We start from the raw sequence: 288,358 nt of genomic DNA on the forward strand, positions 1-288,358 counted from the left end.
TAATTAAAAGGCACAGAGGCATCACGAAGGACGCTGGTATGGTCGGCAAGGTACTCCCTCACCATCTTTTGAAACTTTCCACTCCTTGTGAGAGTACCCCGCGCCTCAGGGTCTGTAAGCTGGGCAAGTCTCGGAAAACTCTCCCAGAACGTTGACAGTGATCCCCTGCCTCTGCTGGATTGGAGTTGCGTCTCTCTCGCCTGTACGCCTTGGTAGGGCAACGAACTGTGACCTCTGCCGCTAGCGTGTTCAGATGGGAATTTTTTTAACAGTTATGCAGCAAGGGCCTTTTGGTACTGCCCCATTTTTGTAGACCTCTCCACCTCAGGAGTAATAGAGTGAAAGTTCTCCTTGTAGCGGGGGTCTAAAAGTGTCACCAACCAGTAATGAATGTCACCCAACATTTTGACAACGCGAGGGTCACGGTTAAGGCAGCGTAACATAACGGGCCAGTCTGCGACCAGACTGGTAACGGGCAAGACTTCCGTGTCCTCACCAAGATGACGACTGACCATGCTCTCCTCCTCCTCCTCCTCTTCCCCCCGTCCTCAGGCCACCCACGCTGAACCGACGGTATGACAGTTGTACAGGTACTAAGAAATCGCTGACCCACGAGGTTAAGCACATGAGCCAAGCATGGTACGTGTGTGATCTCGCCTCGACTCAGAGCTGCCACCTGGTTACGGCCATTGTCACACACGACCATGCCTGGATGTAGGTTCAGCGGTCTCAGCCACAGATCTGCCTGCTCTTTCACAGCTGTCCACAACTCACAAGCAGTGTGAGGTTTGTCATATAAGCTTATGAGTTTCAGCACAGCCTGTTGCCGCTTGGCTGACGCAGTACTGCAGTGCTTCCAGCTTGTAACTGATGTGGTGATATCTGAGATGAAGGCTGAACATGAGGAGGAGCAGGAGGATGATGCGCAGGAGCTGTACACTGTGGGGGCAACTCTGAGTGACATAGGGCCCGTAATCCTCGGTGTGGGGAGGATGTGTTCCGTCCCAAAGTCCGACTGGGTCCCGGCTTCCACTATGTTTACCCAGGGTGCCGTTAGGGAGATTTACCGTCCCTGGCCTCAAGCACTTGTCCACGTGTCCGTTGTCAGGTGAACTCTCCCAGTTACTGCGTTGTTGAGGGCACGGCAGATGTTTTGGGACACGTGCTGGCGTAGTGCGGGGATGGCACACCAGGCAAAATAGTGTCGTCTGGGGACCGAGTACCGAGGGACTGCCACCGCCATAAGGTTGCGGAAGGATTCCGTCTCCACCAGCCTAAAAGGCAGCATTTCCAACTCAAGCAGTCGTGAACTGTGCGAATTTAGGACTGTGGCCTGTGGGGTGTTGGCTGCGAATTTGCGCTTTCGTTCAAAGGTCTGGGATATGGACAATTGAACGCTGTGGTGGGATGTGGACATGGACGTTGATGCTGTTTCTTGAGAAACTGCCATAACAAGTGAAGACTGAGAGGAGGGGGCATCTTTTCATGCAGTATGGACAAGGGATTGCCTTGCACGCACAACAGGGGGTTCTCTTACACGCACAACAGCGGAAGAAGCAGTGCTGATGACTCGTCCCCTGGGCCGTGGGGCACCCGGAACCGGGCTTCTATGCGATGCTGGGGGTAGTAGTGGCAACCCGATCCCGTGGCTCAGGGTGGTCAGACCAAATTGTGGCAGTCTATTTATCAGTGTTTTGAATGTCCGACTACGCCACCTGTGGATTGTGGTCAGAGATAACCGCCGCTGCGAGGCAGACCACTGAGGCTGGTGTTGGTGTGCAGCACAGGGGTAGGACAACTTCCCACGGGAAGAGTGTAGCCTCAGGCAGTGTAGGCGAATGCTGGGGGTGATAGTGCAGGCCGCAATAGTAAGAGTTCAGAGTCCGCTTCAAACAGTCCAGGGTCTTTATTGCAGATGTTATTACTGACCCAACAGGAGTACCGGTTAGGAATGGGCCTGGGTATCTGAGAGCATTCGGGCGAGCCCCACTGGTCAGGGTGAGTGTGTAGGCCTACCGTTCTCTCTCTATGCTCTTGCTGACTATCCCCCTTTTTGTGGTGTAATAGCTCACGTCCCTGAGCTGGCCGTGTACTTTGCCTGTATGGCTTGCGACTCGGGCCTTGGGTACCTTTTGCTTCTCCTTGCTGTACTGGTCCCTCTGTGTGGCGGAGCCTCCAGGCTTCTTAGGCCAAGGGACCTGAAATCCCTCGCGGGTTGGTTCTCTGCTGCTGGGCTTGCAACCCTGACAGCCTCGGACCCCAATGTCCGGTTGTGTACTTCTCTCAGCCAGGACCGGCTCTCGTCGCCTCTGTCCCTGGCTCGCAGTCTCTCCTCTGCCTCAAGGATTCCTCAGCTGCTGCTGACCTGTCCCTCTTCTCTGAGAACCCTTCTGGACTCTTCAGAAGTGAGTTCTGGTCTCTCTAACCCTGCCCCCAGTTCCAGCTTTTATAGGGGCAGCCTGCTCCCCCTACTGGCCTGGGACAAGAGGTGCTGCATGCTAATGGTCCCTGACCAGGGAACCTCCCTCCTGCTCTCAGACACAGCCTTTAATATTTGTGGCATCCAGGCCTGGGGTGACACATTCCACCCTAGTAAAATTAAGTACTCCGGGACGAAGTCTTTTTGGCCAACAACAAACAGGGTATAAACAATAACATAACATATATACAAGTACATTTTGTCCTTAAGGTCACGGCGCTTCCGTGACCGGGTGTCCATATCACCCAACAAGGGGAAGTTTCTGGCCTTGGGCGTGGCGGCAAGGTAAGAGCTAACTACTTTGGACCACAAGGGAGCCACGCCGGACAGGTTTTTCTTCTGTGGCCATCTTCACAAGAGGGCACCAAGTGCAACTATCTACAAGACAGTTCCGGCCATTCAGTGTCCATGACCTGTCAGTCCATTGAACTAAGAAAAACTGGAAAAACATTATTAATTATCAGGTAACAACCATAAAACATTAAATATTTACAGGTAAATGTAGACTTTGTACTTAGATCTTCCAGCGAGCTGGTACTTGACCCCTAGTGCTCCGGGTTGACCTGCGTAACCCACTGTCTGGTGGTGGTCTAACCTGGCTTTCCCCACTAGCATTTAGGGTACAGCTACTAGCTGGGCTCACAGGCAGGGCAGGCAGCTGTCTGCGGGTCCTTTGGCTTACCGCAGGCATGGCAGGCTCACTGTCAGCAGAGGGTTGACTCTCCTGGGCTGCTGGCATGGGTTCTTCTGCCTCCGGGGCTGCTTGTTCTTCTTGTTCTTCCTGCTCTCCTGTAGGCTCCTGCTGGGTAGGTTGAAGGAAGTGTAGGACGGGTACCACTATGGCATCGTTTATCCGAGTCCAGGACCGGGGGAACTCTCCGAGAATGGTGCTGACCATTTCTTACTTGTCCTCTGCGGGTTCAAGGTCATCTTGATCTTCTCTTGGACTCTGCAGTTGCTCGGGGCACCGTTTTAGGTGGTCTCTGGAGACAGTGCTAGTGGTTTCTACTCCATCCTTGGTAATTACACATACCTTCGGGTTGTCGTGGTTGGACGGCAGTACTGTGTACGGGTCGCTCTCCCACTGGTCATCTAGCTTGTGAAGCCTTCTCTTCCGCTTCAGGACCTGCTCACCAGGTTCCAGGGGACCAGCAGGGGCGTGTTGGTTGAAGAGCCTCTCTTGTTTTTCTCTCGCTTGAGCCAGACTCCTCTCCACACTCTCCTGTACCTTCTTGTACTGTAGCCGCCGTTCCGTATCCCAGTCTGCATCTGGGGAGGTGTCCTCGGGTGTCAGGACTCCCATCTCCAGGTCCATAGGCAGCTTACCTGGTCTTGCTCGCATCAGGTAAGCCGGGGTGCAGTTGGTAGCATTCACCGGGATATGGTTGTACAAGTCTATCAGGTCTGGCAGCTTCTCCGGCCACAGGCTGCGTTCTTCCAGGGGCAACGGCTTGAGGAGATCAATGAAGATATTGTTCATTTTCTCACACAGCCCGTTGGTTTGCGGGTGGTAAGGCGTTGTCCGAATCTTCCTACAGCCGTAGAGGTTGCAGAACTCCTGGAAGACTTCCGCCTCAAACGCTGGACCTTGATCTGTCAAGACCTGTTTCGGATACTCGTGTGGATGGCAGAAGTGTTGTTGGAAAGCTCTGGCCGCTGTTTGGGCTGTCAAGTCTTTAACCGGGACCACCACCAATAACCGGGAGTAATGGTCCACAATCGTGAGGGCATAGATGTAGCCGGACCGGCTTGGAGCCAACTTCACATGGTCCAGTGCTACCAGCTCAAGAGGCTGCCGGGTGATGATGGGCCTCAAGGGAGTCTTCTGGCTGGTACGGTCGTTCCTTCTGAGGTGACATGGGCCGCAGTCCCTGCACCACTTCTCTATGGCCCTTCTCATACCGATCCAGTAGAACCTCTCTCTCAGTAGGAACTCCAGTTTCTTCCACCCGAAGTGTCCCGCTCTGTCATGGTAGGCCTCCAGGACCATTGCTGCATCCCGTCTCGGGACCACTACCTGCCAGGTCAGCTCGTGCGTCCAGTGGTTGACAAGCCTTCTGCACAGCTTACCTTCGTAGAGGAATAGCCTGCTTTTCTCCTTCCATAACTGCTTGGCTTCCTCTGGAGCGTCCGGGCCAGGGCTAGCATCTGCCTGGGTTAACAGGTCTTTCACCAGGCGAACTGCAGGGTCACTATCTTGCGTTTCAGCCCAGCCGTGGTGGGGCAAGGGGTTGAACATGACGGTGGTTAGGTCTTTGTCTCTTACCCGGTGAGAATACTGAGTGGCCCCATACCGGTAGAATGCAGGGAGCTCTACTTCCTCCAGCTCTTCCGAGTCTTCTTCTCCTTCGGGTAGGTGGGGCATTCTTGATAGGGCGTCTGCGTTGGCGTTGGTTCTGTCTGCCCGGTATTTGATTGTGAAGTCATAATTTGATAGCCGGGCCATCCACCGCTGTTCTAGGGCACCAAGTCTTGCATTGTCCAGGTGTGTCAACGGGTTGTTGTCCGTGTACACAGTGAACTTTGCGGAGACCAGGTAATGTTTAAACCGTTCTGTGACGGCCCACACCACTGCCAAGAATTCTAGCTTGAAGGATCTGTAATTCTCCGGGTTCCTTTCAGTGGGCCTCAGCTTCTGGCTGGCGTACGTGATCACCCTTTCTCTGCCATGTTGGTTTTGGGACAGTACGGCTCCTAGCCCCACATTACTGGCGACTGTGTGGAGGATAAAAGGCAGGCCATAATCGGTTTAGGCCAGGATCTCATCCCATTTTTGATTCAGATCTTTCCTTCACTCCTCACATCAAATCACTCGCTCGTTCATGTCATCTACACCTCAAAAACATCTCAAGAATCAGGACTTTTCTCACCTTTGACTCAGCAAAAACTCTTACTGTAGCTCTTATTCATTCTCGTCTTGACTATTGCAACTCTCTACTGATCGGGCTCCCTCTTACTAAACTCTCCCCTCTCCAATCCGTCCTGAACGCAGCAGCCAGGATCATATTCCTCGCCAACCGCTACTCCGATGCCTCTTCCCTGTGCCAGTCATTGCATTGGTTGCCCATCCAATATAGAGTTCATTTTAAACTTATCACGCTTACCCACAAAGCGCTCCATGCTTCAGTACCCCCCTACATCTCCTCCCTTGTCTCAGTCTACCACCCTACACGTGCTCTCCGTTCTGCAAATGACTTGAAACTAAAATCCTCCATAATCCGAACTTCCCACTCCCGTCTCCAAGATTTCTCGCGTGCTGCGCCAATTCTCTGGAATGCACTACCCAGGACAGTTCGATTAATTCCCAATACCCACAGTTTCAAGCGAACCCTAAAAACACATTTCTTTAGACTGGCGTATCACCTAAACACACTCTGTCCATCCCAGCTTTCCCCAATATTAAAATCTTCTTCAACTTCAGGTTCAAACCAACCATGCACATAATAGCCTCTGTCAGGACTCCACACATACTGGCTGGTGACCAGTCCATGTATTATTATTTATCCTATTCAGTATATCAAGGCTGCATTATACAATATATGTACTTTTTACCTTTTGTGTCTCCCCCACTTCCTCATAGACTGTAAGCTCGCGAGCAGGGCCCTCACTCCTTTCGATATGAGATATGCTTATTCTGTAGTGTCTGTATATGTCCCCCCTAAAAATTTGTAAAGTGCTGCGGAATATGTTGGCGCTATAAAAATAAACTATTATTATTATTATTATTATTATTATCCCCCGTGAGGGCCATCTTCAACTGGCAGAAGGACTCCTCTTCCGGCTTGTCCCACTTGAAGGGTGGCTTGTGATTCTGGATTTAGACTGACCTATCAGGAGGTCCTGCATTGGAGCTGCCATCTTAGTGAACCCGGGGATGAACCTTCGGTAGTAGCCTCCCAACCCTAGGAATTGCCTCACTTCTTTGATGTTAGAGGGGCTTGGCCAGCTCTTGATGGCTGTAACCTTGTTGGGGTCGGGGGGCTACTCCTTCTGCACTCACCATGTGCCCCAGGTACTGTACCTTCGGCTTTAACAGATGGCACTTGGAGGGTTTCACTTTCATGCCAAAGCCTGCCAGGGCTTCGAACACCTCTGCCAGTTGTTTTAGATGGTCCTCGTAGGTCTTCGAATAGACGATCATGTCGTCCAGGTAAAGTAGGACCGTCTCGAAGTTTCGGTGCCCTAGACAGCATTCCATCAGCCTCTGAAAGGTCCCGGGTGCATTGCAGAGCCCGAATGGCATACAGTTGAATTCACTCAATCCCATCGGTGTGGTGAAGGCGGTCTTCTCCTTGTCAGCCTATGCCACAGGAACCTGCCAGTACCCGCTAGTAAGGTCCAAAGTAGAGAAGAAATTAGCTGATTTTAGTGCGGCTAAAGACTCCTCTATCCTAGGTAACGGGTACGCGTCTTTATGGGTGATACGATTGATTTGTCTATAGTCCACGCACATTCTCATAGTACCGTCTTTCTTTTTTACCAGAACCAAGGGGGCTGCCCAGGGGCTACAGCTGTCTCTAATGACCCCGGCTTCTTTCATTTCTCTCAGCATGCCCTTTGCGTTCTGATAATGTGCAGGGGGTACAGGTCTGTATCTCTCTTTTATTGGTGGGTGGCTCCCCGTGGGGATGTGGTGTTCTACCCCTTTCACCCTGCCGAAGTCTAGCGGGTGCTTACTAAAGATTCTCTCGTACTCCTGAACCACCCGGTAGACTCCTTGTTTTTGGTGCAAGGGAGTGGAGTCAGCACCCACGTGGCACCAGTCCTCCTTAGGTTTCTGGGAGCCATTACCCTCCGCCTGAGGAGATGGAGGCAAGGTTTCCACGGCCCTGATAGCATTGTGTTCAACAGTATACAATTTGGCTAGTGTAGCGTACCGGGGCAAGTGTACTTCCGTTTCCCAATGTTTAAGATCCGGACGGACACCCTTCCATGGCGGACATCAACCACCCCCCGGGCTGTCAAAATGGTGGGCTTGCTGTCTGAGTACACGGGTTCTACCATGGCTTGGTAGTCTCTCCCTCTTAACCCGATTGCAGTCCGACTCCAGATCATCATTTCACTTTTGGGAGGCATGGCAATGGGGAACGGGTCGCTCATCCTCACGCTAGCGATCTCACCACCAGACAGTTCTACCTGTTGCCGTCTCATCAGGGCTCTTATCTCTTTCTGGAGGACCCTCTGTTGGCTGGAGCTCGCATTCATCGCCACCTGCTGCTAAATTACAATCACTTCTGAAAGACAATTTTCAATCACGTTAGTACCCAACGTTATTTTAGGGTGACTTTCTCGACGGTCAATGTCCACAATGATCACTCCCTGTGCCGGCAGTTCAACTTTACCAATCTTAATGGTCATCTCTCTGAACCCCACCTGCGGCACGGGCTGGCCATTGCTGGCGATGATGCTCAAGTCACTGTCTGGATAGCGGGTTATGTCAGTGTCACTCCAGTACTGCTTGAAAAGTACATAGGGGATGGTAGTCACTTGGGACCCAGTGTCCAGCAGTGCAGTCATGGGGATACCGTCCAGCACCACGGGTAAAACCGGGCGTCCCCCTACGTACTTATCACGCCAATTAGACGGGCCTGGTGACCTTATGCCTGGGGGTTGGCCCTCTGCCCCAGGTCGGACCCATTTAAAGAACAGTACCTGGCTACGTGTCCCGGCTGGCTGCAACGGCGGCAAATCGGCTGTCCATCCTCAGTTTAACGATCGGCGGGCCGACCTCTGAACGACGGGATCCTCCTCCGTCGACGCCACGGGACATCCTCCGGACTGGAAGCCAGCTTGATTGGTCCTGACGGGTCCATCTGTAACGACTGTACAGTCCTGGTCAATGCAGCAACACTCTTTGTCAGTTATTGGACCTGATGGTGCAGGTTTGCAGGCGGGGATGGGTTTAGGGCCTGCGCATCAGCCCCCACAAGGTCTGCAGGGTAGGGCGCTGCCTCCTGGTGGTAAGTGATGGCAGGGCGCCGGGAAACTACAGCACCACCTGGTGCGGGTTCTCGGAGCACCCGGATGGCCCTATCTTTGAACTGTGCAAAAGTCAAATCGGGGTTCTGTAGGGCCATGAGGCGCAGCTGGGTTCTGTGGGCGCTGGACAGCAGACCTTCTATGAACTGATCAGTCAACAGTTTATCGGTATCCTGCACGCTGCCAGGGTCAGCGTGCTTAATTGCCCCCAAGGCTTCCTGTAAATTTAGGGCATAGTCTCTGATGCTATCTTGAGCTCGCTGCTTACATCCATAGAACCGCATTTTGATTTCTGCTGAGATACGGGTATCAAAGGTGTCCCGTAGACGGGTCAGAACCCCCCTTACAGTCCTTTTCTCCTCCGCTGTCCAAGACTTTACCTCCCGCTGGGCCACACCAGTTAACTGCCCTATCAGTATGCTTACTTTCTGTTCTTCTGTCAGAGGGTAAACTTTGAACAGGCTATACAGCCTTTCTTTAAAGTCGCCCAAGGTATGCAACTCGCCGGCATACTGTGGCAGCCAGCCCGCTCCACGGATGTAGGGCATGGGAAACAGCATCACAGCTGCAGCGGCTACGCTGGTGGTAGAGGGTCCCTCGGCGTCCGACATCTTCCTCCCCCCTAGTTAACCGTGGCCTACCTTCCGGCGATCCTCTTCTGTAGGCCGCGGCTCCGCTCGCGATGCTCTGGGCGAGGACCTTGCGTCGCTCGGTGATGACGTCGGCGTCCGCTAGATCTCCTTCCAGGACCTTGCGCAGCGTCTCAGCGTAGGGCGGGGCTTCAGGTCTCATGCGTTTTTGACATCCACGCCCCTCTTCTTCCCGCGCGGCGTCCCGAAGATGGCGCCCGATGGCGGGAAACGGCTCTGATTGGCAGGAAATGGCCCCGAATGGCGGGAAACTTCACTCAGGTAAGTATAAAGTCTTTTTCAGGCACGCAATACCTGTTTGTGGTGGGTTGGTCACGATCCTGCCGACTATGCCAAAGCTGACTCGCCCCCTGGGCTGTGGGGCACCCGGAACCGGGCTTCTATGCGATGCTGGGGGTAGTAGTGGCAACCCGATCCCGTGGCTCAGGGTGGTCAGACCAAATTGTGGCAGTCTATTTATCAGTATTTTGAATGTCCGACTACGCCACCCGTGGATTGCGGTCAGAGATAACCGCCGCTACGAGGCAGACCACTGAGGCTGGTGTTGGTGTGCAGCACAGGGGTAGGACAACTCCCCACGGGAAGAGTGTAGCCTCAGGGCAGTGTAGGTGAATGCTGGGGGTGATAGTGCAGGCCGCAATAGTAAGAGTTCAGAGTCCGCTTCAAACAGTCCAGGGTCTTTATTGCAGATGTTATTACTGACCCAACAGGAGTACCGGTTAGGAATGGGCCTGGGTATCTGAGAGCATTCGGGCGAGCCCCACTGGTCAGGGTGAGTGTGTAGGCCTACCGTTCTCTCTCTATGCTCTTGCTGACTATCCCCCTTTTCGTGGTGTAATAGCCCACGTCCCTGAGCTGGCCGTGTACTTTGCCTGTATGGCTTGCGACTCGGGCCTTGGGTACCTTTTGCTTCTCCTTGCTGTACTGGTCCCTCTGTGTGGCGGAGCCTCCAGGCTTCTTAGGCCAAGGGACCTGAAATCCCTCGCGGGTTGGTTCTCTGCTGCTGGGCTTGCAACCCTGACAGCCTCGGACCCCAATGTCCGGTTGTGTACTTCTCTCAGACAGGACCGGCTCTCGTCGCCTCTGTCCCTGGCTCGCAGTCTCTCCTCTGCCTCACGGACTCCTCAGCTGCTGCTGACCTGTCCATCTTCTCTGAGAACCCTTCTGGACACTTCAGAAGTGGGTTCTGGTCTCTCTAACCCTGCCCCCAGTTCCAGCTTTTATAGGGGCAGCCGGCTCCCCCTACTGGCCTGGGACAGGAGGTGCTGCATGCTAATGGTCCCTGACCAGGGAACCTCCCTCCTGCTCTCAGACACAGCCTTTAATATTTGTGGCATCCAGGCGTGGGGTGACACACTGACACCCACTGACATTGGTCGTGGACCCTGGGGTTCGCCCCACAAAGTCGGGTGCTTTGCTGACATGTGCCTGATCATGCTGGTGGTGGTCAGGCTGGTAGTTTTGTCACCCCTGCTGATGCTGGCCTGGCAGGTGGTACAAATGGCCTTTTTGGGGTTATCAGCCGAGTCTTTAAAAAAATTACAGACTCTGGAAGACCTATCGGTTGTAGTGCCAACGTACCTCGTGTTGGTGTTACGGGGAACGGTTGCCCGCCTTCTGCGTGCGGCCACCACACTGCTTCTTCCTGCCTGTTGGGGTACTCTGCCTCCCTCCCCCTTTGTGCTGCTGGCCTCGCTCTGCGTGTCCTCCTGCCACGTTGGGTCAGTTACTAGATCATCCACCACCTCCTCCTCTTCCACTTCCACATCACGGTCCTCCTCCTCACTTCGTGGCAATTGTGTCTTGTCATTGTCCACCTCTTGTGACAAATTGCCAGCGTCGCTTTCCTGTGGCCGTGGCCGTTCAAATATTTGGGCATCGCTACATGGGATCTCCTCTTCCACCACTTCAAGCGGAGCAGGCGAGGGGCCCAAATATGGAAATGAACCAGTGAACAGCTCTTCAGAGTGTCCAACTGTGGGATCAGTTGCTGTCTGACGACACTCGGCATGGTGGGAGGGAAGAGCATCAGGGTGAGGAGGAGTATGCGGTCGAGACTCACGGCTACTAAGACTTGACCGTGTGGAAGACAGACCGGAGGTGGTGGTGCTCAGGTGACTGGAAGTATTATCTGCTATCCAATTAATAACCTGTTCACACTGATCAGTTCGCAATAATGGTGTTGTTGTGTACTTCCATAGTAATTCGGTCAAGAACTGGGAGCGAGAAGATGTGGCTGTTGGTTGTGGGACATTTTCACCTTGGCCACGGCCCCGTCCTCTGCACACACCATCACCAGAACTTCCAGTTCCACGTCCCTTGCCACGCGCCTTGCCCATTGTAAAGGAAGTAAAATAGCTTACACTCGCACTATCAATGGCAAAAGGGTAATAAAAAGGAGATTTGAACCGTGGAAGAGGAAAACCACAGTTCTAGTTCTCTGGCCTACACCTTTTAAACAGATATATTTGTGTCTGAACAGTCAGCGAGACACTCAAACTGTTTTTTTTATGGAAAAAAGGCAAAAAGGTGGATAACATTCAGATTTGAACCGTGGAAGAGGAAAACCACAGTTCTATTTCTTTGGCCTACACCAGAATCTTTTAAACAGATATATTTGTGTCTGAATAGTCAGCGAGACACTCAAACTGTTTTTTTGTATGTAAAAAAGGCAAAAAGGTGGATTACACCCAGATTTGAACCGTGGAAGAGGAAAACCACAGTTCTAATTTCCTGGCGTATAGCAGACTTTTTTAAATAGATATATTTGTGTCTGAACAGTCACCGAGGCACTCAAACGGTTTTTTTTTATGGAAAAAAGGCAAAAAGGTGGATTACACCCAGATTTGAACCGTGGAAGAGGAAAACCACAGTTCTAATTTCCTGGCGTATACCAGACTTTTTTAAATAGATATATTTGTGTCTGAACAGTCAGCGAGACACTCAAACTGTTTTTTTGTATGTAAAAAAGGCAAAAAGGTGGATTACACCCAGATTTGAACCGTGGAAGAGGAAAACCACAGTTCTAATTTCCTGGCGTATAGCAGACTTTTTTAAATAGATATATTTGTGTCTGAACAGTCACCGAGGCACTCAAACGGTGTTTTTTTATGGAAAAAAGGCAAAAAGGTGGATAACATTCAGATTTGAACCGTGGAAGAGGAAAACCACAGTTCTATTTCTTTGGCCTACACCAGAATCTTTTAAACAGATATATTTGTGTCTGAATAGTCAGCGAGACACTCAAACTGTTTTTTTGTATGTAAAAAAGGCAAAAAGGTGGATTACACCCAGATTTGAACCGTGGAAGAGGAAAACCACAGTTCTAATTTCCTGGCGTATACCAGACTTTTTTAAATAGATATATTTGTGTCTGAACAGTCACCGAGGCACTCAAACGGTTTTTTTTTATGGAAAAAAGGCAAAAAGGTGGATTACACCCAGATTTGAACCGTGGAAGAGGAAAACCACAGTTCTAATTTCCTGGCGTATACCAGACTTTTTTAAATAGATATATTTGTGTCTGAACAGTCAGCGAGACACTCAAACTGTTTTTTTTTATGTAAAAAATGCAAAAAGGTGGATTACACCCAGATTTGAACCGTGGAAAAGGAAAACCACAGTTCTAGTTCTCTGGCCTACACCAGAATCTTTTAAACAGATATATTTGTGTCTGAACAGTCAGCGAGACACTCAAACTGTTTTTTTTTTTATGTAAAAAAGGCAAAAAGGTGGATTACACCCAGATTTGAACCATAGAAGAGGAAAACCACAGTTCTAGCTCTCTAGCCTACACCACAATATTTTAAACAGAAATATGTGTGTCTGAACAGTCAGCGAGACACTCAAACTTTTTTTTTTATGAAAAAAAGGCAAAAGGTACATAACACCCAGATTTGAACCGTGGAAGAGGAAAACCACAGTTATAATTTCCTGGCGTATACCAGACTTTTTTTAAATAGATATATTTGTGTCTGAACAGTCAGCGAGACACTCAAACTGTTTTTTTTATGTAAAAAAGGCAAAAAGGTGGATTACACCCAGATTTGAACCGTGGAAGAGGAAAACCACAGTTCTATTTCTCTGGCCTACACCAGAATCTTTTAAACAGATATATTTGTGTCTGAACAGTCAGCGAGACACTCAAACTGTTTTTTTTTTATGTAAAAAAGGCAAAAAGGTAGATTACACCCAGATTTGAACCGTGGAAGAGGAAAACCACAGTTCTAATTTCCTGGCGTATAGCAGACTTTTTTAAATAGATATATTTGTGTCTGAACAGTCACCGAGGCACTCAAACGTTTTTTTTTTTTATGGAAAAAAGGCAAAAAGGTGGATTACACCCAGATTTGAACCGTGGAAGAGGAAAACCACAGTTCTAATTTCCTGGCGTATACCAGACTTTTTTAAATAGATATATTTGTGTCTGAACAGTCAGCGAGACACTCAAACTGTTTTTTTGTATGTAAAAAAGGCAAAAAGGTGGATTACACCCAGATTTGAACCGTGGAAGAGGAAAACCACAGTTCTAATTTCCTGGCGTATAGCAGACTTTTTTAAATAGATATATTTGTGTCTGAACAGTCACCGAGGCACTCAAACGGTGTTTTTTTATGGAAAAAAGGCAAAAAGGTGGATAACATTCAGATTTGAACCGTGGAAGAGGAAAACCACAGTTCTATTTCTTTGGCCTACACCAGAATCTTTTAAACAGATATATTTGTGTCTGAATAGTCAGCGAGACACTCAAACTGTTTTTTTGTATGTAAAAAAGGCAAAAAGGTGGATTACACCCAGATTTGAACCGTGGAAGAGGAAAACCACAGTTCTAATTTCCTGGCGTATACCAGACTTTTTTAAATAGATATATTTGTGTCTGAACAGTCACCGAGGCACTCAAACGGTTTTTTTTTATGGAAAAAAGGCAAAAAGGTGGATTACACCCAGATTTGAACCGTGGAAGAGGAAAACCACAGTTCTAATTTCCTGGCGTATACCAGACTTTTTTAAATAGATATATTTGTGTCTGAACAGTCAGCGAGACACTCAAACTGTTTTTTTTATGTAAAAAATGCAAAAAGGTGGATTACACCCAGATTTGAACCGTGGAAAAGGAAAACCACAGTTCTAGTTCTCTGGCCTACACCAGAATCTTTTAAACAGATATATTTGTGTCTGAACAGTCAGCGAGACACTCAAACTGTTTTTTTTTTAATGTAAAAAAGGCAAAAAGGTGGATTACACCCAGATTTGAACCATAGAAGAGGAAAACCACAGTTCTAGCTCTCTAGCCTACACCACAATATTTTAAACAGAAATATTTGTGTCTGAACAGTCAGCGAGACACTCAAACTTTTTTTTTTATGAAAAAAAGGCAAAAGGTACATAACACCCAGATTTGAACCGTGGAAGAGGAAAACCACAGTTATAATTTCCTGGCGTATACCAGACTTTTTTTAAATAGATATATTTGTGTCTGAACAGTCAGCGAGACACTCAAACTGTTTTTTTTATGTAAAAAAGGCAAAAAGGTGGATTACACCCAGATTTGAACCGTGGAAGAGGAAAACCACAGTTCTATTTCTCTGGCCTACACCAGAATCTTTTAAACAGATATATTTGTGTCTGAACAGTCAGCGAGACACTCAAACTGTTTTTTTTTTATGTAAAAAAGGCAAAAAGGTAGATTACACCCAGATTTGAACCGTGGAAGAGGAAAACCACAGTTCTAGTTCACTGGCCTACACCAGAATCATTTAAACAGATATATTTGTGTCTGAACAGTCAGCGAGACACTCAAACTGTTTTTTTTTATGCAAAAAGGTGGATTACACCCAGATATGAACCGTATAGGAGGAAAACCACAGTTCTAGTTCTCTGACCTACACCATAATCTTTTAAACAGATATATTTGTGTCTGAACAATCAGCGAGACACTCAAACTGTTTTTTTTATGTAAAAAAGGCAAAAAGATGGATTACACCCAGATTTGAACCGTGGAAGAGTAAAACCACAGTTCTAGTTGTCTGGCCTACACCAGAATCTTTTAAACAGATATATTTGTGTCTGAACAGTCAGCGAGACACTCAAACTGTTTTTTTTTATGTAACAAAGGCAAAAGGTGGATTACACCCAGATATGAACCATATAGGAGGAAAACCACAGTTCTAGTTGTCTGGCCTACACCAGAATCTTTTAAACAGATATATTTGTGTCTGAACAGTCAGCGAGACACTCAAACAGTTTTTTTTTATGCAAAAAGGTGGATTACACCCAGATATGAACCGTATAGGAGGAAAACCACAGTTCTAGTTGTCTGGCCTACACCAGAATCTTTTAAACAGATATATTTGTGTCTGAACAGTCAGCGAGACACTCAAACTGCTTTTTTTTTTGTAAAAAAGGCAAAAAGGTGGATTACACCCAGATTTGAACTGTGGAAGAGGAAAACCACAGTTCTAGTTGTCTGGCCTACACCAGAATCTTTTAAACAGATATATTTGTGTCTGAACAGTTAGCGAGACACTCAAACTGTTTTTTTTTATGCAAAAAGGTGGATTACACCCAGATATGAACCGTGGAAGAGGAAAACCACAGTTCTAGTTCTCTGGCCTACACCAGAATCTTTTAAACAGATATATTTGTGTCTGAACAGTCAGCGAGACACTCAAACTGTTTTTTTTTATGTAAAAAAGGCAAAAAGGTGGATAACACCCAGATTTGAACCGTGGAAGAGAGAAAACCACAGTTCTAATTTCCTGGCGTATATCAGACTTTTTTAAATAGATACATTTGTGTCTGAACAGTCAGTGAGACACTCAAACTGTTTTTTTTAATGGAAAGAAGGCAAAAAAGTGGATAATACAGAGATTTGAACCGTGGAACTGCAAAACCACAGTTCTAGTTATCTGTCTGAAACCAGACTCTTTTAAACAGATATATTTGTGTCTGAACACTAACAGACACACTCGATTTTTTTTTTTTGGGGGGGGGAAATACCAAAAGGTTAATAAGATGGGTATTTGTACAGTCTGACTGAGGAAAAAAAAAAAAGAGCATTTAGATGAAAAAAAAGGATTTTTCCTTCCCCAAGTCTAGCAATTTGAGCAGCGGCAGCACACAGGACTGTAATGCAGTGTTTGTTGATATAACCACTGCATCTCCTACACAACCTGCGTGCCTGCCTGATATCTGGGATGGATATTAGTCCTAAGAAGGACAGTTTGTTTGATTTTGCAGGCTTTAGAGACCGTACACCACCTATTTTGCAGTATAAATCTCTCCCTAGCTCAGCAGCACTCTCCCTACACTGTGTGATCTGGAGCGACTGTGTCCAAGATGGCGGCGACCGGTTTTAAATACTCGAGGTGACGCTGTGCGGCCAGCCAATCACTGTAATGCCCACAAACAACATGGCTGCGCCATTACAGTGACTCGCTGGCAATCCCTGCATGTTCATTGGCTCTGTAAAGGGCGCCAAACATGCAGGGCGGAGACCCGAGCTCCCGCCCGAGTAACCCGGAAATGCTCGGTGCTCGCCGAACATCCCGAGTAGTGAGATACTCGGGCGAGTACCGAGCAGTGTCGAGCATGCTTGCTCAACACTACTTTCTACTGATCTTTTTACTCTGAGGCCTGAGACAAAGACAAGGGGGCATCTTCTACGTCTGGAGGAAATAAGGTTTAATCATAATCACAGACGCGGATTCTTTACTGTAGGAGCAGTGAAACTATGGAACTCTTTGCTGCATGATGTTGTAATGAGTGATTCACTACTAAAATTGAAGAAGGGCCTGGATGCCTTTCTTGAAAAGTATAATATTACAAGTTATATATACTAGATTCCTTGATAGGGCGTTGATCCAGGGAACTAGTCTGATTGTCGTATGGAGTCAGGAAGGAATTTTTTTCCCCAGTGTGGAGCTTAGTGTTTGCCACATGTTTTGTTTTGTCTTCCTCTGGATCAACATGTTAGGCTATGGGTTGAACTAGATGGACTTAGTCTTCCTTCAACCTCAAAAACTATGTTACTATGTTACTATGTAGCTCAAGTATTTCGCCTCTTCTTTTCCCATGGCGCACTTCTTTGGGTTTATTGTAAACCCAGCCTTCCTCAGTGCATCAAGTACCGCCTGGACCTTCAGCAGATGACTTCCCCAATCTGGGCAGAAGATCACAATGTCATTCAGGTAAGCTGCGGCATACTTTTTGTGAGAGGCTACAATCCGGTCCATGGCCCTCTAGAAGGTAGCTGGGCCTCCCGGCAGACCGAACGGCATCCTGGTGTACTGAAAGCACACGTCAGAAATAGAGAAGGCAGTCTTTTCCTTGGCACTTGGAGACAGGAGAATTTGCCAGTACCCTTTCGTTAGGTCCAGGGTGGTGATATATCTGGCTGACCCTAGACTCTCAATGAGCTCATCGACGCGGGGCACTGGATATGTGTCGAAATTTCACCTCATTCAGCTTCCTGTAGTCATTACAGAACCGCCATTCTCCATCCGGCTTCAGCACCAGGACAATGGGGCTGGAGCAGCCGCTCTTTGACTCCTTGATGACGCCCAGGCTCAATATTCTCCTCACCTCTTTGGAGATCACTTCGCGGCGGCCTTCAGGAATCTGATACAGCCTTAGGTTCACCATCACATGCGGCTCCATCAAGATTTTATGCTCGACCACCTGCGTACAACCAGGCAGCTCTGAAAACAGGTCCCAGTTCCACTGATGCAGCTCTAGGCACTGTTGCTTCTGGGCCGGTGACAGTGTCTCTGCCACTGTGACATCCTCGACTTGGGCTTCAGAATGGGCCCCCAGGCACATAGCTTCCACCGGCTTCCTGTCTTGCCAAGGTTTCAGCAGGTTAATGTGGTACACCTGATACGGCTTTCTTCTTCCTGGTTGGTGGACCTTGTAGTTGATGTCACTCAACTTTTCGACCACCTCATATGGCCCTTGCCACTTGGCCAGGAATTTACTCTCCACAGTGGGGATCACCACCAACACCCGGTCTCCAGGGCTAAGCTGTCTCAGTCTCGCTGACCGATTGTAGACCCTTGCCTGGGCCTCTTGTGCTTGAAGGAGGCTTTCCTTTACAATTGGCATCACCCTCGCGATCTGGTCTTGCATTTGGGCCACATGCTCGATGACGTCCGGTGGGGTGTTACCTCGGCATCCCAAGTCTCTTTCGCAATGTCCAATAGTCCCCAAGGGTGCCATCCATAAAGCAACTCAAAAAGTGAGAACTCCATAGAGGCCTGGGGAACCTCCATAATGGAGAAAAGCAGGTATGGCAGTAGGTAGTCCCAGTCTCGGCCATCCTTCTTCACAACCTTCTTAAGCATTGACGTCAGGGTCTTGTTGAACCTCTCTACTAGGCCGTCCGTCTGCGGATGGTAAACAGATGTCCGTAGTTAGGTAATCTGCAGAGCTTCACGCAACTCCCTCATCACTTTTGACATGAAAGGAGTTCCTTGGTCCATCAAGATCTCCTTTGGCAGGCCCGTTCGGGAGAATATATGGACTAGTTCTCATGCTATACTCCGGGCAGAGGAGTTTCTCAGTGGTACTGCCTCCGGGTACTGTGTTGTGTAGTCCAGCACCACCAGGATGTATTGGTGACCCCAGGCGGACTTAACTAAGGGCCCTACAAGGTCTATAGTAATTCGGTCAAACCGGACCTCTATAATGGGTAACAGGACCAGCGGACTATGGAAGTGGGACACAGGAGCAGTTAACTGACACGTAGGAAAGGACCAACAATAGTTAACCACCTCACGTGACACCCAGGCCAGTAAAATCTTTGAAGGACTCGCTCTTGGGTTTTGTCTACGCCCAGATGCCCATCCAAGACATGAGAATGGGCTAGGTCTTGTACCCTACACCTATAGGGTCCTGGTACCAACAGCTGCTCAAACACTTCCCCTCTCTGTTTAGTGACCCGATATAGCAAATCCTCATTAACTGAAAAATAAGGAAACCTGACGTCAATTCCTGGCTTTAGGGCAACCCTATTTATCTTGGTCACATTGTCCCATGCCCCTTTTAACGTAAGATGCTCCAATTGAGCAATCCCAAAGTTCCCCCAGACACTCCCAACTCAGGAATCTCAGCCTATTCAGTCAGCGTCTAGTCTTCGTCACCGGCAAAGACACACAGGGGGAATTTAGTTACCTTCGACTGTGATGAGGATTCAACATGGTGCAACCGTCTCTTGTCTGCGTCACATGGTGCGCCTGCTTTCTGCCATAGGTCCCAGAACAGGTTAAAGTCCCACCCTATTATTACCGGGTGTAGCAGGCCCTCAACCACCCCGACCTCATTGGACTCAGCCCCACAGTTAGTTTTTATTGTCACTCGGGCAACGGGGTAGTCCTAAGCATCTTCATGGATACAGCGGACACCCACGTACTTACCTGGGATCAACTGGTGGGGAAGTGTGGCCTTTACCAGGATCACCAAAATTCCTGAATCCAGGTGTCCCGACACTAACACTCCATTTATGGTCACGGGACATGATTGTGGCCCCTCACAGGGCTGACAGTCCACACTGCAGGCGGGGTAGGCATAGTATGAACGTCTTTCTATGCTGCAGTCCATTTGCTCAGAGGACATAGGACAACGGGTGGCTGTGTGTCCATGACCGTGACATATCCAGCAGATCAAGTCTTTCCCAAAAGCTTTTGGCAGACCCTCAGCGACTCCTTAGGACCTCGGACTCCCACCAGTGGTGGCTCTAATACCCCTCTTTTGGGACTTGGGCTCCCTCTGACTTCCCCAGTATAGGGATGCAGCACCTCCTGGATTTCTTAGGGACCTCTCGACCACCTGGTACCTTTCTACTGTTAGAACTCTCCTGTTAGGTTTTTTCTATCTTGCTAGCCACATGACCTTTTTTGCCTATTTAGTCCTGCTCCGCCCTCCTGGCCTTGCTGGACTTCATTGTAATTTCTACTCTTAAGCTAGCCTGGTGCTTAGTTACTTTTCTCAGTCAGTTTAGCTAGGTCTTCGGACCTTTATGTTCTATGTTGTGTGTTTGTCTTTTACTGCTACAATTTCTGCTAGGAGGTGTCCAACTTTATCCCAGTCCCTAGTTCTTGTAGGGATCCCTCCCTTGCATCTATAGGTCTTCGTACAGACTAGCCGAGGACTTTAGCGGGTCTGATCGCAGGATCAGGTTCCCTGTTACATCATAGGGATCTAGCTTAGTTCTATTGTAGGGACAGATCTCCTTTCTTTCCTTAGTGCTTGTAGCAGATCCTAACAGTAAGTCCAGCCCAAAAATATCTCTAGGGAAAGACTTCCAGTTTCCATCATGGTGTCGGTTTAGGATTTGGCTCAACGCCTGCAGGGACTCTCTTTGGAGGTGGCCGAGCTCCAACAACACGTGAGTAGCTGTTCTGGAGCACATTTTGTGGAGCCAAAGGTACGTTTGCCTGATTTATTTTTTGGTGATCAACAAGAATTTTTTTGCTTTAAAAATGCTTGTTTGTTGTATTTTAGTTTGAGACCCAGATCCTCTGGTGATGAATCACAGCGCATAGGGTTCATAATGTCACTTTTGCGCAAAGAACCTCAGGGATGGGCCTTTCTCTCCAACCTAGTGATCCATGCTTTAGATTAGTGGATAGTTTTTTTTTTCTGCTTTGGGTTTGTTGCATGATGATCCTGATCGTGTCTCTTCAGCTGAGACTGAATTGAGACGTTTGAGACAGGGATCAGGTAATGTGGAAAAATATTGTTCTCACTTCCGTCGGTGGTCTGCCCAGGTGGGGTGGAACGATTCAGCTTTGAAAAGTTTGTTTCTTGCGGGGCTAGGTGAAAGGGTTAAGGATTTGCTGATTGCTTATCCCACACCTGGAAACTTGCAGGAGGCAATGCAATTAGCTATACGGGTGGACAGGAGACTGCGTGCAAGGGTTAATGAGAGTAAATCCTCTGCCATGTCAGCTCCGAGTCTTGAGAGGGTCTGTACTGACATTGGAGAGCCGATGGAGATTGGGGCGATGGCACCCCGCTCTCAGGAAAAAGACCGCAGGTCTTCTGAAGGTTTGTGCTTTTATTGCGGGAAATCTGACCATTTTATTAAGAACTGTGTGCTTCGTATGAACAAAGAAAAAAAAAAGGTCAGTTACGCCCGTATAGCCTGTTTAAATACTAAGGGTGTATTTCTTTCTGCTACTACTGCTGCTCAGGAAGAATTAATTGAATTTCGGGTGTTTGTGGATTGTGGTTCTACTCTGAATGTGATTGATGGGGGATTCTTGGAAAAACTTAAATTAAAACCAAAACCTTTGTCATCCCCTATTGCTGCTGTTTCTGTCGATGGCTCTCCCTTGAAGAGTGTTACTCACAAGGTCTGTGAATTTCCCCTCACGATTAATGGTGTTCACCAAGAGAATTTGGATTTGGTAGTATTAAATAATTTGCTTTCTCCAGTAGTTTTGGGGTTGCCCTGGTTAAAACTGCACAATCCTGTACTGGATTGGTCTACCAATGAAATTAAGTCCTGGAGCCCTAAGTGTTATGACAAGTGTTGTAACGGACGTATTGCTGCGGTGGAAAAAGGGGAATTACCTGTACCTATTCAGGATTTTTGGAGAGTTTTTTTCTGAAGAGGAGTCACAAATTTTGCCTCCCCATAGAGACTATGATTGTACCATTGAATTTGTCCCTGGAGCGACTCTTCCTAAAAGTCGTTTATTTAATCTTACTATTCCTGAGAGAAAGGCTTTGGAGGAATACATACAGACAAGCTTGGCCGCCGGTCACATTAGGCCTTCCAAGTCTCCTGTGGCTGTTGGATTTTTTTTTGCTAAAAAAAAGGACGGTGGTTTACGTCCTTGTCTGGATTTTCGTGAGATTAATAAAATTACTGTGCGCAATCCTTACCCACTGCCATTGATTCCTGATTTGTTTAACCAGTTAGTGGGGGCCAAGTGGTTCTCTAAAATTGATTTCCGGGGGGCATACAATTTGTTGCGCATGAAGGAGGGTGATGAATGGAAGACTGCTTTTAACACTCCTGTGGATCATTTTGAGAATCTGGTTATGCCTTTTGGTCTTACCAATGCTCCAGCATTTTTTCAGAATCTTATTAATGACATCCTTAGACCTTTGATCGGCAAAAATGTGGTTGTGTATTTGGATGACATTTTGATTTATTCACCGGATCTGGAGTCTCATTGGCGGAGCGTACGTGAGGTATTACAGTTATTAATTGACAATTCGCTTTTTGCTAAGCTGGAAAAATGTGAGTTCGCTGTACAGAGAATTAGTTTTTTGGGCTACATTATCTCCAGGGAGGGCTTTGAGATGGACCCGGTGAAAGTTCAAGCTGTGCAGGAATGGCCTAGGCCTATTGGTTTGAAATCGATACAGAGGTTTTTGGGTTTCGCCAATTATTACAGAAAATTCATTAAAAATTTTTCTATTATTGTCAAACCACTGACCGATCTCACCAGGAAAGGTGCTAATGCGGTTCAGTGGACTACTGAGGCCATTGAAGCTTTTGTGTTTCTAAAGGAGAGGTTTAGCTCTGCTCCCATCCTTATGCAGCCTGATGTGACTAAGCCGTTTTTGGTTGAGGTTGATGCTTCTTCGGTAGGGGTCGGTGCGGTGTTGTCTCAGAAAAACAAGGATGGAGTACATCCCTGTGCTTTTTTTTCAATAAAATTTTCTGAGACTGAACTTAATTACGATATTGGTAATCGGCAATTGCTGGCTATTAAACTCGCATTTGAACACTGGCGTCATCTCTTGGAAGGTGCTGAATTTCCCATTCAGGTTTTCACTGATCATAAAAATCTGATCTATCTTGATGCTGCCAAGGGCTTGAATGCCCGTCAGGCTAGGTGGGCACTTTTTTTTCTCGCTGTTTAATTTTTCCGTTACTTACATCCCGGGTACCAAGAATGTTAAAGCTGATGCTTTGTCTCGTAGCTTTTCTCTCATGGTCGGTGCTGAGGAGGAGGAGAGCATTTTACAAGAAGGTGTTGTGATTGCTGCTTTGGACTCCGTTTTGGAAGATGAGATTCTTAAAGCACAGGAGAATGCCCCATCTAACACTCCCCATGGGAGGTTGTTTGTGCCTAGGACCTTTAGGAGAGATTTGTTTGTCGAGTGTCATGAGTCTCGGTTGGCAGGTCATCCAGGAATTTCTGAGACCAAGAGACTTGTGGGTCGCAGTTTTTGGTGGCCTGGATGGCAGAAGGAAGTCATTAAGTGGGTGCGCCAATGTACGGTGTGTGCTAGATCTAAGTCTTCACATACTCCTGCAGCGGGGTTGCTTTGCCCTCTGGAGGTTCCTAGTGCACCTTGGACAGATCTGACTATGGACTTTATTACTGACCTTCCCCCCTCTGAGGGTTTCACGGTCATCTGGGTGGTCGTGGACCGTTTTAGCAAGATGTGTCACTTGGTTCCTTTCATCAAACTGCCCTGCGCTAAGACACTCGCTAAGGCCTTTGTCAAGGAAATTGTCAGACTACATGGCGTTCCTACTGACATTGTTTCGGACAGGGGACCTCAGTTCGTGGCTCGTTTTTGGCGTGCTTTTTGTGACAGGTTGGGAGTTCATTTGTCGTTTTCATCCGGATATCATCCTGAGTCTAATGGCCAGACAGAAAGGAAGAATCAGGATGTTGAGCAGTTCTTGCGTTGTTTTGTGGCAGACAATCAGGAGGGGTGGTCTGAGTTTCTGCCACTTGCTGAGTTTGCTCTTAACAACCATACATCCTCTTCTGCTGGTTGTTCGCTTTTTTTTTGTTGTTCTGGGAGACATCCGTCTTTTGGGTCATTCTCCAAATTGGTATCGGCTGTGCCTGAGGAGGAGAGTTTTTCCGGTGATTTGGAGAGAGTTTGGACGGATGTGCGTGGTAATCTTCAGGAGACTAACAAAAAATCTAAGAGGTACTTTGATAGGAAACGGCAAGAGGTTTTGTTTGCTATTGGTGACATGGTTTGGTTGTCCTCTAAGAATCTGCGGTTGAGGATTCCTTCTAAAAAATTGGGTCCCAAGTTTGTAGGGCCCTTTAAGGTGCTTCAGGTAGTTAACCAATGTGCTGTTAGGTTGGAGGTTCCTACCTCCTGGAAGATTAATCCGGTGTTTCATGTTTCTCTGTTGAAAAGAGCTTATGTGTCGGATGGAGACGCCTCTGCCACTGTTCCTCCGGTGGTGGAGGACGGGGAATACGAAATTTCCCGCATCCTAAATTCTAGACGGTATAGAGGGAGTTTGCAGTATCTCGTCGCTTGGAAGGGTTTCGGACCCGAGGATAACTCATGGGTGAGGGCGGATGATGTTTCTGCTTCCAGACTTGTCAGAGCGTTTCACAAGAGGTTTCCTGATAAGCCTGGGCCTAGGGGATCCGGAGGATCCTCATAGAAGAGGGGGTACTGTTTGAACTCTCCTGTTAGGTTTTTTCTATCTTGCTGGTCACATGACCTTTTTTGCCTATTTAGTCCTGCTCCGCCCTCCTGGCCTTGCTGGACTTCATTGTAATTTCTACTCTTAAGCTAGCCTGGTGCTTAGTTACCTTTCTCAGTCAGTTTAGCTAGGTCTTCGGACCTTTATGTTCTATGTTGTGTGTTTGTCTTTTACTGCTACAATTTCTGCTAGGAGGTGTCCAACTTTATCCCAGTCCCTAGTTCTTGTAGGGATCCCTCCCTTGCATCTATAGGTCTTCGTACAGACTAGCCGAGGACTTTAGCGGGTCTGATCGCAGGATCAGGTTCCCCGTTACATCATAGGGATCTAGCTTAGTTCTATTGTAGGGACAGATCTCCTTTCTTTCCTTAGTGCTTGTAGCAGATCATAACATCTACAAGGCCAACCAGGTCGTCCGCATTCGGGGGGGGTCTCCCTGCGCAACCCAGATCTGCACCGGCCTAGGTAGGGAGTGCATAAATCTGTCCATGACAACCCACTCGACCATCTGGGCTGGAGTGGAGGACTCTGGCTGCAGCCACTTCTGTACAAGATGCAGAAGGTCAAACATTTGGGAGCAAGGGGGTTTATCACCATAATACGCCCAGTGATGAACCCTTTGGGCTCAGCCTCTGACTGCCCTTATCACTCCAGCATTTGCCAGTATTTCAGTTTTAAGTTTAACATACTCCTGGGCATTTTGCAAGGCAAGGTCTTAATAAGCCTTCTAAGGTTCACCAGTCAGATAGGGGGCCAGTAACTCCGACCATTGCTCTGGCGGTAGATTCTCCCGCTCGGTCACCCGCTCAAATACAGTCAAAAATGCCTCCGCATCATCACCTGGGGTCATTTTTGTATGGCTCGTCTTACCGCTTTCCGGATGTACAAGTCATCACCTGGAGTTGGGGGAGGGGCTGCCGGCCTCCCACAAACCACCTCTGCAAACAATTCCATCTGCTGCTGTCGGAACTGGTCTTGTTGGTGCTGCTGCTGTTGGTGGATCTGTTGAAATAGCAGCTTGCTTGTCTCCTGTTGGGCTAGCACAATATGCTTGATCAGGTCCTCCATACCTTCTGTCTTCGTTTCCTGTCTTATAACCGCTTTTACCCAGGTCATGTGGTTTGTCCTCAGCCGCTACATGTGCTTCTTCGGGATCTTGTCCGCACTTCTATTACCACCTCTGGTAGATCGCCCACTCAGCTGCACAAAGAGGTAACACAGGAACGTTGTTGCTTTAAATTTCTCAGTGGTTTATTAATGCAGGCATAAACCACTGTAAAGTCCATCAAAACAAACAGGCCTTCTTGGCAAAAAGGGTAAACAAAAAAAAAAACAGATAGCACAGTCCAGAGACCTGTGGGAATCCATCCTCACAGGTTTAACAAAATACACACGGTTCAGGATAGCACAGCAAGCAGCTCTTTCCTCTGGAGTTAGCCTCTCCAGATACACTGAACTCCTAATGCCTCAGCAGGCCTTGTATTTAAACCCCAGACCAAACCCTGAGGTGGAAATATGGTGAATGACCTCCCACCCTTCACAATGGTCATTCCCAAAAAAACACTCCCTTTTAAAATGGAGGTTTGACCTCTCTCAATAAATAACATGCTGGAGCAAACTTCATGGTTTCAATTCACGGAAGCTAATAACCTCTGTGAAACATATCTTCCCTCTATCACTTTACCAGTGACTATGTCACAATATATACAGTATATATATATATGTGTATATATATATATATATATATATATATATATATATATATATAAATATATATATATATACACACGTGGTCAAAATTGTTGGTACCCCTCTTTTAATGAAAGAAAAACCCACAATGGTCACAGAAATAACTTAAATGTGACAAAAGTAATAATAAATTAAAAATCTATGAAAATGAACAAATGAAATTCAGACATTGCTTTTCAACCTTGCTTCCACACAATTTAAAAAAAAATTAAACTCATGAAATAGGCCTGGATAGAAATAATTGTACTCTTAACTTACCATATTTTTCGGACTATAAGACGCACTTTTTTCCTCCAAAATTTTGGAGGAAAGTGGGTGGTGAGTCTTATAGTCCGAATACTATATTACGGTATGGCCGCATGGTGGTGGGTGTGGGGGAGGGGCAGCGGGGGATCAGCAGGGCACAGGAGGCAGCGGCCGCCTGCTGCAGCCTAGCTGTGCCCGCTACTAAAGAAAATGAATATTCCCTGCTCCCCACGCCATGGGTGTGGAGAGCAATGAATATTCATTTCTCTTAATAGCCAGCACACTGTAGCCACAACGCAGCTCCTGCTGCGCTCTGCAGTCTGTGTGCCCGCTATTAAAGATCATGAATATTTGCTACAATCCACTCCCATGGGTTGTAGTGAATATCCATGGTCTTTAATAGCAGGCACACTGACCACAGAGCGGCAGCAGGAGCCGCTCTGCGGTACAGTGTGCCGGCTATTGAACAGACTGAATGGTCACTGCTCTCCATGCACAGAGTCCCGGCGTGGGGATCAGTGATTATTCCAGCACAGCGTCTCACACTGTGTGAGGGCGCATGGCAGGGACGCCATACGTGCACTGCCATGCACGGCTCACGCAGTGAGAGTGTCGGCAGCAGAGCGGGACAGCGCTGTAGGAGAAAGGAGGTGAGTATGACGGTTCATTTTTTTTTGTAGGCAGCGTGATGGGAGCTCAGAGGGTGCCATACATACCAGGATGGGGGCTCAGAGAGGTGCCATGCATACCAGGATGGGGGCTCAGAAGATGCCATACATACCAGGATGGGGGCTCAGAAGGTGCCATACATACCATGATGGGGGCTCAGAAGGTGCCATACATACCAGGATGGAGGCTCAGAAGGTGCCATACATACCAGGATGGGGGCTCAGAGGGTGCCATGCATACCAGGATAGGGGCTCAGAAGGTGCCATGCATACCAGGATGGGGGCTCAGAAGGAGCCATGCATACCAGGATGGGGGATAAAGGGGTGCCATGCATACCAGGTTGGGATGGGGGCCACTTATACCAGGAAGGATTGGCCATACATACCAGGAAGGAGGATATTAAAAGAATTGGGGGACATTACCCCAATACCAGTGTCAGCAGCAGACCCCCTCCCCCATAACAGGGCATCGTGACCACATTTTTTGCTTAAATTTTTTTAACTATTTTCCTCCTTTAAAACCTAGGTGCGTCTTATGGTCCGACGCGTCTTATAGTCCGAAAAATACGATAATATTTTGTTGAATAACCTTTTGAGGCAATCACTGTAATCAAACGATTCCTGTAACTGTCAATGAGATTTCTTCACCTCTCGACAGCTATTTTGTCCCACTCCTCATGAGCAAACTGCTCCAGTTGTCTCATGTTTGAAGGTTGCCTTTTCCAGACGGCATGTTTCAGCTCTTTACAAAGATACTCAATAGGATTTAGGTCAGGGCTCATAGAAGACCACTTCAGAATAGTCCAATGTTTTCCTCTTAGCCATTCTTGGGTGTTTTCAGCTGTGTGTTTTGGGTCATTTTCCTGTTGCAAGACCCATGAACTGCAACTGAGACCAAGCTTTCTGACACTAGGCAGCACATTTCTCTCTAGAATCCCTTGATAGTCTTGAGATTTCATTGTACCCTGCACAGATTCAAGACACCATGTGCCAGATGCAGCAAAGCAGCCCCAGAACATTACAGAGCCTCCTCCATGTTTCCCAGTAGGGACAGTGTTCTTTTCTTGATATACTTCATTTTTCTGTCTATGAACATAGAGCTGATGCGCCTTGCCAAAAACTTCCATTTTTGTCTCATCTGTCCATAGGACATTCTCCCAGAAGCTTTGTGGCTTGTCAACATGTAGTTTGGCAAATTCCAGTCTGGCTTTTTTATGATTTTTTTTCAACAATGGTGCTCTCCTTGGTCGTCTCCCATGAAGTCCACTTTGTATCAAACAAGGACAGATGGTGCAATCTGACACTGATGTTCCTTGATATTTATAGCGTACCACAGAAAAATCCACAACATGTTAATGGTATGAAGCCACAGTGGAAGGACTTATGGAAAATCGTGGAATGGGCATCGCAGAGAAACCATGGAGAAATTCTCCACTGATGTTCCTTGAGCTTGAAGTTCACCTTTAATCTCTTTAGAAGTTATCCTGGGCTCTTTTGTTACCATTTGTATTATCCGCCTCTTTGATTTGTCATCAATTTTCCAGATCCAGGGAGGTTGGCTACAGTCCCATGGATCTTAAATTTCTGAATAATATGTGTAAGTGTAGTCACAGGAACATCAAGCTGCTTGGAGATGATCTTATAACCTTTACTTTTAACATGCTTGTCAACAATTTTCTTTCTAATCTCCTGAGACAACTCTTTCCTTTGCTTCCTCTGGTCCATGTTGAGTGTGGTACACACCATGTCACCAAAAAGAACAGTGAGTATCTGTAGCCCTACATACAGGCCCACTGACTGATTACAAGATTTTAGACACCTGCGATGTTAATTAGTGGACACAACTTGATTTCACATGTCACATTATTTTCAGGGGTACCATCATTTCTGTCCAGGCCTATTTCATGAGTTAAATTTTTTTAAAAATTCTGTGGAAGCAGGGATGAAAAGCAATGACTGACTTTCATTTGTTCATTTTCATAGATTTTTAATTTTTTATTATTTTTGTCAGATTCAAGTTATTTCTGTGACCATTTTCTTTCATTAAACGAGGGGTACCAATAATTTTGACCACGTGTGTATATATATATATATATATATATATATATATGACGCGCCCCCTGGGCCATGTTGTTAGGGATACCCGGAGCCGGATCAGATGGGGGTTGTAGTCTCCGAGTGGCTGTGACCCGGTCCGTGCCCAGGGTGTCAAACTCAGTGTGCGGCAGTCCTTGCAGATGTTCTTAGTGTCGACTACGCCACCCGTTGATTTGCGGTCAAAAGGCCGCCGCTGCAGGATGGTCCGCTGAGGCTGGTGGTGTGTGTGCAGCTGTGGTAGTATAACCCCCAACGGGAGGGGTATAGCCTCAGGGGGTCAGACGTGGAGGATGGTGGTTGTGAAGGTGCAGCAAGGAGACTCAGAGTCAGGAGATGCAGTTCAGGGCTTTTACTTACTGGTGTTCTTTTGGTTACTCTGGCCTTGAGTGACCACCCGAGCCGTGCTGCGTCCACCAGGTTCTGGACTCGGCCAACCCCCAGGCAATTCTGGAGCGTGGTCCTGAGCTCCTTTCTGACTCTCCCTTCCTCTGGCCGTTCCCACCAGGGATCCACTTTTGGCCGGCTCCCTCGGGTCTCTTGGTGGTCAAGCCTCCTCTGGGCTCCCTGACCCTATGCTCGGTGTGCCTTTCTAGTGGATTTGGTGAGGGTCGTGGCAGATCCTGCCCACAACCTCCGGTTCCTGGTTAAGGTTCGTTTTGGCCTCTGCCAGCTTGGGTTCCGGTACCCTTGTGCGCCAACCCTTCACCCTTCTGTCCTTATTCTGGGATCTTGGGGTTCCTTCTTGTTTCCTCTCTGGGTCCTTCTCACTCCTCTCTCTCTCTCTCAGCAGGCTCTGTTCTGGAGCTGGGCCCAGCCGGAGCCACAGCTCCCTGTCAGCCCTCCTGGCTGAGCTCCTCTGCTCTGCTCCTCAGGCTAAACTCTCACTGACTGACCCTGTTCTAAGATGGTGCCCACCTTATATACTCCCTCTATGTGTGAGCTCAGGTGACCAGCACCCAATGAGCTCCTATCTTTACCCAGACTACTCCCCCTATCTGCCCCTACACTACTGGGATGTTCCACCCCCCTCCCACTCCAGCCAGGGACAGACGCTGTCGTACCTGCACATATACTGGTGGGAGTACCGTAGTTCTGTCCCCCGGAAATGGGATGTATGTAGTGCATGCAGCCTACTAGCTCAGTTCCACACTCCATCCTTACCCGGGAGTGGAATACCACACCTCTGGCTTGAGGTGTAATACCCCTGTAGCAGCCGAGTCCTCAGGGTGCTACATTCCCCCCTGGTAAATCACAGCACGTCCTCGGGCTGTAAAAGAATAAAAACATCCACAAACATACAATTTTTTTTAAAAACATCATAAACATATAAAACAATATATATATTATCAGCATAAAACTTTTTCATATAAACATTCTTGTTTCTCCGGCCATGGTGCAACTTGTGACCGGGTAAAGTGCAACAGTCTCTTCAAGAAAAAACAGTTTCCTATAAAACCGGTAGGGGGCACTTTAGGAAGCGCAACTATATACAAGGGAAGGTATGGCCGCTCTCAGTCCTCGGCCAGTGGGGAAAAGGGATGGCTGCTCACAGTCCTCAGCCTGTGGGGAGATGGGACACACTGGAACAGTTCACTGGTCCCAACGGGGACTATATTTAAATTAGCAGCATGGCATATACCCTTACAGGTAACTATTTTACAGTTTCAGTTCACCTCTTAATGGTGACGATGCCCTCCTGCGGGGTCCCACTCAAACTGCGCCTCCTCTAACGAGAGCGGGGTCATCTTGACGGGCGCCGGAGCCGGGATCAGGGGCTCATCCAGAGGTCTTTCTTTCCGTAGTCGGGGATGGTGGAACTCCGGTGGCCACACAAAGGGCTGCCCATCCGGGCATGTGTGCTGGGCAAATAGGTCTTCACCCAGGTGTGGCGCTGTGGACGTTGAGGGCGCTGTTGTGGTAGCGGCGCCCAGGTTTACCAGGCCTTGCGACCAGGCTTGGGGCACCCTCAACGTAAAGGGCACCGTGAAGACGGCGGCGCCCGGGGTTACCTGGCCCAGTGACCAGGCCGGTGGCTCAGTGGAGGTAGAGGGCGCTGTTGGCACTGCGGCGCCCGGGGGCACTCGGCCTTGCGACCAGGCCGGTGGCGTCTCCTGCTTGGCCGCGCTCTGGATCGAGGCGTGTGACGTCACAGGGGGCGTGGCCGCGGCTCTGGCCGCTTGAGGCCTAGCTTGGAGCGATGACGCAGCGGCTACGGGAACGGTGAGTGGGGCTTCGGACTCTGCGACGGGGAGCTGGGGCAGGTTTACGGCTTCTGGGCACGGGATATTGTCGTCCCCATTACCTGCCTTCATCTCTTCGGCTCCCTCCGCGGCGTCGTCTCCGGCCGTCGTCCCTCCTTCGCCGTCCTCAGAGGTGGACTTGCTCCTCGCTGCGGGTGGCATGCTTCGCTGGCAGGCTCCAGCCTGCAGGGCCATCTCTCGGGTCCATGCGGCCAGTACGTCCCGCTGCACTCGGGCCATCCTCTGAGCCAAGCCCTCCAGTGCGGTCTGTGCACGCTCCCGATCTCCGGGGAGCTGCGCCAGGATCTCCAGCAGGCCTTCTGGAGTGGCGGCCTGCAACAGGCTCCTGACCACAGGGTCGGTGCTGCCTGACTCTCCCTCCATCTCCGGGTGTGTTCTCTCTGGACTCCTCCAGGCTGCTCCCATCTTCTTCCTTTTGTTCTGTATCCGCCCACATTGGGGGTCGTCCTGGGGCAACTTTGTGATTGCCAGTTCCAGGGGCAGTTCCCTTACGCTGATGGACATATCAATCATCACAGTCTCTGCTGGTGGGGGCGGTTTCCACTTTTGGCGCCATTTCCGATCCTGGCCCACGATGGGAGGTGGCCTCTTGCCATCCTCTGGCACGCCCATAATGGCGTCCGCTCTGCCAAGGCGGGAAATCTTCTGAAATGGCGGGAACCGCTTCCCAGTGGCGGGAAACACTGCAGATGGCGGGAAAAGACTGCAGATGACGGGCAAATGGCGGGAACTGATCCGAGATGGCGTCCGATGGCGGGGACCCTCTGGAATTGGCGGGAGACTTCGTTTTGAGGTAAATGCGAATTTTTCTTCAGGCACGCAGTACCCGGTTGTTGCGGGCACGTGATCCTGCCGACTACGCCAAAGTTGACGCGCCCCCTGGGCCATGTTGTTAGGGATACCCGGAGCCGGATCAGATGGGGGTTTTAGTCTCCGAGTGGCTGTGACCCGGTCCGTGCCCAGGGTGTCAAACTCAGTGTGCGGCAGTCCTTGCAGATGTTCTTAGTGTCGACTACGCCACCCGTTGATTTGCGGTCAAAAGGCCGCCGCTGCAGGATGGTCCGCTGAGGCTGGTGGTGTGTGTGCAGCTGTGGTAGTATAACCCCCAACGGGAGGGGTATAGCCTCAGGGGGTCAGACGTGGAGGATGGTGGTTGTGAAGGTGCAGCAAGGAGACTCAGAGTCAGGAGATGCAGTTCAGGGCTTTTACTTACTGGTGTTCTTTTGGTCACTCTGGCCTTGAGTGACCACCCGAGCCGTGCTGCGTCCACCAGGTCCTGGACTCGGCCAACCCCCAGGCAATTCTGGAGCGTGGTCCTGAGCTCCTTTCTGACTCTCCCTTCCTCTGGCCGTTCCCACCAGGGATCCACTTTTGGCCGGCTCCCTCGGGTCTCTTGGTGGTCAAGCCTCCTCTGGGCTCCCTGACCCTATGCTCGGTGTTCCTTTCTAGTGGATTTGGTGAGGGTCGTGGCAGATCCTGCCCACAACCTCCGGTTCCTGGTTAAGGTTCGTTTTGGCCTCTGCCAGCTTGGGTTCCGGTACCCTTGTGCGCCAACCCTTCACCCTTCTGTCCTTATTCTGGGATCTTGGGGTTCCTTCTTGTTTCCTCTCTGGGTCCTTCTCACTCCTCTCTCTCTCTCTCAGCAGGCTCTGTTCTGGAGCTGGGCCCAGCCGGAGCCACAGCTCCCTGTCAGCCCTCCTGGCTGAGCTCCTCTGCTCTGCTCCTCAGGCTAAACTCTCACTGACTGACCCTGTTCTAAGATGGTGCCCACCTTATATACTCCCTCTATGTGTGAGCTCAAGTGACCAGCACCCAATGAGCTCCTATCTTTACCCAGACTACTCCCCCTATCTGCCCCTACACTACTGGGATGTTCCACCCCCCTCCCACTCCAGCCAGGGACAGACGCTGTCGTACCTGCACATATACTGGTGGGAGTACCGTAGTTCTGTCCCCCGGAAATGGGATGTATGTAGTGCATGCAGCCTACTAGCTCAGTTCCACACTCCATCCTTACCCGGGAGTGGAATACCACACCTCTGGCTTGAGGTGTAATACCCCTGTAGCAGCCGAGTCCTCAGGGTGCTACATATATATATAAAGGGTGGTCCAAAAGTAGGTGGACAGAAAGTGTAATAAGGTTATGATGGGGGAGATTTATCAAACATGGTGTAAAGTGAAACTGGCTCAGTTGCCCTTAGCAACCAATCAAATTCCACATTTCATTCCTCACAGACTCTTTGGAAAATGAAAGGTGGAATCTGATTGGTTGCTAAGGGCAACTGAGCCAGTTTCACAGATCTAGTTTTCACAGATAGATCTCCCCCAAATCTGTTTTCTTTTCAGATAACTCAGATAACACATAATGGCAAATAATTTAAATACAGATCAAAGAAAATGGATTTTAACAGAGTATTGAAAATCTCAAAATGCTGAAACCGTTAGAGCAAATTGGGTTGAAACATTTGGTACTCAAGCCCCAAAGAGACAAACCATTTACCGCATTCGTGACAAATTCAATGCCACTGGCTCAATCCTTAATGCTCCAAAAACTGGTCGACCCAAAACAGTCTGTACAGAAGATAATAAACAACTTTTTGCAGAAACATTTGTTCAGAGTCCAAAAAAGTCCACCAGAAGAGCCTCTTTGAAATTGGGAATTTCACGAGCTTCTATCATGCGAATCCTGAAATCTATTGGGTGGAAAGCTTATCGTTCACGTCTAATTCATGGTTTATTCGAGGATGATCCAGACAGGCGGCTGCAGTTTAGTGTTTGATAAATCTCCCCCTTCATAACCTTATTACACTTTCTGTCCACCTACTTTTGGACCACCCTGTATATATATATACTGTATATATATATATATATATATATATATATATATATACATATATACAGTACAGACCAAAAGTTTGGACACCCCTTCTCATTTAATGATTTTTCTGTATTTTCATGACTATAAAAATTGTACATTCACACTGAAGGCATGAAAACTATGAATTAACACATGTGGAATTATATACTTAACAAAAAAGTGTGAAACAACTGAAAATATGTCTTAGACTATGTGCACACGATGCAGAAATGAAGCAGAAAATTTCTGCATCATTTCTGCATCTCCCTGGCAGAAAAAACGCATGCGGATTATACATGCATTTTTCCTGCGGAATACATGCGGATTCACATGCGTTTCCACATGCGGATTGACAAGCGCTTTCCAGTCGATTTTAGCATCACCTGGAAAGTGCTTGACAACTAGGTCACACTATATAAATCCATGCAACCGGCATGGATTTATATAGTGTGACCGTAAAAGAATGTTTAAAAATAAAAAAATAAAGCTATACTTACCCTCCGATGGCCCGGCGTGTGCTGCCGCGTTCGTTCCTGGCTTGTTCCTGGCTGCCGGGATATCGCGAGACACTGCGCTGAAGGGCCTGCGGTCACATGACTGTGACGTCACCGAAGGTCCTTCAGTCTTGCACGCAAGCAGAGGGAAGGAGACCGGGGGCCGTCGGAAGGTGAATATATCTTATGTTTTATTTTATTCTTGTTTTTACAGCTTTTTTATGGTACCTAGGTGTGGAGGAGAGTCTCATCTTCTCCACACTCGGGTACCATCCGCACATTAGAACGCGCCAATAACGCAAGTACAAATGCAGTCTTGCGGTATTGGCGCGTTCTAATGCAAGTCAATGGCGTCGAAAACGCTGCGTTTCCGCAAAATTAATGGACATGCTGCGGATTTTTGAGCGCAGCATAAACGCTGCGGAAAAATCCGCAGCATGGGCACAGCACATGCGGATTATCATTGGGGAACATTGCTGCCCTTCTACCATGCGTTTTTAATGCATTTCCGCAGCGTTTCCGCAGCTGCAAAAACGCTGCGGAGACGCATTAAAAACGCATCGTGTGCACACAGCCTTATATTCTATATTCTTCAAAGTAGCCACCTTTTGCTTTGATGACTGCTTTGCACACTCTTGGCATTCTCTTGATGAGCTTCAAGAGGTAGTCACTGGAAATGGTTTTCACTTCACAGGTGTGCCCTGTCAGGTTTAATAAGTGGGATTTCTTGCCTTATAAATGGGGTTGGGACCATCAGTTGTGTTGTGCAGAAGTCAGGTGGATACACAGCTGATAGTCCTACTGAATAGACTTAGAATTTGTATTATGGCAAGAAAAAAGCAGCTAAGTAAAGAAAAACGAGTGGCCATCATTACTTTAAGAAATGAAGGTCAGTCAGTCCAAAAAATTGGGCAAACTTTAAAAGTGTCCCCAAGTGCAGTTGCAAAAACCATCAAGCGCTACAAAGAAACTGGCTCACATGAGGACCGCCCCAGGAAAGGAAGACCAAGAGCCACCTCTGCTTCTGAGGATAAGTTTATCCGGGTCACCAGCCTCAGAAATCGCACGTTAACAGCAGCTCAGATTAGAGACCAGGTCAATGCCACACAGAGTTCTAGCAGCAGACACATCTCTACAACAACTGTTAAGAGGAGACTTTGTGCAGCAGGCCTTCATGGTAAAATAGCTGCTAGGAAACCACTACTAAGGACAGGCAACAAGCAGAAGAGACTTGTTTGGGCTAAAGAACACAAGGAATGGACATTAGACCAGTGGAAATCTGTGCTTTGGTCTGATGAGTCCAAATTTGAGATCTTTGGTTCCAACCACCGTGTCTTTGTGTGACGCAGAAAAGGGGAACGGATGGACTTTACATGCCTGGTTCCCACCGTGAAGCATGGAGGAGGAGGAGGTGTGATGGTGTGGGGGTGCTTTTCTGGTGACACTGTTGGGGATTTATTCAAAATTGAAGGCATACTGAACCAGCATGGCTACCACAGCATCTTGCAGCGGCATGCTATTCCATCCGGTTTGCGTTTAGTTGGACCATCATTTATTTTTCAACAGGACAATGACCCCAAACACACCTCCAGGCTGTGTAAGGGCTATTTGACCAAGAAGGAGAGTGATGGGGTGCTACGCCAGATGACCTGGCCTCCACAGTCACCAGACCTGAACCAAATCTAGATGGTTTGGGGTGAGCTGTACCGCCAAGTGAAGGCAAAAGGGCCAACAAGTGCTAAGCATCTCTGAGAACTCCTTCAAGATTGTTGTAAGACCATTTCCGGTGACTACCTCTTGAAGCTCATCAAGAGAATGCCAAGAGTGTGCAAAGCAGTCATCAAAGCAAAAGGTGGCTACTTTGAAGAACCTAGAATATAAGACATATTTTCAGTTGTTTCACACTTTTTTGTAAAGTATATAATTCCACATGTGTTAATTCATAGTTTTGATGCCTTCAGTGTGAACGTACAATTTTCATAGTCATGAAAATACAGAAAAATCTTTAAATGAGAAGGTGTGTCCAAACTTTTGGTCTGTACTGTATATATATATATATATATATATATATATATATATATATATATATATACTGCTCAAAAAAATAAAGGGAACACTCAAATAACACATCCTAGATCTGAATGAATGAAATATTCTCATTGAATACTTTGTTCTGTACAAAGTTGAATGTGCTGACAACAAAATCACACAACAATCATCAGTGGAAATCAAATTTATTAACCAATGGAGGCCTGGATTTGGAGTCAGCCCCAAAATTAAAGTGGAAAAACACACTAAAGGCTGATCCAAATTAGATGTAATGTCCTTAAAACAAGTCAAAATGAGGCTCAGTATTGTGTGTGGCCTCCACGTGCCTGTATGACCTCCCTACAACGCCTGGGCATGCTCCTGATGAGGTTGCAGATGGTCTCCTGTGGGATCTCCTCCTAGACCTGGACTAATGCATCCGCCAACTCCTGGACAGTCTGTGGTGCAACGTGACGTTGGTGGATGGAGCGAGACATGATGTCCCAGATGTGCTCAATCGGATTCAGGTCTGGTGAAAGGGCGGGCCAGTCCATAGCTTGAATGCCTTCATGTAGCAGGAACTGCTGACACACTCCAGCCACATGAGGTCTGGCATTGTCCTGCATTAGGAGGAACCCAGGGCCAAACGCACCAGCATATGGTCTCACAAGGGGTCTGAGGATCTCATCTCGGTACCTAATGTCAGTCAGTCTACCTCTGGCAAGCACATGGAGGGCTGTGTGGCCCTTCAAAGAAATTCCACCCCACACCATTACTGAACCACTGCCAAACCGGTCATGCTGAAGGATGTTGCAGGCAGCAGATCGCTCTCCACGGCGTCTCCAGACTCTGTCACGTCTGTCACATGTGCTCAGTGTGAACCTGCTTTCATCTGTGAAGAGCACAGGGCGCCAGTGGCGACTTTGCCAATTCTGGTGTTCTGTGGCAAATGCCAAGTGTCCTGCACGGTTTGCGCTGTGAGCACAACCCCCATCTGTGGACGTCGGGCCCTCATACCACCTTAATGGAGTCGCTTCCTAACCGTTTGTGCAGTGACATGCACATTTGTGGTCTGCCTGAGGTCATTTTGCAGGTCTTTGGCAGTGCTCCTCCTGTTCCTCCTTGGACAAAGGTGAAGGTAGCGGTCCTGCTGCTGAGTTGTGGCCCTCCTACGGCCCCCTCCACATCTCCTGGTGTACTGGCCTGTCTCCTGGTAGCGCCTCCAGCCTCTGGACGCTATGCTGACAGACACAGCAAACCTTCTTGCCACAGCTTGCATTGATGTGCCATCCTTGTTGAGCTGCACTACCTGAGCAACTTCTATGGGTTGTAGTGTCCGTCTCATGCTACCATGAGTTTGAAAGCACAACCAACATTCAAAAGTGACCAAAACATCAGCCAGAAAGCATTGGTACTGAGATGTGGTCTGTGGTCCCCACCTGCAGCACCACTCCTTTATTGAGGGTGTCTTGATAACTGCCAATAATTTCCATCTATTGTCTATTCCATTTGCACAACAGCATGTGAAATTGATTGTCAATCAGTGTTGCTTCCTAAGTGGACAGTTTGATTTCACAGAAGTTTGATTTACTTGGAGTTATATTCTGTTAAGTGTTCCCTTTATTTTTTTGAGCAGTGTACATATATGTATATGAGATAGATTGTTACATAAATAGATGATAGATAATAGACTACAATAGCAACTTTTGCAGGATAGATAATGACATACCGTAGATAAACGGCAATGTTTCAGCTGAAAATAGTAGTCTTTCTCATGTGATAGATAAATATTGGATAGATAAATATTGAATATATTTTGAAAGATAGCCAGATAGATACAGTGTGTTACATTTTCTCCTGACTGCTATGGAGACTTTTGCTCTGTCTAATGGAGATCTGTACCTGTCTCCATAGGCGGATTATAATGAGGGCAATCCGGGCTACCGCCCGGGGCCTCGGGCCTCCAGGCGGCTCGGGGTGTCTATGGCCAGATTGCCCTCATTATATGTGCGGCGCCGCGGCACATACTGGCAGACAGTGGCGGGGGGCCCCGGACCGCTCTCCCAGCAGCAGCGCTGCTTCTTCTCCGGCCGGGCCAGCACTGCAGCAGTTAACTTCCCTGTGCTGGCCCGGCCGCGTCACTGCTAGGAGACATGGCCCTGTGCGCGGCAGTGTCTCCTAGCTGTGATGTCACGTAGTGCGCGCCCGGCCTGCAGTGCTGCACCGGAGAGGAGCAGCAGGAGGACTGGAGCGGAGCCGGGGTATGGTGAGTCTGTGTGTGTGTGTGTCTGTGTGTGAGAGTGTATGTGTGAGAGAGTGTGTGTGTGAGAGAGTCTGTATGTGTCAGAGTGAGTGTGTGTATGTGTGATTGAGTGAGTGTGTGTGTGTGTGTGCAGGCAGATATCATTGTGTGATGTCTGTTTATATGTATTTTTGTGTTTCAAATGTGTTTATGCGTGTATGTATATGTCTGTATATGTTTGTGTGTGCGTGACAGCGTGCAGCCTCCCGCTGTCTCTGGGGGGGGCGCCGTGCGGCCTCCCGCTGTGTATAGATGGCTACGTGCGGCCTCCTGCTGTGTATAGATGGAGCTGTGCGGTCTCCTGCTGTGTATAGATGGCTACGTGCGGCCTCCTGCTGTGTATAGATGGCGCTGTGCGGCCTCCTGCTGTCTATAGATGGCGCCGTGTGGCCTCCTGCTGTGTATAGATGGCTACGTGCGGCCTCTTGCTGTGTATAGATGGCTACGTCCGGCCTCCCGCTGTGTATAGATGGCTACGTGCGGCCTCCTGCTGTGTATAGATGGCTACGTGCGGCCTCCTGCTGTGTATAGATGGGGCTGTGCGGCCTCCTGCTGTGTATAGATGGCGCCGTGTGGCCTCCTGCTGTGTATAGATGGCTACGTGCGGCCTCCTGCTGTGTATAGATGGCTACGTCCGGCCTCCCGCTGTGTATAGATGGCTACATGCGGCCTCCTGCTGTGTATAGATGGCTATGTGCGGCCTCCCGCTGTGTATAGATGGCTATGTGCGGCCTCCTACTGTGTATAGATGGCTACATGTGGCCTCCTGCTGTGTGTAGATGGCACCGTGCGGCCTCCTGCTTTGTGTAGATGGCGCCGTGTGGCCTCCCGCAGTGTATAGATGGCGCCGTGCGGCCTCCCGCCGTGTATAGATGGCTACATGTGCTCAATATTGAGTCATACAATTAATGTAAGGCTATGTGCCCACGATGCAGAAATGCTCCGGATTTTTTTTGTGCGTTTATGCATCTCCCTGGCAGAAAAAACGAATACAGATTTTACATGCGTTTTTCCTGCCAGGGACAAGCGGATGTAAAGCGTTCTTCACATGCTTTTCTGCATGCGGGTTGACAAGCGCTTTCCAATCGATTTTAGCATCACTTGGAAAGTGCTTGACAACTTGGTCACACTATATAAATCCATGCAACCGGCATGGATTTATATAGTGTGACCGTAAAAGAATGGTAAAAAATAAAAAATAAATATATAATTACCTTCTGATGGCCTGCCGACGTCAGCGGTCGCGTGACCCGTCACATGACTAAATGACCTCACGGCAGGTCCTTTTCAGACCATCGTGAGCTTCCGGCAAGCCAGGATGCATCGGATAAAGACACCGGGGGGCCATCAGAAGGTAAGTATGATATTTATTTTTTATTTTATTCTTTTTTGTGCAGGTACTATGGTACCCGGGTCTGGAAGAGTGTCTCCTCTTCTCCAAACGCGGGTACCATCCGCACATTGAAACACATGGAATCCGCATGTACAGATGCAGTGATGCGGATTACATGCGTTCCAATGCAAGTCAATGGCGGCGAAAACGCCGAGCTTCCGCAAAATAATTGGTAATGCTGCGGATTTTTCCACAATGATAATCCGCAGCGGAAATTTCCGCAGCATGTGCACAGCACATGCGGATTATCATTGGGGAACATGGCAGACCTTCTACCAAGCTTTTTTAATGCATTTCTGCAGCGGAATTGCTTAAAAAACGCATAGTGGGTGTAACATACCTGGCGGCGTCCTTGCATAGTGGTCCATCTCCCACTGTGCAGGAGCGCGCACTTGATCTCCAGTCCAGTTTGCTAGCCTGGCTTCCCTCCATGCTGTCTGTTTGCCTCTGTGTCTGCTGCTTAAGGGCGGCGCCCGATCACTTCCTGCTTTTTGTACCTGCTGCAGACACACCCCTTGTGCGTCCTCAGCCTATTGCTGTCTGCCATCTGGTATTTAACCCAGCTGCTCCAATGAATCCCTGCCTGAGCATTTTGTTCTGTCAGTTGGCCTTTGGTCACTGATATGCCAGGTCCCGTTTATGTTTCCTGCCTTCGGTATCAGTTCCCGTGTCTGAACTGTGTCCTGTCTGTATTCTCTCCGAGCCTGTTTTGTTTTTCTCTATGTCCGTACTTTCCCTTTTTCTGCAGAGTCTGAACTCGTACCTAACTCCTGCTCGTTGTCACTGTACTTCCGTTTGTGAGTTTGTGGTCCACTCGCTACTTCTCTGCAAGTACCCTGTGGGTATCTGGTTCTGTCTTTCCCTTCTAGTCTGTTCCGTGTGAACAGAGCCCTGTCTCTACCGCATCTTTAGCTTTGCTCAGCTCTGTCCACCGCGTCTGCGGTTTTCGCTTTGCTCAGCTCTGTCCACCGCGTCTGCGGTTTTCGCTTTGCTCAGCTCTGTCCACCGCGTCTGCGGTTTTCGCTTTGCTCAGCTCTGTCCACCGCGTCTGCGGTTTTCGCTTTGCTCAGCTCTGTCCACCGCGTCTGCGGTTTTCGCTTTGCTCAGCTCTGTCCACCGCGCCTGCGGTTTTCGCTTTGCTCAGCTCTGTCCACCGCGTCTGCGGTTTTCGCTTTGCTCAGCTCTGTCCACCGCGTCTGCGGTTTTCGCTTTGCTCAGCTCTGTCCACCGCGTCTGCGGTTTTCGCTTTGCTCAGCTCTGTCCACCGCGTCTGCGGTTTTCGCTTTGCTCAGCTCTGTCCACCGCGTCTGCGGTTTTCGCTTTGCTCAGCTCTGTCCACCGCGCCTGCGGTTTTCGCTTTGCTCAGCTCTGTCCACCGCGTCTGCGGTTTTCGCTTTACTCAGCTCTGTCCACCGCGTCTGCGGTTTTCGCTTTGCTCAGCTCTGTCCACCGCGCCTGCGGTTTTCGCTTTGCTCAGCTCTGTCCACCGCGTCTGCGGTTTTCGCTTTGCTCAGCTCTGTCCACCGCGTCTGCGGTTTTCGCTTTGCTCAGCTCTGTCCACCGCGTCTGCGGTTTTCGCTTTGCTCAGCTCTGTCCACCGCGTCTGCGGTTTTCGCTTTGCTCAGCTCTGTCCACCGCGTCTGCGGTTTTCGCTTTGCTCAGCTCTGTCCACCGCGTCTGCGGTTTTCGCTTTGCTCAGCTCTGTCCACCGCGTCTGCGGTTTTCGCTTTGCTCAGCTCTGTCCACCGCGTCTGCGGTTTTCGCTTCGCTCAGCTCTGTCCACCGCGTCTGCGGTTTTCGCTTTGCTCAGCTCTGTCCACCGTGTCTGCGGTTTTCGCTTTGCTCAGCTCTGTCCACCGCGTCTGCGGTTTTCGCTTTGCTCAGCTCTGTCCACCGCGTCTGCGGTTTTCGCTTTGCTCAGCTCTGTCCACCGCGTCTGCGGTTTTCGCTTTGCTCAGCTCTGTCCACCGTGTCTGCGGTTTTCGCTTTGCTTAGCTCTGTCCACCGCGTCTGCGGTTTTCGCTTTGCTCAGCTCTGTCCACCGCGTCTGCGGTTTTCGCTTTGCTCAGCTTTGTCCACCGCGTCTGCGGTTTCAAATTTGTCTCCCAGTCTGTACTGGACCCTACCCAGCCTGCGCTCTAGTCTGCCTGTTCCTGTATTCCCCGGTGTGGGTCAACAGCCGTGTCCGGAGTCTGACCTGGAGTAGACCCTGGTTCCTCTGCTCGGTTCCTCCCTGGTGCACTGGCGTCGTATGCCGTCGTGCGACCTTGGTCGGATCGGGCAGATACTTAGTTACGCCCCTCCAGGCACTCTCCGGTTCATGGCACAGTGGAATCACTACATAAACACGCACACGCCAGTCATTCCGGGCATGTGCATTACAGCGGGCACACAGCCTAAAAAAAATTATTATAATTAATATTGTGCCAAATTAATTTCACGTGAACTATCACATGATCTATCACAGGGGATCATGTGACATGTGATACATCAGGTGTGTGTGTGTGTGGGGCCCTTGCCACTCTTAATCCACCCCTGCCTGTCTCCCCTTTGGCTTGTTTAGTGCTGGGAATCCGGCTGCTACATTAGTTTCGTATGAAGCTGACAGGTCTCAGTGAATACATAAGCCCGTGTGCAATTTACTGCAGTGAAAAAGTTGGCTTAGCTCTTGCCGCTAGAACAGAATGTCCTTAACCGTGTTACCCGCCTGATCACCCCCCGAGCTGCAATCCTAATCTGAGCTGTGTCGTGTACGCTGTCTCAGGGTAACATCAGTGCTAGGTGACCCCAGGGTGTCTCCCGTCCAGTTTATTGGACATGTCTTATGGAATTTTGAAGAACTTGTCAAATTTTTTCTTTTGGATCTTACACTCAACAACTGCACTGTAATAAATTATGTTATTCAAAGACAGCAAGGAAAGATTTTGAATTTGTGAGAAATTTAAACACAAAGTACATTAAAAAGCTTGTAGATAAAAAACATATTTTTATTGGTAATCTTGTTAAAACCTAAAACACATTGATAAAGGAAAACCTCCACAAAACCATCTTGTCACACGTTCTTTATCCTGTGTGGTAAAGCGGCTTGCTTGGCTGTACACAGAGGTAGACACGGAACACTGTCTCTTTAAGTTTCGGGTTGGTTTATTAAAAACGTCATAAACCAACCTAGAGTTCGTAAAGTAAACACAGCCCATTCGGCATAAAGGCAAAGCAAAATAAAAAGATACAGCACAGGCCATATATCGGCCGGAGTCCGGCCACTCAGGGTTAACCACACACGGTTCAGCACAACACATGCAAGCTCCTCTCTGGAGCAAGTCTCTCCAGATACTGATCCACACCTGAGTCACAAGGCTGGCTATTTATAGCCCAGGCCACACTGTGGGGTGGAGATATGGTGAATGGCCTCCCGCCCGCACTATAGCCATTCAAAACAAAATATGCCCTTTTAAATATGGCTGATTAACCCTCTCTGCACCTACCATGCAGGAGAAGACTTCCACATTTTACATCACTGAAGCTAATAGCCTCAGTAAAACATATCTTCCCTCCAGTATTCAGCCAGTGACTTTGTCACACCTGGTATACCATGTTCGAAATGCATTGGTTTTGTGGAGGTTTTCCCTTATCAATGAGTTTGGATTTTAACAAGATCACCAATTAAAGATATGATTTTTATCTACAACCTTGACCTGGAAGCTGGAACTTTCCTCCTCTGTTGAATTCTAATGAAATGCAAAGAAGTGGCAGTGGCATGGCCTCATGCTTCCAAATAATCCAGATTCACTAGGAAGGGGTGACCTATTTTTCTTACTTTATGCGTAAACTTTAAAAAGTTACTTCAAAAGATGAGTTAATTTAAAATAATTCCATAAGTTAAAAAAAGACTTATGTCCATCAAGGCCAACCTTTCTCCACCAAATATAAATTTATTTTGATTTTATTTTCAGTGCCATGACATGAGCAAAAAGTTTCCTGTCATTTACCAGAGTAGCAGTTTGGATGAGTTTTCAGATTAACATTTGTTCCTCAGTAGTGATTTAATTGCTTTTATGTAAAAAATAATTATTTACTGTAATGGAAATCATCTCTCCATGTAATCACATCATTCCCAATTCTGATGCTGAGCTCCCTGCTGGTTCAGCACCTGTACGCAGCATATTGTATGCACCACAGATGTAGTAGAGTCTGATGCATCCACAAACAAAACACCACAACTCTCACAATGCAATGCAGCAGTATAGAGCTATCCCATGTGTGTGCAAGAGGAATAACTCTATTTCTGGCCATTATATGATTTGTATACTGCATTTCTCATCAGTTTCCCCTTTGCAATCACTACCTCTCATTTCTAGAACTCGCTCCTATGATGTCTCCCATACACTGCACACTCAGACATGACGGATTCCTGCTCTTCTGTCTCTATGTAATTGAAACAGCAGCAGCAGCAGCAGTACTGAGCATTGTAGCAGTGAATCCAGCTGTGGGATAAGCTAAATCACTAACCTCAGCATGATAACTAACTTCCTCTGATTCTCACTCTGCTCCTCATTCCTCCTTCCCTCTTTATAAAGCATACTAGTAGGTATAACTTAATAAGCCACTGTGTTGGCAGTCTATATTGCTTTCATCAAGACAAATTTGTCCTCCTTTTTGGATTGAATAGTAAGTCTAGGAAACAGAGTGAGGATAAGAAGTGTCTCAAAAAAGTACTTATCTTTTTCTTCATTATTCCTATGTATTTTATCCCCGTTTTGTTTTTATTCCCCATTATGTAAAATTTCCCTTAATAAAAATATTGAGACAAAAAAGTACATATCTGATAAGGAATATATCAAAGTGTATTTTATTCACTTGTGCCAGTAACAGTAACAATTTAATGAGGATAGCTGCTTGCCTCTAGCCTAAAAGCAATGTGGAAGTCTTTTACACGTTATGCAATAATTATTGTTTTTCAAAAAACTTGTTGCTCATGGGCAAAAATATAATTGCTATAATATTGCTCCTATCTACTAGGAATATAACTACTATAAAACTTCTCCTATGTACAAGAATATAACTACTGTAATACTGGTCCATGTACAAGAATATAACTACTATAATACTGCACCTATGTACAAGAATATAACTACTATAATACTGCTCCTATGTACAAGAATATAACCACTATAATACTGCTCCCTATGTACAAGAATATAACTACTATAATACTGCCCCCTATGTACAAGAATATAGCTACTATAATACTGCCCCCTATGTACAAGAATATAGCTACTATAATACTGCCCCTATGTACAAGAATATAACTACTATAATACTGCCCCCTATGTACAAGAATATAACTACTATAATACTGCTGCTATGTACAAGACTATAACTACTATAATACTGCTCCTATGTACAAGAATATAACTACTATAATACTGCCCCCTATGTACAAGAATATAACTACTATAAAACTGCTCCTATGTACAAGAATATAACTACTATAATACTGCCCCTATGTACAACAATATAACTACTATAATACTGCTCCTATGTACAAGAATATAACTACTATAATACTGCTCCTATGTACAAGAGCATAGCTACTATAATACTACCCCTATGTACAAGAATATAACTACTATAATACTGCCCCTATGTACAAGAATATAACTACTATAATACTGCTCCTATGTACAAGAATATAACTACTATAATACTGCCCCCTATGTACAAGAATATAACTACTATAAAACTGCTCCTATGTACAAGAATATAACTACTATAATACTGCCCCTATGTACAACAATATAACTACTATAATACTGCCCCTATGTACAAGAATATAACTACTATAATACTGCTCCTATGTACAAGAGCATAGCTACTATAATACTACCCCTATGTACAAGAATATAACTACTATAATACTGCCCCTATGTACAAGAATATAACTACTATAATACTGCTCCTATGTACAAGAATATAACTACTATAATACTTTTCCATACAGTAAGAATATAACTTTTATATATCTACCTCTTATGTAAAGAAATTGATCCACTGTAATACTACTCCCTATGGAGATAAAGGTATAAAGTGTTCTCTGTTACATCGTCAATTTTAACCTTTGTCCTTACCAGACAATTTTATATTTTACAGTCTTTGAGTTAGTGAGTCTGTGTCTACAAATATACTATCACATATTTGGATGTTGTGTTTAGAAAGCTTGGAACTTGAATGATGGCGTCATTGAGCGATGCTATCGTGCCGAGTAAACATGAAGATGCTTGACTCACGTCCAATGAGAACATTGAATTGGATAAAGATGCCTGGAAAAATAATTGCAATTTAAACTGAAGGAAACAAACAAAAAGGCGTTGTGCAGGAGTCTAACTCTCAAATAATACCAAATGGGCAATAATACTTGGACAAACATGGGTTCGGCTGTAACATTTTTGTTAAAAAAAATCTTATTTTTATGTCTTTTGTCAATATATTCCTTATTAATGTAATGGAAAATCAGCACTTTTTTATGGAATTGTTTTTCAGAAGACAAAGGAAAATTTTAGTACAAGATTATGTAAAAAAATACAAGTATTCATCAATACACAGAAAAAAATTACTAGTTCAACTTTTTAAATTGACAAGAAAGTAAATAGATCATCTTCCATGGTAGATCAGTATCTACATTCAGTGACATCAGAGATGATTGTAGACGTTCGTTTGTCTCTTCTTCTCCATCTGCCCCACACCGATATAACAATGTTTTCTGACGACTGCACAGTTTAATTCCCAGACATCTTTTGCCCCTCAGTTCTCCGTAGGAACACAACTCCGCTGTCCTTCAATACTGCCATTCTTCTGCTACAACCATATCACGTCTGCTGCTTCCCCAGATGTCCCCCCTGCTGTACCGAGAGAGCAACCAAATCCTGACCAATACTGTACGTCAAATATATTTGTTGCTGGAAATAAAAGTAGAAGCAAAAAAATAAATTCAGACCGCAAACCAAACACTCTAGAGCACAGACCAAAAGATTGTTCCCCATCCCCCCTTCACTCACACTGACTGCTCCCTTATAATCCCCTTGTAAAACAGAATGTCCTCCAGTACCCCCATTTTTCTTACACCGAATGCTCCAGCCAACTCCTTTCTAACACAGACTGCTCCCCTATTCTTCCTTTCTCGGCCCTTCGTTACACCCCCCCCACCCTCTCTTTCTCACACAGACTTCTCACCAAATTTTTACTTTCTCACACAGACTGCATTCCTTTGCTCCAATGGCAGACAGAAAAGGGCCCCTGTGCAAGAGCAACATATGGGACAATAGCTCATCATAATGCACAATTCCACCTGCTTTGGAGGTAGAAGTGACCCCTTACCTCTTGGGTCCCTGTGGGGGACCAGCTTTGAGTTAAAATAAGTTTTTATTTTGTGTCATGTTCCCACGTACCATAAATATTGTGATCTTTTTTCCCCTGCACTTTTTTGTGCAGAAAAACTGTCCAAGCCAAATGGATGTGATTTCATGACAACGCCTGCCCTCTGAGCGTTTAAAGATGCTGTTAATTTGTGCATTTTTTGATGCATTTTTCCCTACAGTCTTCTGTAGGGAAAAATGCACCAAAAAAAAAACCACAGTTGCGTTTTGAGTGCAGAATCAACGCTAAATAAATGCATTAAAAATGTTGCTTCAAATTTGCACCAAAACTGGGAAAAATCCATAAAAAACACAGCAAAAACGCAATAATCATAGAATATTGCTATTGTGTATTTTTGTTTGGATACCAGCAGAAAACATACAGATAAAAAGCAGCAGAAAAAAACACAGCACACATTATATGTGAACATGGTCTTAGGCCAAATTCACACATTCAGTATTTGATCAGTATTTTACATCAGTATTTGTAAGCCAAAACCAGGAAGGGTGAAGAATGCAGAAATGGTGACGTGTTTCTATTATACTTTTCCTCTGATTATTCCACTCCTGATTTTGGCTTATAAATACTGATCAAATACTGAAGGTGTGAATGTGGCCCTAAGCGAAATCCCAGCCACTAATCAACAAGCCTCTGAGAAAATCTTCTGATTCTTCTGAATTTGCGGCAGAAATTATCTGCAACAAATCCGATACCTGTAACTCACCTTTAGGCCACGTTAACACATTCAGTATTTGGTCAGTATTTTACATCAGTATCTGTAGGCCAAAACCAGGAGTGGGTGAAGAATGCAGAAGTGGTAACGTGTTTCTATTATACTTTTCCTCTAACTATTCCACTTTTGATTTTGGCTTCCAAATACTGATGTAAAATATTGACCAAATACTGAATCATGAACATTAAAGTGGAAGTGGATGCCAGTATTGTGTAATACTTAATTTCCTTGGTGGTGGAGCTGCACAAAAACACTTTTTGATCACTGGCTGTGATCAATTTAACATTTAAAAACCCTTCTCATAATAAGGTGTTGCCCTAAGCAGACACCCCCTTTAATTTGTTTTATTGATACTTAGAATTTATATGCTGTATTATACTATGTGCACTTTTTTTAAAAAAAATTACAATGATTTACTATTTTACTTTATTCCTCTGAACCTTTAGCCTCTTTCCAGCTGGACCATTGCTGTAATTTCTGTGTTTAAGTGACATCCAGAGAAACCCCGACGAACTGATGTTCATTAATTCCTCACCCATCTGGCCTCTCTTGGTGAACCAGGGGCATCGCCTTCAAGAATAATTAACGTCAATGGGGCGAATGTGTAAAGGTAAAGCCGTCACTCGGGCCACAGTTCAGAGCAGGATTCAGAGACCTTACGTTACCGGCTCCTGAGGACAATCGCTAATCATCTAATCACCATGCTGGTATATCCATCCTCAGGTGTATAATAATATATGCAGTTGGTATGCTTTACTTCTTCTTGTATATAGTGATATGGAACATGCTGTTATAACTTGGGTATCTCCTCTGTGTTATTTACAGTACTATGCAAAAGTTTTAGGCAAGTGTCGAAAAAATTCTGCAAAGTAAGAATGCTTTAAAAAATAGATAATTGCTCTCCATTAGAGATGAGTGAGCACTAAAATGCTCGGGTGCTCGTTACTCAAGTTAAGCAAATCATAATGCTGGGGTGCTCGACCCGAGTACCAAGTATAATGGAAGTCAATGGGAAACTGGAGGATTTTTCCAGCGGCCCCCATGGAAGTCTGGAGGGGTCTAAAAATTGCTCAAATCGATGGAAACAGCTCTGAAATGGCTTGGGAATGGGAACAGCATGGGGAAGACCTCTGGAAGTATCTCTGTATACCAGGATGCTGATGGGAACAATGTTATCAGAGTATTACGTCACTTTTACGGACTGACAATAAAACATGCAAAACCGAAGATAAAATGGATTTTACTGGAAAAATTGTTAAGAAATATTCTTTCCAGGATAATGACTTGTATATAAGGCAAAATAAATAATAGAAAACAAAAATGCTCCTTTGGCACCTTGGGCTATGTTCACACGTAGTGTTTTTGCTGTGTTTTGGTATGTTCGCGTTGCTTTCAATGGTGAAAAAAAACATTCACCAGGAAATGCAATTTTAACATTTTACTACCTTTTCTGGTCATGTGGTGTGTGAGACATGATCAGATACATCCTGTTTAATTTATGAAGGAGGGACTCTGAACGTCACAAAGTTTTTTTTTCAGGGCCATCAGACGGCCCTCACTATTTGTCGAGGGTTGTCAGGCGGCCTTTAGTATTGTTAGAGGGCCAGCAGTCGGCCCTCACTATTGATAGAGGGCCAGAAGGTGGCCCTCATTATTGTCAGAGGGCCATCAGGTGGCCCTCACTCTAATTTTAAAGGACCAGCAGCCGGCCCTCACTCAACAGTTTTAGCGGGCTACCAGCTAGCCCTCACTAAGCATTTCTGGAAGGCCAGCAGCTGGCTCTGCTTTGCATAGCCGTATAGTGCTACGGCAATATAATTTATCCATCTGAGGTGGGCAAATGTTCTTATATTTATATTAATACTGTAAAGTTTGAAATTTGGAGGGCCAGAAGGTGGCCCTCACTATTGTCAGAGGAGAAAAAATCTGGCACTTGCAGAAAAAAATCAGATTTATTAGAAAAGCAATCCAAAAACAGTGACATTTTGGTCTAAAGAACCTTCTTCAGACAGATTGCATATGGTTCACTACATGTCACAGCACTGTGAGGAATATGGGTTCAACGACCATAGGATGAGTGGGAAAACTGATTTTTTTCTGCAACTCTATGAGTGCCGGATTTTTTCTACACTGAGTATATGGAAGTGGTATCCTCTCCTGGCACCATATTTTTATACAGAGTGACATACATCCTATTTAAATATTGTCAGAAAGCCATCAGACGGCCCTCACTCTAATTTTAGAGGGCCTGCACCTGGTCCTCACTCAGTAGTTTTATAGGGCTAGCAGCCAGCCCTCACTAAGCATTTTTGGAGGGCCAGCTGCTGGCTATGCTTTGCATAGCCATATATTGCTACTGCAATATAATTTATCCATCTGAGGTGGGCAAATTTTCTTTTTCATATTAATACTGTAAAGTTTGAAACTTGGAGGACCAGCGGCGGCCCTCACAATTTATAGAGGGCCAACAGGCGGCCCCCACTATTTTTAGAGGGCCAGCAGGCATCTTGACCAAGATGAGACCAAGATAGAGCTTTTTGGTAAAGCACATCATTCTACTGTTTACTAAAAATGGAATGAGACCTACAAATAAAAGAATACAGTACTTACAGTCAAATATGGTGGAGGTTCAAAGATATTTTGTTGCTGCCTATGGCACTGGGTGTCTTAACTGTGTGCGAGGCATCATGAAATGTGAAGATTCCCAAAGGATTTAGGGTCACAATGTAGCGCCCAGTGTCAGAAAGCTGGGTTTGCATCCTAGGTCCTGGGTTTTCCAACAGGATAATGGATGGAAACAAAGCACTGGAGAGTTCAGAAGTGTTAATTCCAGCTCCAGTAGCGTGAAGTCTCTCACCATTACCTCTTACATACAGATGGTACAGAGAAACTGCGAATGCACACATTAAATCAGTTAATTTTGCATGCTTTGATACATTTCTGAGTAAAGATTGTTATGCACACGCCCGGACTGACTTGCGTGTGCGGGTGTTGTGGTTCCACTGGACCATGAACCGGAGAGTGCCTGGAGGGGCGTGACTAAGTATCTGGCCGATCCGACCAAGATGGCACGACGGCATACGACGCCAGTGCACCAGGGAGAAACCGGGCAGAGGGACCAGGTGCTACTCCAGGTCAAACTCCGGACACGGGGGTTGACCCACACAGGGATTACTGGAACAGGCTGGTTAGGCTGGCGCACAGACTGGAGGGTATAGGCAGGCACAACTGGTATGCAGGCAGGCGGGTAAAGACAAGCGCAGCTAGAGTGCAGACAGGGAGGCACTAGCAGGTAGGAACACAGGCGGGATAGGACCCAGTACACACTGGGACTCAGGAACAGGCAGGTTAGGCTGGCACAGACTGGTGGATGTAAGCAAACACGGCAGGTATGCAGATGGGTGGATACAGGCGAGTATGCAGGCAGGGAGGTACTGGCCGAAAGGACGGGCTGGAGCACAGAAAGGTTAAGACCCAGTACAGACTGGGTCACAGAACCGCAGATGCAGTAGACAACCACAGCAGAGAGGGAACGCCCGAAGCGGTGGGCAAGAACAGAGCAGGACGGGGCTGCAGGAGCAGCGAGCACAAGCAGGGCAGGACAGGACTGCCGGAGCAGCGGGCAGAAGCAGGGCAGGACAGGACTGCCGGAGCAGCGGGCAGAAGCAGGGCAGGACAGGACTGCCGGAGCAGCGGGCAGAAGCAGGGCAGGACAGGACTGCCGGAGCAGCGGGCAGAAGCAGGGCAGGACAGGACTGCCAGAGCAGCGGGCAGAAGCAGGGCAGGACAGGACTGCCGGAGCAGCGGGCAGAAGCAGGGCAGGACAGGACTGCCGGAGCAGCGGGCAGAAGCAGGGCAGGACAGGACTGCCGGAGCAGTGAGCAAAAGGGTCAGAGCGGAGCAAGGCTGCCGGAGCAGTGAGCAAAAGGGTCAGAGCGGAGCAAGGCTGCGGAGCAGTGAGCAAGGAGTCAGAGCAGGCTAGAACCGCCGGAGCGGTAAGCAAAGGAGACAGAGCAGACTAGAACCGCCGGAGCGGTGAGCAAAGGAGTCAGAGCAGGCTAGAACCGCCGGAGCGGTGAGCAAAGGAGTCAGAGCAGGCTAGAACCGCCGGAGCGGTGAGCAAAGGAGTCAGAGCAGGCTAGGCTGAGTAGGGGGGACAGGGCTCTGTTCACACGGAACAGACAGGAAGGGAAAGGCAGAGCCAGACACCCACAGGGTACTAGCAGAGAAGTAGCGAGTGGACCACAAACTCACAAACGGGAGTACAGAGACAACAAGCAGGAGTTAGGTATGAGTTCAGACTCTGCAGAAAAAGGAAGGGAACGGACATAGAGGCAAAACAGGTAAAGGATAGGAGAGAGTTCAGACTGGAACTGAGTGTACGGAGGAGACCGACACTGCAGCGGGATACAGGAGCGGGTCTGGGAATACAGCCCCCAGAGAGGCGGGACGAACAGGCAAGGAGCGTGTTCAGACAGGACAGACAAGATACAGGAGCGGGTCTAGGTAATCAGCCCCTAGAAGGCAGGAGGAACAGGCTAGGAGCGTGTTCAGACAGGACAGACAAGATACAGGAGCAGGTCTAGGTAATTAGCCCCTAGAAGGCAGGAGGAACAGGCTAGGAGCGTGTTCAGACAGGCCTGGAAATACAGTCTCCAGGATAGGCAGACAAGAGAACACAGAACGGGACCTGGCACCTTCAGAGTGCAAGCACACACTGAATGAAACACTATGCTCAGGCAGGAATAGATGGGAGCAGCTGAGCTATATACCAGGTGACAGACAGCAATAGGCTGAGGACGCACAAGGGGTGTGACCCACAGCAGGTACAAAAAGCAGGAAGTGATCGGGCGCCGCCCTTAAGCAGCAGAAACAGACACAAACAGACAGCACGGAGGGAAGCCAGAGAGACATTCTGGACTGGAGATCAAGTGCGCGCTCTTGCACAGTGGGAGATGGACCACCATGCAAGGACGCCGCCAGGTATGTTACAAAGATCACCATAAAAAACATGATTCTGTCAATGTATGGAAAAAAAGCAATCAAGTTATGGACTGTGGAAGAGATGTATGTGACCAAAATGAACACTCATTTCCAACAGATGATACCTAGCACCTATCCCTATACTAAATGCAGTTAACAGAGGTATTAATAGGGAATATAATAGAAGTTACCTTGATTTTTTTTTAGGTTGCAGCAGCAAGGATTATAATTTATAAGGCACTAATCCCTGACTAGATGCCTGTAATATGCTATCCCTACTGCGACAGCTTACACTACACGAATTGCAGATAAGAGCGGTAATATTGCAGATATATTATATATAATATTGAATCGCACCTGAAAAGATTTTTTCTTGTACGTGGCAGAATCAAACTCTGGAGGAACGCAAGCAACCCTGCCTGCTTTGATAAATTTCTGAGTACAGATCACTGTAAAAAACACATCTGTCAATTAGTTTATGGAAAAAACAATCAAGTTATGGATTGTGGAAGAGATGTGTGTGACCTGAATGAAAACTAATTTTCTGCAGATTATATCTAGCACCCATCTCTACACTAAACATAGTTAACAGCTGTATTAATAGGGAATATAATAGATGTTACCTTGATATTTTTGTTGTTGTTAGGTTGCAGCAGCAAGGACTATAAGGCAATAATCTGTGACGAGATGCCTGTAATACGCTATTCCTACTGAGACAGTTCACCCTACACAAATTTCAGATAAGAGAAGCTATTAGTTTAACGTAGCAGCATCAAGGACTGTTATTTCATCAACCCTGCTGCGGAATATAATGGAGCATTTCGCATATACTCAGCGTGATATGGAGGAGACCAGGATTTTCTGTACTTACTGTACAGACTCTCCTGTCCTGGCTGTGAAATCCTGTATGCTGTTTGAGAACTCACTATGTGACAACCACATCACTAGATCACATACTAATAGAACCCACCGGCTCTTTTGGTTTCCAAAAATGTTCCCTCAACTAGAAAGTGGAGCCTCAGAATAGCTTTTTTTTCCCATTAGTAAGAAGTGGGCCTCCTAGACTGATAAAGCATATGCTTTAAGTGCAAGGGATGCCCAAAAAATTAGAAGGAGGCACTCCAATACCCCTTTGAAGAGAAGTCGTGGAGGATAAAACAATGTCTCTTTATTATAACCTTATTAAAACAGCTTGATGCTGGTCAATACTAGACACAAAGCAAAAAAAGGACACACATAGTGTACTGATGACAGAAATAATCACAAATGTTAGGTCAGCCTATTTGAGACTTGACCTGACTAACCCAATTGGTGTAATGTGGTGGAACCCCTATCAGAATAAGGCCCTCCAGACAAATATGTGTCTCACCAATGGTCATGAAGACTCGTGCAATGTGAAAGTCATGTGACACATACACTACCACAAATTATAGAAGAAAGTACACATAGACCGACGCACTAAATGCGTAATAATACCAAATAGTTATTAGAGTATGATAATGGATAGTGGTTAGGCAATGTCATATACCACTCGGACCATACAGATCTATAATCCCACTTAGCTACTAGAACAGGGTTTTTATAGGTGTATCCTGGTGAGAGAGGAATTCTAAGATGACGTGGGACAATTCCTGATCTAATATAATTGTCCAAGCTTTGCACCTCCCACCACGACGTGATTTGATCCCTATATACCTTGGTGAGCTCCTTAAAGGCTGTGCCAAAGGAAGGGGTATATCGTTTTTGTACAAAAGTACGGTCAGAGAAGACCTCCCGGCCTCTGTGATGCAAGTGTTGGTGTCAATACCCATTGACAGGAATCCAGCCATCCCAAATGTAGAAAAAATATGTAGCAAAAGAGGTAGTACTCAATATTGAATTTTATTTAGCAAAAGATAAAACAATGTCTCTTTATTAGAACCTTATTAAAACAGCTTGATGCTGGTCAATACTAGACACAAAGCAAAAAAGAATAAGGCCCTCCAGACAAATATGTGTCTCACCAATGGTCAGAGTAACCCCGCGCATCAGGGTCAGGGCGCTGGGACGGTCTGAGAAAACTGTACCAGACCTTTGATAGTGTTTCCCTGCCCCTGATTCATCTGGTATGTGTCTCCCTCGTCTCTACTCCTTGGTTGTCCAAACAACTGTGATCTATGCCGCCAGGGTTGTTAGTTGAGAATTTTTTTAATAAATCTTCAACTAGGGCCTTCTGGTACAGCAACATTTTATTAGACCTGTCCGCCACAGGAAGGAGAGATGGAAAGTTCTCCTTGTAATGTGGGTCTAGAAGGGTGACCAACCAGTAATTAGTGTTGGCCAAAATGCTTACAACGCGGGGGTCACGGTAAAGGCAACGGAACATAAACTCAGCCATGTGTACCAGACTGCCAACAGTCAAGACTTCCCTGTCCCCACCATGAGGACGACTGTCCATCTTCTCCTCCTCATCCTCCACCTCCACTCCCTCTCCTCCTCATCTTCAGGCCATCCACGCTGAACAGACGGGATGAAGGTGGTGTGGGTAGTACCATCTGTAGCGCAACAAACCCGCTCCTGTTCCTCCTCCTCCTCATTATCACCCTATCCGCGTTGAGAAGATGAGATGAGGCTGGGCTGTGTAGAATCACCCTCTATAGTTTCTTGCTCCATCTCAACCTGCTCCGCCTCCAAAGCCTCTTCTTTAATTGTGAGCAGCGAGCGTTTCAGTAGTCAGAGAAACTGGATGGTTACGATGATTATGGCATCACCGCCGCTCACTATCTTGGTCGAGTCCTCAAAGTTTTGAAGAATTGCACAGATGTCAGATATCCATGCCCACTCATCAGTTCTCATGTACGGAGGCTGACCGGAATACCGACGGGCATGTTCTAGCTGGTATTCAACTACTGCCCTCTGCTGCTCACAAAGCCTTGCCAACATATGTAATGTTGAGTTTCAAAGAGTGGTGACATCGCACACCAGTTGGTGAGTTGGAAGTTGCAAATGCAGCACTGCTAAGGTGGCAGCAGCTGTAGCTGACTTGTGGAAATGGGCACAAACGTGGTATACTTTCTCAAGAAGCTAAGGCAGATCTATGGAGCTGTTGAGAAGCCGCTGAACCACTAAGTTGAGCACGTGGGCCAGGAATGGTACATGTGCGAGGTTACCAAGCTTCAGAGCCGCCACCAAGTTACAGCCATTGTTGCACAAGACCATGACTGGTTGTAGGTTCAGGGGCGAGAGCCACAGATCAGTCTGGTCTGTTAGACCTTTACACAACTCTGCGATGGTGTGCGGTTTGTCACCTAAGCAGATTAGCTTCAGCAGAGCCTGTTGCCACTTGGCTAAGGCAGTGCTGCAGGGCTTCCAGCTTGTGACTGATCTTGACGTTTCGGAGATGGAGGGTTTGGAGGAGGAGGTGCAGGAACTGCTGCAGAAGGTGGAGGCAACCCTGATTGAACGAGGGCCCGCAATTCTCATTGTCAGTAGCACGTATTCTGGCCACAAGTGTTAGAACCCTCCTGTTAGTTTTTTCTATCTTGTGTTTTGCGGTCACGTGACCATCTGCCTATATATTCCAGCTCCACCCTTCTGGCTTTGCTGGACTTCAGTGTTGTTTGTCTGTTTTGCTAGCCTGGTGCTTCGGTGCCTATTTCTGTCAGTTTGCTTGGTCCTCTTGGACCTCTAGTACTTTTTGTCAGTTTGTCTTTTGTGTTCTACAACAATTTCTGTTTAGGAGATGTCCCATTTTTATCCCAGTCCTTAGTTCTTTTAGGGACCCCTCCCTTATATCTATAGGTCTTCGTTCAGACTAGCAGAGGACGAAGGCGGGTCTGTTCACTAGGAACAGGGAGCCCGTTACATCGTAGGGATTCAGCTTAGTCTTACTGTAGGGACAGCTTTCCCCTATCTTTCCTTAGTTCTTGTTGCAGATCATAACAGTAAGTCCAGCCCAAAAAAAACTAAAAGGAAAGAAATTCGGGGATCAGCATGGTTTCTGTCCAGGAGTTAGCTCAACGCCTGCAGGGATTGTCTCTGGAGGTGACCGAGCTTCAGCAACACGTGAGTAGCTGTCCTGGAGCGCATTTTGTGGAACCGAAGGTAGGATTGCCTGATGTTTTTTAGGGTAAACAGCAAGATTTTTTTTCCTTTAAAAATGCTTGTTTGTTATATTTTCATTTGAGACCAAGATCCCCTGGGAATGAATCACAGCGCATTGGTTTTATTATGTCACTTTTGCGCAAAGAACCACACGGTTGGGCCTTTTCTTTCCAGCCCAATGATCCATGTTTAAGTTCTGTTGAAGAATTTTTTTCTGCTATGGGGCTATTATATGACGATCCTGATCGAATCTCATCTGCTGAATCAGAACTTAGATGTTTGAATCAGGGGTCTGATGATGTTGAAAATTATTGCACATGTGACACCCCAGGGGTCTGGTTGCCACAGTGATAGAGATATTACGTCTGAGAGCAGGTGGGAGGTCTCTTGGTCAGGAATCCTATGCATGCCACACCTCCTGCACAATCCTGGGAGGGGAAGAACTTCCCCTATATAAAACTGGGGCTGAGGCAGGGTTAGTGAGTAGAGAAGAAGTAGAGACAGAGAAAAGAAGCAAATATAGGAACAGAACATCAGGAGCTCTGTGGGAGCAGTGTTACAAGGAGTCAGGGGCTGGCAGCTGCAGAGCTCGCCCTGACTGAGAAGATTTCTTACCGGACCCGGAGTCCGAGGCTGTGGGGACTAACTCCTACCCAGCAGCAGAATCCGTCAGGCAGGGGATTCCAGGTCCTCTGGCCAAGAAACCCGAAGGCCCCGAGTCACCGGCCATACGGGTGAGCACCACACGGTACACTGAGGGACGTGGGCTACTTATACCCGCCTCTAGCAAGGTAGCCAGAAGAGTACAGTTAGTTTGGGAGGCCTACAACTCCGCCTGGCCAGGGGAGATCCCATCTGCTCAAGGACTGACCAGGCCCCAATCGCTAGCCAGTACTCCGGGAGGGTCTATCTTTGTCACCAGTAAAGACCCTGAACTACACCGTACCGTCTCCGAGTGGTTCCTGCTACCCCCATCATCCACGTCGGCTGCCCTGAGGCCATACCCCTCCCGTTGGGGGTTATACTATCACGCTGCACAATCCTACCACCGGCCTCAGCGGTCTGCCCTGCAGCAGCAGCTCCTTAGCTGTACTCAACGGGTGGCGTAGTCGTCCAACATCTACCGCTGATACATCGCCGCTCAGTTTGACTCCCTGGGCACGGACCGGGTCACCGCCACGAGACTACAACCCTCAACAGATCCGGCTCCGGGTAAGCTCCCGCGTGCGCAACGCAGCGCGACACAGGCCCAGGGGCGCGTCACACACACTTCAGGAGATGGGCTTCAGAAGTTAAGTGGAATGATTCGGCGCTGAGATGTTTATTTCTTGCTGGTCTGAGTGAAAGGGTTAAGGATTTTCTAATTGCATTCCCTGCACCTGAGACTCTGCAGGAAGCTATGCAGTTAGCTGTTCGTATAGACAGGAGACTGAGGTGCAGGCTCAATGAGGTAAAGACTCCTGTAATGTCAGGTCCTAGTCCCCAGAAAATCTGCTCTGACAGTGGGGAACCGATGGAGGTTGGGGGGATGTCACTCCGCTCTCAGGAAAAAGACCGGAGATTAGCCGAGGGATTGTGTCTTTATTGTGGTAAAGGTGACCATTTGATTAAGTATTGTGAGCGTCGTTTAAGTAAAGAAAAAAAAAAGGTCAGTTACGCCCGTATAGCTTGTTTACACTCTGCAGGAGTATTTCTTTCTGGGAGTACTACTCTGCAGGGAGATTTGATTGAATTTCAGGTATTTGTGGATTGTGGTTCAACACTTAATGTGATTGATAAAGGGTTTTTGGAAAACCTTAAATTGAAATCCAAACCTTTGTCATCACCTATTTCTGTGGTTGCAATTGATAACACTCCTTTGAAATGTATTACTCACAAGACTGCTGCATTTCCTCTCACTATCAATGGAGTTCACCAAGAAATTTTGGACTTGGTTGTTTTGGATAATTTACCCTCTCCAGTTGTTCTAGGACTGCCTTTGTTAAAACTGCACAATCCTTTATTGGACTGGTCTACTAATGTGATTAAGTCTTGGAGTCCGAAGTGCTATGATAAATGTTGTAATGGTCGCATTGCGGCTGTGGAAAAAGTGGAATTACCTGTACCTATTCAAGATTTTTGGAGGGTTTTTTCGGAGGAGCAGTCGCAAGTTTTACCTCCTCATAGGGATTATGATTGTGCCATTGAGTTTGTTCCGGGTGATACTCTTCCCAAAAGTCGCTTGTTTAATCTGACTATCCCTGAAAGAAAGGCCTTGGAGGAGTACATACAGACTAGCCTGGCTGCTGGTCACATTACACCTTCTAAGTCACCAGTGGCAGTTGGATTCTTCTTTGTTAAAAAAAAGGACGGCGGTTTACGTCCATGTCTGGATTTTCGTGAAATTAATAAGATTACCGTACGCAATTCCTACCCATTACCGTTAATTCCTGACTTGTTTAACCAGTTAGTGGGAGCCAAGTGGTTCTCCAAAATTGATCTCCGGGGGGGCATACAATTTATTACATGTGAAGGAGGGTGATGAATGGAAAACTGCTGTTAACACTCCGGTAGGTCATTTTGAGAATCTGGTGATGCCTTTTGGTCTTACCAATGCACCTGCATTTTTTCAGAACCTTATTAATGACATCCTGAGACCTCTGATTGGTAAGAATGTGGTTGTGTATTTGGATGACATTTTGGTTTATTCACCAGATCTGGAGTCCCATTGGCAGAGTGTACGTGAAGTTTTGCAGTTATTGAGTGAAAATTCACTCTTTGCTAAGCTGGAGAAATGTGAGTTCGCTGTGCAGAAAATTAGTTTTTTGGGCTACATTGTCTCCAGCGAGGGCTTTGAGATGGACCCTGTGAAGGTTCAGGCTGTGCAGGAATGGCCTAGGCCTATTGGTTTGAAATCTATACAGAGATTTTGGGGTTTTGCCAATTACAGGAAATTCATTAAGAATTTTTCAGTAATTGTTAAACCTCTAACCGATCTCACCAGGAAAGGTGCGAATACGGCCCAGTGGACTACGGAGGCCATTGAAGCTTTTGAGTATCTCAAAGAGAGGTTCAGTTCTGCCCCTATCCTTATGCAGCCTGATGAGACCAAGCCTTTTTTGGTCGAGGTCGATGGTTCATCGGTGGGAGTTGGAGCAGTTTTGTCTCAGGAGAACAAGGGTGGAATACATCCTTGTGCCTTCTTTCCGAAAAATTTTTAGGAAACCGAACTGAATTATGATGTTGGAAATCGGGAGTTGCTGGCTATTAAACTCGCGTTTGAACATTGGCGTCATTTTTTGGAAGGCGCTAGATTTCCTATTCAGGTTTTCACAGATCATAAGAATTTGATCTATGTGGATGCTGCCAAGCGCTTGAATGCCCGTCAAGCTAGGTGGGCACTTTTTTTTTCTCGGTTTCATTTTTCTGTTACCTATATCCCTGGTACTAAGAATGTTAAAGCCGATTCTTTATCTTGCAGCTTCTCTCCTACGGTCGGTGCCGAGGAGGAGGAGAGCATTTTAGAGAAAGGAGTTGTGGTGGTGGCTTTGGACTCCGTTTTGGAGAATGGGATTCTGAAAGCTCAAGATGATGCTCCATCTAACACTCCCCATGGGAGGTTGTTCGTGCCTAGAGCCTTTAGGAGAGATTTGTTTGTGTAGTGTCATGAGTCTCTGTTAGCAGGTCATAAAGGAATTTCGGAGACTAAGAGACTGATCAGTCACAGTTTTTGGTGGCCTGGATGGCAGAAGGCAGTCATCAAGTGGGTGCATCAGTGTACTGTGTGCGCTAGGTCAAAGGCTTCACATACTCCTGCTGCGGGGTTGCTTTGCCCTCTGGAGGTTCCTAGTGCACCTTGGACGCATCTCACTATGGATTTTATTACTGATCTTCCTGTGTCCGAGGGTTTTACTGTCATCTGGGTGGTTGTGGACTGTTTTAGTAAGATGTGTCATTTGGTTCCATTCATTAAGTTGCCCTGCGCCAAGACACTCGCTAAGGCGTTTGTTAAGGAGATTGTCAAGCTCCATGGCATTCCCACGGATATTGTTTCTGATAGAGGACCTCAGTTTGTGGCTCGCTTTTGACGTGCTTTTTGTGACAGGTTAGGAGTCCATTTGTCATTTTCGTCTGGTTATCATCCTGAGTCTAATGGACAGACTGAAAGAAAGAACCAGGATGTTGAGCAGTTTTTGCGTTGTTTTGTGGCGGATAATCAAGAGGTGTGGTCGGAGTTTCAGCCTCTCACAGAATTTGCTCTTAACAATCATACATCCTCCTCTGTTGGGTGTTCTCCTTTTTTTTGTTGTACTGGGAGACATCCATCTTTTGGTTCGTTCTCCAAATTGGGGTCGGCGGTGCCGGAGGAGGAGAATTTTTCCGGTGATTTGGAGAGAGTTTGGACTAATGTACGTTGTAACCTTCAAGAGGCTAACAAAAAGTCCAAGAAGTATTTTGACAGGAAACGTAAAGAGGTTTTGTTTACTGTGGGTGACATGGTTTGGTTGTCCTCGAAGAACCAGCGGTTGAGGATTCCCTCTAAAAAACTGGGTCCTAAGTTTGTCGGTCCATTTAAAGTGCTTCAGGTTGTTAACCAGTCTGCTGTTAGGTTGGATGTCCCTACTTCCTGGAAGATTAATCCTGTGTTTCAGGTTTCCTTGTTAAAAAAGGCTGACGTATCTGATAGGGACGTCACTGTCACAGTTCCTCCTGTGGTGGAAGACGGCGAATATGAAATTTCGCGTATCTTGAATTCTAGATGGCATAGAGGGAGATTACAGTATCTTGTCTCCTGGAAGGGTTCCGGTCCCGAAGACAACTCCTGGGTAAGGATGGATCATGTCTCTGCTCTTAGGCTTGTTAAAGCTTTCCACAGGAGGTTTCCGGATAGGCCTGGGCCTGGAGGATCCGGAGGATCCTCATAAAAGAGGGGGTACTATTAGAACCCTCCTGTTAGTTTTTTCTATCTTGTGTTTTGCGGTCACGTGACCATCTGCCTACATATTCCAGCTCCGCCCTTCTGGCTTTGCTGGACTTCAGTGTTGTTTGTCTGTTTTGCTAGCCTGGTGCTTCGGTGCCTATCTCTGTCAGTTTGCTTGGTCCTCTTGGACCTCTAGTACTTTTTGTCAGTTTGTCTTTTGTGTTCTACAACAATTTCTGTTTAGGAGGTGTCCCATTTTTGTCCCAGTCCTTAGTTCTTTTAGGGACCCCTCCCTTATATCTATAGGTCTTCGTTCAGACAAGCCGAGGACGAAGGCGGGTCTGTTCACTAGGAACAGGCAGCTCGCTACATCGTAGGGATTCAGCTTAGTCTTACCGTAGGGACAGCTTTCCCCTATCTTTCCTTAGTTCTTGTTGCAGATCATAACAACAAGCACTTGTCCATGTGTCCGTGGTTATTGAACCTTCCCACTAACAACATTGGTCAGGACACGGGTGATGTTATAGGACATGTGCTTGTGTAAGGTGGGAACAGCACACTGGGAGAAATAGTGGTGGCTGGGGACCGAGTCCCGAGGGACAGCCATCACCATCCGGTTGCGGAAAGCTTCCATCTCCACAAGCCTAAATGGCAACATTTCCAGGGCAAACAGTCTGGAAATGTGACCGTTTAGTATTGTGGCCTGTGAGTGGGTGGCTGCGTATTTAGGCTTGCATTCCACGGTCTTGGTTAGGGACAACTGAACGCTGCGCTGGGACAAGGACATGGTTGCTGACGGTGGTTGCAAGTGTGCAATGACCGGTGCAGGGTGGGAGGCATCTTCCCCTGAGTCATGGTCAGAGGATTGGCATGCACGTAGAACAGGGGAAGAGGCAGTGGTGTCACCCACAGACACTGTTTCTGGACCCTGGCATTCGGCCCACCTAGTCGGGTGTGACATTAATTGCAGATTCCCACCATCGTCTTCTTCTGATTGTGGATGGTCAAATATATGGGCATTACTACCTGCAATCTCTTCATGTCCTGCTTGACAGGGCAGGGCGAGAGGCCAGAATCTATAAATGGAAATGTGAACAGGTTTTCCGAGTGTGGGATCACTTTTCTCTGGGGATTTGGCATGGTGGGAGGAAGGAGGTTCAGGGTGAGGTTTATGTGGTCCACAATCACAGCTACTGAAACTGGACCATGTGGAAGACAGGGTGGTTCTGACAAACTGACTGGAAGCATTAGCTGCTATCCAACCAATAACCTTTTCACACTGGTCTGACTTCAAGAGTGGTGTTCCAACTCCCGTTAAAAGTGGGACAAGAAGATAGGTTGACATGATGTGTGTGTTTGTTGTGCTCCCTCAGCAGGCACAGTCTCACCTTGCCAATGACCTCAGCCTCTGCACTCATCATTATCATCATGTCCAATTCCCAATCCCTTACCACATGCCTTGCCCATTTTAAATTACGTATGATATATCCCTGTTGAGAAAACTTTGCAGGATTGGTATCGCAGGGAAATTTGCCCACCTCAGATGTACTTGTTACATTGCAGTAGCAATATAGCGATGCTATTGCTAAGCAACCAAGTCTGGCTGTATGCTTTTAACGCACAACTGGCGCAGTTTAAATGGCGTATAATATTTCTCTGCTGAGAAAACTTTGCAAGATTGGTATCACAGGTAATTTTGCCCACCTCAGATGGACTTCACTGCTTGCGCTATATAGCGATACTATTGCACCCAACCAAGTCGGGCTGTATGCTTTTGACACACAACTAATACAGTATAAATGGCGTATAATATTTCCCTGCTTAAAAAACTTTGCAGGGTTACTATCGCAGGAAAATTTGCACACCTCATATGGACTTCACTGCATGCACTATATAGCGATGCTATTGCAACCAACCAAGAATGGCTGTATGCTTTTGATGCACAACTAATGCAGTATAAATGGTTTTAATATTTCCCTGCTCAGAACAATTTTCAGGATTAATATCAAAAAGAATATTATTAGCCCTGAGATGGGCTTTTGGTAGCAGCAGAAAGGATGTGCAATTAACCCCATCCTGTCCTACACTATCCCTTAGGCACAATCTCTCCCTAAGTGCTGCTAACAGCAGTATTAATATTGAATATAATTAGCCCTAATAAGGGCTGTTGTTGCAGTTGAAAGAAATATAAATGGTGTTTAATCCCTGCTTATATGCAGCTAAAACTCTTTCCCTAGTTCAGCAGCACCTCACCCTACTCTGCCTGTTTCCATTGGTACACTGTGCTGAGCATAAAGTCACGGGTCTTTTTTAGAAACCTGATGATGCTATGCCGCCAGCCAATCACAGTAATGCTACTACCAACATGGCTACGGCATTACAGTGACTGGCAGCCAAGCCCCGCATGTTTATTGGCTGTCTAACAAGCGCCAAACATGTGGAGCGGGGACTCGAGCTTGCGTGCGAGCATTCAAAAATATTCGCTGAGACTATAGAAAATTGCAACATTTCTATTCCCATGTTAGAAAAGATAGATGGCTCAACAGGGATCTTACAAATTTTGAAAAACTGTGCCTCTCATCGTCTCCACCCTCGCACTCCATCTCATTGCTCTATAAACACCTAATAGCCCATACTACAACTGTCAGACCACCCTATTGCGCTGCATGGGAAAGAGAACTGGGCAAATCTTTTGAGGACTCACGATGGACTAAATGTTTTCAATTTGCTCACAAACCTTCAATTGCAACCAAAGCTCAAGAGACCTCCTTTAAGATCATCTCTGTTAGAACCTTGCTGTTAGGTTTTTTTTCCTTTGCTGGTCACATGACCTTGTTGGCCTATTTAGTCCTGCTCCGCCCTTCTGGCTTTGCTGGACTTCATTGTATATCTACTTTCTAGCTAGCCTGTGCTCTGTATCTAACTCTGTTAGTTTGCTTGGTCTACGGACCTCTATGTTCTATCTATTTTGTTTGTTCGTCTGTCTGCTACTATTTCTGTTAGGAGGTGTCCCATATTCCTCCCAGTCCTTAGTACTTGTAGGGATTCCCTCCCCACATCCATAGGTCTTCGTACAGACTAGATTAGGACTTTAGCAGGTCTGATCGCAGGATCAGGTTCCCTGTTACATCGTAGGGATTCAGCTGAGTCTCATAGTAGGGACAGATCTCCTCTCTTTCCTTAGCTTTGGTAGCAGAACATAACAGTAAGTCCAGCCAGCAAATTCTCTAAGGAAAGATTTTTCTGTTCCATCATGGTGTCGGTTCAGGATTTGGTTCATCGCCTGCAGGGACTCTCTCTGGAGGTGGCCGAGCTCCGTCAGCACGTGAGTAACTGTCCTGGAGCACATTTCTTGGAGCCTAAGGTATGTTTGCCGGATTTGTTTTTTGGTGAACACCGAGAATTTTTTTCATTTAAAAATGCTTGCTTATTGTATTTTCGTTTGAGACCCAAGTCCTCTGGGGATGAATCCCAGCGCGTAGGGTTCATAATGTCACTTTTGCGCAAAGAGCCTCAGGAGTGGGCCTTTTCTTTGCAACCTAGTGATTCATGCTTCAGATCAGTGGATAGTTTTTTTTCTGCTTTGGGACTATTATATGATGATCCTGACCGTGTCGCATCAGCTGAGACTGAGTTGAGACGTCTAAGACAAGGATCGGGTAATGTGGAAAAATATTGTACACATTTTCGTCGTTGGTCCACTCAAACAGGGTGGAACGATTCTGCTCTGAAAAGTCTATTTCTTGCTGGGCTCAGTGAAAGGGTTAAAGACCTGCTAATTGCTTATCCTACACCTGAAGATTTGCAACAGGCTATGCAATTAGCTATACGGGTGGATAGGAGACTGCGTGCTAGGGTTAATGAGAGCAAATCCTCTGCTATGTCAGTTTCTGGTTATGATAATGTGTGTACTAACAGTGGTGAACCGATGGAGATTGGATCGGTGGCACCTCGCTCTCAAGAAAAAGACCGTCGTTTTTCGCAAGGCTTGTGTTTCTACTGCGGAAAATCTGGTCATTTGATTAAAGGCTGTGAGCTTCGTATGAAGAAAGAAAAAAAAATGGTCAGTCACGCCCGTATTGCCTGTTTAAATTCCAAGGGTATATTTTTAGCTGCTTCCACGATTGCTCAGGAAAAATTAATGGAATTTCGGGTGTTTGTTGATTGCGGGTCTACACTGAATGTAATTGATGGGGGATTCGTGGAAAAACTCAATTTAAAACCTGAACCTTTGTCATCCCCCATTGCTGTGGTTTCTGTGGATGGCTCCCCTTTGAAGAATATTACTCTCAAGGTCAGTGAATTTCCTCTCACTATTAATGGTGTTCACCATGAGAAATTGGATTTGGTAGTGTTGAATAACTTGCCTTCTCCAGTAATATTGGGTTTGCCCTGGTTAAAATTTCACAATCCTGTACTGGATTGGTCTACCAGTGAAATTAAATCCTGGAGCCATAAATGTTATGACAAGTGTTGTAACGGGCGTATTGCAGCTTTGGATAGGGGAGAATTGCCTGTTCCTATTCAGGATTTTTGGAGAGTTTTTTCTGAGAAGGAATCGCAGGTTTTGCCTCCCCATAGAGACTATGATTGCTCTATTGAATTTGTCCCTGGAGCGACTCTTCCTAAGAGTCGTTTATTTAACCTTACTATTCCTGAGAGGAAGGCTTTGGAGGTATACATACAGACAAGCTTGGCCGCCGGTCACATTAGGCCCTCTAAGTCTCCTGTGGCGGTTGGATTTTTTTTTGTAAAAAAAAAGGACGGCGGTTTACGTCCTTGTCTGGATTTTCGTGAGATTAACAAAATTACGGTACGCAATCCTTACCCACTGCCATTGATTCCTGATCTGTTTAACCAGTTATTGGGGGCCAAGTGGTTCTCTAAAATTGACCTTAAGGGGGCATACAATCTGTTGCGCATGAAGGAGGGTGATGAATGGAAGACTGCTTTTAACACTCCTGTGGGTCATTTTGAGAATCTGGTTATGCCTTTTGGTCTCACTAATGCTCCTGCATTTTTTCAGAATCTGATTAATGACATCCTTAGACCTTTGATCGGTAAAAATGTGGTTGTGTATTTGGATGACATTTTGATTTATTCGCCAGATCTGGAGTCTCATTGGCGGAGCGTGCGTGAGGTATTACAGTTATTAATGGACAATTCGCTTTTTGCTAAGCTGGAGAAATGTGAGTTCGCTGTACAGAGAATTAGTTTTTTGGGCTACATTATCTCCAGCAAAGGTTTTGAGATGGATCCGGTTAAGGTTCAGGCTGTGCAGGAATGGCCTAGACCTATTGGTTTGAAATCGATACAGAGGTTTTTGGGTTTCGCCAATTACTATAGAAAGTTCATAAAAATTTTTTCTAGTATTGTCAAACCTCTGACTGATCTCACCAGGAAAGGTGCTGATGCGGTTCAGTGGTCTTCTGAGGCCATTGAAGCTTTTGTGTATCTCAAGGAGAGGTTCACCTCTGCTCCCATCCTTATGCAGCCTGATGTTACTAGGCCGTTTTTGGTTGAGGTTGATGCTTCCTCTGTGGGGGTTGGCGCAGTATTGTCTCAGGATAACGGGGATGGATTACATCCCTGTGCCTTTTTTTCAAAAAAATTTTCGGAGACTGAATTGAATTACGATATTGGTAATCGGGAATTATTGGCTATTAAACTCGCATTTGAACACTGGCGCCACTTCTTGGAAGGTGCGGAATTTCCCGTTCAGGTTCTTACGGATCATAAAAATCTGATATATCTTGATGCTGCCAAGCGCCTGAATGCCCGTCAGGCTAGGTGGGCACTGTTTTTCTCGCGGTTTAATTTCTCCGTTACTTACATCCCTGGTACTAAGAATGTTAAGGCGGATGCCTTGTCTCGCAGTTTTTCTCCCATAGTCGGTGCTGAGAAAGAGGAAAACATTTTACAAGAAGGTGTTGTGATAGCTGCTTTAGACTCCGTTTTGGAAGATGAGATTCTTAAAGCTCAGGAGAATGCCCCATCTAACACTCCTCATGGGAGGTTGTTTGTGCCTGAGACCTTTAGGAGAGATTTGTTTGTTGAGTGTCACGAATCTCGGTTGGCAGGTCATCCCGGAATCTCTGAGACCAAGAGATTGGTGGGTCGCAGTTTTTGGTGGCCTGGATGGCAGAAGGAAGTCATTAAGTGGGTGCGCCAATGTACTATATGTGCTAGATCTAAGTCCTCACATACTCCTGCTGCGGGGTTGCTTTGTCCTTTGGAGGTCCCCAGTGCTCCTTGGACACATTTGGCTATGGACTTTATAACTGACCTTCCCCCCTCTGAGGGTTTTACTGTCATCTGGGTGGTCGTGGACCGCTTTAGCAAGATGTGTCACTTGGTTCCCTTCGTCAAACTGCCCTGCGCTAAAACTCTCGCTAAGGCCTTTGTCAAGGAAATTGTCAGACTTCATGGCGTTCCTACTGACATTGTTTCTGATAGGGGTCCTCAGTTCGTGGCTCGTTTTTGGCGTGCCTTTTGTGACAGGTTGGGAATTCATTTGTCGTTTTCGTCCGGATATCATCCTGAATCTAATGGCCAGACAGAAAGGAAAAACCAGGATGTTGAGCAGTTCTTGCGTTGTTTTGTGGCAGACAATCAAGAGGGGTGGTCTGAGTTTCTGCCACTTGCCGAATTTGCTCTGAACAATCATACATCTTCTTCTGCTGGTTGTTCGCCTTTTTTTTGTTGTTCTGGGAGACATCCGTCGTTTGGGTCGTTCTCCAAGTTGGGATCTGCCGTGCCTGAGGAGGAGAATTTTTCCGGTGATTTGGAAAGAGTTTGGACGGATGTGCATGGTAATCTTCAGGAGGCCAACAGAAAATCTAAAGACTACTTTGATAGGAAACGACAGGAGGTTTTGTTCGCTGTTGGTGACATGGTTTGGTTGTCCTCTAGGAATCTGCGGTTGAGGATTCCTTCTAAGAAATTGGGTCCCAAGTTTGTAGGGCCCTTTAAGGTGCTTCAGGTTGTCAACCAATCTGCTGTTAGGTTGGAGGTTCCTACCTCCTGGAGAATTAATCCGGTCTTTCATGTCTCTCTGTTAAAAAAAGCTGTTGTGTCGGATGGTGACGCCTCTGCCTCTGTTCCTCCGGTGGTGGAGGACGGGGAATATGAAATTTCTCGCATCCTTGACTCTAGACAGTATAGAGGTAGTTTGCAGTATCTTGTGGCCTGGAAAGGTTTCGGACCCGAGGATAACTCTTGGGTGAGGTCAGATGATGTTTCCGCGTCCAGACTTATCAGAGCGTTTCACAGGAGATTTCCTGATAAGCCTGGTCCTAGGGGATCCGGAGGATCCTCTTAGAAGGGGGGGTACTGTTAGAACCTTGCTGTTAGGTTTTTTTTCCTTTGCTGGTCACATGACCTTGTTGGCCTATTTAGTCCTGCTCCGCCCTTCTGGCTTTGCTGGACTTCATTGTATATCTACTTTCTAGCTAGCCTGTGCTCTGTATCTAACTCTGTTAGTTTGCTTGGTCTACGGACCTCTATGTTCTATCTATTTTGTTTGTTCGTCTGTCTGCTACTATTTCTGTTAGGAGGTGTCCCATATTCCTCCCAGTCCTTAGTACTTGTAGGGATTCCCTCCCCACATCTATAGGTCTTCGTACAGACTAGATTAGGACTTTAGCAGGTCTGATCGCAGGATCAGGTTCCCTGTTACATCGTAGGGATTCAGCTGAGTCTCATAGTAGGGACAGATCTCCTCTCTTTCCTTAGCTTTGGTAGCAGAACATAACAATCTCCAGATGGTACCGGTTTACCGTATTACTTCATAAGTGGTTTCTCGCAGTATCAGATAGATGCTGGAGATGTGGAGTGGAAGAGGGGACGATGACATACATTTGGTGGAGTTGTCCCATAATAAGAGGTGCTTGGACTCAGGTAATTCAGACTATTAAAAAAATGACTAGTCTCTCTGTGTCTGACTCTCCTGAATCTCTTTTGCTCTTTATGATCCCAACTAGTTTCACCAAATACAAAAGATCTTTAATAAGCTACCTTATACAGGCTGCTAACAATATCATTCCTCGTCACTGAAAAAGTACTTCTCCACCTACTCTGGAGGAGTGGTTCTCTGAACTAGCTCTTCTAAATAGGATGGAACATTTGATTGCCCAATCCCCCATTGACTATGATAGATACTGTGAGACTTGGAGAGACTGGATTGAATCCGATGCCTAACGGCTTTCATCAGACTGATGTCACCCTCCCGTTTCTTCTCTGTACGAATTATGCGCCGCGTTGGTCCGCACCTGGGTGCAATACGCATGTTTTCCATTGGATTTTAGTAACTTCATAATTGTAATACCGATGGCTTAAAATGTTCCCTTCCCTTCCCTCCTTTTTCTTCCTATAACTTGATGTTTTATTGGACGTTATACTTATATTCTATGATATACTGATGCTGATATTGTCCTATTTATTCTTCTTTTTTTTTTGTATTTTTGTAATTGAAAATTATATAACCTTTCAATAAAAATTGAATTTTGAAAAAAATATTCGCTGAGTAACGAGCAATCGCAAGCATCCTGATGCTCGAGCGAGTGACGAGCAGTGACGAGCACGCTATCTCATCACTACTCTCCATAAGAGAAACAAAATAATAATCTTGTAATTATGACACCTTTTAATAACTAACAAAAATGAAACAAATGATGTTTCAAGGCAAGATTTTTAGTCTACTTAGGTCTACATCATATATGGTATGTCCACTTAATAACACATATTTTTGTTTAGATTTTTCCAAATCTTTAAAAAAAATAGAAGTGTCAACAGTTTATTTCTATTAATTAACAAAATGTAAAGTGAACTGAATGAACAAAAGAGAAATTTAAATCAAAATATGGTGACCTCGGCAGATGGTTGTTCCAAACATCTTGGAGACCTGACCCTAGAACATCTGTGGATGTAGGTTTGTGCAGATCCTTCTGTCTCTTCATATGATCCCAGGCAGACTTGATAATGTGAGATCAGGGCTCTTTGGGGCCAGATCATTACTTCCAGGACTCCCTGTTCTTCTTTATACTGAAGATCATTCTCAGTGACATTGTATGTTTGGGGTCATCCTGCTGCAAAAAAAAATAGAGCCAATCCGCCACCTCCTTGATGGTACAATACGGCACCTGTTTAGGATGTCTGGACCTGGTAGCAGCAGGTCGATGGAGCTGTAACAAAGTTGTCCACATTCAAGATATCTATCTAGTGTAAGGCTATGTGCCCACGATGCAGAAATGCTTCGGATTTTTCCTGAGTGTTTCAGCATCTCCCCTGGCAGAAAAAACGCATGCGGATTGTGCATGCGGATTATACATGCGTTTTTCCTGCCAGGGACATGCGGATGTGAAGCGTTCTTCACGTGCATTTCCGCATGCGGGTTGTCAAGTGCTTTCCAAGCGATTTTAGCATCACTTGGAAAGTGCTTGTCAACTTGGTCACACTATATAAATCCATGCAAAGGCATGGATTTATATACTGTGACCCCAAAGAATGGTTAAAAAAAAATAAAAATATATATACTTACTTTCCGATGGCCCCCGGAGTCTTGCTTCACCGTCCCGGCTGCTGGCACATCGCGGTACACTGAAGGACCTGCCGACGTCAGCGTCGCGTGACCCGTCACATGACTATGACGTCAGCGCAGGTCCTTCAGTCCATCGCGATCTGCCGGCATGAGAGGAGGAGCACACCGCAGGCCGTCAGAAGGTAAGTATATATTTATTTTTTTACTGTATTCTTTTTTTTTTTACAGTGTTCTATGGTACCAGGGTCCGGAGGAGAGTCTCCTGTCCTCCACACCCGGGTACCATCCGCACATTGAAACGCTTGGATTCAATGCAAGTCAATGGCGGCGAAAACGCAGCGCTTCCGCAAAATAATTGGTAGTGCTGCGTTTTTTTCCGCAATGATAATCCGCAGCGGAAATTTCCGCAGCATGTGCACAGCACATGCGGATTATCATTGGGGAACATGGCAGACCTTCTACCAAGCGTTTAAGCGTTTCTGCAGTGTTTTTGTCGCTGCGGAAACTCTTAAAAAACGCATCGTGGGCACACAGCCTAAATGTTTTGTTGGTTTTTCTTCCCTTCCTCCCTCCTCCTCCCTTTCAGCCTTTTTTCTTGCTTTTCTCAACATCGTTGAGTCTGTCGGGGATTACATGAAGAGACAGAAGGATTTGCGCAAGCTGACATCCACAGAAGATCTGTGATTAGTTCTCCATGATGTTTGGAACAACATTTTACCATTTTACTTTGCAGCAATTTTTCCACAACTGCCTAAAACTGTAGCACAGTACTGTATGTACTGGTGGCATAACCTGAGTATATGAATACAATCATGGCCAAAAGTGTTGGCACCCTTGAAATGTTCCAGAAAATGAAGTATTTCTCTTAGAAAATTATTGCAATTACACATGTTTTGTTATACACGTGTTTATTTCCTTTGTGTGTATTGGAACAACACAAAAAAAAGGAGAAAAGGCAAATTAGACATAATTTCACACCGAACCCCAAAAATAGGCCAGACAAAATTGTTGGTACCGTTCCAAAATTATGGGTAAACAACTTTGTTTAAAGCATATGATGCTCGTTCAGACTCAACTGTGGCAAGCAGCAGGTATGGGAAATATGAAAATCACACCTGAAACCAGATAAAAAGGGGAGAAGCTGACTCAATCTTTGCATTATGTGTTTGTGTTTTCCACACTAAGTATGGAGAACACAAAGAGAAGAGAACTGTCTGAGGACTTGAGAACCAAAATTGTTAAAAATATGAACAATTTCAATGTTACAAGTCCATCTACAGAGATCTTGATGTTCCTTTGTCCACAGTGTGCAACATAATCAACCCTAAGTTTACAACCCATCGCACTGTAGCTAATCTCTCTCGACGTGGACGGCAGAGAAAAATTTATGAAACATTGCAACGCAGGATAGTCCGGATGGTAGATAAGCAGCCCCAATCAAGTTCCAAAGAAATTCAAACTGTCCCGCAGGTTCAAGGTGCATCAGTGTCAGCGCGAACTATCCGTCAAAAATTGAATGTAATGAAATGCTATGGCAGGAGATCCAGGAGGACCCCATTGCTGACACAAAGACATAAAAAAGCTAGACTGCAGTTTGCCAAAATATACGTGAGTAAGCCAAAATCCTTCTATTAAAGCATCTTGTGGACAGATGAAACCAAGGGTTTTGAGGTTGTTTTCCTGCCTTTGGCACTGGGTGCCTTGACTTTGTGCAACGCATAATGAAATCTGAAGACTGCCAAAGGATTTTGGGTTGCAATGTAGTGCCCAGTGTCAGAAAGCTGGTTTAGTGTCATAGGTCATGGGTCTTCCAGCAGGACAATGACCTCAAACATACTTCAAGAAACACCCAGAAATGGATGAAAAAAAAAGCACTGGAGAGTTCTGAAGTGGCCAGCGGTGATTCCGGTTCTAAATCCCATTGAGAGATCTTAAAATTGCTGTTGGGAGAAGGCGCCCTTCAAATATGAGAGACCCGAAGCAGTTTGCAAAAGAAAAGTGTTCCAAAATTTCAGCAGAGAGGTGTAAGAAGCTTGTTGAGGGTTATAGAAGGCGATTGATTGCAGTTATTTATTCCAAAGGGTGTGCAACCAAATATTAAGTTGAGGGTGCCAACAATTTAGTCCGGCCCATTTTTGGTGTTTAGTGTGAAATTATGTCCAACTTGCTTTTTTTCTCTTTTTTTTGTATGGTTCCAATACACACAAAGGAAATAAACGTGTATAACAAAACATGTGTAATTGCAATAATTTTCTGGAGAAATACTTCATTTTCTAGAACAATTTCAAGGGTGCCAACACTTTTGGCCATGACTGTATGTATATACTCCTGGTATAAGTAATATATCTTCTTGTATATAGTGATATGGACCATGCTGGTATAATGTGGGTATCTTCTGTATATAGATTTGTATGTATGTCTGGTATAAGATAAGCATTTTCCCTTATATTGAGCTATTAGGTAAAATCTAAATTTGTGAAACTTTTAAGAATAAAAGGGGTTAATGTTTCTTCAGTGGCTCACTACAGATAAATATTGAGGTGGAAGCTAGAGATAGAAGGACCTAAAATTATAATCCCAGGGCCCAATTTTATAATATTTTTACCTTTTGATGTAATTTTTTAGCCACTATCTAATGGGTTACATTTTTTTTAACCATCCATGGTTTAGTTGTAATGGTGGCCAAATTAGTGGTCACCCAGTTTTCGCAGGAAGGAAAAAATGACATTATTTGTTTTTTACTCTAATGCTGCATAGAAGATGCTTTCATCATGGACTGAGCAGAAAGAAGATCATTGTAAAACAAGGCAGAGCACAGTCTAATCAGGGTTGAAATTTGCATTGGACCATTTAGTCAGGATGTGCCTCAGTACAGCTTGTTCTGTGAGATTGCAACTGTTGGCGTTAGATTAAAAATTATTCTGTCTTGGTAGACTCACAATTAACATTACATCGAGTCCTACTGATCAATAATTTCCAATGGTGGCCATGAAGGACAGCAATGTCCTGGTTTATTCATAGTCAAATGTCGCAGATAATATGAAAATGCTGTAACCCTGAAAGTGTCTGTGTTCATTATAACTGTATACAAGCTATATAAAAAGTGGAGTCACTGAGGAGAAATGTAGCACCCTGAGGATTCGGCTGCTACAGGGGTATTGCGCCTCAACCCAGAGGTGTGATATTCCACTCCCGGGTAAGGATGGAGTGTGGATCTGAGCTCAGTCAGCTGCATGCACTACACACATCCCATTTCCGAGGAACAGACCAACGGTACTCCCACTTAGAAATGTGCAGGTACGACCGAGTCTGTTCCTGGCTGGAGTGGGAGGGGGGTGGTACATCCCAGTAGTGTAGGGGCAGATAGGGGGAGCAGCCTGGGTAAAGATAGGAGCTCATTGGGTGCTGGTCACCTGAGCTCACACATAGAGGGAGTATTTAAGGTGGGCACCATCTAAGATCAGGGTCAGTTTGCCACAGTCGGTCAGTCTGTGAGAAGTCAGAGGAAGAGGAGCAGAGCAGCCCCAGAGAGAGTGAGAGAGGAGAAGAAAGAGAGACCCAGAGGGGGAAACAAAAAGGAACTCTGAGAACCCACATACAAACACAGGGTGAAGAGTTGGCAATAGGGTACCGGATCCCAAACTGGTGGGGGCTAAAGCATACCTCAGCCAGAGACCGGAGGCCGTGGGCAGGATCTGCCACGGCCACCCACTAAATCCACCCTGAAGGCAGACCACGTGTAGGGTCAGGGAACCCAAGGCCAAGGGTCTCCCAACAGAAGGCCCGAGGGAGCTGGACCTAGGTGGATCCCTGGTGGGGACGGCCAGAAGAAAGGACAAGAAGGAGGGCTCAGGGACACGCTCCGGACTTGCTTGGGGGTTGGCTGAATCCAGGACCTGGTGGACGCAGCACGGCTCGGGTGGTCACTCAAGGCCGGAGTGACCGGAACATCTGCAGTAAGTAAAGAACCCTGAACTGCACAACCCGACTCTGACTCTCATTACCATCATCCCTGCACCACCACAACCCCCATCCTCTGCACCTGACCCCCTGAGGCCATACCCCTCCCGTTGGGGGTTATACTACCTAGCTGCACAAACACCATCAGCCTCAGCGGACCCTGCTGCAGCGGCAGCCGTAGTGACCGCAATCCAACGGGTGGCGTAGTCGACATAACGAACTTTGTAACATCTGTAGGACTGCCACATACTCTGAGCTTGACACCCTGGGCACGGACCGGGTCACAGCCACTCGGAGACTACAACCCCCATCTGATCCGGCTCCGGGTATTCCCCTAAAGAATATGGCCCAGGGGGCGCGTCAGAAACATAATCTTATCTATTCAACCTGTATTACACTCCAGAGCTACATTCAGTATTCTGCTGATATAGTTAATGTGTTCATACATTACTGATCCTGTACTGATCCTGAGTTACATCCTGTATTATCCTCCAGAGCTGCACTCACTATTCTGCTGGTGCAGTCACTGAGTACATACATTACATTACTGATCCTGAGTTACATCCTGTATTATACTCCAGAGCTGCACTCACTATTCTGCCTGTGCAGTCACTGTGTACATACATTACATTACTGATCCTGTACTGATCCTGAGTTACATCCTGTATTATCCTCCAGAGCTGCACTCACTATGCTGCTGGTGCAGTCACTGTGTACATAGATCCTGACGAAGGGGAAATCTGAAACCAGTAGACTTGGCTCTGATTGTTTATTTGTTATTGAGTTGTAAAAGTATTTTTATCTATTAAATTATTTATGTGAGTCTCTGGCTGGATTGGAATCATTCCAGTATATAGTTTAACTTCCACTGCATTGCTCAGTGTACAAGGAGGAGAGGCTGACCTGGAAGAAGGGGGATAGGAATCTTTCTCCCCCCTACGGAATAAGTGGTGCTTCAATCCTTCAATTCCCCTACTCCCCATGTGGACCTACTGTGTTTGTTGGCTGGCACTCCTTTTTTTGTTTTTTTTTCAGCTGTCTTATAATACGGCACCTGATTAGGATGCCCGGACCTGGTAGCAACAAGGCTGATTGAGCTGTAACAAAGTTGTCCACTGTTACGGGTCCGGGTGGTGGAACCTCTGTGCTCGGATGCAAGGAGGGACCAGAGGGGCATAACTAAGCGCCTACTCAGACCGACCCTGGCCACACGGCGGCTTAGTGGACTCCGTGAACCAAGGAGGGACCAGGCAGGGGAACCAGGTGCCACTCTGGGACCGACCTTGTGTGAGAGCAGGAGACTCCCACGGGTCAGGTGGCTGAGGCTGACAGGTACAGCGGTAGGTAGCTTGACGGGTGATCTGGGTAGGCAAGCAGGCGGGTACGGCTGGTAGCCAAACAGGTGATCCAGGTAGACAAGCAGGCGGACACAGTAGGTAACCTGACAGGTGATCCGGGTAGGAAAGCCGACGGGCACGGCAGGTAGACAGACTGGCAGACACGGCTGATAGACAGGCTGGCGGGCACTGGAACCAGAGGGCTGAGGAGAGTGTTAGCACACAAACAACAACCTTGCACAGGCACCTCCATTTTGGAGGAGGTGCTTTAAAAAGGAGTGCTCCTCCGGCCATTGGCCGGGGACTCTTTAGGACGGCGCGCGTGGCCCCTTGAAGAGGAAGGGAGCGAGCGCGTGCCCTAAGCACAGTGCCCGGGAAGCTGCGCGCAGTGCGCTCAACAGCAGCAGGGAAGCTGGAGGACGCCGGACCAGGACCGCGGCGGTGAGGGGAGTGGCGTCTCTGCCAGGCAGGAGGCAGAGACGCCGACACTACAGTACTCCCCCCTTTACGCCCCCTCTTCTTTAGGCCTGCAAGAAATTTTTCTAGAAGATGAGGGGCATGAATATTCTCCCTGGGGTCCCAAGATCTCTCCTCAGGACCAAACCCCTTCCAATACACAGGAAAGAAAGTCTTTCCCCTTACCCTTTTGATGGCCAAAATGTTTTCTACCTCAAAGACGTCCTCAGCGGAGACTGGAGCTGGAGTGGTACCTGGATCGTCAGAGAAAGAATTAAGGACAACCGGTTTGAGGAGAGACACGTGAAAGGAGTTGGGGATCCGTAAGGAGGCCGGGAGTTTCAGCTTGTAAGCCACTGGATTTATTTGGTTCAGAATCTCGAACGGACCGATGAACCGCGGACCCAACTTGTAAGAAGGTATCTTGAGGCGAACATATTTGGAGGAAAGCCAGACCTTGTCTCCCGGACGGAATTGAGGCGGATTCAGACATCTCTTATCAGCATGCTTCTTCATCCGCTCGGAGGACTGAAGGAGAGCAGACCTAATGTCTTCCCAAATCGCAGAAAATTCACAGACGAGAGACTCCACGGCAGGGTTGTCCACTGAAGAGGAGACGGGAAAGGGAATCCGGGGGTGTCGACCGTAGACCACAAAAAATGGAGACTTAACAGAAGCCTCACTCATATGGTTGTTATAGGAAAACTAGGCCCAGGGCAGGAGCTCAACCCAATCGCTATGGTGAACGTTGACAAAGTGCCAAAGAAAACTGGTAAGGATCTGATTGATACGTTCCACTTGACCATTGGACTGAGGATGATAGGCCGAAGAAAAATCCAAAGAGACATCCAGCAGCTTGCACGTGGCTCTCCAAAAGCGAGAACTGAACTGAACTCCTCGGTCGCAGACAATGTGGAGGGGTAAGCCGTGGAGACGGAAGATGTGACGGATGAAGTCCTTAGCCGGCACAGGTGCAGACGGAAGACCAGGCAGAGGGATGAAGTGAGCCATCTTGGAGAAGCGGTCAGCGACCACCCAAAAGACAGTACAACCGGCCGATACAGGAAGATCCGTGATGAAATCCATTGCAATATGTTGCGACGGAGCGGAAGGCACAGGAAGAGGAAGGAGGCGACCAGCTGGAAGCCGCTACAAAGGTACAATGTCAGCTTATATCTATGCGAATGGGATGAAATTTGGGACCCATGCATTAGTATTGCAATCTTTGCTTCTTTTTATAATCATTTTGTATTGTTTGATCTTATCATTTTGTGAATATAGGTATATTTACAATCTGATTGGCTGTCACACCTGTCAATCTTGACAGGGTGTATAAGAATCCTGAGGAGGCGGTCGATTTCGCCCTTAGAAAAAGCCGGTAACCCCGACGAAACGCGCGTCAGGGACGATTATCCTGTCAATGATTTACATGTCAGCACAATAGAGATTCCCATGTCATCCCCCGGTCTTGCCATGTGCCGATATCACTTCACCACATGATTAGTTAAACACAGCATGTTATTTGCCGTGCTAATTCTGCCGGTTGAATATATCCAGCGGCACGGACCGCATGCGCACCACCTGCACGCGATCAGTCTGTGAGCGCTGTGTGAGAGACGGGCTCAACTTGTGTACGGTATCTTTGTGTGTGCCGGCGTAATATCAACAAGCATGCTGGCGATTTATCGATCTAGTACGGGGTGATAGCTGTTCACGCCGACACAACTGTGTCTTGTGTGAAAATTCCCCACTATAGGATCGTACCGCTACAATATCAGCCGTCTCTTTAATCATTATAGATATCAGTATATCAGCCCTACAGACCTGATATATGGGCAAATATGAGGCTGATGGATGGTGATTTTTACAATAGTCACCCTTCATACTGGGGCTGCTCTTCAATACACGGCACAAATATATAAAAAGAATATAAATTCTGATAGGCTATGACGGGGATAGACGGGATAAGTAATCTATAATACCCAACCATTTAATTGTGGGGACAGTGGCTGTGGAATACTTATATTGGTGCTGTCACATTGAAGTCAGGATTTTGTGGGTCAAAGCTGTTTAAAATTCATTACAGCAGTGGACCAATATACGTCCCTTTGGATGTATGATTATTTGCTCTATTAATATTTTAATCTTATTATTAAAAGTTAAATTTTATTCACATACTTTTCCTTCCTATTTTCTAATAGCTATATATTTGGTGGTGACCACCTATGTGAATTTTGTCCATTTTGAATCGGATTTTACTTAACTTTCACCCAAACAACAACCTTGCACAGGCACCTCCATTTTGGAGGAGGTGCTTTAAATAGAAGTGCTCCTCCGGCCATTGGCCGGGGACTCTTTAGGATGGCGCGTGCGGCCCCTTTAAGAGGAAAGGAGCAAGTGCGTGCCCTAAGCACAGTGCCCGGGAAGCTGCGCGCAGTGCACGCAACAGCAGGAAAGCTGAAGGATGCTGGACCAGGACCACGGCGGTGAGGGGAGTGGCGTCTCTGCCCAGCAGGAGGCAGAGACGCCGGCACTACAGTACCCCCTCTTTACGCCCCCTCTTCTTTAGGCCCGCAAGAAATTTTTATAGAAGACAAGGGGCATGAATGTTCTCCCTGGGCTCCCAATATCTCTCATCAGGACCAAACCCCTTCCAATACACAAGAAAAAGTCTTTCCTCTTACCCTCTTGATGGCCAAAATGTTTTCTACCTCAAAGACGTCCTCAGCGGAGACTGGAGCTGGAGTGGTACCTGGATCGTCAGAGAAAGAATTAAGGACAACCGGTTTGAAGAAAGACACGTGAAAGGAGTTGGGGATCCGTAAGGAGGCCGGGAGTTTCAGCTTGTAAGCCACTGGATTTATTTGGTTCAGAATCTCGAAAGGACCGATGAATAGCGGACCCAACTTTTAAGATGGTATCTTGAGGAGAACATATTTGGAGGAAAGCCAGACCTTGTCTCCCAGATGGAATTGAGGCGGATACAGACGTCTCTTATCAGCATGCTTCTTCATCCGCTCGGAGGACTGAAGGAGAGCAGATCTAATGTCTTCCCAAATCGCAGAAAATTCAGACGAGAGACTCCACGGCAGGAGTTGTAGGAAAGCTAGGCCCAGGGCAGGAGCTCAACCCAATCGCTATGGTGAACGTTGACAAAGTGCCAAAGAAAACTGGTAAGGATCTGATTGATACGTTCCACTTGACCATTGGACTGAGGATGATAGGCCGAAGAAAAATCCAAAGAGACATCCAGCAGCTTGCACGTGGCTCTGCAAAAGCGAGAAGTGAACTGAACTCCTCGGTCCGAGACAATGTGGAGGGGTAAGCCGTGGAGACGGAAGATGTGACGGATGAAGTCCTTAGCCGGCACAGGTGCAGACGGAAGACCAGGCAGAGGGATGAAGTGAGCCATCTTGGAGAAGCGGTCGGCGACCACCCAAATGACAGTACAACCGACCGATACAGGAAGATCCGTGATGAAATCCATTGCAATATGTTGCCACAGAGCGGAAGGCACAGGAAGAGAAAGGAGGCGACCGTCTAGAAGGTGCCTGGGTATCTTGTTACGGGCACAAAAGGAACAAGCCGCGACAAAATCCACAACATCCTTGCGCAGGGTGGGCCACCTATGGGGCTAGCAATGAGCAAAAGTGTCTTCTTCTGGCCGGCATGGCCAGCCAGTTTGGACGAATGGCCCCAGAGTAAGACCTTCTTCCGATCCTGAGCCGCTACAAAGGTCTTACCAGGAGGTAGATGAGACAGGTCAAATGGAGCAACCGTCATAATTCTGGAGGGAGCAATGATGTGAAGAGGCTCCTCTTCCAGGTCAGAAGACAGAAAAGAGCGGGATAGAGCGTAGGCTTTAATGTTCTTGTCTGCTGGGCAGTAATGGAGATTGAAGCAGAATCGAGCAAAGAACAAAGACCATCTGGCCTGACGAAGGTTTAGTCTTTGGGCGGTCTGCAAATAAGCAAGGTTTTTATGGTCAGTGTAGATGACCACTGGGTGCAGAGCCCCCACAAGCAAGTAGCGCCACTCCTCCAGCGCTAATTTGATGGCCAGCAGCTCTCGATCTCCTATGGAGTAATTGTGCTCGGACAGAGAGAAGAGTTTGGAAAAGAAGCCGCAGGTCACCATTAGTCCGGACGAAGATTTCTGGGTAAGCACCGCTCCGGCTTTCGGAGGAAGAGGCATCAACCTCCAGGAAGAACTGTATATTGCAATCCGGACAGTGTAGCACAGGAGCGGAGGAGAAGGCTTGTTTAAGAGAGATAAAGGCATTCTCTGCCTCGGAAGACCACTCCTTGGGATTTGCTCCCTTACGGGTAAGAGCAGAGATGGGAGCTGTCCAGGAGGAGAAATTTGGAATGAAGAGGCGGTAATAGTTAGTGAATCCGAGAAACCGCTGAATAGCCTTCAACCCCTCCGGTCGGGGCCACTTCAAGATGGCAGACACCTTATCGGGATCCATCCGCAGTCCGGTCTCAGAGATGATATACCCCAGAAATGGCAGAGAGGTCTGCTCAAAGAGGCATTTCTTGAACTACATACAGGCGATTCCTCTGGAGCCTCAGCAGGACCTGACGAACATCCCTCAGGTGAGAGGGCAGATCAGGGGAGAACACCAAGATATCGTCCAGGTACACCATCACGGAGGAATACAGGAGATCTTGAAAGATATCATTTACTAACTCCTGGAAGACAGCTGGTGCATTACAGAGACCGAAGGGCATCACGCGGTACTCGTAGTGACCATCCCCAGTGTTGAATGCCGTCTTCCACTCGTCTCCTTGGTGAAACTGGACCAGATTGTATGCCCCATGCAGGTCGAGCCTAGTGAAAATCCTTGCGCTTTTTAGGCGATCAAACAGCTCCAAGATGAGAGGCAGGGGGTACTTATTCTTGATGGTAATCTGGTTTAGGCCCCTATAGTCGATACAAGGGCGAAGAGAGCCGTCTTTCTTTTTGACAAAGAAGAATCCTGCTCCAGCTGGAGAGGTGGATTTCTGGATAAATCCCCTAGCAAGATTTTCTTCAATGTAATCAGACATGGCACGGGTCTCAGCCAGTGACAAGGGGTAGATTCGCCCACGAGGAGGTGAAGCACCAGGTATTAAGTCGATTGAGCAATCATACGGCCTATGAGGTGGTAGTGTCTCTGCTTCCTTTTTATCGAAGATGTCCGCATAGGACCAGTAGGGTGCTGGCAGGCCAGGTAAGTTAGCCTGAGTAGACAGGGGTCGAGCAGGACGAACTGGAACCAGACAGGTCTTATGGCATTCCTGACCCCAACGGAGCACCTCACCCGAGCTCCAATTCAGGAAGGGCTCATGTCTCTAACAAAGGCAGGCCAAGTAACAGGGGCTGAGAGAGGCCGGACAGTACGTAAAAGGAGATCTCCTCTGAGTGCAGCATTCCAACATGAAGAGTTACCAGCTGAGTGACCAACAAGATGGTTTCAGGGAGAAGCTTTCCATTCACAGAAGAAACCGCTAAAGGATCCGCCAGACGTATGGTAGGAATCTGACAACGCTCCACAACGGCCTGTTGGATGAGATTCCCAGCGGCTCCGGATTCCAGATGGGCAGTCTCGAAGAAGCGGGTCTTACCACTGGTAACGGAAACGTACAGAGTCAAGGGCGGAGAGGAAGAACTCTTGCCTAGGACGACCTCTCCGAGCGGTCCTAGACACTCGAGTTTCCCGGTCTCACTGGGCAAGAGCGGATCTGATGCTCTATATTGCCACAATAGAAGCAACTCCCCTCAGCACGAAGGGTCTCCTGGCGAGACTTGACCATCTTTACTTGGTCAATTTGCATAGGCTCTGGAGAAGACACCCCGGGGAGTGCAGGTTGCGAGACTGGACTTTGGAAGACGGGAGCAAGGCGCAGAGGTTTCCTCTCACGGGTCATCTCCTTAGCGCGTTCCAGAAAACGGATGTCAACCGGGTAGCTAATGACACCAGGTTGTCCAGGGAGGAAGGTATGTCACGACCGGCTAGCTCATCCTTGATCCGTCCGGAAAGGCCCTCCCAAAAGGTGGACACCAGGGCCTCATTGTTCCAGGCAAGTTCAGATGCGAGGGTTCGGAAACGCACGGCATACTGGCCCACAGAGAGACTCCCTTGGCGGAGTTGGAGAAGTGAGGAGGCAGTAGAAGATTTTCATCCAGGCTCATCGAACACCTTCCGGAAAGCAACGAGGAAAGCCTGGAGATCGGACACCAGAGGATCCCCTCTCTCCCACACAGGGTCAAGCCACGCCAACGCCTCTCCGATGAGGTGAGACATGATGAATGCCACTTGTCCCGGTCGGAGGTGAACTGGTGTGCCAGGAGTTCAAAGTGCACCACCATAACGTGGAGGAGCGGATAGCCGGGGTCCAAAGCCGGATGCCACAGCGCCACTGGGTTGAGGTGCCGCCGGAGCAGGTGCTGCTCAATTAGAGGCGGACACAGTCGGGGTGGACAGCACGTCCAGGCGGGAGCTGACTGTCCGCAGGTAGGACAGGATAGTATCCTGTTGGGCTCTCTGGCAAGAGACCTCTTGGTACAGGTCTTAGAGCGAAGGAGCCTGGAAGCCACCGGATTTCATGGCCTGTGCAAACTGTTAAGGGGCCGGGTGGTGGAACCTCTGTGCTCGGATGCAAGGAGGGACCAGAGGGGCGTAACTAAGAGCCTACTCGGACCGGCCCTGGCCACACGGCGGCTTAGTCGACTGCGTGAACCAAGGAGGGACCGGGCAGGGGAACCAGGTGCCACTCAGGGACCGACCTTGTGTAAGACCAGGCGACTCCCATGGGTCAGGTGGCTGAGGCTGACAGGTACAACGGCAGGTAGCTTGATGGGTGATCCGGGTAGGTAAGCAGGCAGGTACGGCTGGTAGTCAGATAGGTGATCAGGGTAGACAAGCAGGAGGACACTGCAGGTAACCTGACAGGTGATCCAGGTAGGCAAGCCGGCATGCACGGCAAGTAGACAGACTGGCGGACACAGCTGATAGACAGGCTGGCGGGCACTGGAACCTGAGGGCTCAGGAGAGTGTTAGCACACAAACAACAACCTTGCACAGGCACCTCCATTTGGGAGGAGGTGCTTTATGTTATGCACACGCCCGGGCTAAGCGGCGTGTGCGTGTGATTGTAGTGATTCCACTGGACCGTGCCGGAGAGTGAATGCCTGGAGGGGCGTGACTAAGTATTCACCCGATCCGACCAGGGTCGCACGACGGCATACGACGCCAGTGCACCAAGGAGGAACCGAGCAGAGGGACCAGGTGCTACTCCAGGACAGACCCCGGACACGGCTGTTGACCCACACAGGGGAATACAGGAACAGGCTGGTAGGCTGGCACACAGACTGGTGGGTATAGGCAGGCACGACTGGTATGCAGGCAGGCGGGTATGCAGGCAGGGGGGTACAGGCAAGCACAGCTAGAGTGCAGACAGGGAGGCACTAGCAGGTAGGAACACAGGCGGGATAGGACCCAGTACACACCGGGACTCAGGAACAATACAGGCAGAGGGTTACAGGCAAGCACAGCTAGAGTGCAGACAAGGCTGAGCAGGGAGGACAGGGCTCTGTTCACACGGAACAGACAGGAAGGGAAAGACAGAGCCAGATACTCACACAGTACTTGCAGAGACAACAAGCAGGAGTTAGGTACGAGTTCAGACTCTGCAGAAAAAGGAAGGGAACGGACATAGAGGCAAAACAGGTAAAGGACAGGAGAGTGTTCAGACTGGAACTGAGTGTACGGAGGAGACCGACACTGCAGAGGGATACAGGAGCGGGTCTGGGAATACGGCCCCCAGAGAGGCGGAACGAACAGGCAAGGAGCGTGTTCAGACAGGACAGACCAGACACAGGAGCGGGTCTAGGAAATCGGCCACTAGAAGGCGAGAGGAACAGGCTAGGAGCGAGTTCAGACAGGTCAGACAAGATACAGGAACGGGTCTAGGTAATCGGCCCCTAGAAGGCAGGAGGAACAGGCTAGGAGCGTGTTCAGACAGGTCAGACAAGATACAGGAACGGGTCTAGGTAATCGGCCCCTAGAAGGCAGGAGGAACAGGCTAGGAGCGTGTTCAGACAGGACAGACAAGAGAACACAGAAAGGACTCAGTTCAGACACGGGAGCTGATACCGCAAGGCAGGAGACATACAGGACTCAGTTCAGACACGGGAACTGATACAAAAAGCAGGAGACAAGAGACGGGACCTGGCACCTTCAGAGTGCAAGCACACACTGAAGGAAACACTATGCTCAGGCAGGGATAGAAGGGAGCTGCTGAGCTATATACCAAGTGACAGACAGCAATAGGCTGAGGACGCACAAGGGGTGTGACCCACAGCAGGTACAAAAGGCAGGAAGTGATCGGGCGCCGCCCTTAAGCAGCAGAAACAGACACAAACAGACAGCATGGAGGGAAGCCAGAGAGACATTCTCTACAGGAGATCAAGTGCGCCCTCTTGCACAGTGGGAGATGGACCACCATGCAAGGACGCCGCCAGGTATGTTACAGTACCTCCCCCCTTACGCCCCCTCTTCTTCAGGCCTGCCAGAATCTTCCGCAGGGAATTCGAGGGCCAGTCGTTCACTGGGTTGGAGGGGGACAGAGACTTAAGGGTAATCTCTGCTTCGAGGTACATCTTGTCAAGCTCACAGGAAGAAATAGACGGGTTATCACGTACATAATGAGGAAAAGTCACTGTCTCTTTGTTATCTGGTGGTATCCCGGAGGATTCAGGAAACAACTGGAGGTCCTCCGCCGGGTCAGAAGAGTGCAGAGGCTCAGAGAAAACAACTGCTTCAGAGTACACTAGGTCGGACACGCTGGAGGAAGCAGGCGAGGTATCGGGTACCGAGTATAGGAAAGTCTCTGTCCATTCACCACCAGGTGGCACCCCGAAGGGTTCTGGAGACAGCTGGCGGTCCTCCGCCTGGTCAGAGGGGTGTAGAGACTCACGGGTAACCTCTGCTTCAGAGTACACTAGGTCGGACTCACTGGAGGAAGCAGGCGAGGTATCGGGTACCGAGTATAGGAAAGTCTCTGTCCATTCACCACCAGGTGGCACCCCGAAGGGTTCTGGAGACAGCTGGCGGTCCTCCGCCTGGTCAGAGGGGTGTAGAGACTCACGGGTAACCTCTGCTTCAGAGTACACTAGGTCGGACTCACTGGACGAAGCAAGCGAGGTATCAGATCCAGGATATAGGAAAGTCTCTGTCCATTCACCACCAGGTGGCACCCCGAAGGATTCTGAACACAACTGGAGGTCCTCCGCCTGGTCGGAGGGGTGTAGAGACTCAGGAGTAACCTCTGCTTCGGAGTACACTAAGTTGGACTCACTGGACGAAGCGAGCGAGGTATCAGGTACAGAGTATAGGAGAGTCTCTGTCCTTTCACTACCAGGTAGCACCCCGAAGGGTTCAGGAGACAACTGGAGATCCTCCGCCTGGTCGGAGGGGTGTAGAGACTCGGAGGTAACTACCACTTTGGGGTACCCATTGTCAGGCTCACAGGACGAAGCGGACAAAGTATTGAGTACCGGGTGTAGAGAAGTCTCTCTCCATTTGTCATCGAGTGGTATCCCGGAGGGTTCAGGAGGCAACAGGGGATCCTCCGCCAGGTAGTAGAGGTGCACAGACTCTGAGGTAACCACAGCTTTGGAGCATCCTTGGACATGCACACCGGTTAAAGAGAAAGAAGCATCTGATGCCGGGTGCAGGAAGTTCTCCTGTGTGGAGTCTGGATGGGCAGAAGTCTCTTCGGCCAGGAGAACTGGTGCACTACCCACGCACATTACCCATTGGGGTTTCTCCGGGATACAGGGAGATGAAGCTTCAGTAGGGACTTCAAGGTTGGGGTCAGGAGGTCTCAGGGAGGACAGACCCTGGCGTGACGGCTTGCCTCTAAGTCTAGCACGTCTGGACTGCCTCTTGAGGTTGAGAGAAGTATTCCGGAAAGCGTAGTCACCCTGTGAGGATTCTGGGTGGGCAGTAGTCTCATTGGGCTGGAGGACTATTGCGCTACCCACACACATTACCCGTCGGGGCTGCTCCGGGATATTGGGAAGTGAAGCTTCAGCAGGGGCTTCAGAGTTAGGGTCCTCGAAGACCATACGAAAGGCCACCAGGAAGGCCTGCAGGTCAAGGATGACAGGATCCCATGCTTCCCATAGGGGGGTGACCCATTTCAAGGCATCACCCGCTAGGTAGTCAATCATAAAGGCCACTTTAGCCCAATCGGAAGGAAAATAGAGAGGGTAGGCCTTAAAGTGTAGCATGCATTGCTCCACAAATGCACGACACTGTCTTGGATCCCCATAGTAACGTGGCGGATCCGCAGGAACGAGAGCTGATAGATCCATCTGGACGGGTGCGTAATTCGCCTGGAACTCAGCTAAAGGGGGAAAAAAAATTTATTTATTTATTTTAATGCATGTATTCGCTGGAAAAACTTCTCAAAGAGCGAAGGCCGTGGGGCTCAACGGGAACCATGGCCTGAGCATGCTGTTATGCACACGCCCGGGCTAAGCGGCGTGTGCGTGTGATTGTAGTGATTCCACTGGACCGTGCCGGAGAGTGAATGCCTGGAGGGGCGTGACTAAGTATTCACCCGATCCGACCAGGGTCGCACGACGGCATACGACGCCAGTGCACCAAGGAGGAACCGAGCAGAGGGACCAGGTGCTACTCCAGGACAGACCCCGGACACGGCTGTTGACCCACACAGGGGAATACAGGAACAGGCTGGTAGGCTGGCACACAGACTGGTGGGTATAGGCAGGCACGACTGGTATGCAGGCAGGCGGGTATGCAGGCAGGGGGGTACAGGCAAGCACAGCTAGAGTGCAGACAGGGAGGCACTAGCAGGTAGGAACACAGGCGGGATAGGACCCAGTACACACCGGGACTCAGGAACAATACAGGCAGAGGGTTACAGGCAAGCACAGCTAGAGTGCAGACAAGGCTGAGCAGGGAGGACAGGGCTCTGTTCACACGGAACAGACAGGAAGGGAAAGACAGAGCCAGATACTCACACAGTACTTGCAGAGACAACAAGCAGGAGTTAGGTACGAGTTCAGACTCTGCAGAAAAAGGAAGGGAACGGACATAGAGGCAAAACAGGTAAAGGACAGGAGAGTGTTCAGACTGGAACTGAGTGTACGGAGGAGACCGACACTGCAGAGGGATACAGGAGCGGGTCTGGGAATACGGCCCCCAGAGAGGCGGAACGAACAGGCAAGGAGCGTGTTCAGACAGGACAGACCAGACACAGGAGCGGGTCTAGGAAATCGGCCACTAGAAGGCGAGAGGAACAGGCTAGGAGCGAGTTCAGACAGGTCAGACAAGATACAGGAACGGGTCTAGGTAATCGGCCCCTAGAAGGCAGGAGGAACAGGCTAGGAGCGTGTTCAGACAGGTCAGACAAGATACAGGAACGGGTCTAGGTAATCGGCCCCTAGAAGGCAGGAGGAACAGGCTAGGAGCGTGTTCAGACAGGACAGACAAGAGAACACAGAAAGGACTCAGTTCAGACACGGGAGCTGATACCGCAAGGCAGGAGACATACAGGACTCATTTCAGACACGGGAACTGATACAAAAAGCAGGAGACAAGAGACGGGACCTGGCACCTTCAGAGTGCAAGCACACACTGAAGGAAACACTATGCTCAGGCAGGGATAGAAGGGAGCTGCTGAGCTATATACCAAGTGACAGACAGCAATAGGCTGAGGACGCACAAGGGGTGTGACCCACAGCAGGTACAAAAGGCAGGAAGTGATCGGGCGCCGCCCTTAAGCAGCAGAAACAGACACAAACAGACAGCATGGAGGGAAGCCAGAGAGACATTCTGGACAGGAGATCAAGTGCGCCCTCTTGCACAGTGGGAGATGGACCACCATGCAAGGACGCCGCCAGGTATGTTACACTTTAAATAGGAGTGGTCCTCCTTACATTGGCCGGGGACTCTTTAGGACGGCGCGCGTGGCCCCTTTAAAAGGAAGGGAGCGTGCACGCCCTAAGCACAGTGCCCGGGAAGCGCAACAGTAGCAGAAGAGCTGGAGGACGCAGGACCAGGACCGCGGCGGTGAGGGGAGAGGTGTCTCTGCCGGGCAGGAGGCAGAGACGCCGGCGCTACATCCACATTCAAGATATCTATTTAGTGGAAGTGTTTTGTTGTTTTTTCTTCCTCTTTTCAGCCTTTTTTCTTGCTTGTATTATACTCCAGAGCTGCACTCACTAATCTGCTGGTGGAGTCACTGTGTACGTACAGTAGTGTTCAAAATAATAGCAGTGTGTTCAAAAACATGAGTTAAGCGCAAAATCTTTATACTAGTTTTTATTTCCATGCATTGGGAACATTGCACACTGTTTTCTAATTCAAAACATGAAGAGAAATGTAGATAATTTTTAACTACTTTAGAGAAAATAACAAAAAATGAACATTGGGCTGTTCTAAAAAATAACAGTGTCTGCATTTGTCTTTATAAACTCACAATATGTCTCTTTTTTTGAGAATTTAGCATTCCTGTGAATCACTAACATAATATTTAGTTGTATACCCACAGTTTTTTTAGACCTGCTTCACATCTATGTTGCATAGAATCAACCAACTTCTGGCACCTGTCACATGTTATTCCAGCCCAGAATGCTTTGACTATATCCCACAATTTTTTCGGCATTTGTTGGCTTTGCCTCAAAAACTGCATTTTTGATGTCACCCCACAAGTGTTCTATCGGATTAAGGTCCGGGAATTGGGGTGGACACTCCATAACCTGAATTTTGTTGGACTGGAACCAAGATTTTGCTCGTTTACTGGTGTGTTTAGGGTCATTGTCTTGTTGAAAAATCCATTTCAAGGGCATATCCTCTTCAGCGTAAGGCAACATGACCTCTTCAAGTATTTTAATATATGTAAAATGGTCCATGATCCCTGGCATGTGGTAAATAGGTCTGGCACAATAGTAAGAGAAACATACCCATATCATGATGCTTGCACCACCATGCTTCACTGTCTTCAGAGTGTACTGTGGCTTGAATGCAGAGTTTGGGGGTCGTCTGATGAACTGTCTGCAGCCCTTTGACCCAAAAAGAACTATTTTACTTTCATGAGTCCACAAAAAGTTTCTCCATTTCTCTTTAGGCTAGTATCCGCTTCAGTCCATGCCTTTTTTTTAACAGTGGGACTTTGCGGGGACTTCTTACTAAGAGATTAGCTTCACACAGGTGTCTAACTGTCACAGTATACACAGGTAACTTGAGACTGTGTTTGATCATCCTGGAGCTGATCATTGGCTGAGCCTTTGCGATTCTGGCTATTCTTTGATCCATTCAAATGGTAGTCTTCCGTTTTCTTCCACATCTCTCTGGTTTTGCTTTCCATTTTAAAGCATTGGAGATTATTTTATCTGAACAGCCTATCATTATCTGCACTTCTTTATAAGTTTTACCCTCTCCAATCAACTTTTTAATCAAAGTATGCTGTTCTTCTGAACAATGTCTTGAAGGACCCATATTTCTCAGGCTTTCAAGGAGAAATGCATGTACAACATGTACTGGCTTCACCCTTAAATAAGGACCACCTGATTCACACCTGTTTCTTCACAGAATGATTGACCTCACTAATTGAACTCCACACTGCTACTATTTTGAACACACCTCCTTTCAATTAATTATTCAAATACACAGACTCAAAAACCTGCAGATCATGAATGTGGAGTCTGGTAGTTTTCTTAGAATCTACTGCACCAACTAGTAAATTGTTTGACATTTGGTAATATAATTTATACCAAAAACCAAAAACAGTGATTAATCTGGTTAGTCATATTGGACAGCTATTATTTTGAACACTACTGTACATTACATTACTGATCCTGTACTAATCCTGAGCTACCTCCTGTATTATACTCCAGAGCTGCGCTCACTATTCAGCTGATGCAGTCACTGTGTACATACATTACATTACTGATCCTGAGTTACCTCCTGTATTATACTCCAGAGCTGTACTCACTATTCTGCTGGTGCAGTCACTGTGTACATACATTACATTACTGATCCTGAGTTACATCCTTTATTATACTGCAGAGCTGCACTCACTATTCTGCTGGTGCAGTCACTGTGTACATACATTACATTACTTATCCTGTACTGATCCTGAGTTACATCCTGTATTATACTCCAGAGCTGCACTCACTATTCTGCTGGTGCAGTCACTGTGTACATACATTACATTACTGACCCCGTACTGATCCTGAGTTACATCCTGTATTATATTCCAGAGCTGTACTCACTATTCTGCTGGTGGAGTCACTGTGTACATACATTACTTATCCTGTACTGATCCTGAGTTACACCCAGTATTATACTCCAGAGCTGCACTCACTATTCTGCTGGTGCAGTCACTGTGTACATACATTACATTACTGATCCTGTACTGATCCTGAGTTACATCCTGTATTATACATCAGAGCTGCACTCACTATTCTCCTAGTACAATCACTATTTAGAAACATTACTTTACTTATCCTGTACTGATCCTGAGTTACCTCCGGTATTATACTCCAGAGCTGCACTCACTATTCTGCTGATGCAGTCACTGTGTACATACTGTAAGGCAGCACTAGTCATCATAATGGGGAATACTCGCTTTGCTGCGACAATCAATGCACACGTGCAATGTCTTTCCGTTTTTAAACAATGTTCAGCAGTTTATTACTTCATAAACCACAAGTCCACACAGTTCATCTTAGTCCGCCACCGGCATGTTTACACACATAAACACAATGTTCATGAGCCAAGTGGCACACCGGCCCACTTGCTCCAGGTTACAGCTTACGGCAAGGTAAAAATAGCAATGTTCATATCACAATGTCCATATAGCACAGGGTATTATTACCTTTGCCGGGTTTAGCTGCTGCAGTCCATTACGCTTGCCACCACTGTGGCTTGGTGGCTTCCCAGGTAGGGGTCTCTAGCCGTCGTCCCCTCTTAGGCTACTGGTATGTCTTCCACACTTGACATCCAGCCTGCGCCTTTCAGGGTTCCTCAACAAGCCGGCTCTCCCTCAAAGGCCACTGGCATCCACGCACAGGATCCGGGCACGGCCTTTCAGGCTGCCAGGCTTCACTCTCGGCCTCACTAGGCCTCTCACAAACGGTGTCCCACAAACACGGAGCACAGGCCTCACACCGAACACACCTGTCTCAAATTAAGCAGGGTTTATATATGCTGTGCACAGACAGCCACATACTGACAGGACCTTGCTGATGTCACAGTCATGTGATCAGTCAGCTGTGTGTATAGGTCCTGTGTGCTGTCCCAGTCATGTGTACAGAGCTTTACTGTGCATACAGGACCTGTGTGATGTCACAGTCATGTGACCAGTCAGTTAAAGGGGAAGGTACATGGTCCGGTAAACACATCCTGGACCATTTACAGTAATGCTAGCAAGCTGCTGCATTACAATACATTAAATTACTTATCCTGTACTGATCCTGAGTTACATCCTGTATTATACTCCAGAGCTGCACTCACTATTCTGCTGGTGCAGTCACTGTGTATGACGCGCCCCCTGGGCCTGTGCTGCTGCTGCTGTGCAGGGGGAATACCCGGAGTCGGATCGCTGGGGGTTGTAGTTCTCCGTGGCGGTGACCCGGTCCGTGCCCAGGGTGGTCAAACCAGTGGCAGTCTATTTGTATTGTAATTGTCCGACTACGCCACCCGTGGATTGCGGTCAGTGGGGACCGCCGCTGCGCTGCAGACCGCTGAGGCTGATGTTGTTTGCGCAGCTGAGTATGGGATGACTCCCCACGGGAGAAGTATTGCCTCAGGGCAGCTAATGTGGATGATGGTGGTGATGGTGTGAGTGTCCCAGTACTGATGGTGCTGGTGCAGCGAGGAATCACAGAGACGTGCAGTTGCAGTTTCCAAAGCTTTACTCATGGTTGTTATTCTGGTCACTTGTGCACATGAGGGACCGCCTGAGCCGTGCTGCGTTCACCAGGCAAGGGACTCGGTCAACTCCCAGGTAATTCCGGAGTGTGGTTCAGAGCTCCCCTCTCTTCCTTTCTACTGGCCATCCCCACCAGGGATCCACCTTTGTCCAGCTTCCTCGGGCCTTCTGTTGGCGAAACCTCTCTCCGGTTTCCCTGACCCTATACAGTATGCCTTTCTGGTGGATGTAGTGAGGGGTCGCACCAAGATGTGGTCACAACCTCCGGTTTTGGCTGAGGATTAGTCGCCTCCACCAATTCGGGCTCCGGTACCCTGCTCTGCCAACCCTTCACCCTGTATCTCCTGGGCATATGGGGTTCCTTCTGCCTTCGTGTCTCTGGGCCTTTCTCTGTGTTCCTTGCTTCCTTTCTCTTCTGTTCCAGTTCCTTTCCTACTTTCCTTTCTCTTCCTTCTTCTCTCTCTCTCTCTCAGGCTCCAGCCTCCTGACAAGGCCTGACTGCAGAGCAGAGCCCATGCAGAGGCTCTGCTCCCTGTCTTCTCCTCTGACTCTTAACACTGACTCTAAGATGGTGCCCACCTTATATACCTCCTTCTGACACCCGAGCCCAGGTGACTAGCAACCAAAGGGCTCCTGCCTATGCCCAGAGACCCACCCCTATCTGCTCCTACACCACTGGGTATTCCACCCCCTCCCCACTCCAGCCAGGAACAGATGCTGTCGTGCCTGCACTTCTGTCTAGTGGGAGCACCGTTGAGCTGTTCCTCGGAAATGGGGTGTGTGTGGTGCATGCAGCCTACTGAGCCCTAGTCCACACTCCATCCTTACCCGGGAGTGGAATATCACACCTCTGGACTGAGGTGCAATACCCCTGTAGCAGCCGAGCCCTCGGGGTGCTACATGTACATACATTACATTACTGATCCTGAGTTACCTCCGGTATTATACTCCAGAGCTGCACTCACTATTCTGCTGATGCAGTCACTCTGTACATACATTAAATTACTGATCCTGTACTGATCCTGAGTTACATCCTGTATTATACTCCAGAGCTGCACTCACTATTCTGCTGGTGCAGTCACTGTGTACATACATTACATTACTGATCCTGAGTTACCTCTTGTATTATACTCCAGAGCTGCACTCACTATTCTGCTGCTGCAGTCACTGTGTACATAGATTACATTCCTTATCCTGTACTGATCCTGAGTTACATCCTGTATTATACCCCAAAGCTGCATTCACTACTATGTACATTCATTACTTATCCTGTACTAATCAAGAGTCTTACTATATACCTCAGAGCAGCACTCACTTTAGTGCAGTCATTGCGTACATAAAGGTAGGAATGCAGTTATTTTTTTGTTTATCAGATGACTGTACAGTATAACAACCATTCTTCCAAGAATACAAATAAGGGACAACTGTGTGCAGACAATGAACAAGCAGGGAGTGATGAAAATTTTTTTAGCTTTGAAGGTTATAGGATTGTGACTGTGACAACATCTATGGCGAGGGGAAAGCCCCTCGCCATTTACACAGACTATTGCTTTAAACGCCACATATAGGGATTCTTTTGCATCTTTGGCTGTACGCTTTCCACTCTACGGATGGATTTACAAAGCTCCAGAGCCTGTGTCTAACGCTATCAGCTCTGCCCCCTGTCTCCTTCCTGTTGAAGCCTCTCCAGGTCCTTCTGTCTGCAGCTGCCGTCCTTTATGACTGAGCCAGTCCTTTTATTTGCTCTTGATGTGTCCCAGCTTTCTGTTTTCGATCTTCCCAGCTGGATACGCGTCTTACTGTTCCCATGTAATGCATGATACATGTATGATCTGTGTCCTGACACATTACAAGAGGCTAAAAAGGGGAACAAAAACTATTGGAATTAATGGTGCAAAAAAACAACAACAAATAATAGGGAAGATAGAAGAGCGAGAAATTCATTTTGTGAATTGGAGGTTGCGCTCATGACTGGCTGGGTCACCTGAGGTGAACGTCTACACAAATCCACACTCCTCGCCTCACATCCAGCTTCTAAAATCGACTTGACGTTTATAAGAGAGGAGAAAGATTTTTATCGAAAATGCTGCAGCATTCGGACGCTGATACGGCAAATAATGCACCTTAACACTGTATGTAGGTAGAGACAAGCAATGAGAAATGGATCATCACAATGTACAGTGTGGATACAGGATGTGGCGGGAGAAAATTAGTAGCAACATACTACTAATATCAACAATAAAACAAAAAGTATAAACTCTAATAGCAGTAGTAGTAAAAGAAACTATAATACAATATCTAAGGGTAATAAAATAGATATACAGTATAAAATCTAATATTAAGAACAATAATATGAAGCTGGCTCTAATAATAATAATAATAATAATGCCACATGAATTGAAATGCAAAAATATTCAATAATAATATGTATAACTAAAATAAAACACAATATATAGTAAACAGTCAGAGCAATAGTTGTAAATGCAATATAAAACCTTACAACAAGAATCTAATAACAATATTACACCAGTAAAAAAGCTGCATAAAATGCAACATGAAATATTATCATAATGATAAAAAATAAACTAAGACCTAATGTTAATTACTAGTCATAAGAAAATACCATTACTAATAAAATCTAATAGTCATATAAAAATAGTAATATAATCTTAGCTCCAGATTAATAAACTGATAATGTATGTAAAGCGCTACAGAATATGTTGGCACTATATAAAAATAAAGATTATTATTATTGTGTGCTTAGGGTATAGTGGGCCTAATATATGCTGAGAGTATGGTCTTAGGATATGTTTGGGCGCTAAGGCTATGTGCCCACGTTGCGGAAATGAAGCAGAAAATTTCTGCTTCATTTCCGCATGTCCTCTCCCGGAAAAACGCATGCGGAATTCCGCACGCGTTTATCGCGCATTTTTCACGCGTTTTCGACATGCGGAATTGCCTTGCGTTTTTTCATGCATTGAATAAGGCAATTCTGCTTACGGAAACGCAAAATTAATGAACATGCTGCGGATTTTTGAACGCAGCATAAACGCTGTGGAAAAATCCGCAGCATGGGCATAGAACTTGCGGATTCTCATTGGGGACCATGGGGGACGGATTAACAAGCGTTTTACAAGCGTTTACGCTGCGGAAAATCCGCATCAAAAACGCTTGTAATCCGCAACGTGGGCACGCAGCCTAAAAGTTCCTTCTTTTTTTATGCAAATTGTCTCTTCAGAGAGGAAGAGGACTAGAACTCTAGTGCCACCTACAGGACGTAGTAATAGTGACCTTTTAACGAGTCTTATCACATGACTTAGGATATAAGCCAGAACCAGAAACTCAATTTGCAGACACTGTGTTTCGGGGTTCTACCCCCTCGTCAGTGCAAAGTGTGAGTTCTGGTTTGGCTGCTTGAGAGGCGTCAGACCGATATCTAAGGGGTAACATTTCTCCTTGCGGATAGCGACTTGTTAAGCATGTCACGGTGATGAGACTTTTAAAGCCGCAGTGCTCCTATTTTTTATTGCAGTTTAGTTGCTTTTATACCATCGAATACTGTAACTCATAGACTTTTGCCCTGAAGTGTAGTATTACATGGTGGTCATTCAAATTAATTACCATTCATGTAATACATGGCAGCCGTTTAGTGGGTCCACAGCATAGGAACCCTCACCCTGATGTCAATCATGTAAGCATTTGTGCAAACTATTTTGAGGAGTCTTTTGGAGCAGGTCTGCACCAAAAGATACTGGATAGATTATGCCTATTCATTTCTATTGTAAAACGACTTGCTGTTCATATGTTTAGCCTTTTGAATATTTTTCTTCTGCTTCAGGTTTTGAAAAATGCCCAGTGAAAGAAAAGAAAGCACGTGTCACTTCTTTCAAGTGTCTCCTGATGGAAAATGCACCAAACTAGGCACTGTCCAATCAAAAGGCAGCAAAAACCACTTCAGGAATAAAACTTCTCGAAAAAACTTGGAAGATTCTTCAAAACTGTTTCAGGAACACTTCAGGAAACTAAAAACTTTTCTAAAAATTCCACAAAAGAAGGAGCGTTTTCTAAAGTGGTATCCACTAGAATACTCATAATTTTTGACCAACTCTAAATAACTCAGTGTGTGCATACCCAGATATGTGCCAAATATCTTTAAGTTGCTGACGGACACACTGAGGATTTCCTAGACGAAGCCAGTGGAAGAAAAAACGGCAGTCATCTTCCTGAAGCAGCTTCCCTGGCAGTTTAGCTGCCGCTATTGCTGAGGCTGAACTCTAGCGCCACCTGTTGGATATAGCAATTCTAGAAGTCAAAACTGACCCTTTAACAAACATTGACACATGACTTACAATAAGAAGCCAAACTAAAAACTCCATTTGCAGACTCGTGTTTTGGGGTGTTTGCCCATCATTAGTGCAAAGCAGAAGATCTTATTTGGCTGGGTGGAAAGCCTCTGTCTGGGTGTCTAAGGGGGAATGTTAATCCTCGTGGAGAGTGACAATCTGGTGTAAGTAGACTTATAGGCCATGCAGTCCTCTGGGAGTTTAAATATGCAAATTGGCTCTTCAGAGAGGAAGATACTTGAATTCTAGAACCACCTACTGGATGTAGCAATCCTAAAAGTTGATATTGACCCTCTAAACAAGGCTAGTAATCCTGGGGCTACTTCTTTAACACCCCCGAGCAGCTCAGAATTTTGTAAACATCTACTTGATATTGTATTCATCTTTGTCTTTCTTCTGTTGAAAATAAATAGATCTTCATTTTAAAAAATGTAAAAGGTGTGATCCTTTTAAGCAGGCTGTTTTCTAATTTTAAGCACTTTATCAATAAGCAAAAAGTGGAGCAAACATAAAAAAAATACCTTTAGACTACATGCCCACGGTCAGGAATAGCAGCGTTTTGGATGTGTTAAGGGAACTATGCGAATAGCAGCGTTTTGGATGTGTTAAGGGAACTAAGCGAATTTGCCGCATTTAATGACTGGCTATTGGGGAAACTACACAGTAGAGATGTAACGCTATGCCCGGGGCCCCTGCACGCTGTCCCCTTCTCCCTCCGTGCAGGGACGCCGGTTTACTCACTGGCCCAGCCCTCAGTGAGGCCCTCGGCACGTTCTCTGCTCCCTGCTCTCCAGCGTGTTTCCTGGTCTTCTGCTGTGCACACCGCACTGTGTGTCGACAGTGTGTCAAGTTCACGCATGCGGGAGCTCCCCTGTTCTTATAGGGGCAGCTGAAAGCTGGGTGGCTTTTTGATTGTGTTCACCTGCAAGGTGTCTCCCAACCAATAGTTGGGAGACATCTTGTATATGAGGTACCTTCCCCAATTGGGAGGTGTCTGAACAACCCCTATAGTTTTGTGTTAGGTGGTTGGTGTGTATGCAACTGTATGTTGCCAAATCCCCTGTCCTTAGTCTATATTAGTATCCCGTGTCCTGTTAGTCCGCCATAGTTAGTCCTCGTTACCTGTGTCCGCTTCAGCGGTGTCCGAATCCTGAAATCGAGTCAGGTTTCGGACGCTTTCCCGAGACCAGTGTGTCTGAACTTGTCCCAAGTGGCCGTCCTCTCTACACAGTCCGTTCCTGTCCCAAGTGGCCATTCTGCTTCATAATGTCTCAGCCTTTTGGGGTCAGCAGCTACAGCTGGACGTCGCCCTGGAGTGGTACCTGGCAGCTACCTGCCACACAAGCCTGACCTCACCCTAGAGGCTCCAGTGAACACTATGGTAGCTGCTTAGTTATGCCCCTCCAGGGTAGGTCCAGTCTGTGACACAATGGGTCCATGAACCACTTGCGCCACCTAAGAGCATAACAGTCTGCTCAAACCATGGATTCCGCTGATCTCAACATTCTCCAGGTCATGGACCTATACCAAGAGCGACATCAGCAAGAATTTTTTTTTTTCATATTTGAGGACTGTAAATACCCGGTTGGATGCTTTGACCACGGCTGCTTCCTCTGCTCCTGCTCAAGCTACCACAGATACGTCCGAGTCTACCCTGCCTGCGACTTATGTTCCAGGAGGTAACATTCGCTTATCGGCTCTACCACGATAAAGTGGAGACCCTAAACAGTGACGTGGATTCTTGAACCAGTGCACCCTGCACTATGAACTTTTGGCCCATCAATTCCCTACTGAGTGGGTAAAGGTGAAATTCCTGATGTACCACCTTGCAGGAGAAGCTCTTGCATGGGTTAATCACTTGTGGGAGAGAGGGAATCTTGTGACTATAGTCCTACAGGCCTTCCTGGTGGCCCTCAGAAAGGTCTTTGACAAACCTGGTCATGCTTCCTCCACTGTATCCTCCCTGCTCAGACTGCGTCAGGGAGAACTGTCCATCAGCCAGTATGCCATCCAGTACCGCACCTTGTCGTCCCAACTGGGATGGAATGACGAAGCCTTGGTAACCGCATTCTGGGAAGGATTATCTGGGCATGACATCCCGACTTCCTTAGACGAATTAGTCTCCCTGGCAATTCGAATCGACCTTCGGTTTCAAGATTGCACCAAAGAGGTGACACGTGAAACGAGACTGGCATGCCTAGCTCCCTCTTTTCAAAGACTGCTCTTTCCCCAACCTCCTGAAACAGTGGTCCTGGCTGAACCCATGCAGGTCTATCGTGTTAGACTGGCAGAGCGGCAGCCTGAGGATGGTCGTGCCAAGCGAGTGTGCTACGGCTGCGGTAGCGCGGAGCACTTTATTCGTGACTGTCCTAAGAGGTCTAAACTCCTAGACCTAGGGCCTGTGGGTGAAGCTTCCCTAGGTGAGAGAGGAGACTCTTCACTGACTTTGAACGTTTCCATGTTCTGTGGAGGAATCCAGTTCAACGATACATCCGTTCTTGACTCGGGTTTGGCAGGAAATTTCGTAGAACGGGCAGTGGTGGGTCGGTATCGTATTCCCATTCAACACCTCCTGAATCCACTTACAGTGTGATATGTTCATGGAAAGGACCTCCCTGAAGATGTTCAAGTCATCACAGAGCCAGTAGAGCTACAGATTGGAGCACTCCATTCTGAGAAGATTGCCTTCTTCGTGCTTACTGACATTTTTCACCCTCTGCTCTTAGGTCTTCCATGGATGAGAGCTCATGAGCCTTTGCTAGACTGGAAGTTTGGTGAGATACTTCATTGGGGAAGGTCAAGTAATGAGAAGTGCCTGGTTTCTGTGCTTCCAGCTGGATCGACTGTGTTGCCATTCTCTCTGGCAAGCGATGATTCCAATAGCTGATTTCCTAAAGAGATGTATCCTGGGTGAGACCAATGTGAAGATCGACCATGTGAACGTATCTTCTAGTTCCAGGTAGACGCAGGATGACAACGTCAAGGCAGAGGTATCCTCCAAGTCTCTACTATCCACCAGCCAGGAGGTGGAGTTCCAGTCCATCTTCATGTCTTCCAAGGGGACAGCTATTGAAGGTTCCTGTTTCCTTATCCGCTCTGTTCTGCTCCTATGATATCCAGCCAGTGAAAGGCATTCTGGTGAAGAAGAAAGTGGGAAATGTGACTTTCTTCCCAGTGGCTCAGAGAGAAGGTGGTCCTGATGAGAGGTCGTGGAAGTTCAGGAGGAAGAATCTGGCTCCATCTTCTCTGCAAGGAGTCATCGGGAGCTTGAAGAAGAGGGGGCGTAAAGGGGGGGGGTAGTGTAACTCTATGCCTGGCACCCCTGCACGCTGTCCCCTTCTCCCTCCGTGCAGGGACGCCGGTTTACTCACTGCACCGGCCCTCGGCGTGTTCCCTGCTCTCTGGCGTGCTTCCTGGTCCTCTGCTGTGCACGCTGCACTGTGTTCTTATAGGGGCAGCACGCGCACATGGCAAAATGCCCCTAGCTGACAGCTGGATGGCATTTTGATTATGTGTTCACCTGCAAGGTGTCTCCCAGCCAATAGCTGGGAGACATCTTGTATATAAGGCACCTTCCCTAATTGGGAGGTGCCTGTGCAACCCCTACAGTTCTGTGTTAGGTGGTTGGTGTGTATGTAACTGTATGTTGCCAGGTCCCCCATCCCTAGTATTTATTAGTATCCCGTGTCGCATGTCCTGTTAGTCCACCATAGTTAGTCCTCGTTTCCTGCGTCCGCTTCGGCAGTGCCCGAAACCACGTCCTCAGTTCCTGTACCTAGTGGCCGCATCGGCGGTACCTGTCAGTTATCCCGAGACCAGTGTGTCTGAACCTGTCCCATATCTCGAAACAGCGTCTGCGGTTACTGTACCCCGTGGCCGCATCGGAGGTACCTGTTATCTTTCCCGAGACCAGTGTGTCTGAACTTGTTCCTAGTGGCCGTCCTCTCTACACAGTCCATTCCTGTCCCAAGTGGCCATTCTGCTTCGTAATACATCTCTGCCTTTTAGGGTCTACAGGGCGACTGCCGGACGTCGCCCTGGAGTGGTACCTGGCAGCTACCTGCCGCACCAGCCTGATCTCACCACGAGAGGCTCCAGTCAACATCAAGGTAGCTGCATAGTTGCGTCCCTCCAGGGTAGGTCCAGTCTGTGGCACAGTGGGTCCACGAACCACTTGCACCATCTAAGTGACGCGCCCCCTGGGACATATTCCTTTTTGAGGGGAATACCCGGCACCGGATCAGATGGGGGGTTGTAGTCTCCGAGCGGCTGTGACCCGGTCCCGTGCCCAGGGCGTCAAGCTCAGTGTTATGTGGCAGTCTTTACTGATGTTATTAAAGTTCGTTGTGTCGACTACGCCACCCGTTGTGATGCGGTCACTGTGGCCGCCGCTGCTGCAGGGTCCGCTGAGGCTGATGGTGGGTGCGCAGCCTGGTGGGATAACCCCCAACGGGAGGGGTATAGCCTCAGAGGGGACAGGCGCAGAGGATGGGGGTTGTGGTGGTGCGGTGCAGCCGGTAATGATGACAGACTCGGGTTGTGCAGTTAAGGGTCTTTACTTACTGCAGATGTTCCTGGTCACTCTAGCTCCAAGTGACCTCCCGAGCCGTGCTGCGTCCACCAGGTTCTGGATCCAGCCAACCCCCAAACAAGTCCGGAGCGTGGCCCTGAGCTCTCCCTCTGTCCTTTCTTCTGCCTTCCCCACCAGTGATCCGCCTAGGTCCAGCTCCCTCGGGCCTTCTGTGGGGCAACCTTTGGCCTCAGGTTCCCTGACCCTTCATGTGGTAAGCCTTCAGGGTGGATGTAGTGGGTGGCCGTGGCAGATGCTGCCCACAGCCTCCGGTCTCTGGCTAGGGATGTGTTTTCTGCCCCCACCAGTTTGGGTTCCGGTACCCTTGTGCTGACTCCTCACCCGGTGATCTGATTTGGGTTCTTGGGTCCCTTCTTTGTCTTCCCCCTCTGGGTCTTTCTCACTGCTCCTCTCTCTCTTTCTCCTCAGGGCTGCTCTTCCTCTCTGTTACTGACAGGATGTCCTTTGCCTTCCTCCACCTGACAGACTTGTCTTCTGCAACTGACTTCCTCTCTGCGTCTGACCCTGATCTAAGTTGGTGCCCTCCTTATATATCCCTCTATGTGTGAGCTCAGGTGACCAGCACCCAATGAGCTCCTATCACTACCCAGACTGCTCCCCCTATCTGCCCCTACACTACATGGGATGTTCCTCCCCCCTCCCACTCCAGCCAGGAACAGGCTCGGTCGCACCTGCACATTTCTAAGTGGGAGTGCCGTCGGCCTGCTCCTCTGGAATGGGATGTATGTAGTGCATGCAGTCTATCTGAGCTCAGTTCCACACTCCATCCTTACCCGGGAGTGGAATATCACACCTCTGGGTTGAGGTGCAATACCCCTGTAGCAGCCGAATCCTCAGGGTGCTACATTCCCCCCTGGTAAATCACAGCACGTCCTCGGGCTGTAAAGACATAAAACACCAAAACATACAATTTTTTTTTTTTTTCATATAAACATATAAAACATATAAAACATTATATATATAAAACTTTTTTATATAAACATTCTCGTAGACTTCTCTTTCTTTCTTCCTCCTCTGGTCACCGTGCAACTCATGACCAGGTAAAGTGCGACAGTCTTTTGAAAAGCAGTTTCTCATAAAACCAGTAGGGGGCGCCTTAGAAAGCGCAACTATGTACAGGGGAGTTTGGCCGTTCTCAGTCCCCGGCCGAGTAAAGGGAAAGGGATGGCTGCTCACAGTCCTCAGCCTGGTTTGGGTAGGGGACACACGGGTTAAACTGTTCACTGGTCCCAACGGGGACTATACTCTAAAGCAGCAACGGTTCACTGTGCCCCGACAGGCAACTATATACAGTCTCTACTCCCGTCCTCAACGACGGCTCCCTCCTGCTTTTTCTTAGTAATATGGTGTTGCTTCAGACCCGTCCGGGTCCTCTGGCTCCTCCTCGCAGATGTGGCACCCTTGGTATTGCGGGCGCGGGCGCGGTGGTGATGGCGCCCGGGTTGCCCAGGCCTTGCGGCCAGGCCTGGGGCACCTGGAAGGTGAAGGGCACCGTTAGGACGGCGGCGCCCTGGGCTACCTGGCCTTGCGACCAGGCCGGAGGCTCCGCGGAGGTAGGGGGCGCTGTTGGTGTTGCGGCGCCCGGGGGTACTAGGCCCTGCGACCAGGCTGGTGGTACTTCCTGCTTGGTCACGCTCGGGGTCGAGGCGTGTGACGTCACAGGGGTCGCGGCGGCGGCTTCCGGTTGGGGCCTAGTCGGTGGCGGTGTCATGGCGGTCTCGGGTACGGCCGGGGGACCTTCGGGCTCTGCGACGGGGAGCTGGGGCAGGTAAGCGGTCTTCCGGTATGGGGTATAGGCGTCCCCCTTACCTGCTGCCATGCGTCTCGCTCCCTCTTCTGCGCCGTCTCCGGCCTTGGGTCCTCCCGCGTCATCCGCAGAGGCAGTCGATGTCTTCTTCCAAGGGAGCGGGTTCCGTGGACGGGTTCCAGCTTGCTGGGCCATCTCCCGGCCCCACTCCGCCAGGATCTCCCTCTGCACTCGGGCCATCCTTCCCGCGAGGCCCTCCAGGGCACTCCGCGCGCACTCCCGATCTCGGGGAAGCTGCGCCAGGATCTCCGCTAAGCCTAGCGGGGTTGTTGACTCCAGCAGGCTCCTGACCATCGGGTCGGTGCTGCTCTGCTCTGCTTCCGGCAGGCTCCTGGCCATCGGGCCGGTGCTGCTCTGCTCTCCTCCTCCTTCCTCCAGCAGGCTCCTGGCCAGCGGGCCGGTGCTGCTCTGCTGCCGCTCCATTCCCGGGTCTACTCTTTCTCTCCTCGACTCCGGGTGCTCTCGCTCTAGACACCTTGCCTCCGGGTGCGCTCGTTCTAGACTGCTCCAGGCGACACCCATCTTTGCTCTTTTCTTTCGTCTCCTCCCACTTCGAGGGCGGTCCCGGGGCAACTCGGTGACTGTCAGCTCCAGGGGGAGTTCTTTCACGCTGACAGACACCTCCAGCATCACAGTCTCTGTTGGTGGGGGCGGTTTCCACTTTTGGCGCCATTTTCTGTCCCGGCCCACGATGGGAGGTGGCCTCTTGCTCTCCTTTGGCACGCCCATAATGGCGTCCGCTGCTCTTCCAAGGCGGGAAATCTGCGGTTTTGGCGGGAATCGCTTCCCAGTGGCGGGAAACTCTGCAGATGGCGGGAACAAGCTGGAAATGGCGGACAATCGGCGGGAAACGACTGGTGATGGAGTCCGATGGCGTGGACCCTCCGGAACCGGCAGGAGTCTTCTTTCTGAGGTAAACTTGCACTTTTCTTCAGGCACGCAGTACCCGGGTGTTGCGGGCACGTAATCCTGCCGACTACGCCAAAGTTGACGCGCCCCCTGGGACATATTCCTTTTTGAGGGGAATACCCGGCACCGGATCAGATGGGGGGTTGTAGTCTCCGAGCGGCTGTGACCCGGTCCCGTGCCCAGGGCGTCAAGCTCAGTGTTATGTGGCAGTCTTTACTGATGTTATTAAAGTTCGTTGTGTCGACTACGCCACCCGTTGTGATGCGGTCACTGTGGCCGCCGCTGCTGCAGGGTCCGCTGAGGCTGATGGTGGGTGCGCAGCCTGGTGGGATAACCCCCAACGGGAGGGGTATAGCCTCAGAGGGGACAGGCGCAGAGGATGGGGGTTGTGGTGGTGCGGTGCAGCCGGTAATGATGACAGACTCGGGTTGTGCAGTTAAGGGTCTTTACTTACTGCAGATGTTCCTGGTCACTCTAGCTCCAAGTGACCTCCCGAGCCGTGCTGCGTCCACCAGGTTCTGGATCCAGCCAACCCCCAAACAAGTCCGGAGCGTGGCCCTGAGCTCTCCCTCTGTCCTTTCTTCTGCCTTCCCCACCAGTGATCCGCCTAGGTCCAGCTCCCTCGGGCCTTCTGTGGGGCAACCTTTGGCCTCAGGTTCCCTGACCCTTCATGTGGTAAGCCTTCAGGGTGGATGTAGTGGGTGGCCGTGGCAGATGCTGCCCACAGCCTCCGGTCTCTGGCTAGGGATGTGTTTTCTGCCCCCACCAGTTTGGGTTCCGGTACCCTTGTGCTGACTCCTCACCCGGTGATCTGATTTGGGTTCTTGGGTCCCTTCTTTGTCTTCCCCCTCTGGGTCTTTCTCACTGCTCCTCTCTCTCTTTCTCCTCAGGGCTGCTCTTCCTCTCTGTTACTGACAGGATGTCCTTTGCCTTCCTCCACCTGACAGACTTGTCTTCTGCAACTGACTTCCTCTCTGCGTCTGACCCTGATCTAAGTTGGTGCCCTCCTTATATATCCCTCTATGTGTGAGCTCAGGTGACCAGCACCCAATGAGCTCCTATCACTACCCAGACTGCTCCCCCTATCTGCCCCTACACTACATGGGATGTTCCTCCCCCCTCCCACTCCAGCCAGGAACAGGCTCGGTCGCACCTGCACATTTCTAAGTGGGAGTGCCGTCGGCCTGCTCCTCTGGAATGGGATGTATGTAGTGCATGCAGTCTATCTGAGCTCAGTTCCACACTCCATCCTTACCCGGGAGTGGAATATCACACCTCTGGGTTGAGGTGCAATACCCCTGTAGCAGCCGAATCCTCAGGGTGCTACATAAGCATGTAACAGGAGACTAGCTTCTCCGCTACAGAAATGAACAGCAGAAGCACAGTGGGCATGGGATTTCTATAAATCCCATCCACTGTGCTTGCAATGTAGAACATGTTTTGGACGCAGCGAAAATATGCTGCGTTCAAAACGCTGCTATTCCTGATCGTGGGCACGTAGCCTTCCTCATCTACTGGACTGGTGCCACTCCTCTCAGGGGCCGACATATCATTGGTGCAACGTGTGCAACTGCACATGGGTCCAAGAGGTATGGGGGCCACTTCCACCTTTAAATCAGCAAGCTGATCGTCACAAACCTTAAAGGGCCCATATACTGATCTTGCACAGGGACCGTTTTCCATCTGTGTCTGCTACATTTCTCCTCTGTTCTACTGCCAGTGTTCACCGTCAGTATCCAGGCTTGTTCCTCCATTAGGGAGTGATACGTGTCCACTGTAGTCAATCACCGGTCAATCAGCTGCAGCCTTAACTTTACATCCAAGCTAGCAGAATGAAGGAGCAGCGCTGGACCTGAAAATATGTGCACCACTCTGGGTTTCATTAATAAAATTTTTAAAATAGTGGGCAACCCCTTTAAGTATTAGACAATCCCTGCATGCTAATCATATCAGCGCTCAAGCCTTGATAGTTTGCAATAATGTATCAAGTAAAGTATCAAGCTGGAGTTCAAAATATTTACTTCATATAGCACTGCCTAGATTGGATAAATCTGTAACAAACCCTCAGCCCTGAGAAGCATTAGGTCTATACAGGTAACTGAGAAAAATGTTTCCTTTCACTAACAGCAACTGAAACACATATATTAGAAAGTAGAAGAGCTTATTATTAGACAAAGTAAACCCTTTTTTCAGCTCTTCTACTTATGAGTTTTCCTCTGGTTTTGTGGTTAGGGGATGCGTATGAGGCCAGGGCTGATAGTAACCTAGAGAAAGAGAGAGGCACCAAAAAAAGACTCTCATTCTTCTCTATGAACAATCACTCCTGCTTCTGGCCGGGTGATCACCCACTGGCAGTGCCCGCATCCAGAGTACACGCTCTTCCAGAGAACGCTTTGTTATCTGTTCATTAGGAATGTGTTGGTGGGACGTGAGTCCTCGGTTTGATGCTCCCAAGTGATACAACCTCGCATAGGGGCCAGGAGTGCAGGAGATGTGCAGCCACTCGAGTGATCTGATTGGCCGGGAGCCCTCTTGTGCTTTTATAACATAAATAGCCAATTCTGAACAAAATGTTCAAGCACAGGAGTCTTTGGACAGATGCGGTAATTATCCTGTGATGGTCAGCTTTAATTCAGGCAATGAGAGTTATTTCTGAGAAATCCTCTGCAAACCTTTTGGTCAGGGCAAGAATCTCTTGGCCTTCTCATTGCTTAAAGAGCATGCCATAATCATTGGGGCCACATGTACCCACCGTAGGCTCAAAAAATATTAACACAGGCTGGATTTTACCTGAAAGTTAAAATTTTAGTCCAAATGAAAAGTAAAAAAAAATAAATACTTCTCTAAAACATGCAAAAAAAAAGGAAGGAAAAGATGACATGTATGGAAATAAATATATATGATACAGATAGATAGTAAATAATATGCAGTATATACAGTCATATGAAAAAGTTTGGGCACCCCTATTAATCTTAAGCTTAATGTTTTATAAAAATTGGTGTTTTTGCAACAGCTATTTCAGTTTGATATATGTAATAACTGTTGGACACAGTAATGTTTCTGCCTTGAAATGAGGTTTATTGTACTAACAGAAAATGTGCAATCTGCATTCAAACAAAATTTGAAAGGTGCATAAGTATGGGCACCCTTATCATTTTCTTGTTTTAAATACTCCTACCTACTTTTTACTGACTTACTAAAACACTTTTTTTGGTTTTGTAACCTCATGGAGCTTTGAACTTTATAGCCAGGTGTATGCAATCATGAGAAAAGCTACTTAAAGTGGCCACTTGCAAGTTGTTCTCCTGTTTGAATCTCCTCTGAAGAGTGGCATCATGTGCTCCTCAAAACAACTGTCAAATGATCTGAAAACAAAGATTATTCAACATAGTTGTTCAGGGGAAGCATACAAAAAGCTGTCTCAGAGATTTAACCTGTCAGTTTCCACTGTGAGGAACATAGTAAGGAAATGGAAGAACACAGGGACAGTTCTTGTTAAGGCCAGAAGTGTCAGGCCAAGAAAAACATCAGAAAGGCAGAGAAGAAGAATGGTGAGATCAGTCAAGGACAATCCTCAGACCACCTCCAGAGAGCTGCAGCATCAACTTGCTGCAGATGGTGTCACTGTGCATCGGTCAACTATACAAGGCACTTTGCACAAGGAGAAGCTGTATGGGAGAGTGATGCGAAAGAAGCCGTTTCTGCAAGCACGCCACAAACAGAGTCGGCTGAGGTATGCAAAAGCACATTTGGAGAAGCCAATTTCTTTTTGGAAGAAGGTCCTGTGGACTGATGAAATCAAGATTGAGTTATTTGGTCATACAAAAAGGCGTTATGCATGGTGGCAAAAAAACACAGCATTCCAAGAAAAACACTTGCTACCCACAGTAAAATTTGGTGGAGGTTCCATCATGCTTTGGGGCTGTGTGGTCAATGCTGGCACTGGGAATCTTGTTAAAGTTGAGGGACGCATGGATTCCACTCAGTATCAGCAGATTCTTGACAATAGTGTTCAAGAATCAGTGATAAATATGAAGTTACAAAGTGGATGGATCTTTCAGCAAGACAATGATTCAAAACACCACTCCAAATCTACTCAGGCATTCATGCAGAGGAACAACTACAATGTTCTGGAATGGCCATCCCAGTCCCCAGACCTGAATATCATTGAACATCTGTGGGATCATTTGAAGAGGGCTGTCCATGCTCGGCGACCATCAAACTTAACTGAACTAGAATTGTTTTGTAAAGAGGAATGGTCAAAAATACCTTCATCCAGGATCCAGGAACTCATTAAAAGCTACAGGAAGCGACTAGAGGCTGTTATTTTTGCAAAAGGAGGATCTACAAACTATTAATGTCACTTTTATGGTGAGGTGCCCATACTTATGCACCTGTCAAATTTTGTTTGAATGCAGATTGCACATTTTCTGTTAGTACAATGAACCTCATTTCAAGGCAGAAACATTACTGTATCCAACAGTTATTACATATATCAAACTGAAATAGCTGTTGCAAAAACACCAATTTTTATAGAACATTAAGCTTAAGATTAATAGGGGTGCCCAAACTTTTTCATATGACTGTATCAGATACGTAGATGTATGGATGGATAGATAGATAGTATCGGGCAGTAATGCAGTTAATTTTGCACCTATGTTTGCATACATCTTAGTGCACATGGCGGCTGCTGCACTTTTTGGTTTGTGTACAATAAAGTCACCGCAGCTTGCACCTGTTCACACTTTATTCATTCTACTAGAAAGTGCAGTTCAGGTTTTTTTTTCGTTGTCTAGTCAGATAGTTATTGGGTAGAGATAGGTAACTAATAGCAATAGAATAAAACAGATAAATAATAGACACATTATATAAAAGATGGAGTTTCTATTCTTTAATAATTGCACTGTAATTATTTTTTTCTCTTTTTCTATGTATGACTCTCTTGTTGTTCTTGGCTTCTGATCATTATAGTCTATCACTCTGGTCAAGAACTCATTTTTTGCTTTTACCGTCTAAAGGTCAGGAATATGAACGCTCTTCATTGTTTGCAGTTGGAAATTAATTGTATTATCCACACACTATGATTTGCAGAGGCCATGTTGGTTTGCGGGATGTTTTTTCCGTTATTAATTATCAGCCGGGACCATGCTGCGCTGAGACTGCTGTTTACAAAATTTCTGTTCTAAGATTGTTCCATTGTTTATTAGAGAAAACTAAACTTAAGATCGGACTACTGGCAGCTCTGAGACACCAGGCGATGAATAATGTGTGTCATGGAAGAAGTATGGTTTTGTGTTGATTTTAAGGCTGTGTGCCCACGTAGCATTTTTCAAGCGTATATGCTGCGGATTTTCCGCAGCGTAAACGCTTGAAAAACGCATGTATATCCGCACCCCATGTTCCCCAATGGGATTCCGCAAGTTCTATGCACATGCTGCAGATTTTTCCGCAGCGTTTATACCGCGTTCAAAAATCCGCAGCATGTCATTTAATTTTGCGTTTCCGCAAGTGGAATTGCCTTTGTCCAATGCATAAAAACGCAAGGCAATTCCGCATGTGGAAAACGCGTGATAAACGCGCGAAAAATGCGCGATAAACGCGTGCGGAATTACGCATGCGTTTTTCCGGGAGAGGACTTGCATTTATGCAGCAGAAATTTTCTGCTTCATAAATGCAACGTGGGCACATAGCCTAAGGGTATGTGCACACGATGCAGAAATGAAGCAGAAAATTTCTGCATCATTTCTGCATCTCCCTGGCAGAAAAAACGCATGCAGATTGTGCATGCGTTTTTCCTGCGGATTACATGCGGATTCACATGCGTTTCCGCATGTGGATTGACAAGCGCTTTCCAGGCGATTTTAGCATCACCTGGAAAGTGCTTGACAACTAGGTCACACTATATAAATCCATGCAACCGGCATGGATTTATATAGTGTGACCCGAGAGAGTGTATATACTTACCTCCGACGGCCCGTGCTGTCCTGCTCACTCCGTTCTCCCGGCTGCCGGCAACTTTGAATTGAAAGACTTGCCGACGTCAGCGTCACGTGACCCGTCACATGACTCTGACGTCAGCGCAGGTCCTACAACTCACTGCAAGTGCCGTGAACCAAGCAGGAGTGTTGCGCGGGCCGACAGATGGTAAGTATATATATATATATATTTTTTTTATTTTATTCTTGTTTTACAGCTTTTTTAATGGTACCTGGGTGTGGATGAGACTCTCCTCTACACCCGGATACCATCCGCACATTAGAACGCGCCAATAACGCAAGTACAAATGCAGTCTTGCGGAATTGGCGCGTTCTAATGCAAGTCAATGGCGGCGAAAACGCCGCGTTTACGCAAAATTAATTGACATGCTGCGGATTTTTGAGCGCAGCGTTTACGCTGCGGAAAAATCCGCATCATGGGCACAGCACATGCGGATTTCTATTGGGGAACATTGCTGCCCTTCTACCATGCGTTTTTAATGCGTTTCTGCGGCATTTACGCAACTGCAAAAACGCCACGGAAACGCATTAAATACGCATCGTGTGAACTCAGCCTAAGGCTATGTGCCCACGTTGCAGAAATGAAGCAGAAAATTTCTGCTTCATTTCTGCAAATCCTCTCCCGGAAAAACGCATGCGGAATTCCGCACGCGTTTATTGCGCGTTTTTCGTGCGTTTATTGCGCGTTTTCCACATGCCTTGCGTTTTTTAAAGCATTGCACAAAGGCAATTCCGCTTGCGGAAACACAAAATTAATGGACATGCTGCGGATTTTTGAACGCAGCATAAACGCTGCGGAAAAATCCGCAGCATGTGCATAGAACTTGCGGAATCCCCTTGGGGACCATGGGGAGCGCATTACCTAGCGTTTCACAAGCGTTTACGCTGCGGAAATTCCGCAGCATATACGCTTGAAAAACGCTACGTGGGCACGCAGCCTAAGAACTAACTTTTATTGGTGTTGCTTAAAGCTTTAAGGCTATGTTGAGTATTTGATTGCAGAAATTTCTTCAACGTTTCTGCATATCTAGGAATTTGTTGGCAGGAAAAACACAACGGAAAATATGCGCGTTTTTGGTGCATTTTTGCCCTGTGTTTTTGACTGATTTGAGTGAAGTCACGGCCAGGAGCCGCTGCGGCCCCGACGCTGCAGAACAGCCGCACCACTTCCGCCCTCATTATGCAAACGAGCAGCCACAATTTTTTTTTTTCACATGCGGACTTTCCTCATTGATGCTAGTCTATGGGTAAAGTCCATATGCGGACCCGCAAGAGAACTTAACATGCTGTGGGTCTGAAAGACGAGCCGCACGTCAGTTTCCGCGGGTGATCCGCAGGTGCACGAGGACGCATAGTGGACATGGGATTTCTAGAAATCTCATCCATTATGCTGTAACATCTGGACGCTGCGGGTTTGATGCTGCATAAACACGCAGCTTCAAACCTGCAGCATTTCCTGATCGTAGGCACATGCCCTCAATGGTGAAAAACGCAGGCAAAAACGCACAGAGAACTGACATGCTGCCGATTATTTTCTGCACTAAATCTGCAATTCACAAATACTCAAAGTGTGCATGACACTTAAGGTTTCTTATTCACTTTGCTGGCATCAGGTTTTGCTTCAGGTTTGGTCACAAATCTGCGCAGAAAAAATGCGACAAAAACGCACAAAATCTGAAACACACAGCCTTAAGAGTTTTCTGAGTTTTTTTAAAAATATGCTAAAGGCAGGAAAATAACATAAGAAACATCACTAGCCTATTTATAATAATAATGTCATCTCTACTACATACAGTACAGCATGTATAATAATGGTGTAACTCAGGATCAGTAATGTATGTACACAGTGACTGCACCGGCAGAATAGTGAGTGCAGCTCTGGGGTATAATATAGGATGTAACTCAGGATCAGTAAAGGATAAGTAATGTAATGTATGTACACAGTGACTGCAGCAGCAGAATAGTGAGTGCAGCTCTGGAGTATAATACAGGTGCAGCTCTGATCAGCTGTTGCTCACTGTGGTTATTGTGTGTGTGGTGGCTGCAGATCCTGCTGCGTGCTCCTGAGAACCAACACCTCTCCACCTGGGGATCTGCTCTCTCTCCTACCCAGGGAGGGAGTGGATTTCCTGGGATGAGTGATGGAGCCTAGTCCCAGGCTTCTGCTTTCTGAACCAGGCCGGCGGGGTGCAGGAGAAACCAGCAACCGGCCTGCACATCGGAGGACTCGGGGGTGAGACGCTCCACCAGGAGTCGCAGCTATTTGGCTCCTACTCCCCCCGGGACTGTGGAGACTCCTAGAAGCCGCAAGGCTTCCAGCATGGAGGAAAAGCCTGACAGCGTGCATGATGGCGCTTCTTCCGGAGGAAAGCTGAGTGCTCACGGAGGTGAGGCCGACCTCACTGAGGAGGGCTGGGCGCTGCAGAGACCCCGGGAGTCTGTGCTGTGTCCACCTATGCCTCCCAGGTCATGAGCCACCTCCGTGAGTATGAAGATGCGAATAAGCTCGTCAGGAGGCTCCGGGAGGAGCTGCGCTGCACAAGCGCCAAAGCTGCGGGGGCCTCCAAACAGAGGAAGGCTAAACTCCAGGCGGAGGTAAAGAGGCTGACAACTGAAATTAATGAGCAGGAACTAAGGAAAGCTGTCATCAGGGAGCAGAGTGGTCCATTTGAAAGAGGGAAGACCGGGGTGTAAGTACTGTCAGAACAAGGGATCTGGAACTGCCGGGGCCGTACCTCTGGTTGCAGGGGGAAGACAGACTTTCAGCACAGGAGTCAGGTGACTGGGAAGCTGCTACTTCCCTTGTTTTCCCCCATATTTTCCCCTGTTACTCCCTGCGTGGAGATTGACCCTGTTATTATAAACTTCCCCTGTTTATTAACCCTGTGTTGGCTGCTCTGTGTTTCTGTGCTCTGTCACTGCATCTAAAGTACCCGTGTTGCACATTTAAGGAAAAACTGATCAATAAAGACCGATTCAGAGAAATGGCTGATAACAGAGAGCAAAGGCAGATGGGGCTGCAGCCTGAGAGCCAGGTGGATGATGAGAGTGATGATGACCAGCAGAAAGCCCCACCTGGCAGCCTGCAAAGTCACCCGCAGGCCACGTGTAGCGAGCTCCCTGCGGGACAGGCGACAATGACATCCGGTCGCAGTTCTGCCGGCTCTGGGGAGGACAGTGACAGCAGCGGCCAGGGAGGGGTGCTAATGGCGGAAATAAAGCTCCTCCCCAGTGTGCCTCCAAAACTTCCATCTTGGTGGCGATCTACCAGAAGAGTCACCTGGGGGCCACAAAAAGGCTAAGAAGACCAAGCCAAAGCCGCAGGAAGCGGTAAGATACGTATATGCCCCCCTCCCTGTACCCCCTGAGTCGGCGGAAGGCTCAGCTCGCTGTATAAGCCCCGTTGCCCAGCCCAGCTGGGATTCTGCTGTGGATCCGGTGCAAAGGCGCGGGGAGATTACACAGCGTGGTAGTGAGGCGCAGAGCTCCGTCTCTGCTTGTAGTAGCAGGGACGCAGCAGGAGGTGAATCAGCCGAGAGGCTGGACAGTGAGGGCGGCCCAGCGGCGGGTGTTCGGTTAGGCCACGATACTGCGGTGCGATCCTCAGTGGGAGGGGGGAGCAGCCCGGTGTCAGGGGAAGCTCCGGTAGCCTAGGCGCCTCTGAATGCTGTTGCCGCTGATCACTTAGTTGAGAAGCGGCGGCAGTGTGAAGGGGCTGCTGGGGCTGAGAGTTCCAGTCCTCCCAAGAAAGTGCTATTTTGTGTTGGCGTCGCTGGTCCGGAGGATCCTGATGCTAGAGATCAGCGGCGCCTCACAGCAGCTAAAGATCAGTGGCGCATTATAACTAATGTCAAACAGAAATTACCGACTGATGATGTGGAGGGCACACAAAAGACCAGGGGTGAGGTCGCCTCCAGTTCTATGGAGGTGACTGAGCCCCTTGTGCCTGATGATGCTGAGGTCAAAATGTCATCCACCATTACTGGTCCAGCAGGAAAGAATGTGGTGGTGGGTGTGAATGAGGCCAATTCATTGTCTAGTGATGGGGTTGCTGGTTTGGTGGAGGGTGAAATGGAGGTGGGTAATGGTGATGCTGTTGGGGCTGATGTAGTCACTGGTCCGGTTGCCCCCCCGGTGGTGGCAACGCCTGTCCAGAGTTATGCCAGTATCACCTCCGGGGCAAATAGGGCATCCTCCTCCTCGTCTCCGGGCTTTGGGGACAGCATGTTGTAACGGCACCTTCTGGAGGCTCTAAAGAAGGGGGAGAGATCACTAATGGTAGAGGGTCGAGAGGTTGATCTATCCTTCTGGATAGAGAGGCATGGCCTCGGGGCCTTCTGAGAGCAAAAAAGGGGGGGGGATACAGTGTGGTCCCTCCCAACAACCGGGCCAGGAAGTGTGCGTAGGAATGTGGTCCGTCTTCGGTGGAGGGGCAGTGATGCATGTCCTCCAAGGTCTAAAGTTGTGGAGCTCCTGCTGAGGATGGGCTTCAAGACGATTGACATCTACGCCTTGATACATCCCTATTCCACGCCTGAATTTGATGTCAGCTTTGTTCGGCCGGAGGGGCTTGAGCTCTTCTGGACGAATTATGAGTTGGCAAAAAATGAGCCCGGCTGGCGAGACTTTGCCGCTCAGGCAGTGTCTCACCAAAACCAAATCAAGAAAGTGACCATGATGACTCGTAAGGAGTCACTTTCTTGTTATGACATCATGACGTGGCTTGGTCAGTATGGAGAAGTGGTGGCGATGCCAAAGAAAAACCACTATGTGTTTGGTATCTGGTCGGGGGCCTGGACGTTTATGGTAAAACTTAAGCGTTCAGGTGGTACGGTTGCCCACATTCCATCATCTGCCTTCCTGGGTAGGGATCGTATCCTGGTCTTCTACCAGGGGCAACCGAAGCTCTGTCACAGGTGCGGCGACCCCACACACTTCAGTACAAACTGCACTGTACAGAAATGTGCGTTGTGTGGGGGTGTCGGCCATCTTGCTGCCTCTTGTGTGGAGATTAGGTGCCATCTGTGTGGTGAGTTAGGTCACCCATTCAGCCGTTGTCCTCGCTCCTTCGCTAATGCAGTCGAGAACCCGGTGGGAGAAAGCCGTGAGGCCGATTCTGCTGGGGAGGGGACTAGCAGGGGTGGGGGAGCTGAGGGGCCAGGGAAGAAAAGCTATAAAAAGACGCCTGCCCAGCTGAGGCGCTCTAGACAAGCGCAGACAGGAGAGTGAGCGGGGTGAGCCCCGGGCTACTGGGGCGGCCCCTGTCCTGGATGCAAGTGTTGCTGCTGAGGCCCCGAGGGATGATGAGTTGGATGAGGAGGTCAGGAGGATCCACAGGGAGGAAACCGCCTCTGCTTCAGAATCCTCCCATTATGAAAGTATGGATGAGGATAATAAGCGGTGGCTAGAGGACAAGCGTAAGCTCGGCATCAAAAAGAAGAGAAAGAAGGGAGATAAAACATCTTCTCCCGCTCTGACCAAGGTACCTAAGGAAGGTAAAACTGACTCCCCTCTAGTTGGTCTTTCTAACCGGTTCCAAGCCCTTGATAACATCTCTTCCTCTGAAGAGGAGGCTGAGGGTGAGGTTCTGGCTTCGGCAGAGCTTACAGGGGGCGCCGAGTCTCCTTCTCCTGGGGATGCAAGGTCCTTGGGGGGAGAGACTGGCCCAGAGTCTGGAGACGAGGACGGAAAAAGAAGGAAAAATGTGGGAATGGACACCTCTGTATCGTTAAAGAGGGGGAAGGATTCCTCGTCTGAGGCAGAGGATAAGGGGAGTGGGAAGAAGAAACCCATCTAACTCAATCACCAATGATGGCGGTACCCACTCCGTTGATGCTGGCGTCCATTAATGTTGCCAGCATTAAGTCAAATATGGCTAGATTTGATGCCTTTGATTTTCTCAGCCGGGTCGAAGCTGACAATTTTCTTTTTGCAAGAGACCAGGCTGCCAAATATGGCAGAGGTGTTTATCACTAAGAGGGAGTGGAGACTCGGGCCCTCCTATTGGTCTCTTGTAGCCGAGCCGTATAGCGGAGTGGCCGATGGGTTATTGAGTTAGAAATGGGGAGGTGCCTGATATTAGATGTCCTCATGAAGGGACAAGAGCTCCAGCTCATTAACATCTATGGTCCCCAATCTTAGTGGGACCAGAAGTGTCTCTTTATGAGGATCAAGCCCTACCTTTTTACGAGTCGGCAGGTCGTGTTTGGAGGGGACTTTAACACTGTCACGAGGCCCCGGGACAGAGGAGGTTCCAGAGACAAGCTGACTTATGATAGTGTCACCCTTAATAGTATAGCTAGTGAGGCTCGCCTGGTGGATGTCCACATCTGGCACACCCCAGGCCACCAGGGGCTCACCTATAATAGAGGTAACTGTAGGTCCAGAATAGACAGGTTTTATTTAAAGGAGGAAGCCGTCTCTTCAGCAGTATCTGTTGTTGAGGTGGGGTTCTCCGATCACTGTTTGATTTTGTTTTCCCTGAATGTTACAGAGACCCCCCGGATGGGAAGAGGCTTTTGGAGGCTCAATTCGTCTCTCTTGGAAGAAGCGGAGATAAGACAGTCCTTTGAGGATTTTCTTCAGAGCCAGGTACCCTTACTGGATCTTTGTAGTAGTAAGTCAGAGTGGTAGGAGATGTTTAAGAAAAGGGTGGCGAGATTCTTCCGCCAGCTCTCGAGCCTCAGGAGCCTGGACAGGTATAGCCTGTATCAGGGCCTGAGGAGGAAACTCGAGCATCTTGTCTCAACTGGGGGTAGCCGCGAGGAGATCTCCAGAGTGAAATCTTTGCTAATGAGGTGTCAGTATGATAGACACGCATCTTTAGTTTTTGAGAGGGATTATGGGAAGTACCGCTCGCCTGACCCTTACAGAAACTGCAAGATGTCAGTGAATAGTAAAGTTGTTACAGGACTGGTTGACACTACGGGGTCCCTGAAAAGATCTGTGGCACCCCAGGGGTCTGGTTACCACAGTAATAGAAATATTACGTCTGAGAGCAAGTGGGAGGTTTCTCTGGTCAGGAGCCCTTAAGCATGCAACACTTCCTGCCCAGACCTGGGAGGGGAGGAATCTGCCCTTATAAACTGGGTCTGGGGCGGGATTAGTCAGACAGAGCCTGGAGACAGTTCCAGACACAGGGAGAGTTACAGCTAGGAGCTCTGTAGGAGCAGGAGCGGAAGACCAGGGGCTGGAGCTGAGCAGAGCTCGCCCTGGCAGAAGAATCCAAGTACCGGACACCGAAGTCCGAGGCTGTGGGGACGTATATTCACCCAGCAGCAGAAACCAGCCGGCAGGGGATTCCAGGTCCTCTGGCCATAGAAGCCCGGAGGCTCAGTCACAAGGAAGGGACCAGCACCGCCATCGAGGAGCGGAGGCTATCAGAAGGCCCCAAGTCACCAGCCATACGGGTGAGCACCACACGGTATACTCAGGGATGTGGGCTACTTCCATTCGCTTACAGCAAGGTAGCCAGGAAGAGTGCAGATAGATGGGGCGGCCTACAACTCCACCTGGCCAGGGGAACTCCTGCTTGCTCACAAACTGACCAGGCCCCTTATGCTAGCCAGTACTCCCGGGAAGGTCTGCCTTAATATCATCAGTAAAGACCCTGAACTGCACTGCAAATACTCTGAGTCGTTCCAGCTTTCTCACCGTATACAGCACTACTAGTACTGGGACGCCCGTGCACCATCACTCCCATCATCCACATTCCCTGCCCTGAGGCCATACTCTTCCCGTGGGGAGTTATCCCATCTTTTGCTGCGCACACCACACCAGCCTCAGCGGACTGCCTCGCAGCGGCTGTACACCCTGACCGCAATCCACGGCTGGCGTAGTCGGACAATTAACCTAAAACCCATAAAAGACTGCCACTGGTTTGACCACCCTGAGCCACGGGACCGGGTCGCCGCCACGGAGACTACAACCCCCAGAGACCCGGCTCCGGGTAACCCACGCACGTGCACACACGGCCCAAGGGGTGCGTCAGATCCAGATCAGGGATCCTGGAGGTCGTCAGATCCTTCTACTCGCACCTCTTGGGGAAGAGGGATCTGGATTGGGATGAGATGTCGGCTTTTCTGGCTGAAGCTGTCCCCGAACCAGGAGTAGACCCCTCTCTTTACGTTTTGACAGTGATGATCAGGGAAGAGGAAGTTAAGTTAGCGATTGAAGGGCTTGCCCTAAAGAAATCTCCCGGTCCAGATGGCTTAACATCTGAATTCTATAAGACCTTTAAGGACGCCTTGGTTCCCCTCTTGACTGAGGTATTCAATGAGTGTCTTTCCTCGGGCACTCTGCCAAAGTCAATGAGGAGGTCTGCCCTGATCATCTTGTCAAAGGGTAAGGACCCATCTTGCATTGAGAATTGGCGTCCCATAGCGCTTCTCAATGCAGACAGGAAGGTTTTGGCAAAGGTGCTGTTTAATTGGCTGGTAAAATTTGTGCCCCAACTCCTTTCGGGAGCCCAGCATTGCTCTGTTCCGGGTCGCAGTACAATTAGTGCTGTACTCTGTGTCCGAGAGGCAGTGGAGCAGGGTAGGACTGGCCACTGTAAGGGGTACATGCTGTCATTGGACCAGGCAAAAGCGTTTGATCGGGTTAATCATGAGTACCTCTGGTCTGTCCTTCTGAGGTATGGCCTGCCGGGGGGGGGGGTTGTTGATTGGGTTAAGACCTTGTACGCTGGGGCAGAGTTTCCCGCTTGTGAACGGTTGGATTGGCAGCTCTTTTGAGGTTGAATGTGGTGTTCACCAGGGTTGTCCCTTGAGCCTGCTGCTGTACGTGTTTGCGATTGACCCACTTCTTAGGAGGTTGGAGCGTGGACCGTTGGCTGGGATCGAGATGGACCGGGCAGCACCGGAAGCCACTTTGAGAGGGGTGGCGTATGCCGATGACGTCACCGTTTTTGTTTCCTCTGATGGGAGGCAGAATGGCTGATGTCAGAGGCATCCGGGTCTAAGATCAGCCGGGATAAGTATGAGAGTCTCTGGCTGGGAGGAGGAGATCCTGGTTTTGATCTCCAGGACCCAAAGTCTCTGCAAAAGTTCTTGGCATCGAATTTGGCCAGGGGGATTACCCCAAACAAAATTGGGACAGCAGGCTAGAGATCGCCACTCAGAAGGTGAACCAATGGAAGCGTTGGTCTTTGACCCTAAGGGAAAGGATAAACCTGATCAAAACTTACCTGCTCCCTTTGCTGATATATCTGGGCAGTGTGTGCATCTTGCCGGAGCCTCTCTGGACTCGGGTCTACAGTTTGTTCTTCCAACTGTTATGGGGGAATAGACTGAACCTGGTCAAGAGGGAGGTTACTTACCGTACGTGGAGACTAGGAGGGTTGGTTATGGTCAACCCTGTGGTATTCCTTGTGAATACCTTCATTAAGATCAATATTGCAAACCTTTGGAAAGAGATGGCTCCTCCGTGGGTATTGTAGCGCCGGCGTCCCTGCCCTCTGCTAGGCAGGGACGCTGTTCCCCTCACCTCTCTGCTCCGTGCCCGGCGTCCTCCTCCCGCTCTGCTGGCAGCACGCGCTCCTTCCCGGCCACTGTGCTTAGGGCGCGCGCGCTCTCCCTCCCTCTTAAAGGGGCCGCGCGCGCCGTCCTAAGGAGTCCCCGGCCAATGGCCGGAGGACTTCACCATATATAAGGCACCTCCTCCAAAATGGAGGTGCCCGAGCAATGTTGTTGCACTGTTCACTACTCTGCTTCAGCCCTCAGGTCCCGTTGCCAGTTACCTGCCAGATTCCTGCCAGCTTGCTGTCTTATTCCTGCCTGATATTCTGCTACCTGCCTGCTAGCCTGAGGTCCGACGGTCTGCCTTCCAACTCCTGTCAGTCTGTCTATGGACCAAGCTTGCCCGCTCACCTGGGAGCGCACATCTGCTACCTGCCTGCTAGCCTACCTGGAGGCTCCGCCGTCACGTGCTGTGACCACCTGCCTGTCCAGTGACTCCTGCCCGCTCACCTGGGAGCGCACATCTGCTACCTGCCTGCTAGCCTACCTGGAGGCTCCGCCGTCACGTGCTGTGACCACCTGCCTGTCCAGTGACTCCTGCCCGCTCACCTGGGAGCGCTCATCTGCCGCCTGTCTGTTGGTCTTCCTGGAGGCTCCGCCGTCACATGCTGTGACCACCCGTTTATCCAGAGACTCTCGCCTGCTCACCTGGGAGCTCACGTCTACCATCAGCCGCCACAGGTCGTACCAACCCTTTACCCAGAGACTGCCCCGGTCACTTGCCGTGACCATCTGCCCGTTCATCCAGAGACTGCCCCGGTCACTTGCCGTGACCATCTGCCCGTTCATCCAGAGACTGCCCCGGTCACTTGCCGTGACTTCCTGCCCGTTCTTCCAGAGACTGTCCCGGTCACCTGCTGTGACTGCCTGCCTGGTCGCCACCCGCTCCCTTACAAGGACCGCCCCCTCGTATAGTAGCTCAGAGGTTCCACCTCCCAGACCCGTTACAGTTTGCTCGGGCCATGGAACCCGGTGGCACCCAAGCTCCCTCGCTCTCGGACCTGTGTCATGAACTGTCCCGTTAGAGGTCCCAACAGGAGTCCATCCTGGGTCACCTGCGGAATGTCAATTCTCGCCTGGACACTCTGACTGCTCCGCCAGCAACCTCCGCCAGTGCCATGACTCGCAATCCGGCAGCTCCGCTGCCCACTAATACCATGGTATCCTATCCCGGACCCCGGCTTTCTGCACCTCCTCGCTTCGGAGGCGACTCCGCCCAGGCTCGGGGCTTCATAAATCAGTGCACCCTGCACTTTGAACTATTGTCCCACCAGTTTAACTCCGACCGGGCCAAAATTGCCTTCATCATGTCCCATCTCACCGGGGAGGCCCTGGCCTGGCTAAATCCTCTATGGGAGAGAGGAGACCCCCTGGTGTCCGACTTGCCTGCCTTTCTCACGGCTTTCCGGAAAGTCTTCGACGAACCCGGACGGAAGACCTCATCCGCATCATCACTGCTACGCCTCCGTCAGGGAAGTCTCACCGTGGGCCAATATGCCATACGGTTCCGTACCCTTGCCTCGGAGCTGGCCTGGGATAACGACGCTCTGGTATCCGTCTTCTGGGAGGGTTTGTCCGGCCGTATTAAAGATGAACTTGCCGGTCGGGACATTCCTACCACTCTCGATGACCTAATAACTCTTGCCACCCGGATTGACCTACGGTTCCAGGAGCGTGTCAAAGAGGTCACCCGTGAGAGGAGGTTTCCACGTCTAGCTCCTACTTTTCAGAAGCCCGTCACTCCCTCCGTCTCTCCCCAGGTACACTCTCCTGAGCCTATGCAGGTCGACCAGACGAAGATGGTCAAAACCCGTCAGGACTTACGCCGTGCCGAGGGGAGCTGCTTCTACTGTGGCAGTAAGGAGCACCGGATCCGTCCCTGCCCGGAGAGGTCGGGAAACGCCTGTGTCTAGGTTCGCTCAGAGAGGTCGACCTAGACAAGAATAAATCCTCTCCATCTCTGCTGCTGTCAGTCTCAATCGTCTGCGGGGAGAACCGTTATTTCGAACTAGCCCAACTTGACTCTGGAGCAGCCGGGAATCTTATTTCACAGTCCCTGGTAGAGAAATACCGCATCCCCACCAAACCTCTGGCTGTACCCTTGTCTGTTGCTGCCGTGGATGGGGGTCTCTTACCACGCCCCATCCAACTCATCACCGAATCCATTACTCTGCAGGTGGGAATGCTGCATTCTGAGAGTATCTCCTTTCATGTTCTGCCTGGACTCTCTCACGCCCTCTTGCTAGGTCTACCTTGGCTCCAGAGACATGCACCCGTGCTTGACTGGCAGACCGGAGAGGTCCTTCGCTGGGGACAGGACTGCCATAAGACCTGTCTGGTTCCCGTCCATCCCGTCCGTCCTTCTCCTACCCCAGCTAATCTACCTGGACTTCCGATTCCTTATTGGTCTTATGCTGATGTCTTTAATAAAAAGGAGGCAGAGACACTACCCCCTCATAGACCATACGACTGCCCTATCGACCTGTTACCCGGTACTACTCCTCCCCGTGGGCGTATTTATCCATTATCCGCTGCTGAGACCCGGTCGATGTCCGAATATATTGAGGAGAATCTGGCCAGGGGATTCATCCGGAAATCTACCTCCCCGGCGGGAGCAGGCTTCTTTTTCGTCAAAAAGAAGGACGGCTCTCTCCGTCCCTGTATAGACTATAGAGGCCTTAACCAGATCACGGTGAAGAATAAGTACCCCCTTCCGCTCATTCCGGAGTTATTTGATCGTCTGAGGGGGGCTAGAATCTTCACCAAACTGGACCTCCGTGGGGCGTACAACCTGGTTCGTATCCGTCAGGGGGATGAATGGATGACGGCATTCAACACCCGGGACGGCCACTATGAATATCTGGTAATGCCCTTTGGTCTCCGTAACGCTCCTGCCGTCTTTCAAGAGTTGGTCAATGACATCTTCCGGGACCTTCTCTACTCCTGCGTAGTGGTGTACCTGGACGACATCTTGGTCTTCTCTCCGGATCTCCAGACTCACCGGAGGGACGTTCGTCAGGTCCTGCTCAGGCTCAGGCAGAATCACCTCTTCGCTAAATACGAGAAGTGCCTCTTTGAGCAGACCTCGCTTCCGTTTTTGGGCTACATTATTTCTCAGACCGGCCTACGAATGGATCCAGAGAAACTGTCTGCCATCGAGAAATGGCCTCGACCGGAGGGGTTGAAGGCCATTCAGCGGTTCCTGGGCTTCGCCAACTACTACCGCCTCTTCATACCACACTTCTCTTCCCGGACTGCCCCAATTTCCGCGCTCACCCGTAAGGGTACTAATCCCAAAGAGTGGCCGCCCAAAGCAGAGGAGGCCTTTCTTTCCTTAAAACAGGCCTTCTCTTCCGCCCCGGTGCTGCATCGCCCGGACGGCAACAAGCAGTTCTTCCTGGAAGTTGACGCCTCCTCCTCTGGAGCCGGAGCGGTACTTACTCAAAAATCATCTTCCGGGAGGATGGTAACTTGCGGCTTCTTCTCTAAACTCTTCTCCTCCTCAGAGCGCAATTATTCCATAGGAGACCGAGAGTTATTGGCCATCAAACTGGCATTGGAGGAGTGGCGTTACCTGCTCGAGGGGGCTCTTCACCCGGTAATAATTTACACTGACCACAAGAACTTGGCTTACCTCCAGCATGCCCAGAGACTTAACCCGCGCCAAGCCCGGTGGTCCTTGTTTTTTGCTTGCTTTGATTTTGTTCTTCATTTTCGCCCGGCTGACAAAAACGTCAAGGCGGACGCCTTGTCTCGATCCTTTCTGGTGTCTGATCTCGAGGAAGATCCGAAACACATCATCGATCCTGCCAGAGTAATGCAGGTGGCTCCCGTGAGTCTAAATCGTCTCCCTCCCGGAAAGACGTTCGTATCAATACCTGATGGGAGAGGATCCTTCACTGGGGTCACTCGTCTAAACTGGCTGGCCATGCCGGTCAGAAAAAGACCCTCCAGCTTATTACCCGGCACTACTGGTGGCCTACCCTGCACAAGGACGTAATAGACTTTGTTTCTGCCTGTGTGTCCTGCGCCCGCAACAAGGTTCCGAGACATCTGCCAGCCGGTCGCCTCCTTCCGCTTTCTGTACCTGCTGCCCCCTGGCAGCATATAGCAATGGACTTTATAACTGACCTCCCAGTCTCTGCCGGTTGTACGGTCATTTGGGTGGTCGCTGACCGCTTCTCCAAGATGGCTCATTTCGTTCCCCTGCCAGGCCTCCCGTCTGCACCCGAGCTAGCTAAAGACTTTATTCGTCACATCTTTCGTCTTCATGGCCTGCCCCTCCACATCGTGTCGGATCGTGGGGTACAGTTCACCTCACGCTTCTGGAGAGCCACTTGTAAACTGCTAGACGTCACCCTGGACTTCTCTTCCGCTTACCACCCACAGTCCAATGGTCAAGTGGAGCGGATCAATCAGAACCTGACCAGTTACCTCCGGCACTTCGTTAATGCCCATCATTCAGACTGGGTGGATCTCCTACCATGGGCCGAGTTCTCTTATAACAATCACGAGAGCGAATCCTCCTCCAAATCCCCGTTTTTTGTAGTCTTCGGTCAGCATCCTCGGATTCCTTTTCCTGTCTCCACCTCTGTGGACAACCCGGCTGCGGAATCTCTCGTTAGCAAATTTTCCTCCATTTGGGAGAGTACCCGATCCGCACTCCTTCAGTCGTCCGAACGGATGAAAAGACACGCTGCCAAAAAACGCCTGGATCCTCCACAATTTCGTCCTGGAGATAAAGTCTGGCTCTCATCTAAATATGTCCGACTCAAGATACCTTCTTACAAGTTACGGCCTCGGTTCATCGGTCCTCTGGAGGTCATCAGTCAGATCAACCCGGTGGCCTATAAATTGAAACTCCCGGCCAACTTACGGATCCCTAACTCCTTCCATGTATCTCTCCTCAAACCTGTGGTACTTAACTCTTTTTCCAAGTCTACAGGTACGCCTCCTGCTCCGGTTTCTGCTGAGGACGAGTTTGAGGTAGAGAACATTCTTGCCACCAAAAGGGTAAGAGGAAAGACCTTTTTTCTAGTAGATTGGAAGGGGTTTGGTCCTGAGGAGAGAACGTGGGAGCCCCGGGAGAACATCCATGCCCCTCTTATCCTTGCTAAATTTCTGTCTGGCCTAAAAAAGGGGGGGCCTAAAGGGAGGGGTACTGTAGCGCCGGCGTCCCTGCCCTCTGCTAGGCAGGGACGCTGTTCCCCTCACCTCTCTGCTCCGTGCCCGGCGTCCTCCTCCCGCTCTGCTGGCAGCACGCGCTCCTTCCCGGCCACTGTGCTTAGGGCGCGCGCGCGCGCTCTCCCTCCCTCTTAAAGGGGCCGCTCGCGCTGTCCTAAGCAGTCCCCGGCCAATGGCCGGAGGACTTCACCATATATAAGGCACCTCCTCCAAAATGGAGGTGCCCGAGCAATGTTGTTGCACTGTTCACTACTCTGCTTCAGCCCTCAGGTCCCGTTGCCAGTTACCTGCCAGATACCTGCCAGATTCCTGCCAGCTTGCTGTCTTATTCCTGCCTGATATTCTGCTACCTGCCTGCTAGCCTGAGGTCCGACGGTCTGCCTTCCAACTCCTGTCAGTCTGTCTATGGACCAAGCTTGCCCGCTCACCTGGGAGCGCACATCTGCTACCTGCCTGCTAGCCTACCTGGAGGCTCCGCCGTCACGTGCTGTGACCACCTGCCTGTCCAGTGACTCCTGCCCGCTCACCTGGGAGCGCTCATCTGCCGCCTGTCTGTTGGTCTTCCTGGAGGCTCCGCCGTCACATGCTGTGACCACCCGTTTATCCAGAGACTCTCGCCTGCTCACCTGGGAGCTCACGTCTACCATCAGCCGCCACAGGTCGTACCAACCCTTTACCCAGAGACTGCCCCGGTCACTTGCCGTGACCATCTGCCCGTTCATCCAGAGACTGCCCCGGTCACTTGCCGTGACCATCTGCCCGTTCATCCAGAGACTGCCCCGGTCACTTGCCGTGACCTCCTGCCCGTTCTTCCAGAGACTGTCCCGGTCACCTGCTGTGACTGCCTGCCTGGTCGCCACCCGCTCCCTTACAAGGACCGCCCCCTCGTATAGTAGCTCAGAGGTTCCGCCTCCCAGACCCGTTACAGGTATTCTCCTGTAGGGGATGGTTTTAGCCTTTCTTCCAGGAATGGGAGACAGGAGGGCAAGTGAAGGATCTACGCACACCGCATGGACATCTCCCGGCTTATGCTACCCTGGTTCTGAAGGTAATTCGCTGGTGGGGTCTGGGAATGCGGGAGGTCAGGACTCTGCCAAGGACGCTCCTTGACAAAAGGGTTCTGTTGACCCATTTTCAGAGGCCTCTGGCACTCAGGGATTGCCCAAGTCGGGATCTTGGGGTGGGTCTGCATCTTTTGAATTCTATCAGGATCCCCTCGAAGTTCTGGGACTTGGCTTGACGCTGCTTCCATGGGAAACTGTGTGTGAGGGACAATCTGAAGTGTAGGAGCTCTGAGGACAGGAACTGTCCTCGGGAGCATTGTGGTACCATGCTGGAAAGCATGGACCACTTCCTGCTTCGTTTTCCCTTTAACACAGAGATGTGATACAGGGTGGGCGTCTCCATTGGCTGGCCCCGGCTGGCCGGTCTCTCTTATGCGGAATGGGCCTATGGAGCATTCGGAGACCTGGGTGGTCGGGACCGCTGCACCTTATTTCTAGTTAGCGCAGTGGTTAGGTATCACACGTGGAACGCACGGTGCTTAGTATTGACGCAACGGAAAATCCTCCCAGTGGACGATGTGTTTAGGACCATACTCGGTGACCTGGTGAAGGTGCGTTCTCTGGAGTATGAGAGACTGGGTACATGAAGGGCCGCTCTCCTCTGGAGGAGCTTTTCTTTTAGTGTGCCCTAGTCTGGTCATCTCCTCTCCTGGTGGTGGGCTGCTGCTGACACCATAGATTTTTGCTTTGTTTTGATCAGTAGACAGTGATGTAGGGCTGCAGGCACCGAACTTAGGCTTTGTTAGTTCTGGTTATTGTATTGTTTGTTATTGTATTGTTTGTTTCTGTATATATTGTATATAAGGATATGGATTTGGGTGTAGGTGTTAGGTTGGGTGGTGGGAAAAGGAGGAGGTGGGTTCATCTTGTGGGACACTGATCATTTGGGTGAAAAACTGGCACTGCCTGATCTGGCCTATGGACGTTGGACATGGACTGAGGCATGAGACACAAGACCAGCTCTCAGGTTAATGCCGGGGTTGAGACTGGTGGGCTTGAGTGTGGGGTGCTTAGTTTAGTCTTGTATATATTTGTATAGTTAGTATTTATTTATTTTTTTATTTTATATTATTTAAAATATATATACAGTACAGACCAAAAGTTTGGACACACCTTCTCATTTAAAGATTTTTCTGTATTTTCATGACTATGAAAATTGTACATTGACACTGAAGGCATCAAAACTATGAATTAACACATGTGGAATTATATACTTAACAAAAAAGTGTGAAACAATTGAAATTATGTCTTATATTCTAGGTTCTTCAAAGTAGCCACCTTTTACTTTGATGACTGCTTTGAACACTCTTGGCATTCTCTTGATGAGCTTCAAGAGGTAGTCACCGGAAATGGTTTTCATTTCACAGGTGTGCCCTGTCAGGTTTAAGAAGTGGGATTTCTTGCCTTATAAATGGGGTTGGGACCATCAGTTGTGTTGTGCAGAAGTTTGGTGGATACACAGCTGATAGTCCGACTGAATAGACTGTTAGAATTTGTATTATGGCCACAAAAAAGCAGCTAAGTAAAGAAAAATGAACGGCCATCATTACTTTAAGAAATGAAGGTCAGTCAGTCTGAAAAATTGGGAAAACTTTGAAAGTGTCCCCAAGTGCAGTTGCAAAAACCATCAAGTGCTACAAAGAATCTGGCTCACATGAGGACCGCCCCAGGAAAGGAAGACCAAGAGTCACCTCTGCTTATGAGGATAAGTTTATCCGAGTCACGAGCCTCAGAAATCGCAGGTTAACAGCAGCTCAGATTAGAGACCAGGTCAATGCCACACAGAGTTCTAGCAGCAGACACATCTCTTCAACAACTGTTAAGAGGAGACTTTGTGCAGCAGGCCTTCATGGTAAAATAGCTGCTAGGAAACCACTGCTAAGGACAGGCAACAAGCAGAAGAGACATGTTTGGGCTAAAGAACATAAGGAATGGACATTAGACCAGTGGAAATCTGTGCTTTGGTCTGATGAGTCCAAATTTGAGATCTTTGGTTCCAACCACCGTGTCTTTGTGCGAAGCAGAAAAGGTGAACGGATGGACTCTACATGCCTGGTTCACACCGTGAAGCATGAAGGAGGAGGTGTGATGTTGTGGGGGTGCTTTGCTGGTGACACTGTTGGGGATTTATTCAAAATTGAATCCATACTGAACCAGCATGGCTACCACAGCATCTTGCAGCGGCATGCTATTCCATCCGGTTTGCGTTTAGTTGGACCATCATTTATTTTTCAACAGGACAATGACCCCAAACACACCTCCAGGCTGTGTAATGGCTATTTGACCAAGTAGGAGAGTGATGGGGTGCTACGCCAGATGACCTGGCCTCCATAGTCACCAGACCTGAACCCAATCGAGATGGTTTGGGGTGAGCTGGACCGCAGAGTGGATGCAAAAGGGCCAACAAGTGCTAAGCATCTCTGGGAACTCATTCAAGATTGTTGGAAGACCATTTCCAAAGACTACCTCTTGAAGCTCATCAAGAGAATGCCAAGAGTGTGCAAAGCAGACATCAAAGCAAAAGGTGGCTACTTTGAAGAACCTAGAATATAAGACATAATTTCAGTTGTTTCACACTTTTTTGCTAAGTATATAACTCCACATGTGTTAATTCATAGTTTTGATGCCTTCAGTGTGAATGTACAATTATGAAAGTCATGAAAATACAGAAAAATCTTTAAATGAGAAGGTGTGTCCAAACTTTTGGTCTGTACTGTATATATAAAAAAAATGTATATGTATATATTAGTTTGTATATATTTTTGTCAGCTATTGTTTATTTTACTTATTATATTGTTATTATTTTGTTTGGTAACCGGACCAGATGTCATAGTGTAAGTTGTAATTATTCTGTATATATTTATAATATGTGTGTGAGGGGAGAGGGAGCGGCTGGACCAGTTTCATTACATTGTTTATTTTGTGGTTTTTCATTTTGGTGTTTTTTCTGTTATTATTATTGTTATGTTTTTCATTTTTATAATAAAAAGATCTACAGGATGTTACTCAGGATCAGTAGTGTATGTACACAGTGACTGCACCAGCAGAATAGTGAGTGCAGCTCTGGAGTATAATACAGGATGTAACTCAGGATCAGTACAGGATCAGTAATGTAATGTATGTACACAGTGACTGCACCGGCAGAATAGTGAGTGGGGCTCTGGAGTATAATACAGAATGTAATTCAGTATCAGTTCAGGATAAGTAATGTAATGTATGTACACAGTGACTGCACCGGCAGAATAGTGAGTGCAGCTCTGGAGTATAATACAGGATGTAACTCAGGATCAGTAATGTAATGTATGTACACAGTGCCTGCACCAGCAGAATAGTGAGTGCAGCTCCGGAATATAATACAGGATGTAACTCAGGATCAGTAATGTAATGTATGTACACAGTGACTCCACCAGCAGAATAGTGAGTGCAGCTCTGGAGTATAATACAGGATGTAACTCAGGATCAGTACAGGATCAGTAATGTAATGTATGTACACAGTGACTGCAGCAGCAGAATAGTGAGTGCAGCTCTGGAGTATAATACAGGATGTAACTCAGGATCAGTAATGTAATGCATGTACACAGTGACTGCACCAGCAGAATAGTGAGTGCAGCTCTGGGGTATAATACAGGATGTAACTCAGGATCAGTAATGTAATGTATGTACACAGTGACTGCACCAGCAGAATAGTGAGTGCAGCTCTGGAGTATAATACAGGATGTAACTCAGGATCAGTAATGTAATGTATGTACACAGTGACTGCACCAGCAGAATAGTGAGTGCAGCTCTGGAGAATAATACAGGATGTAACTCAGGATCAGTACAGGATCAGTAATGTAATGTATGTACATAGTGACTGCACCAGCAGAATAGTGAGTGCAGCTCTGGAGTATAATACAGGATGTAACTCAGGATCAGTAATGTAATGTATGTACACAGTGACTGCACCAGCAGAATAGTGAGTGCAGCTCTGGAGGATAATACAGGATGTAACTCAGGATCAGTAATGTAATGTATGTACACAGTGACTGCACCAGCAGAATAGTGAGTGCAGCTCTGGAGTATAATACAGAATGTAACTCAGGATCAGTAATGTAATGTATGTACACAGTGACTCCACCAGCAGAATAGTGAGTGCAGCTCTGGAGTATAATACAGGATGTAACTCAGGATCAGTACAGGATGGTTAAGGTATGTACACAGTTATTCCATTAGCAGAATAGTGAGTGTAACTCTGGTGTAAAAATAGAATCTACAGGATAAGTAATACAATATATGACTCCAGAAAATTTGAGAAATTGTACTCTTTTAACTAATATACCAGGACTTGTATAAGTTAAAGGGGTGGTCCGAAATACAAATTATTTTTCATCCTAAATCCCTATTCAATGTCATAATCTAATCTATTTTCTAAAATACTTTAATTACTGATAGTGTGCTTTCCTGTCGGCTTGTTATTACTGATCTGAGCCAGTGAGAGAGCGCACTGTCATTGTGGACATTGCACATGTCATGATTCCACTCCTCAGTGTGTCTGGGATGCAGTTACTGACAGCTCAGCTGTCCAATCTGGTGCATGGGCGTGCTGAACTGTTGGTGTTTTGATTGACAGCTCGGCCATCCAATCTGAGACTGGGAGGTGCTGGGCTACCTTCAGGCGTTCCTGGTCCCAATTAATTGCCCAGCTACTTAGTTGGGTTATCCATCCAAGATTCAGCCCTTTGTGGTTTGTTTGTCTGTGCCTAGTGCTTTGCTTGTGGATCTATTTGCTGCCTGACCTTGGACCTCGTTCTCACCATCCGTTTTGCCTAGGCCCTTTGCTCTGATCCGTTATCCTCCTGGTATTCTAATCTCAGACCGTTATCTGACTACGCCTTTGTCTCTTCCCTCTGTTTATGACATACCCTCCTGGCTCATGACCTCAGACTATTTGACTACCACGACTAACAGCTTGTCCGTGAGAAATGACTCAGTGGCACAGCACAGTGACACAGCAAGGACTTGCCCAGCCCCTGAAAGAAGCCTCACTGATGATACTTTGTTTCAAGGAAGGGACTGAGGCTGCAGCAGTGAAGGCAGCCTATGTCCCTTGATGACGTTTCGTTTTAGTATCCCACCATGCACTGGGATTCTTAAATGAAGCATCATCAAAAAGGAAGTTGTGAAAAAAATGAAAAGCCGTTAGATAGTGTAGTGAGGAAGGATAGGGAATTTTTAATTAAAGTATTTATAAAATAGATTTGATTATGCCATTAAATAGATATAGTCTTAGGATGAAAATTAATTTATGTTTAGGACCACCTCTTTAAAAATAAGTATTCTAATACATTGTAAGACAGCCTTTTAGAAGCAAAATGTTTGATTGGTGGGGTATGACCACTGGAAACTGCTGCCTGTCTAAGGAATATACCGTAATCTTATTCATATCTGCAGAAGAATTTGTTTTAGTATGCAAGAAGGGAGGAAGAGGTGGTCACTGCTGCCTATTCCTGTAATATGAAGTTCTCTCTACTATGTGTTTTAGAAAAAGGGCTAAAGACAGGGAATTTCAATGATATTGTCTCCCTGCCAGAGTTATTGCCATAATTATGGCTGCACATATAAAAAAATACAAGCAATCATTATATTTTATTTGTTTCATGTCTTAATGCAAAATTATTTTTTTTTGTAAATCTGTAACCAAATCTGAAATAAATTAATTCATGTTTTTACATAGGGATGTAGTGGTACAGTTGTAGCCTCTTGTTTCCCCAGTAAAAATGTATACTTTTTAGTGCTATTTATAATGAGAAGTCTATAGAATCCAGATGCAAATTAGGCTGGAAGTGCACTGAGGGCATGTCAATGTACTTTGAAAAGGCTGTTTAAATGCATGGGCACGCCTCCAGTGCACTTCCTGTCTGATTTGCATATGGCCTCTACACTAGATCTGGCACATCAGATATCAGCAAAAAAAGTTATCAGTTTTATAGCAGCCAAAGTGCCTATACAGCCATACTACTACTACTTTGACACGTAAAAACCTGCTGACAGGTTCCCTTTAAGCCCAAATGTTGCAGATAACTTAACAAATTCATCTACAATCCCATTCCCCTCATTATCCTTTCTGTGGTAGTTATCATTATTATTATTGCCATATTTTGAGCCGGCTGGAGCTGATGCGACAAAACTTTTTCCCAAGTGAGTTCTATAAAAAGAACCAAACGAAAAGATTATTTCAGAAATAGTACACTGTCTTCTACCCACGTATATTCACGTATTCATTTATGAAGCTTTCTATGCCAGGACCTTATTTCTAAGTAACATCCTGGCAGCCTCGCCAAAAAGCAGACGTGACGAAAAAGCAAAGGTCTGTGGAATAAGTAGGAAAAAAATAGGATGAATTTGAGCCTTAGGGAACAGAGGGTGAATCTATATGGAATTAGACAGTTGCATACATAAATTTAGCCTTATATATGATTATCTTTAATAATATTACGAGTGCGCTTGTCTTCATAAATGACCAGGGTAATAGTAGCAGATTAAATTACAAGCAACAACTAGTCTGACATACAAATGTCTCTGTTCCTCGTGGGCTCCTTAAAGTAGCATCAATATCCATGAACAAGTCTGATAGTAGAAATACAACAAGGAATTGGTATATCTGCATCTTTCATATTGGTGGGACACAATCTCATTTCCCCATGTTAGAAACACACATGACAGGCGATTATTTAGGAAGTCAACAGTAAGTTTTTGGAATGTGGGAGGAAACTGGAAAGCCTGCAGGAAGCACAAACAACCACAGGAATAACAGAGAAATGGAATGTAAATGTTACCCTGGTCAGGTCCATACACAGGACCTCAGTACTGAGAGGCAACGAGAAGAAAAAAAACAGCTACAAATGTTTATATACTCACAGCACAATAAGCCCCCAAAACAAATAGTAATAACACGAATCAAAAGCTCCTTTATTAAATATACATGAAATATTTCACCAACCATTTTTAGTACAAGTAAAACAGTCTAAAGTCAATATTGTAACTGTGCAAAAACATATAATTCAGCTTCTCCCTCTAAAGCCTTCCTAAACCCAAAAATAATTACTTATATTTCGGGTATGGTTTAGAAGATCTCTTTCTTTCTCTTTGGACACCTGCAATGTGGGTAAAAATGTGGCTGAGTCTGAAGGGAAATTCCCATATTAAATATTTATTACATATCCATAGCATATGTCATATATGTCTGATAGGTGTTTGTTCTACCTCTAGAACTTGCATCTATATCCTGAATTAGGGTCTTCTAACCCCCATCCCACCAGGTTAGGTGGTCACCATGAATGTAGCCATGACGGAATATGTGTGACTATGTACAATGACTTCTATATGTGGCTCTCTCCACTGACTTCTATGGGTGGCTCTCTCCATTAATTCTATCTGTGGCTCTCTCCATTGATTATTAAATGTGGCTGTCTCCATTGACTTCTATGTGTGTCTGTCTCTCTCCAATGGCTTCTATGTGTGGCTCTCTCTATTGACTTCTGTGTATCTGTTTCTCTACAACGAATACTATCTGTGGCTTTCTCTAATGACTTCTATCTGTGGCTGTCTCCAATAACTTCAATCTGTGGCTCTATGTATTGTCTTCTGTGTGTGTCTCTCCATTATTTTACATGTGTGTCTTTCCATTGACTACTAAGCTGTCTCTATTGCCTTCCATGTGTGTCTCTCTCCTTTGTCTTCCATGTATGGCTCTCTCTATTTTCTTCCATGTGTGGCTCTCTCTATTTTCTTCTATGTGTGGCTCTCTCCACTGACTTCTATGTGTGGCTCTCTCCACTGACTTTTATGTGTTGCTTTCTCCACTGACTTCTATGTGTGGCTCTCTCCCTTGATTTCTATGTGTGGCTCTCTCCCTTGATTTCTATGTGTGGCTCTCTCCACTGACTTTTATGTGTGGCTCTCTCCACTGACTTTTATGTGTGGCTCTCTCCACTGACTTTTAGGTGTTGCTCTCTCCACTGACTTTTATGTGTGGCTTTCTCCCTTGATTTCTGTGTGGCTCTCTCCACTGACTTTTATGTGTGGCTCTCTCCACTGACTTTTAGGTGTTGCTCTCTCCACTGACTTTTATGTGTGGCTTTCTCCCTTGATTTCTGTGTGGCTCTCTCCACTGACTTTTATGTGTGGCTCTCTCCACTGACTTTTAGGTGTTGCTCTCTCCACTGACTTTCATGTGTAGCTCTCTCCACTGACTTTTATGTGTGGCTTTCTCCCTTGATTTCTGTGTGGCTCTCTCCACTGACTTTTATGTGTGGCTCTCTCCACTGACTTTTATGTGTGGCTCTCTCCACTGACTTTTATGTGTGGCTCTCTCCCTTGATTTATATGTGTGGTGTTACAGGTCCGGGTGGTGGAACCTCTGTGCTTTGATGCAAGGAGGGACCAGAGGGGCGTAACTAAGTGCCTACTCGGACCGACCCAGGTCACACGGCAGCTTAGTCGACTCCGTGAACTAAGGAGGGACCAGGCAGGTGAACCAGGTGCCACTCTGGGACTGACCTTGTGTGAGAGCAGGTGACTCCCACGGGTCAGATGACTGGAGCTGACCGGTACAGCGGATGAGCACGGTAGGTAGGCTGGCGGGTGATCCGGGTAGACAAGCAGGCGGGTACGGCGGATAGCCAGACAGGTACTCGGGGTAAACGAGCAGGCGGGTATGGCAGGTAACTTGGCAGGTGCTCCGGGTAGGCAGGCTGGCGGGCACGGCAGGTAACTGGCAGGTGCTCCGGGTAGGCAGACTGGCGGGCAGGACTGTTAGACAGACTGGCGGGCAGGACTGTTAGGCAGGCTGGCAGGCACGACAGGTAACTGGCAGGTGCTCCGGGTTGGCAGGCTGGCGGGCACGGCAGGTAACTGGCAGGTGCTCCGGGTAGGCACACTGGCGGGCAGGACTGTTAGACAGACTGGCGGGCAGGACTGTTAGACAGGCTGGCGAGCAGGACTGTTATACAGGCTGGCGGGCAAGGAACCAGAGGGCTGAGGAGAGTGTTAGCACACAAACAATAACCTTGCACAGGCGCCTCCATTTTGGAGGAGGTGCTTAATATAGGGGAGTCCTCTGGTCATTGGCCGGGGACTCTTTAGGACGGCGCGTGCGGCCCCTTTAAGAGGGAGGGATCACATGCGCGCCTTAAGCACAGTGCCCGGGAAGCTGCGCGCAGTGCACGGCTCAGCAGCGGAAGAGCAGGTAGACGCAGGACCGGGACCGCGGCGGTGAGGGGAACGGCGTCTCTGCCCGGCAGGAGGCAGAGACGCCGATGCTACATGTGGCTTTCTCCTTTGATTTCTATGTGTGGCTCTCTCCATTGACTTTCATGTGAGACTCTCTGCATTACATTCTATGTGTGGCTCTCTACATTGACTTCTATGTGTGGCTGTCTCTCTCCATTGATTTCTATGTGTCTCTTCTTTTACTTCCATATGTGGCCATCTCCATTAACTTTCCAACTTTTAATCACCTATAACTGGGAATAAATTTTGGCTGAATTTAAATGGATTTTCCCATGTTAGACATATGTGGCATATCTATAGCATGTGTCATAAATGTCTGATAGATGTTAACCCCACCTGTGGGACAAACATCTATATCCAGAAAGAGGGTCCCCTGACCTCCATCCCATGTATGAATGTAGAGGTGGCTCTCCATTAACTTCTCTTGGAGTTCAAAGACGAGAAACACATGCTTGCTTGCTTGGCTTGACTGTTGTGAGCGCTCCCAGAGAAGTACATTCATTCTACAATCATTATGACCACTTGTCCATTCACAATAGATAGAAGTCAGGGAAATATGTGCAAATCCCTGAGTCATTGAAAACACTATAATGCTAGACTACTTCCTTGGAGGTGCGTTGGTTCCAGTTGCACCTAGACCCTCGTCCCTGAGGATGTCTAGAAAAGCTATAGAATCACTTCACTTTCTTAAGAAGGATGGTAACGATTTTGGAGCCCCATGTACTATACAGTGCCTACAAGTAGTATTCAACCCCCTGCAGATTTAGCTGGTTGACACATGCGGAATTAACTTGGCATTGTGACATTTGTACTGTAGATCAGCCTGGAAGTGGGAAATGCACTGCAGCAAATTTTTTTTTTTTTTTTTTTTTAAACGTTAAAAGTTAATTCAGAGTGTCATTTATTATTCAACCCCTCAAACCACAAGAATTCTGTTTGGTCCCCCAAAAGTATTAAGAAGTAGTTCAGGCACCAAGAATAATGAGCTTCACATGTGTGGATTAAAGATCTCTTTTGCCAGCCTTTTCTGACTATTGAAGACCCTCCCCAAACTTGTGAACAGCACTCAGACATGGTCAAAATGGGAAAGACAAAGGAGCATTCCAAGGCCATCAGAGACAAGATCGTGGAGGGTCACAAGGCTGGCAAGGGGTACAAAACCCTTTCCAAGGAGTTGGGCCTACCTGTCTCCACTGTTGGGAGCATCATCCGTAAGTGGAAGGCTTATGGAACTACTGTTAGCCTTCCACGGCCAGGACAGCCTTTGAAAGTGTCCTCCCGTGCCGAGGCCAGGCTTGTCCGAAGAGTCAAGGCTAACCCAAGGACAACAAGGAAGGAGCTCCGGGAAGATCTCATGGCAGTGGGGACATTGGTTTCAGTCAATACCATAAGTAACGTACTCCACCGCAATGGTCTCCGTTCCAGACGAGCCCGTAAGGTACCTTTACTTTCAAAGCGTCATGTCAAGGCTCGTCTACAGTTTGCTCATGATCACTTGGAGGACTCTGAGACAGACTGGTTCAAGGTTCTATGGTCTGATGAGACCAAGATCGAGATCTTTGGTGCCAACCACACACGTGACGTTTGGAGACTGGATGGCACTGCATACGACCCCAAGAATACCATCCCTACAGTCAAGCATGGTGGTGGCAGCATCATGCTGTGGGGCTGTTTCTCTGCCAAGGGGCCTGGCCATCTGGTCCGCATCCATGGGAAGATGGATAGCACGGCCTACCTGGAGATTTTGGCCAAGAACCTCCGCTCCTCCATCAAGGATCTTAAGATGGGTCGTAATTTCATCTTCCAACAAGACAACGACCCAAAGCACACAGCCAAGAAAACCAAGGCCTGGTTCAAGAGGGAAAAAGTCAAGGTGTTGGAGTGGCCTAGTCAGTCTCCTGACCTTAACCCAATTGAAAACTTGTGGAAGGAGCTCAAGAATAAAGTCCACATGAGACACCCAAAGAACCTAGATAACTTGGAGAAGATCTGCATGGAGGAGTGGGCCAAGATAACTCCACAGACCTGTGCCGGCCTGATCAGGTCTTATAAAAGACGATTATTAGCTGTAATTGCAAACAAGGGTTATTCCACAAAATATTAACCCCTTAAGCCCCGCGGGTGGTTTCCACGTTAATGACCGGGCCAATTTTTACAATTCTGACCACTGTCACTTTATGAGGTAATTACTCTCGAACGCTTCAACGGATCCCCCTGATTCTGAGATTGTTTTTTCGTGACATATTGTACTTCATGATTGTGGAAAAATTTCTTCGATATCACTTGCGTTTATTTGTGAAAAAAACGGAAATTTGGCGAAAATTTTGAAAATTTTGCAATTTTCAAAATTTGAATTTTTAAGCCCTGAAATCAGAGCGATATGTCACACAAAAGAGTTAATAAATAACATTTCCCACATGTCTACTTTACATCAGCACAATTTTGGAACCAAAATTTTTTTTTGTTAGGGAGCTATAAGGGTTAAAAGTTGACCAGCGATTTCTCATTTTTCCAACAAAATTTACAAAACCATTTTTTTAGGGACCACATCACATTTGAAGTCACTTTGAGAGGTCTTTATGACAGAAAATACCCAAAAGTGACACCATTCTAAAAACTGCACCCCTCAAGGTGCTCAAAACCACATTCAAGAACTTTATTAACCCTTCAGGTGCTTCACAGGAATTTTTTGAATGTGGAAGAAAAAAATGAACATTTAACTTTTTTCACAAAAATGTTAATTTAGACCCAATTTTTTTTATTTTCACAGGGGTAACAAGAAAAAATGGACCCCAAAATTTGTTGTGCAATTTCCCCTGGGCACGCAGATACCCAATATTTGGGGAAAAAATACTGTTTGGGCGCACGGCAGGGCTCGGAAGGGAAGGAGCGCTATTTGACTTTTTGATTGTAAAATTTGCTTGAATAATTAGCGGACGCCATGTTGTGTTTGGAGAGCCCATGTGTGCCCAAACTTTGGAGCTCCCCCACAAGTGACCCCATTTTGGAAACTAGACCCCCCAAGGCACCTTTCTAGATGCATAGTGAGCACTTTGAACCCCCAGGTGCTTCACAAATTGATTCGTAACAATGAAAAAGTGAAAAAAAAAACACTTTTTCATTTTTATGAATCAATTTGTGAAGCACCTGAGTGTTCCAAGTGCTCACAATGCATCTAGATAGGTGCCTTGGGGGGTCTAGTTTCCAAAATGGGGTCACTTGTGGGGGAGCTCCAATGTTTGGGCACACAGCGGCTCTCCAAACGCAACATGGTGTCGCTAACAATTTGAGCCGATTTTCCGTTAAATTTGTTAGAGGACACCATGTTGCATTTAGAGAGTCCCTGTGTGCCCAAACATTGGAGCTCCCCCACAAGTGACCCCATTTTGGAAACTAGACCCCCCAAGGCACCTATCTAGATGCATAGTGAGCACTTGGAACCCCCAGGTGCTTCACAAATTGATTCATAACAATGAAAAAGTGAAAAAAAAAACACTTTTTCATTTGTATGAATCAATTTGTGAAGCACCTGAGGGTTCCAAGTGCTCACTATGCATCTAGATAGGTGCCTTGGGTGGTCTAGTTTCCAAAATGGGGTCACTTGTGGGGGAGCTCCAATATTTGGGCACACAGCGGCTCTCTAAATGCAACATGGTGTCCGCTAACAAATTTAACGCAAAATTGGCTCAAATTGTTAGCGACACCATGTTGCGTTTGGAGAGCTGCTGTGTGCCCAAACATTGGAGCTCACCCACAAGTGACCCCATTTTGGAAACTAGACCCCCCAAGGCACCTATCTAGATGCATAGTGAGCACTTGGAACCCCCAGGTGCTTCACAAATTGATTCGTAACAATGAAAAAGTGAAAAAAAAAAACACTTTTTCATTTTTATGAATCAATTTGTGAAGCACCTGGGGGTTCCAACTGCTCACTATGCATCTAGATAGGTGCCTTGGGGGGTCTAGTTTCCAAAATGGGGTCACTTGTGGGGGAGCTCCAATGTTTGGGCACACAGGGACTCTCTAAATGCAACATGGTATCCGCTAACAAATTGAATGGAAAATCGGCTCAAATTGTTAGCGGACGCCACATTGCGTTTGGAGAGCCCCTCTGTGCCCAAACTTTGGAGCTCCCCCACAAGTGACCCCATTTTGGAAACTAGACCCCCCAAGGCACCTTTCTAGATGCATAGTGAGCACTTGGAACCCCAGGTTCTTCACAAATTGATTCATAAAAATGAAAAAGTGTTTTTTTTTTCACTTTTTCATTTTTACGAATCAATTTGTGAAGCACCTGGGGGTTCCAAGTGCTCACTATGCATCTAGAAAGGTGCCTTGGGGGGTCTAGTTTCCAAAATGGGGTCACTTGTGGGGGAGCTCCAAAGTTTGGGCACAGAGGGGCTCTCCAAACGCAATGTGGTGTCCGCTAACAATTTGAGCCGATTTTCCATTCAATTTGTTAGCGGATACCATGTTGCATTTAGAGAGTCCCTGTGTGCCCAAACATTGGAGCTCCCCCACAAGTGACCCCATTTTGGAAACTAGACCCCCCAAGGCACCTATCTAGATTCATAGTGAGCACTTGGAACCCCAGGTGCTTCACAAATTGATTCATAAAAATGAAAAAGTGTTTTTTTTTTCACTTTTTCATTTTTACGAATCAATTTGTGAAGCACCTGGGGGTTCCAAGTGCTCACTATGCATCTAGAAAGGTGCCTTGGGGGGTCTAGTTTCCAAAATGGGGTCACTTGTGGGGGAGCTCCAAAGTTTGGGCACAGAGGGGCTCTCCAAACGCAATGTGGTGTCCGCTAACAATTTGAGCCGATTTTCCATTCAATTTGTTAGCGGATACCATGTTGCATTTAGAGAGTCCCTGTGTGCCCAAACATTGGAGCTCCCCCACAAGTGACCCCATTTTGGAAACTAGACCCCCCAAGGCACCTATCTAGATTCATAGTGAGCACTTGGAACCCCAGGTGCTTCACAAATTGATTCATAAAAATGAAAAAGTGTTTTATTTTCACTTTTTCATTTTTACGAATCAATTTGTGAAGCACCTGGGGGTTCTAAGTGCTCACTATGCATCTAGATAGGTGCCTTGGGGGGTCTAGTTTCCAAAATGGGGTCACTTGTGGGGGAGCTCCAATGTTTGGACACACAGGGGCTCTCCAAACGCAACATGGCGTCCGCTAACAATTTGAGCCGATTTTCCATTCAATTTGTTAGCGGACACCATGTCGCGTTTGGAGAGCCCGTGATGTGCCTAAACAGTGGAGCTCCCCCACAAGTGTCCCCATTTTGGAAACTATACCCCTCAAAGATTTTATTAAGGTGTATAGTGAACATTTTGAACCCAGAGGTACGGCACATTATTTGTTTACATTAGGTCATCATATTGAATAAGTTTTCATTATTCTTGAGCGCAAGTGCTCGCTACTTGAGTTTGCATCGGGTACTCAGGTATGCACCATGTACAGCGTGTGCTCGAGTGACATGCTCGAGTCCCTGCTCCGCATGTTTCACGGTTATTAGACACCCAAAAAAAAACATGCGGGGATCGCTCGTGCATGGCAGGCAATCCCCATAAAGTTTTTTGGCCGCGAAGCATATGGGGCAGAGACTCGAGCATGTCACTCAAATACCCACGATACTAAATGCATACCAGAGCACCCGATGCAAACTCAAGTAGCGAGCACTTGCTCTCAACACTAGTCGCCATATCGTCATCTTTTTTTCTTACTTTTGAAAAAAATCCCAACCCCAGCCCTAACCCTAGCACAACCCTAGCCCCAGCACAACCCTAGCCCCAGCACAACCCTAGCCCCAGCACAACCCTAGCCCCAGCACAACCCTAGCCCCAGCACAACCCTAGCCCCAGCACAACCCTAGCCCCAGCACAGCCCTAGCCCCAAACCCAGCCCTAACCCTAGCCCAATCCTAACTCAAGAGTTTATTTTTGACGCCGTTCCTTGTGCGGTATAAGTGATTAGACGACTTTATTCTTCGGGTCGGTGTGATTACAGCAATGCCAGAATCATATGGGGTTTTTATGACTGACAGCTGTCACACACTAAAAGACGCATTTTTTGTAAAATCTAGTTTTTGCATCGCCATATTTTGAGAGCTATAATTTTTCCAGATTTTGGCAGACAGTCATGTGACGGCTCGTTTTTTGCGGGATGACTTGACGTTGTTATTGGTGCCATTTTCAGGCACGTGACATTTTTTGATCGCTTTCTATTCCGATTTTTGGGAGGCAGAATAAACAAAAACCAACAATTCAGGAATTGTTTTTTTTTTTTTTTTATTCTGTTCCGCGTGTGGTAAAATTGATGAGGCAGCTTTACTCTTCGGGTCAGTACGTTTACAGCGGTACCACATTTGTATCATTTTTCTATGTTTTGGCGCTTATACACAATAAAAGCTATTTTATAGAAAAAAATATTTTTTAGTATCGCTTTATTCTGAGAGCTATAACTTTTTTATTTTTCGGCTGATGGAGCTATATGGCGGCTTGTTTTTTGCGGGACGAGATGACGTTTTCAGCGGTATCATTTTTATTTATATGCGTCTTTTTGATCGCGTGTTATTCCACTTTTTGTTTGGCGGTATGGTGATAAAGCATTGTTTTTTGCTTGTTTTTTTTTTTTTTTTTTTACCGTGTTCACTGAAGGGGTTAACTAGTGGGACAGTTTTATAGGTCAGGTTGTTCCGGACGCGGCGATACCAAATATGTGTACTTTTATTGTTTTTTTTTTATTTTTTTTATAATAATATTTATTGATGGGTACATTATATTTTTATTTTTGGTGTATTATTTTTTTTATTTTTTTATAATATTTTTGCACATTTTTTTTTTTTTTTCCACTTTCACACAGTTTATACACTTTATTACTTTGTCCCACTCTGGGACTTTCACTTTTTTTTTTCTGATCGCCTGCATGGCACAGGAATGGAGCACCATCCCTATGCCATGCAAGCTGTCAGAAATGCACAGTGTGAAGATTGCTTGGAGATGCACTGCGCATGTCCAAGCAATCTTCCTGCTCTCTGGTGACCCGGATGTTGTCATGACGACATCGGGTCGTCATGGCAACACCCGGGAAGCCTTTGCAGACTGCGCTGGAAGCCGGAAGAGGAGGTGAGTATCGCCGATCACCTCCCCTTGCCCCCGCAATGCCGCGATCGACTTCGATCGACTTCGATCGCAGCATCGCGGGGGTTAATGTGCTGGGAGCGGTGCGTGACCGCTCCCTGCACATAGTACCGGGTGTCAGCTGTGACAATCAGCTGACACCCGGCGGCGATCGTGCCCGCACATCCTGTGTGCGGGCGCGATCGCGATGACGTACTAATACGGGTCTGGCTCTTAAGTCCCAGGGCACAGACGCGTATTAGTACGTCAGATGTTATTAAAGGGTTAAACATAGGGGTTGTATAATAATTGACCCACACTTTTATGTTTAAAATTTAATAAAATTCAACTGAGCAACATAACTTTTTGGTTTGTAAGATTTATGCTTCTGTTCATAAAACCTGCTCTCGTTTGCAGTTTGAAGGCTCTAACTTATTTGCATCTTATCAAACCAGCTAAATCTGCAGGGGGTTGAATACTACTTGTAGGCACTGTATATATAATCTTATATATGAGGGATAATAAGACAAACTTTAACTGCTCTATAAAGGTAGACAGCAATGACCTCTTTCCAAAAACATAACTCAAGCATCATCTCTGCCATTTCCTAATTGAAACCAGAAAATCTGTTTATATGTTTAAGAGTAATTAAAACACAAATTCCTTCAAATCAGGGGATGGTGTTTTGAAGCGGCTGTTCCCTCATTGCTGCAGACTTGCGGTTTACATAACACTCTACACTTCCAGGCATTCCTGTACTGCTGGCTTTTTAGAGCGTGGCCCCAACCTACCAATTTCCTGTTTTTCACCACGTTATAAGAAATCCTCCAAAACACAGAGTGGCATTGGTGTGAGAGGATTTGGATGTTCTGTGATCTAGAAAGAAGGGGAAAAATATATCATAATTTACAATTTTACAACATGAGACAAATGTGAACTTTCCAGTAAGGTGACAAATGACTAACAGAAAGTTACCAAATGTGCCCAGTTCTTCTGATTTGGGAGAACAGGCTCTAGGAATGCCTTTATTATTTCAGTACTAACCAAAAATACATTAAAATTCCTACTATGTCAATTTATAGTAGAGTATAATAAGTACTACAATACTGCATGTACAATAATGTAACTACTATAATACTGCCCCCTACGTACAAGAATATAACTACTATAATACTGCCCCCTATGTACAAGAATATAACTACTATAATACTGCTCCTATGTACAAGAATATAACTACTATAATACTGCTCCTATGTACAAGAATATAACTACTATAATACTGCTCCTATGTACAAGAATATAACTACTATAATACTGCTCCTATGTACAAGAATATAACTACTATAATACTGCCCCCTATGTACAAGAATATAACTACTATAATACTGCTCCTATGTACAAGAATATAACTACTATAATACTGCCCCCTATGTACAAGAATATAACTACTATAATACTGCCTCCCTATGTACAAGGATATAATTACTATAATACTGCCCATATGTACAAGAATATAACTACTATAATACTGCTCCTATGTACAAGAATATAATTACTATAATACTGCCCCTATGTACAAGAATATAATTACTATAATACTGCCCCTATGTACAAGAATATAACAACTATAATACTGCCCCTATGTACAGGAATATAATTACTATAATACTGCCCCTATGTACAAGAATATAATTACTATAATACTGCCCCTATGTACAAGAATATAACTACTATAATACTCCTCCTATGTACAAGAATATAACTACTATAATACTGCCCCCTATGTACAAGAATATAACTTCCGTAATACTGCCCCCTATGTACAAGAATATAATTACTATAATACTGCCCCCTATGTACAAGAATATAACTACTATAATGCTGCCCCCTATGTACAAGAATATAACTACTATAATACTGCCCCCTATGTACAAGAATATAACTACTATAATACTGCCCCTATGTACAAGAATAAAATTACTATAATACTGCCCCCTATGTACAAGAATATAACTACTATAATACTGCCCCTATGTACTTAAATATAACTACTATAATACTGCCCCTATGTACTAGAATATAACTACTATAATACTGCCCCCTATGTACAAGAATATAACTACTATAATACTGCCCCTATGTACAAGAATATAACTACTATAATACTGCTCCCTATGTACAAGAACATAACTACTATAATACTGCTCCTATGTACAAGAATATAACTATAATACTGACCCCTATGTACAAGAACATAACTATTATAATACTACTCCTATGTACAAGAATATAACTACTATAATACTGCCCCTATCTACAAGAATATAACTACTATAAAACTGCCCCCTTTGTACACGAATATAACTACTATAATACTGCTCCTACAGTGGCTTACGAAAGTATTCACCCCTTGGTTTTTTACCTATTTTATTACATTACAACCTATGTTTAAATATTTTTGGAATCCGATTTGTATGTGATGCATCAGCACTAAATAGTCTTAGTGAAGTGAAAGTTAAATTTATAGGATTAAATAACTAAAAATTGGCATGTACATATGTATTCACCCCTTTTGCTATGACGCCCCTAAAAATTTCTGGTGCAAGCAATTACCTTCATAAGTCACATGCTTAAAGACAGGAAGTCCACCTCTTCAATCTCTGATGATCCCCCAAAGCACCATCAAATCCATTATCATCAAATGGAAAGAATATGGGAGCACATCAAACCTGCCAAGAGCGGGCACCCACCAAAACTCTCAGCCCGGGCAAGGAGGGAATTAATAAGAAAGGCAGCACAGAGACCAAAGGTAACCATGAAGGAGCTGCAGAGTTCCCAAGCAGAGACAGGAGTATCTGTCCATTCGATCACATTAAGCCTACACGCCATAGAGGTGGCCTTTATGGAAGAATGGGTAGAAAAACGCCTTCACGTACAAACAAAACTTGTAAGACTCCTTTTGAGTTTCCCAAAAGACATGTGGTAGACTTCCCAAATGTATGGAGGAAGATGCTGTGGTCAGATGAGACCAAAATTGAACTTTTTGACCCGCAAGGTAAATGCTATATCAGGCGCCAAACCAACACAGCTCATCACCCAAGAACACCATTCCCACAGTGAAAATTGGTGGTGGCAGCATCATGCCGTGGGGATGTTTTTCGGCAGCAGGGACAGGGAAAATGGTCTGAGTCAAGGGGAAGATAGATGGTGCGAAATACAGGGATATTTTTAAGCAAAACCTGTTTCAGTCTGTTAGTGATTTGAGACTGGGAAGGAGGTTCATCTTCCAACAAGACAATGACTTAAAGCATACTGCTAAAACACTCAAGTGGTTTAAGGGGAAACGTGTAAATGTTTTTGAATGGCCTAGTCAAAGCCCAGAACTAAATCCAATTGAGAATCTGTGGTCAGACTTGAAGATTGCTGTTCACCAGAGGAAATCATTGAACTTGAAGGAGCTGGAGCAGTTTTGCCTTGAGGAATGGGCAAAAATCCTAGTGGCAAGATGTTTAAATCTCAGAGACTTATCCAAAGCGACTAGCTGCTGTAATTGCCTCAAAAGGAGGCTCTACAAAGTACTGACTTTAGGGAGGTGAATAGTTATGCACATTGAAGTTTTCAGTTATTTTGTCCTATTTCTTGTTTGCTTCACAATAAAAAAAAAACCAAATGTTCACAGTTGTCGGCATTTTCTTTATATGAACCGATGCAAACCCTCAAAAGAACCAGTGACATTCCAGGCTGTGAGGTAGCAAAACATGAAAAATTCCAAGCGGTGAATACTTTCGCAAGCAACGGTATGTACAAGAATATAACTACTATAATATTGCCCCCTATGTACAAGAATACATCTGCTATAAGGCTGCCCCCTATGTACAAGAATATAACTACTATAATACTACTTCTATGTACAAAAATATAAGTATGATAATACTGCCCTATGTACAAGAATATAACTATGATAATACTGCCCATATGTACAGTGGGTACGGAAAGTATTCAGACCCCTTTAAATTTTTCACTCTTTGTTTCATTGCAGCCATTTTGTAAATTCTAAAAAGTTCATTTTTTGTCTTATTAAAGTACACTCTGCACCCCATCTTGATTGAAAAAAAAAACAGAAGTGTAGAAATTTTTGCAAATTTATTAAAAAAGAAAAACTGAAATATCACATGGTCATAAGTATTCAGACGCTTTGCTCAGTATTGAGTAGAAGCCCCTTTTGAGTCTTCTTGGGAATGATACAAGTTTTTCACACCTGGATTTGGGGATCCTCTGCCATTCTTCCTTGCAGGTCCTCTCCAGTTCCGTCAGGTTGGATGGTGAACGTTGGTGCACAGCCATTTTCAGGTCTCTCCAGAGATGCTCAATTGGGTTTAGGTCAGGGCTCTGGCTGGGCCAGTCAAGAATAGTCACAGAGTTGTTCTGACGCCACTCCTTTGTTATTTTAGCTGTGTGCTTAGAAACATTGTCTTGTTGGAAGGTGAACCTTCAGCCAAGTCTGAGGTCCAGAGCACTCTGGAAGAGGTTTTCATCCAGGATATCTCTGTACTTGGCTGTATTCATGTTTCCTTCAATTGCAACCTGTCGTCCTGTCCCTGCAGCTGAAAAACTCCCCCATAGCATGAAGCTGTCACCACCATGTTTCACTGTTGGAATTGTATTGGGCAGGTGATGAGCAGTGCCTGGTTATCTCCACACATACCACTTAGAATTTTTTGGTGATAATTCTATCTTCATCTCATCAGACCAGAGAATCTTATTTCTCATAGTCTGGGAGTCCTTTATGTGTTTTTGAGCAAACTCTATGCGGGCTTTCATATGTCTTGCACTGAGGGGAGGCTTCCGTCGGACCACTCAGCCATACGGTCCGACTGGTAGAGGGCTGCAGTGATAGTTGACTTTGTGGAACTTTCTCCCATCTCCCTACTGCATCTCTGGAGCTCAGCCACAGTGATCTTGGGGTTCTTCTTTACCTCTCTCACCAAGGCTCTTCTCCCACGATAGCTGTTTGGCTGGACGGCCAGGTCTAGGAAGACTTCTGGTGGTCCCAAACTTATTCCATTTAAAGATTATGGAGGCCGCTGTGCTCTTAGGAACCTTGAGTAATGCAGAAATTCTTTTATAACCTTGGCCAGATCTGTGCCTTGCCACAATTCTATCTCTGAGCTCCTTGGGCAGTTCCTTTGAGCTCATGATTCTCATTTGGTCTGACATGCACTGTGAGCTGTGAGGTCTTATATAGACAGGTGTGTGCCTTTCCAAATCAAGTCCTATCAGTTTAATTAAACACACCTGGACTCCAATGAAGGAGTAGAACCATCTCAAGGTGGATCACAAGGAAATGGACAACATGTGACTTAAATATGAGTGTCTGAGCAAAGGGTCTGAATACTTATGACCATGTGAGATTTCAGTTTTTCTTTTTTAATAAATTTGCAAAAATTTCGACATTTCTGATTATTGTCAGTCTAGATAGGGTGCACAGTGTACTTTAATGAGAAAAAAAAATGAACTTTTTAGAATTTACCAAATGGCTGCAATGAAACAAAAAGTGAAAAATTTAAAGGGGTCTGAATACTTCCCATACCCACTGTACAAGAATATAACTACTATAATACTGCCCCATGCACAAGAATATAACTATTCTAATACTGCTCCTATGTACACGATTATAACTATGATAATACTCCTCCCAATGTAAAAGAGTATAACTAGTATAACAACCCCTATGTTCAAGAATATAACTACTATAATACTGCCCCTATCTACAAGAATATATCTACTATAATACTGCTCCTATGTACAAGAATATAACTACTATAATACTGCCCTCTATGTACAAGAATATAACTACTATAATACTGCCCCCTATGTACAAGAATATAACTACTATAATACTGCCCCTATGCACAAGAATATAATTACTATAATACTGCTCCTATGTACAAGAATATAACTACTATAATACTGCCCCTATGTACAAGAATATAACTACTATAATACTGTCCCCTATGTACAGGAATATAACTACTATAATACTGCTCCCTATGTACAATAATATAACTACTATAATATTGCCCCCTATGTACAAGAATATAACTACTATAATACTGCTCCTATCTACAAGAATATAACTACTATAATAATGTTCCATGTACAACAATATAACTGCTATAATACTGCCCTTATGTACAAGAATATTACTAGTATAAAACTGACCCTATGTACGAGTGCATAATAAGACTAATGTTTCTTTGTTTTCACAATTTTAATGTTTTGTAAGCTTTTTGATTAATATGCAGAAAGCTATTTTCATGAGTCTGTCAGATGGCACACCGGACAATTCATTTGTCTTTCTAAGCACTATCCAATTTGAGCAGAGGGAAGATGCAGGGAAATTTGTATTGCACCCAAATAAATATTTATGGAGTCGAGTATGTTAAGATTGCCCAAACAGTCTCCGATCAGCCAGGAACACTTGGACAGTACCAAATGTAGTAAATTATTCAGTTACTTTGGGGCCAGAGGAGAAGGAGATGAGTGTTCGCCTCAGAGTGGAGTATAATGTTTAGAATTCTATTCACTAATATTCTAAATGGTATTTTGGCAATTATGGTTTTACACAATCCAACTACATAAAATGCAGCCAGCGACACAAAGGTGAGACCCCTGGCTGTAATGGAATTTTGCGGTTACTTCATAATTTAAAGGGTAACTCCACCCAACACATATAACTTGGTTTACAAAAATTGCTTGTCTTTTAGAATGCTTAAAGAGAGATAGTCCATTTTTTCTACTAATATCCCCAGTTACATGTCCTGGAACAGGACTCTGTTGCATTTAATGTTGGTAGATATAATTGTTTGATTCTATAAGCTCCACTATAAATCATTTCCTTTCCCCATTAAATCAGAGAAATGTCACAAAGTAACAAAATTCCATCCTATTTTTTAGATACACACATCACAGAAAATATTTCTTGTTTCTCTACCTTCCTGCTCCTTGATTGGGAATGACCTAAAACAAACCTTTACTAGATGAAGATAATGTCTCCTGCACAGTAAATATGACTTCAGTAAGAGTCTTTGTACTAGAGGCATGTTATGCTGCGTCTATGAAGCACTTTGTAAGAGGGGGGCCAGTATTAGTTGGTTTACTATAGAAAACCTTATTCTATCCATAGGAACTGTGCCCATTTCCTGGATCCAGCAATCAGTCCTCCTTTTCAGTGCATCAGTTGATATAGCAACCTAGCACACTTTTTCTGTCAGCAGAAGTTCAGGCAGCAGATGACGGACAGAGTATTCAGGTAGTTGGTGTTGATGCCATTACTGTGAAATTTCTGCCCTTTAAAAACCTCATTACCAACTCTGCTCTGCCTTGGACCTGGTGATAAGTCAAGCTCTGTTGCATTGCTGAAACTTTGCTGTACTGCTGTCAGTTGTGCATTTAACTCTCTGACAATCTTAGCACTTCCACTGTCAACTCTGCTATACTACTTTTCCAGTTCTAACTGGACTCTGTAGCAAAGTCAGCACTGTCGCGCAGTCAACTTTGCTATACCACAGTGCCAGTTTTGCATTGAACTCTGACAAACTCAGCTCTGTCTCTGAGTCAATTCTACTATATTATTAGTGAGGAACAAAGGAGATGGACGTTGTTGGTTGATTGCACTGCTGCTGGAAAAGTAGTCATTCCACGCTGTGGCAGTATTCAATAATAGCTTTATTATTCAAGTTCGTATTAAACTATTTTTAAAAAAAAAAAAAACTACATACAGCATTATTATTACTGTTCTACTTCTGCCTGGACTCTGTGACAAACTTAGCTCTCCTGCCAAATCAACTCAGACTATACAACTGTATCAGCTCCTCATTGGATTCTGCTGCAAATTCAACTATATCCCCAACACTATCCTACTTCTTTCTAAATTATAACTCTGCTATGTTTGTTGCTGTTGCTTCAGCTCTGCTTCGTCAGCTCTTGCGAATTCAATTAGCTTTTATTGCTGATGTTCAGTCTCCAAAGCCTCCATTGTTCCACGTGGACCTCCCTGCTGCATAAAGGTAATCAGTTCATGACGCCTAACAGATGCTCATCCAGACCAGTCACTTAGTGGATCCACCTCACTAGATGAGACATAATAGCAAGGAAGGGGGAAAAATGGTCCCAGTGGCCCTCAGTTCATGGTGTCTCAACCCAATATGATAATCGGGGTGTTTTGTTTCATTTTTTTGAGGGGCCCTTTTTTAGTGCAAGTAGTTATATATTCAATAGTAGCCACCCTGTTGGGGAGACCAGTGGTTTCTAGGAAAGTTGAGCTCAGAATACCACAACAATAGGGGTTAACTAATCAGAAATAAACATGGATTTGGTGATATTAATTTTGGTATGTAAAGTTAGGTTAAAGAATAAAGAATAATAGGCAGCTAGCTAGGGCACCAGTGATAAGGGGGCACAATTTATGGATTTTTTTGTAAAGTAAACAGGTGTCCTAGGCATCTACCTATTTCTCGTCTCACCAATGCCAGTAGAATTACACGTGTCTTCGTAACGCTTCCTAATACAGAGGAAATCTGAGTTCTATGTCGCCAACAGAGAGCATATATAAAAAGGGAGCTTCAGTTCTGTCAACAAGTTGGCAATTTATTGAGGAAAATCAGCCAAATTGGCATAACGGGCTGTGGACTTTGATTAGGCGTCTGCTGCTCCAGAAATAATTATCTCTGCTCATTCAATGAGAACCATGTAAGCCAAAAAAGCTCATCATGATTACCATTATGTTTCTGGCCTTTGGTTAATAACACACATGTGACCAAAGGGAGTCAGTGAGGCTGTATGGGATACATTTTTTATGAGAATAACCATAGATGTATGCAGCTCACCTGACACCTTAAAAACAGACTTTAATATGTTGATGTTAGAGCACAGGGCGAGTATACAATAACCTAAATGCCTAAAAGTCTGTGCTTGCTTCAGCTCATGCACTGCATTACAATTGAAAAAAAATTTCCTTAAAGGAACAGTTCAGGATAATTTAGTAAAAGAGGGGATGGGGCATGACACAGGAATTCAAAAAGAAAGGTTGACGTCATGTACCACCCCTTTTGTCCCAGTCCTAGGCATAAAATAATGTATTAATATCCTGGAATGTCCTTAAAACAACATGTAACAGCTATCCACAGAATTGGTGATAAATGTGTGATTGCTGGGGTCCAACACTTGGGAATCGCACTGATCACGATTACGAAGGTTCCTAAGTCGGTATGAATGGAGCGATAGTGAGCATGGGCGAGAGACTTTCTAAAAGGGGGTATCCAGAATGGTCCTTAAAAAAAGCTAGGTAATCAGTAACACATATGGATCGAAAAAATGTACTAGTAAATAAAAATAAGAAAAATACAACCTTTTCAGACAGTAAGGTTACATTCTCCACAACCTATAGTCCCCAATACAATAGAATAGTATCGATTATCGACTAGGGACGCTACTTTCACCCAGTCTGTTCATGAGTGAACCTGTTACGCTCACGCCTGGATCTTGTGGCGTGAGCGTGGTTAGTGATCCCACTGTGCCATGGACCGAGGAGTGCCTGGAGGGGCGTAACTAGGGGTCTCGCCCAATCCGACCCCGGACGCACGGCAGTTTTACAACTCCATGACCCAAGGAGGGACGAGGGAAGTGGCCCAGGTGCTACTCCAGGGCAGACCCCGGTCACACAGCTGTTGACCCACACTGGGGTACTCAGGTACTGGCAGGTTCAGGGAGTGAGCTGGCAGACACAGGTTGGCACAGCTGGCAGGTAGGCACGGCTGGCAGGCAGGCGGGCTGACTGGTAGACAGGCTGGATAGGGACCAGTACAGACTAGGTAATAGGAAAGGAACTGCAGGTGCGGGCGGGAAGTCTGGGAGAGCAGGGCAGAGCAGAGCTGCAGGTGCGGATGAGAGCTGCAGAGCGCGGCCAGGCAGGAATGCCACAGAGCGCAGTCAGGCCGGACAGGGCTCTGTTCACAAGGAACAGACAGGGTCAGGAAAGTGCAGGAAGATAGCTAGAACACAGAGGATAAATACAGGGGAAGGGAAACGGGACAAGCAGAGCCAGATACACACAAGGTACTTGCTATGAAGTAGCGAGTGGACACACTCACAAGCTGAAGTACAGAGACAACGGGTAGGAGATAGGTTCTGGTACAGACACTGCAGGATATGAGAAATGTACTGGAATAGACACAGGAGATAGAGGGAAAGATCTAACATAGAAGCAAACGAGAGACAGGCTAGGACACAGTACAGACGGGAACAGACACAGGAACGAGATACAAGTACAGGCCTGGGTATACAGCCTCCAAGGTGGCAGAACAAGATAGCAGTCCAGGACCTGGCAACTCAGTGGTTGCACATAGCACACTGAGAGAAAGTGTTGCTCAGGCACCTCCCTCTGGGCGGGGGTGCCTTGAGTACCCAGTGACTCACAGCAATAGGCTAGGGACAGAATAGGACTTTGCGCAGCCTGGACTGGTGTGTAACTTGGCGGTCTTGCATGGTGGAAGATGGGAAGCCATGCCAGCGCGCCACCAGGGATGTTACAAAACCACACCATCTATCTAGACAACAGACTTGGCTCAATCTAAAAGGCTTCTTCAAATGTGGAGAAAATCGCTGTAAAACTTGTATACATGCAGTTAAAACAGATAGCTTCTCATCTCTTAAAAATAATCAAAAATATAAAATTCACGTTTTTTGAATTGTAATATCACCTGGGTCATCCACCTTGTGGAGTGCATGGCATGTACGGTTCAGTATGTGGGCTGCACCAGAGGTGCGCTGAAAATATGCATAAGGAGACATCTATCTGATGCGGTTAACACATTAGCTACCTATATGTCTGCAGTGTCAAAACACTTTTCAAGAGTACATAAAGGAGATACTTCCACATTTAGATTTTCAGGGATAGAGAAAGTATACAGACCCATACGTGGAGCAGGTGACAGGCGTAAACTGTTGAATTGGGAATCCTTTTTGATTTTCCTGTTAGACACACGTTCACCACAAGGTCTAAATTTAAGACACGATCTAATTCTACAATGTTTGCCACATATTCTTACAGTTTGTCAATTTTAGAGTTGTCATTTTATGCCTTTTTGTGTTTTTAACACTAGATATGCACTTTTCCTATTTACAATAGCATACTAATGGCAATTTCTAATTAGGTAATAGACACACGTTGGGCTATACTATACCCCTTCTTGGACTGTAGTGCTTCTCACAAAATTAGAATATCATCAAAAAGTTAATTTATTTAAGTTCTTCAATTCAAAAAGTGAAACTCATATATTATATAAAGTCATTACAAACAGAGTGATCTATTTCAAGTGTTTATTTCTGTTCATGTTGATGATTATGGCTTACAGCCAATAAAAACACAAAAGTCATTATCTCAGTAAATTAGAATAAGTAACAAAAAACACCTGCAAAGGCTTCCGATGCATTTAAAAAGGTCCCTTAGTCTGTTACAGTAGGCTCCACAATCATGGGGAAGACTGCTGACTTGACAGATGTCCAGAAGGCAGTCCTAGGCAATGAATGCTCCACACCCTGCAAGGTGAGTGGACAATTTTCTTCTTTTTTCACATTGATTTATCAGAGCTTTTTGTGTCCTGCTCACCTAGGGCTATGGCATATTTTTTAAGAAATAAAATGAATGGAAGGCTATTCTGAGTCAATTTTCACTTAAATTGATGCAATTAATAACAAAATATGAAAGATTGGAATTAACTGAAATTAAAACGGACATTAGGAATATACAATCCTCATTGGAGAAGCACCTTATAGAGTTTAATGTTTATAACGACAAACGGAAGTCTAGCTTGGCTAAACTAGAAAACGTAATTATGGACACAAAAAGAAATCCAAGTTTAAAAGGGACAGTGATGATTATTCACAAAATAGAGTCTACACTTGGAATAAAAGTTTAACTTACACCCTAAGAAAGCGACCTTATAGACGGCCATCTAAGATGGGGAAAGTAAGCTTTCAGGATAGAGATAATATTACGGACACCTCTACAACATCTGATGATTTTTCAGATTCATCAATGAGCTCTATGGGAGACATTCAACAATCTACCTTTGGTAGGAATAATCTATTCAGTGCTTCAGGCGCCATTTTAAAAAACGGAGGAAGAGTGCAGGCCAAAAACATAAGCGCAAACAGATATGTAACACTAAGTAAGAATCAACATTATTAGATTCACCAATATGGAAATTATCCAGCTACATCATATCAGAGGAACAGATCAAAGGCTTGAGTTTCTCACCTACCAATGAGTTTGATGTTTTCAAGACTATTTTGGATGTAAATAAACTGGCCCTCAATCTCACCATCAAATGCCATTTTTTAAATACAGATAACCATCAGGCATTGCCCTCTCCTGTAGAAGTTGAAAGGATTGACCAGGACTCTCTACGACTATTTACGGAACAAAAATCTTTACTACAACTAAAATTGCTGGAGTCAGAGGCCCTAACGACGAACACCACCCTCAATAATCAATTCCAAGTTGGAAATCCGTTTTTCTACTCTCTCCAATCTCGACTTGCAGTATTGGATAATTTCCAAGATATGATTGAAAAAGAATTGGTGGATTTAAAGAATGAATTATCCACAAATAAAAATATGAATTATAATTTAACAAAGGAAGAGAATAGCTTTAGAGAAACTACAATCCAACACGGATTTGTTGGTTCGTCCAGCAGATAAGGGTGGAACAATTGTTGTTCTTGATGCAGTAAACTGAATTTGGTGGACCTGGAAAATGAGGATATCTATCTGGAATTGACAAAGGATCTGACCACGGATTTCAATACTGTTCTACATGATTTGTTACATGAAGGTCTTCATACGGGTGCACTGGACAAGAAGCGGATTATTACTACATTGACCATCCCATTGTTCCCTAACTAAGGTGTACAAGAACATTTTCCTGCCACCTTTGAGACCTATAGTGGCGGGCATAGGTTCTTTGAGAGAGAGATTAAGTGCATGGGTGAACTTCTACTTACAGCCGCTAGTCCAGGAGACACCAAGTTATATCAGAGATTCTAAATTCATAGTAACAATCGTTGACAAATTTGTGTGGCAGGAACATTTTAAATGGTTATCGTGTGATGTCTTAGCACTCTATCCTTCTATCCCACACGATATTGCTATTACATGCTTGACATATCATCTGGATACATATAGCACTTATACCATAGAAATCAAAGAGTTACTAATCTTGGCAGTACAATTCCTTCTTAAATATAACTATTTTAGTTTTGATAACAGATTCTTTTTATAAAGGAGAGGAGTTAGCATGGGCAGCAAATTTTCACCATCGCACGTTAGCCAAAATGTTTGGAGCATATTTTTTAACTGCTAAATAAAAGCTAAGTTTTATACTTACCATATGGAAGCCTTTTTCGCTGGATTCTCTGGTCGTTTTTCCTCATGTGCGACCACTGCTCCATTCACTGTCTATGGGAGCAGAACTCTCACATGCTCAATACCACTCCATTCACAAGCATGTTGACTAGTGATGAGAGAGCATGTTCTGTTAACCCTTTCGTCGAGCATGCTCATAAATCTCGAGTAACGAGCATACTCACTCATCACTAATCAGGATCAGTGGGGATCCCATCAGTCGGACCGCCAGTAATGATACATTTGTCATCTCTAGATAGGTGATAAGTGTTGTTTATGGTAGAAACCTCTTTAAGTTTTCTGTTTTTGTTTGTTTTTTTTTTACTTCTTTTTAGGTTGCTAGTAACCATCTTATTTTTAGACTCATAAAGTGGTTTCGCCTTTCTTGCTTTTGATAGGACTTAGGAAAAAAATAGCAGTAGCTTTACATAGCACATATAATTCTGATTAAATAGATACTTTCAAAGGGAAAAAGAACTGATGTCCTGTAGATTAGGATATCGCTATGAAATCCTATCCTAAGTGGAAGGGATGGGGTGGTATATCATCCAGTAATTTGTCTCTTTTTGCTATGTAGGGGGCAAGAAAAAAACTTGATACATATGCCCCTACCAACCTGATGAAAATCTTCACTTTGTACATCATTTTATAGTTTAAAGAAACACTTTATTCAAAATTGATACAATGGCCATGGCTTTGGAGGGATAGCGATGACACAGTGATTCAAAAGCTCCAAACAGGCAGTAGGTATAATACAATGCATCAGTTTTACCCATTCCTTACCACTATGTATATCATTTTAGGTAGTTAGCTAATAAGTATTGAAGCTCATTGACAGATGGCCAAGGCGCTGCCCACTAATGCCTATTTTACGGATCTCATATTATACTTGTCTTGCCAGGGCATAAAGTGACATATTTTGGAGATCTTTTATCGTTGTGCTTCATGAACTCTATATCCGCCTAAACAGTCCCAGAGAATTTGTTTTGCCTTTACAGGATTTGGTTTTGGCATAGAGAAAATGTGATTTTGATTAAGAAAATCTGGACTTGTGTTATTTTGCTTCCTTTTAAAACATTTGTGTCACTTACAATCACTTAAGTTATTAGAAGCTTTATGAAAATGATGTTTTTCATTTACAGGCAGAAAATTATTAAATTATTTCCATTTATTCGGTGACACGATTGTTTCCTTAGCACTAAAGTATGAAAATATGTGTGTATATGTGTTACGGATCCGGGTGGTGGAACCTCTGTGCTGCGGTGCAAGGAGGGACCAGAGGGGCGTAACTGGATATCAACTCGGACCGACCAAGGTCGTACGGCGGCTCAATCGACTCCGTGACCAGGGAAGGACCGAGCAGAGGGACCAGGTGCTACTCTGGGGACCGACTTTGTATGAGAGCAGGTGACTCCCACGGGTCAGAAGGCAGGGACTGACCGGTACAGCAGATGAGCACGGCAGGCAGGCTGACGGGTGATCCGGGCAGAAGGGCTGGCAGGCACGGCAGGTAACAGGCAGGAGCCTCCAGGTAGGCACGGCAGGTAACAGGCAGGTGCTTCTAGGTAAGCGAACCGGCAGGCACGGCAGGTAACAGGCAGGAGCCTCCAGGTAGGCTGGCTGGTAGGCACGGCAGGTAACAGGCAGGTGCTTCCAGGTAAGCAGGCGGACAGAGCCCCTAGACAGACTGGCGGACTGGACTGTAGACAGACTGTCGGGCTGGACTTGTAGTCAGGCTGGCGGACTGGACTTGTAGTCAGGCTGGCGGACTGGACTTGTAGTCAGGCTGGCGGACTGGACTTGTAGTCAGGCTGGCGGACTGGACTTGTAGTCAGGCTTGCGGACTGGACTTGTAGTCAGGCTGGCGGGCTGGACTTGTAGTCAGGCTAGCAGCGGGACTTGTAGTCAGGCTAGCAGCGGGAACTGAGGGCTGAAGCAGAGTATAACACACAACGCTACAACCTTGCATGGGCACCTCCATATTGGAGGAGGTGCCTTTTGTAAGGGAAGTCCTCCGGCCACTGGGCGGGGACTTTTTAGGACGGCGCGCGCGGCCCCTTTAAGAGGGAGGAAGCGCGTGCCCTAAGCACAGAGCCAGGGAAGCTGCGTGCACCAGCAGCAGCTGCAGGGAGGCCAGAAGACGCCGGAGCAGGACCGCGGCGGTAAGGGGGACGGTGTCTCTGCCGGGCAGGAGGCAGAGACGCCGATGCTACAATATGGGATAGGACACGTAGATGATGTTTTTTTCCTCATTGAAGTCACTAGGGAAAGGACAGTGAGGTAGGCATATGTAATAGAAACCTTCATGTGCATCTGCTCTGATAGATCAAAAAATGTGGGATCCATCTTTTAGCTAAGCCCCAGCCTTAGTTGTAAGCTAGATAAAAATGGAGAACTCCTCAGAGGTGGAGACCTGACTAATATAGAATGTCTTCTAGAAAGACAAATAGACGTTTTAGCTCCCTGCTCTCTTTCTCTTATATATTTCTAGGCAAAAAGGATTGTCTTATTAAAAGACGATTTGTAATGCAACAACCACTTTAAAAGGGGATTGCCCAAAAGAAACAATCCCTATAAGGGATTGCGTAATCATGAAATGACCAACTGTTTAAATCAGGGTTTTATGCTATTTTTTTTTTTTTTTTTAGAAATGATTAATATTTGTAAAGATTTTTTTTTTATTTTTCATTTAACAGTCTGTATAAAAAAATAAAGATACATTTTTCAATTTTCTCGCTGGTCACTGGAGATATTCTAAGCTCTTACCTCCTGTTCTTTCAGCAAATCCACATACACATTAGCAGCAATAGACTGTGAAGGGAGGAGGAGGAGAGCTGTGATACCACCTTTTGTGAATGGTGGATCCTGTGTTATCTACTGTATATAGAGGTGTTATCAGTCATTGTACAGGAGGAGAAGGTAAGCTGTGACATTACCTATTGTGAATGCTAGATTCTGTGTTACCTACTATATATAGACATGTTATCAGTCTTGTACAGGATGAGGAGGTGAGCTGGTGCATCACCTATTGTGAATTGTAGATCCTGTGTTATCTATTACATATAGAGGTGTTATCAGTCATTGTAAAAGACGAAGAAAAGGTGAGCTGTGACATCGATCTTGGGTTATTTACTGTATATATACGTGTTATTAGTCTTGTAGAGGTTGAGGAGGAGATGAGCTGTGAAATCACCTATTGTAAATGGTAGATCCTGTGTTATCTACTGTTTATAAAGGTGTTATCAGTTATTGTAAAGGAGGGGGAGGAAGTGAGCTATGACATCTCCTATTGTGAATAGTGAATCTTGAGTTATCTACAGTGTATAGAGGTGTTACCTGTCATTGTAATACTGCCTGTGATGATAATGAGACTACTGAAAAGAAATCTGTAAAGATCAGGAAGTATGAGTCTAAAATAGACCCAATGGCCAGAGTCAAAACTGCTATTTTTTTAAATACAGACAAAAACATTGCCATTTTTTAAAATATCTTTACAAAAATCTGATATATACAATAGTTCATTTTCTGCTGATACATTCCTTTAAAGTTCAGACTTTTCTGCAGAACGGTTGGAAGCATTTACTTGTGAATTTTCAGGACCATGGGAATTGCTTGGAACAAACATTTCTAGGTAAAAATAGTACACTTTGGTGGGCAACCCGAGACCTTATAGACCACACATGTCAAACTCAAAGACACAGAGGGCCAAAATGAAAAATTTGGACAGTCACTGGCCAACCAGTATACAGTATAATGGGCCCCACATAGTCTCCAATACAGAATAATGGGCCTAACATAGTCCTCCATACAGTATAATGGGCCCCACATAGTCCTCCATACAGTATTGTAACATCCCTGGCAGCGTGCTGGCATGGCTTACCATCTCCCACCATGCAAGACCGCCAAACTTACCTATCAGTCCAGGCTGTGCACTATACTCCTTTACTTGCTGTGTGCTTGTCTCTTGTCTGCTGGCTTAGGGCGGCGGCGCTGTTACTTCCTGATTCTTAAAGCTACAGTGTGCACAGTCCTAATGTGTACCCAGCCTATTGCTGTGAGTCACTGGATACTTAAACCTCCCCCACCCTGTGGGAGGTGCCTGAGCAACACTTTCTTTCAGTGTGTTTTGTGCAACTGAGTACCCAGGCCCGTTACCTGTATCTGTGACTTTTAGTCTATTCCTGCCACCCAGGGGGCTGAGTACCCAGGCTTGTTACCTGTATCTGTGACTTCTAGTCTATTCCTGCCACCCTGGGGGCTGAGTACCCAGGCTCGTCCCTTTATCTCGTTCCAGAGTCAGTTCCTGTCTGAACTGTGTCCTAGTCTGTTACCTGTTTGTCTCTATGTCCGTTCCTTCCCTTTTCCTCCTGTGTCTTAACCAGTACCTAACTCCAACTCGTTGTCTCTGTACTTCTGTTTGTGAGTTTTGTGTCCACTCGCTACTTCATTGCAAGTACCTTGTGTGTATCTGGTTCTGCTTGTCCCGTTTTCCTGCCTCTGTATCTACCTCCTGTGTTCTAGCTATCTTTCTGTGTTTCCCAGTCTGTTCCATGTGAACAGAGCCCTGTCCTGTCTGCCTGCACCTGTGGTTCTGCTCTGCTCCGCTTGTCCTCCGCACCTGCGGTTCCGCTCTGCTCTGCTTGACCTCCGCAACTGCGGTTCCGCTCTACTCTGCCGCGCTTGTCCCCCGCACCTGCGGTTCCGCTCTGCTCCGCTTGTCCCCTGCACCTGCGGTTCCGCTCTGCTCCGCTTGTCCTCCGCACCTGCGGTTCCGCTATGCTCCGCTTGTCCTCTGCACCTGCGGTTCCGCTCTGCTCTGCTCCGCTTGTCCTCCGCACCTGCGGCTCCGCTTGTCCTCCGCACCAGCGGTTCCGCTCTGGTCTGTTCCGCTTATCCTCCGCACCTGCGGTTCCGCTCTGCTCCGCTTGTCCTCCGCACCTGCGGTTCCGCTCTGCTCTGCTCCGCTTGTCCTCCGCACATGCGGTTCCGCTCTGCTCCGCTTGTCCTCCGCACCTGCGGTTCCACTCTGCTCCGCTTGTCCTCCGCACCTGCGGTTCCGCTCTGCTCTGCTCCGCTTGTCCTCCGCACCTGCGGTTCCGCTCTGCTCCGCTTGTCCTCCGCACCTGCGGTTCCGCTCTGCTCCGCTTGTCCTCCGCACCTGCGGTTCCGCTCTGCTCCGCTTGTCCTCCGCACCTGCGGTTCCGCTCTGCTCTGCTCCGCTTGTCCTCCGCACCTGCGGATCCGCTCTGCTCTGCTCCGCTTGTCTTCAGCGCCTGCGGTTCTGCTCTGCTCCGCTTGTCCTCTGCGGTTCTGCTCTGCTCAGCTTGTCCTCCACGCCTGCGGTTCCGCTCTGCTCCGCTTGTTCTCCGTGCCTGCGGTTCCGCTCTGCTTGTTCTCCGCGCCTGCGGTTCTGCTCTGCTATGCTTGTCCTCCGCGCCTGCGGTTCTGCTCTGCTGTGCTCCGCTTGTCCTCTGCGCCTGCGGGTCTGCTTTGCTTGTTCTCCGCGCCTGCAGCTCTGCTCTGCTTGTCTACCGTACCTGCGGCTCTGTTCCTGTATCCCAGTCTGTACTGGTCCCTATCCAGCCTGTTTTCCTACCTACCAGTATCGGCCTGTCTGTATACCAGCCGTGCCTGCCAGTACCCACCAGTCTGCATACCAGCCGTGCCTGCCAGTACCCGCCTGTCTGCATACCAGCCAAACCTGCCCGTTCCTGCATTCCCCAGTGTGGGTCAACAGCTGTGACCGGGGTCTGACCTGGAGTAGCACCTGGGCCACCTCCCACGTCCCTCCTCGGACCACGGAGTTGATTAAGCCGCCGTGTGTTCGTGGTCGGATCTGGCGAGGCCCCTAGTCACACCCTCCAGGCACTCCTCGGTTCGTGGCCCAGTGGGACCACTAACCACGCTCACGCCAGTCAGTCCGGATGTGAGCGTAACAGTTTGCTCAGTCCATAGTCCCCGTTGAGCCCCACGGCCCTTCGCTCTCAGAGACATTTGAATTCTTGTCTGGCGAATACGTGCGCCAAGGAAAAAATTTTTCTCAAGCTGAGGTCCAGGCGATTTACGCACCAGACCAAATGGAGCTATCAGCACTCGTTCCTGCGGATCCACCACGGTACTATGGGGATCCAAAACAAAGCCATGCGTTTGTGGAGCAATGTATGCTGCATTTCAAATTCTATGCTCACTATTTTCCCACTGATCGGGTTAAAGTAGCATTTATGATGTCCTACTTAGCGGGTGATGCCTTGAATTGGATCACCCCGCCTATGGGAAGCATGGGATCCTATCGTCTCTGACCTGCAGGCCTTCCTGGCGGCCTTTCTAATGGTCTTCGATGACCCTAACCCTGAAGCTTCTGCTAAAGCTTCCCTTCCGATTATCCTGGAGCAGTCCCGATGAGTGATGCGTGTAAGTAGCCTACCAGTTCCCCAGCCTGAAGAGGCTGCTGCCCACGCAGAATCCACACAGGATGACAATGCTCCGCAGAATACTTCTCTTCCCAACCTCAAGAGGCAGTCCAGACGAGTAAGCCGTAAAGGTAAACAGTCACGTCAGGTTCTGTCCTCCCAAAGACCTCTTGTTCCCCAGTCTGTAGAGGTTGCTACCCGCACAGAATCCATGAAGGTTGACCACGTTCGTCAAGCAAAGCAGAGGCCGGAACTCAGTCATAAAATCGGATTGCGGACCCGCTGCGGTTGTTTGGGACACCCTGACGTTCTTTGTCCAGCGAAGGTTGGAGAGTCCCAAGACATTAGGCCTGTAGGAAAGGCTACCCTTGGCTTTAGTGTTTCCTCTCCACAGATGACCATTACTGTCTCCATGGCAAGTGAAGGCCTCGGTTTAACTGGAAGTTTCGGGCTTAAAGCCTTCAAGAGTCGGTGTCTGATTCCCATCCGACAACTCCAGAATCCAATTTGGGCATTGTCAGCGGAAGGACGAGCCCTACTCAGAAACAGTCTAAATATGTCCGTACAAATTAAGCTCCAGATTGGAACATTACATATGAAGAAAATCACATTCCAGGTGCTGTCTGTTTTACCCACTGGTCGTCCAGAGCCGAGAGCTCTAGTGCACGCTCAGGTCTGGAGATCCTGCATGGTATTTCCTGAGGGACTGCTGAGGTACAAGGGGTGTCCAGTCCCCATATCTTCAGGACAGTCAGCAATGTCATCTTCTTCACCAGATCTTCTATTCACTGACTCGCTGTGCGCTGAAGTCTCCGAAGGAAGGGAAGCGGAGACGATGTCCCCACAAAGTCTCGACGATTGTACCAATGATCTGGCTTCAGGTACTGCCCCGCCTCACAGACGTGTCATCTCACAGACCAGACTGAAGATGGTCTCGAAGCAAGGATCTTCCATCTCTAATAAGTCTGGAAATAAGTCCATCAAGGCGGTGGCTACCTCCAAGTCTCTGCACCCCTCCAATCAGGCGGAGGACCTCCAGTTGTCTCTTGAAACCTCTGGGGTGCTACCTGATAACTAATGGAGTGAGACTTTTCTACACCCTGTACCTGGTACTTCGCCCACTTCATCCAGTAAGCTTGGCAAAGTGTAAGTCGAGGTGGTGGCTACCCTCAAGTCTCTGCACCCCTCCTACCAGGCGGAGGACTTCCAGTTGTCTCTTGAATCCTCCGTGGGTGCTACCTGATATTTACAAATGGCAAAAGACTTTCCTACACCCTGTTCCTGGTACTTCGTCCACTTCATCTGATGCTGAGGATGGCTCTATGGGACGAAGCATCCTAGTCACCAGGATGGTGAGACCAGTCTCGCTCCCTCTAGTGGACAGAAGAGGCAGTCTTCTTGAAGAGAAGCTTTGGGAATCCATTGTGAAGGATCGGCCTCCATCTTCTCTGCAGAAAATCCTTGCAGGTGTGAAGAAGAGGGGGCGTAAAAGGGGGGGTACTGTAACATCCCTGGCGGCGTGCTGGCATGACTTACCATCTCCCACCATGCAAGACCGCCAACTTACCTATCAGTCCAGGCTGTGCACTATACTCCTTTACTTGCTGTGTGCTTGTCTCTTGTCTGCTGGCTTAGGGCGGCGGCACTGTTACTTCCTGATTCTTAAAGCTACAGTGTGCGCAGTCTTAATGCGTCCCCAGCCTATTGCTGTGAGTCACTGGATACTTAAACCTCCCCCACACTGTGGGAGGTGCCTGAGCAACACTTTCTTTCAGTGTGTTCTGTGCAACTGAGTTGCCAGGTCCTGTCCTGTATCTTGTCTGTTTCCGCCACCCTGGGGCTGAGTACCCAGCCCGTTACCTGTATCTGTGACTTCTAGTCTATTACTGCCACCCTGGGGGCTGAGTACCTGTTTGTCTCTATGTCTGATCCTTCCCTTTTACTCCTGTGTCTTAACCAGTACCTAACTCCAACTCGTTGTCTCTGTACTTCTGTTTGTAAGTTTTGTGTCCACTCGCTACTTCATTGCAAGTACCTTGTGTGTATCTGATTCTGCTTGTCTCGTTTCCCTGCCTCCGTATCTACCTCCTGTGTCCGAGCTATCGTCCTGTGTTTTCCAGTCTGTTCCATGTGAACAGAGCCCTGTCCTGGCTGCCTGCACCTGCGGTTCTGCTCTGCTCCGCTTGTCCTCCGCACCTGCGGTTCCACTCTGCTCTGCTTCGCTTGTCCTCCGCACCTGCGGTTCCTCTCTGCTCAGCTTCGCTTGTCCTCCGCACCTGCGGTTCCTCTCTGCTCAGCTCCGCTTGTCCTCCGCACCTGCGGTTCCGCTCTGCTCTGCTCCGCTTGTCCTCCACACCTTCGGTTCCGCTCTGCTCTGCTTGTTCTCCGCCTCTGCGGTTCTGCTCTGCTCAGCTCCGCTTGTCCTCCGTGCCTGCGGTTCTGCTCTCCTCTGCTTGTCCTCTGCGCCTGCGGTTCTGCTCTGCTCCGCTTGTCCTCCACACCTGCGGTTCTGCTCTGCTTCGCTTGTCCTCGCGCCTGCAGTTCTGCTCTGCTCCGCTTGTCCTCCGCGCCTGCGGTTCTGCTCTTCTCTGCTTGTCCACCGCACCTGCGGCTCTGTTCCTGTATCCCAGTCTGTACTGGTCCCTATCCAGCCTGTTTTCCTACCTGCCAGTATCGGCCTATCTGCATACCAGCCGTGCCTGCCAGTACCCACCTGTCTGCATACCAGCCGTGCCTGCCAGTACCCGCCTGTCTGCATACCAGCCAAACACCAAACCTGCCCGTTCCTGCATTCCCCGGTGTGGGTCAATAGCTGTGACCGGGGTCTGACCTGGAGTAGCACCTGGACCACCTCCCATGTCCTTCCTCGGACCACGGAGTCGATTAAGCCGCCGTGTGTTCGTGGTCGGATCTGGCGAGGCCCCTAGTCACGCCCCTCCAGGCACTCCTCGGTTCGTGGCCCAGTGGGACCACTAACCACGCTCACGCCAGTCAGTCCGGGCGTGAGCGTAACAAGTATAATGGGGCTCACATAGTCCTCCATACAGAATAATGGGCCATACATAGTCATCCATAAAGAATAATGGCTCTACATAGTCCTCCATACAGCATAATGGGCCCCACATACTCCTCTATACAAAAAAATAGGCCCCACATAGTCCTCCATACAGAATAATGGTCCCCACATAGGGGTGACTGTTCTGGTGTTGTGGGCTAAATATAACCACCCTGCAGGCCAGATTTGGCCCTCGGGCCAGAGTTTGACATGTATGTTATAGACTATGTTATTATAGATAGATTTTTCTTTGGTTATTCTTTGGCCAAATTCACATATAAATGAATGAGCGAGTGAGTGAACAACCAGACGTCCGGATGGAGAACTACCTGGTTCCAATGGAGCGGGATGGTCGGCGCTATGGCATCACTCTCCAACAACTAATTATAGCAAGTAACATATATGGAGGCCACTATCAGACTATTGGGGATCTACATGCAGCATGCTATACGTAACCCATATATATCCAAAAAGAGAAATAAGGCATGCTAATAAGCAGTGATCACCCCATGTAATCAAGAATCAATCGATATATGAAAAATTCAACAATTTATATATTATAGAAACATGCACAACAAATCAAATATACATACAGTACAGACCAAAAGTTTGGACACACCTTCTCATTTAAAGATTTTTCTGTATTTTCATGACTATGAAAAGTGTACATTCACACTGAAGGAATCAAAACTATGAATTAACACATGTGGAATTATATACTTAACAAAAAAGTGAAAACAACTGAAAATATGTCTTATATTCTAGGTTCTTTAAAGTAGTCACCTTTTGCTTTGATGACTGCTTTGCACACTCTTGGCATTCTCTTCATGAGCTTCAAGAGGTAGTCACCAGAAATAGTCTTCCAACAATCTTGAAGGAGTTCCCAGAGATGCTTAGCACTTGTTGGCCCTTTTGCCTTCAGTCTGCGTTCCAGCTCACCCCAAACCATCTCGATTGGGTTCAGGTCTGGTGACTGTGGAGGCCAGGTCATCTGGTGTAGCACCCCATCACTCTCGTTCTTGGTCAAATAGCCCTTACACAGCCTGGAGGTGTGTTTGGGGTCATTGTCCTGTTGAAAAATAAATGATGGTCCAACTAAACGGAAACCGGATGGAATAGCATGCCGCTGCAAGATGCTGTGGTAGCCATGCTGGTTCAGTATGCCTTCAATTTTGAATAAATCCCCAACAGTGTCGCCAGCAAAGCACCCCCACACCATCACACCTCCTCTTCCATGCTTCACGGTGGGAACCAGGCATGTAGAGTCCATCCTTTCACCTTTTCTGCGTCGCACAAAGACACGGTGGTTGGAACCAAAGATCTCAAATTTGAACTCATCGTACCAAAGCACACATTTCCACTGGTCTAATGTCCATTCCTTGTGCTCTTTAGCCCAAACAAGTCTCTTCTGCTGGTTGCCTGTCCTTAGCAGTGGTTTCCTAGCAGCTATTTTACCATGAAGGCCTGCTGCACAAAGTCTCCTCTTAACAGTTGTTGAAGAGATGTGTCTGCTGCTAGAACTCTGTGTGGCATTGACCTGGTCTCTAATCTGAGCTGCTGTTAACCTGCGATTTCTGAGGCTGGTGACTCGGATAAACTTATCCTCAGAAGCAGAGGTGACTCTTGGTCTTCCTTTCCTGGGGCGATCCTCATATGAGCCAGTTTCTTTGTAGCGCTTGATGGTTTTTGCAACTGCACTTGGGGACACTTTCAAAGTTTGCCCAATTTTTCGAACTGACCGACCTTCATTTCTTAAAGTAATGATGGCCACTCGTTTTTCTTTATTTAGCTGCTAACAGTCTATTCAGTAGGACTATCAGCTGTGTATCCACCAGACTTCTGCACAACACAACTGATGGTCCCAACCCCATTTATAAGGCAAGAAATCCCACTTATTAAACCTGACAGGGCACACCTGTGAAGTGAAAACTATTTCCGGTGACTACCTCTTGAAGCTCATCAAGAGAATGCCAAGAGTGTGCAAAGCAGTCATCAAAGCAAAAGGTGGCTACTTTGAAGAACCTAGAATATAAGACATATTTTCAGTTGTTTCACACTTTTTTGTTAAGTATATAATTCCACATGTGTTAATTCATAGTTTTGATGCCTTCAGTGTGAATGTACAATTTTCATAGTCATGAAAATACAGAAAAATCTTTAAATGAGAAGGTGTGTCCAAACTTTTGGTCTGTACTGTAAATATACATATCAAATATTATCATAAGCTCCTGACAAAGCCACCAGAGAACTCCTAATTTAGCCTGCTTGGTATATTGATTGCCTACCTTTGCCTACTGCATTCATATGGGAAGGTTTCTGAAGTATATGGGCTTTTAATCTTTTAATCAGTGGGTAATACCACAAGATTTTTTACTTGTGTTTTAATATATTTGATATGTTGTGCATGTTTCTATAATAAATAAATTGTTGAATTTTCTATATATCGATTGATTCTTGATTACATAGGGTGATCACTGCTTATTAGCATGCCTTCTTTCTCTTTTGGTTATATATGGCATCACTCTCCGCGGTGGGCCCGGGTGGGCCGAGTGTAAACATAGACTGGTGCAAGCGGAGGATGAAATGTGGCCAGGAGGCCTTAAGACAGTGGAGACCCCCAGCAGACCTCGAATTTCCTGTGAAAGGTCTCAAGACAAAGGTTCCGCCTAAGCGTCCAAAAGTAAAGCCAGGGGACCATATGGAGGTGGACGCATCTCAGCGGTTGCAGCCTAGTGACTGCGGTGAGCGGACCAGGAAGAGCATAACAATACGGCGGGTGAGTTCACCATAGCCCCTTGCCCCCAATCCCCTGCCCGTCATGAATGAAGAGATCCTGACTCCCACCCCCGAAGAGGTGGGATGAATAGCAGGGGTGGTTGACGAAAATAAGCGACGGGGGAGATGGGTACAGGCAGAGCTGCAGCATCCCGAGGGAGGGGAGCTTGCTGGCCGGATGACCCGTGGTCACATACAGGACTTGAACTCAACTCGGGGTTATGGATTCATCCGCAGGGCTGGAACCGGATATATGTAAATGCTCAAGTGACTCCTCTTCAAACACCACCATATTTGTCTATCAGGGCCCGGGGTCGGCCACTTACGTGGGGAAGACAGGAGCTGAGGAGACGTGGGTGTGACGCGGCCACTGGAGGCCGAAAAAGTTAAAATGGCAGCTGGAAGTTAAAATGGTGGCCGAAAAGTTAAAATGGTAGCAAGAAGTAAAGTGTCGGCCGTAAGTGCTTGTTGCACAAGACTGTTCTGCGTCCCTCAGGGTACGAGGCCCTAAGTGAGCCGGAAAATACCGGAGTTGGCCAGTACGGCCGAAGGTTTTCTTTTTGTGTGTGTTCCCCCTGTGTGTGTTGTTTGGCAAAAGTTTGCGCACCCCCCTGCTGGACTTCAGGACTGTGAACTCTTAAAGGGACCGATACCTTTGTGGCCCTATGGACTGTGTGCAACTGCCCCATTCACTCTGTCCCACTGCCCCCATAAACTCTGCCTAATTTTAATTATGAACTTTTTTCCCAGGGACTGATGGGCAGCACCGTGCATTTCTTAAAGGGACTTTTGTTCGAGCTGGTCAGTGCTCCTGGATTGTTGGAGCTGGTGTTAGGTTAGCCAATGGCCTTGTTGTTTGGTTGAATGTGGATATGCTGTGTCAAGGTCTCCGGAGTAGTGGGACCGGGGTAATGTGGATCCATGGAAAAAATGGGTGACCCGTTGTGCCTGCAGGGTAGAAGAGGAATAGGACTGGGCCCATGGACCGTTGGGACTCTAAGTTCCAGGGTCCCAACAGAGTGGGACCGAGGTCAAGATTGACAGGCAAAAAGTCATTTTGGACTGGAGTATATTCTACCTCTCATCTCTTGTGATGATGTTTCCTCCAGGATACAATGTGGTTTTTCATAACACAGTTGGAGTGTGTTTTTGTGTAACCCAAGAACAAACTAAGTTTTGCGCTTTTCTAAACAACTTGTTTTGCATTGGGAACCACTATCAAATTATGGCTCTGTACAAGAACGTTCATTTGAGATTTTTGATATGGAAGATTCCCACCAAGCTGCCTTTGATCCGTGACTCATCTATGCCTGAACTCATGAAGGGTATCCACATATCGCTTTTAGAGAACAAGATGTAAGGGTGTGATAGAGACTCTGGTATACCTGACCCTGAAGACAACAATTGTAGTATGAATATTGACTTGGGTTTTAATGTGTTTTATTGTATAATGTGTTGTGTAAAAAGTAATGTAAAATGAATAGAGTGTTGTAAATACTGATGCTGCTGTGAAGGTACTGTATTGGAAAGCCTAAAGTAACCTGGTACACTCAGCACAGGGTTTAGGGAAAGCATAGAACATAGTTTAGGGCTTAGTTAGTCATAGATAGAAACATTAGGGGAGATAGGCAGCTGTTAGCCTATTAGTATGTAAGATATAGTGTACAGTATAGGAACAGGATAGGATACAGGTAAATGTTTGGGACCAGCCCAGCATGGGACGGGTTGGGTCGAGCAAAAGGGGGAAGCATTTCCTAGTTTAGTCAGACAGAGTTAGTGTGTGAGGTTCGTGTTAAGTTCGAGTTTACGTGGCAGTGGGCTGAAGGCACCTGGAGCACATAACGTTCTGACAGCATTAGGTTGCACTGAATTTTCATGCCGACATTCCTGTAGTGTCCGGGACCTATGCCCGAACTAGACACTGGGAAGTGTGCCTCATGCCCTTCCATACAGAGGAAGCCGGACGGGGAAACGCGTGAGGTAAAAGTAACGAATCTCGGGAGTGCTGTGGGGCCGGACAGGAAATCCCTGGAGCTGACAGGAGGTTCAAGCATAGGGATTGTCCGAGCTGAACGTAAGCAATAGCTTGAAATGTGCTGTATTGATGAAACTGAACTGGAGGGTGCTGTGCCCGAAACTGCGTGTTAAAGACTACTTATCTGAATTGTCCAGTAAAATTGAATTTATTATAACGAACCAGGTGTCCCCTGATGTGTGTGCGCCTGATCTTGGACCAAAGGACGTGAATGCAGCAGAGGTCTCTGGAATGAAACTGAGTACACTACATTGTACACAGCACAACATTGATGGACAGAGACACTCTTTATTTGTGGGGTGCCAGGGTGTAGAGAAGAAGCAGCTCACCCATGACTACCACCCTGGGCACCTTACAGATTTGATGTAAAAAAAGAAAAAGGGGTTTAAAATTTCTCAGCAATCAGCAAGGTTTTATGACCTACTGCTGTAATTTTGGACTGGAGTATATTCTACCTCTCATCTCTTGTCACGATGTTTCCTCCAAGATACAATGTGGTTTTCCATAGCACAGTTGGAGTGTGTTTTTGTGTAACCCCAAAACAAACTGAGTTTTGTGCTTTTCTAAACAACTTGCTTTGCATTGGGAACCACTATCAAATTTTGGCTCTGTACAAGAACATCCATTTGCGATTTTTGATATGGAAGACTCCCACCAAGCTGGCTTTGATCCCTAACTCATTTATGACCGAACTCATGGAGGGTATCCACACATCACTTTTAGAGAACGAGACACCATGGAATGGGGCCCATGATATATATAGGTTTTTTTTGAGTCATAACCTAAGAGTCAACCGTGCTTTAATTACCTTGCAACCCTTCCCGGGCAGTGATAATGAAACAAGCTGAATTTAGTTGGCAGTTCCATAAAGCAGCATGGGGAAACCCTGCCAGCAAAGTTAACTGATGGGCCGGAGGTCTGTGTCTCCTTTTTAAGGTATTAAAGAGTGCATTAGATAACAAAACACAGCTGCTGTTATGATTCGCATCATCCAATAAAAAGAAGTTAATCATTAAACAAAGCTAAAAATCGGAGCCGGCGCAGCCAACTTGTGCTTTAAAAATTAAAAAGTACGTACTTAACAAACAACAAGGCTGGGAAAATTCTTGGACGTGGTGACTGAACAACTAAAAAAAAGAAGTTGGATAGGTAATCTGTATTTTAATTGGATTTAATACAATAACATGGAGTAAATTTTATGGCAACAGTCCACAATGGGTCACTCTTCTTCATAGGCACATCGAGGTGTTAGAAGGGGACCCAGTAGATACAATGTGTCTGGGTATTACATGGATGAATACTGATGGAATGCTTCAGGGATACATCATGTTATATTTAGTGCAAGTTGATAGGGAGGAGGGGTGTTTTTGTGTTTCTAGATAACTAAGTTACGCCCCAATTAGAATTGGTTAAAGAACATACTATGTCTAGTCCCATAAACAACATCTATTACCTATTAACAGGACTGATGGATCAGTAGTGCACATGTCAGACCACCATTCCATTTACACATGTGCACTTATGTTTTCGTAGACCCATAGTGGTGAATAGAGTGGCGGCCATGCATGAGCTCTTCTTCCATGGTGAATGGAGTGGAGGTAACTCGTGCACTTCTGCTTTCTTCACATGGAGACTTTGTGACACCTCTTCCTATGACCCAGTGTTCAAACCCCCACTGATTGTAAAGTTATATATACTCTTTACACAATCCTTTGGTCATATTTTCATATAATTTATTGATCTTCTTGGCTACAGATCAGTGTCTGTTATACCTTCCAAATTCCAGCTCCATTCTCTGAACAGCTTCCAAAGAAGAAAGGCAACTCAATAAAGACGTGTGTGACATAGAATGGACTCTGAAATACTGAATTTTGGATCCAAATTACAATCTACAAGTGGAAAATATCAATCTGAGGACATTCATCTAAATTTTTCCACTCTGTCCCATACTTGCAAACTTTTCATGGCAATCATCAAGAAGGAGCATTTATATGTACCCCTTTTCTGAAGCCATACCTCCCTATTCCATTCTCCAATTCCCAAAGCCTCATTTTCCACATCAATGAGTGAAGACACTTCCTTGAATAACTGATTCCTGGGAACTTACCAGCAGGTTCAACGGGGTATGGGAGATTTTATGTCTCCTCCACTAGTCCGGGATGTTTCTGATGCGCCCCCTGGGCCTAGTGTGGACGTGTGTGGGTTACCCGGAGCCGGGTCTCTGGGGGTTGTAGTCTCCGTGGCGGCGACCCGGTCCCGTGGTTCAGGGTGGTCAGGCCGATGGCAGTCTTTTAGGGGTTTTAGGTTAATTGTCCGACTACGCCACCCGTGGATTGCGGTCAGGGTGTACCGCCGCTGCGAGGCAGTCCGCTGAGGCTGGTGTGGTGTGCGCAGCAAAAGATGGGATAACTCCCCACGGGAGGAGTATGGCCTCAGGGCAGGGAATGTGCATGATGGGAGTGATGGTGCGTGGGCGTCTCAGCACTAGTAGTGCTGGTGCGGCGATGAGCAGGAACGACTCAGAGTCTTTGCAGTGCAGTGGTCTTTACTGGTGATATTAAGGCAGACCCTCCCGGGAGTACTGGCTAGCATAAGGGGCCTGGTCAGTCTGCGAGCAAACAGGAGTTCCCCTGGCCAGGTGGAGTTGTAGGCCTCCCCGTCTATCTGCACTCTTCCTGGCTACCTTGCTGTAAGCGGGTAGAAGTAGCCCACGTCCCTGAGTATACCGTGTGGTGCTCACCCGTATGGCTGGTAACTTGGGGCCCTCTGTTAGCCTCCGCTCCTCGATGGCGGTGCTGGTCCTTTCCTTGTGACTGAGCCTCCGGGCTTCTATGGCCAGAGGACCTGGAATCCCCTGCCGGCTGGTTTCTGCTGCTGGGTGGATATCAGTCCCCACAACCTCGGACTCCGGTGTCCGGTTATCAGATTCTTCTGCCAGGGCGAGCTATATCTCTGCTTAGCTTCCAGCCCCTGGTCTTCTGCTCCTAGCTCCTACAGAGCTCCTTGCTGACACTTTCCCTGTGTCTGGAATTGTCTCCAGGCTCTGAATCAACTCACTAATCCCACCCCAGACCCAGTTTATAAGGGCAGATTCCTCCCCTCCCAGGTCTGGGCAGGAAGTGTTGCATGATTAAGGGCTCCTGATCAGAGAAACCTCCCACCTGCTCTCAGACGTAATATTTCTATTACTGTGGCAACCAGACCCCTGGGGTGCCACATTTCCCCCTATTACATTACCCTCTGGAATATTTCAAAAGAAAGTCCCGATATCTTGTTACAACTTATCAGTACAGGTAAAATTTATCAGCCTGTAGTGCAGGCCGTTTAGCTCACAGAAGCTCGTCTAGACTTTATACAGTTGTAGAAAATCTTCATCTGTGTGAAGCATTAGTTTAGGACAAGACTTATAAGGATCTTGATGTAGGCAAGAATGGTAAAGTTGTTGTCCACTACATGGACAACCCCTTCTCAATCCCTATGTTTCCCCTTTGTAAAATAATTATACTTGTACTCACCTACTCACCTCCATTGCTGACGCCGTTCCAGCCTTGTCAGCACTGTCTCTCCTGAGGATCGTGTGACATTGTCATGTAGTCACGAAAGGTGCTGAACCTATTGCTGAGGAGGAAATCTGGCCCTACCTGACCCTAAAACTAGGCCCTAGGTAAGGAGGGGGAGGGGTGAGCACTAGTCAGCCGCACTGCAAACTACAGTACACACAAGGGAAACAAACAAGGGAATACAATTAGCTTCAAGATGACACCGGAGAGAACAACAATCCACAAAGGAACTCCAAGAAAATTCTAGCCGACTACTAGAATTCCAGGCCTGAATAGATAAGAATCACTCTATCACCAGCAACTCTCTGGAGAAACTGAGTGTATTTAAGGATAAAGCAAGGGCGTGCTAATTAGCAGCAGAAGGTGAGGATCACCTCTGGGTTTTAAAGATATAATCCCCAAGCAAGGTGAGAATCACCGCTGGGTCCTAAAGCGAGAGGGATCATGAAAGGATTAGGAAGATGTTTGCATGACCAAACGCAATGACCTTCTACAGCTGGACCCCTTTTGACTGTCTGTCAAACCTGACACACCCGTGACAGTACCCCCCTTCTACGAGTAGTCTCCAGACACTCAGGACCAGGTTTCCCTGGATGAGAGGCATGGAATGAACGAACCAACCTAGGGGTATTCACCTCCGATGCAAAAACCCACATCCTTTCCGCTGGACCATAATCCCTCTAGTGCACCAAGTACTAAAGGGAACGATGCTGAAGATGAGAATCCACAATCTTCGAAATTTGGCACTCTTTGCCATCAATCATGATTGGGGGCGGCGGCAAGGGCGAGGACTCAAGAGGTACCAAATACTTCTTGAGCAGAGACCTGTGAAACACATTGTGGATCCTAAGAGCCTGAAACGCTTCTGGGTTAATGATGGCGGTTATTTTATAGGGACCAATAAATCTAGATCCCAACTTCCAGGAAGGAACCTTCAACTTGATATTCCTGATAGACAACCTGTTAGAACCCTCCTGTTAGTCTTTTTTCTATTTTGTTGTTCACATGACTTTCTGCCTATATAATCCAGCTCCGCCCTTCTGGCCTTGCTGGACTTCAGTGTTTCATTTACTCTCAAGCTAGGCAGGTGCCTTTGTACCTAACTCTGTAGTTTGCTTGGTCCTTGGACCATTAGTACTTTTTGTTTGTTTGTCTTTGCTCTGCTACAATTTCTGCTAGGAGGTGCCCATCTATATCCCAGTCCTTAGTCCTTGTAGGGACCCCTCCCTTATATCTATAGGTCTGCGTTCAGACTAGCTGAGGACTTAGGCGGGTCTGTTCACAAGGAACAGGTCCCCCGCTGCATCATACGGATTCAGCTTAGCCATATTGTAGGGACAGTTTTCCTATCTTTCCTTAGTGCTTGTAGCAGTTCATAACACAACCACACTAAATTATTCACACTAAGGTCCGGACCTGGCGAGCGTTTCCTGTCAGCCATACAAACACTGACAGGAAACGCTCGCCAGGTCCGGACCTAAGTGTGAATAATTTTGTATCTATCTCCCACGATTTTCAAATTACTCTGAACCCCCCGCCACACAGAAGAGAGCGACGAAGCAAAACGCTTGTCCTAAGGAACTCCCGAAGCCCCTCCACCACTAAAGGTACCAAATTGTGGATGAAAACCATATGCACCAAAGAAAGGTGATCTGCCAGTAGACTGTTGACGATGATTGTTTATAGCAAATTCTCCAACGCTATGTAAGATGCCCAATCCTCCTGGTTCTCAGAGACAAAACAGCTGAGTTAAGTTTCCAAATTCTGATTTATGCACTCGGTCTGTCCATTTGACTGAGGATGGAAGGCAGAAGAAAAAACAACTGCACCCCCAGTCGAGTACAGAAAGCTTTCCAGAATTTAGAAACAAACTGGGTCCCCCGATCTGACATCACATCGGAAGGAACTTTGTGAAGCTTCACAATCTCATTAATGAATACCTGAGCAAGAGTCTTGGCATTCGGAAGTGCCGGTAATGCGATGAAATGTACCATCTGACTGAACCAATCTACAACCACCAAAACCACATGCTTGCCTGCAGATACCGGTAAGTCAGTAATAAAGTCCATGGACAAGTGTGTCCATGGTCTGCTAGGAATAGGCAGCGGCAGAAGAGAACCAGACGAACGGGTAAGAGATACTTTAGAACGCGTGCAAATACTGCAAGCAGACTCATGTTTAACCACATCCTGATGCAACCCCAGCCACCAAAAACAATGAGAAAGGAGGTCCGCAGTTGCCTTACTACCTGGATGACCAGCAAGCACAGAGTTGTGATGTTCCCTAATTACTTTGCGGTGCAGATTAGATTGTACAAATAACCTCCCCAAAGGTCAGGAGACAGGGGCATCCCCCTGAGCCTCCAACACCTCTCCTTCCAGGTCAGGGCACAAGGACAAAATGACTACCCCCTTCAGCAAAATAAGGGCAATGTTCTCATGGTCACTAAATAATAAAGCATCAGCCTTGATGTTTTTAACTCCTGGACGAAAGGTGACAACAAAATTGAACCTAGTAAAAAACAGAGACCACCTAGCCTGCCTAGGGTTGAGACGCTTAGCAGACTGGAGATATGACAGGTTCTTATGGTCCGTTATAACAGTAATAGGATGGACTGCCCCCTCTAACCATTGTAGCCATTCCTCAAAAGCCAATTTAATCGCCAAAAGCTCCCTATTGCCCATGTCATAAATTCTCTCGGCCGAAGACAACTTTTTGGAAAAGAAAGCGCATGGGCGCCATTTACCAGGGGACGGACCCTGAGACAACACAGCTCCAACACCCACCTCTGACGTATCAACTTCGACGATGAAAGGTTGAGAAACATCGGGTTGACTGAGTATAGGTGCTGTGGCAAAACATTTCTTTTAAAGAGAAAAAGGCCTGCTGGGCGGTATTCGACCATTTAGAGAAATCTGACCCCTTTCTTGTCATGTCACTGAGGGGTTTCACAATTACCGAATAATTTTGGATTAATTTCCGGTAAAAATTAGCAATGCCCAGAAAGTGCTGTAAGGTTTAGTGCCCACGATGCAGAAATGAAGCAGAAATTTTCCTGAGCATTTCTGCATCTCCTTGGCAGAAAAACGAATGCGGTTTTTCCATGCATTTTTGACGTGTTTTTGACGTGTATTTGCATGTGTTTTTCCAATGCATTGTATAGGCAAATACGCATGCAGAAACGCACAAGAATTGGTCATGTCCGTATTTTTTCAGTAAAATCTGCGCAGAAAAAATACGGACCATGTGCACAGAACTTGCAGAATGTCATAGGAAGTCATGGGATAAGGTATGCAATGTGTTTCTGGAGCGTTTACGCGCTGCAAATACGCACAAAAAAAAGCACCAAAAACGCACACAGCCTTATGCCTTCAGTTTTCGGGACGGTCCCAATCTAGTACAGCACAGATCTTCTCTGAATCCATCCAAAAACCAGACGATGACAACAGGTACCCCAAAAATTGCACCTCATGGACAGCGAAAACACATTTCTCTAGTTTGGCATATAGTTTGTTATCTTTTAAAATCTGTAGTACCCCCATCTTTCTTCTTAACGAAGAAGAACCCTGCCGCCACTGGCGAAGATGAGGGTCTGATATGTCCCTTCTCCAGACTCTCAGCAATGAAATCCTTCATAGCTTGTCTCTCAGGGCTGGAAAGATTATACAGTCTGGACTTGGGTAGTTTAGCTTCGGGATCAGGTTAATAGGACAGTCATGTGCACGATGAGAGGTCAAATCCTGATACCCCTTCTCAGAAATTATGTCCTCAAAACCAGACAAAAATGCAGGTAAGGTCTCTGTAGAGACCGCAGAAAGGGAAATTTTTAAGCAGTTTTCATGACAGTAATCTCCCCATTCCACAATTTCCCTGGATTGCCATTCCACTACCGGATTTCCCCAACCAGGGTAGACCCAGTACAACCAGAGTGGGAAAGCCCTCCAAGACATAACAAGGAATTACTTCATAATGAAAAGGCCCCACCCTCAGTCTTATATCATGTACAATCTGTGCCAGCCATCTCTATGCAAGTGGCACTGAGTCGATGGCATAAATAGGGATGGGCTTAGTTAACGTACAGCAAGTAAGCCCATGAGTTCTCACAAACTCAACATCAACCATGCTGACTCCAGCTCCATTGTCCAAAAACACAGAAATTTTCTCAGTCCTGCTCTCTAGCACCACCTCTGCCGTAAGTACAAATGAAGAACTGCATGTAGAAGACAAACACATCCCCTGATTATCCAACCCCACACTACCAAGAGTCAATCGAGTTCCAGATGTTCCTTTTTGCTTAGGAACTGAGGGATAGACCCCAATAAAATGTCCCTTTTAACCACAAAAAAACATACCCCCTTTCTCTTGAGGATTTCAGGGGAAATATGCGACACAGTAGCTCCTCCTAACTGCATGGGTTCCTCCAAATCCATAAGTACAGGTTCACCCCCATGCCGCCCCCCCTCCTACAATGGTGCGTTGCCCCAAAAAGGAGGTTTCTTGCCATAATACAAATTCTAACAGTCTATTCAGTAGGACTATCAGCTGTGTATCCACCTGACTTCTGCACAACACAACTGATGGTCCCAACCCCATTTATAAGGCAAGAAATCCCACTTATTAAACCTGATAGGGCACACCTGTGAAGTGAAGACCATTTCCGGTGACTACCTCTTGAAGCTCATCAAGAGAATGCCAAGAGTGTGCAAAGCAGTCATCAAAGCAAAAGGTGGCTACTTTGAAGAACCTAGAATATAAGACATATTTTCAGTTGTTTCACACTTTTTTGTTAAGTATATAATTCCACATGTGTTAATTCATAGTTTTGATGCCTTCAGTGTGAATGTACAATTTTCATAGTCATGAAGATACAGAAAAATCTTTAAATGAGAAGATGTGTCCAAACTTTTGGTCTGTACTGTAGAAGGCAGCAGCAGAGTCTGTATGTGTCTATACCTCTGTCTCTGCTCATCTCTTCTCAGATTTCAATAAGCAGCTGTAATCTGTCTATATAAGTCAGTGACGAGCTACCCAGAATGCAAACTGAGATGAGGATAACAGAAAAAAACTAAATTAGCCAAGTTGTGAAATGTTATAAATTCCCACATAAAAAAAACAAAAACTTTTAAAGACGTAGGAATCTTTATTTTTTAAGTAGACCCTTTAAAATATTCCCCTGGAGCTTTTAAAGACCCGCGAAGAAAAGTCAGGGCCAATTTGCTTTTCTCGAGAAGTGAGCAACACCAAATACATTACAATTTCTAATGGTTTCCATTAAATGAAGTTCCCAAGTAAACAAGTTTCATGCATTTGGCTCAGACACAAAAATAAGAAGAAAATTTTCTGCTGCAATTCTGGGCACAGAACTCCGAGAATGAATAAATGGATTTCCCAACTTCTCCTGTTACCATATAATTGTATTATTAACCTCAAGGTTAACGGACTCCATATAAAACCTCTTTTTTACATTATTCCATTCATATATAACTATTGGTTTCTTCTTAGCTCTAACTCCCCGATCTCACAGCATCCTCCTGCTGCTTCAGTGTCTGCACTACTGTAGTGTTTACACCAGGTAATGTCACATCTCCTAGATTACAGGAGCTAATCTAAGCCCTTAGGTTCATGTACAGGTGCATCTCACTAAATTAGAATATCATCAAAAAGTTAATTTATTTCAGTTCTTCAATACAAAAAGTGAAACTCATATATTATATAGAGTCATTACAAACAGAGTGATCTATTTCACGTGTTTATTTCTGATAATGTTGATGATTATGGCTTACAGCCAATGAAAACACAAAAGTCATTATCTCAGTAAATTAGAATACTTTATAACAGCTTGAAAAATGTTTTTAAAATCCGAAATGTTGTCCTACTGAAATGTCTGTTCAGTAAATGCCCTCAATACTTGGTCGAGGCTCCTTTTGCATCAATTACTGCATCAATGCGGCAATGTGGCATGGAGGCGATCAGCCTGTGCTTGAGATGCACCTGTATATCAGCCAAGGTGAGCTGCCGGTGTATGTTGGCCCTCGAGTGACTTAAAGTGGCATGCCAGTCCAATCCAATGGATGGATTCAGGCTGTAATACCTCTATCCAATGGATTTGTGAGAAATGTTTGGTGTGGATCCATCTGATCATCAGAATAATGGAACTTCTGTTCCACTGGTTTCGAGGCAGATTGTGCATGGTAGACTGGACTAGAGTTGTAGGGTACATGCGCAACCATGCAAAATCCCAAGATTACTCAAAGTTAACAAATAAACCATAAAGTGATGTTCAAATGGGGGATGACAAAGCTTTTATGATGGTGACTTTAGCTTCACGTAGTAGCTACTTTGCTGAATAAATGCATCATAGCTTTTTAAAGGGGTTGTCCTCCCGAAACTTTAACATTGATAACCTACCCTTAGGATAGTTCATCAATGTCTGGAGGGGGTGCGACACTCGGCTTCTCCGCCAATCAGCTGTTCCCGGTGGCGATGGCTGTTGGAACTGCACAGTTGCGGAGATGCACAGCACAGCTCAGTTGACTGTATACTGGTTGTGGCCGGGTACTGTACATCCGCCTCCTATTCAAATTACTAGGAGGTGGATGTGCAGCACCCAGCTGCGGCCACTATTCCGTCGACAGAACGGTGCTGTGCAGCTCTGCAACTAAGCAATTCCAGGCCTCCGCTGACACTGGCAACAGTTGATCGACTGGGGTGCCGGGTCACACCCTACTGATCAGGCATTGCTGTCTTATCCTAAAGATAGGCCATCGATGTTAAAGTCCCAGACAACCCCTTTAAAGTTTCTGTATTTAATGAGGACCTTACACTGGATTTTTCAGTTTACACTGAATGCCTTCTTCAATTGCTGCTCTTGCACTGATTTTGAAACATTCTTTTTTTTTTGTGCCCCTCTTGTCCAAAATTATGCCCCGGTAACAGAGATGTGACGCGCCCCTGGGCCTGTGTCGCGCAGCGTTGCGCACGCGGGAGCTTACCCGGAGCCGGATCTGTTGAGGGTTGTAGTCTCGTGGCGGTGATCCGGTCCGTGCCCAGGGAGTCAGACTAAGTGGCGCTGTATCAGCGGTAGATGTTGGACGACTACGCCACCCGTTGAGTACAGCTAAGGAGCTGCTGCTGCAGGGCAGACCGCTGAGGCCGGTGGTAGGATTGTGCAGCGTGATAGTATAACCCCCAACGGGAGGGGTATGGCCTCAGGGCAGCCGACGTGGATGATGGGGGTAGCAGGAACCACTCGGAGACGGTACGGTGTAGTTCAGGGTCTTTTACTGGTGACAAAGATAGACCCTCCCGGAGTACTGGCTAGCGATTGGGGCCTGGTCAGTCCTTGAGCAGATGGGATCTCCCCTGGCCAGGCGGAGTTGTAGGCCTCCCAAACTAACGATACTCTTCTGGCTACCTTGCTAGAGGCGGGTATAAGTAGCCCACGTCCCTGAGTGTACCGTGTGGTGCTCACCCGTATGGCCGGTGACTCGGGGCCTTCTAGTAGCTTTCGCTCCACGACGGCGGTGCTGGTCCCACGCGTGTGACCGTGCCTTCGGGTTTCTGGGCCAGAGGACCTGCAATCCCCTGCCGGTCGGTTTCTGCTGCTGGATAGGAGTTAATCCCCACAGCCTCGGACTCCGGGTCCGGTGATAACTTCTCAGTCAGGGCGAGCTCTGCAGCTGCCAGCCCCTGACTCCTTGTAGCACTGCTCCCACAGAGCTCCTGTTGTTTCTTCCTATGCTGCTTCTCTTCTCTACTTCTTCTCTACTCACTAACCCTGCCTCAGCCCTAGGTTTATATAGGGGAAGTTCTTCCCCTCCCAGGACTGGGCAGGAGGTGTGGCATGCATAGGATCCCTGACCAAGAGACCTCCCACCTGCTCTCAGACGTAATATCTCTATCACTGTGGCAACCAGACCCCTGGGGTGTCACATTCCCCCCTAGTGAAATTTAGTACTCCGGGACTAAACATATTTTTAGAAAAACATAACAAGGTATAAACAATAATAATACAATAAGAAAAACACATAAAGATGGTTACGGCGTGTCCGCAACCGGGTGCAGTTTTGAAGAAAAGCAAGGTGTCCATTTCACCAAAACAGGGAGACGTAACCAGGTAGGGGTCTGTCCTGCCCCGAGTCCTTAACAGTCTTTAGTCCATTCCTAGGTTACGCTCCAACCAATTGTACAAGGATTCCCGGTAAATCCACCAAGGACTCCTAAAAACAACTAGAAACACATAATTATTTACAAGCAACAAGAAAAACAGGTAACCACAAATAAAACAATTTATACATTTCAAATCCTCCAACGTGCGGGTAACTGGCCTCTAGTGGCCCTAGTGGACCTACGGAGCTGACTGTCTAGCCCTGAACTACAGGGTGTAGGAGCTGTCAAGGGTAAACTGGGCAGCTGTCTACCGGCTCTTTGGCTCACTAGGGGTACGGCAGGCTCACTATAAGCAGAGGGTTGATCCTCCTGTTCTGCTTGTGTGGAGTCTTCTGCCTCCTGGACCGGCTGTTCTTCCAGCTCTACCTGTTGCTCCGTAGGTGCTTGGGATGCTGGTTGGAGGAAGGTGAGTACGGGTACCACAACTGCGCCATTGACTTGAGTCCAAGACCGAGGGAAGTCTCCGAGCACAGTACTAACCATGTCTTCCCTTTCCTCTACGGGTCGAGGGTCTTCTTGTTCCTCTTCAGGGTTCCGTAGCTGTTCGGGACACTTCTTCAGGTGATCCCGGGATACAATGGTTGTGGTTTCCCCTCCGTCTTTACTGATGGTACAGACCTTTGGGTTGTCGTGGCTTGAGGGCAGTACGATGTACGGGTCCTTCTCCCACTGGTCGTCCAACTTGTGGAGCCGCCTTTTCCTCTTCAAGACCTGCTCTCCGGGTACCAGGGGAACAGCGGGAGCATACTGGTTGTAAGTTTTCTCTTGTCTTTCCCTAGCTTGACAGAGACTTCGCTCCACGCTCTCCTGTACTTTCCGGTACTGCTGCTGCCTCTCTGTGTCCCAGTCTGCTTCTGGTGAAGTGTCCTCGGGTGTCAGGACTCCCATCTCCAGGTCAACAGGTAGCTTACCAGGCCTTGCCCTCATCAGGTAAGCCGGGGTACAGTTGGTGGAACCTACCGGGATGTGGTTGTGTAGGTCCACCAGATCGGGCAGCTTCTCAGGCCACAGACTGCGTTCTTCCAGGGGCAACGTTTTCAGAAGATCCATTACCACCTGGTTCATTTTCTCACAAAGTCCATTAGTTTGCGGATGATAGGGTGTCGTCCTTATCTTCCGGCAGCCATACAGATTGCAGAATTCCTGGAAGACCTCCGCTTCAAAGGCAGGTCCCTGGTCCGTCAGCACTTGGTCCGGGTACCCGTGTGGACGGCAGAAGTGCTGCTGGAAGGCTCTAGCTGCTGTTCGAGCTGTTAAGTCCTTGACAGGGACGACAACCAAGAACCGGGAGTAGTGATCCACGATGGTTAGTGCGTAAACGTAGCCACTTCTGCTTGGGGTCAGTTTTACATGATCCAAGGCTACCAGTTCCAACGGCTGCCGGGTGACGATGGACTGCAGGGGAGTCTTCTGGCTGACACGGTCCTTCCTTCTTAGGTTGCACGGGCCACAGTCTCTGCACCACCTCTCGATGGTTCCCCTCATGCCTACCCAGTGGAACCGCCCGCGCAGCAGGAACTCCAGCTTCTTCCATCCGAAGTGTCCAGCCCCGTCGTGGTATGCCTCCATCACCATGGCTGCGTCTCTCCGTGGCACCACTACTTGCCAGATTAGTTCATGCGTCCGGGAGTTAACCATTCTGCGGCACAACTTCCCCTTGTAAAGGAACAGTCGACTCTTCTCAGCCCACAGTTGCTTGGCTTCCTCCGGAGCGTCTGGGTCAAGGCGAGCCTCTGGCTGAGTCAGCATCTCCTTCACCAGTCGGACGGCAGGGTCACTGTCTTGCGTTTCCTCCCAGTTGTAGTGAGGCAAGGGGTTAAACGTAGCGGCTTGCTTACTCCTTACCCGATGGGAATACTGGATAGTCCCATGACGGTGGAACGCGGGGAGTTCAACTTCTTCCAGTCCCTCTGGATCTTCTCCTACGTCCGGTAGGTTTGGCATCCTGGACAGGGCGTCCGCGTTGGTATTGGAGCGTCCTGCCCGGTATTTGATTGTGAACTCTTAGTTGGACAGACGGGCCATCCATCTCTGCACCGAGTCTTGCCGTGTCCAGGTGTGTCAACGGGTTGTTATCCGTGTACACGGTGAACCGGGAAGAAGCGAGGTAGTGCTTAAAGCGTTCGGTGACTGCCCACACCACTGCCAGGAACTCTAGCTTAAATGAGCTGTAATTCTCAGGGTTTCTCTCGGTGGGTCGCAGTTTTCGGCTGGCGTAAGCGATTACTCGTTCTTTCCCCTGCTGGATCTGGGACAGCACGGCTCCTAGCCCGATGTTACTTGCGTCGGTGTAGAGGATAAAGGGCTGGCTGTAATCAGGGTACGCCAGGATTTCATCCCCCGTGAGGGCCATCTTCAGCTGGCGGAAGGACTCTTCTTCTAACTTCTCCCATCTGAAGGGTGGCTTCTGGTTCTTGGCCTTCCGGGACTGGCCTATCAGGAGGTCCTGCATAGGAGCTGCCTTTTTGGTGAAACCGGGGATGAATCTGCGGTAATAGCCTACCAACCCGAGGAACTGCCGCACTTCCTTTACACTGGAGGAACTTGGCCATTCCTTAATTGCGATGATCTTATCAGGGTCGAGAGCCACTCCATCAGCGCTCACCACGTGTCCCAGGTACTGCACCTTTGGTTTCAGGAGGTGACACTTGGAGGGTTTCACCTTTAGGCCGTAGCTTGCCAGAGCTTCGAACACTTCCGCCAGGTGTTTCAGGTGGTCCTCATACGTCTTGGAATATACGATGACATCGTCCAGGTACAACAAGACCGTCTCGAAGTTTCTGTGGCCCAGACAGCACTCCATTAATCGTTGGAAGGTCCCTGGTGCGTTGCAGAGTCCGAACGGCATGCAGGTAAACTCGCTAAGTCCCATCGGGGTGGTGAATGCGGTCTTCTCCCGGTCCGCCTCTGCTACAGGAACCTGCCAGTACCCACTAGTGAGATCCAAGGTAGAGAAGAAGTTAGCAGATCTTAAAGCAGCCAAAGACTCCTCTATCCTTGGTAAGGGGTACGCATCCTTGTGTGTGATACGGTTGATTTTCCGGTAATCTACACACATCCTCATGGTGTTGTCTTTCTTTTTGACTAAGACTAGTGGAGCTGCCCAGGGGCTACAGCTATCCCTGATCACCCCAGCCTCCTTCATGTCTCTAAGCATCCCCTTGGCGTGTTGGTAGTGTGCAGGGGGTACGGGTCGATACCTCTCTTTTATGGGAGGATGGTCTCCCGTGGGGATGTGGTGTTCTACCCCCTTGATTCGCCCGAAGTCTAACGGGTGTTTACTAAACACTCTCTCGTACTCTTGAACCACCCGATAGACTCCCTGTTTCTGGTGTGAGGGAGTGGAGTCAGTACCCAAATGTAGTTGCTGACACCAGTCCTCCATTGTTTTCTTAGAGCCGTTACCTTCCTCCGGGGAAGATGGAGGCAAGGGTTCTACGGACTGTATGGAATCTTGATTGATGGTATACAATTTGGCTAGCGTGGTATACCGGGGCAGGTACACTTCCCTCTTCCCGATATTTATTATGCGAACGGGCACCCTCCCATGGCGTACATTGACCACCCCCCGCGCTGTCAAAATGGTGGGCCTACTGTCTGAGTAAACTGGTTCTACCATTGCCTGGTAATCTCTACCTCTCAGACCAATAGCTGCCCGGCACCAAATCATCATTTCACTTTTCGGGGGCATTGCAATAGGGAAAGGGTCACACATTCGCACGCTACCAATCTCACCACCGGAGAGTTCTAGCTGTTGCCGTCGCATCAGTGCCCGGATCTCTTTCTGGAGCACTCGCTGCTGGCCGGAGCTGGCGTTCTTGGCAACCTGCTGTAAAAGGAAAATCACCTCTGCAAGACAATTTTCAATTACATTAGTTCCTAGAGTTATCTTTGGGTGACTCTCGTGTTTGTCAATGTCTACAATGATCAGTCCCTGTGCTGCCAATTCGACTCTACCGATTTTAATGGTCACCTCTTTAAATCCAATCTGTGGCACGGGCTGACCATTGCTGGCGATGATACTCAAGTCATCGTCAGGGTAGCGGGTGATATCCGAGTCATTCCAGTACTGCTTGAAGAGCACGTACGGGATGGTGGTGACCTGTGACCCGGTGTCCAGTAGGGCACTCATAGGAATGCCATCCAGTACCACGGGTAAGACTGGACGTCCTCCCACATATTTGTCGCGCCAGTTCGATGGGCCTGGTGATCTTTTTCCTGGGGGTTGGCCCTCTACCCCAGGTTGTGCCAGTTTAAAGGACAGTACCTTGCCATATGTCCGGGTTGATTGCAGCGGCGGCAGATGGGTCGTCCGTCCTCGTTGTATCGGTCGCTGGGTCTTCCTCTGGCCGGTGGGGTCCTCCTTGGTCGACGCCACGGGATGTCCTCCGGTCCGGATGCCAGCTGGATCTTCCCTGGAGTGGAAACCTGTAAAGACTGCACAGTTCGGGTTAGCGCAGCAACGCTTTTAGCTAGCTCTTGGACCTGTTGGTGCAGGTCTGGAGCCGGGTCATTGTTCAAAGCCTGCGCATCAGCTCCCACAGGCCCTGCCGACAAGGGCGCCGCCTCCTGGTGGTAAGTGGTAGTGGGGCGTCTGTGGGTCACAACGCCACCTGGTGCCGGTTCTCGAAGCACCCGGATGGCTCTGTCCTTGAACTGTGCAAATCCCAGATGAGGGTCCTGTAAGGCCATTGCCCGCAACTGGGTTCGGTGGGCATTGCAATATAAACCCTCTATAAATTGTTCAGTCAACAGCCTGTCCTCGTCTCTCACGCCGTCAGGGTCGGTCTGCTTAATGGCTCTCAGGGCCTCTTGTAGGTTCAGGGCATAGTCCCTTATACTCTCATGTGCCCGCTGTTTGCACCCGTAGAATCTAAGCTTGATCTCGGCTGAGGTGCGGGTATCAAAGGTGTCCCTCAGCCGGGTTAGTATCCCTGCGACAGTCCTCCCCCCAGGTGGCCAGGACTTTACCTCCCTTTGGGCTGCCCCGGTTAATTGGGCCACCAGGATGCTCACTTTTTGCTCCTCTGTGAGGGGGTACACCTGGAAGAGGCTATCCAGCTTTTCTCTAAAGTCATGCAGGGTATGTGACTCCCCTGAGTACCGGGGTAGCCAGGCTGCCCCCGGGATATAGGGCATGGTGAAAGGCATGACTGCAACAGCGTGGCGCTAGCGGGGGTTGAAGCGGTGAAGCTCTCCTCCGTATCCGACATCCTTCTCCCCCCTAGTGGACCGTGGCCTACCTTGCGATGATCCTCTTCCGTAGGCCGCGGCTCCGCAGTGGATCGTCAGGGTTGAGGACCTTCCGTCGCGCTCCTGTGACGTCGGCGTCTGCTGGGCTCCTTCCAGGACCTTACGCAACGTCCGGACGTGAGGCGGGGCTTCAGTTCTCGCGCGCTTTCGGAGTCCACGCCCCTCTTCTTCCCGCGCGGCGTCCTCAAGATGGCGTCCAATGGCGGGAAAACTCCACGTGTGGCGGGAAGAAGGCTGAAGATGGCGCCGGATGGCGGGAAAACTCCACCGATGGCGGGAAGGAAGCGGAAGATGGCGCCGGATGGCGGGAATCTTCACCACAGGTAAGTTTGAACAGTCTTTTTCAGGCACGCAGTACCCGGTGGTTGCGGGCACGAGATCCTGCCGACTACGCCAAAAGTTGACGCGCCCCTGGGCCTGTGTCGCGCAGCGTTGCGCACGCGGGAGCTTACCCGGAGCCGGATCTGTTGAGGGTTGTAGTCTCGTGGCGGTGATCCGGTCCGTGCCCAGGGAGTCAGACTAAGTGGCGCTGTATCAGCGGTAGATGTTGGACGACTACGCCACCCGTTGAGTACAGCTAAGGAGCTGCTGCTGCAGGGCAGACCGCTGAGGCCGGTGGTAGGATTGTGCAGCGTGATAGTATAACCCCCAACGGGAGGGGTATGGCCTCAGGGCAGCCGACGTGGATGATGGGGGTAGCAGGAACCACTCGGAGACGGTACGGTGTAGTTCAGGGTCTTTTACTGGTGACAAAGATAGACCCTCCCGGAGTACTGGCTAGCGATTGGGGCCTGGTCAGTCCTTGAGCAGATGGGATCTCCCCTGGCCAGGCGGAGTTGTAGGCCTCCCAAACTAACGATATTCTTCTGGCTACCGTGCTAGAGGCGGGTATAAGTAGCCCACGTCCCTGAGTGTACCGTGTGGTGCTCACCCGTATGGCCGGTGACTCGGGGCCTTCTAGTAGCTTTTGCTCCACGACGGCGGTGCTGGTCCCACGCGTGTGACCGTGCCTTCGGGTTTCTGGGCCAGAGGACCTGCAATCCCCTGCCGGTCGGTTTCTGCTGCTGGATAGGAGTTAATCCCCACAGCCTCGGACTCCGGGTCCGGTGATAACTTCTCAGTCAGGGCGAGCTCTGCAGCTGCCAGCCCCTGACTCCTTGTAGCACTGCTCCCACAGAGCTCCTGTTGTTTCTTCCTATGCTGCTTCTCTTCTCTACTTCTTCTCTACTCACTAACCCTGCCTCAGCCCTAGGTTTATATAGGGGAAGTTCTTCCCCTCCCAGGACTGGGCAGGAGGTGTGGCATGCATAGGATCCCTGACCAAGAGACCTCCCACCTGCTCTCAGACGTAATATCTCTATCACTGTGGCAACCAGACCCCTGGGGTGTCACAGATGCAAAATTTTTCTTCAAACTACTGGGCATATGCCAAAGAACTTCTGTCATAGAAGAGAAAAAGCAAACACCCACATAGAAGTTCTGTGGTTTATATCCACTTGTTAAAAGGGAAACTTCGCATCATTATTTCCTGGGGGAATTACTTTGGAATGGCGGGGTACAGAAGAAATAGAAAATCTGTTCCAAAATAAGTGAAATAGGAACAATTGGAGGAGATACACACCTTAAATGAAAGCAGAAATCCAGTGAAAGCTCCTCTTTAAAGTAAACTTGGGAAAAAATATAAACTGGATAAACAGAGAGCTGCATTATGGTTTGTGGTACTGCGGAAAACTGTACTCAGTCAATGTCTGTTTATGGCAGCCTGTACTCTGCAAGCAGGATATTGACTGTTGTAACATTGCAGGTAGTCGGCAATCTGCAGGTAGCCATTATAGCATTGCATTTTGTTACTCAACCCCAGTGATCCCAATCAGTGCAGTCTATGTAGAAATTGCTATCTAAGCGATTGTCCATCACTTTCTGCAGAGTGATTCTCCATTGTACTGTCTTTCCCTTCCTGGGGATGATGGTAGTTAGTAAGGCGTAGGACGCTCACTCCCAAATGCCGCTGAAGGCTAGTTAAGACAAAGGTTACTGCGCAGACACTTGGACAGGGGCCACCGCAAACAACTTGTCCTCATTCCAGTTGAGCAACTGTATGCTGGGACATTTTCCGCTCAGGCCATCTAGGGACAGGGTGAAAGATTGGATTGGATTAAAAGGAACTTGCACAAGCACAGGGTTATGGGACTCAGCCTGTATCAACCACAGTTTATTAACCAGCAAATGTGTTTTACCACCCATAGCGCAAATACAGTCACACCTTCCTGCCTCACAATGCACGGCTGCAGGCTGGCACACGGGAACTGGCACATCACAAATCAATAGGCATTGTTCGGATATTTGGGAAACTGTCAACATTTTAGGACTTCAAACTTCCATAGTTACTGCATTAGTTCTCACTACAGTCACTGGTAGAAGTGACGATAATGCTGAGTTTTAGCATGCAGATGTAGCAGAGCAGGATGTGTTACTCTTCCGGGTTGAATTGGTTTTGCATTTTAATATTAGAGTAGATTTACAGGCAGGATAATTACTCCAGAGCCTCTGCCACCTTAAGGCCTCCAACACATCAAGCATGGCCAAAAGTGGAAAGGGAACCAATGGTTTCCGGCCTTCTCAAATACATCCTGCTTAGGGTATGTGTATACGTTAAGTATTTGGTGCAGAAATTTCAGCACCATTTCTGCATCTCTTGGCAGGAAAAACGCAGCGTAAAATAGCAGTGTTTTTGATGCGTTTTTGTTGGAGATTTTTCCCCACTCATATGGGTAGTATGGGTGAAATCTGCAGCAAAAATGCTGAAAAAGTTGACACTGTAGATTTAAATCTGCATATCAAAAAGAAGCAACTTTGTGCATATGGGTGCTTTCACATAGCGTTCTACGTCCCCATCGGGGCATAAGTTCAGACCCCGTTTTGCGGGGAATTTTAGGACGTATGCCCCGACGGGGACACAGAACACTATGTGAAAGCACTCTAAGGCTATGTTCACACATCATGTTTTTTTTTGCGTCACAAATCTGCAGCAAAACTTTATCTTCAGGGGCATTTTGTTCAGTATTTTTCTTGCAGTTTCGGAGCTTTTTTGATGCGTTTTTGGTGCGTTTTTTTCACTGTCTTTCTGTCTCTATGCATGTACATAGAGTTCTGTAAAAAATAAGAACCTCATTCTATTTTTCCATCAAAAAGGCAGAAAAAATCCTGAAAAAAACGCTGATGCAAATTTTGCTGCTTTTTTTCACCATTCATTACTTCCTATGGGTGAATAAATGCAGAAAAAAACGCTAAAAGAAGTGACATGCTCTATTTTCCAAAAAAAACATGCAAGGCACAGAATACAGAACAAAAAAAAACATGATGTGTGAACAGAGAATTCTGGTTTCTCATAAGACTTTGCTGGTACTGCAAATGGCAGCAGAAAATTTGCATAAAAATCTGCAGCAAAAACCGCTGGAAAAAACATGTGTGAACATAGCCTAAGACTTCAGGATTCTCATTCACTTTGCTGGCATCAGGAAACCATTCAGGTTTTGTGACAAATCTGTGCAGAAAAAAGTGTGACAAATCTGCAAAGCGTGCACAGGCCCTTACTGGTTTGGATCTATAGATATAGTAGTGATCCACAACCAAAAATAAAAACAGAGAGAAGGACGTTTTATCTATTCAATCTATTATTTCTTTCTTCTCTTGCCTCTTTTTATCTATTTATGTAATCGCCATCTTTTCTTTTTTTGTATGCTATTTATAGATGTATTCCTATACTATGGCTGAGTCCCTGGAGCAGCAGCCACATTTCTTGGCACTGAGTGTCTCCCATATTGGCTGCGGCTCCTTCCCCTGATTGTATAGTATGTGGGGAATTTCATTCATTACATTATGCGGTTAGATAATCTTGCTGACTTAGTCATAGTGTTACGTTTCCTCCTCATGTATGTCAATAAACAGTATACAGCCATTGCTGCAGCTTACGTAACAGAGGAAGGCAGGTACATTCATACAAGTGATAGTAATGTCGAGTGCAGGATACCAGGATTACCAGGCATTGCTCCTGTCATAGCAAATGAACAGAAAATACATTTCCTTTAGAAGATGTACAAAATTGAATTTAGATGTCTTTTTTTCTGAGAACCCTGGGTGATGACCAATTCTTCTATCTGTTCATCTTCTAGAGGGTTTCCTTTGCCTTCTTAATGGCAAGTCTGACTTTGACTTTGTCATGACATTGCTGCATAAATATGTTTCAAGTCAGAGAAGCTCAGCGACAACAAATAAGTCCTACATTACCAGTACTACAGTAATTGTCACAGTGCATTTTATAGGTGTGATCGGTAAATCCACTAACATTCCCTTCTCATATTAAACATAACTGGATTTTCCAGAGAGTAATCTAGAAACTGGTTGGAAACCTGAAAGACCCCATTATAAGTAAACATTATCCATCTGGTATCAAATAAATGGATCTATCATAGCGATCATATGTAATGTTACTACTAGAAGTTGTAACACTGAGGAATCCCCCCGAGGAAGCCAGATGCGAAACGCGCGTTGGGGCCATTTTCCACGTCACCACCAGGTTGTATACTGGACTTATTTGTACTTTGGGAGCACAGAATCTGACTATTTCTTATACTTTCATCTTTACTACTCCAGATTGGTGGGGGACTTCCCCCCATACTATGTACACTTGTTGTATTCTTATGGATCCTACCATGCCCCTTATTATCTTTGCTGCTGGATCTCTATTTGGCCCATTTACAGATTCCTACATTGATGCTTTCTATATATGCTCTTTATATACATCTGCTCGTGTTTGCGGTGCATTAATAGTAGGCTGCTTATATATATTTTTTCGTCCATCATTTGAGAACTTGTGGTCTATTTACCTTTGTTTCACTGTATACCTTTATGCTGCTATGTATCATGTGCATAACAGTATTTTGTCTTTATGAAGCATGAGCACTTTTGTGATCTATTAGGAATATGAAATGCCTACTAGCTGTTTTTGCTTATTGTATTCATTTTTTTGTGGAATTACGTGACATCTTCCATTATAACTCATTTCACCAGACAGCGTTTTTTGATTCCTCCAGCTTTTCTATTATATTTATATACTTATGCCCTATTGTGGTATACCTCTTGCTTGGACATGGCACTTTGGTGTCGCTCGTCACCCCCCCCCCTTCTTTTTATTCCCATTTGGAAGTTTTTTGCTGTTTTTACGAATAAAGATTATTACTTTTTAAGCTCATATTTCCTATTTCTTTTTGGATTATATTATTATTATACTACAGCGGCTAGTACTGATAAAAGTCAAATTCGTTGTAGCATTAATAGCAATGGTATTAGAAATCTTATGATAATTATTACAGATATTACTATTTCTGATGAAAGTAGTAGTAGTTGTAGTTCTTATTATGACTAGTAGTAGTAATAGGAGTAATATGATTAATACTATTTCTACATCTGAGGAAAGTTGCAGTAGTTGTAGTGTAGTATTACTAGTAGTAATACTAATGCAAATAATAATTTCTACTTTTGTTAAGAATACTATTAAAACTAATACTCTTGGTGAAAGTAGCAGTAGTAATAACATTACTAGTAATTATAGTAACAATATTATTTTTATTTTATTATTGACACTTCCTGCAGAAAGTAGTAGTTGTCGCTATTAGTACTGCTAGTTGTGATAGTAGTAATATGATTGATACCTCTAATACTTGTAGTGTTACTATTATTATTCGCTGTAATATTTATACCATTACTACTTCTAATAAAAGTAGTATAAGGAGTTGTAAATATTATTATTAATAGTAAAAAGAGTGGTAGTAGTATTATGATTAATACCCTTAATGGTTCTGATGAAAGTAGCAGTAGTAGTTGTAGTTATGCTATGATGAAAGAAGCATCAATAATTGTGATCTTTGATGTCGTCTTCTTCTCATTATTATTAGTTGTTGCAGTAATAAAGAAAGCAATGTCATTAATATCATGCGTACTAATGATAAAAGAAGCAGTAATAGTGCTCCTAGGTATATTAATTTGTATAACACAATAATAAAACTAATATTATTATAATTAGTTATTTCTATTAGGGCAAAATTTGTAATTATTAGCACTAATGGTTATAGAGGTAATACTAATATTATTGCAAATTGTCCTGATTAGTTGTACTACTTGTGGTATAATAGTCTGATGATGTTGGTAATAATAATTCTGTAATTAGAATTAATGTTTTATATTATTATGTATTGTTATTATTAAGAAAGTAAATATTACTTATGTAATATTCCTATTACTATGCTAATTTCACATTTCCATATTCTGGGAAGATTCTCACTTAGATTGGACTGGGCCCAAAACATGTCAGAAGTGAAAATATTTCCAATCTATTTTTTATTTCAGTAGGTTCCACTTTAAGGCCTTGTTTCTACTTATCCAGCCTCCTAGGTGACGTGAGAGCATGTCCCATAGTTTGCTATGGGTTTGGTCGCATTCATCTGGTGCACTAGTTGATGTACATGACCCTTCAAAAAGCCAAATTGTGTTTGTTTTCTAAGGACAACTGATTTTTTGATCTCATGATGACAACGGATGCCATTTTGACATCAGTTGACACCCAAGAATGGCAATATGTGGTCCGGATGGCACAGATATTTGGAAACCTGGCCTATGATTGTCATGTCTTATCAAGGGTATTTTTAAAGTAATTATTAAGAGTAAGAAGTAAGTTCAAAGTCATCAAGAATTGCACCAAATTTACTAAATGTTGCATGATGGTTAGTAATATAGTAAACCTTCTGTCTAGAGCTCTTACTCCAGTTTTCACTCCACCCTACCTACTGGTGTGAGTTTGGTGACTTTGAAAAAAGTTAAAGTTTTAAAAACTGTCACAAAACACTTGGATGTGGCGAAAAAGAAAGAAAATTTGTCGCACATGGATTAATATTTTGCCACATTTCAGAAAACCACCACAAAAATCTGCATTTGGCGAATAATTGGGAGTAATAACTGAAGTGTTCTTGTAGAGTAGTTATAGTCATAGCACTAATATCAGTACTACTACTACTACTGTTGAAAAAACCTGGGAGTCTGAACTGAAACGTAAATTGATGTGCATGCAAAATGTAAATGCATGTTCACATAAGGCCACTAGACAGAGAAAAACCAAAGACAAGCAAAATACCCAAATAACTGGAAGTAAATGGATAAATCGCACAGTGCATAAAAATAATGATAAATAATAAAGGGTATTTAGTTAACATAATTTTGATCAAAATAATGTAAAAGCCATCCCGCCACGTCACGGCAACCCTTATGGGACAGTCCTAACTCTAATATGAAAACCTTACCATTTGTCAAGTGACATACATATGGATAAGGGCAGAGAGACTGAACCTCTAGTAGAAGCATAGACCTGAGAGGCAGAATGAACCTTTCAGCTCAGACAAAGGGTGGCCACACCCTTATATCCATTAAAGCACACTAAACTACAAAGAAAAAACCTGGGAGTCTGAACTGAAACGTAAATTGACTGTCCCATAAGGGTTTCCGTGATGTGGCGGGATGGCTTTTACATTATTTTGATCAAAATTATGTTAACTAAATACCCTTTATTATTTAGCATTATTTTTATGCACTGTGCGATTTATTTATTTACTTCCAGTTATTTGGGTATTTTGCTTGTCTTTGGTTTTTTTCTACTACTGTTGAAAGTAGCAATGGTAGATGTAGTAGTGTGAAGGTAATCGTATTATTGGTAGCGTGAACTGCATTAATACTACTATGACTAATGATAATAATAAAAAAAAATATTATTAGCAAGTTGCTGTGACAAGTGGTATTTTAAATAATTATTACTATAAAAAGTAGTGAAAAAGATTATAAGAATACAAATAGTCACAATTATTAATTGTTGAGATTTATATATTTATAGTGTGTGTATATATATTTTTTATTGATGTGTGTGTATTGATTTAGCACAGTTGTCCGGTTGTATTGATGTATCAGAGCTGTATGTGTGTGTTGATGTAGAACAGCTGTGTATATATAAGTATTGATGTATCAGAAGATGTGTATGTATTCATGTAGCAGAGCTGTGTGTGTTTGTATTGATGTAGGAGAGCTGTGTGCCTGTGTATTGACTTTGCAAAGCTGTGTGTGTGCTGATGTCACAAAGCTGTGTGTTTGTATTGATGTAGCAGGGCTGTGTGTGTGTACTGACGTAGCAAAGTGTTACACGCACGCCGCTAGGTTCAGATAGGGAGAGACGGTTTCATGAATTCTTTGGAATCCTGGGGGAACCGTTACTCAGGGCGACCACTGACCATGTGCTGCAGCTTCTCTCAGGCACACGATAGATTCAATTGCTGACCAGACACATCTGACAACAGCAGTGTCGGACTGGGATGTCTGGGGCCCACAGGAGGAATTGATCCACGGGGCCCACCCTACAGCTATATGCAAATACCTGTTAGCCGTTACCCCTGTTATAGTGGAGCGTCGACTGTAAATCACAGGCGGCTCCTGCACATCTACTGTGCGCCACCGTAACTGGGATGTACAATTACGTTAGTTTGCATTAAAGGGGTTCTTTGGTTAAAAGAAGTTATCACCGATCCATGGGCTCCACAAAATAGGTGATAACTTATTGATCGTTTGGGTTCGAACATTGGAAAACGCACTGATCGGAAGAATGGGGACATTTTGTCCCTGATAGGACACTTAGTTATCCCCTTGTTAAAATGCAGCAGCAGGTGGGATATCTGACCGCAGCCTCATTCATTCTCTTTGTGGCTTCCAGAAAAATAACAAGAACAGCCACTGAGGGAATGAATGGATCAGTGGTCAAGTCGCACATCAGCTCCAGTCTAATGGGATAAAAACTCCACAATCTACCAATCGGTGCAGGTCCCAGCATTCAGACCCCCACTAATCAATAATGTATCACTTATCCTGTGGAGAGGTGATTACTTGTTTTCCCTGGAGTACCCCTGTAAGTGCATCTTGTTCCAAGTATTTAATCACTAATGGAAATAAAGAATCTTCTAATTAATATCAGAGAGAACAAATGACCGCCATACAAAACACAATCCACTGTACCAACACAAATAGTACCACATACAAGGGAGAAATACTGCCACACCATGACCAGATCAGATATCAACAGCATATAGCGTCCAAATAATTCCCCATCATTGCTCTCCCCCACCTCATCCATCATTGCTCTCCTCCATCCCCATCATTACTCTCCCCACCTCCTCCATCATTGCTCTCCCCACCTCCTCCATCATTGCTCTCTCCCACCTCCTCCATCATTGTTCTCCCCCACCTCCTCCATCATTTTCATATCTCCTCCACCTCCTCCATCATCACTGCCATATCTCTCCCATCATCATTGCCATATCTTCCCCACCTCCTCCATCATCATTGCCATATCTCCCCCCACCTCCTCCATCATCATTGCCATATCTCCCCCCACCTCCTTCATCATTGCAATATCTCCCCCCCACCTCTTTCATCATTGCCATATCTCCCCCACCTCCTCCATCATCATTGCCATATCTCCCCCACCTCCTCCATCATTGCCATATCCCCCCACCTCCTCCATCATTGCCATATCTCCACCCACCTCCTCCATCATTGCCATATCTCCCACCTCCTCTACCGTCATTACCATATCTCCCCCACCTCCTCCATCATCATTGCAATATCTCCCCCCTTCCACCTTCATCATCATTGCCATGCTTCACCCACCTCCTCCATCACCATTGCCATATCTCCCCCACCTCCTCTATCATTGCCATATCCCCCACCTCCTCCATCATTGCCATATCTCCCCCACCTCCTCCATCATCATTGCCATATCTGCCCCCAACTCCTCCATCATTGCCATATCCCCGACCTCCTCCATCATTGTCATATCTCCCCCACCTCCTCCATCATTGCCATATCTCCACCCACCTCCTCCATCATCACTACCATATTTCCCCCCCACCTCCTCCATCATCATTGCCATGCCATATCTCCCCCCACCTCATCCATCATCGTTGCCATATCTCCCCCACCTCCTCCATCATTGCCATATGTCCCCCACCTCCTCTACCGTCATTGCCATATCTCCCCCACCTCCTCCATCATCATTGCCATATCTCCCCCACCTCCTCCATCATCATTGCCATGCTATATCTCCCCCACCTCCTCCATCATCATTGCCATATCTCCCCCACCTCCTCCATCATCATTGCTATATCTCCCCCACCTCCCCCATCATTGCCATATCTCCCACCTCCTCTACCGTGCTTGCCATATCTCCCCCACATCCTCCATCATCATTACCATATCTCCCCCACGTCCTCCATCATCATTGCCATATCTTCCCCCACCTCCTCCATCATCATTGCCATGCTATATCTCCCCCACCTCCTCTATCATCATTGCCATATCTCCCCCACCTCCTCCATCATTGCCATATCTCCCCCACCTCCTCCATCATTGCTATATCTCCCCCACCTCCTCCATCACTGCCATATCTCCACCCACCTCCTCCATCATCATTGCCATATTTCCCCACCTCCCCCATCATCGTTGCCATATCTCCCACCTTCTCTACCGTCATTGCCATATCTCCACCTCCTCCATCATCTTTGCCATATCTCCCCCACATCCTCCATCATCATTGCCATATCTCCCCCACCTCCTCCATCATCATTGCCATATCTCCCCCACCTCCTCCATCATCATTGCCATATCTCCCCCACCTCCTCCATCATTGCCATATCCCCCCATCTCCTCCATCATTGTCATATCTCCCCCACCTCCTCCATCATCATTGCTATATCTCCCCCACCTCCCCCATCATTGCCATATCTCCCACCTCCTCTACCGTGCTTACCATATCTCCCCCACATCCTCCATCATCATTGCCATATCTCCCCCACGTCCTCCATCATCATTGCCATATCTTCCCCCACCTCCTCCATCATCATTGCCATGCTATATCTCCCCCACCTCCTCTATCATCATTGCCATATCTCCCCCACCTCCTCCATCATTGCCATATCTCCCCCACCTCCTCCATCATTGCCATATCTCCACCCACCTCCTCCATCATCATTGCCATATTTCCCCACCTCCCCCATCATCGTTGCCATATCTCTCACCTTCTCTACCATCATTGCCATATCTCCCCCACCTCCTCCATCATCTTTGCCATATCTCCCCCACCTCCTCCATCATCATTGCCATATCTCCCCCACCTCCTCCATCATCATTGCCATATCTCCCCCACCTCCTCCATCATCATTGCCATATCTCCCCCACCTCCTCCATCATTGCCATATCCCCCCACCTCCTCCATCATTGCCATATCTCCACCCACCTCCTCCATCATTGCCATATCTCCCACCTCCTCTACCGTCATTACCATATCTCCCTCACCTCCTCCATCATCATTGCAATATCTCCCCCCCTCCACCTTCATCATCATTGCCATGCTTCACCCACCTCCTCCATCACCATTGCCATATCTCCCCCACTTCCTCTATCATTGCCATATCCCCCACCTCCTCCATCATTGCCATATCTCCCCCACCTCCTCCATCATCATTGCCATATCTCCCCCCAACTCCTCCATCATTGCCATATCCCCGACCTCCTCCATCATTGTCATATCTCCCCCACCTCCTCCATCATTGCCATATCTCCACCCACCTCCTCCATCATCACTACCATATTTCCCCCCCACCTCCTCCATCATCATTGCCATGCCATATCTCCCCCCACCTCATCCATCATCGTTGCCATATCTCCCCCACCTCCTCCATCATTGCCATATGTCCCCCACCTGCTCCATCATTGCCATATCTCCCACCTCCTCTACCGTCATTGCCATATCTCCCCCACCTCCTCCATCATCATTGCCATATCTCCCCCACCTCCTCCATCATCATTGCCATGCTATATCTCCCCCACCTCCTCCATCATCATTGCCATATCTCCCCCACATCCTCCATCATCATTGCTATATCTCCCCCACCTCCCCCATCATTGCCATATCTCCTGCCTCCTCTACCGTGCTTGCCATATCTCCCCCACATCCTCCATCATCATTGCCATATCTCCCCCACGTCCTCCATCATCATTGCCATATCTTCCCCCACCTCCTCCATCATCATTGCCATGTTATATCTCCCCCACCTCCTCTATCATCATTGCCATATCTCCCCCACCTCCTCCATCATTGCCATATCTCCCCCACCTCCTCCATCATTGCCATATCTCCCCCACCTCCTCCATCACTGCCATATCTCCACCCACCTCCTCCATCATCATTGCCATATTTCCCCACCTCCCCCATCATCGTTGCCATATCTCCCACCTTCTCTACCGTCATTGCCATATCTCCCCCACCTCCTCCATCATCTTTGCCATATCTCCCCCACATCCTCCATCATCATTGCCATATCTCCCCCACCTCCTCCATCATCATTGCCATGCTATATCTCCCCCACCTCCTCCATCATCATTGCTATATCTCCCCCACGTCCTCCATCAGCATTGCTGTATCTCCCCCACCTCCCCCATCATTTCCATATCTCCCACCTCCTCTACCGTGATTGCCATATTTCCCCCACATCCTCCATCATCATTGCCATATCTCCCCCACGTCCTCCATCATCATTGCCATATCTCCCCCCACCTCCTCCATCATCATTGCCATGCTATATATCCCCCACCTCCTCCATCATCATTGCCATATCTCCCCACCTCCTCCATCATTGCCATATCTCCACCCACCTCCTCCATTATCATTGCCATATTTCCCCCACCTCCTCCATTATCGTAGCCATATCTCCCCCCACTTCCTCCATCATTGCCATATCTCCCACCTTCTCTACCGTCATTGCCATATCTCCCCCACCTCGTCCATCATCTTTGCCATATCTACCCCACCTCCTTCATCATCATTGCCATGCTTCACCCACCTCCTCCATCACCATTGCCATGCCATATCTCCCCCCACCTCCTCCATCATTGCCATATCCCCCCACCTCCTCCATCATCATTGCCATATCCCCCCACCTCCTCCATCATCATTGCCATATCCCCCCACCTCCTCCATCATCATTGCCATATCTCCCCCACCTCCTCCATCATTGCCATATCTCCTGCCACCTCCTCCATCATCATTGCCATATCTCCCCCCTCCTCCTCCATCATCATTGCCATGCTTCACCCACCTTCATCACCATTGCCATGCCTTATCTCCCCCCACCTCCACAATCACCATTGCCATGCCATATCCCCCCACATCCTCCATCACCATTGCCATATCTCCCCCCACCTCCTCCATCACCATTGCCACGCCATATCCCCCCCACATCCTCCATCACCATGCCATACATATCTCCCTCCACCTCCTCCATCACCATTCCCATATCTCCCCCACCTCCTCCAACACCATTGCTCTACCTCATCTCCCTCCACCTCCTCCATTCTTGTTGCTCTCCCTCATCTCCCCCCCACCTCCTCCATCACCACTGTATTAGTTTAAAAAAAAAAAAAAAAACTCACTTACCCTGTCTGCTCGTTCCCCCACAGCATCGTCCTTGGCTTCCTGCCCAGCATCTTTCTCCCTGACACAGGCCCGCACTGCATGGTGACGCCATCAAGCAGCGCGAGCCTGTGTTAGGGAGAAAGCGGTGGTCAGGAACTACAGGACGGATCCCTCTGTTCCGCTGCCATTTTCTTCCCGTTAGCAGCGGAGCGAGAGAGATCACATATCTCCCTGCCCGCCGCACACTATGAGGGCAATCTGGCCATGGGCCCCCCGGAGCCTGGGGGGTCCACGAAGCAGGCCAGATTGCCCTCATCAGCTACACTGCAAGGGCCCCCCCTCCACCTTCGGGCCCCGATGCAGGTGCACTGGCGGCCATGTTAACCAGCGAGCCCCTTGTGTCCTGCTCAGGGGCCCGCCGAGGACCTGGGCCCACCGGAGACTTCTCCGGTGTCCCGGTGCGCCAATCCGACCCTGGACAAGAGTCTTTTTCAACAGTTTAACAGTGGAATTTAATCTGAATCACGGCCAGTGCAATTCAGGGATATTACAGCAACAATCTTCATTACAGTATAGTCTGAGTTTCTTGAGCAACCGGCTCCAGCAACAATACAGTAGTTTCTTCACAAGGCACAATATTACAGTCTCTTCAGTAGCATAATTCAGCACAGATTAGATCTCTTAGCAGCACACTTCTATGCATACACAACCACAGGCTTTTCCTTCACGAGGACACTATAGTACACAGCATTCTTTATCCTGCATGGAGATGGAGAGGGGAGGGTTTTATGAGAGAGATGATCCCTGTGACACAATTCCTTCCAGTCCTTATCTTCCTCCCCAATAATACTCTGCAATGTTAGTTAGGGGAGTTTATCCGACCTGTGTTTAGTTTCTCTGCTGATCTGAATCCTGTTCAGTTACCTTCTGTCAGGTACCGATAACACACTACCTTTCTCTTTGGCTTTAGCCAGACTACAATAACAAGTTCCCCACAATCCCCCTGGAGCTCTGCTAAAAGCACTCCCTGTCTCCGGTGACTGTGTTAACCCCTCTAGTTGCTGGATGATTCTGAAGCACAACACTTCCTGTCTCCTGTGCTTGTGTTATTTGTAACACTTGGTGGATGCTTTTCAAGCAACAGCACTACTTCTGCATGTCACAAAAGCTGTGTGTGTATGTGTTTGTATTGATGTTGTAGGGATGTGTGTGCACTGACGTAGCAGAGCTGTGTGTGTTTGTATTGATGTAGGAGAGCTGTGTGCATGTGTATTGACGTCGCAAAGCTGTGTGTGTATGCATTTATATTGATGTAGCAGGGCTGTGTGTGTGTATATACAGTATGTGTATTGATGTAGTGGAGCTGTGTGTGCATGTATTTGTATTGATGTATATAGTCAAAGTCAAATGACTTGTGACTGGAGCAAAGTCCAAACTGGGTTTCTGATGATAAATATACATGTAAGGGAGGGTGAGCTTCAAGCATTCACAATATGAATATAAAGTGAAGTTCAATGTGACTATATATTATATGTACAAAAATATATAGCCATAGACTGCTTTTATTTTTTGAGCCGAATAAAAGTACTTGTACACCTCGCTTGGCCTATAAATTAGAGGATAAATTTACAGAAAAAATTGAGCAATTTAGCAAATCATATGCTTTTCTATTTTGTACAGATGTTTAGATATTTCATGCTGTTTTTTCTATTTTATATATATATATATATATATATATATATATATATATATACACACACACACACACACACACACACACACACACACACGATTAAAAAATTTTGCTGGTCACCCTTGGAAATAATTATTATTTCTCTTAATAAGAATTCCTCTGTTTGATGGATGGGAAGTAGAGATGAGCGAACCCGAACTTAAAAGTTGGGGGTTCGTACCAGACAGTCAGTGCCCAGGGGAAGTCTGTTGCAGAGAGAGAGAAAGAGAGAAAAAAATGTTTCCACCTCAAAAGTTCGGGTCCCTATTGTTTTCAATGGGGTTTGGGTTCTAGTGCAAGTTCGGGTACAGTTCTGGTACCCAACCAAACTTTGGAATAAAGTTTGAGTCGGGTACCAGAACCTGGACTTCCACGGGTCCGCTCATCCCTAGTGGGAAGTCCTAAAAAGTTGGATAATTACTTCCCGAAATTCCCTTAGGATGGTTTCACATGCTGAATTTTTTTTCAAAAACACCCCTCAATGTTTTAAATCCTTCTTGTATATTTAACATTGCTTTTAAACCTACTTCCAAAAAATTCCATTAAAAACTACTGTGTTATTTTTCCCCCAAAAAATTATGTGCATGAAACTGCCCTAAAGATGAAAAGAATCCATCGGGCTATGTATCAAAATGATGTCAAATGATGTCAATAAATCGGAAGATACCTATCAATGTTATTTATCAAAATGTTACCCCATTCCTTCCCTCTCAAATATGGGCTGCTCTGACAGTCAAATCAAGGTGTGGTTAAACAACAGCGACACATATAAAAGTCTATTCTAAATAATGTTTTCCACCAAATATTCATTATATGTAGCAGAGGCAAAACTATCAGGGCTGAGGAAGGGTGGTAAGCCAAGGTTCTAACTCCAACACTTCTATTTTTCCCAATTACGTATCCGACATCATCATAAATGGCCAATAATTTATTATAATATTTACTATAGAAAAAATGGTAACATCACTGCATTGCTTTTTAAAAATAAATAAATAAATAAATAAATAAATTAAATAGGGGCTTTAATTTGATAGAACAGAACAAAATATTTATAATAACTTTTCTAAACTTAAAGTTCCTATGAAAGTTAAGAAATGATTTAACCTATACTAATAATAAAAAGAATAATATGAATTTTAAAGCTGCAGATGAAGTACAGCGAGCTTCACCCAAGACAAGTGCCAACTCTGACTCCACAGCTCTAAACAAAACAAAACCATGTTATATACTAACAAAACAATCAAACAATCTACCTATTCCATAGCTGTGGTATATACCTATGTATCAATCTAGCTATCTATCTCCTATCCAAAAACATACTTCATAGTGAATTTAGATTGTGAGCCTCAATGGAGTCAGTGATCATAATGTCTGTACAGAACAGTGGAATATGTTGGCGCTATATAAGCAAAGCACAATAATTAAATAAATACAATTTATCTGTTTCCATAAATATATACCATAAATATACTTGCATGTTTATGAGTTTTATGTTTGTGTTAATGTGTCTGTATATATTGTATACTTCATATGTGTATATATATGTATATATATTTGTATACTTTATATTACAAAATGTAGACATATATATATCTAAATATAATGACTAATATATCTAAATACAATATAAAAAACTGAAGCACATATAAATATATATGCACATACATGTGCAAAAAAAAAAAAATTATATATATATATATATATATATATATATATATATATATATTATACACATACACACACACATAAACATCTTGTTCTAAATTAAATAGGGTAATGAACCACATATACCTAACAAACCAAACAGGCAAGCCATACCTGTTCGGTCTGTTAGGTATATGCAGTTCATTACTCTGCTGTCTTTTTAACATATTATTTTCATTTTGCATTTAGTGGATTTATGCAATCAACTTGCTGCTTGTGAGAGAGTCAGATAGTAGTGCCATTGTGGATTCTGTATCATATATATATATATATATATATATATATATATATATATAGCTTTTACATACACACTACATATATATATATATACATATATATATATATATACACATACACATTTGTTACACATTTGTATAATATATGCTGTATATAAGTCTAAATATAATATTAAATAAACAAAGCACATATAAATATATATCTATATACCTATACACAAATATATCAATCTGTGTGTATATATATATATGTACATACACACTACACATGTGTGTATATATATATATATATGTATATATATATGTTGTATATAAATACAATATTACAAAAAAATGGCAGGACTTTGGATAAATAATAATAATAAAAAAAAATCATGAATTCTCATAATACTTGTTTTGTACAACTCTTGTAGTTTGGGAGTCTAACTAAATAAATAAAACTGTCTAGAAATCCTACTCAAAGTAATAGCAACATCAATAATAATAGTATTAATATCTATAATATAAATGCACATCTGCATAATGAAATATATATTTCATTTTAGCAAATCTATCTGTTGAAGTAGAGCATTCCCAGCTCAGGATTTTTGACTTTTCTTATTCTGCAGCTCTAAAAATAGCAGAACAGAGTGTTCACATTGCAGCCGGGTCATCATCCTCAGCAGCAGCAGCAGCAGCTCGGCTCCTCCTGACTCAACTGCACTAAGCACAGTCATATTCCCGACAAATATCTGCAGAGGAGAAACCACTAAAGAGGATCCAGGATGAAAAAAAATGTAATTTTTATTACTTTCCATTTATAGTATTCTATTTTTAATTTTATTTAATTTTTTTTTCCAAGTTTATACTTATTTAATTTCACAGAAAATTATTTCTGAGCACTAAGGAAAAAGATTTATCAATTTCAATTGTATTTATAGCCATCCTTTTCACTCTTCACTGAAACTGAAAATTTTCTGAATTTTACTTATTTTAAATGCCTCATATTAACTCTAAAATATCCACACATTTTTATTGCTTCATATTGCAAGATTAAAATAAGATACATTTAATTTTATTGTATTTTAAGACATATTTTGTAAGTTTATTGAAATACAAATGAATTTATTTTCACAAAAACGTTTTCTAATAAATGGAATAAAACGATATTTTTTTTACTTTTAGAATTTCCTAAATGCATAATATATAAATAAAACACATTTTAGCAGAAGTCATTCTGTAATTATTTTATCAGTTACACTATTTGGATTTTTTGACAACTAATTTTATGTATTTAACTTGAAGTTTTTTTGTAGCATATTTTAATGATGAATTTGGTTTCTAGTTACTTTTTAAAATATGATCTGCATTCAAACATTATTTTTAATCGTGTTTCTATAGTGTATGATTTATTTTATGCATTTTACTACACGTATTAAATACTCTTACATATCTATATTTTTAAAGTTATATAATTATCTACCACGTTTTTATTTTTACTGCAATTGATGAATTGCTATAATCTAAGACGAAATAGACTTTCATAAACGAGGTGAGAGTATTTCTGTGGGTGCAGGACTACAAGGAGGAGAATATCACGGGCTCAGAAGAGCTTCCAGCAGCAGGAATATAAAGCCTGATTCTTCGTCTTGAGAAGCCTGCAGGAGTCTGACTGTCAGCCAGAACCTTCTCGTTTATTTTCTCAATAATACAACTATTCTCAGCCTGAAAATAGGAAAAAAAAAAACTTCCAAATAAAGCAGAAAACCGGTCACAATGCACCGGATTATACTCAGCACGTTCAGGTCAAAACTTCCAAAAAATATGAAAGTGTTGATTGGATACCTTATAATATTAATCAAAGAAATCGAGTGATCTGATAGAAGTCTGGAACTTTTTAAAGGAAACATTTAAAGAAAATTTAAGGGAATTTCTTTCTATTTATTGTCTATTTTTCTATCTCTCTTTTGTATTTTTTAGCCATATCAATATATCCTAATCTATCTATCTAAAAAACCAAACAGCACCAGCTTCTGGGTTAAGAATAGGTGCCACTAGTTGTAGCCCACAAAACAAGATAATATAAAAATAAATGGATAGATAGATTGAAAATAATAAAAAAGCAAGCAGCACTCAAAAATGGAAAACTATCAATAATCCAGTGAAAATTTTAAGGAGTTATATGTGCATCAGGCAATATTTAGGCTCCAGAGAGCATTTCCCAAGTTTGAGGAAGGCTCTGTGGAGCTGAAATGTTGCCTGCTACACATATGGCTTATTAACATTTTCGCTGAACTTTTGATAGTTTTCTATTTTTGAGAAATGCCTGCTTTTTGTATTCTATCTATCTATCTATCTATCTATTTTTATATTATCTGTTTTTTTGGGCTACAACTAGTGGGCTGGCACCTATTCTTAACTCTGAAGCTGGTTTTGTGCCATTTTCACTTGACTTTTGATAGTTTTCAGACAAGAACTGATGCACTAGATGCCAACAAGAACTGGTACATAGAGGGAAAAAGAAATAGAGCACCAGATTAAAAAAAGAACTGATGTACTAGATGCCAAAGAGAAATGCTGTCCAGCTACCAACTACAGTAAAGGTATGTGCCCACGATCTGTAATGGTAGCGTTTTGGACACAGCTCACCTGCGCTGCGTCCAAAACGCTGCGTTGTACAGTAGAAGCACAGTGGATGGGATTTACAGAAATCCAATGTGCACTGTTGTTTTATTTGACGCCTCATAAGCTCACCGGAGATGCGGCTTTACAAGTCGCAGCATGTCAATTTCTGTTGCGGAGACACTAGTTTCCACAACAGAAATTTCCACAATAGAATGGATAGGGTGCGGTAACTCCGCACATGTTCAGTGAACACATGCGGATTTACATGCGGGATTGGACGCAGGGAAAATACACTGTGTCCAAAGTGCTGCTATAGCCTGATCGTGAGCACATAGCCTTAGGGTATGTGCCCATGATCCATAATAGCAGCATTTTGGACAACGATCACCTGCGCTGCGTCCAAAACGCTGCATTGTGCAGTAGAAGCACAGTGGATGGGATTTACAGAAATCCCATGCCCACTGTGGTTCTATTTGACACCTCGTAAGCTCACTGGAGGTACGGCTTTATGAGCCGCAGCATGTCAATTTCTGTTGGAGAGATGCTAGTTTCCACAACAGAAATTTCCACAATAGAATGGACAGGTTGCGGTAACTCCACACGTGTTCAATGAACACATGTGGATTTACATGCGAGATCGAACACAAAGCTTTGGACGCAGCGAAATACGCTGCGTCCACAGCGCTGCTATAGCCTGATCGTGGGCATATAGCCTTAGGGTATGTGCCCATGATCCGTAATAGCAGCATTTTGAACACCACTCACCTGCGATGCATCCAAAACGCTGTGTGGTATAGTAGAAGCACAGTGGATGGGATTTATAGAAATCCCATGCCTACTGTGCTTCTATTTAATGCCACGTAAACTCACCGGCAGAGCGGCTTTATGAGCTGCAGCATGTCAATCTCTGTTGCGGAGACGCTAAAATAAAAAAGCTTATACCCATCTCCAACGGTGTTGGCACCCATGTTCCTGGAGTTCTCGTGCGGTTGTTATGACATGTGAGCCTGGCACCCAATCAGCGCTGTCTCCGCCTTCAGACAAATCGAACATGAAGAGGAAGTGAGAGCGCTGCTGCAGCCCTGACTTCCTCTTGATGTTCAATTTGACCGAAGGGGCGCCAGTGACGAGAGCGCTGATTGGGCGCCGGGCTCACATAACAACCACACGAAAGCCCCGGTAACGCGAGCGAGGACACCGCTGCAACGGCACTGGCACGAGGTGGGTAAAAGCTATTTTATTTTATTGGGGCCAATTGTGGGGTATGAGAAGGGGTTATCCAAGTAGTGGACAACTTCTTTAAAGTCAATATTTTGAGATGGTTTAGCTGGGTATTACTGGGGGCATGTCATAGGACACTTTTTACATTTGTTGCAACTTTGATATGTATGGGAACATATAAGGGCTACTTGGCTAACCCTTGTTATTATTTGACATAGAACATTGGTAATGTCATGCCATACTTTGTGATATAGAAATATATAAATTAGCCTTTACACATCCAGAGGATGAAAGAAAAGTGTGGTGAGAATGGTACCAAGTGTGAAAGAGTGCCACCGCCTCTTTAAATTACTGATCGGAGAGGGTGCCAATAATCGCCTTCCACTATCTAATTTTAATGGCCTATCCCAAGGATAAGGCATCAATTTTAAAAGTCTGAATAACCTCTTTAATGCTGCTCTCTTTTCTTCTTGAAGATCTGAGAAATCTAAGGCTATGTACTCACTGTATTCTTGCACCAGGTATATACTTTAACATTCCCTTAGCCCCCATTCACATACTGACTACCTGGCTAGTATTCATCGGCATACAATTTAGAGGAAAGTAGAGGCAGCACACTATGTCTTTCAATACAGTCAGTCATTAAAAAAAAAAAGTATATTGTGCCGTATATATATTTTTTTGCGATGGATCCCTATGGAGGTCAAATGTTTAGGCAACCATCCAGATTGCAAGCATTGCTAGGTATGTACCTCATGAGTGTATGAGTCCAACAATACTCAAATATAACAGTGTGTACTTAGCTTAAGGGTGTGTTCACATAGAGGTTTTTCTATGCGTTTTTTTAGCAAGGATTCCGAACAAATTTCCATATCAAATATTGTTTAAAACCTGCTTGCAATAAACGTCCCATTCATTTGAATGAAAAAATGCACTTACTGTATAATGCACTGCGCATGTCACGTTTTTTTTCCCTCAGTGCATTTTTTAACATGTGTTTGAAAAAGGCTCATGTCAATTCTTTGATGTGTTTTCCCTGGGTGTAAATTGTGGCAAACCGCATATTTATGCAATGGTTTTTGATGCATTCTTTTGTGATGGAAACACATTATTGCTACATATTATATTCTATTTACAACCATATAAAAATATGCAGAAAAAAAAATCAAAAACAGCATAAAAACAGTGTAATAATCAAATGTTCATAAGCATCAAAAACCACATGACTTTTAGAAGCAGTTTTTAGATGTGGATTTTTCAGCCAGTAAAATCCACTTCCAAAAACTCTGTGTGCACATACCCTTATAAAGACTGATTGCTAGGGCCATTTTTTCTACAGCTGTTAAAATGTATCAATAGTGATCATGTCTCCATAGCAACCAGCGTGTTAATTAAATATGACTCATTGTCTATTAGCCCTGTGCTAACTGCAAGCCTGAGGCTATGTGCCCATGTTGCATTTATGAAGCAGAAAATTTCTGCTGCATAAATGCAAGTCCTCTCCCGGAAAAACGCATGCGGAATTCCGCACGCGTTTATCGCGCATTTTTCGCGCGTTTATCACGCGTTTTCCACATGCGGAATTGCCTTGCGTTTTTTATGCATTGGACTAAGGCAATTCCGCTTGCGGAAACGCAAAATTAAATGACATGCTGCGGATTTTTGAACGCGGCATAAACGCTGCGGAAAAATCCGCAGCATGTGCATAGAAGTTGCAGAATCCCATTTGGGACCATGGGGTGCGGATATACATGCGTTTTTCAAGCGTTTACGCTGCGGAAATTCCGCAGCATATACGCTTGAAAAATGCTACGTGGGCACACAGCCTGAAAATGTTTTCCCATCTAAGACGCATTATTAATTAGATTTTTTTCTATTAATTTAAGGTGAGTCTGTCTATGGTAATACGCTTAATAACCAAATTTGAACAAGTTAATGGGGTAGGGTGTTTCTAAGGTTTTTTTTTAAGGGGGTGAAAAAGTGCCTGTTGTGTGAGGGGATGCAGTCGCCTTTCTGCTGCAAATTTTGACATGTGCCATAAAGCAGGGTTCCCCAACTCCAGTCCTCAAGGCCCACCAACAGGTCATGTTTTCAGGATTTCCTTAGTATTGCACAGGTGATGGAATTATTGCCTGTGCAGGTGATGGAATTATCACCTGTGTAATACTAAGGAAATCCTGAAAACATGACCTGTTGGTGGGCCTTGAGGACTGGAGTTGGGGAACCCTGCCATAAAGAACAAATACAAATGGGGTATGAGTGCTGTAGGGGTTGCAATAGCAGACAACCACTGGAACCCAGGGGGGCGCAAAAATACCATTTATTACCATTAATGGTTGGTGGCTATGAGAGAACATACACCATTGTGTCTCTGTGTATCTCTCTTGTCTCATTCTGACAAAATAGTTAAAACAGATAAGTTTCACAATTCTGTTCAAGCCCTAAATTTCTATTGGATGACTATGGTAATTGAAACTAGGGGGGAGGGATACATCTTTTGGCATTCAGTTTTCTTTGTTTGTGACAATATAAAAATGCTTGCCTGTACATTAATAAAAGAGAAATCAGTTTATGTACATCATCCTAATGTTGTGCTATCTGATTTCCCAAGCGCTCGCAACCTCAGCTTACCATTTGGAGTTCAAAAGGCAATAGAAGAGAGTTCAGCTTTGCTCACAGGAGGGACCTGTTGAAGATTTTGAATTTGGGTCCACGAACTTCATCTTGTGCTACTGAAGCGGGTGGCCCATTCTAAATTTTTCCTTTGGGGACAGGATCTTTAGAGGAAGGAAATAACTTTTGAATCACTGGGGGAATAAATGAAGCTGAGGTGCGCATGCTCGACCTCCACTACATTCAGCGCCACTCTAATTTCTATTTATCCTCCAGTTGCCATTGGAACCATCCTGGCGTAGTTCCCGTGGCCTGGTCAATCAATCCTGTGCAGTCTCTCTCAGCTGACTTCCTGCCAGTATAGCTGTGCTCTGGTTCATTTCTAGAAAGGAGCTTCTACTGTGAGTAATAGAGTTAAGGAAAGGGGTGAAGCCTTCTTCATTACAGTCCAGAGCTCATACCAGGAAGCAGCACTGTGCGAGTGTGCTGGTAACTAAGGACCAATATTATGCAGGGTGGACTATATATAAAGAGGCTGAAAGGGGTGACATACTGCAGGATGGGGTTGTATATGAAGGAGCTGAGAGGAGTGATATACTGCAGGATGGGGTTGTATATATAAGGGATAAAAAGAGTGACATACCGCAGGATGGGCCTGTGTATAGTGAGGCAGGAATTAGTTGAGCTATCTTTATAGCCTTCTGCTGAAAAGATTAGTGATTTGAAACTCCAAATGCTGCTTTGTTGAGGCATATGGCAGAGGATTTTCTTCTGCCATATGCATCAATAGAGCACCATTTGCAGTTTCACAAAACTGATCTCTCAACTGCAGACAACATAACTCTAAACTGCCATTGTGGAGAAATGCAGGAAAGTTGAGCTCTCATTAGAACCAGCTAACAATGATGTGATGATTTACAGACAGCTATACTGATATAGATGGGAGAAGATAAAATCAGCCAGGAAGAGTAGTGCACAGGAGTGTAAGCTGACTTCTACATTAAGGTGGGGCTAGTCAGGAGTACACAGGAGACGTCTGAAGCACTGCTAAGAAATATAGTATTAGCAGGACCACCCATTCAGCTATGTGAAGAGGGGTAGCTAGGGATGAAAACACAAAAGGTACAGAAAAGAAACTTTATGTTGTGCTTAGTTTGTAAATTAGCAATAAGTATATATTTGCTTTGCGAAAAAATTCTGTGATTTTGGGAATAACAATTTAAGTTTTCTCTCTGGACAGTTAACGAATAGCTGAACTTTTTAGCAAATTCTGTAACCATGGAAACAAGCTACAGATCTCACTGAATATTTCTATGTAAGTAAGGTCAATTATCTGTGATCTACCAATATGTGAGGTTCACAGGAGCCATCTGCAAGCAGAAAATCGATGTGTGGGGGACAATATAGAAAAATCACTAACCAGGGACTCGAATCCATCACTTCCACCAATGAAAATCATTCAAAACACGCAATAGTCAGGCTTTAATATTTTTATTGCTTCTTAGTCATAATCGCTGCAAACGTGACATTTGCTATTGTCTGAGAAAAATGCAAAGCACATGAAGAACCATACAAAGGATTTTCCCAACAAGCAATCAGGTGGCAAAGAAAATAAAACAGAATGCAACTGTCTAACGTACTTTGTGCTAAAAATTCCTCACAATTTTTGAAGATTTCTGCAAGCTGCCAGTGATAGAATTTTTTTTTTATTTACAGTCAAAGTCTGAAAATGTGTGCAAATGTGTCTTCTACAATTGTTTGCAGCCTAGACGTAGTTGTATGCAACCTAGACATGTGTTGACAGATTGTTGTGTTTACAATATGTTAATCTCACAGAATATTGTCTATTATGGATATAGTTGCAGCAAAATCTTAAGGGCCATTTACACTGCAAGATAATTCTGAACAAGCGTTGTTAAAGATGATCATTTCACGATTATCTTTTCGTGTAAACTGGCTGCCGATCACCTGATGAACGAGCGTCTTGCAGCATAAAATCTCATTGTTCTTGGCGGTGCATCATCCTGTGTAAACAAGACTTGCAGTGCCGTGAACTACAGCAGCCTAAGCGCACTGAGCGCTCTAGTATAGAATGCTCAATGCACATTATTGACCGTCGATTGGTAAACATTTACCTATTGGCAGTTGTGTCATGCCACCAGTCAGTCTGTGTAAATGGTCTTTGTAGGTTTGTAGCCTTTAAGTGATCCCATTCATATACAGCAAGCAGGGATCTTAAAGGGAACCTCTTCCCTAGATTCATGCTGCCCAAACCACAACCAGGTATATTTTCTCTGAAACGCACCGGCGTTTTGTAGAAAGTGTATTTTAAAGATCTGGCTGGGTATCATAGCTGAAGATAGGACTATTCCAGTTCCAGCCCTGGTCGAGTTCTCCCAGCAGCGCTCCAGGTAGTTGACAGGACTCTCGCTTGTAGGTGATGGTTATCTGTGGTTTTTTAGTTCTGATACATTAAGGCACAAATATGACCAGTAACTCAAGCTTCGCTGCATTGTCCATTGGAATCTATGGTAGGTTGAAATCCACCCCTGTAACATAGGAGACTCAGACTGTCACTCCGCCACTTCTCTATATTCTACACCATTGTTCCCCAACTCCAGTCCTCAAGGCCCACCAACAGGTCATGTTTTCAGGATTTCCTTAGTATTGCTCAGGTGATAATTGCATCACCTGCACAGGCAATAATTCCACCACCTGTGTAACAGTAAGGAAAACCTGAAAACATGACCTGCTGGTGGGCCTTGAGGACTGGAGTTGGGGAACACTGTTCTACACAACAGCTCTTCAGAGTACGAGCACAAGCTCAGGAGAACATCAGTTAATTTTAATTTCCAGAATAGCAAAAATAAACTTTAGGTAAATAGGACACAAAGATTGAGCAAAATGAGTCAAAATACAGATGAGGTTTGGAGTTCTCCTTTAAGAGATTTGATTGTTTATAAATGAGGTACATGATTGCTATGTTAATGCCCAGTTTAAAGGGTATGCCCAACACTGAATGCTATTTTACAGATTACATACAGAATTAATCTATATATAGGGTGAATTTTTGTAAGTGATGACTTCTTAAAGTCACAATTCCTTGTGGCAGTGTTGCAGTTATTTGTGTCGCATCTTAAGATATAACACCTCTGTCTAGATATTTTGCACCAATTTTTACGCAAGTCCCCTTATTAGGGCACGGCCCCACTATCAGTATTTGGTCAGTATTTTTTCTCAGAAGTGGGAGACAAAACCAGGAGTGGGTGATAAATGCAGAATTGGTGACTTGTTTCTATTATACCTTTTCTCTAATTGTTCCTCACCTGGTTTTGGCTCCCACTCCTGAGATAAAATACTGACCGAATACTGACCAAATACTGATAGTGGGGCCGTGGCTTTAGAGTGAGCTTGCAACTTTTTTTAAATTTGCATATTTATAAGTCTGTCTAAAACCTTATTTGCTTAGATAACTACGGCCACTTTTCAGAAGTGGCGAGAGCGGTGTGCAATTGCAAAAAATTGCATACTTTTGCACAACAAAAAGTGTGACTAAGGCCACGGCCCCACTATGAGTATTTGGTCAGTATTTTTTCTAAGGAGTGGGACCAAAAACCAGGTGAGGAACAATCAGAGAAAAGGTATAATAGAAACAAGTGCCCCAATTCTGCATTTATCACCCACTCCTGGTTTTGGTTCCCACTCCTAAGAAAAAATACTGACCGAATACTGACCAAATACTGATAGTGGGGCCGTGGCCTTAATGTGTAGTTTGTTTATGCCAGAAAATTTGCTCAAAAGCCTTGATATATGTTCCTAAAAAAGTTGAGTCACTTTACTATACTTCAGCGCTGCACTCACTATTCTGCTGGTGCAGTCACTGTGTACATACATTACATTACTGATCCTGAGTTACATCCTCTATTATACTCCAGAGCTGCACTCACTATTCTGCTGGTGCAGTCACTGTGTACATACATTACATTACTGATCCTGAGTTACATCCTCTATTATACTCCGGAGCTGCACTCACTATTCTGCTGGTGCAGTCACTGTGTACATACATTACATTACTGACCCTGTACTGGTCCTGAGTTACATCCTGTATTATACTCCACAGCTGCACTCACTATTCTGCTGGTGCAGTCACTGTGTACATATATTACATTACTGATCCTGAGTTACATCCTCTATTATACTCCAGAGCTGCACTCACTATTCTACTGGTGCAATCACTGTGTACATACATTACTTATCCTGTACTGATCCTGAGTTACATCTTGTACTAGGGTATGTGGCCACGATCTGTAGCCGTCTGCGGCCCTGACGCTGCTGAATAGCCGCGCGGCTTCCGCCCTCATCATGCGAATGAGTGGCGCAAATTTTTTTTTTTGTTACATGCGGACTTTCCTCATTGATGTTAGTATATGGGGAAAGTCCACATGCGGACCCGCAAGAGAAATTGACAGGCTGTGGGTCTGAAAGACACGCCACATGTCAGTTTCCACTGGTGATCCGCAGGTGCACAGAGACGCATAGTGGAGAAGGGATTTCTAGAAATGCATCCACTATGCTGTAACATCTGGACGCTGCGGGTTTGACGCTGCATAAACATGTAGCTTCAAACCCGCAGCGGCTCCTGATCGTGTGCTTATACTCTTATACTCCAGAGCTGCACTCACTATTCTGTTACTGTCTACATACATTACATTACTGATCCTGCACTGATCCTGAGTTACTGTATATCATGTATGATATTACAGAACTCTCACAGAGATTTACTCTTCTTTACTAATTTGTTGGCATCAAAGCTGAAATCTCTGAAAAGTCTCTACTTGTTTTGCACATTGCTAGTTCTGGTGATTTTGATTCTGGAAGTGTCATCTTTAAAACAGGCACTGCATAGTCATCTAATCAGGGGTATAACTATAGTAGGTGCATATGTTGCAATTGCACCTGGGCCCTAGAACTCTGTGTCCCTCATGAGAAGACCAATACTAATAAGTGATAGTTGGGAGGTTATGTTGGAGATTATGCATTGGGGCTCAGGAGCTTCAAGTTGTGCCACTGCATCTGATGTATGGTAAACTGAACCCCTGCATTATAGAAGCTCAGCTAAACGTATAGGATGTGACTGTCTAGAAGCTTGCTGACTGATTTCAATATGAACTATAGGATTACGAATGCAGCTCTGGAGTATAATACAAGCTCTAATAGGATTCAGCATGACGATGGAAGACCAACAAATTCAAGAGCTGTCATTTCAAACATGCTCTACCTTGGAATTTAAGAATCACCGTTTAGAGGACGTAATGTCTTGGCAAATTAAAGGATTGGCACAGAAGAGTTGGATTAATATTTTACTGTAGTGATTAATATTTTGTAAATCTGACAGGAAGAGAGTTCAGAAAGCCGGTACTATTTATGTGTTATCTTTACCCTCTGGATGGCACAGGGTGACACTTCACTAAGTAAATGTCATTAGTAATACGGGAAGCGTACAGGTCCTGGTACACGTAGTGAGGGGTCAGCAGGGAGCCGGGAATTCGGTACAGATTGTACAATATCAGCTGTGTTTATCCGGAAAACAAAGGAGGCAAACGTGATACAAAGACGTATGATCTGACGTAAGTAGTGGTATCTAACTACCTGTAGAGAAAAAAAGAGCTCTTTTCTGTTTAGATACAGGGCTGCTAGATAGCATGATGCTTAAATACAGTGTGCTGCTTAGTTGCTTGCTTACATTTTATGCTACTTAAATACTGTTCTGTATCTATGTAACAAGCTACTTAGATGTTATGCAGTTTAGGTACTATGCTGTATTTGCAGACCAAACAGAGTAAGTAATATGGAGTTTAGTTGATTTGTGACTTCGATATTGTGCTGGTACCGTGTTTCCCTGAAAATAAGACCTACCCCAAAATTATATGCATGAAATATAAGCTCTACTCCAAAAATAATCCCTAGTTTCAGTCAGGGCCGGCGTTAAGGGGAGGAGGTGGCAGAAAATTTAGGGGCCCCCCAGCATTTCTATTCTGAGGTTAAGACTGCTTAAGGACCTTTGGTGACATCACGGTCATGTGACCATGATGTCACAAAAGGTCCTGAGGTAGTCTAGTAGAATAGAAGAACTGAAGAGGAGACAGGCTGGTATGTATGTGCTAAGTGTACTTACATGTGCATGTGAAGTGTGTGTGTGTATAAATGTGTGTATGTGCAGTGTGTGTGAGGACATGATTATATTTGAATAAATGTTGATTGGTTGTTTGAGTAAAAGTGTGGATTGTTGTTCATTGAAAAGAAATAAAATAAGACATTCCCTGAAAATAAACCCTAACCCATCTTTCTGAGCCAAAAATAATACAAGACCCACTCTTATTTTTGGGGAAACATGGTACATATGGGGCTGTTTAGATTTTGTGCTGTTCAGATACCATTCTGCTTAGATACTTTGCTGCTGAGACATTGTGCTACTTAGATATAATGCTGCTCTATGTAGAGCTGCATAGCTACAGTGCTGCTGTGACATCCTGCAGCTTACTCTTGTTTACATGCCTAGTTGATTAGATTTACTGCTTAGCTACTTCTCTGTATTTTGCTCTCATAATTCTTTCTATCCTATTTATCTATCCAACAATTATCTATCTATCTATAATTTCTCTATTTATCTGATATCTACCTACATGCAAAAACAGCTGCACTCTGTGTGCGCCAAGATATATGCAAACATTGAATACATGAATATTGTGTGCTGCCGAACTCTTCGGTATGTATATACTGCAGTCACAGCAGCTTGCATCCGTTCACATTTGCTTTATTCTGTTAGGAGGTGCTGGTCAGATTTCTTTTCATTTATCAAACTATCTCATAATACCTGATATTACGCCTTCTAATCTCTCTTCATTAGTAGCACAGTATCAACTCGCTGCATCTTTAAGGAGATTCATTCTAGATCATCCACCAGAATCGCATTGGAATAGGAGGAAAAAAAGGAGCCCAGAATATCGGAGTCACCTGAGGATAAATGTCTCTGTAAAGATTCTCTGAGATAATCATATTATTGGCTCAGTGGAGTTGTACTAGGGAGCGGGTCTTGCTGTGCTATCAGGGGGTACTTATAAGGACACTATAGGTGGAATTAAAATTTGGGGCGATGAGTGGCGTACACAGTAGCTTTCCATATTCACATTCGAGGGCTTTTTAAGGCAGGTTTATGGCTCTATAAACATTTGTCCTTGTGATTTTGGTAGCCTTGGGGGGTTGTCAGTATACTCAGCTCCTAATTTGTGGGTACAAATTACAAGGCTCGCTATTTTAAGCTGCCCTTTAGAGAAATGTACTCGTTTTATTTCAACAGCTTGTTCTGAGCGCGGCTGGTGAGATCTCGGATCTAAAGCGTGGGAGTCTTGTGTGCTTCACCTCAAATGTCCTCTCTCTCTCTGAGAGCAAACGAGAAGACGAGAGAGCGAAACAGCGAAATTACTGCTAATTCCTGCAAAACTGCAGCACAGACAGAGAAGTATTTATGGCTGGCGCGGCCCTGGGCACCAGGTGTGTATGCACCTAACATTATTAAAGCACCTCACATTATTAATGTACCCCACCACCCAGGTGCTTCATTTACCAATAGACCCTATGGCATTATAGGGCCAGACTTGGCAATTTACTCCCCAACCTTTCAATCATTATTCCCTATAGACTAAGGTTATACTTACTACTGCAGTAGTAGTAGTAAATTAGCAGTGCCCCCATCAATGCAAATTCTTATAAGCCTTGACCCCATGCAACCCCACACCATCCTCTACACACAATGCTTATACTAAATGCTGGTGATGTCTTGTAGACCATAAGTGTTTGTCCCAGTTTTTGCAGTATCCCCACCCTTTACAATCCACTTGTTATATGCACTAACCCTGTGGCTCTCCATTCATTATGCCACATAGACAAAGGCATATTTACTGCTGGTGATAACTTGGGCGCTATGTGTGATTATACTCCTAATTAGTCAAGCCCCCTTCCCTTACAAACACATGGCCACTTTCATTTTATTATACTCTACCATGTTAACCATTATTACAATGGAAAAATCCCCCCAAAACTCAGAAAAAATAGTTGATAAAAATTTCCAATTGGTCCAGGTTATATGATCATATGAGAGAAGCCTGTCAGGGCTAAAACTATGCCAAGCTTGGGCAAGTGACCTCCACTGATATATATATATATATAAAAAGATTATTATTATTATGATGTCATGATGACAGCTTTTAAGGAAAACCCCCTTTAATGTCACTGCAGGATTAGGATGCACTGGACCATGATGTGTTAATGATAAATCTGCACAGCAGCGTTCACTTGTAAGTCACCCCTAGTTTAATATATTACCATGTGTGGCCCCCCTCCATGTCTTTCCATTCACTCCGTGCTTCCTGTGTATTTCCTACTCCTATGACTTGAGTAATGTCAGGTTTTCCTTGAAATAAATTTCCAGTATATCACTGAATTGAAATGCTTCATCTCACCCACAGCCGCAACTTTATGGGCCGCGAGGTCATGAGGTCATGAATCAAAAATTTCTGGCTTTACGAAATACAGGAATCAGAATACTGCCAAGACGTAGCCATGAGAAATACCGGAACAATATCCACCCCGGACTGGTCTGTTTGTCTATCCATCTGATATCTATCTTCTTCTCTCTCACCCGCAGCAACTGTTTTATGGGCCACAAGGTTTTGAGGTCATTAATCAGCAATTTCTTACGAACCTGTGGTACTTCCCTAAATTATTTATCAATTTATCTATCTATCTCTCTATCATCTATATATATCTATATCATATTTCTTTTTCATATCTATCTATTATCTATCATCTATATCATATATCTGTTTTTCATATCTATCTTGAAAAAGAAAAATAGAAGCAGCACTAGTAAAAGATCAGGGTGCCTAGCCTCCCAGGTACAGACCAAGCAGTCAATATAGTAAGAAAAAATGGAGGCAGCACACCAATTGGAAAAGTGAAAAAAAAGTGCTACTGAATAGCCCATAATGGCGACGTTTTGGTTCTAAGTATTCAGTCAGTATTTTTTCTCAGGAGTGGGTGATAAATGCAGAATTGGTGACTTGTTTCTATTATACCTTTTCTCTGATTGTTCCTCACCTGGTTTTGTCTCCCACTCCTGAGAAAAAATACTGACCGAATACTGAACAAATACTGATAGTGGGGCCGCGGCCTTAGATACGAAACATTGCCATTATGGGTTATTAAATAGCACTATTTTTTACCTTTTCTAATTGGTGTGCTGCCTCTATTTTTTCTTATAATCTATCGCTATCGTATCTCTTTCTCACATCCATTTCTTTTTTTCCCTCATAACTATTATTTAGCTCTAATTATTATTTTCCTATGTTTTACAGCCTTCCTCACATTTTCTAATATTCCATTACCTTGCATTTATTTTTCCTGTGGGTGATTATATTCAGTGATTACTGGTGCTAGGATAGACCTGTCTGGGAGCGGAGGGGGACCAGTTACATTTATTAGTTGATAAGGTAATAATTGCGTTCTAGCAGTGTCTGGTTCTCTTCTGTTACAGCAGTGCTTACCAGGATAGCAATATACATCACATGTCTGCTGGGACTGGGTGTGAAGCACTGCTGCTCCGGCAATGCATTCCTGCCTGCTGGGGGCGCTGTGTGCAGGGGACATGCGGATGCGCCACTTGTTGCCCTCCCCTCCCAGTTGGCAGAGGAAGCTGGGAATCATTTACATGTCAGCCCTCCCATGGCTCCAGTGTCTGCAGCTGTAGTACAGCTCGTCCTCTGCGCCCCCTCCCCAGCACCCCCACCTCCGCACACTCCTGGGGCAAGCTCGCTATTATGGGCCCTATTATCTTCTTACCTTCCGACTGCGGTGCGTCTGGATGCGTCGGGTCTGAGAGAGACGCACCTGGGTCGCAGGCATGTACCTGTGTGAATGCAGCCACCCACGCTCCCTCCGCTGTCTGTATGGGCCGCTCACCTCCTGTAGCCCGCGTACTGAACTCTGGCAGCCTGAGTGAGTTCATGTGAGGACAGCACTGCAGAGATCCGGGGCTGCCAGCCAAAGTCTCCGGAAAAGCAGCCGATGACTCTGCAAGCGCCTGAGGATGGGGGCAGGAGAGGGGGAGGCAGAGGAGTGAGAGACGAGCTGCAGTACAACTGCTCCAGGCACCGGGAACACGGGCATCCCCCTGCAGACCCTCTACCCATGTAATAGCCAAAATCACATCGTGCCCACCTTACCCATGTAATGCTGCAGTAAACAGTGAACCCTTACCAAATAATACAAAGACCAAATAGTGAACCCCTACCCATTTAATTCCTCAGATCAAATCGTGAACCCCCTACTCATGTAACGTCCTAGATCGCATATAGCACCTCTACCTGTATAATACACCAGATCAAATAGTGGACCCCTATCCATGTAATACTGCAGAAGACATAGTGCACCCCTTTACCAATGTCATTCCTCAGATCAAATAGTGAACCACTTGGCCATGTAATATACCAGATCAAATAGTGCACCCCTACCCCTGTAATACCCCAGTTCACATAGTGAAACCCCTACCCATGTAATGCTGCGGAAGACATAGTGCACCCCATTAACCATGTACTACTCCAAACCAAATTGTGAACCCCCTACTCATGTAATATCCTTAAACACATTATTATTATTATTTATTTTCATAGTACCATTGATTCCATGGTGCTGTACATGAGAAAGGGGTTACATACAAAATAGAGATATCACTTACAGTAAACAAACTAATAATGATAGACTGGTACAGGGGAAGAGGACCCTGCCCTTGCGGGCTTACATTCTACAGGATGATGGGAAAGGAGACAGTAGGTAGGGGGTTGCAGTAGCTCCAATGGTGGTGAGGTGGCAGCGGGGTCATTGCAGGCTATGGTGAGGTGACATTGTGGTCATGGCAGGCTCTAGGCTTTCTTGAAGTGGTGGGTTTTCAAGTTCCGTCTGAAGGATCTGAATTTGGTGGATAATCAAACATGTTGGGGCACAGAATTCCAGAGGATGGGGGATATTCGGGAGAAGTCTTGAATGCGATTGGGTGAGGAACGAATAAGTGTGGAGGATTGGAGATTACGTGAGGGAAGATAGCGGGAGATTAGTTCAGAGATATACAGAGGAGACAGGTTATGGATGGCTTTGTATGTCAGTGTTAGTAGTTTGAACTGGATACGCTGGGGAATTGGGAGCCAATGAAGGGATTGGCAGAGGGGAGAAGTAGAGGAGTAGTGAGGAGAGAGGTGGATTAGTCAGGCAGCAGAGTTAAGGACGGACTGGAGAGGTGCGAGAGTGTTAGCAGGTAGGCCACAGAGGAGGATGTTGCAGTAGTTGTGGGAGATGAGGAGGTCATGCACAAGCATTTTAGTAGATTGAGGGTTGAGGAAAGGACGGATTCTGGAAATATTTTTGGAGCTGGATGTACGGTTTGAAGGACAGGGCAGCGTTGAAGGTTACTCCAAGTGTCACACGCACGCCACTAGGTTCAGATAGGGCGAGATGGGTTTCATGAATTTGTTGGAATCCTAGGGGAACCGTTACTCAGGGTGACCATAAGCTGCAGCTTCTCTCAGGCACACGATAGATTCAATTGCTGACCAGACACATCTGACAAGAGTATTTTTCAACAGTTTAACAGTGGAATTTAATCTGCAGCACGGCCAGTGCAATTCAAGGATATTCTAGCAACAATCTTCATTACAGTACAGTCTAATAAAGCAGGCACAGTAATGTCAGTCTCTTCTGTAGCATAATTCAGCACAGATTAGATCTCTTAGCAGCACACTTCTATGCATACACAACCACAGGCTTTTCCTTCACAAGGACTCAATAGAACACAGCATTCTTTAGCCTGCATGGAGATGGAGGGGGGAGGGTTTGATGGGAGAGAAGATCCCTATGACACGATTCCTTCTAGTCCTTATCTTTCTACCCGATAATACTCGACACTGTTATCTCAGGGAGTCTATCTGACAAGTGTTTAGCTTCCCTCTTGACCTGAATTCTGTTCCCTTGCCTTCTGTGAGATACAGATCACACACCACCTTTCTCTTCGGCTCCAGCCAGACAGTAAACAACTTCCCCCACAATCCCCCTGGGGCTCTGCTAAACACTTCCTGTCTCCTATGACTGTGTTAACCCCTCTAGTTCCTGGATGCTTCTGGAGCACAACACTTCCTGTCTCCTGTGCTTGTGTTACTTCTAATAGTTGCTGGATGCTTTTGAAGCAACAGCACTACTTCTGCATGTCACACTCTTCCCTCCTTTTTGAATGTCATCCTCAACATTCATCTTAATTGGTCAATCTGAAAAGGTGAAAGTTGAATAACTTTATATACAAACTGGCATTGTCAAATTAATATAACTTTCATAAACATTGATAACAATCTATTCTTACCACCTTTTTCTTGTAGGACGCCTGTAAGAAATAAACAATTAACACAAAACAATCAGCATCTCTTCAGCTGGAGCATTTCATACATCTTCAACCAGCTCTCTCTCACTAGGCTTTAACAGTTCTTTGTTTCTACAAAGTCTTTTAAGGAAAATCAAGGCATGAAAACAAGTCTTTCCCGCTCTGTGGTGAATACCACTTCAGTGGGCTTACCTGGTCCGTAGGCAGAGATACCTGTTTCCAGTCGACTGTCCTTAGCACTTGACTCGGCTCACCAAGTGTCTCATACGTCAGCATCACGGGCCTTCTCACTTCTCGAGTCGACATCCTCCTGGTGGGTTGTTCCTTAGATGCCACGGGTTCTTCGGTCACAGGAGTTTCTTCTGATGCACTCATTTCCTGTGCTTCCTCAGATGCTCTTGGAGCTGCCTCTGTAAGTTCCTGTGCTTCTCCTGAATCGCCTGTTTCCGCACGGTCTGGTAATTACGCTCCTCCTGAGTGTCGATCGGTCTCTTCACGGACCGGTATTCGATCATCAGATCTGAATTGGACTTCATCTGTACTCCTTGGTACAAACTCTGGAGCCTCGGGACTTAGTTCATTCTCCTGAGGATGGTACATCCCGCTCCTTGCCGGTCCGAGCAATACAATGGTGTATTCTTCTTCATCTGAACTTTCAAGGTCACTATCCACCTCCGGAGCTTCAGTCTGTGGTGGTCCCTTAGTCGATCTCGGACGATGTCGGTCTACTTCTGGGAAGTCTTGTTGTAGTGGGAGATAATCACAGGGTAGTAGTAAATTCCAATGGACTATTCTGGTTTTCTTGTCTCCAGTTTCCAATCAGATTTCATACACTGGGCTGTCATCGGCTTTCCTCCTTACGACCACATACACCTTGTCTTCCCAGTACGAACAAAGTTTTCCTGGACCACCTTTCTCACGTACGTTCTTGACTAGCACCCGGCTTCCCGGTGCCAATTCTGCTCCATAACATTTTCGATCATAGTACTCCTTACTCTTGCTCTGTCCTTGTGTAACCACTTTGGACGCTATGTTGTATGCCTCTGCCATCCATTCCTTCCATTTCCGAACGTACTCCGGATACGTTCTGTAAGTCTCTGACACCGAAGTATTGAACATGATGTCGATTGGCAGTCTTGGCGATCGTCCATACAATAGGAAGAAGGGTGAGTAACCCGTTGCATCGCTCTTTGTACAGTTATAGGCATGTACCACTTTTGACAGAGAATTCTTCCAGTCTTTCTTCTCGTCAGCTGTTAAAGTACGCAACATCGACAATAATGTCCGGTTAAAACGTTCCACTTGTCCATTACCTTCTGGGTGATAGGGCGTTGTGTGGGATCTCTGAATTCTACAGTACTTTCCTAGCTTGGCAAAGAGCTGGTTCTCAAATTCTCTTCCTTGGTCGTGGTATAACCCAAACCTCAAAGCAAAATCATTGAAGATCTTTTCTGCCGCTGTTTGACCAGCTTTATTGGCGGTGGCATATGTTTCAGCAAATCGAGTAAAACGGTCCATCACCACTAAGATGTACTCATAACCACCCTTGCACGTCTTGAGATGTAGAAAGTCTATTGAGACCATCTCAAATGGATACGTAGTTTGGATGTTGCCCATAGGTGCCCGGGTTGATGTGTTGGGACGTTTATCTTTCAGACACTCACACTCCCTGGTCACGTACCTCTCAATATCTGTTAGAACCTTGCTCTTAGGTTTTTTCCTTTGCTGGTCACATGACCTTGTTGGCCTATTTAATCCTGCTCCGCCCTTCTGGCTTTGCTGGACTTCATTGTATAACTACTTTCTAGCTAGCCTGTGCTCTGTATCTAACTCTGTTAGTTTGCTTGGTCTACGGACCTCTGTGTTCTATATATTTTGTTTGTTCGTCTGTCTGCTACTATTTCTGTTAGGAGGTGTCCCATTTTCCTCCCAGTCCTTAGTACTTGTAGGGATTCCTTCCCCACATCTATAGGTCTCCGTACAGACTAGCTTAGGACTTTAGCAGGTCTGATCGCAGGATCAGGTCCCCTGTTACATCGTAGGGATTCAGCTGAGTTCTATCGTAGGGACAGATCTCCTCTCTTTCCTTAGCTCTGGTAGCAGAACATAACAATATCTCTCTCCATGTACGGCCAGAAGAAAAGTTTACGGATCAAGTTTGTTGTCCTTTCCACTCCCAGGTTTCCCATATTTTCATGGAGTTCTTTGAAGACCAACCTACGGAATACTCTGGGTAGTACCAACTGCCGGTTTTGTCCTCCTTTACGATACAGGAAACTGTCTTCACTGAGGTAGAGCTTCGTTTATTCTTTAACTAAAACAGATACTGTTTGGAAACAGATTTTGGTCCGCATAAAGTAGTATTCTACCAATTATCTGATCTTCCCGTTGTGCTCTACGGATTTTTGATTTTGGTAGTTGTTGAATAGACAGGAAGTGATCTTGTTCTCTCGCTTTTATGGTGGTTTCCACCATCACCGGACACCACAGTGGTGTGTCTTCCTCTTTATAAGCTTGTACTGCTTGGGTAGTGCTCTCAATTGCTTCCAGACTGACTTCCTCCAAGCATTCTTGTATGAACTCCTCAGGCTCTAGTGGCATTCTCGACAATCCGTCAGCATCCGCATTGCATTTTCCTGGCCTGTACTTGATGCTGACATTGAAGTCAGCTAGTTCAGCGACCCACCTCTGACCCATTGCATTCAGTTTGGCTGTAGTGAGGACATAGGTCAAAGGGTTGTTGTCAGTGTATACATCAAACGCTTTGATGTAGTAGAGATAATCTCTAAATCGTTCACAGATAACCCATTATAATGTGAGGAACTCCAATTTTCCAGAATGTAGATGGTAATTCTTCTCGGCATCTGTCAACATTCTAGAACCGTAACCAATGACTCTAAATTATCCATCTTGATGCTGATATAGGGCAGCTCCAAGTCCAACTTGAGAAGCGTCACAATTAAGAACAAACAGTAAGTTGAAATCAGGATATCCCAAGATGGGTGGTTTTACCAGGTAGTCTACTAGTTTTTCCAATACCTCCTGGTGGTCTGCTGTGCAGAGAATGGGCTGTTGGGACGAAACGGCGTTGTTACTTTTAAGCCTGGTCCTAACCGAGTTCTTCTTTTTCTCCGTGGGTGTTGTTGACTCTGTCTTCTCCCCCAAGTGGGGGTATAGTGGAGAAGTTCCGAACGTAAGTACGATAGTAGGAGAGGAATCCTAAGATCTGCCTCAACTCCCCGACAGTAGGGGGCCGCTTGTCTTTTAAGGCCAGTACCGGAGCGCTGTCTGCTGGGTCCATGGTATATCCTTCTCCAGACACCATTTCCCCTAGAAATCAGACTTGCCTTTTGAACAGTTCACACTTCTTTGGGGTCAACTTAACTCCGTGTTGTTAATACCGCTGTAATACGGTCCTCACGTGTTCAACGTGCTCCCGGAAGGCTTTGCTGTGTACCACATTGTCATCCAAGTATGGCTGGCTGATATAGTCTCTCAATCCTTCTAAACATGTCTCCATGCTCCTCTGGAATTCTGCTGGAGCTGATCTGAGCCCAAACTGTATGCGGATCCACTTATATAACCTCCACGGTGTGATGATTGCTGTCAAGGGTCTACTGGACTCTTCAACAAACCCTTGATGGTATGCTTTACCCTGATCGAGGACAGAGAACCAGGTACTTCCTGATAGGCTATCCAGCATATCTTGAATCTTTGGTATCGGGTGCCGATCAGGTACTGACTTTCGGTTTAGTTCCCGGTAATCACAACAGAGTCTTAACATACCATCCTTCTTCCTAACACAAACAATAGGAGTAATAAGACGACTTCGACTTTTGGACCCAACCTTTGTTGATTAGGTTTTGTAAATACTCTTTCACTTCACGGTGTAATGGTTTCGGCACAGACATGTAACTTCTGGTTACTGGGGTCGTGTCTTTCAAATTGATTTTCAACTGTAACGACGGGATACAGCCTATATCAGAGTCATCTTTGGAGAATGCATGACACTCTTCTCTCAGCATCTATTTTGCTACTGCTCGATCTTCAGCACACAAGTGTTCCAAGGGTACTGGGGGATCCAAGGCCCCTTAGGTGGGTCGTGCACTTTCCTCTCCTGGGCAACTCCTGTTCCTTGGTGGGGAGACTGAATTCACGGTAGACCCCTGGGCGGGTCTCACACTGGCTGGATATACTGTTTTAATGGTTTCGATGTGACCTAACACAGTCTTTGGATTCAGTCTAATTTCGTGTTTCGTAGTATTCATCACAGGTACTGTCACTTGAGAAAACCCACCAGTAGGAATCGTAAGCACAGTATCACCTTGAACTAGGCCTTCCGGAAATTCTGAGGAGTATTTTGGCACAAACAGTCTTTTCTGGACTTTTCTTCCCGGTTCTACCCGGACTCCACACCTCACCCCCACCATTTTGTTTGCAGGGATGATGGTTGGACGCCAGCCTACCTTGACTTCTTTTAGGTCCATTGTATTCTGTGCTCTATGAATCACATTTTCCGCCACGGCGTTGGGTATGGCAAGCAATGTGGCAATTGTATCCACCACCAGCGTCCCTGACTTGTGTTTCATGATGACCTCACTGATTACATTATAACCCAGGATAGGATCCTCTGCCACATTCTGATCATTTGTCACCAGAAAAGGTACCAAAAGCTCTATGGAGTTGCTGTTCTTCGTGGCCCTCAGTTGGAAAGTCACTTCCACCCAGCCTATGAAAGGGATTTCGGTCTGGTTGACAGCTTTGCCGTGGAGTTCCACTGATCCTAAGAGTTCTTTAAGCGACAAAAGGCAGGTATGTGGCAGGTAGCGTCTTCTCCATTCTTCATTTAAAAGGCTCGCTTGGGCTCCTGTGTCCCACAGTGCTTTTACCAGGAGTCCATCTAGCTGGCACTGTATAAATCACCTTTCACCGATTAGGCTGATGAGGCTATTCTTACTGACCGAGGAATCCTCCTCCCAGGAGTACATCATTTGACCTTCGCACTGGGCATTAAGTAATTGATGCCCCTGTCTCTCTTGCAGCTGTTGTAGACGGGAACACACTTGGGGATAGTACTGACACAGCCGTTTTACCTCATGAGCCTTTCTGGGGTTTGGTGAGATTTGGATTTGCTTCTGGGGCCTCCTCCATGTCGCGGTTACCAGTCGCCCCGCACTGGCAACCTCCTGTCTTTTAACCTAAACGACTGTGACCATTGGCATTCCTTGGCATAATGTCCTTCCTCACCACATCTTAGACAGTGGATACACACCGTACTCTGATTTGATGAACGGCACACTTCACAAGACGGGTATCTTCTGTTTTGGAACCCACTCCTGGGTCTGAGGGATACAGGTTCTGGCCTGGAAAGAATCAACGTTTTCACCTTAATCAACTCTGCTCGCAGCTCTCCTATTATTTCCCCCCAGTCAGCGCTGGCGGTCCTCTCTATTGTTGGTGCTTTAAGGTTCCCTCTTGGAGGTGGCACTGGTGGGTCTCCATGATGATCTTCGGACTGGCCACCGGGGGTCTCCAACTTCAGCTGACTCATTTTGGTGATTTTAGGAGCAGAGCCTTTCTTTAACTTTTGTTCGCTCTCTGACTCCAAACTAGCTGCCTCATTCATTTTTGCAATTAGGTCTTTGTCTAGAATGCCAGGATCTTCTAGGTACTGTTTCAGCTGCAACTTGATGTCTTTGCTGATTAACTCCGTTCACATTGATATCAAGAACTTCTTCTGGACTAGTCCAGCATCAAACTTCTCCTCCGCTTCTACATCTCTGGATGCAAACAACAGTCTATCCTTCAGTTCAATTGCTCTGAACTAGAAACTTTGGGGCGATTCATTATTTTTCTGTGAGAGGTTAATGAGTCGGTGGAACAATTCTAAAGTACTCTCTTCTTTATAATGCCCTTTTAAAATCATCTTCAGCTGTTGCAAGGTGAATTGACTCTTCATTTCTAGCATACTACGGAGGTTCAGTCCTTGGCTGATTGCTTTCACCACCTCGTCAACGATCTCATCTGGCTGGTAGCCTTTCTGTAAGCCTGCATCGATCTGGTGCAACAAGTTCATATAAGACAGTTTCTCTTTCTGTTCACACTCTTCAATTTGCCCAGGATCTTGAATTCTTTCCTTATGGTGATTTGTGGTGTTAGACAGGACTGTCTTCCTGATTTATCTAACCCGAGCAGGTTAAAGGTTCTGTCTGAGTCTGTCACCCATTCAGAGGTTTTGGTCGATTCCTGCAGGGCTGTTAGGCTTTTGAATTGTTCTTTCAATTCCTGTAGTTCAGTCTGCGGACGGAGATTCCCGCTTTCGGTAATTGGTGCTGCCCCTCCATCCTCCAACTTCAACCTGGTTAGAAACTGTGCTAGCTCCTGGAGGAACGTCCCCATGACGTCCAGCTTCTTTCTCCTCCAGCTCATCCATTTTGGCATTAACGGCAGCTAACAGTTGCCTGCAGTTGTGTGGTTTAGAAATCTGTTCTTCTGAATCTTTATATGTTCTGCTACTGTTCTCATTTCTTCACAGGTTAACTGAAGAAACAGCTCACTATTTCTGTCCATTTGTATTTCCACATCCATTGCTGCTAGTGAGTTTTCTTTAGGGCTGGTCCCCTTTAACTGGTGTAGCAGAGTTGAGTTGAGGTGCTGTGCTGCTGTTTTTTTCCAGACACTTTTCCTCTTCTCCTTCTACATGCTAATTCCCACTCAGGACTCCCCGTGCGGGCCACCAATGTTACACGCACGCCGCTAGGTTCAGATAGGGCAAGACAGGTTTCATGAATTCGTTGGAATCCTGGGGGAACCGTTACTCAGGGTGACCATAGGCTGCAGCTTCTCTCAGGCACACAATACATTCAATTGCTGAGCAGACACATCTGACAAGAGTCTTTTTCAACAGTTTAACAGTGAAATTTAATCTGAAGCACAGCCAGTGCAATTCAAGGATATTACAGCAACAATCTTCATTACAGTACAGTCTAATAAACAGGCACAGTAATGTTAGTCTCTTCTGTAGCATAATTCAGCACAGATTAGATCTCTTAGCAGCACACTTCTATGCATACACAACCACAGGCTTTTCCTTCACAAGGACACAATAGTACACAGCATTATTTATCCTGCACGGAGATGGAGGGGGAGAGGGTTTGATGAGGGAGAAGATCCCTATGACACTATTCCTTCCAGTCCTTATCTTTCTGCCTGATAATACTCCACACTGTTATCTCAGGGAGTCTATCTGACCTGTGTTTAGCTTCTCTCCTGACCTGAATTCTGTTCCCTTGCCTTCTGTGAGATACAGATCACACACCACCTTTCTCTTCGGCTCCGACCAGACAGTAAACAACTTCCCCACAATCCCCCTGGGGCTCTGCTAAACTCTCCATGTTTCCTGTGACTGTGCTAACACCTCTAGTTGCTGGATGCTTCTGGAACACAACACTTCCTGTATCCTGTGCTTGTGTTTCTTCTAATAGTTGCTGGATGCTTTTGAAGCAACCGCACTACTTCTGCATGTCACAAGGCAGCAGATATCAGTACAAAATGCACCCCTTACCCATGCAATGCCTCAGATCACATAGTGCACTCCTACCCATGTTATACTCTAGATCACATAATGGACCCCCTTCCCATGTAATACCGCAGATGAAATAGTGAACCCCGTACTCATGTAATGTCCTAGATCGCATAGTGTACTCCTACCGATGTAATGCTACAGAAGACATAGTGCACCCACTTATCCATGTAATACTCCAGATCACTTACTGCACACCTACCCATGTAATGCTGCAAAAGACATAGTGCACCCCCTTACCCATGTAATACCGCAGATCAAATAGAGAACTCCCTAATCATGTAATACCCTTAAACACATAGTGCACCGTTTTCCCATGCCTCATATCACAAAATGCACCATTTCTCTATGTAATACCCCATATAATCCATGTAAGACCATGTAATACTCCATAACACAAGAGCACCTCCTACCCATGAAATGCTGCAGAAGACATATTGCACTCCCACCCAAGTTATCTCCCAGATTACACAGTGCACCCATTTACCCATTTTATACCCCAGATCATATAGTGCATCCCTACCCAAGTAATATCCCCTATCAAATAGTGAACACCCTACCCATGTAATACCCCAGATGTAATACCCCCATGTAATAGCCGAGATCACATAGTGCTCAATTTATACATGCAAAACACATAGGGGATGCACTATCTAATATCCCTGATCACACTATAGCTCACAGCCAGTGTAATACCTCTGATGACACTATAGCCCCCTACAGCAATTGTACCCTTCTGTTCATATTCTCATCAACATGATGTACTCATGTAAAACCACCCCTCATAAATCTGCCCATATATTAACATCTGAACAAAAGACATCCCATATCCATGTAACACCTTTTAAAATATACATCCCAACGTCAGCCTTTTTGTTGATGGTTTCCATGTAAAGATAATTTGTATCTAAAATGTGCAAATAAATATAAAATTACTATATAGCGTTATAATATAGAAGATATAAAATCCCGTTAGAATAGAAATATCCTACCAATTCTTGGTCATATTGCTCCGGCTCGGGCTTTATCCCTTAGATGTTGGCATTTAGTGGAATGGTACGATTTCATTAACATTTACCTCGTTTTCTTATAATGATGGCCGGACCATACACGACAAGCACTTTTTACCTATTGTGTCCCCTCTATTTCCTTATAGATTGTAAGCTTGCGAGCAGGACACTCACTCCTCCTGCAACTGGTGATTTATGAATTACTTTGTGATGTCTTTATTGTCTATATATGTCCCCTAATTGGAAAGTGCTGCAGAATATGTTGGCACTATAGAAATAAAATTATAATAATTATAATACATTTTATTATTAAGATTACAATTTCTGTATATGAGTTCAGCATTTTCTATTTGTATGAGCTGAAAAGGACTGTCAAGTGAAAACAGAATAATCAAACTGTCTTTATTCAGGAACTGAAGAAAAATCTACAAAGTGAAGTCACTTTCCCACTGAGCCAGGCTAAAATGATCAAGAGAGCCAGAGTTAAAGGATAAACATGACATGGTGCTGCTCTGTAATTGGCTATCTTCATTCTCTATGACTGGTACTTTAACAATTTAAATAATTTAATCATAAAACTCTTTGGAAACATTTTTACCACATTTAATTGTATTGAACTTTCAATATTTGCAATAATTTTTAAGGGGTGTTTTATGGATGTGAAAGTTGCCAAGAAATCCTTTGTTGTAAGAGTCTTAAAGGAACCCTAAACACCAAGATCCAATTCTTAATGAAATATGCGCTTGCACACGTGGACTTCCCACCATTTGGGCTTGTAAAAAATCTTCACAGCTCTGTTCAGAGGTGTGAGGTTGTAACTAATGCCCTAAAGGGCTGCACCTGAGGAGACCCCAAGCTTTGCCATGTAACCCCACAAAGCTAAACTTCCTTTTTAGAAATTGAGGCTGAGTCAACACTCACACCTGTGGCTGTCCCAGATGGAGCAGCACATTTTAGGGTAAAGCAAAGCAGAAAGATGTTCTGTTTCCATGTATATTTTAGTATTTTAAAAAGTTGGTTTCTTAAAGGGGTTGGCTGTGACTTTAACATCGATGGCCTATCCTTAGGATGGGTTATCAAGATTTGATCGGTGGGGGTGTGTCACCTGGCACCCCCGCCAATCAGAAGACGTCGACAGCGGGCCGGAATTTCTGTTATGGAGCTACACATCACAGCTCTATTTACGGAATAGTGGCCGCGGCTTGGTACTGCACATCTGCCCCCTATTGACTTCAATAGGGGGCGGATGTGCAGTACCCAGCCGTGGCCACTATACAGTCGATGGAGCTGTGCTGTGCAGCTCTGTAACTGAGCAGTATCGGCCGACACCAGAAACCACTGATCGACAGGGTGCCGGGTGTCATACCCCGACCAATCAGACATTGATGACCTATCCTAATGATAGGCCATCAATGTTAAAGTCATGGACAACCCCTTTAATATATTAACAAGGCTGATGGTTCCATATTTCTGATACAGAGCTTCAAATCTTCTGTATAGTTTGATAAAATTCTGCATGTGTGTAGCCACCACTAGGGGAGAATGCTCTATACTGATGTATTTTTTATTTCAATCTCCCCCTAGTAGTGGCTGCAGGCTGACAGACATTCAACTATGTTTATTAAGGGGATTCTACTGTATCAGAAAAATTCCCCAAAAATATACTAAGACACTAATTAGAGCAGAATTTTAGACCAGCACAGGTGGAAGCCAGATTTGAACCACTTGAAGACATACAGTGCTTGTGGCTTAACATTCCCCTAAAAAGTCCAAATGTTTTTAATATGAACGTCTAATCACCCTCAAATATTTAGGTGGGTATTAATTCTCATTAAATAGACCAGTCTGGTATATAGTCTTAGTTACAGGCAGTGCATGATGTGTCAATTATGAAAATTAGCTCTATTTAAGAAAGAAAACTATCTCATATGGGCTACCTGGGTGAAATAGTTTTCCTCTTTTTGGAGGTAGAGTGCTAATTTGCATTATAGGATATTGTGAATCATTGGGTAAATATCTAAATATTTTTTTTGCCGAGATTTGGGTCAATCTTCTATTTTTCAAAACCCATTACCAATATGATAGCTCAGTAATTACAAAGTTTCTTGATGTAAAGATCCAAAGAAACAAGACTCCTAATTTTTCCCAGATATAATAACTAAAGTGGCAACAAAGATGAGTCCGACTATTTAAATTTTGTAATTTTATTTTTTTTCCAAACCTCATACCTTTTCTTTCATGTACTTGGAATCTATTTTTTTTTTCCTGAGGGGAAGTCCAGCTTCTCAGACCGAAGAGGGGCATTATTTGCCAGCTACTTGGTATGTGTCCGCCCTGGAAGGAGTGAGTTTGTGGGTGCCTGATCTTGTCACTGATTTAGACAGAAATCTGACTGTTGTATTGAAGTTTGAACATGTGATATCATTTGTTTCATCAGTGTGGGACTTGGTATTCAACGCTGCCATTCATCACACAAAAAAACGTTGAAAAGGTCCCTTGTTTTGTGTGTCCACTTTTTTTTCCTTTGTGAGGGAAGTCATTCAGGACACTGTTGGCTGAGACCATGGATTATTTCCAAAAGAATGATGCTATCTATGCTTGGAAGAGCAGAAAAAAAAATTCACTGCTGCACTTGCTTCTACCATCTGCAAATTATTGTGAACCGTCTTGGGTTAGAGGAATATAAGGGTAACCCAGAGACATTTAAAGGGAAACTCCTGGATTTGGTCAGTAAAGTAGCAATGGTTAATAGAGGGCCGTTTCAGACAGTAGACAGTCCCTATAGAAGGCTTTGCTTTCTCTGGAGGACCCAACACATGTTATGCTTAATTTACCCTGTGGAGGTGTTATACGTAAATTTAACACTTTTTGCCAGGTTTCTTCACAGGTGATATTTACTATCCTAGCTGCCGAAAACCATGTGATCAGTAGGGATGAGCTTACCCGTGGATGTCCAAAGTTCGGTTCAGGTACCAGAACTGTCCCCGAACTTGAACCTGAACCCAAACCCCATAGAAATCAATGTTGATCCGAACTTTGGTGCTAGAAAATCTCTCTCTCTCCTCCCCGAACTGTAAAACGGATTTCCAGGAAAAGTCCGTGTTCGGAGTTCAGCACCGGACACTAGGTGTCCGGTACGAACCCCGAACTTTACAGTTTGGGTTCGCTCATCTCTAGTGATCAGCTTATTTTTGGGGGACCCAACTAACCAAATTGAATTATCAAAAGCAGAGGCGAGCCTCTTTAATGTTGGAATTCCATTGATCTTAGAAGAGGATGAGAGGATTGGCCTAAGCGTCACCCTGAGTTCCTTCACCAAAAATTGGGAAAGAGTTGTCAAAAATGTGCCAAGTACTCCAGTCTTAGGATAAGGACAATGGGTTAATGTGATGGAATGAAACAGAAATAGGAAGAATCAAATGGCAAATAACCTTTTCATGGATCTTCCTCCACCGTCATACAATATCAAAACTCCACTTCTTTATGCACCAAACCAATGAAAAAAGTAGAAAAATAAAAGTGTCTTCATGTCTTATCTAATGAAGGATGATTCATTGGACAAATCCCTCTAATATTGGCTCCCTATCTGTGCAATGATAGAAGAATGATATACAAGTTTGATGGAAAAGATTCATTATAACTTGTATTTTATTTGTTGTATTTACTGGTGTTTATATGCATGAGTCCAGAGGGCGGTCCTACTATTGATTGACAGCTGTCTCTGCATGCAGTTATGCAAGGAAGACTGTGCATCACTAATAGGACCGCCCACTGCATACAAAAACCAAGGACTTCAATAAATAAAAGACAACTTTTACTGCAAATTTTCCCACAAAAATCCATATCGATCTGATCCACTCCTCCTGCTGTATAACATCCGTCCTGCATATCAGAAACCATTTTCAACTTGACAGGCTCACTTTAACCCGTTAACGACCGCCGCAACACATTTTTACGGCAGCAGTTAAGGGTACTTATGCCTCAGCGCCACTTTTTCACGGCGCTGAGGCATAAGCTGTATATGACAGCTGACACCCTGCAGTATCGGCCCCGGCCGGTTTCGGGGCCGATTATCCCCTTACATACCGCTGTCAATCGTGACAGTGCTATTTAAGTGGTTACAAGAGGGTCGCAAGACTCACTTAGTAACCATCGGACCCCCGCGATGAGAATCGTGGGTCCCGATGGTTAGTTACCATGGTACCTTGAGATCATGTGATGATTCCAGGGTATAGTGGCCTGTGAGATCCAGCAATAAGCTGGGTCTCACAGGCAGAGTCAGTGACTCACTGACAGGTCTTATACACTGCAGTACAGGAGTACTGAGGTATATGAGATCAGCAATCAAAGTGAAAATTACACATGTCCCACAGTGGGACATAGTGAAAAAGTAAAAAAAAGTGAAATACAATATGGAAAAAGGTAAAAAAAACACACACACAAAAAAGCGCACACAAATCACTAAAATCCTTTTCACCGTTCAAAATGCACCGTTTGTGATAAAACAAAAATAAACGAAAAAAAATACACATAATTGGTATCGCCGTGTCCGGAACGACTCACGTTGTTTATTCTGTTTGGCGAACGTTGTAAAAAAAATAATTAAAAAACACCTTCCAAAAATCATGCTTTTTTATCATACTGACTCACAAAAAAGCGATCAAGAAGTCGTATGTAAGAAAAAAAAACATAATGTAAGGCGGCGGTGTTCACACCGTGCAGTAACTAAGGCTGTGACCCAAGCAAGTCCAACATAAACAGCTTTTATTCACTAACTCACGGGTAAACAGAAAGTCCTCCGGTTCGCAGCCTGGTTAACATGAGTCCATAAGCAATGGTTGCCGTGGGCAACGGCCGCGCCGGGCCGCTCAGAGCCTGACAGGGGTAGAGCCTTCCCAGGAAGGAGTTCAGCTACACAGAGTCCCGCTGAGCTTTCCTGCTATGCTCCTAGCAGGTTCCAACACAGAACAACACTAATCCTTAGTGCAGGGTTTTTAAAGGACCTGTGGCAAGAGCCACAGGAAAAGGAGGCCGTCCCACTGCCTTCCTGTAACCTCCTCCAAGAAATGAAGGCCCTGCTGGGTTTTACTAATCTGCCTTAGCCAGATAGGCTGACCAGGTAATGCTCACCTTTATTCCTGCATTGCAGCCGCAGATGAGTTTGTGACTGCAATGCACTCCAATGGATTTAATAGGTCTCTGTACACATTCTGGGGGATATATAACGTCCCTCTTATACGATCCCCGTCACTGCCTCACATATCCCCCCCTCCTCTGTTCAAACTTGTTCAAACCCATACAGGGTGCCCGAGACAGGGCATCCGCGTTTGCCTGCGACTTCCCAGGGTGATGTTCTACAGAGAAACTGAAATTTTGCAGTGACAGGAACCACCTGGTGACTCGCGCATTCCTCTCCTTGGCATTCCTCATCCATACCAAGGGTGAGTTGTCCGTCACCAATCGGAACTGACGACCGAAAATTGTACATTCACACTGAAGGCATCAAAACTATGAATTAACACATGTGGAATTATATACTTAACAAAAAAGTGTGAAACAACTGAAAATATGTCTTATATTCTAGGTTCTTCAAAGTAGCCACCTTTTGCTTTGATGACTGCTTTGCACACTCTTGGCATTCTCTTGATGAGATTCAAGAGGTAGTCACCGGAAATGGTTTTCACTTCACAGGTGTGCCCTGTCAGGTTTAATAAGTGGGATTTCTTGCCTTATAAATGAGGTTGGGACCATCAGTTGTGTTGTGCAGAAGTCTGGTGGATACACAGCTGATAGTCCTACTGAATAGACTGTTAGAATTTGTATTATGGCAAGAAAAAAGTTGCTAACAGTCTATTCACCTCTATCACTGGCAGGGGTACCAATGGGCTACGGAAACTGGCTGTGGGTGTGGTCAACTGACATTCGGGGCAGAATTCATGGTACTTTTGGACCTCCGCGTAAATCCCCGGCCAAAAGAACGGCTGCAAGTTTTTAACCCCTAAGTGTCCACCCAGCAGGTGTGTATGTGCCAACTCCAGAACCGCCCGACGGTACGACTGAGGTACCACTAACTGTTCCACGACCTCGTCCCTGATTTTGTCTACCCTATAGAGCAACTCACCGTTGACTACCATGCGTGGAAATGCAGTATCTGCACCAGGCTGTTGAGCTACGCCATTTACCTTTAACACCCTTTCCCGCGCCCGAGTCAGAGTGGGATCCTGTAGTTGAGCTGTCCCAAACGAGCCCTGGGACACTTCCAGCTTGGGGATCGATGGGGTCTCCTCGACCTCTCCTGCCAGCACCTCTAGGGGAGACCTATCGGGGTCACACCCTGTCCCTAGGTTGGACACCCCTACGGCAGGTACCCCTGACTTGGGTTCGTCGGGTACAGCGCCAGTAACAAATTTTACCGGGTGACAGTGGAACAGGGACAAGTCTCTTCCCAACACAGTCCCATAGGGAAGAGTTTTTACCACCCCCACCACATGTTTTGTGTCGCCACATGGTGTGGACAAAACTACCTCTGCGGTTGGGTACTCTCGGAGGTCCCCATGGATACACACTACCCCGACTGTCCATCCACTGGGGTTGTCTCCTGCCACCAGCGACCCATGTACCAAAGTCACTAGGCTCCCCGAGTCTAGGAGGGCCTCCGTGGGGTACCCATTAACCAGTACCTGGCACAGTTGAGGTTCACTGTCCGAGGGGTCGGCACTCGCAATGCAGACGGTCTGGGCGTACATTGAGACCCGGAGGTTATACCCGCAGTCCATGGGTTCTGTAGTCAGGGGGTAGTTAGCAACCACATGTCCTTGTCCCTGACGCCGCCAGCACCTAATGGTGGAGGTACTGTTCGGTCTTATGACCATTTGGGAGGGAACCGGTCTCCTGCCACTCTCACTACAGGGTACCCCTTCAGCACGGGTATGGCGCTGACTGTCCTCAGCAGAGGGACGCGACCCCTTTCCCGGTTCCTGGGTTGGCAGGGATCGGCATGACAGCTGCGAGGGGGCAGAGTCTCGGATAAAGTCCTGAGTGGCCGAGTAGCGCTTGATCAGGCTGACCACCTGGTCAAGGGTGCTGGGGTTCCCTTGCCCCACCCAACGTTGGACAGCGGCTGGCAGAATCGTCACCAGCCGGTCGACCACCACTTTCTCCACCATCTGGGCTGTAGTCAAAGACACAGGCTGGAGCCACTTCTTGACCAGCTGCAAAAGGTCATAAGCCTGAGACCGGGCGGGTCGGGTCTCCACATAGGCCCATGAAAACACGCGCTGAGCCCTCACGTACATATTGACCCCCAGTCGGCCAAGGATCTCACCTTTGAGCCTCTGGTAGTCCTTGGCGTCCTCCCGACTGAGGTCGAAGTAGGCCTTCTGGGCATCGCCGACCAAAAACGGAGCCATCACTTCTGCCCACTGGCCGGCTGGTAGGTTTTCCCACTCTGCTGTGCGCTCATAAATGGTCAGGAAGGCTTCCACGTCATCCTCCGGTCCCATCTTCCTCGACGCAGAGCGAACCTTGTCCCGGGCCTCTCGATGTTCCGGAGCTGGTGCCATCAGCGTCTCCCGCAGAGCTGTGAGCTGCTGCATGATCAGCTCATTGGTTTGCTGTTGCTGCTGCTGCGTGTGGACCAATTGCCTTAATAGCTCCTCCATTTTGACACAGGTTTAGGCGGAAAGGTGGCCGGCCGGATTGTGGTCATGCAGCTGCCGGTGGGGGTATGCCTCAGCCACACTGCCCGCATTCTCCACCAAGCTGTAAGGCGGCGGTGTTCACACCGTGCAGTAACTGAGGCAGTGACCCAAGCAAGTCCAAGATAAACAGCTCTTATTCAGCAACTCACGGGTAAACAGAAAGTCCTCCGGTTCGCAGCCGGGTTAACATGAGTCCATAAACAATGATTGCCGTGGGCAACGGCCGCGCCGGGCCGATCAGAGCCTGACAGGTACAGAGCCTTCCCAGGCGAGGGTTCAGCTACACAGAGTCCCGCTGAGCTTTCCTGCTATGCTCCTAGCAGGTTCCAACACAGAACAACACTAATCCTTAGTGCAGGGTTTTTAAAGGACCTGTGGCAAGATCCACTGAAAAACAAGGGTTGGAGGGAGGAGGCCGCCCCACTGCCTTCCTGTAACCTCCTCCAAGAAATGAAGGCCCTGCCGGGTTTTACTAATCTGCCTTAGCCAGATAGCCTGACCAGGTGAATGCTCACCTTCATTCCTGCATTGCCGCCGCAGGTGAGTTTGTGACTGCAATGCACTCCAATGGATTTAATAGGTCTCTGTACACATCCTGGGGGATATATAACGTCCCTTGTATACGATCCCAGTCACTGCCTCACAACTCGTCCCATCATTTTACTCTTTTTTTAGCGCACAAGTGTGGACGACCACAGATCTGAGCATGCCTAAAATGATGGAGACCACTGGAGCAGATGTCAAATGGACTCCAAAGTGTCTCCATCTGCCTCTTTGTGGTGGGTGGGTCCGTTGGGGGTTTCGTCTGAATCGCATTTTTGTGGGATTTACACGCAAACTCCGACGTAAGTGCTCAGCGTAGACTGGTGATCCAGTCTTATTCTAGAAGCAAACAATAATTATGTACCCCATAATGTTATCAATAAAACCCCTAATTTATCCCACACAAAACCAGCCCCCTCTCAGATCCGTCATCTGTCACTGGGACTATAGGGGGTCCCACATTACTGGTAGAACGAAGACTCTGGAAAAGCGATAGCTTCCACCCCCTCAAATAAAATCCAGTGAATTCTGTGCTCCCAAATCCAAATGCCCCCCTCCTACTGAGCCACACTGTGCCTAAACCGCAGTAAGCAGAAACATGTTTGGCATTATTGTAGCGGAGAGAGCCCTTAACAATTTACGGGGTGTGTGTCACCAGGAGAAATGTATGGGGGCGCTACAATATATGAGGGCACTACACTTTATGGGGGCACAATATACGGGCACTAAACTGGCATAAGAATAAAGCCTGGCGTGGATGTTACATAATAGTCACTGAAGCCATAGATGAATTCATTGAGATGTGTAGTTTCTACAATGAGGTCACTGTTGTTTTTTTTTGCTGTTCTGGCACCTTTGGGGCCCGGCAAATGTCGCTTACAAACTATTCTACCATAATCTCTTCTCCAAAAACCAAATAGTGCTCCTTCGTTCTCACCCCTGACGTGTGGCCTAACAGTAATTTCTGATGACATATGGGACATCATCGCGTTCAGGAGAAATAGCATAACAAATTATGGGGTCCGTTTTCTCCTATTATCCATTGCAAAAATTACAAATTTGGGGCTAAAACTACATTTTCGTGAAAAAAAAATGAAAATTTTCAATATGACGACCTAATGTTATCAAATTCTGTGTAGTACCTGTGGGTTCAAAATGCTCACTATACCCCTGGATAAAATCTTTGAGGGGTGTAGTTTCCAAAATGGGGTAACTTGTCAGGGTTTTCCACTGTTTAGGTACATCAGGGGCTCTCCAAACGCCACATGACACCTGCAGACCATTCCATCAAAGTCTGCGTTCCAAACGTCACTCCTTCCTTTCCAAGCCCTGCCATGCGCCCAAACAATAGTTTTCCCCTACATATGGGGTATGTCTGTACTCAAGAGCAATTGCACAACAAATTTTTGGGTCCATTTTCTCCTGTTACCCTTGTGGAAATAAAAAAATTGTAGCTTAAAGTACATTTTTGTGGAAAAAATTTGATTTCATAATTTCATGGCTCTACGTTATAGCCTTCTGTGAAGCACCTGGCGGTTCAAGGTGCTCACCACACATCTAGATAAATTCCCTGAGGGGTCCAGTTTCCAAAATGGGGTCACTTGTGTGGGGTTTCCACTGTACATCAGGGGCTCTCCAAACGCAACATGGCGTCCGCTCTCGATTCCAGCCAATTTTGCGTTCAAAAAGTCAAACAGTGCTCCTTCCCTTCCGAGCTCTGAAGTGCACCCAAACAGTGCTTTTCCCCCACATATGGGGTATCAGCATTCTCAGGATAAATTGCACAACAAATTTTGTGGTCTATTTTCTCTCTTTACCCTTGTGAAAATTAAAAAATTGGGTCTGAAGTAAACATTTTGTGAAAAAAAGTTAAATGTTCATTTTTTCCTTCCACGTTGATTAAGTTCCTGTGAAGCACATGAAGGGTTAATAAACTTCTTCAATGTGGTTTTGAGCACCTTGAGGGGTGCAGTTTTTAGAATAGTGTAACTTAGGGTATTTTTCTGTCATATAGACCTCTCAAAGTCACTTCAAATTTGATGTGGTCCTTAAAAAAATGGTTTTGTAAATTTTGTTCGAAAAATGAGAAATCGCTGGTCAACTTTTAACCCTTATAACTTCCTAACAAAAAAAAAATTTGTTTAAAAAATTGTGCTGATGTAAAGTAGACATGTGGGAAATGTTATTTATTAACTATTTTGTGTGACATATCTCTCTGATTTAAGGGCATAAGAATTCAAAGTTTGAAAATTGCAAAATTTTCCAAATTTTCGCCAAATTTTCATTTTTTTCACAAGTAAACGCAAATCATATCGAATAAATGTTACCACTATCATGAAGTACAATATGGCTCGAAAAAACAGTCTCAGAATCAGGGGAATCCGTTGAAACGTTCCAGAGTAATTACCTCATAAAGTGACACTGGTCAGAATTGTAAAATTTGGCTTGATCATTAAGGACATAATTGGCTCCATTTTGATGTGATGTTCTGAAAGCGCAGGAAAAACAAGGCAAAAAAAATGAATTTGGAATGCATCGTGTGAACACAGCCTAGAAGTTCAGGCTTGATTTATTTACAGCTAATATTCAACACTTTGGCTGCAGTGCATGAAGCTGAGAACATTATATGATGCTAAGTTACGGGGGGTGATAACTGCCTTTAAAGGGGTTGTCCATCTTTGGGAACATTTTTCTTAATTGCATGTATTTTGGGCAAAAAAAAAAAAAAATCATTTTTGCAATTGGGTTTCATTGTAAATGTTGCCTTCTATAGCTTCAGTCTATTGCTGGCTGCTGAATGAGTTAACCGAGCATCGGTCAGTGAGGTCCTTCTGCTAGGAGAGTTTGTAACTCTCTAATCTGTCTTTTTCCAAGCTCCTCTCAGCTGATTTATGACTACAGACACATCAAAGTGGAAACAATGAGCCTGTAGAAGCCAAACGGTACAAAATTTTAAATTAAACTCAATTCCAACAATGAATTTTTAGACCAAATACACGCATTTATGTAAAAATAATAGTAATGATCTTCAAAGGTGGACAATCCCTTTAAACTGACAGAGGACTGGTCACAGCGGATACAACTGCAGCAAACTCTCAGCCGCGTGACGGAACGAGCTCCAATTCACTGACAGCAAGCGGAGAGATTGAAAACCGACAGCACAAGCACAAAGTATAAATATACAGTGCATTTACATACAGGGTGGGCCGTTAATAGCAGCCCTCTGTAGTAGGTACAGGATAATGGAGGAATGGCGTATTTACCGTCACTGGAGATACTGGCGGTGGTGGAAGTCATCCGTGTACACGACTCTGCTGACAATTTCACCTCAGAATGTTGGGCCATAACCTGCGTCCTCGTCGCCGGGCACCAGATGATAATTTTTGGCTTGTACAGTGGGTGTTGGAAAGGCTCATGTAACGTAAGATAACACCCGGTTACATGGAGCCCATGCTTCTTTGAGCATAAGTTATTGCAATGGGTCCATCATCATATTACATCACAACCCGCCATGTTGGACTCTCGCATAACACGGCCGTCATTTCTGAGGTAAAAAGAAAGCTGAGTTCTGATTGGTTGCTGCGGTACAATGAAAGCCAAGCTCTGATTGGCTTTCATTGTATTTTACCCCAGCAACAATTTAGAGCACAGCCTTCACATTACCCAATCAGAACTCAGCCTTCATGTTAACCAATCAGAAATAAGCCTTCATTTTACCCAATCAGAACTCAGTTTTCTTTTTACCTCAGAAATGACTGAGGCTTTTGTCTCCTTCCTATTAGTCGGGTGTTTCTCTACGGAGGGCGGTCGTGTTTTGTGCGAGTTCAACATGGCGCATTGTGATGTGATATGATGGTGGACGGTCATTTGGACCCATTACAATAACTTATATTCGAAGAAGCATGGGCTCCATATAAACAACTATTACCTCACTTCATACGATCCGCACCCACACCCACAGCACGAGCCATATATCGGACCCCCATTGTCATCGTATACTCTGAGGTGAAATAATCAGCAGAGTCGTGTACACGGACGACTTCCACCACCAGAAACCACCGCCAGCATCTCCAGTGACGGTAAGAACGTCATTCCTACATTATCCTGTACCAACCACAGGGGGGCGCTATTAGCTGCCCACCCTGTATGTAAATGCTCTGTATATCTATAATAATAAAACTTAATTGGGGTTAAAAATTATTTTGCAATTAGGTTTCATTAAAAGTGTTGCACTGTTTGGCTTTTACAGGCTCTTAGTTTCTCGGAACATTCAATTTTGATGTGGTCTGTGGTCAGCGTGTTATAACGACCTCACTGGAAGATTCTCAGTTAACTCATTAGGCAGCCAACAATTGATGATGTAGCGCTGACGCTATAGAAGGCAAACAATGCAAAGTTTTTAGTGAAATCCAACTGCAAAAATTATTTTTTAGCCCCAAATATATGCATTCAAATAAAAAAGAAAACTGTCTCCAAAGGTGGACAAACCCTTTAACCACTTTCCAGCCCAAGGCGTACTAATACGTATCTGCGCCCTGGGACTTAAGAGCCTGATACGTATTTGTACGCCTTGGCGATTTCGCCTGCACACAGGCTGTGCGGGCGCAATCGCCGCCGGCTGTCAGCTGATTGTCACAGCTGACACCTGGGTGCTATGTGCAGGGAGCGGTCCTGCACATTAACCCCCGAAATGCTGCAATCGAAATCGATCGCAGCATTGCGGGAGCAAGGGGGGAGGTAAGCGCTGATACTTACCTCCTCCCCGGCGTCCCGCGGCATCTGAGTCCGGTCCTGGATGTTGTGATGGTGACCTGATGTCATCATGACAACATCCGGGACACCAGGAGGCAAGAAGTTACTTTGGTCATGCCCGCAGTGCGCGACCAAAGTAACTTCTCCCTGTGCAGCTCTGACAGGCTGTATAGCACAGGGACGGTGCTGCATTCCTGTGCTATACAGCCGATCAGAATGTAGAAAGTGAAAGTCCCATAGTGGGACAATGTGTAAAAGTAAGAAAAATGTCAGAAAGTGCAAAAAAAATAAAAATTGTAAAAATCTAAAAAAAAAATGAAAAAAATAATCCAAATATATATATATTGTACCTATAAATAATCTTATGAAAAAAAATCAAACAATAAAAGTACACATATTTGGTATCGCTGCATCCGGAACAACCTGACCTATAAAACTGTCCCACTAGTTAACCCCTTTAGTGAACACGGTAAAAAAAAAAAAATAATAAAAAACGAAGCAAAAAACTATGCTTTATCCTCATGCCGGCAAACAAAAAATGGAATAAAACGCGATCAAAATGACGAATGTAAATAAAAATAGTACCGCTGAAAACGTCATCTTGTCCCGCAAAAAAACAAGCTGCCACACAGCTCAAACGGCCGAAAAATAAAAAAGTTATAGCGCTCAGAATAAAGCGATGCAAAAACAATTCTTTTTTCTATAAAATAGTTTTTATTGTGTAAGAGCGCCAAAACATAAAAAACAATATAAATGTGGTACCGCTGTAAACGTACTGACCCGAAGAATAAATCTGCCTTATCAATTTTACCACACGCGGAACGGCATAAAAAACAAAAACAAAAAAACAATTCCTGAATTGTTGGTTTTTGTTTATTTTCTGCCTCCCAAAAATTGGAATAGAAAGCGATCACAAAATGTCACGTGCCCGAAAATGGTACAAATAAAAACGTCAACTTCTCCCAGACAAAAACAAGTCCTCACATGACTCTGTCAGCTGAAACTAGTCTTTGCAAAAAAAAGGTTTTTTTAGTGTGTGACAGCTGTCAATCATAAAAGCCCGATATGAATCTGCTATCATGGTAATTGCACCGACCCAAAGAATAAATTTGTCTAATCACTTATACCGCACGAGGAACGGCGTAAAAAATAAACTCTAGGGTTAGGGTTGTGCTAGGGTTAGGGTTGTGCTAGGGTTAGGGTTGTGCTAGGGTTAGGGTTGGCCTAGGGTTAGGGTTGGCCTAGGGTTAGGGTTGGCCTAAGGTTAGGGTTGGGTTAGGGTTGGGCTAGGGTTAGGGTTGTGCTAGAGTTAGGGTTGTGCTAGAGTTAGGGTTGTGCTAGGGTTAGGATTGGGTTAGGGTTGTGCTAGGGTTAGGGTAGAGCTAGGGTTAGGGTTGTGCTAGGGTTAGGGTTGTGCTAGGGTTAGGGTTGTGCTAGGGTTGAATTACGGTTGGGCTAGGGTTTCGGTTGTGTTAGGGTTGGGCTAGGGTTGTGGTAGGGTTAGTGTTGTGCTAGAGTTAGGGTTGTGCTAGGGTTAGGGTTGTGCTAGGGTTAGGATTGGGCTAGGGTTAGGATTGTGCTAGGGTTAGGGTTGTGCTAGGGTTAGGGTTGTGCTAGGGTTAGGGTTGTGCTAGGGTTAGGGTTTGGCTAGGGTTAGGGTTTGGCTAGGGTTAGGGCTAGGATTGGGCTAGGGTTAGGGTTGTGTTGGGATTTTTTCAGAAGTAAAGAAAAAAAAATGATGACGATATGGCGAATAGTGTTGAGCGCAAGTGCTCGCTACTTGAGTTTCCATCGGGTGTTCGGGTATACACCGAGTATAGCGGGTGCTCGAGTGACATGCTTGAGTCTCCACCCCATATGTTTTGCAGCTGTTATTCAGCCAAAAAGCCTCGCGGAGATTGCCTGCCATGCACGAGTGATCCCTGCATTTTTCTTTTTGGGTGTCTAATAACCATGAAACATGCGGGGCAGGGACTCGAGCATGTCACTCAAGCACCCTCAATACTTGGTACATACCCGAGTACCCGATGCAAAATCAAGTAGCGAGCACTTGCACTCAAGACTAATGACAACTTATTCAATATGATGGCCTAATGTTATCAAATTCTATGTCGTACCTCTGGGTTCAGAATGTTCACTATACCCCTTGATAAAATCCTTGAGGGGTGTAGTTTCCAAAATGGAGTCACTTGTGAGGGGTTTCCACTGTATAGGCACATCAGGGGTTCCAAATGTAACATGGAGTCCGCTAATTATTCAAGCAAGTTTTACGATCAAAAAGTCAAATGGCGCTCCTTCCCTTCCGAACCCTGCTGTCTGCCCAAACAGTGGTTTTCCCGCACATATGGGGTATCTGCTTAATAAGGAGAAATTGCACAACAAATTTCATGGTGCGATTTCTCCTGTTACCCTTATGAAAATGCAAATTTGGAGGCTGAAAAACATTTTTGTTGGAAAAATGTGAAAATTTTATTTTTACAGCTCAATGTTATAAACTTCTGTGAAGCACCTGGGGGTTCAGAGTGCTCACCACACATCTATATAGGTTTCCTGATGGGTCTATTTTACATTCAAAAAGTCAAATGGCGCTCCTTCCCTTCCGAACCCTGCCGTGCACCCAAACAGTGGTTTTCCCTCACATATGGGGTATTAGCGTGCTCAGGAGGAATTGCACAGCAAATTTTGGGGTTCACTTTTTAATGATACCCTTGCTAAAATAAAAAATAGGGGTCTAAAGTAACATTTTTGTGAAAAAAAATAAATGTTAATTTTTTTCTTCCACATTCCAAACATTCCTGTGAAGCACCTGAAGGGTTAATAAACTTCTTGAATGGGGTTTTGAGCACCTTGAGGGGTGCAGTTTTTAGAATGGTGTCACTTTTGGGTATTTTCTGTCATAAAGGCCCCTCAAAGTCACTTGAAATGTGATGTGGTCCCTAAAAAAATGGGTTTGTAAATTTTGTTGCAAAACTTAGAAATCGCTGGTCAACTTTTAACCCTAAGGCTACGTGCCCACGATGCAGAAATGCTCCGGATTTTTTCCTGAGTGTTTCTGCATCTCCCTGGCAGAAAAAACGCATGCAGATAGTGAAGCGTTCTTCACATGCATTTCCGCATGCGGGTTGTCAAGTCCTTTCCAAGCGATTTTAGCATCACTTGGAAAGTGCTTGACAACTTGGTCACACTATATAAATCCATGCAACCGGCATGGATTTATATAGTGTGACCGAAAGAATGGTAAAAAATAAAAAATAAATATTATACTTACCTTCTGATGGCCCCCGATGTCTTTATCCGATGCGTCTCGGCTTGCCGGCAGCTCGTGGTAGACTAAAGGACCTGCCGACATCAGCGGTCGTGTGACCCGTCACATGACTAAATGACGTCACCACAGGTCCTTGAGTCCACTGCGAGCTGCCGGCAAGCCGAGACAAGGACACCGGGGGCCATCAGAAGGTAAGTATAATATTAATTTTTTATTTTATTCTTTTTTTTTTTTACAGGTACTATGGTACCCGGGTCCGGAGGAGAGTCTCCTCTTCTCCAAACCCGGGTACAATCCGCACATTGAAACGCATGGATTCCGCATGTACAGATGCAGTGATGCGGATTCCATGCGGTCCAATGCAAGTCAATGGCGGCGAAAACGCTGCGCTTCCGCAAAATAATTGGTAGTGCTTTGTATTTTTCCGCAATGATAATCCGCAGCGGAAATTTTTCAGCATGTGCACAGCACATGCGGATTATCATTGGGGAACATGGCAGACCTTCTACGAAGCGTTTTTTAAGCTTTTCTGCAGTGGAATTGCCGCTGCGGAAACGCTTAAAAAACGCATGGTGGGCACACAGCCTTATAGCTCCCTAACAAAAAAAATTTTTAGTTCCAAAATTGTGCTGATGTAAAGTAGATATGTGGGAAATGTTATTTATTAACTATTTTGTGTGACATATCTCTCTGATTTAATAGCATGTAAATTCAAACTTTGAAAATGTTGAAATTTTCGCCAAATTTCCTTTTTTTTCACAATTAAATGCAAGTGATATCGAAGAAATTTTTACCACTATCATGAAGTACAATATGTCACGAATAAACAGAATCAGAGGGATCCTTTGAAGCGTGCCAGAGTTATTACCTCATATAGTGACAGTGGTCAGAATTGTAAAAATTGGCCTGGTTATTAACGTGCAAGCCACCCTGAGGGGTAAAGGAGTTAAAGGAAACCTGTCACTCCGTTTTATCTAATACACTGGCCCCAGTGTGTTATTAGTGATGCAATGTACATCACTAACATGTTTTTGCCAAAGTAAAGCTCCCAGTATTAGGTTTAAAAAAACACTTTATATCATTAAAGGATCCCCTCACATACCTTTTCTTTTAGTCATAGGGGTGGCGACTTTATCTTTTCAGTCATGGACTTTTGAAATTAGGCATGCCCATATCATTGTATTTCATTGCCGTGACTGGCCCGTCGTCACGGCAACCACGTAGTATATCCCGCATGTGCGCACTGCCCATCCGCTCCCTGGGCATACGCACTGACTCTGGGTGTACAGCTCAAGCTTCATATCAGATGCGCGCATGTGTTGGAGCCGCTCTGAGTCAGTGGCTACATGACTTGTGAGCGCCCACACTATGCGCATCACTGTGTCCCCCCTTCAGTCTGCGCTCTGGCGCATGCGCACAGCTGACATGGAGCTGGGGCTGTACACCCAGAGTCAGTGCACATGCCCGGGGAGCAGATGGGCAGTGCGCACGCGCGAGATATACTACATGGTTGCAGTCATTGCAATGAAATGCAATGCTGTGGGCGTGCCTAATTTCAAAAGTCCGTGACTTAAAAGATAAAGTCGCCTCCCCTATGACTAAAAGAAAAGGTATGTGAGGGGATCCCCTAATGATATAAAGTGTTTTTTTTAAACCTAATACTGGGAGCTTTACTTTGGCAAAAACTTGTTAGTGATGCACATAGTATCACTAACAACACACTGGGGCAGTTTAATAGCTAACAACGGGGTGACAGGTTCCCTTTAAGTGATACAATAAAGATGGGGAGATGACTCGGGCACACAATCCTAATGGGTTGCCATCAGGGTCAGACTGGGGCACCGGGACACCGGATAATTCTTCGGCGGGCCCCAGAGCAGGACGCACGGGGGCCCACTGGTTAACATGGCCACTGACCTATCAATGGCCGGCGGCTGAAGCAGGGGCAGACATTCCGCCGGTGCACCTGCACCAGGGCCCAGAGGTGGAAGGGGGCCCTTGCAGGGTGGCTGATAATGAGGGCAATCTGGCCTGCTTTTCGGACCCCCAGGCAACAGGGGGCCCATGGCCAGATTGCCCTCATCGTGTGCGGCGGGGAGGGAGCGATGCGATCCCTCCAGCTCCGCTGCTGACAGGAGGAAAATGGCAGCAGAGCAGAGGGATCCACCCTCTGCTTCCTGCCCGGCGTTTTCTCCCTGACACAGGCTCTTGCGGCTTGATGACGTCAGCAAGCAGCGCGGGCCTGTGTCAGGGAAAAATTTGCAGACAACGATGATGCTGCGGTGGAACAGACAGAGACGTAAGTGCTTTTTTTTTTTTTTTTTTTTAACCAATACACAGGGGTCGCTGCCTCCGGTTCCTCCTGGCGGCGCATGCTCCATTCACTCCTGATCTAGCGATATCGGTGAGGTGTCCATGATAGGAACTGCGCACGTGCACTGATTATTTAATTCATTACCTAGCTGCGCAGATACCGTGGACACACCCCTTTCGCCTGTCTGGAACGCATTGTTCCGGTAAATGAACCGCAAAGTTCCGGGTATGATGATCCGGATGTAATACCATGATCCTTTTCGTTCTCGCGTCATATCATTGCCACACCACCCCTCCCTTTTTAAACCACTCACACTCTATGGACGCTACCCCTGACGAAGGACTGTGGTCCGAAAGGCTCGTCGGGGTGTACGCTGCACAGTGGGTGATCATTACACAGGTATGTTATCGTACATCTAGAGACATGATCTGGTAGCATTTGCTCCCCCCTTTTTCCTCCCCCACCCCAGGCATGCCTATCTCAGCACAGACGGACTCAGAATCACATGATTCATACACCTACTAGTGAGTCACTATTGACAACGTAGATATATACACTGTGTTCCAAATTATTATGCAAATAATATTTTCTCAGATTTTCCAAAATTACCTATATGAATTGCAGTCATTGTAATTTTCCAGTCAAATAACTATTAGAGTACAATTGAAAGGTTTTTGTACAAACTGCCTATGATAACAGTATATTTTTTAAAAAATAAAAACTCAAACTGCACTCAAAATGCATGTTCCAAATTATTATGCACAGCAGAGTTTTCAACCTTTTCATTTTAATAAAGAACAAAAAAATGGTCATTTTTGAAATTATAAGCATTAGCAACTTATTACAAACTGAAATCAAACAGTTTTCAACTCAAAACTTTATTCTAGGTGATGTTACATTTGCACATAGGACCCCTTGTTCGAAAGGAGCTTCTGAACTCTCTCGTTCATTGAATTTGTCAGGTTTTGGATGGTTTCTGCTTTAATTGTTTTGCATGAGGACAGAATACCCTCCCAGAGCTGTTGCTTAGATGTGAACTGCCTCCCGCCATCATAGACACTCCTTTTGATGATGCTCCAGAGGTTCTCAATGGGGTTGAGGTCAGGGGAGCATGGGTGCCACACCATAAGTTTGTCCCCTTTTATGCCCATAGCAGCCAGAGATGCAGATGTGTTATGTGCAGCATGAGACGGGGCATTATCATGCATGAAATGATCTCGATGGTCCAGATGGATGGAGTGGAGGATGGCTGGTTGATGGACACCCCATGCAAACACGGCTACGGCGCTAACAAGGAGGAGGTGGAGTAATGTTTTGGGCTGGAATCATGGGGAGAGAGATTGTCGGCCCTTTTAGGATCCCTGAAGGGGTAAAGATGAACTCCATAATGTATGTTGAGTTTCTCAAACAGCACTTCCTTCCATGGTTCAAGAAGAAGAACCGTGCATTCCGCAGCAAGATCATTTTCATGCATGATAATGCCCCGTCTCATGCTGCACATAACACATCTGCATCTCTGGCTGCTATGGGCATAAAAGGGGACAAACTTATGGTTTGGCACCCATGCTCCCCTGACCTCAACCCCATTGAGAACCTCTGGAGCATCATCAAAAGGAGTGTCTATGATGGCTGGAGGCAGTTCACATCTAAGCAACAGCTCTGGGAGGGTATTCTGTGTTCATGCAAAACAATTAAAGCAGAAACCATCCAAAACCTGACAAATTCAATGGACGAGAGAGTTCAGAAGCTCCTTTCGAACAAGCGGTCCTATGTGCAAATGTAACATCACCTAGAATAAAGTTTTGAGTTGAAAACTGTTTGGTTTCAGTTTGTAATAACCTGCTAATGCTTATAATTTCAAAAATGACCATTTTTTTGTTCTTTATTAAAATGAAAAGGTTGAAAACTCTGCTGTGCATAATAATTTGGAACATGCATTTTGAGTGCAGTTTGAGTTTTTTATTTTTAAAAAATATACTGTTATCATAGGCAGTTTGTACCTTTCAATTGTACTCTAATAGTTATTTGACTGGAAAATTACAATGACTGCAATTCATATAGGTAATTTGGGAAAATCTGAGAAAATATTATTTGCATAATAATTTGGAACACAGTGTATATATACGTAAGACTACCAAGCTAGACACTCTTGTTAAGGGGTTATATTTATCCCCCAACAATGTGCTGAGCGCTAACACAAGTCCTTTTTTCCTTGCGATATGACATATGGGGTCCAAGCTGGTCAAATGAAGTAACATCCACTTTTACCATTATCTACCATATATTCTACCTATGTATTGATGGACTAGTGGATGGGTTGTAGGACATTTTATGACAGGACAGACTGTCATGGTCTAGTTGTCCTGTGTAATCACAGTATACAACAATAATAAGTTTAGTATTGAGAACATGTCTTGTGCTGCGCACGTACTTTTCTCCTCTTGTATGTAGTACCATTTTTACCTAATGTTTAATAAAGGTATTTTAATTACTATCATCTTCAGTTACTTTTTGTCGTTATATACTGTCCTATGGACCGCATGTTCGGGTTGTTCTCCTTTCTATGTGCATTCATACCGAATGGTCTGCTATTCCATGGTCCTTGTGCTGACTTCCACATATTGGATTTCATGCCAGAGACTGGATTCCAATACATTTTACTATTTGTATAGTTTTCCAGTGGTCTCACTGATGGAGGAGGTGGTGGAGAGCAATGATGGAGAATGTGGGGAGAGAGCAATGATGGAGGAGGTGGGGGAGGGCATTGATGGGGAATTATTTGGATGCTATATGCTGTTAATATCTGGTCTAGTCACTGTGTGGTAGTATTTCTCCCTTGTACAGTATGTGGTATTATTCAGTCACTATGTGGTGGTAATATATGGTTTGGTCACATTCTCCCTAGTATGTGGAATTATTTGGTCGCTATATGCTGGTAATATCTGGTCTGGTCACGGTGTGGCAGTATTTCTCCCTTGTATGTGGTATTATTTGGTTGCTATATGCTGGAAATATGTAGTCCAGTCATGGTGTGCCGGTATTTCTCCCTTGTATGTGGTAATATTGGTGTTGGTATAGTGGATTGTGTTGTGTATGGCGGTCATTTGTTCTCGCTGATATTAATTAGGAGAAGATTCTTTATTTCCATTAGAGGTTAAATACTTGGAACACAGCAGCAGAGATGCACTTACAGGGGTTCTCTGGGAAAAACAAGTAATCACCTCTGCACAGGATAAGTGATAAGTTATTGATTAGTGGGGGTCTGAATGCTGGGACCTGCACCGATTGGTAGAATGTGGAGTTTTTGTCCCCAATAGACTGGAGCTCATGTGTGACTTGACCACTGATCCATTCATTCCCTCAGTGGCTGTAATTCTTTTTTTCTGGAAGCCCCAAAGAGAATGAATGAGGCTGCAGTCAGACATCCCACCTGCCACTGCATTTTAAAATGGGGATAAGTGTCCTGACAGGGATAAAGCTTCCCCATTCTTCTGATAGCTGCGTTTTCCAATGTTCTGACCCAAACGATCAATAAGTTATCACCTATTTTGTGGAGCCCATGGATCGGTGAAAACTTGTTTTAATCAAAGAACCTCTTTAATGCAAACTACCGGAATTGTACATCCCAGTTATAGTATGTGCACAGTAGATGTGCAGGAGCCGCCTGTGATTTACAGTCAACGCTCCACTATAACAGGGATAACGTCTATCAGGTATTTGTATATAGCTGTAGGGTGGGCCCCGAGGATCAATTCCTCCTGTGGGCCCCAGACACCCAAGTCCGACACTGGTTGCCATGGTAGCATGGAGCCCACTGATGGTCCCCATTGCTGCCATCTTTGTACTTCTATAAAGGAGATATTCAAGTCCATTATTTACAGTACTAGTATATTATTTTTATCACTTTTGCCATATTCTGAAGTACTGCAGTGTATAGTACAAGTGATCAAACGATCGCAGATTCAAATCCCCTAAGAAAAATAAAAAAAAAGAGGTCAAAGAGGTTTTCCACTACTTTATTATTGATGACCTTTATTATTGATGACCTATCCTTTAAAACCTCTTTAAAAGTTTTTAAAAACATACAAAAAAAACCCATAGAAGTTTGAATTATCCCCATTATTCCAATCCAAAAATAAAATTAAAAAATATACTCATATTTGGCATAGTAGTGTCCACAAAAGTCCAAGAAATAAAAATATAAAATTATTTATATTGTACAGTAAACGTAGAAAAGCAAAATAAAAGGAAAATGGCAGAATTGTAAGCCTCCCTCAAGAAGCGCAATAAAGAGAAATCAAAACCTCTTTTGTATCCCAAAATGGTACCAATGAAACACATCGCCATACAAAAAAAACAAGACTTCGCTTAGCTCCAGATTTCAGATAATGGTGACACAATCCAAATTTGTTCTTCAAAGTTCTGAATTTTTTTTTTAGCTTCTAAAATCAAACCTTTTTTTTTTTTTACTAGTTTGGTATAGACTTATCACTTCACTGCTCAGTTTCTTATGAATCTCCAGGCTTATATTTACAAAATTTCACAGACTAATCCACTTGGAGTAAATACTAAAAATTAACCTTTATTAATTATTCATAAATTGAAATAGTATACTTTTTTTTTTTTTTTTTAAATACCAAATTCATGGTCTTAAATCTAATATTCATCTAGAGTATAGATCTTGGGAGTATACAGTGGGTACGGAAAGTATTCAGACCCCTTTAAATTTTTCACTCTTTGTTTCATAGCAGCCATTTGGTAAATGCTAAAAAGTTCATTTTTTTCTCATTAAAGTACACTCTGCACCCCATCTTGACTGAAAAAAAACAGAAATGTAGAAATTTTTGCAAATTTATTAAAAAAGAAAACTGAAATATCACATGGTCATAAGTATTCAGACGCTTTGCTCAGTATTGAGTAGAAGCACCCTTTTGAGTTAGTACAGCCATGAGTCTTCTTGGGAATGATGCAACAAGATTTTCACACCTGGATTTGGGGATCCTCTGCCATTGTTGCTTGCAGATCCTCTCCAGTTCCGTCAGGTTGGATGGTGAACATTGGTGGACAGCCATTTTATGGTCTCTCCAGAGATGCTCAATAGGGTTTAGGTCAGGGCTCTGGCTGGGCCAGTCAAGAATGGTCACAGAGTTGTTCTGAAGCCACTCCTTTGTTATTTTAGCTTTATTTAATTTATTAAAAAAGAAAAACTGAAATATCACATGGTCATAAGTACTCAGACCCTTTGCTCAGACACTCATATTTAAGTCACATGCTGTCCATTTCCTTGTGATCCTCCTTGAGATGCTTCTATGCCTTCATTGGAGTCCACCTGTCTTTAATTAAACTGACAGGACTTGATTTGGAAAGGCACACACCTGTTTATATAAGACCTCACAGCTCACAGTGCATGTCAGACCAAATGAGAATCATGAGCTCAAAGGAACTGCCCAAGGAGCTCAGAGACAGAAGTGTGGCAAGGCACAGATCTGGCCAAGGTTGCAAAAGAATTTCTGCATTACTCAAGGTTCCTAAGAGCACAGTGGCCTCCATAATCCTTAAATGGAAGAAGTTTGGGACCACCAGAAGTCTTCCTAGACCTGGTTGTCCACCCAAACTGAGCAAACGTGGGAGAAGAGCCTTGGTGAGAGAGGTAAAGAAGAACCCCAAGATCACTGTGGCTGAGCTATAGAGATGCAGTAGGGAGATGGGAGAAAGTTCCACAAAGTCAACTATCACTGCAGTCCTCCACCAGTCGGGCCTTTATGGCAGAGTGGCCCAACGGAAGTCTCTCCTCAGTGCAAGACATATGAAAGCCTGCATAGAGTTTGCTCAAAAACATATGAAGGACTCCCAGACTATGAGAAATAAGATTCTCTGGTCTGATGAGACGAAGATAGGACTTTTTGTTAATAATTCTAAGCAGTATGTGTGGAGAAAACCAGGCACTGCTCATCACCTGCCCAATACAATCCCAACAGTGAATCATGGTGGTGGCAGCATCATATTATGGGGGTGTTTTTCAGCTGCAGGGACAGGACGACTGGTTGCAACTGAAGGAAACATGAATGCGGCCAAGTACACAGATATCCTGGATGAAAACCTCTTCCAGAGTGCTCTGGACCTCAGACTTGGCCGAAGGTTCACCTTCCAACAAGACAATGACCCTAAGCACACAGCTAAAATAACAAAGGAGTGGCTTCAGAACAACTCTGTGACAATTCTTGACTGGCCCAGCCGGAGCCCTGACCTAAACCCTATTGAGCATCTCTGGAGAGACCTTAAAATGGCTGTCCACCAATGTTCACCATCCAACCTGACGGAACTGGAGAGGATCTGCAAGCAACAATGGCAGAGGATCCCCAAATCCAGGTGTGAAAAACTTGTTGCATCATTCCCAAGAAGACTCATGGCTGTACTAGCTCAAAAGGTGCTTCTACTCAATACTGAGCAAAGCGTCTGAATACTTATGACCATGTGATATTTCAGTTTTTCTTTTTAATAAATTTGCAAAAATTTCTACATTTTCGTTTTTTTTTCAGTCAAGATGGGGTGCAGCGTGTACTTTAATGAAAAAAAAAATGAACTTTTTAGAATTGACCAAATGGCTGCAATGAAACAAAGAGTGAAAAATTTAAAGGGGTCTGAATACTTTCCGTACCCACTGTATATCTTTCAAAATATGGTACTATAAATTCCTAAAATATTGATCTTAATATATCTAGGTGTCTAGGTGAGTAGATCGTTTCTCCTTCAGGGGTGTACATAGAAATCATGGGGCCCCATAGCAGAAGTTCTAATTGGGGCCCCCCCCCCCAAAAAAAAAAATGTCGGGGTCACAAAAGAGCATATCTCACAACTTTCCAGCCTTTACATAGTAGTTTTACTCCTGCTTAAGTCCCAGATTCCTCTTTCATTGTCCCCATAAAGTATTATGCAAACAAAAGTGCCCCCCCCCACAAACACAGTATGATACCCCCATGGTGAATTCCTCCACATGCACAGTATAATGACCTTACTGTACCCCACCTCAGCTCCAATGCAAGGTATGGTGACCCCAACACAGTATGATCCTCCAACTGGGACCCCCAGACAGCCCTCCACGCACTATAATGGGCCTAAATACAGTATAATGGCCCGCACTAGCCATCCAAAAAGTATAATGGCCCCCACACAGTATGAAGGACCCACACAAACCTTCACACTGTATATTTGCTTGCATACAGTATAATGGACCCCCACATATTATAATGGCCTGACATAGCCTTCCATATAGTATAATGCGCCCCCCATGGTCCTCCATAGAATATAATGCACCCTCCATGGTCCTCCATATAATAAAATGTTCTCCCCATGGTCTTCCATATAATAAAATGCTCTCCCCATGGTCCTTCATACAATATTATGTACCCCTATGGTCCTCCATACAATATAATGCACCCCCTATGTTCCTCCATACAATATAATGCACACCCCATGGTCCTCCATACAATATAATGCATACCCCATGGTCCTCCATACAATGTAATGCGCCCCCCATGAACCTCCATACGATATAATGCACCCCCATGTTCTCCACACAATATAATGCGCCCACCATGATCCTCCATACAGTATAATGCACCCCCATTGTCCTCCATACAGTATAATGCACCCCCATGGTCCTCCACACAATATAATGCACCCCCATGGTCCTCCATACAGTATAATGCACCCCCATGGTCCTCCACACAATATAATGAGCCATCCATGATCCTATATACAGTATAATGCACCCCCATGGTCCTCCATACAGTATTATGCACCCCTATGGTCCTCCATACAACATAATGCGCCCCAATGGTCCTCCACACAATATAAAGCACCCCTCATACTGTATTATGGCCACCGGTCACTGATTTTAAAAAAATAAACACAGTTCTCACCTCTCCTGGTTGCACCCGATGCTCCAGTCTTCTCCGTGTGCGTTGTGAAGCGCCGGACATCTCAGAGCAGCGGGCGCCCTGTAATGACATCGTCGTGCCCGCTGCTCTGAGACGTAAGACGTCGAGGAAGAATGATGGGGGTGGACGCGTCTGCTGACGCTCCCTCCTCCATCATCATTGCTCGCAGTGGGCCCCCACTCCGGCCGTCAGCGCGAGCAATGATGATGGAGGAGGGAGCGTCAGCAGACGCTTACAACCCCCATCATTCTGTGAGGGCAGACGGCCGGGTGCTAACGGGCGGAGGTGGGGCCCAGTGTGGGGAGGGCCCTGTGCGGGCCCCCTTGTGCACGGGCCCCATAGCAGTGGCGTGGCCTGCCGCCATTGGCGGTACGCCAATGCTCCCCTCTATATTTAACTACAGCAAAATAGATTTATCAGAGTGTCATTACCTTCATTCTGGCGAGCTTCAAGATTAAATAGAATATGCTCCCCCTTCCACTCTCTTATAATTTAGAACAAATCTTCTAAATTATGGCAGCACTTTGAGGTTACTGTTGGATTCTCTTATTTTACTGTTAATTCTGCCAATAGGCATGTATTGCAGCAGGCAGATTTTTAGATTGTGTTATTTTGTTGTTATTTACACTTGTTCATATTAAACCATATTTATTATAATGGAAAATCAGATCATATATGACCCCAATTGCTGCTACTCATTCAAGCAATGACTTAAATATTCCTATTGTCAGTCAGTACCAATATGCTGTACCTATCTGATCCATTTCATTTGGTAGCACAATCGCTATCTATCTCCTTTGGCACGTTCACTAGATCTCCCTGGCTGATGTTTTGTCATCATGCAGCGCACAGGGCCAAGTGTCCTAGATGTTGATGCACCTCTACCCTGAATTTATTTAGTTTAGTTCATACAATAGCACAATGGCTCACTAGCTCCTTTGAAGCATAGAACTGAATCTCCCTAGCTGGCTTTCCACTATCTATACATTGGTATAGACGCAATCGTGCCGACTTAGAGAATCATGTTACCCAGTCATTTTTACCGCTCAGTGAACACCGTAAAGTCAAATCCTCAAAAAAAGTGGTGGAATTGCAGGTATTTTTCACCACTTCATTGTACATAAAAAAATTTCCACATCTTTCAATACATTTTATGGTAAAGTGAATGGTGTTATTCAAAATATACCTAGTCCTGCAAAAAAGAAAATCCCTCATATGGCTATCCTAACACAACAATAAAAGGGTTATGGCTCCTGGAGGAAGGAGGAATAAACGAAAGTGCAAAAACCCAAACTGCTCATAGAGGAAAGGGTTAAAACTTTGTCATATTTAACGTATAAACTAACATCAGACTTTTCTGACAATCTAAATTCTTTAATAGTATTATGATGTTTTATATTATTTCATAACTTTTACACACCGATGGTTTATATATATAATAGTAATAATAATCTTTATTTATATAGGTCCAACATATTTCTCAGCATTTTACAATTTAGAGGTTCACGTACAACAGTCATAAGTAACACTTAAAGATAATAAAATAATTAAAGCAAAAATAATGACGAGTTTGCGCATAAGAGTTTACAATCTGGGGGAGTGACGCAAAGTACAGGTGCTTATTTACAATGATGGTGTCACGACTCTGTTGTCGGGTATCTCCTTCCCTGTCCCAAGCACTAGGGATGCACCAGCTGGCCCTGTTCCTGAAATTACTTCTGAAGGTGAAGACGCCGGGCCACGTACCTTGTCTGAGCTACTCAATCTGCCCTCAATCTGTTCCCTTCCCCCACTCAGGGAAGAGGGGAGTAGTAGTGTATGGCAGTAAATCAACCAGACTAACAAGGTAATACAAACAGGGCTAAAGGAAAATACCAATCATGCAAATATATGCACACAAACAACATAGGTTAACACCGAGGAGTGGAGGATGGGGAAAAAACAAAATAGGAGAAGAAGATTACGCACAACCTAAAACCACACAACAGTCTTAACTTAAATCCTCCAAACGCTTTCTCAAACAACAACTCTCCACCACACTCCTATATATAGGAGCGGGGAGTGGCTAACAGTTGAGAGCCTTAAAGGGGTATTCCCATCTCCAAGATCCTATCCCAATATGTAGTATGTGTAATAATAATAATATTAGCAAATACCTCCAATTAGAAATGTAGCAGTTTTTTTGATTGGCTATGTCTCTTTCCTGATGTGCAGGCATTGCAGGGTCTTAGGTATCCATGGTTATGCCCACTGATAAAGTTACAGTAAGTTAGCTAGCTGCTAGTGGTCGTAACCGTGGATACCTAAGGTCCTGCAATGCCTGCACATGAGGTAAGTGGCATAGCGAATCAAAAATACTATACTACATTTCTAATTGGAGGTATTTGCCAATATTATTCTTATTACACCTACTACATATTGGGATAGGATCTTGGAGATGGGAATACCCCTTTAACCCCTTAATAACATCTGACGTACTAATACGCGTCTGTGCCCTGGGACTTAAGAGCCAGACCCGTATTAGTACGTCATCGCGATCGCGCGCGCACACAGGCTGTGCGGGCACGATCGCCGCCGGGTGTCAGCTGATTGTCACAGCTGACACCCGGTACTATGTGCAGGGAGCGGTCCTGCACCGCTCCCAGCACATTAACCCCTGCGATGCTGCGATCAAAGTCGATCGCGGCATTGCGGGGGCAAGGCGAGCTGATCGCCGATACTCACCTCCTCTTCCGGCTTCCAGCGCAGTCTGCAAAGGCTTCCCAGGTGTTGTCATGACGACCCGATGTCGTCATGACAACATCCGGGTCACCAGACAGCAGGAAGATTGTTTGGACATGCGCAGTGCATCTCCAAACAATCTTCACACTGTGCACCGCTGATAGCCTGCATGGCATAGGGATGGTGCTGCATTCCTGTGCCATGCAGGCGATCAGAGAAAAAAAAGTGAAAGTCCCAGAGTGGGACAAAGTAATAAAGTGTATAAACTGTCTGAAAGTGGAAAAAAATAAATAAAAAAAAATTGCAAAAATATGGGGTCACTTGTGGGGGAGCTCCAAAGTTTGGGCACAGAGGGGCTCTCCAAACGCAACGTGGTGTCCGCTAACAATTTGAGCCGATTTTCCATTCAATTTGTTAGCGGATACCATGTTGCATTTGGAGAGTCCCTGTGTGCCCAAACATTGGAGCTCCCCCACAAGTGACCCCATTTTGGAAACTAGACCCCCCAAGGCACCTATCTAGATGCATAGTGAGCACTTGGAACCCCCAGGTGCTTCACAAATTGATTCGTAAAAATGAAAAAGTGTTTTTTTTTTCACTTTTTAATTTTTATGAATCAATTTGTGAAGCACCTGGGGGTTCCAAGTGCTCACTATGCATCTAGAAAGGTGCCTTGGGGGGTCTAGTTTCCAAAATGGGGTCACTTGTGGGGGAGCTCCAAAGTTTGGGCACACAGGGGCTCTCCAAACACAACATGGCGTCCGCTAATTATTCAAGCAAATTTTACAATCAAAAAGTCAAATGGCGCTCCTTCCCTTCCGAGCCCTGCCGTGCGCCCAAACAGTGTTTTTTCCCCAAATATTGGGTATCTGCGTGCCCAGGGGAAATTGCACAACAAATTTTGGGGTCCATTTTTTCTTGTTACCCCTGTGAAAATAAAAAAAATTGGGTCTAAAGTAACATTTTTGTGAAAAAAGTTAAATGTTCATTTTTTTCTTCCACATTCAAAAAATTCCTGTGAAGCACCTGAAGGGTTAATAAAGTTCTTGAATGTGGTTTTGAGCACCTTGAGGGGTGCAGTTTTTAGAATGGTGTCACTTTTGGGTATTTTCTGTCATAAAGACCTCTCAAAGTGACTTCAAATGTGATGTGGTCCCTAAAAAAATGGTTTTGTAAATTTTGTTGGAAAAATGAGAAATCGCTGGTCAACTTTTAACCCTTATAGCTCCCTAACAAATAAAAATTTTGGTTCCAAAATTGTGCTGATGTAAAGTAGATATGTGGGAAATGTTATTTATTAACTCTTTTGTGTGACCTATCTCTCTGATTTCAGGGCTTAAAAATTCAAATTTTGAAAATTGCAAAATTTTCACCAAATTTCCGTTTTTTTCACAAATAAACACAAGTGATATCGAAGAAATTTTTCCACAATCATGAAGTACAATATGTCACGAAAAAATAATCTCAGAATCAGGGGGATCCGTTGAAGCGTTCCAGAGTAATTACCTCATAAAGTGACAGTGGTCAGAATTGTAAAAATTGGCCTGGTCATTAACGTGCAAACCACCCTCGGGGCTTAAGGGGTTAATGCAGGTAAGCTTCCAGGAGCTCACAACTGAGCAGATTAACCCCTGCACTGCTGAAAAAAACCTGCACCATTTAATATGAAGGTGAAAGGCTTCTAGTGATTTCAGGAGTGAGAGGAATCAGATGCTGCAGTCTTCTGGCTCCTCTCTGTCGCGGTAAACCTGTGACAGATGGTCCAGTCATATTGAGGGAATGAGGGGTAGATAAAGGCTGCATGAGCTAGTCACCAGCTAATATTTGTAGTGCTTTTGGGTGCGGTGGAGTTTGATGGAGAATTAATGTATGTTTGGAGAAATAGTGAATGGGCTATATATAAAAGGACTTTGATTAGGGAATGTGATAGGCCGCCCTAAACAGATGTGTTTTTAGGGAGCGCCTAAAACTGTGTAAGTTGTAATTAGTCCTAATTTATTGGGGAAGATCATTCCAAAGAATAGGTGAAACTCGGGAGAAGTCTTGGAGCTGGGAGTGGGAGGTACGGATTAGTGCGGATGTTAGTCGAAAATCACTTGAGGAGCATAGAGAACAGGTAGGCCGATAAACAGAAATAAGGGAGGAGATGTAGGGGGGTGCCGCACTGTGGAAAGCTTTGTGGGTGAGAGCAAGCAATTGAAATTGGATCCTACAATGTATGGGCAGCCAATGCAATGACTGGCACAGAGTGGAAGCGTCCGAGTAACAATTAGCAAAATAGATGACCCTGGCTGCTGCATTAAGGATGGACTGGAGAGGGGAAAGTTGAGTGAGGGGGAGGCCAATTAATAGAGAGTTACAGTAGTCAAGGTGGGAGTGGATCAGGGCAACAGTGAGGGTTTTTGTTGTTTCCATTGTGAGAAAGGGGCGGATTCTAGAGATGTTCTTCAGGTGCAAGCAACAAGAGGGAGCAATAGCTTGTATATGGGAGGTGAAATAAAGATTGGTGTCAAACATAACACCCAGACAGTGAGCCTGCTGGCTCGGCGTTATTGTGGTGCTACACACGGAGAGGGATATGTTAGATATAGGGAGCTAAGTAGACGGTGGGAGCAGAAGTTCATTTTTGGAAAGGTTGAGTTTCAGATGGAGAGCGGACATGATGTTGGAAACAGCGGACAGTCACTGGTGTTCTGTAGTACAGCGGGGGTGAGGTCAGGGTATGAAGTGTATAGTTGTGTCATCAGCATAAAGATGGTACTGAAAGCCAAATTTGCTGATGGTCTGTTCAATTGGGGCTATGTAGAGAGAGAAGAGAAGAGGGTCAAGGACTGAACCCTGAGGGACCCCAATAGCGAGAGGAAGAGGAGAAGTGGAGTCAGTGAACGATACACTGAAGGAGCGGTCAGAACGATAGGAGGAGAACCAGCAGAAAGCAGTGCCCTTTATGCCGATTATATATTAAAATATATATATAATATATATTATAGTATATTATATTATATTAATATATATATTAATTTTGTGATATTTTGATACATTTAATGCTAAGTCCATTGGCATAGCAAAAAAGCACGCTATTGAAAAAATTAATTGAAAAACTCCTGATAAAAATTTATCCCAAAAGTTAATAATATATATTGAGTCTCCAAAAAGTAATAATTTGCAAAAAAAATGCTGCAAAGACTTGAAAATTGTACAAGTGATAAAGTTTGCTAAATTTGTGCTTTTGGCTGTCAGAAAATTAGAAAATTTGTAGCATGGCTATCAACTTAAAGGGGTAAAGGAGTTGTAAGGGGTGGTCCTTCACTGGTTGTCCACCCCTTGTTCCAGTGTTCATCATATGACCGCAGATATGTGATTTGCTTACTTGCAGTCAAGTACCGACCTGAGTCCCCATCCATGTCCCCCAATGTTCTTTTGAGTGAAGCGGCTGGGACAGCAGATTTTCCAGGGGTGGACAACTCCTTTAGACAGATTTATTACTCCTAAAGCAAGAAAACGTGCACATTTTGGACCAATTCTGCACGTGCATATGGTGTAAATTTAATCTCCTGGCTAGTGCAAAATGCGCTACCTTTTAATAAAATAGAGTAATTTACTCTTAAAATCAAATTTTTTATAGACTGCTGTAGTTTATCCCTATGTCTGTAGCTTACTGAGGTGGGAAATTTGCTAATACTTGCATGTTCCATATGATTAAGTCCTTATATACGTCCTTATATATGGAGAGATACACATGCTCCTGCTTGCCCCTGAATGGTCTGACCAGGCTGGGTAGCTCTATGTCGTGGCGTGCAGCTCTGGCATATGAGGAGGTGGTCTTGAGAGCTAAGCTATGTAAAAAGTGTCAACATACTAATTAAAACATCATTAATGGCACTAATTGGCACCCTAGGTGGTAGTCCCAGCAGCATGGCAAATAAATGAATGGACCTATTAAATTGCTATGGAAACGCATCTCCAGACTTACACATGTTGTCTGCAGCAAACATTATTCAGACAGAATTGGGACAGAGGATGACTGCGTGCTCATTCTTTTCATATATTGCGGAGGCTTCCAGCCTCATTTAACACGTGGACACTTTACTATGAACAGTGGGAACAGTCAAATCACATTACACATGTTTAGCAAACAATTGCTCTGTCTATGTTCTGTTTACAAATAGGGGGTCATATTATAAATAGCGGGTGACCACACAGCAGCCGTCCGGACATTGCGTGCGCAGCATGTCAGGTATTGTATGCTTCAATGTGATGTTGGAAGTTAGAAACCTAAACCTGAAAAAAGCTCCCAAAATGGCAAAGTTTATCTTAAAAAAAAATGCAGCTCCTTTTTTTTTTGCAACATTTTGCTTGGCATATCTTTTTTTTCATAAAGTGGAAAGAGTAAAATAAAAAAAGTAGCATACTTTTTTGACCAAAACCATTTTTTTTAAACTTTTTTCTCCACCAGAAAACAGGCATACAAGCTATGGTAAAAACCCACCCCTTTGTGTGCGTGAAAAGTTCTGTAACTTTGTAATTTACTTCTATTAACAATTGTAGCAACTATAATAAATACAGTATATCCACTTTATTAACTTATGATTTCTTATTAAAGGGTTATTCCTAGAATGACATTATATTTCAGTGTACAGCAAATGCATGCTTATTGCTAATATACACTGTGTGCAGAATTATTAGGCAAATGAGTATTTTGATCACATGATACTTTTTATACATTTTGTCCTACTCCAAGCTGCATAGGCTTGAGAGCCAACTACCAATTAAGTAAATCTGGTAATGTGCATCTCTGTAATGAGGAGGGGTGTAGACTAATGACATCAACACCCTATATAAGGTGCGCTTAATTATTAGGCAACTTCCTTTCCTTTGGCAAAATGGGTCAGAAGAGAGATTTGACGGGCTCTGAAAAGTCCAAAATTGTGAGATGTCTTGCAGAGGGATGCAGCTGTCTTGAAATTTCCAAACTTTTGAAGCGTGATCACCGAACAATCAAGCGTTTCATGGCAAATAGCCAACAGGGTCGCAAGAAGCGTGTTGGCCAAAAAAGGCGCAAAATAACTGCCCATGAATTGAGGAAAATCAAGCGTGAAGCTGCCAAGATGCCATTTGCCACCAGTTTTGCCATATTTCAGAGCTGCAACGTTACTGGAGTATCAAAAAGCACAAGGTGTGCGATCCTCAGGGACATGGCCAAGGTAAGGAAGGCTGAAAAACGACCACCTTTGAACAAGAAACATAAGATAAAACGTCAAGAATGGGCCAAGAAATATCTTAAGACTGATTTTTCAAAGGTTTTATGGACTAATGAAATGATAGTGACTCTTGATGGGCCAGAGGCTGGATCAGTAAAGGGCAGAGAGCTCCACTCCGACTTAGACGCCAGTGTCGTCACTGCATTCTGGGTCTTCTATCCTTTGAATTACGATATCGGAGAGAATGAGACACAGGACAGGATGCTTGTGTCTAAACATGCTCTAAACTTTATTACAAAACACAGGGTTGATATACACCCTGAAGGCAGGAAACGGATTTACCATATATGGTTCGATTATACAGTTTAGCTGAACAAGCGAAAAAGCTAGTTTCTGTATGCTTTAAAATATTTAATTAGACGTATCTGGCTAGCAAGGCCACATTATCTTCTTGCAAGAACACATTATTGCTACAAGAAGAAACATCTGGCCAGGGAGGACACATTATCTTCTTAGCAAGGACACGCTATTGATACAAGAAGGAACATTTCAGCTTGCTGTTATTTTCACCTAAAATAACTGTCAGACTTATATAGCATAGATGGGGTCTTTAAACTCAAGGGACTCCATCTTCTGCTATAACATTCCATCCTTTTGTTCCTTCATTTATCAATACGAATCTCTATGTTTTCTTTTAGTACAACGCTGAATACACATTAGAAAAAGCTTAAAACCAAATAAACCGCAAGGCACATTAGTAAAACCTGAAAAATCGCTTGCACTATACCGCCAACCACCCACCGATACCTTTAAACCAATTTGCGGGATTTAGAAAGGAAAATCTCTGTGTGGAATTATTGGCCAAAGTATCTGAACAGTTCACCCAAAAGTTTATCTCTTCCCATGAGACTGGGACAGCGAGAAAGGGTATGCTAGTGGACGTCACAGGGGCATGTGTACATATCCAACAATTAGCAGTAGTCTGGTTTTGCTCCTTTAGTCCATCGATTAGAGCAAAATGGTGTCTAATGAATCTATTGTCATCTCCATCCATGGTGCCTAACGTAGTCCATGCACCTGTGGTCGCAAGGATGCAGGTAAGTATAAACAATGTCTTCATTCTTTGTCCGCTGGTTCTCCTAGTATCTTTTTGCAATGGGATGCGTGGATCCAGGTCTCTTTTCCCTCTAGCTTAACGGCTGTACTTGTGGTCAGCAGAACTTGAAAGGGTCCGTCAAACCGTGGATCTAAGCTTTTCCTCACGTGTCTTTTTATAACCACCCAGTCTCCAGGTTGCAGCATATGGCTGCTAGAGTCTTGATCTGGATCTGGAAGAGAACTGAAGACATTATCATGTATTTGCTTAATCTTTTTGTGTAAAGCCCTCACGTAGGAACTTAGCACATGGTTGTTCATTTCTAATGCTTGCGGATAGAAACACCCTAGGCTGGGTACGTTGCCAAACAATATCTCATATGGAGAGAGTCCAGTCTTTTTATTAGGCGTGTATCTTACTGAAAACAGAGCAAGCGGTAAACAGTCCGGCCATGGTTTTCCTGTCTCAGCCATGGCTTTCTGAATTTTTAATTTCAATGTCCCATTCAGTCTTTCCACTTTACCACTACTTTGCGGGTGATATGGGGTGTGGAATGCTTGTTGAATTCCTAGAGCTGACATGACTTCATTCATTATTTCACCTGTGAAGTGTGTACCTCTGTCACTCTCAATTACCTCTGGTACCTCATACCTGCAGACCACCTCCGCAAGCAGTTTCTTTGCGGTTGCCGCAGCCGTGGCTTTGGCAATCGGGAAAGCCTCTGGCCATCCTGAGAACAAATCAATACAGACCAACACATATTCCCATGATCCTGACTTTGGCAGCTGAATATAATCAATTTGCAGTCTCTGGAATGGATAGAGGGGCCGGGGGTGTGTGTTTGAGTGGTGTTTTAACTACTCTGATTATGTGTAGCACATATCATGCACCCTTGTACCAGGCTTTCAATACAGGTGGAGAATCCTGGTGCCACCCAATGTTTCTGCATCACACTCATCACACCCGTTTTAGATTGGTGTGTCGGCCCATGTAGTATCTGGGCAGCTGCTGGGTACAGTGCCCTTGGAAGGCATCGTCATGTCCCTTTCCCCCATACCCCATTTGCTTCATTCAGGCATGCACCTTCCTTTAACCACTTATCAACCTCCTCCTTTTGAGCCTGAGCCTGCATTTGGGATAAGATGTCCTCCGACACAAAGGGGTTTTTGGGGGCACTTAACTGACGTACTGTTGACCCTTGTTGCGGCTTACAGGCTGCTGTTTTTGCCGCTGCATCTGCCATCGCATTACCTCTACTCACCTGATCGGTGCATCTGGTATGTGCTCTTACCTTTATGACAGATACCTTTTTGGGTAGTTGTAGTGCATCAATTAACTGCTGGACTGCATCAGCATTCTTTATGGGGTGTCCTGCTGCCGTCAGGAAACCTCTTGACTTCCATATTGGACCAAAATCATGCGATATACCGAATGCGTACCTAGAATCTGTGTAAATGTTAACAATACTACCTTCCGCTAGTTTACAGGCCTCGGTTAGGGCCCTAAGTTCGGCCTCTTGAGCCGATTGGTGTGGGAGCATTGGTTCTGCCTTGATTACTGCATTGAGGGAGACAACTGCATATCCAGTATGGAAGGTACCTGAATCGTCCTGATGACGGGATCCATCTACAAAAAATTCAAAATCTGCATTTTGTAATTCATGTTCAAATACAGTAGGTAAACCTGCCGTTTCTTGTGCCATCATTTGTACACAGTCATGAGGAACATCCTCTCTTGGATCTTCCTTAAATAGCACAGTACCTGACCCCTCCTTTAGATCCGAGAGAGGTAACAAAGTTGCTGGATTCAGGGTAGTACACCTCTGTAAAGAAACATTGGGAGGTATTAACAGTGCACATTGTAACCTGAGATGACGTGCTGCTGAGAGGTGAGCGGGTTGCACTTGGTTCAATATAGTGTAGACATCATGAGGTGTTAGAACGGTGAGTGGGTGGTCAAGAACAATGTCTGCAGATTTGTGGAGTAATAGTCCAACAGCATGCGGAGCACGTACGCAGGATGGTGCACCTCTGGCTACCGCGTCTAATCTGCCACTAAAATAGGCAACAGGTCTCTGATTATCACCGTGTGTTTGAGTTAAAACTCCTGCTGCATGTCCAGCTTGTTCATGAAGGTACAGAGTAAATGGGAGCTCATAGTTAGGGGTACCCAAAGCTGGAGCTGCCAAAATACGGTTTTTGAGTGAATAAAAACAGTCTATTGCCTCTGGTGTTAGTACAAAAGGTGTTGGGGTAAGAAAGTCATAGAGGGGCTGCATCAAAATAGAGACGGCATGAATCCACTGTCTGCAATAGGAGACCAGTCCAAGAAAAGTTCTGAGGGCTGCAACATTAATGGGGACTGTGAATGCCTGTACTGCTTGTTTGCGTGCATTTGTTAAATGACGAGCTCCTGGTGTAATGCAATGTCCCAAAAAGGTGACTGAAGATTTACAAAATTGAAGCTTATCTTTCGATGCCTTGCAGCCAGCGTGATAGAGAAACAACATAAGCGATATAGTTGCACTATGACATTGTTTCCTGGAGGGGACACAAATGAGCAGGTCATTGACATATTGCAAAACAACGATATGTGGTTCAGACCATCCCTCCAGTATTTCCTGCAGACTTGCAGTGTACATTGTGGGTGAATTCTGGGCACCCTGTGGCAACACTGTCCATGTATATTGACTACCCTGGAATGTGAAAGCAAACAAGTACTGGCAGTCAGGATGTAATGGTACACTGAAAAATGCATTTGCCAAATCGACCACTGAAAAGCAAAGAGAGTTAGAAGGTATCTGTGACAGAAGAGTATGCGGGTTGGGCACAACTGGTGTTAGAAGTTCTGTGGCTTAGTTAACCAACCGAAGGTCATGGACCATTCTATATGCGGCTGGTTGTCCTGGCTCACTCTTTTTCTTTACTGGGAACAGGGGAGTATTGCAAGGGGACTGGGTTTTGACTAGGACTCCTCTGTGTAGTAATTTTTGGACTTGCTGGGCTATGGCATTCTCCTGAGCCGAGCTAAGGGGATACTGCCTCTGTTGAGGTAAGATTGCTCCTGGTTTTAATTTTACCATTACTGGTTGAACTCTTAACCTACCAACATCCGTTTTGTCTGAGGCCCAAAAATCATGTGGCACAGCATGCTCCAATATCGGGGGAAACTCATTTGTCTCTTCTGTGCTGGCAATATCTAGTGACATAATTTTGCAAAGGGTACTTGGTTTTAAACCTGGGGTCATGGTGACAGTGCCATCGGGATGATACTCAATATGTGCTTGTAATTGGGACAACACATCATTTCCCAAAAGGTTACATTGGCCTCGGGGCGATACCATGAGCTGGCTATGTACAGTAGCTCCTTGAATTTGCAGGGGAATTCTCTTAGTGACAGGGAGCAGGATAGACGGGGAATTGAAGGGGGTGGCAATGACATGGTGTGAAAAATCAGTGTCAGTATATGGCCAATCACCTTGCGTAATTACTGAATTGTCGGCCCCCGTATCTACTTGGAAATCGATTTCATGTCCCCCTGGTAGGTTCACCTGCACTATACAACTGGGAGTTGGGGGTAAGGAGATGAGGGGGTTCATGTGCAAGCTACCCTCATCCTATGGGGGCGTTGTTTGGTCAGCTGGAGGACCCGTACTCTGAGCATTTGGATACGGGTTGGTCCTTCAGTCCTTTCTAAAATGTCCTGGCTTTTTACATCCGTAACACAGTCTCTGTCCTCCTCCTGCAGTTCTCCTCTGTCTCTGTTGTTTCTGGAGGTCATCTCTACTATGTGTATTCTGGCAGCTCTCTTTGCCTGTATTATGTCATGCTGTGCCCCCTGGGCTATTCTAGCCAAATCCTCTGCCTTCACTGATCTCCAGTCTGGTCTACTTGCTTTTACCTTCTCTGCAATCTCCTTCTTTAGTCCATACATGAAAGCACTTGCTAATACCCTCTCACTAGTCTTATTTTCGGGAATAAATCCCATTTCTGACCAAGTTCTCCTTAGTGCCCAAAAGTATTCTTTGGGGTCTTCTTCCTTACCTTGAACCCGGTCTTCTAGTGTAACCTGCCTCTCTGCCTGTCTGTCTTTACATGCCTTTACCAACGCTTTTGCGTACAGAACCCCGGCTGCTGCATCATTAGCCTCCGCTACATCAGGGCCCGTTCTATTGTCATATTGTTTATAAGTTTCGTCCGTCAGTCTGTCATACCGAGCTTCATCTGCCAATTTCCCCTTAATTACCCCTTGCAGATCTATTCTAGTGGCATGGTACGTATCCTGTATGGTGGTGATCATTCTGGCAAAACCCATAGGGGACTGGGACGGATCTGGCAGCTGGGAAATCAACGCCAACTGCTCTGAGGGACTCCATGGTCTATACATTAACATTGTGCAAGTTTCCTGACCTGGAACCACTGCATCCCCCCCTGCTGCTGCTGCTGCTGCTCCCGGTGCTCCTGGCACAGCTACCGTCCTCATTGGGAATAGACTAGCTGGGTGGGGTCTCGGTCCTCCACATGCCACACAGGTGTCTACTGTCAAGGGGTTCTGCTGTCCACATCTGGGGCAAACCCAACATTTAGATTCCTGGGAATTCTGGTACTGGGGTGGGGGTGACGTCGGGGGCGGACAGGGAGGAAAATCTGTCATTCCAGTTTTTGTCAGTCTGTAACATCCGTCTCCTAGTTCTTCAATCTTTCCTTCAAAATAAGCGCATGCATTCATCCATGTCTTCAACAGACCCTTATCTTTCAGCCATCCATGATAGGAGTTAAAGAAGGATTTCCATTTCTCTCCATTCATCTCTCCATTCTCATTCATTTCCGCTTTACACAATATTTTGTCAATTCCAATCAGTGCCTGTTTCCCTTCTCTGCGTACTACTAAGTCTTTGGCTATAATGCCTTCCTTGGCATTTTGGTTCCCCATTCTTTTGGTTCTCCTCACCTAGAAGAGACTCATCAGTCACTTAGACAATGGTCACTTAGACAATGGGCCACAAAGGTTTCTGAACCATTCCACTACTAGCCTTCCAGGACTTATACGCCAACCAGAAAAACAGACCAAAAACACCGATCCCGATACACACCCACAACACAATCATCGGATCCATACTTTCATTCTTAAGTTCTCCAAAGGATAGAAGGCAGGACTGTCAATTTATCTGAGGGATTCTACTGGTTCAAAGGGACCTGAGCCAGACAACAATCTGTGAATTACCTGGGGAGCCGACCGCTCGGGGGTGAGGGAGTCTCTTCTATGCAGTGATATAATTAGGTAGAATATAACAGTTATTCTTACCTCAGCGCTGTATATATCGCCAACAGAGAGCTTCACTCGTCCCACGTCTCGGACCGGTCGAGCACCCCTGGGTAGATTAACTCAAGGTCCCTGTTCGAGGCGCCAGCTGTCGTCACTGCATTTTGGGTCTTCTATCCTTTGGATTACGATATCGGAGAGAATGAGACACAGGACAGGATGCTTGTGTCTAAACATGCTCTAAACTTTATTACAAAACACAGGGTTGATATACACCCTGAAGGCAGGAAACGGATTTACCATATATGGTTCGATTATACAGTTTAGCTGAACAAGCGAAAAAGCTTGTTTCTGTATGCTTTAAAATATTTAATTAGACGTATCTGGCTAGCAAGGCCACATTATCTTCTTGCAAGAACACATTATTGCTACAAGAAGAAACATCTGGCCAGGGAGGACACGTTATCTTCTTAGCAAGGACACGCTATTGATACAAGAAGGAACATTTCAGCTTGCTGTTATTTTCACCTAAAATAACTGTCAGACTTATATAGCATAGATGGGGTCTTTAAACTTAAGGGACTCCATCTTCTGCTATAACACCAGCAAGGTGGAGGTTGCCCATAGCGTTGTGCAACCATTTGACAGTCATCTGTTATTATGACTTCTGAAATGTTTTTATTTTTTATTAAACTTTTTTTTTTTAAAAAATCGACTGGGATTTGTGGTACTAACACATACCCACCCACGGATTTAATCAAGTTTTGGTACCGGGATCTCCATATATCCACACGGGAGCGCCTCCAGGATTACTATTTTCTCCTATAGCAATGGACTGTAACAGTCCAAACAGTGATGATAGCACTTATTTCACAATATGTCTGCTTTGATGAGTCTGGGTTTAGGGTCCACGCTGGTTGCTGAGATCTCTTATGTTAGTACATTATTACAGATATGACATGTAGGTCAATGTCATTGTGATTTTTCTGCTGAGAACGATATGTTTTGCGGATATACAGATGAAACCAGAAGTTTACATGCACTGTATAAAAAAGACACATATGCAGGTTTTTCTCAATATCTGACATGAAATCAGAATAAACCTTTCCCGTTTTAGGTTAATTAGGATTACCATAATTTTTAATATTTGCCAAGTGCCAAAATAATGATAGAGAATGTTTTAATGCATTTTTATTATTTACTGCAAAGTCAGAAGTTTACATACATTTCATTAGTATTTGGTACCTTTGCCCTTAAAATGTATGACTTGGGTCAAACGTTTGGGATATCCTTCCACAAGCTTCTCACAATAGTTGGTTGGAATTTGGACCCATGCTTTCTGACAAAACTGGTGTAACTGATCCAGGTTTGTAGGTCGCCTTGCTCGTACCTGCCTCTTCAGCTTTGCCCATAAATTTTCAATAGGATTGAGATCAGGGCTTTGTGATGGCCACTCCAAAACATTGACTTTGATTCTCTTAAGCCACTTTGTTACCATTTTTGCAGTATGCTTCGTTTCATTGTCAATTTGGAAGACCCATTTCCGCCCAAGCTTTAACTTCCTGGCTGATGCCTTGAGATGTTGCTTCAGTATTGCCACATAATCTTCTTTTCTCATGATGCCATCTATTTTGTGAAGTGCACCAGTCCCTCCTGCAGCAAAAAGAATCCCACAGCATGATGCTACCACCACCATGTTTCACAGTTGGGATGGTGTTTTTGGCTTCCAAGCTTCTCCCTTTTTCCTCCATAAGTAATGATGGTCATTATGCCCAAAAAGTTCAATTTTAGTTTCATCAGACCACAGGACATGTCTCCAAAAATTAAGGTCTTTGTTCCCGTGTGCATTTGCAAACATTAATCTGGCTTTTTTATGTTTCTTTTGGAGTAATGGATTCTCCCTGGCAGAGTGGCCTTTCAGCCCATGTTGATACAGTAGTTGTTTCACTGTGGATATTGACACAATCTTACCAGCCATCAGTATCACAAGGTCTTTTACTTTTGTCCTTGGGTTGATATGCACATGTCGGACCAAAGTACGTTCATCTCTGGGACACAGAACCCGTATCCTTCCTGAGTGGTATGATGGCTGGACATTCCCATCTTGTTTGTACTTGCGTATAATTGTACAGATGAATGAGGCACCTTCAGGTATCTTGAAATTGTACCCAAGGATGAGCCAGACTTGCGCAAGTCCACAATTCTCTTCCTGATATCTTGGCTGATTTCTTTAGACTTTCCCATGATACTACACAAAGAAGCAGTGTGTTTCAGGTGTGCATTAAAATACACGTCTTTAATTAACTCAGATGTTGCCAAAAAAACTATCAGAAGCTTCCAAACACATGACATCATCATATGGGCAGTCCAGATTTGTTTAAAGGCATAGTAATCTTAGGGTTATCATGACTACATCCGGGTCACCAGGCATCAGGAAGTTAGATAGATCATGCGCAGTGCACGATCTAACTTGTGCCTGCAGGGCTGACAGCCTGCATAGCACAAGGATGCTGCTGCATCCCTATGCATGGCAAGCGATCAGCCTGGAAAAAATGAAAGTCCCATAGTGGGACAAAGTGTCAGAAAGTGAAAAAAAATAGTAAAAATATTTTTTAAAAAAATGAAAAAATAATCCAAAAATAAAAATATACTGTACCCATAAATAAATATTATTATGAAAAAAAAAACAATAAAAGTACACATATTTGGTATCGCCATGTCCGGAACGACCTGGTCTATAAAACTGTCCCACTAGTTAGCGCCTTGAGTGAACACGGTAAAAAAATAAATAAAATACGAAGCAAAAAACTATGCTTTATTATCATGCTGCCAAACAAAAAATGGAATAAAACGCGATCAAAAAGACTAATGTAAATAAAAATGGTACCACTGAAAACGTCATCTTGTCCCGCAAAAATCAAGCCGCCATACAGCTCCATCAGCCAAAAAATAAAAACGTTATAGCTCTCAGAATAAAACGATGCAAAAAAAATGTTTTTTTCTATGAAATAGTTTTTGTGCAAAAGCGCCAAAACATAAAAAAGCTATATAAATATGGTACCGTTGTAAACGTACTGTCCAGAAGAAGAACACTGCCTTATCAATTTTACCACACGCAGAACAGCATAAAAAAAAGAAAACCCCAAAAACAATTCCTGAATTGTTGTTTTTTGTTTATTCTGCCTTCCAAAAATCGGAATAGAAAGCGATCAAAAAATGTCACGTGCCCGAAAATGGTACCAATAAAAACTTCAACTTGTCCCCCAAAAAACAAGCCCTTACATGACTCTGTCTGCCAAAATATGGAAAAATGATTGCAAAAACTAGTCTTTGCAAAATAAAGCATCTTTTAGTGTGTGACAGCTGGCAAACATAAAAACCCGATATAAATCTTGTATCACTGTAATCTCACCGACCTGAAGAATAAAGTTGTCTAATCACTTATACCGCATGAGGAACGGCGTAAAAAATAAACTCTAGCGTTAGGGTTAAGGTTGTGCTAGGTTTAGGGTTGTGCTAGGTTTAGAGTTGTGCTAGGTTTAGGGTTGTGTTAGGGTTGTGTTAGGATTAGGGTTGTATTAGGGTTGAGGTTGTATTATGGTTGGGGTTAGGGTTGGGATTTTTTCAAAAGTAAAGAAAAAAAAAAATGATGGCGATATGGCGACTAGTGTTGAGCTACTTGAATTTGCATCGGTTGCTCGGGTATGCACCGAGTATAGCGGATGCTCGAGTGACATGCTGGAGTCTCCGCCCCATATGTTTTGCGGCTGTTATACAGCAAAAAAAAAAAACATACGGGGATTGCGTGCCATGCACGAGCGATCCCTGTATGTTTTTTTGGGGGTGTATACCCAAGTACCCAATGCAAACTCAAGTAGTGAGCACTTGCGCTAATGACAACTTATTCAATATGATGACCTAATGTTATCAAATTCTATGTCGTACCTCTGGGTTCAAAATTTTCACTATACCCCTTGATAAAATCCTTGAGGGGTGTAGTTTCCAAAATGGAGAATTCTCTGGTGGGCCCGGGTCCTCGACGGGCCCCCTAGCAGGACACACAGGGGGCCTGCTGGTTAGCATAGCCGCCGACCTATCAGTGGCCGGCGGCTGACGCAGTGACGTACATACCGCCGGGGCTGCTGCATCGGGACCCGGAGGTACAGGGGGGCCCTTGCAGGGCAACTAATGATGAGGGCAATCTGGCCTGATTCTTGGAGCCTGAGGCTCCAGGGGCCCATGGTCAGATTGCCCTCATCATGTGCGGCGGGTAGGGAGCGATCTCTCCAGCTCCGCTGCTGACAGGAGGAAAATGGCAGCGGAGCTGAGGGATCCGTCCCCTGCTTCCGGCTCGGCGCTTTCTCCCTGACAGAGGCACGCGGCTTGATGATGTCATCATGCAGCGCGCGCCTGGGTCACAGACAAAGTTTCCGTCAACGAGGATGCTGCGGGTAACGGGCAGAGAGGTAAGTTGTTTTTTTACCCATACACTAGGGAGAGGAACAGGACAATGAGGGGAGGTGGGGGAGAACAATGATGGGGAAGGGGAGAGCAATGATGGGGATGAGCAATGATGGTGATGGGGAGAGCAATGATGGGTATGGGGGAGAGCAATGATGGGGATGGGGGAGAGCAATGATGGGGATGGGGGAGAGCAATGATGAGGATGGGGGAGAGCAGTTATGAGGATGAGAATGGGGAGAGCAATGATGGGGATGGGGAGAAAAATGATGGGGGAGAGCAATGATGGGGATGAGGTGAGCAATGATGTAGGTGGGGAGAGCAGTTATGGAGGTGGGGGAGAGCAATGATGGGGATGCGGAAAACAATGATGGAGGAGGGGGAGAGGACAACGATAGAGGTGGGGGAGATATGAGTAATGGAGGTGGGATATAGGACAATGATGGATATATTTTGATTGGTGTGTGGCTAATAGTATAATAATGGTGGGGTACATATCTGTATACAGGGGCGCAGTGCGGGGGAGACACATGTGTGTATACAATATATGTATCCTTGCTTTTTTAGGGCTGCGGTGATCATCGTGACAAGATGAGTTGTGGCTGGGAGATGTCGACATGAAGGTCTGACCATTTCAAGAAGAAGCAGCAGAAACCGACTCTAATCAGATGAGATGTCAGCGGTAAGTGCCTGGATGTAAATATTATTCTATATCTGCACTGTGTGACATGGAGTGATAATGTTATCTGTAAAATCCCTTAGGATGCATTCTCACATTTGTATGAAATGTCCGTGTGCTGCCAGATTTTTTTATGGGATGGTCCACGGACTCATAGAGTTTTATAGATCCATTCACACATCCATGAAAATCACGGATCTGAGAATGAGATCTGTGAGGGTCAGAGAATGTCCTGTTCTGATCTGATTTTGAGGATTAGAATAGGACATGCTCAATGCGTCTGTAAAAGCGGGCAGCACACTGGCACTGCACACGGATACAGGAATGTAGCCTTATTATGTATAGCACAGTCCCTTAGTATATAGTGTACTCACTTATTATGTATAGCGCCATCCTTAGTTACATAGTTTCATCTTTTATTATGTATAACACCCTTATTATGTACCATCCTCTCTAGTTATATATGGTGCCATCTCTTATTATATAGCTTCCTCTTCTGTTATGTACAGTGCTGTCCCTTGCATAGTGTATTCTTGTTATTTTTGTCAGTCACAGCGCACTCTTTTACTACATAGTCGTCTCTTGTTAGATATAAAATGACTGCTGATAGAGCAGCCGGTGACCAGAAGACCAGTCCGTTAGCTCCTCCATCAGAAAAGAAGCTTTCCCATGCTCCATCAGCCATCATTGCATTATATGTCTAACAAGAGAGGACAGTATGTAATAAAAAACAGGGCGCTATATTATCTAATATGTAAGAGACGGTGCTGAACATAGCAAAAGAGGGCACTATGTAATAAGGGGCGGCAATATACATAATAAAGGAGACTGTGTGAGATTATATATATATATATATATATATAATGTGTAGAGTGGGCCCCTAGGGTCAATTCCTCCTGTGGGCCCCAGACACCCCAGTCCGACACTGCTTGTGCTTTTTTTTCACTTTTTAAGCCCATCGGGGGCTCTCCGAACGCGACATGGCACCACTCGATTCCAGCCAATTTTGCGTTCAAAAAGTCACACACTGCTCCTTCCCTTCTGAACCCTGCCGTGAGTCCAGACAGTGTATTTTCCTCACATATGGGGTATTGGCGTACTCGGGAGAAATTGCACAACAGTTTTTGGGGTCCAATTTCTCCTCTTACCTTTGTGAAAATAAAAAAATTGAGGCTAAAAGATCATTTTTGTGGAAAAAGTTTTGATTTTTGTATTTTCACTGCTCCACGTTATAAACGTCTGTGAAGCACCTGGGGTTCAGGGTGCTCACCACACATCTACATAAGTTCCTTGAGGGGTCTAGTTTCCAAAATGGTGTCAGTTGTGGGCGGTTTCCACTGTTTAGGCACATCAAGAGCTCTCCAAACGCGACATGGCGTCCGCTAATTATTCAAGCAAATTTTACATTCAAAAAATCAAATGGCGCTCCTTCCCTTCCGAGCCCTGCCATGTGCCCAAAATGTGGTTTTGAGCACCTTGAGGGGTGCAGTTTTTAGAATGGTGTCACTTTTGGGTATTTTCTGTCATAAAGACCCCTCAAAGTCACTTCAAATGTGATGTGGTTTCTAGAAAAATGGTTTTCTAAATTTTCCCGAAATTTCAGATTTTTTCACAAAGTAACGCAAGTTATATCGAAAAAACGTTATCACTATCATGAAGTACAATATGTCACGAAAAAACAGTCTCCGAATCAGGGGGATCCGTTGAAGCGTTCCAGAGTTATTACCTCATAAAGTAACAGTAGTCAGAATTGTAAAAATTGGCCCGGTCATTAAAGTGCACCTGTTAGCAGGATTGTGCTCAGTACCATCTGGGACATTTATGGCACATTGATAGGATGCATCATTTATGTTCCATACGTTCAGGTCCCACCAGGTTCATTCAGAAATTTTCAGAGTTCCTTTAGAAATGAAAGGAGAGAGCCACACGTGTGCAGTCATCTCTTCTTTTCTTAAAGCCACCAGTGGTCTCCATTCTTTCTATTCAGCAGTGGGACCTGCATTTATCAGATATACGCTTTATGACAAATTTAAAGAATACGCCTTATATGTCCCAAATGGGGCAAACTATTTAAATATTCCACATGTACTATTCTTGTGGCGATGGTGTGCTTTTTATATTTAAAAGGGAGTTGATCACCCCAAAAATACATATTAAACTAATTTTACAGTGATATAGGGGACTATATAAAAATCATACTAGCGCAGTACATTTTAGTGGTGCACCCTTGGTGTGGCCAAGAACTCAGTCACCATTACTTGGACTCTCCCTCCAGAGAGTATGAGTGAGCAAAAAATAAATTATATATGTGCGGCTCCTGACTTCATTCGATCACAGAATCCCATACAGAATCCCATACATATGTATAGTGGTGCACCAAAATCACCTCATTTGCAACTGAATTAAAATAATTTTCTCAGGCCCCTAACACTAACATGTACAGTGCTAGTATGATTTTACCAGTAGTTAAGTCCATTATATCACTATTTAGCTTGCTTAAAGAAGCACTCCCATCAAAATGTTTATCCTCTGAATATATTGCAAGTGGTGTTACCAGTTTTTGCAATGTAGGAATTGGGGGAGTGGTGAGCGATATGATATGTGGGCTTGTTTGGTCTGTGTGCCAGGGCTGATTTTTAGTCCCAGTCCGACCCTGCTTAAGGCCCAGTAAGTCACACCTGTGTAGTAGTATTGAGACTCTAGAATTCAGTTGCTGTTTGGATTGCTCTACCATGCGTTTATATTGTGCAGCCATCTTACAAAACACCTATGATTCCTGTATAACCTTCAGTCCTTCCTGTTAATCCTCTGCTTTCTACCTTCTGGATTAACCCATTGGTTGCAAACTATTATTGGTGTCTGTTCATATTATGCTTTCAACCTTGCAAAATGCCTGTGGTTCCTCTACATGCTATTTCTGACTTGTCAATTCCCTCTGGCCTATCTCCTGGTCCTGTGGTTTCCAGTGTGCCCAAGTCCTCACTCTCACACGTGCCCTCCAGCTGACTGTGCCGATGTTTTGGGTCTGTGTGTCCACCCTGACCTGCACCCACATGAATCCACCTCACCAGGTGAGCCTGTAGACAGGCAGAGAGGCCGTCCCACTTACCGTCGCGCTCCCTGCCTGGCGTCCTCCGGAGCTCCTGCCTCTGTTGCTGCAGGCACGCGCAGCTTCCCGAGCACTGTGCTTAGGGCGCGCACTCCCTCCCTCTTAAAGGGGCCGCGCGCCGTCCTAAGGAGTCCCCGGCCAATGGCCGGTGGACCTTTCATATAAAAGGCACCTCCTCCAAAATGGAGGTGCCCGTACAAGGTTGTAGCTTTGTGTGTTATACTCTGCTTCAGCCCTCAGGTCCCGCTGCTATCCTGACTACAAGTCCAGCCCGCCGGCCAGACTACAAGTCCAGCCCACCAGCCTGACTACAAGTCCAGCCCGCCAGCCTGACTACAAGTCCAGCCCGCCAGCCTGACTACAAGTCCAGTCCGCCAGCCTGACTACAAGTCCAGTCCGCCAGCCTGACTACAAGTCCAGTCCGCCAGCTTGTCTACTCTGCAACCCGACAGTCTGTCTACAGTCCAGACCGCCAGTTTGTCTATGGGCTCTGCCCGCCTACTTACCTGGAAGCACCTGCCTGTTACCTGCCATGCCTACCAGCCAGCCTACCTGGAAGCTCCTGCCTGTTACCTGCCGTGCCTGCCAGCCCGCTTACCTGGAAGCACCTGCCTGTTACCTGCCGTGCCTGCCAGCCTGCTTACCTGGAAGCACCTGCCTGTTACCTTCCATGCCTGCCAGCCCGCTTACCTAGAAGCACCTGCCTGTTACCTGCTGTGCCTACCAGCCAGCCTACCTGGAGGCTCCTGCTTGTTACCTGCCGTGTCTGCCAGTCCGTCTGCCCGGATCACCCGTCAGCCTGCCTGCTGTGCTCATCTGCTGTACCGGTCAGTCCCTGCCTTCTGACCTGTGGGAGTCACCTGCTCTCATACAAGGTCGGTCCCCAGAGTAGCACCTGGTCCCTCTGCTCGGTCCTTCCTTGGTCACGGAGTCGATTGACCGCCGTACGACCTTGGTCGGTCCGAGTTGATACCTAGTTACGCCCCTCTGGTCCCTCCTTGCACCGCAGCACAGAGGTTCCACCACCCGGATTCGTAACAGAGCCTAACACAAATAGATCTGCAGAATAAAGTATGATGGGGACATTAAAGCAGACTGAGCTTTTGATGTGAAAGAAGGTAGATTTTAATGGGGTCGCCATACAGCTTAGCTGACACTCCTTCAGAACAGCTATGTCTCTCAACCGGGTACACATGTATTCCCCAGGAAAATATTCATCATGTCCTATTCTTTTTCCTTCAACATCTTCCATCAGGGCAGAATCTGAACATTCCCATACGTATGTCGTCTGACTTTTCTCTAATGTGTATGGTGACCTCTAGACTATTTAAGATGCCAACAGACAATGCGTTTAATATGGAGACATTGATCGATTGACAAATAGACAGACAGACAGTCTGAGATATCAGACTTACAGACAGAAGGATAGGTTTACTTGCAACATATGTGACATATTGGAAGTTATAGTTTTGCAGCAGCCGGGGAGCCATAGGTTGGAGGCCGCTGCCCTGACCGGCTGCTCACAGTTGATGATTTCTGGTGTTTACTCGTGTAATTAATTACATTTCCTTCTAACCGCAGCCCAAAAATGTTTTGCTTTGATTGTTATCACAGAAATTCTCGGAGTAAACTTTTCCCCTCGGTACGGGCTCGTCCCTCAGAGTGCCTGTTTATATTTGTAACCTTTCCAGGGAAGATGAAAAAGCACAACTTTGGGATACATTTCCATCTGATCAGACTTTTCTTTGGAAATAGGAAAATGTTTATCCAGTTCATTTGTGTCTATAAATTTCTTATGAAGCTCAAAAACATGATGTTTCTTTCAGTAACTTTGTTTGAAGAGCTTATCTTACTAAAACTGCCATGTCTATATGGATATCATAAAGGTGGGGTTTACACAATGGCACTCCCATCAGTCACAGCGAGTGCCACTAAAAAAGAGCAGCATGCACATTAGCCACCTATTTATTTAAATGGCCTACATGTAATATGTGGTTCATTTAGTCTGCGCTTATATTACTTACTTTTTCATCATTACCAGCACCCAGCATAGTGTGGCCGTCACAGACATGATGGGTGTAGTAAACAGTTTTACGTTATTTCTCTCACGGTGAGGGTATTTGCACACGGTCGGTATTGGCAGCGCTTTGAACGCAGTATACTTTATATATGACTGGCGTCTCCGCAACAGAAATTGACGTGCTGCGGTCTGGAAAGACGCGCCGCATGTCCGTGTCCGCTGGTGAGCCGCAGGAGCCCGGAGACGCATAATGGGCATGGGATTTCTACAAATCCCATCCACTATGCTGTAACATCTGCCCGCTGCACGTACCCTCATAGTCTCACAACGTTATTTTAGAGCCCTCATGAAGTCATAGGATATGTGCACATGGCATCTTTTAGATACTGGCATACCTGATTAGTTTTTGAAGACGCTTCAGGAAAATGACTGCTATGTTTTTCCAATAGCGTTTTCTTTGGCTTCTCCCTAATCGTTTTTACAGTGGCTTTTTTTTTTAAACTATATATACAAAGTAGTGAGTGGATTCCAAATGGAAGCTGCCTGAACAATGAACAGATCACTACTTTTAGGAGGTTCACAGCTTTCAAAGCCTGAAGTGGTTACAAGAAGCTCTTAAACACAGAACATATGCACATTAAGTTATTTTTACATAAAAAACGCATGCATTCATTCTTTTTAGTGATTATTTAGCGCTTTTTAAGGCGGATTCCAAGTTAAATTATGTGCACATACCCATATATGTAAATATTCCGACTGCTGTTTGGGCCTGGTCCTGGGTCAAAAGTATATTTGGATTTAGCCCAGAATCACAATAATAAAGTTCCCTGATCCAGATCAAACCATTTCCCAATTCTGCTGTATGGAGCCAAGTATCCTTTAACGCAGGGTTTCTCAACTCCAGTCCTCGAGGCCCACCAACGGGTCATGTTTTCAGGATTTCCTTAGTATTGCACTTTTATTTCAAACAAAAAATTGACCATATCTGACAGGAAATTTTCTCCTAATCCCCTAATACCATGCATGGTCCTCCCTCTCCCATTGCATCTAGCTCACTTTCTGTCTTTGAACCGGTCACGGAAGAAGAAGTGATCAGACTCTTTACATCTTCTCGCCCTACTACCTGCATCAGTGACCCCATTCCCTCATATCTCCTCCAGTCCCTTTCCCTGGCTGTCACCACTTACCTAACTAAACTGTTTAATCTCTCTCTTTCATCTGGTATCTTCCTCTCATCATTTAAATACACCAACATACACACATTACTTAAAAAAGCATCCCTCGACTAGAACTGTACTAACTACAGACCTGTCCCTAATCTTCCCTTCATCTCTAAACTCCTGGAACGCTTGGTCCACTCTTGCCTAATCTGCTATCTTTCAGGTAACTCTTTTCTCGACCCTCTACAATCTGGTTTCTGTTCCTTAAGGCCCCGTCACACATAACGAGATCGCTAGCGAGATCGTTGATGCGTCACGGTTTTCGTGACGCAATAGCGATCTCGCTAGTGATCTCGTTATGCCTGACAGGTAGCAACGATCAGGCCCCTGCTGTGAGATCGCTGATCGTTACAAAGCTTCCTGGACCATTCCTGGGTCGTTGCGCTCCCGCTGGGCAGTGTGCATCGCTGTATTTGACATCTTATCAACGACCTTGTTAGCAATTCAGAACTGAGACACGTAGGGGTGCATAAATTGGACTTTTCGACGCCCCTCGTCCCCGATTGGTGGTCGCTACTGCGTCCTTGTTTTTCGGATCCCACCAGCGTTCTCCGGCTGTGACTCCACTTTGAAGAAATCAGACATCTTTAGCGAGGTAGGTATTGTTTGGGGTCTCAAATGAGTTTCCATTTTTAATTCATTTATAGGACAGCTACAAATTATCTGCTATCATTGCTCTTCAGGGAGGGAGAGCTTGGCTTCTATCTGTATATATATGCTTTTGCATGGGCAGATATTTTAGGGGTCTCGTGCACACACACCCACACAGCACGTTTTCTGACATGCTGTCCTGGCCAACCGCTTCAGAGTTTTTCACACGCTAATTAACATGAAGCTTAAATCAATAGACTCTATTGTTTTGGCCTGTTGCACGCGTCACAACTTTCTTCGTCGATGTGATGCAATTACGTACTGTCCGCCTGGCTTCGTTGACTCTGTGGACCTAGCCAATGGGGAAGTGGAGCTCAGTGAATGGCGTGCAAACGATCCTGCAATTGCAGGCCTTCAACCAGTGGGACATGGTAGAAACACCCATGATGCGAAGACCTGAAGCGACAACTACTGCCAGTATTTTAACGGTCCTGGTGCTGTTCCTTGGCAGCATCAGAACCTATAGTGGGCAACTACTCATGTTTCTACACTACTGACATTTCTGTACTGATGTGTCTAATAAACTGTGTGTTCTACTATGCAAAAGCTTTGTTTCACATTCTTTCAGTAGTAGCAGCAGTCACTGCAGTAAGCAGTCCATATATATATATATATATATATATACATATGTATACACATGCGTATACAGATACATACATACATACACACATACATACACGCATATACATTCGAGTACTCGTATGTAAACAGATTCAGACCGGAGACGCAGTAGCGATGTTAAACCAAGGCCGCCCAATCAGAACGCAGCCCAATCGGAGATGAGGGGGCCCGGAAAAGTAATTTTATGCGCACCTTTGTGACACAGTACAGTCCCTATCAAGGTGTGGATCGTTGAAATAGCTGCTGTGTGAAAGCGTCCCAACGACAGCCGAGATCATTAGTTAGATCGCTGGGGTGGCCGAAATCGTTGGGAAGTTCTGCATGTTTGACAGCTCCCCAGCGATCACGAAACGACTCTCCAGCGATCCCAAAACCGTGACGCACTAACGATCTCTCTAGCGATCTCGTTATGTGTGACGGGGCCTTTACACTCTACTGAAACCGCCCTCACTAAAGTTTCTAATGATCTACTAATAGCTAAATCTAATGGTCACTGCTCCCAGCTAATTCTCCTGGATCTCTCTGCAGCATTCGACACTGTGGATCACCAGCTCCTCCTCACTATTCTCTGCTTTATCCGCCTCAAAGATACCGCTCTCTCCTGGTTCTCCTCCTACCTCTCTGACCGCTCCTTCACTGTGTCTTTTGCTGGCTCCTCTTCCTCTCCTTTTCCTCTTACTGTCGGAGTTCCTCAAGGATCAGTCCTAGGCCCCCTCCTCATCTCCTTATACACTGCCCCTATTGGACAAACCATCAGCAGATTCGGTTTTCAGTACCATCTCTATGTTGCTGATACCCAATTATACACATCGTCTCCTGACATCACCCCTGCATTATTACAAAATACCAGTGATTGTCTTTCCGCTGTCTCTAACATTATGTCCTCCCTGTATCTAAAACTGAATCTGTTAAAAACTGAACTCCTTCTGTTTCCTTCCTCCACTAACCTACCTATGTCCGATATTGCCATTTCCGTTTGTGGTTCTACCATTATTCCCCAGCAACATGCCCGCTGTCTTGGGGTCATATTTGATTCAGATCTCACCTCAATAATCTAACTATGCCTGTTTTGCTTGTACAAAACTTTCTTCAAAATCAATTCCCTGGTTGCATTTGTTCACACGCCCTCCATGCACTTAATAGCCCTCTGTGTCTGTACTTGTACACTTACTAGCTGGTGACCGGTTCGTGCAGCATTATGTGAGTACCCTATTTATTATATTGATTATAATACAAGCACTTTTTACCATTTATCTTTCGTATTCCCCTTGTTTCCTCATAGATTGTAAGTTTGCGAGCACAGTCCTCACTCCTTTTGGTATCTGTAATGTCTTTATTTCCTGTACAAGTCCCCTCTAAAATGTAAAGCGCTGCGAAATATGTTGGCGCTATAGAAATAAAAATTATTATTAACCATCAGCTGCTAGCAGCCTCAGGATTGGCCGGATGTACAGTATACGTGCAGGAGGACACCACAGCTCTGTCACACTGTTTAGTAGCTACTCTCTGGTAATGCAGATCAGTTATATTCATTTGAATGGAGC

General features: G+C 45.8%; 2 long non-coding RNA genes across 3 annotated transcripts; one reads left to right on the forward strand and one right to left on the reverse strand.

The window, feature by feature from the left end:
* Positions 1-44,919: 44,919 nt before the first annotated feature.
* Positions 44,920-222,329, reverse strand: LOC141153522 (uncharacterized). 2 transcript variants are annotated; one of them, XR_012247316.1, is made up of 3 exons: positions 222,087-222,329; positions 144,592-144,676; positions 44,920-47,583 (listed from the first exon to the last, which is right to left on the reverse strand). It is a non-coding gene; the product is annotated as an uncharacterized lncRNA (long non-coding RNA). The 2 variants fall into 2 exon arrangements; XR_012247315.1 differs by lacking the exon at positions 44,920-47,583 and adding an exon at positions 94,296-95,840 and having other exon boundaries at positions 222,087-222,328.
* On the forward strand, positions 217,620-233,803 carry LOC141153523 (uncharacterized). The gene is made up of 4 exons (XR_012247317.1): positions 217,620-217,816; positions 219,547-219,740; positions 220,715-220,843; positions 233,670-233,803. It is a non-coding gene; the product is annotated as an uncharacterized lncRNA (long non-coding RNA).
* The last annotated feature ends 54,555 nt before the right edge of the window (positions 233,804-288,358 follow it).

The sequence above is a fragment of the Phyllobates terribilis genome, unplaced genomic scaffold (assembly GCF_046119375.1).
Source record: "Phyllobates terribilis strain yellow unplaced genomic scaffold, ASM4611937v1 Scaffold_7__3_contigs__length_470593459, whole genome shotgun sequence".
Classification (NCBI taxonomy): Eukaryota; Metazoa; Chordata; class Amphibia; order Anura; family Dendrobatidae; genus Phyllobates; species Phyllobates terribilis.